This window comes from Panulirus ornatus, chromosome 37 (genome assembly GCF_036320965.1).
Source record: "Panulirus ornatus isolate Po-2019 chromosome 37, ASM3632096v1, whole genome shotgun sequence".
Taxonomy (NCBI): Eukaryota; Metazoa; Arthropoda; class Malacostraca; order Decapoda; family Palinuridae; genus Panulirus; species Panulirus ornatus.
The window spans coordinates 30,752,510-30,987,198 of NC_092260.1; the positions used below are offsets into that span (position 1 = coordinate 30,752,510).

The 234,689-nt window shown below is 41.9% G+C and overlaps 3 protein-coding genes across 20 annotated transcripts in view; 2 read left to right on the plus strand and 1 right to left on the minus strand.

Annotated features, from left to right (window-relative positions):
* Positions 1 to 45,457: 45,457 nt before the first annotated feature.
* LOC139760683 (PDZ and LIM domain protein 3-like) lies at positions 45,458 to 161,567 on the plus strand. 11 transcript variants are annotated; one of them, XM_071684217.1, is made up of 10 exons: positions 45,474 to 45,719; positions 102,026 to 102,174; positions 129,224 to 129,341; positions 131,683 to 131,793; positions 132,566 to 132,751; positions 143,471 to 143,658; positions 145,282 to 145,332; positions 152,248 to 152,683; positions 158,199 to 158,258; positions 159,347 to 161,567. In XM_071684217.1, exons 1-10 carry the CDS (start codon positions 45,612 to 45,614, stop codon positions 159,425 to 159,427), a joined length of 1,488 nt encoding a protein of 495 aa, XP_071540318.1. In that variant the 5' UTR covers positions 45,474 to 45,611; the 3' UTR covers positions 159,428 to 161,567. The 11 variants fall into 11 exon arrangements, with proteins under 11 accessions (XP_071540326.1, XP_071540325.1, XP_071540318.1 ...); XM_071684219.1 differs by lacking the exon at positions 158,199 to 158,258; XM_071684218.1 differs by lacking the exon at positions 145,282 to 145,332.
* Positions 161,568 to 171,578: 10,011 nt separating this feature from the next.
* Positions 171,579 to 215,092, plus strand: LOC139760684 (peptidylglycine alpha-hydroxylating monooxygenase-like). 3 transcript variants are annotated; one of them, XM_071684230.1, is made up of 9 exons: positions 171,579 to 171,858; positions 188,161 to 188,218; positions 191,293 to 191,450; positions 193,099 to 193,231; positions 193,582 to 193,630; positions 194,556 to 194,701; positions 195,344 to 195,483; positions 196,476 to 196,525; positions 209,728 to 215,092. In XM_071684230.1, exons 1-9 carry the CDS (start codon positions 171,742 to 171,744, stop codon positions 209,924 to 209,926), a joined length of 1,050 nt encoding a protein of 349 aa, XP_071540331.1. In that variant the 5' UTR covers positions 171,579 to 171,741; the 3' UTR covers positions 209,927 to 215,092. The 3 variants fall into 3 exon arrangements, with proteins under 3 accessions (XP_071540331.1, XP_071540330.1, XP_071540332.1); XM_071684229.1 differs by lacking the exon at positions 209,728 to 215,092 and adding an exon at positions 201,223 to 201,527 and having other exon boundaries at positions 171,607 to 171,858; XM_071684231.1 differs by lacking the exon at positions 209,728 to 215,092 and adding an exon at positions 201,223 to 201,536 and having other exon boundaries at positions 171,784 to 171,858; positions 191,293 to 191,487.
* Positions 215,093 to 227,133: 12,041 nt separating this feature from the next.
* LOC139760685 (uncharacterized) overlaps positions 227,134 to 234,689 on the minus strand; it is a 51,242-nt gene continuing 43,686 nt past the window's right edge. For all 6 annotated transcript variants that reach the window (XM_071684232.1, XM_071684235.1, XM_071684238.1 and 3 more), the window contains 3 exons: positions 233,102 to 233,184; positions 232,260 to 232,386; positions 227,134 to 228,245 (listed from right to left, as the gene is read on the minus strand). In XM_071684232.1, the coding sequence (XP_071540333.1) occupies positions 228,014 to 228,245; positions 232,260 to 232,386; positions 233,102 to 233,184 (442 nt within the window). In that variant the 3' untranslated portion in view covers positions 227,134 to 228,013. The remainder of the gene's footprint in view (positions 228,246 to 232,259; positions 232,387 to 233,101; positions 233,185 to 234,689) is intronic.

The following is a 234,689-nucleotide window of genomic DNA, read 5'->3' on the forward strand; positions in this document are numbered from 1 at the left end:
CTGTAACACTATAACGGTCCATAATCAACACAGGCATTGAACTAGAGCTTGTGGTTTATCATTTATTGTACCTAGCAGGAGATTTTGGCAAGACTTCGTTTTAGTGAATCAATATCAAGCCCTTTGCCGGAGGAGTACGGTGCGTTGAGGGTTATTGCAAGTCCAATTTTCACCAAAAGTAGGTACAATGATGGACTGTACAGACAACCTAGTTTTTAAGACATGATAAAACTAGTACTATATCAGAAAAAAATCCTTTAAAACATATTTCGTGTTTTGCTACATGTAATCGATAATTTATGTGTATAGTCACTCCCAAAAATACGTTTGAAACGATAAAGAGGCTCACTTTGAAATTCCTGGCAACAAGCTTAAGATATAGTTTTATGGGATGATCTTCCAAAAATCAAAGTCCTATTACAGTTGGTTTAAGAATCAAGAAAAATCGTCTTTAGGAAAATATGTTAGTTGCAGCTGACCTTAAAATGTAACTATTTTTCCTTCTATATGTTAGATAGCAAGTGTGCTCAGCTCTAAAAGGTTAGTTTTTAGACATGAAATGAATTTATTTTCCAATAAGTTCAACTTCATTTTTTTCTCCTTGTTCTTTGCCTTTTGCATCATCATTTTGAATGTGTTATGAGAACATTGCAAATGAGTATTTGTATATATTTCATATACTAGTAAATTGTAGATTGATATGGGTAAAACTGAAAGTAGATGGAGAGAGATGGGTGATTATTGGTGCATATCCACCTGCGCATGAGAAGAAAGATCATGAGAGGCAAGTGTTTTGGGAGCAGCTGAATGAGTATGTTAGTGGTTTTGATGCACAAGACCGGGTTATAGTGATGGGTGATTTGAACGCAAAGGTGAGTAATGTGGCAGTTTAGGGAATGATTGGTATACATGGGGTGTTCAGTGTTGTAAATGGAAATGGTGAAGAGCTTGTAGATTTATGTGCTGAAAAAGGACTAGTGTTTGGGAATACCTGGTTTAAAATACGAGATATATGTACATAAGTATACGTATGTAAGTAGGAGAGATGGCCAGAGACCGTTATTGGATTACGTGTTAATTGACAGGCGCGCGAAAGAGAGACTTTTGGATGTTAATGTGCTGAGAGGTGCAACTGGAGGGATGTCTCATCATTATCTTGTGGAGGCGAAGGTGAAGATTTGTATGGGGTTTCAGAATAGAAGAGAGAATGTTGGGGTGAAGAGGGTGGTGAGAGTAAGTGAGCTTGGGAAGGAGACTTGTGTGAGGAAGTACCAAGAGAGACTGAGTACAGAATGGAAAAAGGTCAGAACAAAGGAGGTAAGGGGAGTGGGGGAGGAATGGGACGTATATAGGGAAGCAGTGATGGCTTGCGCAAAAGATGCTTGTGGCATGAGAAGCGTGGCGTGGGAGGTGGGTTGATTAGAAGGGGTAGTAAGTGGTGGGATGAAGAAGTAAGATTATTAGTGAAAGAGAAGAGAGAGGCATTTGGACGATTTTTGCAGGGAAAAAATGCAAATGAGTGGGAGATGTATAAAAGAAAGAGACAGGAGGTCAAGAGAAAGGTGTAAGAGGTGAAAAAGAGGGCAAATGAGAGTTGGGGTGAGAGAGTATCATTAAATTTTAGGGAGAATAAAAAGATGTTCTGGAAGGAGGTAAATAAAGTGCGTAAGACAAGGGAGCAAATGGGAACTTCAGTGAAGGGGGCTAATGGGGAGGTGATAACAAGTAGTGGTGATGTGAGAAGGAGATGGAGTGAGTATTTTGAAGGTTTGTTGAATGTGTTTGATGATAGAATGGCAGATATAGGGTGTTTTGGTCGAGGTGGTGTGCAAAGAGATAGAGTTAGGGAAAATGATTTGGTAAACAGAGAAGAGGTAGTAAAAGCTTTGCGGAAGATGAAAGCCGGCAAGGCAGCAGGTTTGGATGGTATTGCAGTGGAATTTATTAAAAATGGGGGTGACTGGATTGTTGACTGGTTGGTAAGGTTATTCAATGTATGTATGATTCATGGTGAGGTGCCTGAGGATTGGCGGAATGCGTGCATAGTGCCATTGTACAAAGGCAAAGGGGATAAGAGTGAGTGCTCAAATTACAGAGGTATAAGTTTGTTGAGTATTCCTGGTAAATTATATGGGAGGGTATTGATTGAGAGGGTGAAGGCATGTACAGAGCATCAGATTGGGGAAGAGCAGTGTGGTTTCAGAAGTGGTAGAGGATGTGTGGATCAGGTGTTTGCTTTGAAGAATGTATGTGAGAAATACTTAGAAAAGCAAATGGATTTGTATGTAGCATTTATGGATCTGGAGAAGGCATATGATAGAGTTGATAGAGATGCTCTGTGGAGGGTACTAAGAATATATGGTGTGGGAGGCAAGTTGTTAGAATCAGTGAAAAGTTTTTATCGAGGATGTAAGGCATGTGTACGTGTAGGAAGAGAGGAAAGTGATTGGTTCTCAGTGAATGTAGGTTTGCGGCAGGGGTGTGTGATGTCTCCATGGTTGTTTAATTTGTTTATGGATGGGGTTGTTAGGGAGGTGAATGCAAGAGTTTTGGAAAGAGGGGCAAGTATGAAGTCTATTGTGGATGAGAGAGCTTGGGAAGTGAGTCAGTTGTTGTTCGCTGATGATACAGCGCTGGTGGCTGATTCATGTGAGAAACTGCAGAAGCTGGTGACTGAGTTTGGTAAAGTGTGTGAAAGAAGAAAGTTAAGAGTAAATGTGAATAAGAGCAAGGTTATTAGGTACAGTAGGGTTGAGGGTCAAGTCAACTGGGAGGTAATTTTGAATGGAGAAAAACTGGAGGAAGTAAAGTGTTTTAGATATCTGGGAGTGGATCTGGCAGCGGATGGAACCATGGAAGCGGAAGTGAATCATAGGGTGGGGGAGGGGGCGAAAATTCTGGGAGCCTTGAAGAATGTGTGGAAGTCGAGAACATTATCTCGGAAAGGAAAAATGGGTATGTTTGAAGGAATAGTGGTTCCAACAATGTCGTATGGTTGCGAGGTGTGGGCTATGGATAGAGTTGTGCGTAGGAGGGTGGATGTGCTGGAAATGAGATGTTTGAGGACAATAAGTGTTGTGAGGTGGTTTGATCGAGTAAGTAATATAAGGGTAAGAGAGATGTGTGGAAATAAAAAGAGCGTGGTTGAGAGAGCAGAAGAGGGTGTTTTGAAATGGTTTGGGCACATGGAGAGAATGAGTGAGGAAAGATTGACCAAGAGGATATATGTGTCGGAGGTGGAGGGAACGAGGAGAAGGGGGAGACCAAATTGGAGGTGGAAAGATGGAGTGAAAAAGATTTTGAGTTATCGGGGCCTGAACATGCAGGAGGGTGAAAGGCGGGCAAGGAATAGAGTGAATTGGATCGATGTGGTATACCGGGGTCGACGTGCTGTCAATGGATTGAATCAGGGCATGTGAAGCGTCTGGGGTAAACCATGGAAAGTTCTGTGGGGCCTGGATGTGGAAAGGGAGCTGTGGTGTCGGGCATTACTGCATGACAGCTAGAGACTGAGTGTGAACGAATGGGACCTTTGTTGTCTTTTCCTAGCGCTACCTCGCACACATGAGGGGGGAGGGGGATGTTATTCCATGTGTGGCGAGGTGGCGATGGGAATGAATAAAGGCAGACAGTGTGAATTGTGTGCATGTGTATATATGTATGTGTCTGTGTGTGTATATATATGTGTACATTGAGATGTATGGGTATGTATATTTGCGTGTGTGGACGTGTATGTATATACATGTGTATGGGGGTGGGTTGGGCCATTTCTTTCGTCTGTTTCCTTGCGCTACCTCGCAAACGCGGGAGACAGCGACAAAGCAAAATAAAAAATAATGAATAATACTAACGTCGATGAAGTATGCATATATTTTGCCAAAATATACTCGCACACATTACAAATAAATGTTGGAAGCAAAACATCACCGTTTTGCCAGAAAAAGTATCTGATATTAATGAGTAAGGTAGCTCTTGAGTATGAATTTGGACGGATAAACTATGAAATTATGTAAGCCAACTCATAAAGACGGCAAAAATATCTATAATTTCAAATTGAAAGTACAACGGTTCTGTATGCATTGTGGAGGAATCTTGCGGAACGTGTAACACATTGCAGGAACAATAAAATAACTGGCCATAATGCCTGATATACAATTGATATTGTGTATGAATTGTTTGGCATATAGCGTGAGGAATCCAAATGTAGTTCCTCATTTATCTACAGTCCTGTGGTCTTTCATATGCATTTGGAAAACTGGTAACAACATGGCAAGTTTGAATGTAAACGGCAAGTAATTCCTGATTATTGCCCATATTAAATGAATGCAATGCTTGCTCCATGAAGTTGTCTGCAACTGAAGCTGAGGTGCAGATTCGTAAAATTAGAGTTAGCATTACTGTGCTAGATCATATCTTACGAAAATATTTTACTTGAATACACTGACTGAGAGCCTTGAGACACCATAATGATTATAATATTTCCATAGCCTTAGAAAGTTATTCGGGTATGTCTGCTAAACTCTTTGTCGAAACTAGTGAATCACTTCCGTCAAAATGATTTCAAGTAGCGCAATATAACGCACGTACTTCAAATCACTGCCTCCTAGTCGGGCAGATACGCACTTCATGAGTAGAATAGTTATTGTATTAGATAATTTCTCAGATCCCAAGACACTCCTCTCAGATATGTAGGCAAGGACTTGGTTCACATATCTGAAAAATGTTTAGATATCTTTTCCAGTTACAGCCGAGAGTTTTCAACTCGTTTACAAATTCGATCGAAATATTGAGTTCGTATATACATTCGAGTATAGGTAATACTGTGTACATTTTAAGCAAATATGCAAACAGATAGATAAAATGACAAAGTAAAGAAGCAATGAATGCATAGTTTGTTAAAAGCTTGTATGATGATTAAGAAACAGTAAGAGATGGGATCCCCCCCAAGACATTTTCGTGATAGTGAAAGACTCTGAGCGAGGGGTACAGAAATGTGGGTACCCTGCAATGATCAGCTCACCTAACTTAAGACCATATGAGCTTCTGCCACCACTTGGCGTTCATCATTCATCCAGCATCTTTTCACATTTCAGTCTTCCTCTCTAAAATTAATCGACCAATTTGAACCTGACTAAGTAAGATTAGTATCTGAGTGGTTCCTTTACAAAACTATCTAATGATTACGAACACGACCTATAATGGCTGCTTTTACAGAAAATAGTCGTCAGCCGTCTACTAACTTTTTACTTTTTCATGTTGTTCTCTTCTGAAATGACTTCATCAGTTTGAACCTATCTAGGATGGGATAGTTCTTATTTAGTTTTTTTTTTTAATGTGTGTTCGGTGACCCTGACAACAATCCAGTATGCCACAGTCCAATAGATTAGAATCGTTCTCTGTCTGTTGACTTCTCACGTTTCAATCATCTCTGAAACTACTTGGGAAGTTTGAACTAAACTAGGCAGATATTGTCACTGGGGCGATCTCTCCAACGTTTTGTCCGCCACATCATCACCATCCAAGCTGGCCGCTATTTCTTATTGTTTGGCAAATTCAAAACAAAACTCATGGAAACCAGTAGTTGACAAGCGCAGGAAATTGCAAACGACGGCGTGATAAGACGTAGATTGTTAATGATTTTAGAACTAGATTACATTCCGGACAAAAAAGGAAATGAAAAAGGGTGGAGAAATAAGAAATGTTAAGATAAAAACTAATAGAGGCTGTAGTCAGGCAAAACATTTATCTGATAAAAAAAAGACGAAAATTTAAGGGTATAGTTAAGACAGAGGAAGACGACCAGTGATCGCTGAGCTTGGTTTGGAGTTATACAGCCAGGAGGTGGTTACCTCATTATGAACAGCAACTTAACTTACGGTTTACAGCTCTGTATTCGCACTGATGCGGGATGCCTCCGCCCACCTTCATATAAATCAGAGGACACTATCTGTATGTATGTAGGGATGACATATGTCATGAACATTTATTACTATAGCACCGGGAGAAAATCTTTTAAGTGTCAGATACCCATACAACACAGTGGGGTGATATGTCTTACCAGATGGTGCCTCCTGACGAACCTTTAAGAGTTGCCTTTTTCTATTATCATTCATAGTGGAAAACACGCCTTACCGGTCTGCAGAGAGGCCTTATCTCACGAGCAACCACAATTAGCATGGCGAGAGAACCATAGTGTTGCAGTTGCCCATATAAAATGATCCTGGAAAGGTAGGGCCCTGGCGTACCCGCTAATCAGCCACTTTCCTCAGGGCACTTTTCATGGAGATAATGATCCAGCGGATACTAAACTGTTTGCACTGGGAAAGGTTCTTCGAGTGTAAGAAATCCACTTTTATGGTGGCAAAGACACCAAGATGGATGAGTCAGCAAAAGTCAACACACGTGATGAACCAAGCATCAGCGGTGAGCCAATTTTGAATGTCTGTACAGCAACAAATATGAACGATTTATCATATTTTCTCTTGATATTTCATTAGTTGATGCAAACTCCCATCTTTGGGGCCGCTTGAAATTTTTAAGATTAAGAACAAAATATGGAAAAATTTAGCAGGATCTTTAACATAGATGATACGAGAGAGAGAGAGAGAGAGAGAGAGAGAGAGAGAGAGAGAGAGAGAGAGAGAGAGAGAGAGAGAGAGAGAGAGAGAGAGAGAGAGAGAGAGAGAGAGAGAGAGAGAGAGAGAGAGAGAGAGAACACGATCAGATGCTTAGAAAATGGGAGACATGTGATGAGGACCTGCGGACAGGTTAGGAAGGTTAGATTATATACGTGTCAGACTGCATGAAAAGTGTGCGGTTGCTGATGGACTTAGTAGTACAATAAATGGTAAACAGCCGAAATTCAAGGATTAGATTACGGAAAATGCAACTGATGATGTTGGACTTGTGGAGACAAAACACATTCAAGATAAAATCTTGCGTGTTCCATCCAAAGGGTTATATGAGAGCAAGGAGGGAAAGAGAAGACAGAGGAGGGGGAGGATCAGTCCTTTTGATAAGAGGAAGCCGTAATCATCATGAAATATTGGAAGATGACCCATTGAAACAACTCAGTAAGGGTAACCATAATGAAGAAGTACATAGTGGTTTTGACAATATATAATCCTCTGAAGAATGAAAATGAACTGTGACAAATAAAACATTAATAATGTTAACGTAATTATCACGATGGCACACTACATAAGGAAGTGGAAACACAAGATACATTGTAGAGAACTTGGATTTCCATGACGACAGAAAGTTCTGAGGAAAATACAGGAAAATATCCCATACCATCATGTTATTGTGCATACTACGATAATACAACACCACTACTACATCTAATCTTGACACATGGTAGCCTCTTATTTGCCTCCTTCGACACAGAAATTAGGAGATGAGTATTCTTTCTTCCCCATTTACTGTTACCAGTCTCTGCAGTTTCTCAGCCGAATCATCCACCAGAGCTGTATCATCGGCGAACAACAACTCACTTCCCAAGCCCTCTTATCCCCAACAGACTGCATACTCGCCCCTCTCTCCGAAACTCTTGCATTTACCTTCCTAACCACCATATCCATAAACAAAAACAGCCAAACCTTAGGCCTCTAGCCAATCAGGAGTGGCACTCTTGGTTGGCTGGAGGCCTTAGGTCCGGCCCTCATCGTGCCTAAGGCCAGACTTTCTCTTATCCTGACGGAAACGACGATATATATAGAAAGCCATATTTCCCAGATGACCTCTTCTCCTGACCTCAGCCGTCTTGCGCCTCGGACGTGGGAAAAACGACAGGCCTAAATGTTGAGGGTAACTGGATTGATGACCCGGCCAGAGAAGTGAATTCCAAGCCGAGATAACGGAGGCCCTGCCCCCACCCCCCTTATTCTGCCATTCTATAACATAAAACATCACTTACACCATAAACACACATGGGACATACATACAAACATGGGGCGCACACACATGTTCGTAACACAATATATACACATATACATGCATATACATATACATACACAGACATATACATGTATACACGTGTATTTATTCATACTTGAGAGCCTTCATCCAGTCTCGGCGTTACCCCGCCCCACAGGAAACAGCATCACTACCCCTGCTTCAGGGAGGTAGAGCGTTGAAAATAGACAAAATAGCCACATTCGTTCACACTCATAGTCTCTAGCTGTCATGTGTAATGCACCGAAACCACAGCTCCTTATCCACATCCAGGCCCCACACCTTTCCATGGTTTACCCCACGCGTACGAACGCGCACTTTCTTATACAAACCTCCAACAGCCAGGCTCGAAACCGGGGGCTTACGCTTGGCAAGCTGAAGCGATATCCTTAGGATATGAGTCCCCTTCAGGCGGTATCATCGCCGAGCAGTATCGTTCCCGCCTGTCATGCATAAGGCCCCGGTTTCGAGCCTGGCTGTTGGAGGTTTGGATGCCTGAGGATTGGGGGAATGCATGCATAGTGCCATTGTACAAAGGCAAAGGGGATAAAGGTGAGTGTTCAAATTGCAGAGGTAAAAGTCTGTTGAGTATTCCTGGGAAATTATATGGGAGGGTATTGATTGAGAGGGCAAATGCATATACAGAGCATCAGATTGGGGAAGAGCAGTGTGGTTTCAGAAGTGGTAGAAGATGTGGTTGCTTTGAAGAATGTATGTGAAAAATGCATAGAAAAATAGATGGACTTGTATGTAGCATTCATGGATCTGGAGAAAGCATACGATAGAGTTGATAGAGATGCTCTGAGGAAGGTATTAAGAGTTTATGGTGTGGGAGGTGATCAAGATATTCCTATGAGTCCACGGGGAAAATGAAACACGATAAGTTCCCAAGTGCATTTTCGTGTAATAATCACATCATCAGGGGAGACACAAGAGAGAAATATAAGTCAGTTGATATACATCGAAGAGACGAAGCTAGGACGCCATTTGGTAAACATGTTTTGGACAATCACATGTTTACCAAATGGCGTCCTAGCTTCGTCTCTTCGAAGTATATCAACTGACTGCTATATTTCTCTCTTGTGTCTCCCCTGATGATGTGATTATTACACGAAAGTGCACTTGGGAACTGATCTTGTTTCATTTTCCCCGTGGACTCATAGGAATATATATATATACATATATATATATATATATATATATATATATATATATATATATATATATATATATATATATATATATATATATATATATATATATATATATTTTTTTTTTATACTTTGTCGCTGTCTCCCGCGTTTGCGAGGTAGCGCAAGGAAACAGACGAAAGAAATGGCCCAACCCCCCCCCCCCCCATACACATGTACATACACACGTCCACACACGCAAATATACATACCTACACAGCTTTCCATGGTTTACCCCAGACGCTTCACATGCCTTGATTCACTCCAATGACAGCACGTCAACCCCTGTATACCACATCGCTCCAATTCACTCTATTCCTTGCCCTCCTTTCACCCTCCTGCATGTTCAGGCCCCGATCACACAAAATCTTTTTCACTCCATCTTTCCACCTCCAATTTGGTCTCCCTCTTCTCCTCGTTCCCTCCACCTCCGACACATATATCCTCTTGGTCAATCTTTCCTCACTCATTCTCTCCATGTGCCCAAACCATTTCAAAACACCCTCTTCTGCTCCCTCAACCACGCTCTTTTTATTTCCACACATCTCTCTTACCCTTACGTTACTTACTCGATCAAACCACCTCACACCACACATTGTCCTCAAACATCTCATTTCCAGCACATCCATCCTCCTGCGCACAACTCTATCCATAGCCCACGCCTCGCAACCATACAACATTGTTGGAACCACTATTCCTTCAAACATACCCATTTTTGCTTTCCGAGATAATGTTCTCGACTTCCACACATTTTTCAAGGCTCCCAAAATTTTCGCCCCCTCCCCCACCCTATGATCCACTTCCGCTTCCATGGTTCCATCCGCTGACAGATCCACTCCCAGATATCTAAAACACTTCACTTCCTCCAGTTTTTCTCCATTCAAACTCACCTCCCAATTGACTTGACCCTCAACCCTACTGTACCTAATAACCTTGCTCTTATTCACATTTACTCTTAACTTTCTTCTTCCACACACTTTACCAAACTCAGTCACCAGCTTCTGCAGTTTCTCACATGAATCAGCCACCAGCGCTGTATCATCAGCGAACAACAACTGACTCACTTCCCAAGCTCTCTCATCCCCAACAGACTTCATACTTGCCCCTCTTTCCAGGACTCTTGCATTTACCTCCCTAACAACCCCATCCATAAACAAATTAAACAACCATGGAGACATCACACAACCCTGCCGCAAACCTACATTCACTGAGGACCAATCACTTTCCTCTCTTCCTACACGTACACATGCCTTACATCCTCGATAAAAACTTTTCACTGCTTCTAACAACTTGCCTCCCACACCATATATTCTTAATACCTTCCACAGAGCATCTCTATCAACTCTATCATATGCCTTCTCCAGATCCATAAATGCTACATACAAATCCATTTGCTTTTCTAAGTATTTCTCACATACATTCTTCAAAGCAAACACCTGATCCACACATCCTCTACCACTTCTGAAACCGCACTGCTCTTCCCCAATCTGATGCTCTGTACATGCCTTCACCCTCTCAATCAATACCCTCCCATATAATTTACCAGGAATACTCAACAAACTTATACCTCTGTAATTTGAGCACTCACTCTTATCCCCTTTGCCTTTGTACAATGGCACTATGCACGCATTCCGCCAATCCTCAGGCACCTCACCATGAGTCATACATACATTAAATAACCTTACCAACCAGTCAACAATACAGTCACCCCCTTTTTTAATAAATTCCACTGCAATACCATCCAAACCTGCTGCCTTGCCGGCTTTCATCTTCCGCAAAGCTTTTACTACCTCTTCTCTGTTTACCAAATCATTTTCCCTAACCCTCTCACTTTGCACACCACCTCGACCAAAACACCCTATATCTGCCACTCTGTCATCAGACACATTCAACAAACCTTCAAAATACTCATTCCATCTCCTTCTCACATCACCACTACTTGTTATCACCTCCCCATTTACGCCCTTCACTGAAGTTCCCATTTGCTCCCTTGTCTTACGCACCCTATTTACCTCCTTCCAGAACATCTTTTTATTCTCCCTATAATTTACTGATAGTCTCTCACCCCAACTCTCATTTGCCCTTTTTTTCACCTCTTGCACCTTTCTCTTGACCTCCTGTCTCTTTCTTTTATACTTCTCCCACTCAATTGCATTTTTTCCCTGCAAAAATCGTCCAAATGCCTCTCTCTTCTCTTTCACTAATACTCTTACTTCTTCATCCCACCACTCACTACCCTTTCTAAACAGCCCACCTCCCACTCTTCTCATGCCACATATATATATATATATATATGTATGTATATATATATATATATATATATATATATATATATATATATATATATATATATATATATATATATATATATATATATATATATATATATATATATATATATATATATATATATATATATTGGAAAGGATCACAGTTTTGCCTGTGATCAAGTATGCTGTCTGTATGCTGTCTGTTGTTGATGAGAGGGCTCAGGAAGTGAGTCAGTTGTTGTTCGCTGATGATACAGCGCTGGTGGCTGATTCGGGTGAGAAACTGCAGAAGCTGGTGACTGAGTATGGTAAAGTATGTGAAAGAAGAAAGCTGAGAGTAAATGTGAATAATAGCAAGGTTATTAGGTGCAGCAGGGTTGAGGGACAATTCAGTTGGGAGGTAAGTTTGAATTGAGAAAAACTGGAGGAGGTGAAGTGTATCAGATATCTGGGAGTGAATTTGGTAGCGGATGGAACCATGGAAGCGGAAGTGAGTCACTGGGTGGGGGAGGGGGCGAAAGTTCTGGAAGCGTTGAAAAATATGTGGAAAGTGTGAACATTATCTCAGAAAGCAAAAATGGATATTTTTGAAGGAATAGTGGTTCCATCAATGTTATATGGTTGCGAGGCGTGGGCTATAGATAGAGTTGTGTGGAGGAGGGTGGATGTGTTGGAAATGAGATGTTTGAGGACAATATGTGGTGTGAGGTGGTTTGATTAAGTAATGAAAGGGTAAGAGAGACGTATGGTAATTAAAAAGAGTGTGGTTGAGAGCACAGAAGAAAGTGTATTGAAATGGTTTGGTCACATGGAGCCAATGAGAGAGGAAAGATTGACAAAGTGGATATATGTGTCAGAGGTGGAGGGAATGAGGAGAAGTGGGAGACCAAATTGGAGGTGGAAGAATGGAGTGAAAAAGATTTTGAGCGATCGGGTCCTGAACATGCTGGAGTGTGAAAGGCGTGCAAGGAATAGAGTGAATTGGAACGATGCGGTATACTGGGGTCGACGTTCTGTCAATGGATTGAACCAGGGCATGTGAAGCGCCTGGCGTAAACTATGGAAAATTCTGTGGGGCCTGGATGTGGAAAGGGAGCTGTGGTTTCGGTGCATTATACATAACAGCTAGAGACTGAGTGTGAACGAATGTGGCCTTTGTTGCCTTTTCCTAGCACTACCTCGCTCGCGTGCGGTGGGGGGGGGGGGGGGGGGGGGGGGGTTGTCATTCCATTTGTGGCCGGGTGGCGACGGAAATGAATAAAACCAGCAAGTATGAATTATGTACATGTGTATATATGTATATGTCTGTGTATGTATATGTGTCGAGAACATTATCTCGGAAAGCAAAAATGGGTATGTTTGAAGGAATAGTGGTTCCAACAATGTTGTATGGTTGCGAGGCGTGGGCTATGGATAGAGTTGTGCGCAGGAGGATGGATGTGCTGGAAATGAGATGTTTGAGGACAATGTGTGGTGTGAGGTGGTTTGATCGAGTAAGTAACGTAAGGGTAAGAGAGATGTGTGGAAATAAAAAGAGCGTGGTTGAGAGAGCAGAAGAGGGTGTTTTGAAATGGTTTGGGCACATGGAGAGAATGAGTGAGGAAAGATTGACCAAGAGGATATATGTGTCGGAGGTGGAGGGAACGAGGAGAAGAGGGAGACCAAATTGGAGGTGGAAAGATGGAGTGAAAAAGATTTTGTGTGATCGGGGCCTGAACATGCAGGAGGGTGAAAGGAGGGCAAGGAATAGAGTGAATTGGAGCGATGTGGTATACAGGGTTTGACGTGCTGTCAGTGGATTGAATCAAGGCATGTGAAGCGTCTGGGGTAAACCATGGAAAGCTGTGTAGGTATGTATATTTGCGTGTGTGGACGTGTGTATGTACATGTGTATGGGGGGGGGGGGGGTTGGGCCATTTCTTTCGTCTGTTTCCTTGCGCTACCTCGCAAACGCGGGAGACAGCGACAAAGTATAAAAGAAAGAAAGAAATGTATATGTGTATGTGTATATGTATACGTTGAAATGTGTTGGTGTGTATATTTGCGTGTGTGGACGTGTTATGTGTATGTGGGTGGGTTGAGCTATTCTTTCGTCCGTTTCCTTGCACTACCTCGCTAACGCGGGAGACAGCGACAAAGTATAATAATGAAATGTAATATATATATATGTATATATATATATATATATATATATATATATATATATATATATATATATATATATATATATATATATATATTTATATATATATACAACGAATTGACAGTGATTATGATTGAGGCATATAATACTCCTTATCTTCTTGGTTAACATAAATGCAAAAAGTGAGAGGTTTGAAGGTAGCGGGAGAATGTGCTAAGACTGTCATGTTTTGCCGAGATGTTGGCGTCACAGTGGCTGCTTCTAGCCTTCATTCGGCAACAGTTAAGGTCGAGGTCCAAGTCAGTTAGGGATTCTGTCATACCGCATCATGTTCTTTCTTTTTTTCTTTTTCCTTTTTTTGTCTTAAGAACTTCAATGGTTTCAGTATTGTTCCCAGAAGGAAAACTGGATGATGCTCTTGATCTGCGAAATTTCCAACTCAAGAGCATTCATACATACGGAAAACTGACAAAATCTGGTCTTCTAGAAGATATCATAGAGTGGGGTGTTAAGAATAGACACATAAATTTGATTTCCGTAATGGGCATCATGTAATTTATCACTGTCTTTAATGAACAGTTAGCGAAATTAATCAAGAGATAACTTTTGATAACTATGATTTGGGAAGACAACAAATATTTGTGATGACTATGACTACGTTTCTGACGGGGGACTGTGGTCTTTGTTTATCGAATCACTTCACTACAGATATCGTAGACTGATAAGATAGTGTATTTATAGATTCATATCCTGTGTATCTCTGGAAGATTTGCCAAGAATGTCCATTGCAAAACAGACCAGGAGGAATGCTGACAGAGATAAAGGAAACACAATGGATCTTAAGCGTGAGTTGAGGTTTATTTACACCTGGTGAGGTACACGTGCTTCAGCTTAGGGTGTGTTGGCCGGTTGCTAAGCAGATATTAATTCACCAAGTATGTGTTCGTTTCTGGCGAAACAGGTTCTAACGGCTATGAGAAGGCTAACTGAAATAATATAGCGGTAGAAGTGAAAACTGCTTAAGTGATATGTGACTGGAATTGCACTCTACAACGGTAGTGTAGAGCTGGAATTGTAAACTATCTCGGAAGCGTAGGAGGAATGGTCTCGAGACTGTGTCCAGTGGCATAACGTACTTGACAAAGAGACCATAGGATAAAGGAGGCAAATGAACAAGGTTAAGTATATATAATAGGGTATACGATAGCCTGAACATATCGTGTACTGAAACAAGGTATAGTGGAAGACTGCTGGTGCAGTGTACACGTTTGAAATAGTTGTCCACCCAAAGGCCGTGGTTTTCCGGAAGGAAGACCTACATGGTGATGTACCTGATAGAAACAGGTAGTACGACGAGGTGATTACTGTTTATGATTACCACCCGAGTATCATGGAAAGAAATTGATATCATCGTGTTGTCTCGCCTCTAAAACTGAGCTTTCGGCATTGTCCTGGACTCTTACCCAGTCTTGTGAGACTGGTAGGTCTCTTTCGCCACAACCCTACTCACCAGATGTATGGTCACAGTAACTCGCAACAGGGGATGGCGACCGTCATTGTAGCCAGAATCACACACCCAGCGTTATCGTAGCCAGATCCTTGTCCATGTGTGGATGGTAGGTAGATCCCTATACACCTAGGGTGAGGGTACGGGAGTCAGGACCTAATGTTGCTAGTAAGCACATTCAGCAGGCCATGCAGGTTAATATGCACATGCATGACGTGACTCTCTACGTGGGCCCCTGACACTACGGCATCCAACCCATACAATTGTCGGGTGTTTTCACAAGACCAGTTTTTCCTTCGTCCAGTGCGATTAATATTGATTTGCCTCACCTTACACTTGCATCAGTCATGCAGTGGTGTAGCGTGTTAAGTTTACTGGACCTCCCAGGGTGGTCAGAACTGATACGCTCTATCATTTAGCTTACAAGAGCAGCCCTTGATAAACTTCCTGTCTCCTATTTTCTAAATTTCATCTATTATCGCTAAAAATATGTTCCACGCGTCTACTACATTTTTGACATTTGCGAGTCACAGAACCACAACCTGTGTTTCTCTAGTCAGTTAGGTTGGTTATCATGCTCGCCTCCTGCTTTTTACGCTTTCTTTCAACCGTATTATAAAGTTTCTGTTTGTATGTCTGTCTGTCAATTTTATTTTTTTTTCATACGCTGTTTTCCGCTTTAGAGAAGTATGTGTCAGTCTTCCTATGTATCATTCTACCTATCGTTATATCATCTACTTATAACTACCTGTATGTTATCAGCGAACACGTTTTTAGTTCACTTTGTTGGATGAGGTGCGTACAGCCTCTTAAATTTCTCACACATAATCTCACCTCTAACACAAGAAGTTAAAGTCTAACATAAATTTCCACGCTAATACAGACACTTCTTAATTTTTCGCTTTGCGTAGTTGCTAGGTTGGTTTAAGGATTGAAACTAACGTCTTTCTTCATTCACGCCCGCCTCCACACACAAAATGCTTCCGTTGTGCTGATCCCAGATCATTCCTTTGTCACGTTCACCTGAAAGATCTCTAGCTCTATCTTTAGTTCCGTTTTGCTTTGATATTGATCTCTAGCTTTATCCCTTGATATCTCTAGGTCGTATTAATTTTCTCGCTTCATCTAGTGAATGCTAAGGCTATAGATACCTTCAAAGGTTGTTTAGACAAATATTCTAAAAATTCAGGTATAGTCTGAGAAAACGCCAGACATAAATTGTAAAAGCATAGCAGCTGCGGGGAGTTGGTGATTGCTTAAAAAACTGCTGAGCGGAATTACATTTTCTTGTCAAGTAAAAATCCTGTTTTTTTTTTTTTTTTTTTTTTTTTTTTTTACCAGACAACCCAGTCGTGGGCCAATCAGGTCTCCTGTTGTCTGCCTTTCTCATGTAAACTTGTGTAAATTATCTCTTGCGATTTCTTTTAATGTCGATATGATATGTCATTTTCTTCTCCGCTCCGCATCACTTTGGCGTTCAAGTTACATAGTGTTCATTTAGAATCCAGGTATTCGACTTCTATGCTATCACATTTTGCTTCAGCCTCCCACAAAAAGTATTGCCTGGGATGATCCAATAACAGACAGCCACCCACAACTGTTGTCTAGGATGATTCAACATCAAACAGCCAACCCACGACTGACAGGGTCTTGATACAAAACCTTTTGCCCTAGTAACTATTTTTGCTACCGAAATTGTCCAAAAAACATGAGGTTCATCAATGCCTAGCTGGCTGGTCCTGGCGTGTGGCTGGCTGGCCCTGGCGTGTGGTTCACTGGTCGTGGCGTGTGGCTGGCTGGACCTAGCGTGTGGCTGGCTGGCCTTGGCATGTGGTTCAAAGGTCTTGTCGTGTAGCTGGCTGGTCCTGGCGAGGCAAGGGCGTGAACGGGACACCGGACATCAGCCGCCGCCATCACGTTCAGTGCCGTGCCAGCTGCCAGATGTGCCCCTGACCCTGCTAGTTGGTCTACAAGAGTGACAGGCTGCCACCGGAGGTCACGACGGCCGCTGGGTTGACAGCTGCCGACCATGACAAAGTTATGTCCATCCATCTGCTGTAGCTAGGGTAGAGCCTAGCGTCATGAGGGGCCGGTAGTGTTGAACCACGATAGTACGAGGAGGCCACATCTGATGTCGTCTTTCGTAAAAGAATTAAAACATCGGTCGCTCTCTGGCTGACGGAGGCTTTTTTCGCTAGTAGACTCATGAAAGTTGAGGTCGCCTTGACTCTAACGGAGACAACGACACTTCATTATTGTCCAGTTTGGTGTTGTTAATGGAAGGTACCACGATCTGATATCATACATCAGCCTCATTAATGCTCCTCCTCTTTTCTGAATATGATACGTTCCTGCTAGATATGCTGATGCTGAGAGGTTCTCACACTGGCTACTTCGCGCTTGCGTCAATAAAGTCGAAGTTAGAAGCGTCGAACCTGTGAACTGCCGAGACAGGTGCGCCTAAGAGCTGCAGGAGCCTCACCACCATTGACTTACCTTTATTTCTCTCTCTATTTGTCCTGGGCCAGATTGATTCCCAGATTGAACCTCTCATCTCCTTCATTTTACTTTAGCAAGGCACTTTCGAAAGTTCTGTTACAAATGGCAGTGATGTCGTCATATTCCAGTGTCCGAAGACGTCCACAGCGCCATGTTCCAGGAATCAGTTTTGTTGTCCCGCGCTCTTGAATAGATGCAAGGCGGTGACACAGCCTTGACGACCAAACCAATGTAGAGTTCTGCTCATCTACCTGGTGTTAGCAGGGGTATGACTGTACAGTTCCGTGTACAGGCCGGGGAAAACGTGCCACAGCTTCTCTGGTAAACTGTGAGACTCAGTTCTGCCAGTCTGAGAAACTATACAAAGATTGAAAGGTCACCCTTGACATTAAAGAAGCCGATGTAAATTTTGGGATTACTGCAATAATCATAGAATTCCTACATGGATGATAAAGGTTTGTCTTACTGCTGAAACCGCAACATGAATACAGCTTTGTGTTGACCTGGTTTATCGTGAAGACCAGAGCGGACGCTTTAAAGGAAGGTAATCGCATGTATGAGACTTGGTGATACCACTAGTTATCGCACTAGTTATCCCCAGCAGTTCGCGAATCGTGAAATGATACTAGGATGATTGGTATGGCTAAAGGAGGTAAGACAGTGATGGCCATTTCGTGCAGGGAAGGGTTTCTTCAGTTTCTTGGGAGACGGTAAGGGGACTGGAACTTGGAATCAGTGGTTTGTGCAGGAGTGTTCGACCTCGTTCAGGATGTTGTTGGGACTGCCTTTGATAAAAGTGAGCCGATTGTTGAGTTCGTGCTAGGTTTCATGGCTTCACGAGCTTGTATCTTGGGATTCATCCTGATGGTGCCAGCAGCATCAAAGAGGTCACTCGTCTCAAGACTTCATTTATGTCAATCGTTCCTTGTAAAGTCAACACTCGTCTGGTTTTGTGTTGTGGTTTGCCGAGAGAGCAAAGATTGTTATCTCTGTTACGGTGGCTTTACGAGCTACTGTTCCTTTCTAATATCACCATCTGGATCAGTGGCCGAGGCTGAGGACCTGCTGTGAATTTTTACATGGCACTGATGCTTTACGCTGGTTATAATGGTCCTGCTGAGTAGAAACAACGATTAGACTGTGATGGATGTGCAATCTTAATCTTAGGTTTGACTTCGCAAGCGGTCGTATGTGGCTAGCGTTACCAAGGTGAGCATCTCGGTGGACCCGACACTGATTACTTGAGGAACGTAAGTGACTGTAAGTATGTGGTCTGAGTGCAACGTCCGGCTTAGGATACTTCTGAACAGACTGTAATTCTCCCTTCCAGTTGGTGAAATGGCTGTTTAAGGTAGACACTGCTATTACCAGTTTCGCTGTCAGTTATGTATGAACGGACCTGACAGTACTGGTCAGGCAAATATAGGTAGAGTAAACGCACTAAGACGCATGATGGAAAGTAAATGCATAGCTAATGTTGGAAGAACAGGCGATGGTGACATCTCACATTGCGAAAGCAGCGGTAACACGCCCATTTCTAGCTCCTGATCGTATGCCTTGCCTCAGGTGGTACGGCAAGAGAAACGCTAAATTGTTTCCTTTGATGTTCACTCTAACGAGGAGTGGCCTGATATTTGAAAATTTAATCGCTTTTAAATTTTTTTTTCAAACAAGCTCGGATGAACTATGGGTATCCACGCTGTATGAGTTCAGTTTGTCGCAATTAACAAGAACGCAGAGCGAATGGAGACTGCAGCAGGTATTTTTGTCCAGTTAGCGTGGTGAGTAGAGGAAATTTTGGTTAGCTTTCAGTGTAGTCTTTGAGATGGTGATGAAATGGATGTTGGGAAGTTTAGAGAGATTAGCTTGCTTTGCAAACGTCTTAAGGGTGAGCTGGAGTTGGGCGGAGCGTATGTGTGAGGTTGAGGGTTGTTAGTTTGGACAGCCCGCACTGTTGGTCTTTCCTGTAGCTAGCTTTCCACATGTGACTCATCTCACAACTAACGAGATCTGAGGATCAGCTTGTACTTGCATGTGTAATCAAGATGCATCTGATGACATGTCCTGAAACTATCTCGATTGAGGTGTGTGATAATATCAGTTACATCGTATAATCAGTTCTCAGTATCATTAGCATATCACAGCTTTTGGAAGTTTGATAACTAAAGCTCTTTTCACGTGAAACTATAAAATCGATATAACCCTCTCCACTGAGATGCCACTGAGCTAGGTCATTCTGTTTATTGATCTGTATTCATCAATATCAGATGGACGAGTCAGCGAGTGATCTCATCTTTACACGCAACCCATCAGATGACTGTGTGTGTAGTATAGGAATTAGACGCTTACTGTCAGAACAAGGTGTAAGTAATCATTTTCCAAATCATGGCTGTAGTTTCATACGTAATAGTTTCATAGCAGTTAAAGCAACGTAGGTGACTGATGAGACTGTAGGGCAGACCGATATGGGGGTCGTCATCCAAGCGAGACTTCCGACCGCAAGATGCGAGGGAAGAAAGGGTTGGACGGAGGCAACATACGTAGATGTGCTAGCATGACACACGCCACATCACATGAAAGGAAAGTGAAAGTAAAGCTAATTGATAAAGTCATATGGAATCCATAGAGGCATTAAGAAACTAGCAAAGTGTTAGGAAGGTGTAAGACAGAGAAAGTGTGGAACAGTAAACAAAGAAAACAGAAGTGCGTGTTGTCACAAAGTGATAGATGAAAGGAAAATGTGAAAAAGAAAAGCAAACTAAAACAAGACTATGGATAAAACATTTCAGGAGACACATGAAGAACCTGCATAGAAGAGCAAAGGTCAAAGTATTGGTCCATTTGAGGTCACGCACAGTTAAAAGAAAACGAACATTAACATTTAGCTGACGAAGTGGAAAGATTCATCTTGGTTCCATATTGAGTAGCTGAAACATATACAAGATACAGTGAAATACAAATCACTTGTCCACTATAGATAACAAAGGTCGCAACAGATACGTTGAAGATATAAATCATGTTCAGGACGTCGGAGATTACACTTCTGTAGAGAAACCAACAAAATATGTTGAGCGGAAAAAAGTACTAGTAAGAGAGAAATAATCAATGACCCTCGAAGCAAACCGTAGCAACTTCATCATATTTTCCATATTTGAGGTTGTTTATTTCTGTGACTGATTAGATAATGACCCTTTTCATGAAGCGGTACCATATCTTCTAATGAATTTTTAAGAGCCAGTAAAGACGGGGAGCTGATGTCTCACGTGCCGTTATGGGAAATCAAAACATCTAAGTGTAAACATCACAGTGATATACAACAATACTAATGTTCTCCAGGACATAACATTTGGCCCTCATGACCAATCACAGTTCTCCAGAGCATAACACTCAGCCCTCGCGACTCATCACAGCTCTCCAGGATACATCACTTGACCCTCACGACCCAGAACAAAGCTGCTTTTCTCACTCTCCTCTGCAATTTTAACACTATTTACAATATCTGTCGTTTATCGAACTTGAGTTTATGAAGAGCAGTCAAACACAAGTCGACACCTGCTATACTTTTAGGTTTTGAGTTGTTCAACACCTACATCATCCATGTTCTTGCACCACTAAGCGCTAGTCACAGCTCGCTAGATCTCTCAGATATGGAACATACACTTTAGAAACAAAAAAGGCTTCTTGAGACAATCAATTATGATCCTAATGCAGAATTTGTCTAGCCATTCATAAGGCACACACAATCACTGCGAAATGCGCCAGCCATCATCGCGGGCCCTCTAGCCAACCCAATTATTTCTCACCAAACGTCGCTATTTCCTGCCCACCGCTGGCGGGCCCTCAGAAATAGCTCCGGCAGTGGCTCTTCTGTGGCGTCTGACTGTCGGGCTACTAGCAGTGCACCACATACCCCCACTCCTGTCTGTCTGTCTGTCTGGGATGGGGACTGCACACAGCACGCTTTCTCTTGTCAGCCAGGATCAGTGATGGTGAACCCGCCACATACGCACACACACGCACGCACACTACCCGTTTGAAATAGGGACGGCAAACCACAGGCCAACTCTCTTCCATTTGTCTCTTTTTAGTAACGACGAAACACGCAATTTTGTCTATCTATCCGTTTGTTGGTACACAGATCCTTTATGACACAATCTATGCTCTAGATTTGTGTCATGATACCTGCAAAATAACATTTGATTTATTGGGAACGAAAGACGTGTCCGTCTGAGGTAACTGCACTTCTTGGTGTCGTGGCTGCTTAGTCGCTAACATTACTTCGACGCTTGATGGCCGCCCACTCAGGCCACACGGCTGAGGGTCATAGGAGCCGCCTAGTCTCCGACACCCTCCCACCTCCGGACCAGAGACAACAGCGGTGTTCATCACAATCGTTGTCCTCATCATCTGTTATGTTCATTGTATCATTTCTGGGAAATTTTTCAACACATTTTGTGTCTATCATCCACGGTCGGCTAAATGAGGCAGACTGTCACACAAAAAGGGAAAAGAAATTATAAAGGAAAGGAAAGTATAAAGACTAGGAAAATGCTGTAATATTATATCCAAGAGCTATCCTCGCATCACGAGATTTATATGAAAAAATAAAAGTTCCAGCGGGAACACTTGAGACACAGCGGCGTTTCCGTCACAAGCTTCTCATGGGATGAAGAGAGGAACGAAGTATGTGGGAATGCTGCAAAACCCGAAGTCAATCTCTCTATTTCGTTCGGCGAGCGCTTCCCGCTACTCGCTCCCCCTGCCAATTTGACTGATTCTCGTCGTAGGTACTCTCTGTCTCTCTCTCTCTAACTATACAAACACACACACACACACACACACACACACACACACACACATATATATATATATATATATATATATATATATATATATATATATATATATATATATATATATATATATTTTTTTTTTTTTTTTTTTTTGCTTTGTCGCTGTCTCCCGCGTTTGCGAGGTAGCGCAAGGAAACAGACGAAAGAAATGGCCCAACCCACCCCCATACACATGTATATACATATGTCCACACACGCAAATATACATACCTACACAGCTTTCCATGGTTTACCCCAGACGCTTCACATGCCCTGATTCAATCCACTGAGAGCACGTCAACCCCGGTATACCACATCGATCCAATTCCCTCTATTCTTTGCCCTCCTTTCACCCTCCTGCATGTTCAGGCCCCGATCACACAAAATCTTTTTCACTCCATTTTTCCACCTCCAATTTGGTCTCCCACTTCTCCTCGTTCCCTCCACCTCCGACACATATATCCTCTTGGTCAATCTTTCCTCACTCATTCTCTCCATGTGCCCAAACCATTTCAAAACACCCTCTTCTGCTCTCTCAACCACGCTCTTTTTATTTCCACACATCTCTCTTACCCTTACGTTACTTACTCGATCAAACCACCTCACACCACACACTGTCCTCAAACATCTCATTTCCAGCACATCCATCCTCCTGCGCACAACTCTATCCATAGCCCACGCCTCGCAACCATACAATATTGTTGGAACCACTATTCCTTCAAACATACCCATTTTTGCTTTCCGAGATAATGTTCTCGACTTCCACACATTCTTCGAGGCTCCCAGGATTTTCGCCCCCTCCCCCACCCTATGATCCACTTCCGCTTCCATGGTTCCATCCGCTGCCAGATCCACTCCCAGATATCTAAAACACTTTACTTCCTCCAGTTTTTCTCCATTCAAACTTACCTCCCAATTGACTTGACCCTCAACCCTACTGTACCTAATTACCTTGCTCTTATTCACATTTACTCTTAACTTTCTTCTTTCACACACTTTACCAAACTCAGTCACCAGCTTCTGCAGTTTCTCACATGAATCAGCCACTAGCGCTGTATCATCAGCGAACAACAACTGACTCACTTCCCAAGCTCTCTCATCCACAACAGACTTCATACTTGCCCCTCTTTCCAAAACTCTTGCATTCACCTCCCTAACAACCCCATCCATAAACAAATTAAACAACCATGGAGACATCACACAACCCTGCCGCAAACCTACATTCACTGAGAACCAATCACTTTCCTCTCTTCCTACACGTACACATGCCTTACATCCTCGATAAAAACTTTTCACTGCTTCTAATAACTTGCCTCCCACACCATATATTCTTAATACCTTCCACAGAGCATCTCTATCAACTCTATCATATGCCTTCTCCAGATCCATAAATGCTACATACAAATCCATTTGCTTTTCTAAGTATTTCTCACATGCATTCTTCAAAGCAAACACCTGATCCACACATCATCTACCACTTCTGAAACCACACTGCTCTTCCCCAATCTGATGCTCTGTACATGCCTTCACCCTCTCAATCAATACCCTCCCATATAATTTGCCAGGAATACTCAACAAACTTATACCTCTGTAATTTGAGCACTCACTCTTATCCCCTTTGCCTTTGTACAATGGCACTATGCACGCATTCCGCCAATCCTCAGGCACCTCACCATGAGTCATACATACATTTAATAACCTTACCAACCAGTCAATAATACAGGCACCCCCTTTTTTAATAAATTCCACTGCAATACCATCCAAACCTGCTGCCTTGCTGGCTTTCATCTTCCGCAAAGCTTTTACTACCTCTTCTCTGTTTACCAAATCATTTTCCCTAACCCTCTCACTTTGCACACCACCTCGACCAAAACACCCTATATCTGCCACTCTATCATCAAACACATTCAACAAACCTTCAAAATACTCACTCCATCTCCTTCTCACATCACCACTACTTGTTATCACCTCCCCATTTGCGCCCTTCACTGAAGTTCCCATTTGCTCCCTTGTCTTACGCACTTTATTTACCTCCTTCCAGAACAAAAGATTCTTGTGGCATGAGAAGTGGAAGGTGGGTTGATTAGAAAGGGTAGTGAGTGGTGGGATGAAGAAGTAAGATTATTAGTGAAAGAGAAGAGAGAGGCATTTGGACGATTTTTGCAGGGAAAAAATGAAACTGAGTGGGAGACGTATAAAAGAAAGAGACAGGAGGTCAAGAGAAAGGTGCAAGAGGTGAAAAAAAGGGCAAATGGGAGTTGGGGTGAGAGAGTATCATTAAATTTTAGGGAGAATAAAAAGATGTTCTGGAAGGAGGTAAATAAAGTGCGTAAGACAAGGGAGCAAATGGGAACTTCAGTGAAGGGCACAAATGGGGAGGTGATAACAAGTAGTGGTGATGTGAGAAGGAGATGGAGTGAGTATTTTGAAGGTTTGTTGAATGTGTTTGATGATAGAGTGGCAGATATAGCGTGTTTTGGTCGAGGTGGTGTGCAAAGTGAGAGGGTTAGGGAAAATGAGTTGGTAAACAGAGAAGAGGTAGTAAAAGCTTTGCGGAAGATGAAAGCCGGCAAGGCAGCAGGTTTGGATGGTATGGCAGTAGAATTTATTAAAAAAGGGGGTGACTGTATTGTTGACTGGTTGGTAAGGTTATTTAATGTGTGTATGACTCATGGTGAGGTGCCTGAGGATTGGCGGAATGCGTGCATAGTGCCATTGTACAAAGGCAAAGGGGATAAGAGTGAGTGCTCAAATTACAGAGGTATAAGTTTGTTGAGTATTCCTGGCAAATTATATGGGAGGGTATTGATTGAGAGGGTGAAGGCATGTACAGAGCATCAGATTGGGGAAGAGCAGTGTGGTTTCAGAAGTGGTAGAGGATGTGTGGATCAGGTGTTTGCTTTGAAGAATGTATGTGAGAAATACTTAGAAAAGCAAATGGATTTGTATGTAGCATTTATGGATCTGGAGAAGGCATATGATAGAGTTGATAGAGATGCTCTGTGGAAGGTATTAAGAATATATGGTGTGGGAGGCAAGTTGTTAGAAGCAGTGAAAAGTTTTTATCGAGGATGTAAGGCATGTGTACGTGTAGGAAGAGAGGAAAGTGATTGGTTCTCAGTGAATGTAGCTTTGCGGCAGGGGTGTGTGATGTCTCCATGGTTGTTTAATTTGTTTATGGATGGGGTTGTTAGGGAGGTGAATGCAAGAGTTTTGGAAAGAGGGGCAAGTATGCAGTCTGTTGGGGATGAGAGAGCTTGGGAAGTGAGTCAGTTGTTGTTCGCTGATGATACAGCGCTGGTGGCTGATTCATGTGAGAAACTACAGAAGCTGGTGACTGAGTTTGGTAAAGTGTGTGAAAGAAGAAAGTTAAGAGTAAATGTGAATAAGAGCAAGGTTATTAGGTACAGTAGGGTTGAGGGTCAATTCAATTGGGAGGTAAGAAGTGAAGTGTTTTAGATATCTGGGAGTGGATCTGGCAGCGGATGGAACCATGGAAGCGGAAGTGGATCATAGGGTGGGGGAGGGGGCGAAAATTCTGGGGGCCTTGAAGAATGTGTGGAAGTCGAGAACATTATCTCGGAAAGCAAAAATGGGTATGTTTGAAGGAATAGTGGTTCCAACAATGTTGTATGGTTGCGAGGCGTGGACTATGGATAGAGTTGTGCTCAGGAGGATGGATGTGCTGGAAATGAGATGTTTGAGGACAATGTGTGGTGTGAGGTGGTTTGATCGAGTAAGTAACGTAAGGGTAAGAGAGATGTGTGGAAATAAAAAGAGCGTGGTTGAGAGAGCAGAAGAGGGTGTTTTGAAATGGTTTGGTCACATGGAGAGAATGAGTGAGGAAAGATTGACCAAGAGGATATATGTGTCGGAGGTGGAGGGAACGAGGAGAAGAGGGAGACCAAATTGGAGGTGGAAAGATGGAGTGAAAAAGATTTTGAGTGATCGGGGCCTGAACATGCAGGAGGGTGAAAGGAGGGCAAAGAATAGAGTGAATTGGAGCGATGTGGTATACCGGGGTTGACGTGCTGTCAGTGGATTGAATCAAGGCATGTGTATGGGGGTGGGTTGGGCCATTTCTTTCGTCTGTTTCCTTGCGCTACCTCGCAAACGCGGGAGACAGCGACAAAGCAAAAAAAAAAAAAAATATATATATATATATATATATATATATATATATATATATAATATGACGATCATGCTACTCCGTGATGATTTCGTTTAAGGATAATTGCATTTCAGCAAGAGATCTAGTAGTTTATGGAAGCATTACAGTACGCTAAACGTTTTGCGGAAGAAATCCGACTCATTAGGTGTAAAAAGTTAGCAAAATTCAACACCCAGTACAAACATACACACCTGTAGACCTTCTCACCGACATGACCGAGCAAAAACCGAGATATCCACGACAGACCGTTAACGGTAGCGTAGGTGGGGGGCCAGAGTGAGGCTAGGCTAAGGTGGGGCTATGTGTGGTGGGAGTAGGTGGTTGAACTAGTTGGCGAGATATGCGTCCACTTAAGTTTCTTATGCTATCATGTCCTGATGGTTCATTCATAATGATTTGATTGATGATGAAATTTGCTTTAACGTTACCTGGGGATAAGTTAAAGTTATTCATAGTAAAAATTGAAACATTCAACGACATTTCGAGTAGCATAATCTGATGAAGGATGCAGTGAGACTGGATTGTTGAGGTCCACAAGGTGATCATTTCTGAGGAGAATGTTTAGCAATAGCATTACTATGGTCAGCTCTGCGTCCCGACTGCCTGAGCCAATCACATCTTCCGGTTTCTGTTTTTCCAGTCTGACCAATGTATCCATCCTTATATGACTTGCATTTAACCGCATAAAGACTTCCATTTTTCTGATAATTTGGCCTACTTTTAATTAAGGTCTTACTGGGGACTGGCAGTGCCGAATATAATACTCGTTTATTATTGGGGAAAATGAATCAAGGTTAAGGAAATTAGCTAAAAGGAACTGATTAGCAGATATGGTAGTGAGGAGAAGCTGCAATCATTTATAAAGAAGCTTTATCATGCCAAAAGTAAGTAATAGGACGATAGTTGGAATCGTTAAAACGGCCAGCTTTCTTTGGGAAAAGCTATATCAACATGTCCCCAAAAAGGGAGAAAAAACATTTAGTATTTCTTTAGAAGCGGAAGAATAGGAGAGAAGGCACAGACGCAAGTATACAGTCTCACGCATTCAAAACACCTTCTTGTTTCGAAAGAGAAAAGTGCTTTTGCGACAGCATGGAAAGAGACTGGGAAGGGTTAGGGGCGTAGGGTCAGTAAGAGGAGCATCAGGAATGAAGGGGCGATAGTCATCACACATAGAGGAGAAAAGAGAATCAAAAGGAGTTGCTTTATTAATGGCAGAGACAGCTGCATCATCAGAACATAAAAACACCAGGAAGGTAGCACTAAAGATTTTAAGAATTCTTTTGGCTAAAGACCAGAAACTATTAGTGGATGGAGAGAAGCGGTTGTCGCAGTAACGATAACATACTTGCAATCATTTTGAGCAGAGAGGAAGGAGAATTTTATGTAGGTTGCTTGCCCGAATGGCTTCATAACAAGAATTTGAAATCAGGCCTTGAATGGGGGAAATAACTGTTTCCGTTTTAGATCATCAGAGAATGAAACCTGCGAGGCGTATGTTCATAAAACAGGTCCAAAATACTTTTATTGGTACGTAGATAACATTAAAACTCTGAATTGCCTAATCTGATCTAGGTTAGGTATGTGACGTAGAGCTGTACTTGGATTTAACGATCTTGATTGTAGAGACATCATTCCATTTTAGGTCACGGCGAACTGTTTTCTTTGTTAATCTGTGAGCACTTTAGCAGTGATCACAGGTATATCGCCAATCAGATTTAAGCAATTTTACCTGAGAACTTTGGTTTCCTCAGGATCTACTAGTGAGAATAAATAGGTGTAAAAATTGGCGTTCAGCTATGCCTATAAATTATGTAATTGATACCACTTGTACTTACACTTGTGTAAGACTGGGCACCTAGTCTGAGTTAGGTGAGGTGCAAGTTCTCAAGGATTTCTCATATAATGGTACAGCATTATTGGTTTGCATTCATTTTCTCATCCGTGTAAAGTGATCGCAGCAGCTTACTTTTGACAGCTATATGATAAGTTAGCACATACGGAGCCAGACGTGTAACTTAAGGTAGCCTTAGTTGTAATAAATTGATTTATGGCTCTTGTTTTACACAGGAGTCTACCTCCCTCTGCTCTGATAGTTCTTACTACATTATTTGATTGTGACTGTTGAATGGATTTCAGTGAAATTCATTCTATCAGCTTCGAACGTTTGGAGAAAAAGTGTGTGTTCTTAAATAAGACTGATGTCATCTTGTTCATAAATTATATCTTTTTATGGGAAACTGAAATTTTCGTAAACTTTGACGTTCAGATTTCAGATGTAAGTATGTGTATCTGTTCAAAACATTGTCTTGAGTTCCAGCATCGCATGCTTTCCTCACCTTCATATATGGAACACACCCATGTGAATCGTGAAGTAGGAATCCTAGACGTTCTCTACCAGATGTACAGGGCCACACGCACACTGAGACTTTGTGGTTGTAGAACTATACTCAGCACCTGAGGAAGCTGTTAAAGATCTTTCGGTTGGTGGTTGTAGACTGACATTAACGGCCTTAATGACAATCAGTTATGACAGGCCTAAAGCCCCAAAAAACCCAGCCAACCTGGATATGTAGGGCCTTCATTTTTATCATGATGACAATCGATAAGAAAATTTGATATATATCCTCTGACTGAGATGTGTTAAACGAAAGGACTCACCATTATAATTTTCTCTTTCCAATGGTGATTGTATATATATATATATATATATATATATATATATATATATATATATATATATATATATATATATATATATATATATATATATATATATATATATATATATATATATATATATATATATATATATACATATATATATATATATATATATATATATATATATATATATATATATATATATATATATATATATATATATATATATATATATATATATATATATATATATATATACCGTACTTAGTCGCTGTCTCCCGTGTTAGCGAGGTAGCGCAAGGAAACAGACGAAAGAATAGCTCAATCCACCCACATACACATGTATATACATAAACGCCCACACACGCACATATACATACCTCTACGTTTCAACGTTTACATATATATATATATATATATATATATATATATATATATATATATATATATATATATATATATATATATATATATATATATATACACAGACATATACATATATACACATGTACATTTCCATACTTGCTGCCTTCATCCATTCCCATCGCCAACCCGCCACACATGAAAATAGCACCCCTTCCCCACCCACGCACGCGCGAGGTAGCGCTAGGAAAATACAATAAAGGCCACATTCGTTCACACTCAGTCTCTATCTGTCGTGTGTAATGCACCGAAATCACAGCTCCCTTTTCCACATCCAGTTCCCACAAAACTTTCCATGGTTTACCCCAGACGCTTCGCATGCCTTGGTTTAATCCATTGACAGCACGTCGACCCTGGTATACCACATCGTTCCAATTCACTCTATTCCTTGCACGCCTTTCACCCTCATGCATGTTCAGGCCCGGATCACTCAAAATCTTTTTCACTCCATCCTTCCCCAATTTGGTCTCCCACTTCTCGTTCCCTCCACCTCTGACTCATATATCCTCTCTGTCAATCTTTCCTCACTCATTCTCTCCATGTGACCAAACCATTTTAATACACCCTCTTCTACTCTCTCAACCACGCTCTTTTTGCTACCACACATCTCTCTTATCCTTTCATTACTTACTCGATCAAACCACCTCACACCAAATATTGTCCTCAAACTTTTCGTTCCAACACATCCATCCTCCTCCGCACAACCCTATCTATAGCCCACGCCTCGCAACCATATAACATTGTTGGAACCACTATTCCTTCAAACATATCCCTGTGGATAGTGGAGAATACTTACTACGTATTTCCTGCGAGGGGCTGGAAATCCTCCCCTCCAGTTTTAACTTTTCCAAGAAGAAGGAACAGAGAAGTGGGTAATGTGAGGATTTTCTCTTCTTGATGATGCTTCGCTAAAGCGGGAAATGGCAAATATATATATATATATATATATATATATATATATATATATATATATATATATATATATATATATATATATATTATATATTTTTTTTTTAATTTTTTTATTATATATATATATATATATATATATATATATATATATATATATATATATATATATATATATATATATATATATATATATATATAAGGGGTAAGAGAGATGTGTGGAAATAAAAAGAGCGTGGTTGAGAGAGCAGAAGAGGGTGTTTTGAAATGGTTCGGGCACATGGAGAGAATGAGTGAGGAAAGATTGACCAAGAGAATATATGTGTCGGAGGTGGAGGGAACGAGGAGAAGAGGGAGACCAAATTGGAGGTGGAAAGATGGAGTGAAAAAGATTTTGTGTGATCGGGGCCTGAACATGCAGGAGGGTGAAAGGAGGGCAAGGAATAGAGTGAATTGGAGCGATGTGGTATACCGGGGTTGACGTGCTGTCAGTGGATTGAATCAAGGCATGTGAAGCGACTGGGGTAAACCATGGAAAGCTGTGTAGGTATGTATATTTGCGTGTGTGGACGCATGTATATACATGTGTATGGGGGTGGGTTGGGCCATTTCTTTCGTCTGTTTCCTTGCGCTACCTCGCAAACGCGGGAGACAGCGACAAAAAATATATATATATATATATATATATATATATATATATATATATATATATATATATATATAAAATTCTGTTACATTTATCCATGTCTTTTCATGTTATTTTTTTCATTTATAAATGTTACAGCCATCTTGATTCCCGGGCTTTACATGCAATTCAATAATTACCTGCCTTCACCTGTATTTCTAAGGATATTGAACCATGTACCTTTGACATCATCTAATTTCATACAGTAAATCAATGATGCTGTACATATTGAATGGACTGTCTCCACTTTTTTCTTACATACTGTAGGATTTCTGAATATGGGTTATGGGGGTGCGCTGTCGAGAGAGAGAGAGAGAGAGAGAGAGAGAGAGAGAGAGAGAGAGAGAGAGAGAGAGAGAGAGAGAGAGAGAGAGAGAGAGAGAGAGAGAGAGAGAGAGAGAGAGAGAGAGAGAGAGAGTATTTATGTGTGTGTGTGTGTGTGTGTGTGTGTGTGTGTGTGTGTGTGTGTGTGTGTGTGTGGATAGAATACTTTAGGTATACCTTATAATTTTCGTTTTCTCTAATATAATCGGGATAAAGGGAACACTCTGAGATATTAAAAAGACAGCTTCCTTGACGTACTAGTAATTTACAAGCGCGTTTCCACCAGTACTAATTGCAAGAACAAGTTCTAGACGTTAGTAATTATGCTTTCCCTTGTTGGTGGAAAGAGCTCTTTAGTTCGGTTTCTATAAACTCTACCAAACACAACCTAACTTGCGTGCTGAACATTACAGGTCAGATCAGAAACCAGCTATCAGTTGCAACAACGTTTCCATTTACTGGATAAGTTGGTAAGTCCACAGACACAGCGGCGCAAAAAAGTATATTTATATATTATTTATTTATTATACTTTGTCGCTGTCTCCCGCGTTAGCGAGATAGCGCAAGGAAACAGACGAAAGAATAGCCCAACTCACCCACATACACATGTATATACATGCACGTCCACACACGTACATGTACATACCTATACATTTCAACGTATGTATATATATATATATATATATATATATATATATATATATATATATATATATATATATATATATATATATATATATATATATATATATATATATATATATATTTTTTTTTTTTCCCTGGGGATAGGGGACAAAGAATACTTCCCACGTATTCCCTGCGTGTCGTAAAAGGCGACTAAAAGGGGAGGGAGCGGGGGGCTGGAAATCCTCCCCTCTCGTTTTTTTTTTTTTAATTTTCCAAAAGAAGGAACAGAGAATTGGGCCAGGTGAGGGTATTCCCTCAAAGGCCCAGTCCTCTGTTCTTAACGCTACCTCGCTAATGCGGGAAATGGCGAACAGTTTGAAAGAAAAAAGAATATATATATATATATATATATATATATTTTTTTTTTTTTTTCTTTTTTATACTTTGTCGCTGTCTCCCGCGTCTGCGAGGTAGCGCAAGGAAACAGACGAAAGAAATGGCCCAACCCCCCCCATACACATGTATATACATACGTCCACACACGCAAATATACATACCTACACAGCTTTCCATGGTTTACCCCAGACGCTTCACATGCCTTGATTCAATCCACTGACAGCACGTCAACCCCGGTATACCACATCGCTCCAATTCACTCTATTCCTTGCCCTCCTTTCACCCTCCTGCATGTTCAGGCCCCGATCACACAAAATCTTTTTCACTCCATCTTTCCACCTCCAATTTGGTCTCCCTCTTCTCCTTGCTCCCTCCACCTCCGACACATATATCCTCTTGGTCAATCTTTCCTCACTCATCCTCTCCATGTGCCCAAACCACTTCAAAACACCCTCTTCTGCTCTCTCAACCACGCTCTTTTTATTTCCACACATCTCTCTTACCCTTACGTTACTCACTCGATCAAACCACCTCACACCACACATTGTCCTCAAACATCTCATTTCCAGCACATCCATCCTCCTGCGCACAACTCTATCCATAGCCCAAGCCTCGCAACCATACAACATTGTTGGAACCACTATTCCTTCAAACATACCCATTTTTGCTTTCCGAGATAATGTTCTCGACTTCCACACATTCTTCGAGGCCCCCAGAATTTTCGCCCCCTCCCCCACCCTATGATCCACTTCCGCTTCCATGGTTCCATCCGCTGCCAGATCCACTCCCAGATATCTAAAACACTTCACTTCCTCCAGTTTTTCTCCATTCAAACTCACCTCCCAATTGACTTGACCCTCAACCCTACTGTACCTAATAACCTTGCTCTTATTCACATTTACTCTTAACTTTCTTCTTCCACACACTTTACCAAACTCAGTCACCAGCTTCTGCAGTTTCTCACATGAATCAGCCACCAGCGCTGTATCATCAGCGAACAACAACTGACTCACTTCCCAAGCTCTCTCATCCCCAACAGACTTCATACTTGCCCCTCTTTCCAAAACTCTTGCATTTACCTCCCTAACAACCCCATCCATAAACAAATTAAACAACCATGGAGACATCACACACCCCTGCCGCAAACCTACATTCACTGAGAACCAATCACTTTCCTCTCTTCCTACACGTACACATGCCTTACATCCTCGATAAAAACTTTTCACTGCTAACAACTTTCCTCCCACACCATATATTCTTAATACCTTCCACAGAGCATCTCTATCAACTCTATCATATGCCTTCTCCAGATCCATAAATGCTACATACAAATCCATTTGCTTTTCTAAGTATTTCTCACATACATTCTTCAAAGCAAACACCTGATCCACACATCCTCTACCACTTCTGAAACCACACTGCTCTTCCCCAATCTGATGCTCTGTACATGCCTTCACCCTCTCAATCAATACCCTCCCATATAATTTACCAGGAATACTCAACAAACTTATACCTCTGTAATTTGAGCACTCACTCTTATCCCCTTTGCCTTTGTACAATGGCACTATGCACGCATTCCGCCAATCCTCAGGCACCTCACCATGAGTCATACATACATTAAATAACCTTACCAACCAGTCAACAATACAGTCACCCCCTTTTTTAATAAATTCCACTGCAATACCATCCAAACCTGCTGCCTTGCCGGCTTTCATCTTCCGCAAAGCTTTCACTACCTCTTCTCTGTTTACCAAATCATTTTCCCTAACCCTCTCACTTTGCACACCACCTCGACCAAAACACGCTATATCTGCCACTCTATCATCAAACACATTCAACAAACCTTCAAAATACTCACTCCATCTCCTTCTCACATCACCACTACTTGTTATCACCTCCCCATTTGCGCCCTTCACTGAAGTTCCCATTTGCTCCCTTGTCTTACGCACTTTATTTACCTCCTTCCAGAACATCTTTTTATTCTCCCTAAAATTTAATGATACTCTCTCACCCCAACTCTCATTTGCCCTTTTTTTCACCTCTTGCACCTTTCTCTTGACCTCCTGTCTCTTTCTTTTATACATCTCCCACTCAATTGCATTTTTTCCCTGCAAAAATCGTCCAAATGCCTCTCTCTTCTCTTTCACTAATACTCTTACTTCTTCATCCCACCACTCACTACCCTTTCTAAACAACCCACCTCCCACTCTTCTCATGCCACAAGCATCTTTTGCGCAATGTATATATATATATATATATATATATATATATATATATATATATATATATATATATATATATATATATATATATATATATATATATATATGTATATATATATATATATATATATGGTTTACCTAAGACGTTTCACATGCCCTGGTTCAATCCATTGACAGCACGTCGACCCCGGTATACCACATTATTCCAATTTACTCTATTCCTTGCACGCTTTCACCCTCCTGCATGTTCAGGCCCCGATCGCTCAAAATCTTTTTCACTCCATCCTTCCACCTCCAATTCGGTCTCCCACTTCTCCTCGTTCCCTCCACATCTGGCACATATATCCTCTTTGTCAATCATTCCTCACTCATTCTTTCAATGTGACCAAATCATTTCAATACACCCTCTTCTGCTCTCTCAACCACACTCTTTTTATTACCACACATCTCTCTTACCCTTTCATTACTTACTCAATCAAACCACCTCACACCGCATATTGTCCCTAAACATCTCATTTCTAACACATCAAACCTCCTCCGCACAACCCTATCTATGGCCCACGCCTCGCAACCATACAACATTGTTGGAACCACTATTCCTTCAAACATACCCATTTTTGCTTTCCCAGATAATGTTCTCTCCTTCCAAACATTCTTCAACGCATCCAGAACTTTCGCCCCCTCCCCCACCCTGTGATTCACTTCCGCTTCCATGGTTGCATCCACTGCCCACTCCCAGATATCTAAAACACTTCACTTCCTCTAGTCTTCTCAATTCAAACTTATCTCCAATTTGCCTTGTCCTTCAACCCTACTGTACCTAATAACCTTGCTCTTATTCACATTTACTCTCAGCTTTCTTCTTCATACACTTTACCAAACTCAGTCACCAGCTTCTGCAGTTTCTTGCATGAATCAGCCACCAGCGCTGTATCATCAGAGAACCACAACTGACTCACTTCCCAAGCTCTCTCATCCACAACAGAGTGCACACTTGCCCCTCTCTCCAAAACTCTTGCTTTCACCTCCCTGACAACCCCATCCATAAACAAATTAAACAACCATGGAAACATCACGCACCCCTGCCGCAAACTGACATTCACTGAGAACCAATCACTTTCCTCTCTTCCTACTCGTATACATGCCTTACATCCTCGATAAAACCTTTTTACCGCTTTTAGCAACTTGCCTCCCACACCATATACTCTTAATACCTTCCACAGAGCATCTCTATCAACTCTATAACATGCTTTCTCCAGACCCATAAATGCTACATACAAATCCATTTGTTTTTATAAGTATTTCTCACATACATTCTTCAAAGCAAACACCTGATCCACACATCCTCTACCACTTCTGAAACCACACTGCTCTTCCCCAGTCTGATGCTCTGTACATGCTTTCACTCTCTTAATCAATACCCTCCCATATAATTTCCTAGGAATACTCAACAAACCTATACCTATGTAATTTGAAAACTCACTTTTATCCCTTTTGCCTTTGTACAATGGCACTATGCATGCATTCCGCCAATCCTCAGGCACCTCACCATGAGCCATACATACAGTGAATATCTTCACCAACCAGTCAATAACACAGTCACCCCCTTTTTTAATAAATTCCACTGCAATACCATCCAAATCTGTCGCCTTGCCGCCTTTCGTCTTCCGCAAAGCTTTCACTACCTCTGTTTACCAAATAATTCTCCCTGACCCTCTCACTTCGCACACCACCTCGACCAAAATACCTTATATCTGCCACTCTATCATCAAACACATTCAAAAAACCTTCAAAATACTCACTCCATCTCCTTCTCACATCACCACTACTTGTTATTACCTTCCCATTGGCCCCTTTCACCAATGATCCCATTTGTTGTCTTGTCTTACGCACTTTATTTACCTCCTTCCAAAACATCTTTTTATTCTCCCTAAAATTTAATGATACTCTCTCACCCCAACTCTCATTTGCCCTCTTTTTCACCTCTTGCACCTTTCTCTTGACCTCTTGCTTCTTTTCTTTATACATCTCCTAGTCATTTGCACTGTTTCCCTGCAAAAATCGTCCAAATGCCTCTCTCTTCTCTTTCACTTACAATCTTACTTCTTCATCCCACCACTCTCTAATCTACCCACCTCCCACGCTTCTCATACCACAAGCATCTTTTGCGCAAGCCTTCACAGCTTCCCTAAATACAACCCATTCCTCCCCCACTCCCCTTACGTCCTTTGCTCTCACCTTTTTCCATTCTGCACTCAGTCTCTCCTGGTACTTCCTCACACAAGTCTCCTTCCCAAGCTCACTTACTCTCACCACTCTCTTCACCCCAACATTCCCTCTTCTTTTCTGAAAACCCATACAAATCTTCACCTTCGCCCTCCAGTTGCATCTCTCAGCACATTAACTTCCAAAAGTCTCTCTTTCGCACGCCTATCAATTAACACGTAATCCAGTAACGCTCTCTGGCCATCTATCCTACGTACCTACGTATACTTATGCATATCTCTCTTTTTAAACTAGGTATTCCCAATCACCAGTCCTTTTTCATCACATAAGTCTACAAGCTCTTCACCATTTCCATTTACAACACTGAACACCCAATGTACACCAATTATTCCCTCAACTTCCACGTTACTCACCTTTGCATTCAAATCACCCATCAATATAACCTGGTCTCGTGCATCAAAACCACTAACACACTCACTCAGCTGCTCCCAAATCACTTTCCTCTCCTGATCTTTCTTCTCATGCCCAGGTGCATAGGCAACAGTAATCACCCATCTCTCTCCATCCACTTTCAGTTTTACCCATATCAATCTAGAGTTTACTTTCTTACACTCTATCACATACTCCCACAACTCCTGTTTCAGGAGTAGTGCTACTCCTTCCTATGCTCTTGTCCTCTCACCAACCTCTGACTTTACTCCCAAAACATTTCCAAACCAGTCTTCTCTTTACCCTTGAGCTTCGTTTCACTCAGAGCGAAAGCATCCAGGTTCATTTCCTCAAACATACTAACTATCTCTCCTTTTTTTCTCATCTTGGTTACATCCACACACATCTAGACACCCCCAATCTGAGCCTTCGAGGAGGATGAGCACTCCCCGGGTGACTCCTGTTTCTCCTTTTAGAAAGTTGAAATACAAGGAGGGGAGGGTTTCTAGCCCCCCGCTCCTGTCCCCTTTAGTCTCCTTCTACGACACGCGGGGAATGAGTGGGAAGTATTCTTTCTCCCTTATCCCACGGGATATATATATATATATATATATATATATATATATATATATATATATATATATATATATATATATGTATATATATATATATATATATATTTTTTTTTTTTTTTTTTTTTGCTTTGTCGCTGTCTCCCGCGTTTGCGAGGTAGCGCAAGGAAACAGATGAAAGAAATGGCCCAACCCACCCCCATACACATGTATATACATATATCCACACACGAGAATATACATACCTACACAGCTTTCCATGGTTTACCCCAGACGCTTCACATGCCCTGATTCAATCCACTGACAGCACGTCAACTCCGGTATACCACATCGCTCCAATTCACTCTATTCCTTGCCCGCCTTTCACCCTCCTGCATGTTCAGGCCCCGATCACACAAAATCTTTTTCACTCCATCTTTCCACCTCCAATTTGGTCTCCCACTTCTCCTCGTTCCCTCCACCTCCGACACATATATCCTCTTGGTCAATCTTTCCTCACTCATTCTCTCCATGTGCCCAAACCATTTCAAAACACCCTCTCCTGCTCTCTCAACCACGCTCTTTTTACTTCCACACATCTCTCTTATCCTTACGTTACTTACTCGATCAAACCACCTCACACCACACATTGTCCTCAAACATCTCATTTCCAGCACATCCATCCTCCTGCGCACAACTCTATCCATAGCCCACGCCTCGCAACCATACAACATTGTTGGAACCACTATTCCTTCAAACATACCCATTTTTGCTTTCCGAGATAATGTTCTCGACTTCCACACATTCTTCAAGGCTCCCAGGATTTTCACCCCCTCCCCCACCCTATGATCCACTTCCGCTTCCATGGTTCCATCCGCTGCCAGATCCACTCCCAGATATCTAAAACACTTCACTTCCTCCAGTTTTTCTCCATTCAAACTTACCTCCCAATTGACTTGACCCTCAACCCTACTGTACCTAATTACCTTGCTCTTATTCACATTCACTCTTAACTTTCTTTCACACACTTTACCAAACTCAGTACCAGCTTCTGCAGTTTCTCACATGCATCAGCCACCAGCGCTGTATCATCAGCGAACAACAACTGACTCACTTCCCAGGCTCTCTCATCCCCAACAGACTTCATACTTGCCCCTCTTTCCAAAACTCTTGCATTCACCTCCCTAACAACCCCATCCATAAACACATTAAACAACCATGGAGACATCACACACCCCTGCCGCAAACCTACATTCACTGAGAACCAATCACTTTCCTCTCTTCCTACACGTACACATGCGAATAGTATGAATAAAAAAAAAAAAAAAAAAAAAAAAAATATATATATATATATATATATATATATATATATATATATATATATATATATATATATATATATATGAGTATATATATATATATATATATATATATATATATATATATATATATATATATATATATATATATATATATATATATATATATATATATATATATATATATTCTTAATACCTTCCACAGAGCATCTCTATCAACTCTATCATATGCCTTCTCCAGATCCATAAATGCTACATACAAATCCATTTGCTTTTCTAAGTATTTCTCACATACATTCTTCAAAGCAAACACCTGATCCACACATCCTCTACCACTTCTGAAACCGCACTGCTCTTCCCCAATCTGATGCTCTGTACATGCCTTCACCCTCTCAATCAATACCCTCCCATATAATTTACCAGGAATACTCAACAAACTTATACCTCTGTAATTTGAGCACTCACTCTTATCCCCTTTGCCTTTGTACAATGGCACTATGCACGCATTCCGCCAATCCTCAGGCACCTCACCATGAGTCATACATACATTAAATAACCTTACCAACCAGTCAACAATACAGTCACCCCCCTTTTTAATAAATTCCACTGCAATACCATCCAAACCTGCTGCCTTGCCGGCTTTCATCTTCCGCAAAGCTTTTACTACCTCTTCTCTGTTTACCAAATCATTTTCCCTAACCCTCTCACTTTGCACACCACCTCGACCAAAACACCCTATATCTGCCACTCTGTCATCAGACACATTCAACAAACCTTCAAAATACTCATTCCATCTCCTTCTCACATCACCGCTACTTGTTATCACCTCCCCATTTACGCCCTTCACTGAAGTTCCCATTTGCTCCCTTGTCTTACGCACCCTATTTACCTCCTTCCAGAACATCTTTTTATTCTCCCTAAAATTTACTGATAGTCTCTCACCCCAACTCTCATTTGCCCTTTTTTTCACCTCTTGCACCTTTCTCTTGACCTCCTGTCTCTTTCTTTTATACTTCTCCCACTCAATTGCATTTTTTCCCTGCAAAAATCGTCCAAATGCCTCTCTCTTCTCTTTCACTAATACTCTTACTTCTTCATCCCACCACTCACTACCCTTTCTAAACAGCCCACCTCCCACTCTTCTCATGCCACAAGGCATGTGTACGTGTAGGAAGAGAGGAAAGTGATTGGTTCTCAGTGAATGTAGGTTTGCGGCAGGGGTGTGTGATGTCTCCATGGTTGTTTAATTTGTTTATGGATGGGGTTGTTAGGGAGGTAAATGCAAGAGTCCTGGAAAGAGGGGCAAGTATGAAGTCTGTTGGGGATGAGAGAGCTTGGGAAGTGAGTCAGTTGTTGTTCGCTGATGATACAGCGCTGGTGGCTGATTCATGTGAGAAACTGCAGAAGCTGGTGACTGAGTTTGGTAAAGTGTGTGGAAGAAGAAAGTTAAGAGTAAATGTGAATAAGAGCAAGGTTATTAGGTACAGTAGGGGTGAGGGTCAAGTCAATTGGGAGGTGAGTTTGAATGGAGAAAAACTGGAGGAAGTGAAGTGTTTTAGATATCTGGGAGTGGATCTGTCAGCGGATGGAACCATGGAAGCGGAAGTGGATCATAGGGTGGGGGAGGGGGCGAATATTTTGGGAGCCTTGAAAAATGTGTGGAAGTCGAGAACATTATCTCGGAAAGCAAAAATGGGTATGTTTGAAGGAATAGTGGTTCCAACAATGTTGTATGGTTGCGAGGCGTGGGCTATGGATAGAGATGTGCGCAGGAGGATGGATGTGCTGGAAATGAGATGTTTGAGGACAATGTGTGGTGTGAGGTGGTTTGATCGAGTAAGTAACGTAAGGGTAAGAGAGATGTGTGGAAATAAAAAGAGCGTGGTTGAGAGAGCAGAAGAAGGTGTTTTGAAATGGTTTGGGCACATGGAGAGAATGAGTGAGGAAAGATTGACCAAGAGGATATATGTGTCGGAGGTGGAGGGAACGAGGAGAAGAGGGAGACCAAATTGGAGGTGGAAAGATGGAGTGAAAAAGATTTTGTGTGATCGGGGCCTGAACATGCAGGAGGGTGAAAGGAGGGCAAGGAATAGAGTGAATTGGAGCGATGTGGTATACAGGGGTTGACGTGCTGTCAGTGGATTGAATCAAGGCATGTGAAGCGTCTGGGGTAAACCATGGAAGGCTGTGTAGGTATGTATATTTGCGTGTGTGGACGTATGTACATGTGTATGGGGGGGGGGGGCCATTTCTTTCGTCTGTTTCTTTGCGCTACCTCGCAAACGCGGGAGACAGCGACAAAGTATGAAAAAAAAAAAAAAAAAAAAAAAATATATATATATATATATATATATATATATATATATATATATATATATATATATGAGTACAGACTGAGTACAGAATGGAAAAAGGTGAGAACAATGGAAGTAAGGGGAGTGGGGGAGGAATGGGATGTATTTAGGGAATCAGTGATGGATTGCGCAAAAGATGCTTGTGGCATGAGAAGAGTGGGAGGTGGGTTGATTAGAAAGGGTAGTGAGTGGTGGGATGAAGAAGTAAGAGTATTAGTGAAAGAGAAGAGAGAGGCATTTGGACGATTTTTGCAGGGAAAAAATGCAATTGAGTGGGAGATGTATAAAAGAAAGAGACAGGAGGTCAAGAGAAAGGTGCAAGAGGTGAAAAAAAAGGGCAAATGAGAGTTGGGGTGAGAGAGTATCATTAAATTTTAGGGAGAATAAAGAGATGCTCTGGAAGGAGGTAAATAAAGTGCTTAAGACAAGGGAGCAAATGGGAACTTCAGTGAGGGGCGCAAATGGGGAGGTGATAACAAGTAGTGGTGATGTGAGAAGGAGATGGAGTGAGTATTTTGAAGGTTTGTTGAATGTGTTTGATGATAGAGTGGCAGATATAGGGTGTTTTGGTCGAGGTGGTGTGCAAAGTGAGAGGGTTAGGGAAAATGATTTGGTAAACAGAGAAGAGGTAGTGAAAGCTTTGCGGAAGATGAAAGCCGGCAAGGCAGCAGGTTTGGATGGTATTGCAGTGGAATTTATTAAAAAAGGGGGTGATTGTATTGTTGTCTGTTTGGTAAGGTTATTTAATGTATGTATGACTCATGGTGAGGTGCCTGAGGATTGGCGGAATGCGTGCATAGTGCCATTGTACAAAGGCAAAGGGGATAAGAGTGAGTGCTCAAATTACAGAGGTATAAGTTTGTTGAGTATTCCTGGTAAATTATATGGGAGGGTATTGATTGAGAGGGTGAAGGCATGTACAGAGCATCAGATTGGGGAAGAGCAGTGTGGTTTCAGAAGTGGTAGAGGATGTGTGGATCAGGTGTTTGCTTTGAAGAATGTATGTGAGAAATACTTAGAAAAGCAAATGGATTTGTATGTAGCATTTATGGATCTGGAGAAGGCATATGATAGAGTTGATAGAGATGCTCTGTGGAAGGTATTAAGAATATATGGTGTGGGAGGAAAGTTGTTAGAAGCAGTGAAAAGTTTTTATCGAGGATGTAAGGCATGTGTACGTGTAGGAAGAGAGGAAAGTGATTGGTTCTCAGTGAATGTAGGTTTGCGGCAGGGGTGTGCGATGTCTCCATGGTTGTTTAATTTGGTTATGGATGGGGTTGTTAGGGAGGTAAATGCAAGAGTTTTGGAAAGAGGGGCAAGTATGAAGTCTGTTGGGGATGAGAGAGCCTGGGAAGTGAGTCAGTTGTTGTTCGCTGATGATACAGCGCTGGTGGCTGATTCATGTGAGAAACTGCAGAAGCTGGTGACTGAGTTTGGTAAAGTGTGTGAAAGAAGAAAGTTAAGAGTAAATGTGAATAAGAGCAAGGTTATTAGGTACAGTAGGGTTGAGGGTCAAGTCAATTGGGAGGTGAGTTTGAATGGAGAAAAACTGGAGGAAGCGAAGTGTTTTAGATATCTGGGAGTGGATCTGGCAGCGGATGGAACCATGGAAGCGGAAGTGGATCATAGGGTGGGGGAGGGGGCGAAAATCCTGGGGGCCTTGAAGAATGTGTGGAAGTCGAGAACATTATCTCGGAAAGCAAAAATGGGTATGTTTGAAGGAATAGTGGTTCCAACAATGTTGTATGGTTGCGAGGCGTGGGCTATGGATAGAGTTGTGCGCAGGAGGATGGATGTGCTGGAAATGAGATGTTTGAGGACAATGTGTGGTGTGAGGTGGTTTGATCGAGTGAGTAACGTAAGGGTAAGAGAGATGTGTGGTAATAAAAAGAGCGTGGTTGAGAGAGCAGAAGAGGGTGTTTTGAAGTGGTTTGGGCACATGGAGAGGATGAGTGAGGAGAGATTGACCAAGAAGATATATGTGTCGGAGGTGGAGGGAACAAGGAGAAGAGGGAGACCAAATTGGAGGTGGAAGGATGGAGTGAAAAGGATTTTGTGTGATCGGGGCCTGAACATGCAGGAGGGTGAAAGGAGGGCAAGGAATAGAGTGAATTGGAGCGATGTGGTATACCGGGGTTGACGTGCTGTCAGTGGATTGAATCGGGGCATGTGAAGCGTCTGGGGTAAACCATGGAAAGCTGTGTAGGTATGTATATTTGCGTGTGTGGACGTATGTATATACATGTGTATGGGGGGGGGGGGCCATTTCTTTCGTCTGTTTCCTTGCGCTACCTCGCAAACGCGGGAGACAGCGACAAAGTATAATGATAATAATAATAATATATATACATATATATATATATATATATATATATATATATATATATATATATATATATATATATATATATATATTTTTTTTTTTTTCGTACTATTCGCTATTTCCCGCGATATCGAGGTAGCGTTAAGAACAGAGGACTGGGCCTTTGAGGGAATATCCTCACCTGGACCTCTTCTCTGTTCCTTCTTTTGGAAAAAAACAAAAAAAAGAGAGGGGAGGATTTCCAGCCCCCCGCTCCCTTCCCTTTTAGTCGCCTTCTACGACACGCAGGGAATACGTGGGAAGTATTCTTTCTCCCCTATCCCCAGGGAATATATATATATATATATATATATATATATATATATATATATATATATATATATATATATATATATATATATATATATATATATATATATGTGTGTGTGTGTGTGTGTGTGTGTGTGTGTGTGTGTGTGTGTTGCTGGGTGGCGACGGAAATGGATGAAGGCAGCAAGTATGAATATGTACATGTGTATATATGTATATGTCTGTTTATATATATGTATGTATACGTTGAAATGTATAGGTATGTATACGTGCGTGTGTGGGCGTGTATGTATATACATGTGTATATGGGTGGGTTAGGACATTCTTTCGTCTGTGTCCTTGCACTACCTTGCTAACGCGGGAGACAGCGACAAAGTTTAATAGAAAATAATGATGATATATATACAGCCTTGGGATAAACCATGGAAAGGTCTGTGGGGCCTGTGGTTTCGGTGCATTACACCTGACAGCTAGAGAATGAGTGTTAACAAATGTGGCCTTTTTTATGTTTTCCTGGCGCTATCTCGCTGAAACTAGAAAATGGTGCATATCCACGAAACAAGAGCACAATCATATCTAATCCTTATGCAGGATATATGATAGTCATGCAGACGAGAAGTGCGGCTGTGCGCGGAGCCGTGGCCTGTGTGCTGCAGCAGCCAGTAGAGGTGTGGGTCTAAACGAACTTGTTGTCCCCGCGGGTGTAACTCAACTCCCGTGTTCCATTTACAGCAGTCTAAATTTGGTTTCGCAGACTTGGCGGCAAAACTTTGAATCTGGTTGTTTACACAGTTACCAGGGCAACAGAAGCAGCACGAACCAATGAGGCTCCTGGATGCCGCACGGGACACGCGAACCCGGACAACATTGGCTGAGGCTGACAGGAATGTTGGAGGGGAGGCCGCCCTCATCTCAGGCTATTTCTGATGCTCACTTTAATTTCGACTTATAAAAGTGTCGAAACTGAAAATGACAGACTCGACTACTGTATCACATGAATGATATCCCACAGAGGGTGGTGTGTGAAAGGTGAAGTTAGGTGACAGAAAGTGGAAGAGGGGAGGGCGCGCGAGGACTTGTGTTGGGCGTGCGGGCGGGTGACTGGCTGGGGGCTGGGGGGTATCACTCACTGTGGTGGCGGTGAGGGTCGACCTGCCAAGCTTGTGGCAAGTGTGTCGGGAGAGTGTGTACCGTGGTGGTGGTGGCCGTTGTGTGCTGAGTGGCGGCCGTGCAGAGGGCTACTTGTTAACCCGTAAGGGACTGTGCTAGTGTAGGTAACCACATAATGGCGGGACTTATCGAGCTGGTCCTGGAGAGGGACGGACATGACCAGCCGTGGGGCTTCCGACTCCAGGGCGGCGTCGACCTGGCCATGCCACTCTCCGTCCAGAGGGTAAGTCCTCCAGCCAGGTACTGTTTCTACTGTTGTAGGAAGACCATAACACGTGCAAAATGTTTGCACAACACAGACCTAAAGCGCTTCATTGAATGAAGCTTAAGGAGTCAGTGTCCCAGGATGAATTGCAACAATTTTATGCCGTACATAAACCAGCCTAAAACAATCTAGGAGTCTCATTAACATTATATCTCACTAATGAACAACAAAAAGCGACAAACATCATTCCTAGCCGCTTCTGCACCCTTCAGGTATCAGCTCTTGCAGCCCGTCAACAGCTGCAGCCTAATCGTACCATGTGTAGGAGCAGGTGATATTCTAAAGAGAAGGTATAGCTGGGGAGGGAGCCAATAGATGACGAATTGAGGATCTGATGGGAGATTAGGCAGGACAGTTATTGAAGTCTGGCTGGGGGTGTGGTAAAGGAGTTAAGGGTTAGGGACATGACGAGCGATCTGGTATCGCAGAATTTCAGTGACTTTGGGAGGCATATGAGAAGGAACATCTTGAGACACTAGTGGAACTTGATAAAGGACTTATTGAGAAAAGTTGTTGAGAGAGTAATGAGGGTAAACAGTTTAGATGAGGGACCTGATAAGAGTAGCATTAAGGGGCGTGGTGTGAGACCTTGTGCTAGGCGAGCATGAGGATGCACCATCACTACACCTGGCAGGCTCCCCACACTACCATGATGAGTGATGACGGCCGCCAACACTAGCAGATAAGCTCAAGGATCGCCTAGAAGTGCAATAGTTGTCCTTTCTTGTATTTCTAGACAGGTGGGAAGTAATACATATATATATATATATATATATATATATATATATATATATATATGAATGAAACTACAGGAAAATGAAAGATAATAAGTTCCCCATTGCACTTTCTTGTAATGATCAGGGGAGATACAAGAATGAGGTAGAAGGTGTAGAACAGTCAGTTGATATACAAGGAAAAGACGTAGCTAAGACGCCATTGGTAAACAAGTGTTACCAGACGGAGGTGTTTGGGTTGGTGGTGTTCGGGTCTAGCATCATGCCTGTCATAAAATCTTTATAATGTAGACAGAAAAGGAAACTGTTTACAAACTTGCCTACGACAAAGTTATCAAGTTTGTATAGACCTCCGCTAATATTCATGTTATGATTTTTTGTGTATCTAATGATAGAAGCTTCAATTATATTTCTTGTGGCAAAGGAATTGCAGTTTATAATGATGAGTTTGAGAAGATATATTCTATTGGATCCAAGCTAAAGTATCCTAGATCTTTCATTGATAATTCCCTTAATTTGGCTAAGAAATCGTTTTATAGAGTTAAAGTCATACTTTCCCGTGATATCAAGAATCTTTTAGTTTTCCATTTCAGTGATAACTTTACATTACTTCCCATGTTGCTTAAATCCTTTAATGTAAATGTAGCCTTCACCAATAACAGTACTATGAAAAGTATCTTTACCAGAGACTCAGCAGAAAATTCTGCAGGGTGTTTACTGAATCTCCTTGAAAAATTGTAATATGTTTTATGTTGGGCAGACTGGTAAAGATCTTTATGTTAGACTTAAACAACATAAATATAGCATAAGAACAGGACAAGAATGAGATGCTTTGCTTAATCATGTAAAAGATTATGACCACTGTATTGACTGGTGTAACGATATTCTAGTTATCAACTGTAATTCCTTTACCACGACAAATATCAATGAATCTTCTGTTAACAAAATTACAAAGAACTGTAACATTGATATTAGTGAAGGTCTACACAAACTTGATAGCTGTGTCGTAGACAAAATTTGTAAACAGTTCCCTTTCCTGTCCACATAATAGAATACCACCACGTCTCTTCTTTGTATATTCCTCAGGTGTGAGGAAGAAGTTATGTGTTATTTTTTCTTTACATGCATTTATGCTGTTTCCTGTGGCGGCGGGGTGGCGTCGACAATGGATAACGGAGAGCAGATATATATGTATATATATATATATATATATATATATATATATATATATATATATATATATATATATATATATATATATATATATATATATATATATATATATATATATATATATATATATATATATATATATATATATATATATATATATATATATATATATATATATATATATATATATATATATATATATATATATATATATATATATATATATACACACTCCCCTCTTGTTTTTTTTTTAATTTTCCAAAAGAAGGAACAGAGAAGGGGGCCAGGTGAGGATATTCCCTCAGAGGCCCAGTCCTCTGTTCTTAACGCTACCTTGCTAACGCTGGAAATGGAGAATAGTTTGAAAGAAATATATATATATATATATATATATATATATATATATATATATATATATATATATATATATATATATATATATATACATATATATCTTTTCATATTATTCGCCATTTCCCGCGTCAGCGAGGTAGCGTTAAGAACAGAGGACTGGGCCTCTGAGGGAATATCCTCACCTGGCCCCCTTCTCTGTTCCGTCTTTTGGAAAATTAAAAAAAAAAAAAAACAAGAGGGAGGATTTCCAGCCCCCCGCTCCCTCCCCTTTTAGTCGCCTTCTACGACACGCAGGGAATACGTGGTAAGTATTCTTTCTCCCCTATCCCCAGGGATAATATATATATATATATATATATATATATATATATATATATATATATATATATATATATATATATATATATAAGCTAGAAGTTTCAGTTTTCTAAATTGTTTCTTACATTTTTCACATGTATATATATATGTATGTGTGTGTGTGTATATGTGCGTGTGTGTGTGTATGTGTGTGTATGTGTATATATATATGTATATTATCCCTGGGGATAGGGGTGAAAGAATACTTCCGACGCATTCCTCGCGTGTCGTAGAAAGCGACTAGAGGGGACGGGAGCGGGGGGCCAGAAATCCTCCCCTCCTTGTATTTTTTTTTTTAACTTTCTAAAATGGGAAACAGAAGAAGGAGTCACGCGGGGAGTGCTCATCCTCCTCGAAGGCTCAGATTGGGGTGCCTAAATGTGTGTGGATGTAACCAAGATGTGAAAAAAGGAGAGATAGGTAGTATGTTTGAGGAAAGGAACCTGGATGTTTTGGCTCTGAGTGAAACGAAGCTCAAGGGTAAAGGGGAAGAGTGGTTTGGGAATGTCTTGGGAGTAAAGTCAGGGGTTAGTGAGAGGACAAGAGCAAGGGAAGGAGTAGCAGTACTCCTGAAACAGGAGTTGTGGAAGTATGTGATAGAATGTAAGAAAGTAAATTCTCGATTAATATGGGTAAAACTGAAAGTTGATGGAGAGAGATGGGTGATTATTGGTGCATATGCACCTGGGCATGAGAAGAAAGATCATGAGAGGCAAGTGTTTTGGGAGCAGCTGAATGAGTGTGTTAGTGGTTTTGATGTGCGGGTTATAGTGTTGGGTGATTTGAATACAAAGGTGAGTAATGTGGCAGTTGAGGGAATAATTGGTATACATGGGGTGTTCAGTGTTGTAAATGGAAATGGTGAAGAGCTTGTAGATTTATGTGCTGAAAAAGGACTGATGATTGGGAATACCTGGTTTAAAAAGCGTGATATACATAAGTATACTTATGTAAGTAGGAGAGATGGCCAGAGAGCGTTATTGGATTACGTGTTAATTGACAGGCGCGCGAAAGAGAGACTTTTGGATGTTAATGTGCTGAGAGGTGCAACTGGAGGGATGTCTGAACATTATCTTGTGGAGGCTAAGGTGAAGATTTGTATGGGTTTTCAGAAAAGAAGAGTGAATGTTGGGGTGAAGAGGGTGGTGAGAGTAAGTGAGCTTGGGAAGGAGACTTGTGTGAGGAAGTACCAGGAGAGACTGAGTACAGAATTGAAAAAGGTGAGAACAGTGGAAGTAAGGGGAGTGGGGGAGGAATGGGATGTATTTAGGTAATCAGTGATGGATTGCGCAAAAGATGCTTGTGGCATGAGAAGAGTGGGAGGTGGGTTGATTAGAAAGGGTAGTGAGTGGTGGGATGAAGAAGTAAGAGTATTAGTGAAAGAGAAGAGAGAGGCATTTGGACGATTTTTGCAGGGAAAAAATGAAATTGAGTGGGAGACGTATAAAAGAAAGAGACAGGAGGTCAAGAGAAAGGTGCAAGAGGTGAAAAAAAGGGCAAATGAGAGTTGGGGTGAGAGAGTATCATTAAATTTTAGGGAGAATAAAAAGATGTTCTGGAAGGAGGTAAATAAAGTGCGTAAGACAAGGGAGCAAATGGGAACTTCAGTGAAGGGCGCAAATGGGGAGTTGATAACAAGTAGTGGTGATGTGAGAAGGAGATGGAGTGAGTATTTTGAAGGTTTGTTGAACGTGTTTGATGATAGAGTGGCAGATATAGTGTGTTTTGGTCGAGGTGGTGTGCAAAGTGCGAGGGTTAGGGAAAATGAGTTGGTAAACAGAGAAGAGGTAGTAAAAGCTTTGCGGAAGATGAAAGCCGGCAAGGCAGCAGGTTTGGATGGTATTGCAGTGGAATTTATTAAAAAAGGGGGTGATTGTATTGTACACTGGTTGGTAAGGTTATTTAATGTATGTATGACTCATGGTGAGGTGCCTGAGGATTGGCGGAATGCGTGCATAGTGCCATTGTACAAAGGCAAAGGGGATAAGAGTGAGTGCTCAAATTACAGAGGTATAAGTTTGTTGAGTATTCCTGGCAAATTATATGGGAGGGTATTGATTGAGAGGGTGAAGGCATGTACAGAGCATCAGATTGGGGAAGAGCAGTGTGGTTTCAGAAGTGGTAGAGGATGTGTGGATCAGGTGTTTGCTTTGAAGAATGTATGTGAGAAATACTTAGAAAAGCAAATGGATTTGTATGTAGCATTTATGGATCTGGAGAAGGCATATGATAGAGTTGATAGAGATGCTCTGTGGAAGGTATTAAGAATATATGGTGTGGGAGGCAAGTTGTTAGAAGCAGTGAAAAGTTTTTATCGAGGATGTAAGGCATGTGTACGTGTAGGAAGAGAGGAAAGTGATTGGTTCTCAGTGAATGTAGGTTTGCGGCAGGGGTGTGTGATGTCTCCATGGTTGTTTAATTTGTTTATGGATGGGGTTGTTAGGGAGGTGAATGCAAGAGTTTTGGAAAGAGGGGCAAGTATGAAGTCTGTTGTGGATGAGAGAGCTTGGGAAGTGAGTCAGTTGTTGTTCGCTGATGATACAGCGCTGGTGGCTGATTCATATGAGAAACTGCAGAAGCTGGTGACTGAGTTTGGTAAAGTGTGTGAAAGAAGAAAGTTAAGAGTAAATGTGAATAAGAGCAAGGTTATTAGGTACAGTAGGGTTGAGGGTCAATTCAATTGGGAGGTGAGTTTGAATGGAGAAAAACTGGAGGAAGTGAAGTGTTTTAGATATCTGGGAGTGGATCTGGCAGCGGATGGAACCATGGAAGCGGAAGTGGATCATAGGGTGGGGGAGGGGGCGAAAATTCTGGGAGCCTTGAAGAATGTGTGGAAGTCGAGAACATTATCTCGGAAAGCAAAAATGGGTATGTTTGAAGGAATAGTGGTTCCAACAATGTTGTATGGTTGCGAGGCGTGGACTATGGATAGAGTTGTGCGCAGGAGGATGGATGTGCTGGAAATGAGATGTTTGAGGACAATGTGTGGTGTGAGGTGGTTTGATCGAGTAAGTAACGTAAGGGTAAGAGAGATGTGTGGAAATAAAAAGAGCGTGGTTGAGAGAGCAGAAGAGGGTGTTTTGAAATGGTTTGGTCACATGGAGAGAATGAGTGAGGAAAGATTGACCAAGAGGATATATGTGTCGGAGGTGGAGGGAACGAGGAGAAGAGGGAGACCAAATTGGAGGTGGAAAGATGGAGTGAAAAAGATTTTGTGTGATCGGGGCCTGAACATGCAGGAGGGTGAAAGGAGGGCAAAGAATATATATATATATATATATATATATATATATATATATATATATATATATATATATATATATATATATATATATATATATATATATATATATATATATATATATATATATATATACATATATACATATATATATATATATATATAACGCGGGAGACAGCGACACAAATATATATATATATATATATATATATATATATATATATATATATATATATATATATATATATATATATATATATATATATATATATATTGCAAGAGGTCACAGCGGTGACCGTGTATATGCATGAAACTAATAGAAAATGAAACGCAATGAGTTCCAAAGAGCACTTTCGTGTAATGATCACATAGGGGATGTGCAAGAATGAGATAAAAGACGTAGTACATTAAGCTGATATACAAGAAAGAGACGTATCTAAGACGCCATTGGTAGACAAGCTTGTTCACCAATGGCGTCTTAGCTTATGTCTCTTCCTTGTATAACAACTGACCGTTACACGTCTTCTATCTCATTCTTGTATCTCCCCTGACGAAATGATCTCTACACGAAATTGCACTTGGGAACTTATCGTTTAATTTTCCTAGTGGTTTTATGCCTCTCTCTCTCTCTCTCTCTCTCTCTCTCTCTCTCTCTCTCTCTCTCTCTCTCTCTCTCTCTCTCTCTCTCTCTCTCTCTCTCTCTCTCTCTCTCTCTCTCTCTCTCTCTCTCTCTATATATATATATATATATATATATTTATGATACCCTCCAACAGGCCGAATTCTAACCCAGGACCTGTTGCATAGTAGTCATGAATGGCAACTGGTAGACTATGATCACCCCTAATAGGGAAATTACTATTCGATTACAAGCATTCGAATACCCCTAGTCTTCCATCCGTGAGCAATGGTGCCTACACCGGTCAGATCCCATCAGGCTCACATTACCAACAGCTGGCATTTTACAGAACCTTGCTATACAAACGCAGAGACATATGGATACGAATATACTATAGTGCATATGAACGCCCACTTTCATATAATACATAATACCCTCCAACAGCCAGGATTCAAAACTAGGATCTTTGGCGTAGTAATCGGAAATGTTTGACAGGTAGGTTATGATCGCCCCTAATTCGGAAATGACTGTTCGATTACAAGTAATGGAATACCCTTCGTTTCACATCCATTGGCAGGGATAAGGCAAGACTAAGATCAGGTATTTTTCTTCTTAGGTATGCGATGGTTTCTTCATGGTTTCTTCAGTGGTGACTTTAGTTAACAAGAAATTCACATCAAAACTAATGAGTTTATGTTCAGGCAAATTAATGTTCCTAGCCTTGTTTACAAAATCTCAGCTACTTATAACATGCAAATAAGATATTTTTCCTTGAACATGGCTAAGGTGTTTAGTTATCCATTTGGTTAATCTATAACCAGAAGAATCAATGAAGGAGATGACTGGTATACAGGGACAACCAGCTTTGTAAGTTTTAGTTAGTTTCCAGGAATGACAGCGTAAAGAGGGGCGTGATAGTAATCGCAGTATGATTGAGAAATCTGACCAAGGTGTGTTAATATGGGAGAAATGGAGAGGAGGAGAGAAGAAAGACTGACCAAGGGGATCTACGCTTCAGATATGAAGAAAGGTCTAAAGAGAGACCAAGAATGAGATGGAAGGATTGACTGAGAGACTTTGGGTCATCGAGGCCTGACTTTTCAGAAGGGTGAGAGGAGTGCTTAAGAAAGAACAAACTGGATTGGTGTAATATATATGGAATGACGCACTGTCCATGGTCTGAACTTCAGCAACTGGATAGGTCAGGGTAAACTATGGAACTGCATTTTGGGCTTGGATGCGGTTGATTTGCTCCATATTTCACATGACAACCAGAGAGTAAATCTGTGCAAATGAGGCCATTGTTTGTCTGTCCCTGACTACTGGTCGCAAAGGCGGGAGAAGCAACAGTGTATAAAAAAACGGATGTTACTTTCATGTCCATTATTATTAACATTATGATTCATATTATTAATTGAGATTAGTAAAACGTACTGCTGACACTATCACCAAAAACGAAATATCTTGATGGTCACACCCAAGTGGAATTGAACTCCATATGACGAACGATAGAAAATCCGATATGGGATCTTGAATAAATGAAACTGACCAGAAGGAGTTATCACAGTGCGGTATAAGATTCAGTTTACCGAGAGTTTTTGTTATAAAAGAAGTAATTAAGGCTGGCTCTTCTCATGGTCATCTCACTCGGTATTCAGATAACAGAGTTTAGCGAACACACACCTACTGCCATACCTACAAATGTTTTCATCCTGGTTCGCTGCTGACCAACGGGCCCTTCATCCAACTGGTGACCAGTGGGCTGTTCATCTGACGACTTTCTTAACGCATGACGACTAAGAAAAATTTTGTCTCATTGTGGACTGAATTTTATCCCATGTCCGTTATGCGCCGAATTCTCCAGCCTAAGGATGCGAGTGGCCGCGCAGATATCCCAGTTTTCGAGCTCTCTACAGCGTGGAACGAATGGTCATTTTGCTTAGATTGTCGGTAACACCGGCGACGGGCGTCAGGGCTGTAGCCAACAGATAACTTGAAGTATATGTCACCGACCGAGATATTCACTGTGCTTTATAGCGAAGTATAGAGTGTTAATGCTTGTTTTTGTACAACTTACGTCTTGTAGATACACAGAACACTGAGCCAGCCGCCTTAGGGGTTATGGTGGTGTTGCTCCTCCCAGGGGAACCACATGTTATCCTTGGGGAACATAAGTGGTATCTCTTCTCCAGAGACAGTCACAAGTTACCCTGTGGCATACATATGATGTTCTTCCTCTAAGGACAGCCACTTACTACCCGCCTTACTGAAACCAAGATCAGTAATGTGCATGACCCAGGGACGTGTGTATTGGGTCGGTTGGGCTCCACCACATGTAATAGATGTGACATAGACTACACAAAGATATCTTTTTTTTTCTTAGTTCACCTGTTAAGTATTCAGAATCTATGATAATCCAATGAAGCGATCTCCAACTACAAAAATTTGTGTTTTATTATCTTTTGTAATTAACTAAAGGGGACTGGAGCGAGGGGCTGGAAACCCTCGCCTCCTTGTATTTCAATTTCTAAAAGGGGAAACAGAAAATATATATCATACAAACCTCCAACAGCCAGGATCGAACCCAGGACCCCTGTGCAACAGGCGGGAGCGCTACCGTTAGGCTATGGTCGCCTAGGTTTGTATGTTCTATGAAGGTGTGCATTCATGCGTACTTTGTTCGTATATATATATATATATATATATATATATATATATATATATATATATATATATATATATATATATATTCTTTCTTTCATACTATTCGCCATTTCCCGCGTTAGAAAGGTAGCGTTAAGAACAGAGGACTGGGCCTCTGAGGGAATATCCTCACCTGGCCTCGTTCTCTGTTCCTTCTTTTGGAAAATTAAAAAAAACGAGAGGGGAGGATTTCCAGCCCCCCGCTCCCTCCCCTTTTAGTCGCCTTCTACGACACGCAGGGAATACGTGGGAAGTATTCTTTCTCCCCTATCCCCAGGGATATATATATATATATATATATATATATATATATATATATATATATATATATATATATATATATATATTTTTTTTTTTTTTTTTTTTTTTTTTTTTTTTTTTTTTTATACTTTGTCGCTGTCTCCCGCGTTTGCGAGGTAGCGCAAGGAAACAGACGAAAGAAATGGCCCAACCCCCCCCCCCCCCCCATACACATGTACATACACACGTCCACACACGCAAATATACATACCTACACAGCTTTCCATGGTTTACCCCAGACGCTTCACATGCCTTGATTCAATCCACTGACAGCACGTCAACCCCTGTATACCACATGGCTCCAATTCACTCTATTCCTTGCCCTCCTTTCACCCTCCTGCATGTTCAGGCCCCGATCACACAAAATCTTTTTCACTCCATCTTTCCACCTCCAATTTGGTCTCCCTCTTCTCCTCGTTCCCTCCACCTCCGACACATATATCCTCTTGGTCAATCTTTCCTCACTCATTCTCTCCATGTGCCCAAACCATTTCAAAACACCCTCTTCTGCTCTCTCAACCACGCTCTTTTTATTTCCACACATCTCTCTTACCCTTACGTTACTTACTCGATCAAACCACCTCACACCACACATTTTCCTCAAACATCTCATTTCCAGCACATCCATCCTCCTGCGCACATCTCTATCCATAGCCCACGCCTCGCAACCATACAACATTGTTGGTACCACTATTCCTTCAAACATACCCATTTTTGCTTTCCGAGATAATGTTCTCGACTTCCACACATTTTTCAAGGCTCCCAAAATTTTCGCCCCCTCCCCCACCCTATGATCCACTTCCGCTTCCATGGTTCCATCCGCTGACAGATCCACTCCCAGATATCTAAAACACTTCACTTCCTCCAGTTTTTCTCCATTCAAACTCACCTCCCAATTGACTTGACCCTCACCCCTACTGTACCTAATAACCTTGCTCTTATTCACATTTACTCTTAACTTTCTTCTTCCACACACTTTACCAAACTCAGTCACCAGCTTCTGCAGTTTCTCACATGAATCAGCCACCAGCGCTGTATCATCAGCGAACAACAACTGACTCACTTCCCAAGCTCTCTCATCCCCAACAGACTTCATACTTGCCCCTCTTTCCAAAACTCTTGCATTTACCTCCCTAACAACCCCATCCATAAACAAATTAAACAACCATGGAGACATCACACACCCCTGCCGCAAACCTACATTCACTGAGAACCAATCACTTTCCTCTCTTCCTACACGTACACATGCCTTACATCCTCGATAAAAACTTTTCACTGCTTCTAACAACTTGCCTCCCACACCATATATTCTTAATACCTTCCACAGAGCATCTCTATCAACTCTATCATATGCCTTCTCCAGATCCATAATATCCATATATATATATATATATATATATATATATATATATATATATATATATATATATATATATATATATATATATATATATATATATATATATTGTGAAGGCAAGGGGCAAAGTACCAATCGAACGACCAGTCCTGCGGGAGGAATAGCTGGTTTGGAGTTCGAACCATATGATTCGTATTCAGTAATGCTGTCTGAGGCACATACATTCTTCTCATCATTGTGTATTTTTACATATATTGTAAATGGATGTTACTGCGGATATTTCTGTTGCAGATGTTTTTAGCAATTGTCAATAAAATGTCTACTGTATTCTACCTTAGTTCATACTTCTAACTGTTTTTGGTCAGTCACTTATGTCCTTTTGATTCCTTCGACTCATAATTTCATTTGTCATATTGATGTTGCCGCTCTGTCTTAACAAGTGGCATGTTCACCGTGTTAAACGGTAAGACGTGTGCTGGAGATGTGGGTGTGAGTTGACCAGCTGTTTAATTAGACAACTGGACATTCACTACCAGAAATTAACTGTTAGTCCTCCTCAGCCGAGTAAATACCGTTCCCAGAGGTACCTGTACCCAGTGCACATCTTAGAATGCTTTCTTCCTTTTAATAGTTGTTTATATTTGTTTGGAGAGCATCTTGTTGGGTGCACGGCTCCACAGTGTACCCGAAGTACTGCTAACGTGGTATGGCCAACACTTCTATCTCTCAATCGAATTTATCAAGAAGCGATTGAGCTCTGCGGAAATTTTTGATACATCTTAGATATGTGCAGTTTATATATCTTATACTATTTTGATACATCTTAGATATGTGCAGCTTATATATCTTATGCTGTAACTTGCGTTAAACAAGTGGCAGGAGATTAGTGTTTTCAATCTCTGATGCAAATCTTTTTGGGAAATCTTTGAGAAGACTTTTCTAGTATAAGAAAGTGATTTATCTCACGCTTGGCAGTGCTGCTTCTTACAGATAAGTTGCTAGTTAACTTACTGCCGGTTTTGTGATTAAATTGTCGTGTGACAATAATATCTTCGTGCTTCACAGATGTGGTGTTCTATCTCGTAGTGTGAGCTAACACATGCAGTGACCAGGGTCACATGAAATGTTAAAAGCATCTTCGCAATTCAGTTTCCATAGATATAGCAATAGTCACACACAGAAACATATAAACATATCTGATTCACACATGTCTGAATTACCTACTACTTTTGTAATATAAAGTTTAACATGGACGTCACACCACAAATATGATCTATGGTATTGGATGACGTGAAGGATGCCAGACGATCGTTAGAAACTACCCTCCACTCAGGGATCAGCAGCACGACCCTAGACACTACATCCTCTCTATGGAGCTGTAGTACGATCACTAGAGACTACATCCTCCCCAGAGGGACCTGCTGCACGCGCGGCACACATGACTAAGTGCTTCGGGAACTTTCACTAACAGTTTAAACTATCTGTCATCGACGCTTTTGTTTTTCTCACTCGTTACAGAGTCCAAGACACTTGCAAATTCTTCCTCCACATGCATAATGATAAACACGCTGCATATGACAGCTCCTGATTAATAGTAATGAAAAAAAAAATCCACTGAAAAGTGTTCACTTCAAATCTCCTCTTGACCTGTGCCGATGTAAAGTATTTCAGTAACACGCAAAACTTTATCTAGGACGTCAGGGAGGCGGCAGCTGCACATTATCTCCTGTTTATCCTTCCGCCATGTTTATGGACACGGTGAGGCTTACCTGAAGCCAGCACACCATTAGATAAGGCCAAGAGCAAGTAGGGTTGAGGGGGAGACGCTCACCTCACACTGAGCCCCCACGTTACTACTCCCTTGAGTGGCTCGGTGGTTCTCACTCTCACTGTCACCAATGTTTTCCACCGTAACTACTCACTACTGAGAAGCACTTCCTCCTGTCCTCATGGGGTCCATTAACTGCTTTCCACACGTTAGATACTTGATTACATATATAATGAAATATATATAATGAAATATATGCAACGAAATATATATATATATATATATATATATATATATATATATATACATATATATATATATATATATATATATATATATATATATATATATATATATATATATATATATATATATATATATATATATGTGTGTGTGTGTGTGTGTGTGTGTGTGTGTGTGTGTGCTCATTCTTTGTTTAGCGTATCCAGGAAGAACCACTAGCCTGACAGAGATGGATGGTGTGACATTCTCCACATAAAGTGACTTTCATTAGCGCGCTGGCATGGATGTAGTATCAACAGTGAAAGGTGTGTGTTCTACACTATAAATCTAGAGCCTCACCACACACGGTATAATGGGGGTGTGGGCTGGTTGCTGCTAACGGTCTGCTTCTGCCAACCATCAACATCAACTCACCTTCCACGGTAAAACGCTTCTGACAGATGTATTGCTTTCTGTATATTCCCTAACCTAAGAACTTATTTTGTGTAACCATTCACTGATGGAAGTGTGAAGTACGTGAAGGAGTAACTCTCCCTTTTCTCCCTTTCACTGTGCTTGAATATCATCGGTACCCATCTCGTTTGCGGTATGTGTGATGAATATGTTGGATGATGGTGCATTAGGCATTGCAAGGTAGCGAGGTAGAGGTTAGGGTTGACGAGAGGCTGAAGCATGTAGCTGTAGGCTAGGGGTAATGAAGGTCTGAGCACTACGCCTGAGGCTAGGGGTGACGAAGGACTGAGGACGGCGTCCGAGGGCACAGCCATCTCAGGTTGACGCCCCTAGAACAGGTTCATCATTATCTCCAGTCACCTGCACCTGCCGGAGTTCGTCACGCGATAACACTTAATAGAGTGCCTCAGTTCCTTGGTGAAGATATCGACCCATCCATTATCAAAATAACAATTTGCTTCCCCACCATACGCAAGACCAGATCATTGTACAAAAGGGTGTTCTCTCTCTCTCTCTCTCTCTCTCTCTCTCTCTCTCTCTCTCTCTCTCTCTCTCTCTCTCTCTCTCTCTCTCTCTCGTGTACACAGTTACTTCTTTCAAAGAAAAATCATTATGAATTATATATGAACAAAAATCCATTATCTTGTACATCGTCTTCCAGTCCCCAAGTAAGAAATGCTTGGAAGAAGACCATGGTAACCTGCCCCTTCCGACGGTATCGTGTCAATCGCCCCTCATGTTAACAGGTTCATTGCTCCCTCCATGTTCGTAGCGGACTCGTATATTCTCAGTGCCAAGGTTCGATTGATGAGACGAGCTCGCTATATCCTGCTGCTCTTCTGAAGCACTCATTGCCTGACTTAGCAGCAGCTTGACAGATTAGGTGTATGCGATTAGGTAAAGTCTGTTGAGGGAGTTGCTGGTGATGGGGCTGCTGGCAGAGTGTTGAGGGAAGTGGACGGCACACTGAGGCTTCCCTCCTCTCTCTCACAGGAAGAAGATGGAAATGTTTAGATACGAACAACATATGCTTAACAGCTACTTAACAAAATACAATTGAGCCTTGTTCAAACTACTACCGGTTATTCTTAGTTCAGATTACGTCGAAATTCATCTGATTTGTTTCAGACCATCTATATTTATCTCTCTCTCAACAGCTTTAGATGTTTACTTTTCAGAAGATCTAATCAAGTCGTGGCACACTAAACAAATCTGAATTCAATGAAGCATACTAACTGCAGCTGAGGCAAGTCAAACTAGATAAGCTTAGTTAAGCTGGATAAGGTTATTCAAGTTGGTTAAGGTTGTTTGAACTGGTAAGGTTTATCAAGCTGCGTGAGGCAGTTCTTGAAAAATTTCCTGCAATGCGTAACCGCAAAGTCTGTTTATTTTGGGAAGAAGATAACGCTTACAGCTTGTCCTTTTCTTTTTTTGAATTGGGTTAGAGGAGAGGAAGAAGAGGTAGGACATGGAAGGGATAGTAAGAGATGGAAGCGAAGATTGAAGTGGGAACAGATGTATGGTGTAAATTTTTTGATGCATGTGTTTGAATTTTTAGGAGCTTGTTTTTGGTGCCTTATCTGTATACCCCCGGTAGACTAGGGGTGTATATATATTCGTGTTATATCTTTATTTTTTTGATGAATATTCACTGAGCTAGGCTAAACATTATTGACTTTACATCAAAGGATGTGTAGAGCCTCCCTTAGTGCTTGGACGCTTCGGGGGACCCAAGGTTGTTAACAATGTTGTCCACATCTCGGCTCTGACTGTAGTTTGTATCATCGTTGTCTCCATAGTCTGTGCCATGCTTTTGTGTTACTTCTCCAGGTGCGAAAAGACAGGTTTTATCTTCGATTGTTCGTACTGTTCTGAGGTGTTTTTCACACATGGGTATTCATAATTGGTGACGAATCATAGTCATATTTTGTATCCTCTATAATTTCAGCGAGGGTGATTTGGGGGCTAGAAACGTTAGTGTAGGTGAATAGGTTCGAACAGGTATTATCATGGAATTGAATGGGCGTGAGGTTTGGTTATCTGGAAGGTGCCAGAATCTGTACATACTAGTCAAGGCCGTTCTTCCTTGTGCGGGTCTCTTGTTGATAGGATTTTAATCATAATCATCTCCCCCCCCCCCTCTCTCTCTCTCTCTCTCTCTCTCTCTCTCTCTCTCTCTCTCTCTCTCTCTCTCTCTCTCTCTCTCTCTCTCTCTCTCTCTCTCTCTCTCTCTCTCTCTCTCTCTCTCTCTCTCTCTCTCTCTCTCTCTCTCTCTCAAAATCTCCTGTACCTATGTAAGCATCTTTCCTCACCACTGTTCATTTGAGTTGATTACTGTTCATCCCCTTTTCCCATAATCATTTTTTCTCTCACAGTTTGCACCTCTTATAATTCCCTTCTTGCCTCTGACTGTAATAAAGATCTCACGTTGGCCTCTCCTGGCTGCACATACAGTGGCTGGTCAGTCACAGAATCTGTCTCTACTGTCTCTTAGATATAGGCAAAGCTGATGCTGCTAATACTGTGTCTGCTGCTCTCTATCCTTCATCAAGTACTGTCCGCTGGTCGTTATTCTTTCCCAATGAGGTATTCATTTCGGCTGCAAACTTTCCTCACCAGCTAGCATTAGCAGTAAATCCAGTATGCTAGGTGTAATTCTTGCTAAGAAGTTAACGTGCATTGGTTGTGAGATTTCTCCCCCTCCTACTTACAGCAGGAAGCCTGCCACAGACCCGGAAATAGGAGGGAGTAAACGGGTGTAGCTTGGTTGATACATAGTGGCAAGTGTCACCTGTCGTCCTAAAGATACCACAGATGAATTATATCCTTTACTAGTATCTCGTGCTTTGACCTACATAGCTCTGTGGACCCGGGTGAAGGGGACATGCATTGGTAGGTGTTACCAATCCACCGTCACCACAAGTGATGAGAACAGAATCACCTAGGCGTGGACCGCGGCAGACGCATTTTTTTTTCCCCTGGAGGCAGGTCTTGGGTATTGCTGACCTTCCAGAGGAGTAAGGTCAAACTGCATGCCCAAAATTTATGAATTCTTGATTAGATTTTGTTGAGAGTATATATTATGATAATGTGGGTTTACTTGATAAATGGCCGAAACTTAAAGCTATAACCTTTATCTACTTGTAACCTACAGAAACAAAAGATTCCTTCTCCAATATACAGTAGGATAGGGTTAGGTCTCGTTTTACTACTTTTGGAACTTCATTACGACAAACATTGTATTGGTTGGAACGTGTCATGAATAACGGAACTCAGTTGGGGTAAATTTCGACCGAACAGCATTTATATTGCCTGGGAACAAGAACTTCAGAATCACTCTTAACAGAAGGAGGAGCGCTATTTTCTCTTTAGAAGTTTGGTTTTGTGAAGTACAGCTTCGTAGGTCGTACGAATATCAGTATGAAACTGGCTTTCCTGCAACAATGGAAAGTGTTTCTCTTGAAGGCTAGGGAGGCCGTCCTCACAGAACGGAGGTGCCATCGTTGTCGGTGAGGGGAATCACGAGGTGCCAACTTAACCTGCGGGCACGTAGAGCAACGAGGGAAACGGCGCCACATTCTTCTAGATTCTTATAAGTACTTTAAGTCTAGAGACTACTTTATAAGTACATTAAGTCTAGAGACCACTTTATATACATTAAGTCTGGAGACTACTTAACCACAAGAGTTATAAGCTACCGAAGAAACCCATACTGTCGAGGAACCCATACTGCAGAAGAACCTGTACTACTGAAGACTCCGTCGTGCTGAAGAACCTATACTGCTGAAGAACCTGTACTACTGAAGACTCCGTCGTGCTGAAGAACCTATACTGCTGAAGAACCTGTACTGCTGAAGACTCCGTAGTGCTGAAGAACCTATACTGCTGAAGAACCTGTACTACTGAAGACTCCGTCGTGCTGAAGAACCTATACTGCTGAAGAACCTGTACTGCTGAAGACTCCGTAGTGCTGAAGAACCTATACTGCTGAAGAACCTGTACTACTGAAGACTCCGTCGTGCTGAAGAACCTATACTGCTGAAGAACCTGTACTGCTGAAGACTCCGTAGTGCTGAAGAACCTATACTGCTGAAGAACCTGTACTACTGAAGACTCCGTCGTGCTGAAGAACCTATACTGCTGAAGAACCTGTACTGCTGAAGACTCCGTAGTGCTGAAGAACTTATACTGCTGAAGAACCTGTACTGCTGAAGACTCCGTAGTGCTGAAGAACCTATACTGCTGAAATATATTGTTGAAGAATCTGCGGTGCTGAAGAGCTCAGACTATCTTGAGGTCCAGACACTGTAGTTACTAGACTACTGCTGGGCTCAGCTTACTGAAGTATCCTGGATACAGAGGGTACCAAGCTGCTGAAAGATCCAGACTGCTACAAAACAGGATATTGAAAGGCTCATATCACTGAAGCATCCAGGCTACTGAAGGCTATAGGCTATTGAAGGATCAGGGCTACTGAAGGACTCGGTTCTATGTACGATCCACGGTTCTGAAGAAGCCAGGATAACGATGGCTCGGGCTATCAATGGATCAAGGCGTTTGAAGGTCCAGAACGCCAGAGGACCCAAATATTGAAGGATTCAGGCTATCTGAAAACTCAGGCTACTGAAGGACTCGACTACATAAGGACTCAGGCCACTGAAAAGCTGAAACTATTGAATGAGGCACCTAAAGATCGAAGGCTACTGAGAAACCCAGTCTGTTGTTGTTTCTAGACAGCTACAGGTACCACGATACTGAATAATCTACGTTACTGAGAGACCCATGTTCCTGCTAGATCCTAAGCTACCTCAGGACCCTGGGCACGGAAAGACCGTGGTTACTTAAGTACTTAGACTACCGAAGAACGTAGGCTGCTGAAGTTCATAGGCTACTCTAGGCTACTAAGGGACCTAGGCTACAGAAAGACCCATGTTGCTGGAGGGACAAGGTTTACTTCAGGACTCAGGAATCAGAGAGATCTAGCCTACTGCTTACTTAGGCTGCTGCAGGACTTAGGCCACAGTGGGATCCAAGCTATTGAGGGATGTAGATTTTTCAGTATTCAGGCTTCTGAAGGATCTAAGCTACTGATGACGCATGATACTGAAAGATCTAATATAACTCTTGCTATATTACACTGTAACATTCTGTATTGCGAAGGTACTGTGCACTGAACATAAAACGGTAATTATCTTATGCTAATATGTGGTAGGTAAGACTCGATGCTTTAGTGTACAGTGTGTACATGTTGGCTACTTAGCCACAGTTAGGGGTTCCGATTAAAAATCTACCAGGATTAACCTGGCCCCTCCCTAGTTCTTCCCCGGTTATTAGTAGAGTTGCAGTTGAGGAGTGAAGCAACAGCAGGTAGACAGCATTAGAATATGGTTAGTAAAAGCAGATCTGATAATTTGTATTGTGTGGGATCTGCAGCATTACTGGTCAGTAGCAGAAACAGATGAATAAAGGCAGCTCAACAGAGTCTGTCTGATCAACAGCAGAATAGCTAGCAAGTTAGTGATAACAGTAGCAACTAATGTGAACATTATATAAAGTGTTAGTAGCATAAACAGGTCAGCAGTGATACATCAGCAATGCATAGTTAGAGGGTCATTATGACCATTAGCAGGTGAGGTCAGTAACGACGTTGTAGGCAGGAGGCAGTGGCAGGTGGTGACAGTGAGTGTGGTGAGGCAGGGAGTCCAGTGGTATTGTGTCCGCGGCTACCACTGCCACCGGGGTATTTTTGGCCGCCACTCTGACCCTGGTCTGATACTGTTTCTGCTGTTGATGTTTGTGCTAAAACTGGTGCATCGTTGCTGTTCATGCATGTGTCATTGCTACAACTGCTGCTTCACTTTACTTCCTCATCTACCACTTCTGCAACTCTTACTATCACTCCAATAAAACTGCTCCTTTAGCTATTACTGCATCAACTGCAGCTATCATACCATCGTCATGGCTGCAGCCATCATTTCTCTAGCACTGTTGTTTTGCCCGTCCGTGCCCCAACGCCTCGCTGCACCGCTCATGTACCATGTTACTATTAGCTGGGCACTGTGACGAAGGAACACAAGCCAGCACCGGAGGGTGACCACTTGGGATCATCTGGAGAAGCATACCTTCCTAGAAATGACCAGCTGCTGGGCTAAGTTCACCACCTGCGTCCGGGACTTAGCCAAGGCAGTTGGCACTCACAGTAGCCATGTGAGAACATGGGGTCACCCACCTGGGTCCAGCCAACCACCTGCCTGGCAAGAGATGCTAGGCATCGTTTACCTGCCATACTTACGACTGTTCACTGACTGCCTGCAGAAACAAAATCCGACTTCTCGACCCCAAGAATGACCCCTGAGTACCTGTCATACCTAAATCCTACGACTTTTTCTAACCAACCTGTCGATCCTCAGAATGTCAGCTGACTGTCTTTCAAGTCTAAGAATGGCTGTTAACTTCCAGTCGACGGTAAGAATGTCTATCATCTGTCTTCCAAACATAAAATTAACTGCTAGTCATGTATTGCACATACGAATGACCACTCATTACCTCCAAGATTAACCATTAACTACCCAACTACCTGTTGTATCTCTACATGTGAGGAAAATCTTCCCTCACACTCATTCTGCTGCCTTTCACTGTAGACGCGTTCCTGTAACTTTCTTTAAATCTTCCATCGTTTAGTCATGTTCCACAGACTGTTACTCAGTAATGTATGCAGATAGGCTGACCACACTCACTTCATGGCCTACAGTATCTGGAATAAAATAGTCGTGCTTGCTGATCAAACAAGCAATTATGGTCTCGATCTAGGATCAAGACAAACAATAATAAAGTGCTCAGTTCACCAAGCAGTAAAAACTAGCAAAAATTTCAATCCACTCTAGTTGGCCGGTAGTTTAGGAAACTACAGTCAACATAAGCAAAATAGCAAAGGCAACTGGCTCTTATATAGCAAACAAATAATCCTTGAAAATCTACCTGGCACCCTCTCGCTAGTCACAGTGCTGAAGCTATCGAGTCAGATGAGATGTGCCACCACACCTGCAGTCACCTACTTGTATGATAACGTGCACACCGGAATCCCTATACTCATACACAACTGTCGTAGCAAGATCATTCTCGGTTCCTCGTAAACCACCTATCAAGAGGCGTCCAACACGCTGGTACTGCCGACTCTCTTCAGCCATCATGTAGGTCTTATTTTACAAGTTTAGAAAGAACGTACTGTAACAGCTTCACCACTGTCATCTCCTGCCACCAAAGATCCCTCGTTCAGCAAAACATGGAGCAGACTGCTACTAGAATAGTCTAATCCTTACCTTTGTAAAGGATGTCTGACCTGATACTCCTATTCCTCTTCCATAGTTACATTGTTTACACGACGTAAATCTTTAAATTCTATCTTCGAAGAATCTTCGTTGTGCATCTTCAATGATAGCTTTGTGATTCCTCACTGTACTTCAGAATGACTTTATTTTTGATTTTTCCAAATCATCAACAAATCAATGGATATTTCATGAGATGATATTCATATTGCTCTGTTTATAAACAAACATGCTTAACTTCCGGTGGTATTGCTACTTTAGCAAATTTGTGAAATATACTGTTGAATATATGTAGACCGAAGTTGCTGCGATTATTTCATGGAATCTATGCGTGAATATTATTATCGGTTACAAGTAGACAGTAGCAGGTACGTAGCAGATCTCAACCTACTGGTCACCTGCACATCTTGGCAACTAAACTAGAGATGTCCATTAATCAGCATCGGCCACACCTACCTGGTGTTGTCGTACCTGTATATTTCAAAGTTATCAAACTGCTGTTATTATGTTTTCCCGGAACCCCATTCATCAGTTCCGCCAGACCACCCACCGTGGCAGTCCATCGTACACAACCTTTTCCTCCATCTGTCCATCATTCTTGTCATCATTGTTTCAGATTTCATCATATGTTAACAGATTAGCACCAGTCATGTTATCTGATATGAGGATACTAACATTACCAAGTTTGTTGTTATGGAACACATCATAACGACACAAGATTCCTGAACTACTGACTGACTGACTGGTGTAAACTCGGGAAGTTCATGGCTTGTGGTCTGCAGTCGTCATGGCAGGACGAATAGAGATTCTGCGGCTATAACTTGTTCTGAATATTATTGATGAGAAATTCGTTATTTTCCATTGGAACATGATGAGGGTATATCACATAGTTTCACTTTAAGTTACATATTCTTAAATACTGGAGGATTTCTCGGCAAAAACTTTTGTTGAAACGGGAGATCCGCCGCTTTTTTTCTCCCTCTCCTAAAGTTAAGTGCACATTGTTACATAGTGGAGAAATATTGCATGATCTGAAACGTTAATGATAATCATCATGGATTATATCATCGTAGCATTAACCCTGCCCTGATAAAGAAAGCTATCACTATTGTATGTTTAAATATATAAACATTCAGATGTGTATGTTTGTGATCAGTATGTACACAGCCACATGATGGTAAAGTCGTATGGCTGCAGTTTACAGTTTGTTTACCTTTGATGACGACGTTGCCACTCTTCACACATGGTTTGACTCGAGCTTGAGCGTCGCGTTTGGTTACCACAGCCGAGGGTCGAGGTTACCACAGCCGAGGGTCGCAACGCCTGGTTCAAAAGCTCATCCATGACACTGCATCTTTCACCACAGCTTTAGAAAATGAAAATGGGGAAACAGTAATGTAATACATTTGTTAACAAGCACTTTACATACAAATGTCTAATGCCTGAATTTGATATCAGAGGTTATTTTGTATTACTGTAGAGCCTGCTGTCGTGTGTTTAGTTTATATATAGCAAAGTTGGTGGCCACAGTGTACTGTCAGAAGAAAACAACTATGGCTATTTGTAGATAAGGAAAAGGCTATTCGGCTCCTTATGGCAATACAAATAGCACCAACACGCCGTAACAGAAAACATTTCACAAATAACCCTGAATGTGTCTTGATGTTTGGCTCAAAGCTCATTAAGATCTTAACAAGAGTACTTCCCCGAGATTTGGTTTACTGCTGGGTATCCTTCAGGAAAGTCCAATTGTATGGCAGTAAAGTTCAAATAATGTGGCCTAACAAGTGTAAAACTTTCTCCCTGCACAATACAAAAAGGTAAATACATATGAGAAATTACAAAGAAAAAACGCTGATACTCGATTCCACAATCCCTGTGGATAGGGGAGAAAGGATACTTCCCACGTATTCCCTGCGTGTCTTAGAATGCGACTACAAGGGGAGGGAGCGGGGGGCTGGAAATCTTCCCCTCCAGTTTTTAATTTTCCAAAAGAAGGAACAGAAAAGGGGGCCAAGTGAGGACATTCCCTCTAAGGCTCAGTCCTCTGTTCTTAACGGTACCTCGCTAACGCGGGAAATGGCGAATACGTAAAAAAAAAAAAAAAAAAAAAATATGATGTCAGTACAGAAATGTGAGGTGATGAGAGAGTCAGACTTGGAAGGAATCACCACACCTGTAGCAGACCTAAACATGATCCTCACAACTCTCATGATGCCAGTATCCTCACTCGCTTCTCCTGTAACTTCCCTCGAGGCCAGAAGGGAGAAATAGTTTCTGGAAGCATTTTCAGCTGTTGATCAACTGCTGTGTAAATAATTTTTCTTTAGACTCGTTTTTGGCAAAATATTGCCCCTGAGATTCCCCTTCCCACTCAAGGAGGTAGTGAGGAGGAAACTGCGTAGTTCACTCAATAAAATCTGAAGATTCCGGAGGCAAAGCAAGAGATCAGGTGATTTTCCTCACATGATTACTTATACATCTTACTGCGTAATATATACCTCAGCTCAAAAGCATTAGCTGTTAGCATGTGTCTGGGGTTTATGTGTATGCCACTGCCGCAATCATCATACCACACCGTGTGCCTAGGATGCGTGTACAGAATATCCCACTACAACTACCACGCCACACCATGTGTCTGGGATGTGCATCCCAACACAATCACTACAACCACAACCACTACAGAGACAACCACACAAGACATTGCAACATGCACATAGCCACCAGCGCCCTAACACACACTCGCTAGATGTGCGAAGTTTAGCTGTCAGAGAAGGAAGGCAGAAGTTTACGTTCCAAATGTGGAAGCTTTTCCAAAATATAAGTTACAAAGTATATCTTGCGTTTTATGGTTACTGAATATGACAGCCGTGTATCTGTTTCTTACAACGTCTGGACCGTGGCGAAGCTACAATCTTGGATTTCACTACAAGGTTGTTGAGAGCTACACCAAGGAACACTCACAGTCTCCGTGTTGTGTTCCCCCAACACTGTACACAACACAGTTCTCAGATCCATTCTTTCTTCTTATTTTGTCTGTCATTCGTCATTTTGATTTATTTTCTTGCCCACATAATTTCAGCTCTTCACTTTTATCATTTTTTCTAGTTCTTATCTTTAAGTTTTCCCAAAAAAAGGAAGAGAAGGGAGGCCTAGTGAGGATACTCCCTCTAAGGCTCTGTTTTGTGTTCTTAACGCTACCTCGCTAACGCGGGAAATGACGAATATATATATATATATATATATATATATATATATATATATATATATATATATATATATATATATATATGTGGGGCGGGGTGGTGACGAGAATGGATGAAGGCAGCATGTATGAATATGTACATGTGTATATATGTTTGTGTCTGTTTATGTATATGTATGTATACGTCGAAATGTATAGGTATGTATATGTGTGTATGTGGGCGTTTATGTATATACATGTGTATGTGGGTGGGTTGGGCCATTTTTTCGTGTTTCCTTGCGCTACCTCGCTAACGCGGTAGACAGCGACTAAGTAAAAAAAAAAAAAGAAGAAAAAGAAGAAAAAAATTATATATATATATATATATATATATATATATATATATATATATATATATATATATATATATATATATATATATATATATATATATATATATATATATATACATATATATATGTATATGATCCAAGTACCCATTTTATCGACCAACCCCTAGGGGTGAATGAATAGCTGGGTTAACTGTGGACCGCACACCGTAACCAGGATTCCAACATATGTGCCCCATTCTGGGTGGGCCTTGAATGCGTGACAGTCAGGAAGGCTAACTGCTGTCAATATCTATATATCTTCAGCGATGAAGCAGTTGTATGAGGACATCATTATCCTGTAGGATGATGTGACGAGAGAGCAGGAAGCTACAGAGACCGGTGGAGGCGGCAGGCGGCAGGTCTGGTGGTGGTGGTGGCCGGCCCGGGCAGGGTTGCGAGCCAGAAGCTTCCTGAAGTTGCCTTCCAACCCTTGCCAATCCTCTCAGGTATTGCAGCGTCTTCAACGACGATCGGAATCTCAAAGCATCTCACCTCGTAAAGGTTTCCCAAAACAGAAGAAAAAACTTCATGGGAAATTATATTGGAGGGAAATTTTTTCTATTTCTATCTGGGGAATCTTGGATGAAACTTATTTGGTATTTCATGGGATCAGGAGACTGACAGAAAAGTTTGCTTAAGACGAGATTTGATTTTGGTAGATTCTACTGCTTACAGGAAGGCAACTGTCATTCCAAGTCTAAAACATGAGTCTTAGATCAAAGAGAATAAGATAAATCTGAGATGTATCAAAATGGAAGAAACGGAGAGTTAGGCCATAACTTGAGATATGGTCGCCGAGTCAGGCTGCCATCCTCAAGTACAAAAATATGAAAGAATGTCAACAATCATCCGACACCTGCACACTGCTGTCCGGCCTTCCATACATCACTTACCTCTGTAATCCTTCTCGTTCCGATTGTGCATATCCCACTAGATTATTCCAGGAGAACTTTTCTCAGTTATTCATCCACACGTGAATCTCGGCAGATCGCGAGAATTTCGGAACAGAGTTAATGTACCATCCCCAGGAATATTCTTGAATGATATATGGGAGGGATCAGCTTTCGTTTCACAACACAGCGTTCATATCATTTTACTAACAGGTAACTTTTTGATGTGACTCCAACATGTCGCGTGCCTCAGGTACACACTGATCACGTCTGACCCCACGACCTCTATTTCTGGCGTCAGTTGTAGTAAGGAAATTGTCGTCCTACACCACAGGGAATTAGTGTGACACTGCTGGTCATGTGTGATGGTCTGGTGACTTATGTTCCTCTGGTAGAACTCCGTCACAGAGGTTTAACAGTTAAATGTACAGATAATGGTGGTTAAAGATAAAAACAGGGATACATATGTAGATAAATGCACAACTGTATACATAACCACACATGTACACTCATACACAAACAGACACAACACAGACATATACACAAATACACAAGCACACCACACATAAACACTTAAGTTTCCCATGTGTTGTATATATATCTAACTTGTTTTGGGTGCTGGAATAGGTGTTAGGCTGTTTTCCAAAGAACCGCAAGCAGTCGCAGCCAAGTTGAATATCACTTAGATATAGTAAAGAATATAGAACCTGATGAACATACCCACTGCACCCTGACTGCACACCGAGATATCGCTCATCTTGCCCAGAAAATTATAATCTTGACGATTGAAGCCGTACAGGGAAAAGTTGGTTTTTAGCTCACACCTGTGGTGATCAAGGAGCTTTGGAATGCACTGTACATAAGGAACGGAAAATTGGAATGATCTACGCCGTCTTTGGCATCAGTTCCGCCTTGAGGACGAGTGTTTGCTCTTTCTTTAATGCGACTTAGTTTCTCACCCACATTTCTTTCCCCTTCCCATGTTATAGTGGCAAGAGTAATGCGATAGGATGGTCACAGTCCTCGTTTTGTTTCTCATACTATGACCCGATTTTTATGGCTGTTCACCTAGCGAGGTTAAACACACTCTTTTTTCATTAGGCATCTATTTTTCTTTATAGTGATTACTAGTGGATGATACTTCTTCCTGCTCGATCTTCTTGAAAATCTAAGGTCTAGCACGTGATGTCTGTACAACCAGATGCCTTCCTCATCTCACTTTATAGGTTTATACTTTACTTGCCATAAGGCTCTAAGTTAGCTTTTTTTTCAACTTTTTATTATCTTCTCAATGAATGCACTCTAACCTCATTTACTATATATTATGGCACTTGTTTCGCATAATATATACATTAAAGTGTATTTGTGATTTGCATTTTTTGTATGTTGAAGGCTCCACTCACAGACAAAGGTCCACATCAAGGCTGGGCCTTAACTGAAATACAGAGAGAATTATGAAAGGAAAAAGAAAACACAAGGAAAAGTATTCACGAATCTTCGAGAAAGTGAGGCCTGTCTTTTGAAAAGTGCTAGGTCATAGTTATTAGGAAAGACATGAGAAGTTAGAGTTCCAAACCTTCGACGTGTACGGAAAGAAACAGGTATGAAAACTGCCCACTCTTGAGTTGCCGATGACCACACAATAATCATGTGACGCAGCAGCTTGCTGAGTATTGCGTGGTCTAGCTAGTGGTGGGGGCACACAGGCAGCCAGCCCTCGGGAGCAAAAACCAAAGCAATACCTATAAAAGAGGGAAAGTGAACCAACATTGCGGCGTGGGGAAAGGGAATCAAGTGTGGAAGTTAGCCTGATACAGTTAATAAGTTGGACTGCTTTCAACTCAACTCTGTCACGTAAGGATACAGAGCTAGAGCCACCCTAGATGTGAGACCAGTACTCCATAAAAGGACGAATCAATCCCTCGTGTAAACGGGGCACCTGTTCAGAAGAAAAGTTTCGACATCTAAAGAGGACACCCAGTGTCTCAGAAGCAGACTTAGCTCTTCCTGTAATGTGGGGTTTCCGAGAAAGAGTGGACATTACAGGAATACCAACTATGTTCATTGAGTCAAGAGGTGGAATTCCAGAGCCGTAAAAGGAGAAACGAGAGTCGTGGGAAGTTTTCGATAGAGAGGTGGGTAGAAACTGAGTCTTGGAGGCATTAACCTCAACAAGATTTTGTGTACCCCACTGAGATATCCTTTCCAAGTCTGAGTTTACTGAGGAGGTTGTGTCAAGACGACATGCAGATCGAATGAAAGCAGAAGGAGCAGAGTTGAAGGATGTGAAGGAATGCAGTGTTGAGTCGCCAGCGTATGAGTGCACTGGATTATTTGTGGAGGAGAGGAAACCGTTCAAAAAAGGGGGAAAAGTGTAGGGGACAGGACATGACCTTGAGGGACACGGCTGTTGATGAATAAAAGGGAGGAGGCTGATCCATCAGCAACCACAGAGATAGATCAGCCGGATAGGAAGCTAAATATGAGGGAGCAAAGTGAAGGTGGGAAGCCAAAAGAGGGGAGCTTAGAGATGAGATCCCGATGCCACACCCTGTCAAAAGCCTTAGACATGTCAAGGGCAACACATATGACTCCCCAAAATCCTTCAGGGTTGATGACCAGACGTTAGTAAGATAGGAAAGAATATCCCCAGTGGATCTCGTCTTACGGAAGCCAAATTGGTGATCAGAGCGAAGACTGTGATTTTCGAGGTGTTTAAGAATATAGGAGCAGAGGACGGATTCAAAGACTTTGGAAATGGCAGATGTCAAAGTAATAGGACGATAGTTAAAAGGGTTAGAACGGTCACCCTTCATAGGGATGGGATGTAACAAAGCGTGTTTCGAAGGGGAAACAAGCAAAGGTGCAAGTTCAGAGGCACATTCTTTCGGTACACGGAGATGGATGCCATCAAGACCATAAGCCTTGCTTGTGTCCAGGTATTCTTAATTCCACGGAAACCATGGAAAAGTCTATGAGGCCTGGTTGTAGATAAAGAGCTGTGTTTCGGTGCATTACAAATGATAGCTAGGGAATGGATGTGAGCGAATAGGGCCTTTTCTTCGTCTGTCCCTTTGGCTACCTCACTATCGTGAGAAACTGCAAATAAGCATTGCAAAAAAAAAAAAAATAATCGATGCGTACATTTGGAGTATAGATCCATTAGTTACTTTATAAAAGTAAGATGTCAGATTTCTATATCGCAAAAGAAAAAATTACATTAGAATAACTTATAAGGAAAAACTTTTGTGGCACCCCCGGGAGATATGGCAGAGTGGGGCGGCGCGGCACGGCGCCCCACCTTGGGTGGGAACCACTACTCTACAAGAACATAATATGGACAACGTGAAAACATTTCTATTTGCTGGCCAACGTCAGTCAGTATTACTAAGTGTCCTGCTCAGATGTCTTGGTAAAGATCTGTAATCATGTAACTAGCTAGAAGACCATCGTTAAGGAATCTATATTCATAATCTTATATGTTGATCTAACGAACTATTCTTTTCGCCTGTGTCTGGGTATACCTGGAAGTAAATCTGGTGACAAATCAAGGTGTCATGGTTGGTCAGGTTTGCTATGAAGCTGTCGTGACTATCCCAAGATCCACCTCAGTAATTGCTCCTTCGTATAAGTTTAGATTTTTTCCCCAGAGGTTTTGTAGTGTGCCTGCCTTTTAGCTACGGACACAGACATCCGTCATACTGTTTATCGGGTTGCCACTATCGCCGCAGGGGGACATGACCAGGATGCGTCCTCACACACGCAGCTGCGCCAAAACTTTTCTCACGGTTTCATGAACAACTTGTGGACATGTGTACTGGTGATGCGTTCTGGCGACGACTGTTGCTTCTGGATAAATCTCGTCGGTTGGCCAAATGGCGAATAGGCCAAGGACCTCGCGGAAGAATGTTTACATTTTTCTGTTGATTCCGTAGCTACAGTGTGTGCTGATAGTGAGTCATGCGTGCGGCGCTCTGCCACCCTCTCATATCATGAAAATGAATGATAGACGATTTAGAAAGATGAAAGACTTGTCTCATATAGGTTGTTGTTCTCTTCTTGACCAGTACTAATGACGTGCTCGTGTGCACCAAGTTCTTCCTGTACTAGTGGTAGTAGAAAGCAGAGTGGAGTATAATCTCTTGACTTGAAGAGACTCCTTGATTGACCTAGATTAGGTTCAGCAATGGCTGCGTCGTCCATTGGTAACTCCATTCACTAAAGTCCAGTAACCCAACCAACAATGATATCCACATTTGATATAAATCTTCTACAGTTAAGATCATCGTCCATCCCCAGGACGAGTTACGTGTCTATCATGAAATACTCGGTCAGGGGACCGAACAACGAGTACTAGAGTTTGTAAGAACACACACACACACACACACACACACACACACACACACACACACAGGGGAAAAAGAGTGTAAGACTCTCTATGTAGCACAGAACCAGGAACACACGCACCTGTGAGCTCATCGTCATCGTCCCTGCCTCTGTGTCCGTCACCTCTGCTTAAGAAAATAAAGGATTGCTTGTCTGTCGTGTAAAACTGGAGAATGTTACCCCGCATGCTCCGTCACCCACTAAAAGAACACAGTTTTTCTGTCTCAATATCAGGAGCCATTTGAATATAGTTTCTGACAATCAAAAACTTATCATAGTATTTACACTAACGATTTTGGAAAACATTTGTTCGCGTGTTGTGAGATGATATAGCGTTTCTTTGCTTCTTTTCTTTTCCTCTTTATGTTATAGTTATATCCGCGTGTGTATGACTTTATTTGTGTATAGTCTAGTATGATAGTATAGGGTTTGTATGTGTTTATTTGTATGTCTGTGAATAGGACCTGCATGTATCAAACAATTGATTCGTCTCATACATAATTCTGCCATTGATTCATCCCCGGAAAAATATTCAATAGCCGCAGAGGGCTATTGCGGGTAACATTTTAGGGACTACAGACTACCATGTAATAACTTTCGTTATTTGTAAAGAAAATGGAAGATTTAGGATGAACTTGTCTAAGCTCTTTCATAATCAATTAAATCATATCACATAACCTTGTGGCCTAGCGGAGGGTTCAAGGTAAGCATATATCTTGCTTATTGCTTCAGGTTCTGACGCTGCCAGAGGAGCAAAAACGTTTTCCAGTCCTTTCTCATAAAGGATAGTGGGACTGGTACTGGGTATTGGTACTCGTACTGGCTACTGGTAACAAATGCTGGTAGTGTATGCTGATACTGGATGTAGGTGCTGGGTACTGGTACTTCATTTAGACAAAAAAATCTACGTCTGTGCTACTGTTCAGACGGTAAGAATTAGGCAGCTACAAACGTCCAATTCGTAAGGTACTTTCCACCAGTGTAAGGTGCCTTCTTACAGGTTAAGGTGCCTTCCACCAGTGTACCAGCATAAAGCTATCACATGGTACCACATCAAAGATGATGAACTAACATACGAAGATGAAAAAAAATCTCGTTTACGGTGGTGCTTTTTGCATTAAGTTTTTATTCACAGTGAAACTTTACCAAACGATGTAGTTTATCATAAAAGAAATATACGGCAAATTACAGATTGTCTCTTTGTGGTGATACTGTTTGTGCCACGCCTTGAGAAAGCGTGAGAGGGGTTGGCTTGAGTGTGGTAAGGTGTGAGGGTGATCGGCCTGAGTGTGGTGCTGTGTGAGGATGGCTTTACTTGGTGTGGTGTGGTATGAGAGTGGTTGGGTTGGGTGTTAGTGTGGCGGCAGGCTGGCTGGTTTGGGTGTGGTGTGGTGTAAATGCGCCTGGCTCGGGTGTAGCGTAATTTGATGGTGGCTGACTTGGGTGTGTTGTGGTGTGAGGGTGGCTGGCTTGGGTGTGGTGTTGTGTGAGAGTGGCTGGCCTGGGGATGGTGTGGTATAAGAGTGGTTTTGCTGGGTGTGTTAAGGCGTGACGGTAGCTGGGTTGGATGTGGTACAGTGTGAGGGTAACTTGTTCTATTCTAGTGTAGCGCGAGGCTGTTTGGACTGAGTGCGGTGCTGCATGAGGATGGCTGGCTTGATTGTGGTACAGTGTAAGGGTGACTAGTGTGAACGTGGCGCAGTGTGAAGCTGTTTCGTCTGAGTGTGGTGCAATGTGGGGTGGCTCGCCTAGGTGTTGTACAGGACGAGGATGGATGGCTTGAGTATGGCGTGAGGCTGTCTGACCTGATCGTGGTAAAGTGTGATGGTAGCTTTCCTTGGTGTGGCCCAGTGTGAGGTTGGTTGGCCTGGATATGGTACGGCTTGAGGGTGGCTGGCCTAGGTGTGGTACAGTGTGAGGGTGGCTGCCTAGGTGTGGTACAGAGTGAGGATGGCTGCCTAGGTGTGGTATAGTGTGAGGGTGGCTGGCCTGGGATTGGTACGGTGCGAGGTTGGCTGGCTTGCGTGTGGTGAAGTACTAGCCTGGTTGGCTTGAATGTAGCTTAGCTGGATGTTGATAGCAGTTTCTTGGAGTAAAAACGGGGAAATGATCTTGTCCATTTGTTTCATGAGAGCTCATCATCATCTCGGTAGCGTGGCACTGTAACACTAAGCACTACTGACACCATCCTTTTAGATTGAAGCGGTGTTAGTGGTTGCCAGAGACGATTCGTCACCAATGCACACCGTTAGATCGGTGAATTTTGTGGTCTTGGGAGGCTAACAACAACGACAGAGGCAGTGAGAGTTGTGGGAGGGGAGGAGAGGGAGCTGACCATGGGCGTGGGCGGCGGCATTTGGCAGCAGGGGTGTGCCAGCAGCACTGCCACTCTGGGGGCCGGGGATTCCCCAGCGTACGCCCGGTATATATATTGACTATGTATAAATGTACACACAAAAATCAATTATCGTACTTTGCATGATTAATCTGTGGTACGGCTTTTAACTTGATGACCTGCAGCTGTTGATAACTACTGAGTGCACAAACACAATGGTAAACGATATATGTACGTCTCTCCTGATGGCTGAAGGTAGACGTGCCGTGATGAGCTTCTATTCCCAATATGTCTTGTCCAATCCAGGAGGTCATGGGGTGTAGGAAACCATCCTCCTTCAGGTATATATTTGCGTCATTCGTCAGGTTTGGCTGAAGTGAAAGAGGATGTGTGGAAGTCAAGGCAGGCACAGCACAGGCGGATGTCCGGCTGTTTGCGAGAGCCGGCGTGGATGGTGGCGAGGTACGTAGTGGAGTCTGCTTCATGAATTCACACTTTTCATAATACTACCAAAGACTTCGGCTGATGACCTGGCCGCTCTCCTGGCATTATGTTGGTGTTCGTGTACGTTTGATTGATCAATCTATGAATTCCATTTGAACCTATGATGACAGGCTGATGATAGCTACGATGTTACTGTGAAAAAAGAGAACTTTACGCCCTTAGAGCTGCACGTACTGGAAAGTAGGGCTGAGACTTGGTCTGTCAGGGTTATGGCTTCTGAGCGTTGTCATACTGTCGGAGTGAGAATAGCCTGCCTATTACCATTAGTGACATTCTAATGTCTTTACCGTTGTCCTCAAGGGTCATGCCGTCGTGCTCAAAGGTCGTGCCGTCGTGCTGAAGGGATAAAGATGAAAAAAAAAAAATCAAGGAAAATCTGGTCATAGTACAACTGGTGATAGTGTTAGCGAATATTAAAATGGTCAGGTAGGTGTTTGGAAGAATCATGGCATCCCACACGGGAATGAGTCAAGCAACGAGCAGCAGTATAGTGTAGCAGGTGTTGGGGTCCCGCTGCCAGCACTGTCCCCAGGGCTGGGGAAACCTCCTCATTCTCTCCCACGACGACGCTCCCTACCACTCGGGTAGAACTAACACTATCCACCTCTATGATGAGACCCAGACGGTGGAGTAGTGACTATTAGTCTTGATCTAAGATTGCAGCCATTGTCCATCGTTCGTTGCTATCAGCGTGACCGTCACACTCCGTGCGTCTAACGGTGAAGGCTGGAGTGTTAAGGTATTGTAAGTTATGATCACTGACTTCTTCTTTTTGATGTTAGCTGAGATGACACGGGCAACTGTGGGTCAAGGGGTCACCGACCTGATAGTTGGCACTAAGGCTTCACGCCCTCCTCTTGCTGGCATCACCCACAAGGAAGTTCCTCGCTGATCTCTAGTACTCAAGTAACCTCCACGAAAAGCCTTCGCAGAAAAAAATATAATATTAGCCTGACTCTAGTAATGACAGAAGCGAAAAACTGCATCTCTTTTTTTGCGTGGAAATGAAAACTATGAAATGTTTACATATAGTGTTAACCTGATGTAGACGATAATGTTAGTCGATGTACAGGGAGTGGTGAAGGTGAAAGACGACCTTCAAAGGACAGGAAGTCCTTAATGATACGTGTATCTCGCAAGTGGTGGTGGACCCAGTACTCAACACTTATCTGGTGAATAATACTGCATACTTGAAGCAGCCTATCATAGTGGATGATGGTGTCAGCACAACGCCTGGGATATCCTGTCTTTGTCAACCATAATTATTCATTTCATGTAAAATCCAAATTGAGGGTATGGAGTCATATGACCAATGGCCGATGTTTTAATGCTGAGGGATCTATCTTAGTAATGCTTTCAGTCCGTCGATGATTATTGTATACTCTGTAAAGGCTATCTTTGTTTGGCAGCTGGAAGAATGAGGAGAACGTTCACCTTGACACTCTGGGTGAGCCTCCCACCCTGGGACTAAAAAGTTGGCTCCCACTGATGGCCTTGAGTCTTATGCAGAGAGAGAGAGAGAGAGAGAGAGAGAGAGAGAGAGAGAGAGAGAGAGAGAGAGAGAGAGAGAGAGAGAGAGTGTGTGTTTGTGTATCGCAAACTATTTCGAAATTTTCGGAAGTCTATCTTTTCATGCATTATGAGAATGAGAGTCGGGTGGTTCAGGTGTCCGGGCCTTTAGGCGCTGGTGAGCAGTAGTTCGTATGTAGACTGGATGCGCCAGTATTAGCATATGATGGAATACACCGCTTTCCTTCACTAGCTTTTGTACGGACATATGAACCTGTAGGAAAAGAAAAAAGATTCTGCATATAATTTGTATTTGCTACGAGGGCGGCAAAAAAGACTTCAAAAGGTAACACTCGCTCTGCGCTCTACGCTCTGTGTTGATTCTCTTTTCTTTTTCCATAGATATCAATTCGCTTTTTTTCTTCTAGGAAATGGCTCATTGTGTGTCTCTGCCATTAACTGGACAACATAATAACGGGCAAACCACTGTATCACATCGATTTTTGTGTGATGGGAAGGATGGGGCCGCCCTTGAGGGAAGTTTGCTTCTGATGAACAGCGGACGAGAGGGCTGGGGCGCACAACAATTGCCATCACATAAGGATGTCGGCGAGCGTAGGTGGCAACGTTGGCCACAGGATGTGCACACTAAAAGATGTAGGTTTGACTACGTCAATCTACTGCTGGAAGAACGGAAATAAGAACTTGGGTTTTTCTGTATTTTGTTTACACGTTACTGAAACTTCGAGCTTCATCTAAAGCAAAGGGTCATGTTCACGTTATTGTTGTGCAAAGTTCGTGCACTAGATAGCTCCCGTGTGTGTGTGTGTGTGTGTGTGTGTGTGTGTGTGTGTGTGTGTGTGTGTGAAGGACAGGTCAGTGACACACAGCGGTCCACTTCATGGATCATGATGGTCCGCTATTCTGTACTGAAGGTCACTACCAGTGGTGCTTTGCTCTCCCTCACGTCAGCATATGTACCCTTATGTAATCCCTGGCTCACACGTACCGTATTGTGGTACATGCAGTGTGCATTGATATGATAGTGGTACAAGGAATGTACATTGTTACCATGATTTATAGTGATACACAAGATGTGCACTGTTACCATGGTGTATAGTGAGCGTGCACAGTACTACAGCGTACATGAACTGACCTAGTATGATGCTGGTCCGAGTCCATGACATATATGTGAGCTGTCAGGAGTCACGTCAGCGGGCAGTACAAGGAACTTTCCACACTGATTAAAATAATTCCTAGCAAATGTAGTGCGCCGCCTGCAGGTATCTCGTGCGTAGTGCGCCGGTAGGACAGTACTCTGGGCTTGATTCTTGTGGTGCAGGGGTGAGAATGTTGTTCCCACGCCAACTGCGTCAGCCAGAAAGGCCCTGATCTTTGTGTTTTCTACACGTTCAATTCAGAACGTCTTAGCGTTATTAATCTTTCTTTTCTTGGATATATATATTTTCTTTTTTCTTCTAGTTATCACATGTGAGTGATCAATATATTGTCAGGGGAAACATTAGTAATGTTTGTAATTGTTACAAGCTCGTGGGCAAACTTGGAAAGAGGCAAAGTACTCTTTTTTTTTCCTCAGCAGGATTGTTTAGATAAGGAAGAATCTACCTGTTAGAGTAGCTGAAAGCATTGCCATAGATACTCTTCAGAACAGAATTGATAAATATTGCTCTTCAAATACACGACTAACTTTATTTACGCCTCTTTTACGTGCATGAAAAATTTTCTTTATATTTATCCACGTCTCTCCCTTACCAAACTAATTTAACTTTCAGATCTTTTCCTTCATCACATACAACCTCGAAAGGATCCAGTGATCTGAAGCCGTTTGAATTCCTTTGTATTGCTTTCCAGTACTGAACCGTTGAAGCCACAAGTTATTACTGTGTGTGTGAGAGAGAGAGAGAGAGAGAGAGAGAGAGAGAGAGAGAGAGAGAGAGAGAGAGAGAGAGAGAGAGAGAGAGAGAGAGAGAGAGAGAGAGAGAGAGAGAGAGAGAGAGAGAGAGAGAGAGAGAGAGAGAGAGAGAGCCTAGCTGATGATGTGCACCAGGTGCTGAATATGAGCTAATGCTGCTTTAGGTGTGTGCTCACATGTAGACTCCATACAACATAAGGAAAAGGGTCAAAGGGTTAATAGCACAGTGTAGCAGGAAAAGAATGGACACGGTTCTTCGTGTATCGATGTTGCAGTTGTCAGAACAACAGATGGGAAGTGCGCAATGACGTTGTTACAGATTAGACACACATATTGCCTTGGTAACAGCACATAAACCGTCAGTTAACTGTACAGTCCATAGCGATCGCTGAAGCGCTCTTCCAAGAGGAGAGAAACCCGCGAGCCACGTCCAAAGGTCCGCCAGCAGCAAGCATCTGAGAGGACTGGAGGAGCTTGTGTTCCACAGTAATCTGGACTGAGGAACATTTGTGAAGAGTTTCAAATATTGTGCTGGGGACATATTTACAGCCATGTTTGTGAAACGTTTGCAAGCTTAAGCAAGATAAGCGTTTTGTGCAAACAGGAACAGACAGACAAACAGAGGCAGAGATATTGCTAAAGACACAGGAAAACTCTCTCATAACATAGATTCCGTAGAATGCAACACAGCAGAACATCAGGACACGTTCCATTCCAAATGATTGTCGTTAATATCATAATTATTGTGTGCTACTATACTTTCATAACCAATAGATGTTTTTTCAAATAGCTAATTTGTCTGTAAGAGTGCAGTTTATTTGGGTCTATACTCACGAGATGCACGATGTCAAAATATGTAAAGATTACTTTCAACCCGTTATGATTGTCATCGTCTTTGTCTTGGTGAAGGTATATACTGTGACAGAATGAGGCCTGATTATGTTCTACTCCCAGGAACATAACAGATCGTGACTATGGCCGACCAAATATTTGGCTGGGTTGCAAAAATCTCTTAAGTTGGAACAGTCAAGCTAATTTGTACCTCCACCCTAAAAGCCTCTCCTGCTCTGAACCCGATAGCTATTTGTCTTACGATGTGGTGATTTGTGGGCAAATCATTCTTTTTATTTAAAGTAATTTTCAAAAGAAAGTAAAGTGCTGCTGTTTTTCTGAATGTAAATATACTAAGAGTGTTAGCAGGAAGTGCGGGTCACGACAGCAGCTGGCTAACACACACACACACACACACACACACACACACACAAACACTTCACGTTCCTAAAGTCCTCCCGGATGTCTCTGGATTTGGGAAAAAACTTTGAGTTGGAAGAATTGGAAGCTCTTCCCGTGGATCCCATGGCAATGAAAAGCAAATGTCCAGAGGTCTGTGCGAATGCTTAGATTTTTAGTTTTCATGCACTACTTTATGTCCACACCCAAACTGTCAGATGAAGGTTATGAGAGTTAGAATGCAGCAATGCTTGTCAAGCATTGTGGTAGTGAGACGCTCTGATCTTTTTGAGGCTTGGTAGTGCTGAGGCTGTAGACTTTCTCTATACATTCAAATAAAAAGGTGTATCACAGTGTCTACGTATATAAGATCATCAGGCAAAACAAGTTACAATCTTTATGGTATCTTAGTCATACGTAAAGTATCTGATGTTGACTCACTAATACTTTTTGATGTGTCATCTGTATGTCTGAGCAATGTTACTTGTACATGTTGACACTATTGTAATCTGTCGCCTGCGGTTAAGACTGAATGAAAATGGGAAAACATATGGAGCCCTGCAGCCACTTCTTTTCATAGGTATGAGAAACTTTGGCGGGACTTGGAGGCAAGCTGGGCGTAATAAAATGAATGGTCTAAGAATCAACCACTAAAGTCGAGAAGCATTGTTTTTAATGTGGTTTGGCTGTTGACACATTGAACAAAGTCGCAAGGTCACCTCGTGCCCTTAAGTCTCCTATGTATCGACGAATCAAAATGTGGCCTATTTTGCTGCGTGTCCCGTGATTGTGGACATGATCACACAACACCTGTGACGGATCTAGCCGATGGTTACCAACCACCTCCCCACAAACCCTCAGATCACTTTCCCTTGAATTCTTGCACTTTTTTTTTTTCGTGAACCTTCGTGCACCTTTAGCAGAGTACCAACCAGTCCGCTAATCTGGGAAGCTTCCAACCACCCTCTCATGAAACCTCGAACCATTGCTCAGTGAGACCCAGAAGATCTAAAAATGACGATTCACCTGCTCTTTAAAAGTGGATCGCGTTATACACAGGCGCTCCTCGGACGACCGGGAGGGGTAAGCTCATCCTTAAGGAGATGACTGTAGCTCGGAGTGTTGACGCTGCCACTTAACAGTGTCCTGGGATGACTGTACTGACCGACACATCAATATATATACACTACTGATGGATGAATGGGTGGAAGGACGGATGAAGAAATATGTGAACCGTCTGGTGAATGATGGATGGAAGGCCGGATGGATAGGTAGATGTATGAACGAAAAGCAGACTGGACGCTTGGATGGAAGACGAACGGATGGACGAAGAAACAATTAGATTAACGGATTTACGGATGGATCGTAGGATGGATGGATAGATAATTGTTCGGACGAACGGAAGGTTTGATAGATGAACAGACTAACGGATGAGCGGACGGACACATAACGATATGAAATTAATAACAGCTCAGCGTACAGTGACCATCCTATTTAGTCGTATTCAGCGTATCAGTTATCATCAGTGTTTCAGTTTTGACATCTAGAGATACAGTGTTTCAGTACTGTCATCTATAGAAAATACTGAGAGCAGCCTGTACCTACGCCTGTCTCGTTACAAGGCTGCAGGCTGGCGGCCAGTTTCGCCTCTGATGACTTTCACGGGTGGTTTAGGAGATGCATGATTACCTCTGGAATGTGGTGAAAAGTAGTTTTTGTTGGAAATGTTTAGCTTTTGTAGGTCAGAGTTTCTGAATATACTAGGATTGATCTTGATTAAGATATCTCGTTAGAAAGGTCAATATCTCTTAAATGGTATATTTGTAATTTGATGGAATAAAATTTTAAGTTTCTCTTTATTCCACATTTACCAAAGTTATAGGTTGAGTACTAAGCATTATTTGTTTTCACACCTCTTGCTGTGGACGAGGAATTTCATCAGCAGAAGCAACACTGCGTAGGTGTTGGGTGTTTGCGTGTGATAGTGGTGGGGAGGAGGATGCTGGCTGGACTGTGCACGAGGCCGGGGCTTTGGTGGGATTATTTGCACTAGGGAGGAATGAGGGGCTAGGCCACACTAGCAGGTATAGTGGGTCTTACAGGAAGGAGATTATCCCCATCCTCACTCCTTCCCAGAGTGGGACCTCGCGTCTTCGGTCTATACTTGTTGACGAGTTAGGTCATCCTCGGAACGATCTACTACGCTCCCAGGATGTTGCCACCATCCCCTGTAACACCTGCTTGGTCACCAACGGGACGACACAACACGCGACTTGGATGTTTTTACCTTCACTTATAACACCTCACACCAATTATTTCCCGAAATTAGCCAAATTCGCTCAAAGTTTTGTAAATGTTTATATTATCTTCAGGGGTAGACTGTGGACGGAAGCACTACATCGGACATCAAGCACAACTAAGCACTAAAGAGCCAGTCCATAAATCTCCGGCCACTCAGGAATGCAAAGAGAAATTTCTTTTGTTATGTTATTTGAGTGTGTAGGATCACGAGAGAGAGAGAGAGAGAGAGAGAGAGAGAGAGAGAGAGAGAGAGAGAGAGAGAGAGAGAGAGAGAGAGAGAGAGAGAGAGAGAGAGAGAGCGAGAGAGAGACCAGGCTGGTGTAATGAGTTATAATCAGGTTCACGACCCCCGGAGGTTAAAACAATGACCAGGAGGGAGAGTGTCATGAGTTATAATCAAGGTCACATTGGTAGGTTGGCAGAGCTGCCTGCTGTCCTTGGCACAAAGCCTTTGCCACCTTTCGTCCTCCGCCGTCATTTACTTGGCGCGCGACGCTTTCCTTGCGCTCAACATTCATACTGTTAATATAGCAATCTTGTTGCGAGCGTAAGAGAAAAACGTGTTATATTGTTCTCTATAACTAGAACATGATGTGCCTGGAAAACATCACAGGGATTCTGTGTCCATAACACTCTTGTCCAGTATGTAACTTGTGGAGCAGTATGGGGACTGGTGGGATACCTGACACAAGTGTTGCCTCCCGTCATGCATTGAGTCAAGGTTCAACCCTGGGTCACAGCAAGGGTCATGACATTCTTCGGTTCCACTTCTTAAACATGAGCCAGGTGAGGGGCTGTGATGCAGCCTTGTACAAGGATTACGCTCCAGCAGACGATGCGTCTTGACCTACGTGAGGAGTCACTGCTGCGGTCGTAGTCTAGTGTATGGGTCATGGTGTTTCTCGCTTCCGCTCCATAACTTTGGAACAATTTGAGGAACTGACGCAATACTTTGTACAAATGTTACCCTTGCCCCAACCTTACCTTCAAGGTCAAGGTCACAAAAGGTCCATGGTATTCGGTATTCGTGTCCATTCCAAACATTTAGTCAATCAGAAGGATGATAATGATACTTTGTTCAGATGTTCTTCACCAGATAGTCATGCGAAGTCACCCACAGGAATGTGTCAAGACCCATCCAAGAGGCCCCGCCTTTTAGCATATTTCACAAATATATTTCGCCCACCATCAGGGTTGGTTCTGTTGCTACCTCCTTCCAACATCGTTGTTACACGTGGGATCATACGTAAATATCAGTCGCAAATGGACACAACCTCATTTCGTCAAATGCATAAATGCACATCCAATTTTGAAAGTCTTACCATCCTGAATGTGTAATCCCTGATACTTCAAAGTCTCCTTCATGATTACAATTCATTTTCCTTAATCTTGCTTTCTCCATACGTATGTCCTCTTAGTCAGTCTCCCTTGGTTCAACCTCTCCATATGTACAATACATTTCGGCAAACTCTTGTCGGCTCTTAACAATACACCGATTCGTTTTTTTTTTTTATGTTGGACTCTTCAGTCATGGATAAAAGTCCATATCAAGGCTGAGCCTTTAATTGAAATATAAAGAGATTAAAGAAAGAGAAAAAGAAGACAAGGAAAAATATTTGTGAAATTTTTGAGGTTACAAAAACCTTCCTTTCAAAAAGTGCCAGGTCGTAATTATTAGGAAAGACATGAGAGGGTAGAGAAATCCAAAGCTTCGAGGAGTAGGGAAAGAAACAGTTATGAAAATGGCCTATACTCAAGTTACCAACGGCCACAAAGTAATTATGTAACGACGCTGCTTGTCGAGCACTGCGTGGTTTAGCTAATGGTAGGGGAATACAAGCAGTCAGATCTCAGGAGCTAAAACTAAACTGATATCTATTGAAGAGGGATAGATTAAATGCCTTCAAGACCCAGTTTCTGCCTTTCTCTCTGTCGAAAATTCCTCACAACTTTCCTCACTCCTTCGACGGTTCTATAATTTCACCTCTTGTCTCAATGTACATCCTTGGTATTAATGTAATGTTCACACAATCTTGGAAGCCCCACATCACGGAGATAGCTACATCTGCCTCTGAGAAACTGGAAGTCTTGCTCAGATCTCGAAATTGCTTTTCTTCGAAACAGTTTTTTCGTTTTTACAGAGGACAGCTCTCACATCTAGGGTGGTTCTAGCTCTGCATCCTAACTTGACAGAGTTGTGTCGGAAACGGCTCGACTTATCAACTCTGCCAGGCTAATTTCAAAATCTGATCCGTTTGCCCTACGCCGCAATGTTGGTTCACTTTCCCTCATTTGCTCCGCGAGATGGCTGCTTGTGTGCCCCCACCACTAGCTAGACCACCAGGGATTCAGCAAGTTGCTGCCTTACATGATTATTGTGTGGCCGCTACCAACTTAGGGGTGGGTTGTTTTGATAACTTTCTTTCCATACACCTCGAGGTCTTGATGTAGACTTTTATCCGTGGCTGGGGCCTCCATTGTAATGAAAAAAAACATTTTATCCAAGCCCTGTTGTGTTGACTTTGCAACAAAGTAATCACGTCTGCATATGAGGAGGTGATGCTGTGAGCATATTCAGTTTTTCAAGACGAGGTTTTGCCACACGGGTCTTGTCTGACTCCGCTTTGGGACAGCTGGTCTCCCGATCTCCGATGGTCCCTCAGCTGCTCATATGACAGCTGGTTATATCTTACCATAGCCATCTAAATGTTTATGTTGATGTTTATTTTTGTATTATGACCTAAGGGGTAGCGAGCCAACAGCTTCCTGCAATGGACCAATTCGTAACCCACGGGATAGCGGGCCGGCAGCCTTCCGCACCAGGCGGGTCATGTGGTCCAGTGCAACACAGTACGACGTCATGTTCCGTAGTAGGGGTCAGGAGTACCCCTGGGAGAACGTCGGTCGTCGCCCCCACAACTTAAATCTCCAGATATATATAGAGTTATTGTCGGAAGCTTCTAGCCCGACTCACTCAACGCTGACTGTCACGTCATCATATTAACTATGTACAGTTAGAACGATTTACATAATTTGATTTGTATTTGTCTATCTTTACCATTTATGTGACAGCTATGATCAACCGAATCAGTTCAACTAACTGGAATTTTGATGGATACTTTTACAATGGTTAGCTTGAATCATAAACACTTTGCTCATTATTAGTTGTAATTCTTTACGAGATATGACTCTTACATTCAATCTTATCATAATCTTGTCCACTTCCCTGGCCGCTAGTGGCCTACTCATATTTGGATGGCAGAGTCACAATCACCGTTTGTCCTTGTTGCAGGAGCATCGCTCGGGTTGTGGTTGTTCTTCATGTGACATCCTGCCTACCTTTTGTGGAGAGCTCATTGTTTTCTTCAGATATTCTTCTTCCCAGCCAGATCACAGGCGGTTATGATTTTCGCGATGCGTTCCCTGCTGCTGCAAGATGTGGACTCCCACGACGCAATGTTTCACCTTACTTGATAATTCAGCCACATTTAACGTTATGTCAATATTTGGCGAAGGTTCTAGTATTTTCGTGCAGCTGAGCTCAAGAAGTTGAAATGTCGTCACTGAAAATGAATAACGCTTTTAGTACGATCTGTATCAGTAAGTCATAATTACAATATATGCAATACGTACATTTTCCACACGACTTTACTGGAGTTGATGTGCGAAGTGAAACGTAAGTCCTAACTTAGGAATGTTGAGATGACCAAAAAGCTGCACAATCCCAGGAGCGAGGGCGTATCCCGGGAGGCGGGGATTAGTTATGGTTGGCGGTCCTTGTCGTCACCTCTCATCTTGTTACAAATATTCATTTATCTTCATTATTATTTAACTGTCACATGACGCCCAGGTGAAGCATGATACTCTAAAAAGACACTCGCTAGTTAACCTGTCATTGCAGTGACATCAGTACTGACAGCACCATTGTTTTATAATTATTGTAATGACGTTCCACTGGGGCCGTTTGGCTCTTTCCTGATCACGAATCTTAGAATTTGATATGCACAAAATAATGAAATTCAGGATAGCACGTCCTAGCAAACCAAACTTAGTTCAGAATTACTTTGAAATCTAAGTGTTTTTTGATATGTCCTCCATGTATTGTATTCACACTTGATATTTGTTTTTATATCACCTTTAACTTTATCCCTGAAACAATGGGTTGCTAAGTGTCGTGAAGCATAAGCCCATTCTCTACAGCTTTTATCAAAAGATTAAGCCCTCAGAATATACAAATACATCCCTAGCCTTGTGCTGCAGCTGTGAGCACATCCCTAGTCTGGCGGTGCAGCTGTGAGCACATCCCCAGCCTGGTGCCGCAGCTGCCGATACGTCCTCAAGGCGGACCAACGTCCCCAATAGTATGTTTACATTTCGTGAGGCCACATTCCTCTTGTGAAACTGGCACAGTGGAGGGTAGAGGGGACTCTGAAGTAACTACCAAGGCACACATATGACGCCTGATGAGGCTGGATGGCTCAATAAGTCACTGTTGAGAAGTTTAGAATTACGTGACTCATGGTGCCACCTGATGAACTCTGTGGACTTGTGGCTGAATCATACACAAACAGCTTGGGTACGAAAGTAAGTTAAGTTCATGTGCAGGTCCTCACGTCACCTGCAGGTCCTCACGTCACCTGCAGGTCCTCACGTCACCTGCAGGTCCTCTCGTCACCTGCAGGTCCTCACGTCACCTGCAAGTCCTCACGTCACCTGCAGGTCCTCACGTCACCTGCAGGTCCTCACGTCACCTGCAGGTCCTCACGTCACCTGCAGGTCCTCTCGTCACCTGCAGGTCCTCACGTCACCTGCAGGTCCTCTCGTCACCTGCAGGTCCTCACGTCACCTGCAAGTCCTCACGTCACCTGCAGGTTCTCACGTCACCTGCAGGTCCTCACGTCACCTGCAGGTCCTCACGTCACCTGCAAGTCCTCACGTCACCTGCAAGTCCTCACGTCACCTGCAGGTCCTCACGTCACCTGCAGGTCCTCACGTCACCTGCAGGTCCTCACGTCACCTGCAAGTCCTCACGTCACCTGCAGGTCCTCACGTCACCTGCAGGTCCTCACGTCACCTGCAAGTCCTCACGTCACCTGCAAGTCCTCACGTCACCTGCAGAAAAAATTGTTGTACAGTTGTCAACGGAGGTAGTAAAAGAGGACCACCTGAAGCTGCTGGGTTGAGTTTTGACGATTTATAGCGAAATGTGATTTTTGGGAAGTGGCTGTGCAAAGTATATTTAAATGACTCTGAAATAACTTATAGTCAGTATAGGATACTGGCGTGTTAATGGAGACCTTTCTTTTAATGGTGGATCAACATCTGTACTGGGGAACTGGGAGTTGGGGGTGGGTGGGGCTGTCACTTGCGGTAACTTTCGTGCATTCGTCCTCCCTTGAGGTGTGCTTGCAGCATGCATTTCCAGAATATATTTATAGCAGTGGAGGGAGGAGGCAGCGGAAGCAGCAGCATGCAGCAGTTGGCGGGATGTTAATGTCACCCTCAGCGAGTGGGGCTCCTTGTTTTGACAAGGTCGTTCAGATGCTGCCACGCACCTGTGCCTCACTACCTGGGCCTCAGTTTGTGCTATCAGTAACGACTTTAGAACATTTGTGCTTACTGTGAGGGACGTTGAAAAATTGTGCGTCTTATGGGACGCCGTACGGCAATGGGTATCAGAGACCTTTGGAGGATGAGTTGTGACCTTCACCCAAGCCACCACCCGCCAGCAGTGTAGAGTACGGTAGCTGGCACAGAGCCAGGCTGGCGGCCTTCCGACCCACCCTCTCACCCTGCCTGTTCTCACTCTGCACCTCACCTTAACATTATCTCATCATATCTATCATTTGTCTTAATGTCTTGAAGAATTGTTTTGGTTCTAGATACGTATGGGGCTCTGCACCCCCACCTTGCCGCCGCCATGACACTTGAGTTTAAGTGAGGGAGGAATACATCCAGGGTTGTAGGCTTTACTGTCAATCTGAAGTTCTGACGCATTACAAGGACTGACTCAAAGGTTGTTGTGTATTTACTGTACTGACCATGTTACATGTCAGTAAAGGACACACACACACACACACACACACACACACACACACACACACACACACACACACACACACATACACACACACGCACACACACACACACATACACAGAAACACACACGCAAACACACATACACACACACACACACACACACACACACACACACACACACAAATATGCTGCATTAGTTCAAGACTAAAATATGCTTCTCATGTCTTGTCACCTCATTTGAAAAAGCACGAAGAACTAACAGAATGTTCAGATGAAGAGGACAAAGATGGTACCAGAATGAGGAACGCTGAATTACAGGTAGGAGAGAAGAGAGAAGATTAAGGGTGACCTGATCACAGCGTTCAAATTCTCAAACCATTCTGATGAAGTCAAGTGGAAAGAAGCAGTGAGCAGAACAGTGGCGAAGGCCACCTTTGTAATCTTCCAATAATTCATCGCAGTCATACCAGCCAGCCAGTTAGCGTCGACCTGCGTTACATTACAACTTTCTTGAGTACGACGATGCGAAGCTTCGTCGCCTTCGCAAAGTCGACCGCCCGTCGTATGGTTCTTGAATATGGGCTTTGTCTCAATTGTTTTGTTGCTTCTTTGGAAGACGATGGAGCCAAGACTAGTAGAAATGCCTTTCTGTGTCACCAGAACAACGTATTGTGACCAACAAGTAATATATATACAGCATCATTCATATTGAAGCTTTTCCCTTGTATGAAACTAAATATCTGGTCAAAAAACATCTCATTCGGTCACTACTGACGTGTTATAAAAAAGTCAATACTGTGTATTGCATTTTCGTTATGATTGTGCAATATATAAGTATGATAATAAGCAGCATTATTCATGATTATCAACTACTCAATAATGCCCATGTATCTCTAATCGTGATGAGAACTGCTATTGACGTTTGTGTAAATAAATTATACATTTCCTTTTTTCCATAGCCAGAGGTTGAACCATTATGTGACATTCTTTTTTTCATTCATTTCAAGCTAGAAGTTTCAGTTTTCTAAATTGTTTCTTACATTTCTCATATGTATATATATGTATGTGTGTGTGTGTGTATATGTGCGTATGTATGTGTGTGTGTGTATGTGTATATGTATATATATATGTATATTATCCCTGGGGACAGGGGTGAAAGAATACTTCCCACGTATTCCTCGCGTGTCGTAGAGGGCGACTAGAGGGGACGGGAGCGGAGGGCCAGAAATCCTCCCCTCCTTGTATTAACTTTCTAAAATGGGAAACAGAAGAAGGAGTCACGCGGGGAGTGCTCATCCTCCTCGAAGGCTCAGAGTGGGGTGCCTAAATGTGTGTGGATGTAACCAAGATGTGAAAAAAGGAGAGATAGGTAGTATGTTTGAGGAAAGGAACCTGGATGTTTTGGCTCTAAGTGAAACGAAGCTCAAGGGTAAAGGGGAAGAGTGGTTTGGGAATGTCTGGGGAGTAAAGTCAGGGGTTAGTGAGAGGACAAGAGCAAGGGAAGGAGTAGCAATACTCCTGAAACAGGAGTTGTGGGAGTATGTGATAGAGTGTAAGAAAGTAAATTTTCGATTAATATGGGTAAAACTGAAAGTTGATGGAGAGAGGTGGGTGATTATTGGTGCATATGCACCTGGGCATGAGAAGAAAGATCAAGAGAGGCAAGTGTTTTGGGAGCAGCTGAATGAGTGTGTTAGTGGTTTTGATGCACGAGACCGGGTCATAGTGATGGGTGATTTGAATGCAAAGGTGAGTAATGTGGCAGTTGAGGGAATAATTGGTATACATGGGGTGTTCAGCGTTGTAAATGGAAATGGTGAAGAGCTTGTAGATTTATGTGCTGAAAAAGGACTGATGATTGGGAATACCTGGTTTAAAAAGCGAGATATACATAAGTATACTTATGTAAGTAGGAGAGGTGGCCAGAGAGCGTTATTGGATTACGTGTTAATTGACAGGCGTGCGAAAGAGAGACTTTTGGATGTTAATGTGCTGAGAGGTGCAACTGGAGGGATGTCTCATCATTATCTTGTGGAGGCTAAGGTGAAGATTTGTATGGGTTTTCAGAAAAGAAGAGTGAATGTTAGGGTGAAGAGGGTGGTGAGAGTAAGAGAGCTTGAGAAGGAGACCTGTGTGAGGAAGTACCAGGAGAGACTGAGTACAGAATGGAAAAAGGTGAGAACAATGGAAGTAAGGGGAGTGGGGGAGGAATGGGATGTATTTAGGGAATCGGTGATGGATTGCGCAAAAGATGCTTGTGGCATGAGAAGAGTGGGAGGTGGGTTGATTAGAAAGGGTAGTGAGTGGTGGGATGAAGAAGTAAGAGTATTAGTGAAAGAGAAGAGATAGGCATTTGGACGATTTTTGCAGGGAAAAAATGCAATTGAGTGGGAGATGTATAAAAGAAAGAGACAGGAGGTCAAGAGAAAGGTGCAAGAGGTGAAAAAAAGGGCAAATGAGAGTTGGGGTGAGAGAGTATCATTAAATTTTAGGGAGAATAAAAAGATGTTCTGGAAGGAGGTAAATAAAGTGCGTAAGACAAGGGAGCAAATGGGAACTGCGGTGAAGGGCGCAAGTGGGGAGGTGATAACAAGTAGTGGTGATGTGAGAAGGAGATGGAGTGAGTATTTTGAAGGTTTGTTGAATGTGTTTGATGATAGAGTGGCAGATATAGGGTGTTTTGGTCGAGGTGGTGTGCAAAGTGAGAGGGTTAGGGAAAATGATTTGGTAAACAGAGAAGAGGTAGTGAAAGCTTTGCGGAAGATGAAAGCCGGCAAGGCAGCAGGTTTGGATGGTATTGCAGTGGAATTTATTAAAAAAGGGGGTGACTGTATTGTTGACTGGTTGGTAAGGTTATTTAATGTATGTATGACTCATGGTGAGGTGCCTGAGGATTGGCGGAATGCGTGCATAGTGCCATTGTACAAAGGCAAAGGGGATAAGAGTGAGTGCTCAAATTACAGAGGTATAAGTCTGTTGAGTATTCCTGGTAAATTATATGGGAGGGTATTGATTGAGAGGGTGAAGGCATGTACAGAGCATCAGATTGGGGAAGAGCAGTGTGGTTTCAGAAGTGGTAGAGGATGTGTGGATCAGGTGTTTGCTTTGAAGAATGTATGTGAGAAATACTTAGAAAAGCAAATGGATTTGTATGTAGCATTTATGGATCTGGAGAAGGCATATGATAGAGTTGATAGAGATGCTCTGTGGAAGGTATTAAGAATATATGGTGTGGGAGGAAAGTTGTTAGAAGCCGTGAAAAGTTTTTATCGAGGATGTAAGGCATGTGTACGTGTAGGAAGAGAGGAAAGTGATTGGTTCTCAGTGAATGTAGGTTTGCGGCAGGGGTGTGTGATGTCTCCATGGTTGTTTAATTTGTTTATGGATGGGGTTGTTAGGGAGGTAAATGCAAGAGTTTTGGAAAGAGGGGCAAGTATGAAGTCTGTTGGGGATGAGAGAGCTTGGGAAGTGAGTCAGTTGTTGTTCGCTGATGATACAGCGCTGGTGGCTGATTCATGTGAGAAACTGCAGAAGCTGGTGACTGAGTTTGGAAAAGTGTGTGGAAGAAGAAAGTTAAGAGTAAATGTGAATAAGAGTAAGGTTATTAGGTACAGTAGGGTTGAGGGTCAAGTCAATTGGGAGGTGAGTTTGAATGGAGAAAAACTGGAGGAAGTGAAGTGTTTTAGATATCTGGGAGTGGATCTGGCAGCGGATGGAACCATGGAAGCGGAAGTGGATCTTAGGGTGGGGGAGGGGGCGAAAATCCTGGGGGCCTTGAAGAATGTGTGGAAGTCGAGAACATTATCTCGGAAAGCAAAAATGGGTATGTTTGAAGGAATAGTGGTTCCAACAATGTTGTATGGTTGCGAGGCGTGGGCTATGGATAGAGCTGTGCGCAGGAGGCTGGAAATGAGATGTTTGAGGACAATGTGTGGTGTGAGGTGGTTTGATCGAGTGAGTAACGTAAGGGTAAGAGAGATGTGTGGAAATAAAAAGAGCGTGGTTGAGAGAGCAGAAGAAGGTGTTTTGAAGTGGTTTGGGCACATGGAGAGGATGAGTGAGGAAAGATTGACCAAGAGGATATATGTGTCGGAGGTGGAGGGAACAAGGAGAAGAGGGAGACCAAATTGGAGGTGGAAAGATGGAGTGAAAAAGATTTTGTGTGATCGGGGCCTGCACATGCAGGAGGGTGAAAGGAGGGCAAGGAATAGAGTGAATTGGAGCGATGTGGTATACCGGGGTTGACGTGCTGTCAGTGGATTGAAGCAGGGCATGTGAAGCGTCTGGGGTAAGCCATGGAAAGCTGTGTAGGTATGTATATTTGCGTGTGTGGACGTATGTATATACATGTGTATGGGGGGGGGGGGGGGTTGGGCCATTTCTTTCGTCTGTTTCCTTGCGCTACCTCGCAAACGCGGGAGACAGCGACAAAGTATATTAGAATAAAAAAAAATAATCTCTAATCGTGGAATGATCCTTGCTCGGAACGCCAAGCAACCCAGGCCTCGGCAGCTGATGGAAGATTTCAGTTGTACCTGATTTTTCTAAAAGTCTGATACTGAATTTTTCAGTACGGTATAAATGTTTTTGAGGATTATCATTTTGTACATTTTTGATCGGCACATTGTATTGTCCAAGTGTCTGGTTTTGAGCCTTAGAGATGCAAGATAGTTTAGTTCACAGTGCTAGAGATATACATCTTTTCAAAACCCCGTGTGGTATCATGGGGTGCGGTACTTATATGCAGAAACTTGTTGGATCACTTCACAAGCGGTTTCCTTCCTTGGTTGCATGACAGATCCTCGTCATGGGAATTCACCCCCCCCCCCCCCCCCCCGCCCAAAGAAAAGAGGTAATGAGGTTGGATCACAATGAGAGAAGCCCTCATTACAAAAATCTTCTAGCACAGCCTAAGTAGTAGAAATCTGTTTATGAAAGAGACTTGGGACACAAACACACACAACACACACACACACACACACACACACACACACACACACACACACACAACACACACACACACACACACAACACACATACACAGAAACACACACGCAAACACACATACACACACACACACACACACACACACACACACACACACACAAATATGCTGCATTAGTTCAAGACTAAAATATGCTTCTCATGTCTTGTCACCTCATTTGAAAAAGCACGAAGAACTAACAGAATGTTCAGATGAAGAGGACAAAGATGGTACCAGAATGAGGAACGCTGAATTACAGGTAGGAGAGAAGAGAGAAGATTAAGGGTGACCTGATCACAGCGTTCAAATTCTCAAACCATTCTGATGAAGTCAAGTGGAAAGAAGCAGTGAGCAGAACAGTGGCGAAGGCCACCTTTGTAATCTTCCAATAATTCATCGCAGTCATACCAGCCAGCCAGTTAGCGTCGACCTGCGTTACATTACAACTTTCTTGAGTACGACGATGCGAAGCTTCGTCGCCTTCGCAAAGTCGACCGCCCGTCGTATGGTTCTTGAATATGGGCTTTGTCTCAATTGTTTTGTTGCTTCTTTGGAAGACGATGGAGCCAAGACTAGTAGAAATGCCTTTCTGTGTCACCAGAACAACGTATTGTGACCAACAAGTAATATATATACAGCATCATTCATATTGAAGCTTTTCCCTTGTATGAAACTAAATATCTGGTCAAAAAACATCTCATTCGGTCACTACTGACGTGTTATAAAAAAGTCAATACTGTGTATTGCATTTTCGTTATGATTGTGCAATATATAAGTATGATAATAAGCAGCATTATTCATGATTATCAACTACTCAATAATGCCCATGTATCTCTAATCGTGATGAGAACTGCTATTGACGTTTGTGTAAATAAATTATACATTTCCTTTTTTCCATAGCCAGAGGTTGAACCATTATGTGACATTCTTTTTTTCATTCATTTCAAGCTAGAAGTTTCAGTTTTCTAAATTGTTTCTTACATTTCTCATATGTATATATATGTATGTGTGTGTGTGTGTATATGTGCGTATGTATGTGTGTGTGTGTATGTGTATATGTATATATATATGTATATTATCCCTGGGGACAGGGGTGAAAGAATACTTCCCACGTATTCCTCGCGTGTCGTAGAGGGCGACTAGAGGGGACGGGAGCGGAGGGCCAGAAATCCTCCCCTCCTTGTATTAACTTTCTAAAATGGGAAACAGAAGAAGGAGTCACGCGGGGAGTGCTCATCCTCCTCGAAGGCTCAGAGTGGGGTGCCTAAATGTGTGTGGATGTAACCAAGATGTGAAAAAAGGAGAGATAGGTAGTATGTTTGAGGAAAGGAACCTGGATGTTTTGGCTCTAAGTGAAACGAAGCTCAAGGGTAAAGGGGAAGAGTGGTTTGGGAATGTCTGGGGAGTAAAGTCAGGGGTTAGTGAGAGGACAAGAGCAAGGGAAGGAGTAGCAATACTCCTGAAACAGGAGTTGTGGGAGTATGTGATAGAGTGTAAGAAAGTAAATTTTCGATTAATATGGGTAAAACTGAAAGTTGATGGAGAGAGGTGGGTGATTATTGGTGCATATGCACCTGGGCATGAGAAGAAAGATCAAGAGAGGCAAGTGTTTTGGGAGCAGCTGAATGAGTGTGTTAGTGGTTTTGATGCACGAGACCGGGTCATAGTGATGGGTGATTTGAATGCAAAGGTGAGTAATGTGGCAGTTGAGGGAATAATTGGTATACATGGGGTGTTCAGCGTTGTAAATGGAAATGGTGAAGAGCTTGTAGATTTATGTGCTGAAAAAGGACTGATGATTGGGAATACCTGGTTTAAAAAGCGAGATATACATAAGTATACTTATGTAAGTAGGAGAGGTGGCCAGAGAGCGTTATTGGATTACGTGTTAATTGACAGGCGTGCGAAAGAGAGACTTTTGGATGTTAATGTGCTGAGAGGTGCAACTGGAGGGATGTCTCATCATTATCTTGTGGAGGCTAAGGTGAAGATTTGTATGGGTTTTCAGAAAAGAAGAGTGAATGTTAGGGTGAAGAGGGTGGTGAGAGTAAGAGAGCTTGAGAAGGAGACCTGTGTGAGGAAGTACCAGGAGAGACTGAGTACAGAATGGAAAAAGGTGAGAACAATGGAAGTAAGGGGAGTGGGGGAGGAATGGGATGTATTTAGGGAATCGGTGATGGATTGCGCAAAAGATGCTTGTGGCATGAGAAGAGTGGGAGGTGGGTTGATTAGAAAGGGTAGTGAGTGGTGGGATGAAGAAGTAAGAGTATTAGTGAAAGAGAAGAGATAGGCATTTGGACGATTTTTGCAGGGAAAAAATGCAATTGAGTGGGAGATGTATAAAAGAAAGAGACAGGAGGTCAAGAGAAAGGTGCAAGAGGTGAAAAAAAGGGCAAATGAGAGTTGGGGTGAGAGAGTATCATTAAATTTTAGGGAGAATAAAAAGATGTTCTGGAAGGAGGTAAATAAAGTGCGTAAGACAAGGGAGCAAATGGGAACTGCGGTGAAGGGCGCAAGTGGGGAGGTGATAACAAGTAGTGGTGATGTGAGAAGGAGATGGAGTGAGTATTTTGAAGGTTTGTTGAATGTGTTTGATGATAGAGTGGCAGATATAGGGTGTTTTGGTCGAGGTGGTGTGCAAAGTGAGAGGGTTAGGGAAAATGATTTGGTAAACAGAGAAGAGGTAGTGAAAGCTTTGCGGAAGATGAAAGCCGGCAAGGCAGCAGGTTTGGATGGTATTGCAGTGGAATTTATTAAAAAAGGGGGTGACTGTATTGTTGACTGGTTGGTAAGGTTATTTAATGTATGTATGACTCATGGTGAGGTGCCTGAGGATTGGCGGAATGCGTGCATAGTGCCATTGTACAAAGGCAAAGGGGATAAGAGTGAGTGCTCAAATTACAGAGGTATAAGTCTGTTGAGTATTCCTGGTAAATTATATGGGAGGGTATTGATTGAGAGGGTGAAGGCATGTACAGAGCATCAGATTGGGGAAGAGCAGTGTGGTTTCAGAAGTGGTAGAGGATGTGTGGATCAGGTGTTTGCTTTGAAGAATGTATGTGAGAAATACTTAGAAAAGCAAATGGATTTGTATGTAGCATTTATGGATCTGGAGAAGGCATATGATAGAGTTGATAGAGATGCTCTGTGGAAGGTATTAAGAATATATGGTGTGGGAGGAAAGTTGTTAGAAGCCGTGAAAAGTTTTTATCGAGGATGTAAGGCATGTGTACGTGTAGGAAGAGAGGAAAGTGATTGGTTCTCAGTGAATGTAGGTTTGCGGCAGGGGTGTGTGATGTCTCCATGGTTGTTTAATTTGTTTATGGATGGGGTTGTTAGGGAGGTAAATGCAAGAGTTTTGGAAAGAGGGGCAAGTATGAAGTCTGTTGGGGATGAGAGAGCTTGGGAAGTGAGTCAGTTGTTGTTCGCTGATGATACAGCGCTGGTGGCTGATTCATGTGAGAAACTGCAGAAGCTGGTGACTGAGTTTGGAAAAGTGTGTGGAAGAAGAAAGTTAAGAGTAAATGTGAATAAGAGTAAGGTTATTAGGTACAGTAGGGTTGAGGGTCAAGTCAATTGGGAGGTGAGTTTGAATGGAGAAAAACTGGAGGAAGTGAAGTGTTTTAGATATCTGGGAGTGGATCTGGCAGCGGATGGAACCATGGAAGCGGAAGTGGATCTTAGGGTGGGGGAGGGGGCGAAAATCCTGGGGGCCTTGAAGAATGTGTGGAAGTCGAGAACATTATCTCGGAAAGCAAAAATGGGTATGTTTGAAGGAATAGTGGTTCCAACAATGTTGTATGGTTGCGAGGCGTGGGCTATGGATAGAGCTGTGCGCAGGAGGCTGGAAATGAGATGTTTGAGGACAATGTGTGGTGTGAGGTGGTTTGATCGAGTGAGTAACGTAAGGGTAAGAGAGATGTGTGGAAATAAAAAGAGCGTGGTTGAGAGAGCAGAAGAAGGTGTTTTGAAGTGGTTTGGGCACATGGAGAGGATGAGTGAGGAAAGATTGACCAAGAGGATATATGTGTCGGAGGTGGAGGGAACAAGGAGAAGAGGGAGACCAAATTGGAGGTGGAAAGATGGAGTGAAAAAGATTTTGTGTGATCGGGGCCTGCACATGCAGGAGGGTGAAAGGAGGGCAAGGAATAGAGTGAATTGGAGCGATGTGGTATACCGGGGTTGACGTGCTGTCAGTGGATTGAAGCAGGGCATGTGAAGCGTCTGGGGTAAGCCATGGAAAGCTGTGTAGGTATGTATATTTGCGTGTGTGGACGTATGTATATACATGTGTATGGGGGGGGGGGGGGGGGGTTGGGCCATTTCTTTCGTCTGTTTCCTTGCGCTACCTCGCAAACGCGGGAGACAGCGACAAAGTATATTAGAATAAAAAAAATAATCTCTAATCGTGGAATGATCCTTGCTCGGAACGCCAAGCAACCCAGGCCTCGGCAGCTGATGGAAGATTTCAGTTGTACCTGATTTTTCTAAAAGTCTGATACTGAATTTTTCAGTACGGTATAAATGTTTTTGAGGATTATCATTTTGTACATTTTTGATCGGCACATTGTATTGTCCAAGTGTCTGGTTTTGAGCCTTAGAGATGCAAGATAGTTTAGTTCACAGTGCTAGAGATATACATCTTTTCAAAACCCCGTGTGGTATCATGGGGTGCGGTACTTATATGCAGAAACTTGTTGGATCACTTCACAAGCGGTTTCCTTCTTTGGTTGCATGACAGATCCTCGTCATGGGAATTCACCCCCCCCCCTCCCCCGCCCAAAGAAAAGAGGTAATGAGGTTGGATCACAATGAGAGAAGCCCTCATTACAAAAATCTTCTAGCACAGCCTAAGTAGTAGAAATCTGTTTATGAAAGAGACTTGGGAGTTAACATCTTCCCTAGCCTGATGCCAGACATTTTTGGGTGGGTTTAGGAGAATGGAAAGGAAGACGCTCTGTCTTCTGCCAAACAATATAAGAACATCCAAGTTCATGGGTAACTGAGTAGCCAACAAGCTGTTCTTTTCCTTCATTAGACCAAAACTGGAATATGCTTCTCAGGTTTCATCACTACACTCAAACAAGCACGGAAAATACAAAAGAAGGTCCAGAGGAGAGCAACAAAGTTGATTTAAAGAAGTACATTTAATCCTAGGCTAAATGGTGGATGAATGGAATGGTTGAGAAAATAGTGACTGCGGAGGGCATAAAGAATAGTTCAAGAAATGGAGCATCACGAGTATAAAACTCCCTCACAGAACAGTAGATCAAATAATTTAACACACACACACACACACACACACACACACACACACACACACACACACACACACACACAGAATGACAATAGCTCGTCAGTATTCAGATGTACATTTTATGTAGCTTCTCGCTCAGTTAACACTTATGCACCACTCATCATCCATACATCATTACCAATTCAGGCAAGGAAGTACATACCGGGCGTACCCAGGTATCAGTCATGAACATATCATGTAATGCCAGTCAGGAATCATACACCCGCGAGGCGAAGATCGTCAGTCGTTTACACAAAGGTTTTTCAGTCGATACCTATGTACTTATCCGTCATTTTGTCAGCATTACTCAGAGGTGAAGCATTCATGACAGAAGCAAGATAGTCAGGAAACTACATAATATAAATGTCCTCCTTATTCATCAATGTTGTGCTTCCTACAGATGACACTGGCGGACTGTATTCGGAAAGCCGCGGGAGACTAAATATATGTATTATCTCGGATGATGCCAGGGCAGTGTAGCACCTCCTTCTTCTGTCTGTTGTTGGTGGCACTGTGACCTGAGGTTTTATCTTTGCTAACTGTGTCATCAATGCTGATCATAAGATCGAACGTGGTTATGGCAACATCCTGGACTTGGAACATGGGTGTTTGTCTTGGCAAGTGCTTGTCAGCTAAAGTTTGGTCCTCCTACAGGTTTTGGTCGGAACGCCGGCGGACGGGACGCTGCACAAGGGCGATGTCATCACCCGCATCAGCTGCACCGAGACCAAGAACATCACACACCAGCAGGCCGCAGACCTCTTTAATAACGCAGGGAACCAGATAGCCGTCCAGATCAAAAGGTGAGGAGAGAGAGAGATGGGAGGCAGGAGGTGATAACTCGCTAGAGGAATGTTGTGATCAACTTTCAGTATGACAGACACAATTTTCAGCTTTATAAACAGAGTGAAAGTGTTGTAAGACTAAGAATAGTTCCGCAAGGTAACGTGGCTCCTGACGAAGCGTTAACGTACTTTATTCGAGGATTTATTCAGAAGTAGAGGGAGACGAAGGAGTAAAGAAAGACGAAAATGCACTTTAATTTTGTTGACATGTGAGGCACCTTCACGAATGCTCGTACTTTTCGTCGTCAATTTTGAAATGTAGAGTAAAGTAAGAATTTCTGCGTCAGCCTCAGGTGATGTGTATCAGGTGATACACTGAATCAGTAAAGAATTGAAAAGAGGAGGGAATCACGAGACAGATTATGACATCAGATAGTAAGAGGAAAAATTTGGTGATTCAGAAATGAATAAAAACAACGAGAGATTGCAGCGTAAAATATAAAGAGAAAGGAAATGAGCTGTGAAATTATTTAGTAAACACCAAAAGGAAACAAGACATCACCAACAAATTAGCAGCAGAGCAGACTCACCGCAGCAAACAAATAACCGCAGCCGCACCAGGAACGTACGTAAGCACCGTCAGGGGCATGGTTGTCAAATGTTAATCATTTGTAAAGATTACAATGATGGACGTTGTCAGTGGAGTAGCTGAGAGAGTATCAGTAACAGAAGGAGTAGCAGCGTGTCAGCAGCAGTAGAAGCAGTAAGGACACCGTCAACAGCAGAGGGGAGCGGCAGACAATGTCAGCATCACTGGAGAGTTACAGAGAGTATATACAGAAGGGGAAGAGTAGCATGGACTGAGATAGTATCTGCAGCAGGAAAAAATCGTGGGTAAATAAGCAGAATATGTGGAATGGTAGGAGTGGCAACGGCAGTGGAGAGAGAGAGAGAGAGAGAGAGAGAGAGAGAGAGAGAGAGAGAGAGAGAGAGAGAGAGAGAGAGAGAGAGAGAGAGAGAGAGAGAGAGAGAGAGAGAGAGAGAGAGAGAGAGAGAGAGAGAGAGAGAGAGAGAGGAGGTCGAGATTGTTAGCAATAAGAGGTGCAGCATCAGCAGTGGGAGGGACATCGATAACAACAGTATGAGGACTAGTGTGCTACAGTGTTAGCAGTGAGAAATACAGTCGTCAGCAAGAGTGAAAAAGAGCCTGTGCAAAAGAACGCAGCTTCAGGCATAGTATTAGGTCAGCAGTGGCAGTAGGATGTTGTAAGTTGTTCCTGTGGTGTTCCGTAGACTCCTGTGTTGTTTTTCTTGTGGTGTTCAAGAAACCCTTGATATTCTTCTTGTGGTGTTGAGGAGGCCCTGGGGTACTGCCAGCCTCTCTGTGGTAGCATGCAAGTTTCCGCCAAACTCGTTTTATTTTTAAGACTGACGCTATTAATGCTCTATGGTCAATTGTCCTCTACGCAATTACTTCTACAGAATATATATGAAAAGGATGCCGGAATGTTGTTCAGAGTGTAACCCAAAAACTAGGGGTCTATTCTACTGTTAAAAGCACAGATTCCTCGCTGATCTGTATTATATCCTCTTTGACACGTGAGATGGCATCATAACCTCCTACCCCTGAGCCTCTGGGACCACTCCCTTCTCCCTCCACACACATGATGCTGGCTGGCAAGGACGAGGACATGTGAGCGGGTTGTAGTAGCTCGTCTTGGCTGTATTATGAAACTCACCAGACTGGGAGTCAGCCGGGCACTACCCCATCACAGTTGGTCATGAGGGCCGTATCAACTGCCTAAGTTATCGTTTCCTGCGTGACTCATGCGCACAACGCCTTACCCAGCGCCAAATGCATGTTTCATTATGAACCATGTCGCACGCTAGTAAGTGTTATTTCTCAAATATGTAACGAGGTTCGCATCACTGACATAACCTGTGGGTACATTTTTTATCTTTTTGTGATAAGAAACGACGGAGATTCATGGAAATCAGTATTATTTGATTCACTAATTAAGTCATCGTTCCACCTTATGAAATTTAAGTTTAAGGGAAGAGGTACAAGGTACTTATGAGAAGTGTGTGTGAAGCGGTAGCTTCTAGGATGGTGTGCCTCCTGCAGCAAAAGTGCTTCACAACTTCCGTCTTCCAAAAATGACGAGTTTAATGATAGTTCATTTCTTTTTGGCATTTCAAACACCGAGTATAGTATTCTTCTTTACCTTTTGTTACTGACCGATCTAAACCACATCAGGCAAAGGAATGCAAATATTAGGTACTAGGCTGTTGACAGCAGCCACCCGGGCTGGTACTACCGTCATGATTAAGGAGCGTTAAAGTGGCGCCCGGAACCATATTACACTCTCCATGTTAGGACTGCTGACCTTACTGTCTTATCAAAACGGGACTACTGAGCTCGTCCTGCATGAGATGACGCAGCTGGGTCGTGAGCTGAAGGAGGACTGTATGTACCCGAACCACTCATTACTAGGAATGAAATAATGATGATAGATGCAGAGATAGATTAAGAAAGAATATACAAGACATGCAGACAGGAAGACAAATGTCCATGCACGTACTCACACACGTTAGCACAGCAGACAAACTATCCACTGGGAAATATCAAAATCACATTCAAGTTCATGAAAAAGGAAATATTCATTTCGCATTTGATATCATACATTTGGCCAACACGAGAATGTATTTATCAGGTTGGCTACCACACTTGTGAGCACAGAGAACTAAGAGTGAAAGTCCACGGGAGGGCAACAAAGACTGTACCAGAATTAAGGATGCTGAGTCACATTGAAAGGTTAAAGACCATAGATTTATCAAACATATACAGAGACAAGCCGGCAAGGCAGCAGGTTTGGATGGTATTGCAGTGGAATTTATTAAAAAAGGGGGTGACTGTATTGTTGACTGGTTGGTAAGGTTATTTAATGTATGTATGACTCATGGTGAGGTGCCTGAGGATTGGCGGAATGCGTGCATAGTGCCATTGTACAAAGGCAAAGGGGATAAGAGTGAGTGCTCAAATTACAGAGGTATAAGTTTGTTGAGTATTCCTGGTAAATTATATGGGAGGGTATTGATTGAGAGGGTGAAGGCATGTACAGAGCATCAGATTGGGGAAGAGCAGTGTGGTTTCAGAAGTGGTAGAGGATGTGTAGATCAGGTGTTTGCTTTGAAGAATGTATGTGAGAAATACTTAGAAAAGCAAATGGATTTGTATGTAGCATTTATGGATCTGGAGAAGGCATACGATAGAGTTGATAGAGATGCTCTGTGGAAGGTATTAAGAATATATGGTGTGGGAGGCAAGTTGTTAGAAGCAGTGAAAAGTTTTTATCGAGGATGTAAGGCATGTGTACGTGTAGGAAGAGAGGAAAGTGATTGGTTCTCAGTGAATGTAGGTTTGCGGCAGGGGTGTGTGATGTCTCCATGGTTGTTTAATTTGTTTATGGATGGGGTTGTTAGGGAGGTAAATGCAAGAGTCCTGGAAAGAGGGGCAAGTATGAAGTCTGTTGGGGATGAGAGAGCTTGGGAAGTGAGTCAGTTGTTGTTCGCTGATGATACAGCGCTGGTGGCGGATTCATGTGAGAAACTGCAGAAGCTGGTGACGGAGTTTGGTAAAGTGTGTGGAAGAAGAAAGTTAAGAGTAAATGTGAATAAGAGCAAGGTTATTAGGTACAGTAGGGTTGAGGGTCAAGTCAATTGGGAGGTGAGTGTGAATGGAGAAAAACTGGAGGAAGTGAAGTGTTTTAGATATCTGGGAGTGGATCTGTCAGCGGATGGAACCATGGAAGCGGAAGTGGATCATAGGGTGGGGGAGGGGGCGAAAATTTTGGGAGCCTTGAAAAATGTGTGGAAGTCGAGAACATTATCCCGGAAAGCAAAAATGGGTATGTTTGAAGGAATAGTGGTTCCAACAATGTTGTATGGTTGCGAGGCGTGGGCTATGGATAGAGTTGTGCGCAGGAGGGTGGATGTGCTGGAAATGAGATGTTTGAGGACAATGTGTGGAGTGAGGTGGTTTGATCGAGTAAGTAACGTAAGGGTAAGAGAGATGTGTGGAAATAAAAAGAGCGTGGTTGAGAGAGCAGAAGAGGGTGTTTTGAAATGGTTTGGGCACATGGAGAGAATGAGTGAGGAAAGATTGACCAAGAGGATATATGTGTCGGAGGTGGAGGGAACGAGGAGAAGAGGGAGACCAAATTGGAGGTGGAAAGATGGAGTGAAAAGGATTTTGTGTGATCGGGGCCTGAACATGCAGGAGGGTGAAAGGAGGGCAAGAAATAGAGTGAATTGGAGCGATGTGGTATACAGGGGTTGACGTGCTGTCAGTGGATTGAATCAAGGCATGTGAAGCGTCCGGGGTAAACCATGGAAAGCTGTGTAGGTATGTATATTTGCGTGTGTGGACGTGTGTATGTACATGTGTATGGGGGGGGTTGGGCCATTTCTTTCGTCTGTTTCCTTGCGCTACCTCGCAAACGCGGGAGACAGCGACAAAGTATAAAAAAAAAAAAAAAAATACAGAGACAAAATGAAATCTAGGTTTTAGATTTCAGTTTTCAAAAATTTGTCAAGTTTTCATACAAGAAAAAAGGGTGGAAAATCTTCAGTCCATATTTGCCACAGTTCATTCGTTGTTCGTGAAGCGTCGTGAAGTTTTGTGGTCGTTGCGTCCGTTATAATATGTATATAATCGTTTCTTGTTCGATTTTTTAACTAAGATTGAAATAGAACTTGACAAAACCAACGATGATGTATTGATTCTAATGAGGTCTTTATCTTTAGCACGTTTTATGAAAAGGCTATTTGGAATAATGGTCCTACCAAGTACTCTGTAAGAAAACAAACAAAAAAGTCTTTCCAACAAGGTAGAGAATGTTGGTCCGTATGTTTGTCTGAAATGTTCGACTTTGGTGTTTTCAGGAGAGGGGGTTCATGTGTGTTGGTGAGTGAGGGAAAACATGCAGGAGAGTGCGTGACGGTGCCTCCTTGTTCTGTCAGCAGATGAGTCTGCTGCAGAATGTGATTCTCTTCTTCCGTTGTGAGTTGAAGTGTCTCTTGTGACTCCTCCCACTGCTTACTTGCACTTATCATAATTAGCCCATATAGTCAGGAGCTACACTCTATGCCTTAAGAAGGGATGGCCAGCTGCAGTGTGAGGAAGGGATGGCTAGCTGTAGTGTGAGGAAGGGACGGTCAGGTACAGTGTGAAGGGATGGCCAGTTACGGTGTAAGGATGGGAAAGCCATCTGCAGTGTGAGGTAGGGTTACTCCTTGTGTATAAGCAGCAGCCAGAACAACTTTCTGTAACCATAACCTAACAGATAGACGCCTACAGCTTCCTTGTGTAACACAGTAGTACCAGAGGCTGGATGGAGTTTAGTACAGTTCTCCATCATTCGCCCCGAGGCTCTGGTGGCAACGGTCGTAAAATATGATGTAGTTGAGAGTATAATCAAATACATTCAGCTTGCTAAGAGCGGGAAAAAATGAATATTTTACAAGGTATCCGCAACGTGAACCAACTGGGATGAGACAGCTATCAACCTAATAACATCTTGTCCACGAACAACATTCCTCCGGGAGATAAACAAGCATGTTTGATACCGTATGAAAGGTATGAGTGTTCTTAAATGGCGCCAGATACTTCAGTCATTGAGGAGGATAGAAATTTAAACTACAGATATTTTGTTGACAAGCTTAAAAAGGAAGATGAAAGCGTTCTTAAGATTTCGTTTTCACAAACAAACGGATAAGCATGTGTGTGTGTAATCCATCCGCATGTTTTGATGTCACGAAGGCGTCATACAGACATCATGTTGATGAAGGCATAAGGAGAGGAACTCTCAGTTACTCTGTCACACATCTGAACATCCATTGTCATGTGTCATTCATGTTGCAGTAAGTGACACGAAAAGTAATTTACCTGCTAGTGAGGGCAGAAGTATGGTGACGTCAGGAAGGTGGTAATGACAATAGTCTAGTGATGTTAGTCAGATGGTGACGGCAGTAGTATAAGAAGCGAGAATACATAAGATAAAGAAAAGAAAACGGAAACGAAAAATACGGTGTCAAGCGCTTTCTAACAGTTACGTCGTCAGGACTGAATATAAACAGTAAGAACCTGACCATGATATATCCATCAGCACTGTTCAAGAATCTAATGCCGATGATACAGAAATGGAGGCTGATTCGAGTGAGAAATTGCAGAAGTTAGTGACTGAGATTGGAAGAAAGTGTGAAGGGAGAACGTGAATAAAAGCAAGATTATTAGGTTCAATAGGGTTAATGGACAAGTTACTGGGATGTAAGTTTGAATGGAGAAAAATTGGAGGAGCTGTAGTGTTTTAGATATCTTTGACTGGACTTAGCAGCGAATGGAACCATGGAAGCGGAAGTGAGTCACAGGGTCGAGGAGGGGCTAAACGTTCTGGGAGCGATTAAGAATGTATGGAAGGAGAGAACGTTATCTCGGAGAGCAGAAATGGGTATACTTGGGGAATAGTAGTTCCATCAATATTATATAGTTGCGAGGCACCTTATCCATAGCTCATGCCTCGCAACCATATAATATTGTTGGGCCTATTCGCATATTCGCCCTCCCAAAAAACATTTTCTCTTTCCACACATTCTTCATCGCCCCCTGAATCTTCACCCACTCCCTCACCCTGTGATTCACTTCCGCTTCCATGGTCATAAAACAGTGGCCCGTAACAGGCAAGGTTAGGCAGTCATAAACAAGGGCCCGTGTTAGGCAAGATCATACCAATCAAGGTTCAGGTGCCATGAAAATAGGGCCCATTTCAGGCAAGGTCGGACCGCCATAAAAGAAGGGCCATAGTCAGGCATTGTCGGGCTGTTATAAGACAAGGGACTGCGCTGAGCAGTCCTAGTAAATTACACAACAGCGACAACATATACATCACCCTTACCTTTTAAAGTTATCGTACATTTGCTATATATTACTTCGTGTTCCTGTCTTTATGTTTTGTACAATTAGTCTCACGGCGATCTGTGTGGCATGTGGTCTCTCGTTAGCGTTAACGTGACTAAACCTTACGTCATTAACTATTATGTAAACTAAAAACATCAGCTCAGATTGCAACAGGAAGAAGTGCCTGTTTGACGTAACCTTTGATATACATCTTCCTGTAGGGGGCCTGAGTACCCGCTATTTCTCTAATGCGTACAAGCTTATAATGATGATAGTGGTATCAAGGGTCTTTAGTCATGGGATTGATTACTTTACCACCAGAAACATAGACATTACTTCACTTTCAATATACTAAATTAGTCTCGATTGTTTCACCAATCCATTGTAATGCATGACAGGTTTTTGAGTGAGTGAATTCTAATATCTGTCCATCATAAACTCCATAGACTCATAGCTTCTGTGCAATGACTGATTGGTTTACGTCCATAACCCTAGAACTTGGTCGTATACCTAGAGCATTCTGCCTTGGCAGTCAGACGGTCTCCCCAGGAGAGGATATTTCAGTGATTACTGCATCTTAGAATACCCAGGACCTTGCTGGCTGTGGGTGAAGGAGTGTGAACGAGGACCTTACTGGCTGTGGGTGAGGGAGTATGTACCAGGACAGTACTGGTTGTGGGTGAGGGAGTGTGGACCAGAACAGTACTGGTTGTGGGTGAGGGAGTGTGGACGAGGACCTTACTGGCTGTGGGTGAGGGAGTACGTACCAGGACAGTGCTGGCTTTGGGTGAGGGAGTGTGGACCAGGACAGTACTGGTTGTGGGTGATGGAGTGTGGACCATGACAGTACTGGCTGTGGGTGAGGGAGTATGTACCAGGACAGTACTGGTTGTGGGTGAGGGAGTATGTACCAGGACAGTACTGGTTGTGGGTGAGGGAGTACGTACCAGGACAGTGCTGGCTTTGGGTGAGGGAGTGTGGACGAGGACCTTACTGGCTGTGGGTGAAGGAGTGTGAACGAGGACCTTACTGGCTGTGGGTGAGGGAGTATGTACCAGGACAGTACTGGTTGTGGGTGAGGGAGTATGTACCAGGACAGTACTGGTTGTGGGTGAGGGAGTATGTACCAGGACAGTACTGGTTGTGGGTGAGGGAGTATGTACCAGGACAGTACTGGTTGTGGGTGAGGGAGTATGTACCAGGACAGTACTGGTTGTGGGTGAGGGAGTGTGGACGAGGACCTTACTGGCTGTGGGTGAAGGAGTGTGAACGAGGACCTTACTGGCTGTGGGTGAAGGAGTGTGAACGAGGACCTTACTGGCTGTGGGTGAAGGAGTGTGAACGAGGACCTTACTGGCTGTGGGTGAAGGAGTGTGAACGAGGACCTTACTGGCTGTGGGTGAAGGAGTGTGAACGAGGACCTTACTGGCTGTGGGTGAAGGAGTGTGAACGAGGACCTTACTGGCTGTGGGTGAAGGAGTGTGAACGAGGACCTTACTGGCTGTGGGTGAGGGAGTATGTACCAGGACAGTACTGGTTGTGGGTGAGGGAGTATGTACCAGGACAGTACTGGTTGTGGGTGAGGGAGTATGTACCAGGACAGTACTGGTTGTGGGTGAGGGAGTATGTACCAGGACAGTACTGGTTGTGGGTGAGGGAGTATGTACCAGGACAGTACTGGTTGTGGGTGAGGGAGTATGTACCAGGACAGTACTGGTTGTGGGTGAGGGAGTGTGGACCAGAACAGTACTGGTTGTGGGTGAGGGAGTATGTACCAGGACAGTACTGGTTGTGGGTGAGGGAGTATGTACCAGGACAGTACTGGTTGTGGGTGAGGGAGTATGTACCAGGACAGTACTGGTTGTGGGTGAGGGAGTATGTACCAGGACAGTACTGGTTGTGGGTGAGGGAGTGTGGACGAGGACCTTACTGGCTGTGGGTGAAGGAGTGTGAACGAGGACCTTACTGGCTGTGGGTGAGGGAGTATGTACCAGGACAGTACTGGTTGTGGGTGAGGGAGTGTGGACGAGGACCTTACTGGCTGTGGGTGAGGGAGTATGTACCAGGACAGTACTGGTTGTGGGTGAGGGAGTATGTACCAGGACAGTACTGGTTGTGGGTGAGGGAGTATGTACCAGGACAGTACTGGTTGTGGGTGAGGGAGTGTGGACGAGGACCTTACTGGCTGTGGGTGAAGGAGTGTGAACGAGGACCTTACTGGCTGTGGGTGAGGGAGTATGTACCAGGACAGTACTGGTTGTGGGTGAGGGAGTATGTACCAGGACAGTACTGGTTGTGGGTGAGGGAGTATGTACCAGGACAGTACTGGTTGTGGGTGAGGGAGTATGTACCAGGACAGTACTGGTTGTGGGTGAGGGAGTATGTACCAGGACAGTACTGGTTGTGGGTGAGGGAGTATGTACCAGGACAGTACTGGTTGTGGGTGAGGGAGTATGTACCAGGACAGTACTGGTTGTGGGTGAGGGAGTATGTACCAGGACAGTACTGGTTGTGGGTGAGGGAGTGTGGACGAGGACCTTACTGGCTGTGGGTGAAGGAGTGTGAACGAGGACCTTACTGGCTGTGGGTGAGGGAGTATGTACCAGGACAGTACTGGTTGTGGGTGAGGGAGTGTGGACGAGGACCTTACTGGCTGTGGGTGAAGGAGTGTGAACGAGGACCTTACTGGCTGTGGGTGAAGGAGTGTGAACGAGGACCTTACTGGCTGTGGGTGAAGGAGTGTGAACGAGGACCTTACTGGCTGTGGGTGAAGGAGTGTGAACGAGGACCTTACTGGCTGTGGGTGAAGGAGTGTGAACGAGGACCTTACTGGCTGTGGGTGAAGGAGTGTGAACGAGGACCTTACTGGCTGTGGGTGAAGGAGTGTGAACGAGGACCTTACTGGCTGTGGGTGAAGGAGTGTGAACGAGGACCTTACTGGCTGTGGGTGAAGGAGTGTGAACGAGGACCTTACTGGCTGTGGGTGAAGGAGTGTGAACGAGGACCTTACTGGCTGTGGGTGAAGGAGTGTGAACGAGGACCTTACTGGCTGTGGGTGAAGGAGTGTGAACGAGGACCTTACTGGCTGTGGGTGAAGGAGTGTGAACGAGGACCTTACTGGCTGTGGGTGAAGGAGTGTGAACGAGGACCTTACTGGCTGTGGGTGAAGGAGTGTGAACGAGGACCTTACTGGCTGTGGGTGAAGGAGTGTGAACGAGGACCTTACTGGCTGTGGGTGAGGGAGTATGTACCAGGACAGTACTGGTTGTGGGTGAGGGAGTGTGGACGAGGACCTTACTGGCTGTGGGTGAAGGAGTGTGAACGAGGACCTTACTGGCTGTGGGTGAGGGAGTATGTACCAGGACAGTACTGGTTGTGGGTGAGGGAGTGTGGACGAGGACCTTACTGGCTGTGGGTGAAGGAGTGTGAACGAGGACCTTACTGGCTGTGGGTGAGGGAGTATGTACCAGGACAGTACTGGTTGTGGGTGAGGGAGTATGTACCAGGACAGTACTGGTTGTGGGTGAGGGAGTATGTACCAGGACAGTACTGGTTGTGGGTGAGGGAGTATGTACCAGGACAGTACTGGTTGTGGGTGAGGGAGTGTGGACGAGGACCTTACTGGCTGTGGGTGAAGGAGTGTGAACGAGGACCTTACTGGCTGTGGGTGAAGGAGTGTGAACGAGGACCTTACTGGCTGTGGGTGAAGGAGTGTGAACGAGGACCTTACTGGCTGTGGGTGAGGGAGTATGTACCAGGACAGTACTGGTTGTGGGTGAGGGAGTATGTACCAGGACAGTACTGGTTGTGGGTGAGGGAGTATGTACCAGGACAGTACTGGTTGTGGGTGAGGGAGTATGTACCAGGACAGTACTGGTTGTGGGTGAGGGAGTGTGGACGAGGACCTTACTGGCTGTGGGTGAAGGAGTGTGAACGAGGACCTTACTGGCTGTGGGTGAGGGAGTATGTACCAGGACAGTACTGGTTGTGGGTGAGGGAGTATGTACCAGGACAGTACTGGTTGTGGGTGAGGGAGTATGTACCAGGACAGTACTGGTTGTGGGTGAGGGAGTGTGGACGAGGACCTTACTGGCTGTGGGTGAAGGAGTGTGAACGAGGACCTTACTGGCTGTGGGTGAAGGAGTGTGAACGAGGACCTTACTGGCTGTGGGTGAAGGAGTGTGAACGAGGACCTTACTGGCTGTGGGTGAAGGAGTGTGAACGAGGACCTTACTGGCTGTGGGTGAAGGAGTGTGAACGAGGACCTTACTGGCTGTGGGTGAAGGAGTGTGAACGAGGACCTTACTGGCTGTGGGTGAAGGAGTGTGAACGAGGACCTTACTGGCTGTGGGTGAAGGAGTGTGAACGAGGACCTTACTGGCTGTGGGTGAAGGAGTGTGAACGAGGACCTTACTGGCTGTGGGTGAAGGAGTGTGAACGAGGACCTTACTGGCTGTGGGTGAAGGAGTGTGAACGAGGACCTTACTGGCTGTGGGTGAGGGAGTATGTACCAGGACAGTACTGGTTGTGGGTGAGGGAGTATGTACCAGGACAGTACTGGTTGTGGGTGAGGGAGTATGTACCAGGACAGTACTGGTTGTGGGTGAGGGAGTATGTACCAGGACAGTACTGGTTGTGGGTGAGGGAGTGTGGACGAGGACCTTACTGGCTGTGGGTGAGGGAGTGTGGACGAGGACCTTACTGGCTGTGGGTGAAGGAGTGTGAACGAGGACCTTACTGGCTGTGGGTGAGGGAGTATGTACCAGGACAGTACTGGTTGTGGGTGAGGGAGTATGTACCAGGACAGTACTGGTTGTGGGTGAGGGAGTATGTACCAGGACAGTACTGGTTGTGGGTGAGGGAGTATGTACCAGGACAGTACTGGTTGTGGGTGAGGGAGTATGTACCAGGACAGTACTGGTTGTGGGTGAGGGAGTGTGGACGAGGACCTTACTGGCTGTGGGTGAAGGAGTGTGAACGAGGACCTTACTGGCTGTGGGTGAAGGAGTGTGAACGAGGACCTTACTGGCTGTGGGTGAAGGAGTGTGAACGAGGACCTTACTGGCTGTGGGTGAGGGAGTGTGGACCAGGAGCGCTATCGACCACTTTGCATGCACGGGGCCCCTAGGATCAAAGCCACATTCTTACGAATTCTGATCACGGCAGCCGGTCCATAGTACCCCCATTTGTTCATCATTCTCAAGGAACTGGTCGATAAAATGGTCATAGGCCAGTGTGTGTGTGTGTGTGTGTGTGTGTGTGTGTGTCTGTGTGTGTGTGTGGCATTTGAGTGGGCCATTGATCTTTCCCTGTAAAAAGAAAAACAGTACCCATACATTAAAAGAAATACCGAATTAAAGAAAATCAGTACCTTCCATTTATGCTGTTGACATCGTCAGGTTCCAGATAAGCATTGTTTAAAATCAGTTCTAGGAGAGCATAAAGTGCTTTTGCATTTTTTTCATATGGTAATGAATAAGACGAACTGTACTAACACAATAGTTAGTGTATGAGGCACAAAGTCTTGTCAAAGAAAACTAGATGACATTATTAGTGAAAGAAAACTAAATTCGAGTAATTTAAGGGTAAACTAAAACATTTTCTGTGTGTTCTAGAACTTTGTTGATTTTTTCTTTGTATAGTACAGTGATGGTATATCAGAACTTAGCAAATGTACTGGTTTGCCATAGATAGTAAATCAAGACATTGGTGTTCTGTCAATTGGTGTTTCTTGCTTTCAAGTAAAGCGTAAAAGATAAGGGCAATGGGTAGGGAGACGGCAAGAGAATAGGACCGTAACTGCGAGTGGAGCTGAACGTTAGGGGTGTTCAAGGCAGAACATATTCACCACATTCCTGCTCTCAGCTGAATTATGATAATCTTATTTGATGACTAATTTATTCGAGACATAAGGTCAGAATCATACCGTCTCGTGAATGTCAAGCATTCTAAGGTGTTTCCTCACGCGTACGTGTACAATTTTCAAACCATGTCGGTATATGTAGACTTATTGACAACTAGATTATTCCTTGACGACAAAAATTCAAAGCCTTAGCTTACTTACGCAGTAAAGTAAGCATTTCCAGTCAAAGAATCTTATCAATATTTTGAGATTCTTGGGAGCGTTTCCCGACATATCCACCAACTTTGGCCTTGCCCTCAGTCTATAGTCAGCGGAACGGCTCCTTGGCAAAGAGGCACAACTCTCAGGCTCTCAAATGCTAAAAGGATATTTCTCGTGTTGTTCTCTTCGCCCGAGATGTACTTAATTCTAATGTACTCCTTAAAAACCACTTTGACGTATGTTCTTTGCGTAGCCTCCTCTACAAGTGAAAGAACTTCCCAGTGTCTGGTTTAGCTGACCCACTCTTGCTAGCCTGTGAGATTCACTTCACTGATTTACACATCTTTCCAACAAGAGTTTATAATAAGTTCAGATAATTATATATGCAAGGCATATGACACCCGACTGTTGTACCCTGTAACATTGCTGCCAAGAGATTTATTTTTGTGACGAGGTTTCAGGCCCACATTACTCTCGAGTGAGAACAAGATTCTCGTCACTGACGTTGCTTTTCTGTCATCATATGAGCTGCATGCAAGCAGGATAAATCTTAACACATAACAGAGGAGAAGATCAGACAGAAAGCAGAAGTTAAACATTTAGCGTTGTGCACCAATCGTCCCGCAGGGGGTGTGCACCATCAATCCCGTAGTAGGAGGGGAGGTGCTGCACCATCCTCCTCTCAGGGAGGTGCTACACCACACTGATCTCTTAATGTATAAAGGTTTAAAGTCTGAATGATGTAAATTATAGTGGCAGGTGATGAAGTAAAACTAGGAAAGAGAAATATTTGCCCAATTGATTTTGGGAGGAATGAGAGGTCTACAGCAAAACATTCGGTGGTCCAGGTTTGAAGGTTTAGCTTAAACCCAACTTTTTGTGTCGAACGGAAACACGCCATGAATCATCCTCAGCCGTAGTCTTGCTCAAGAGAGAAAGAGAAGCCATCATGGTGTTAACGTGGGAGTGAGCCTAGGTGGGTGAGTGGTAGAGAAGCCATCATGGTGTTAACGTGGTAGTGAGCCTAGGTGGTAGAGGAAGAGGTTGTGGCGGGTGGAGTGAACGGTATGTGGGACGGGTTACTCTGCTGGCTCGGGGCCTCGACAACTGTGCCAACAGTAATGGCTGTTGTGTATTAGTTCATGAACTATGAATCATGATTCTGACAAAGATTCCGTTACGCTGATATATAATTTGTTCTCTTTGTTCAGGGTTATAAAGCTGTGGAGCGGAAAACTTTACTTAGGATAGATATTAACTCCGGTATACCACATCATTCCAATTTACTTTATCCCTTGCACGCCTTTCATGTTCATGTTCAGATCTCACTTATCAAAAATCTTTTTCACCCTATCTTTCCATCAACAATTTGGTGTCCTTGTTCTCCTTGTTCCCTCCACTTTTGGTACATATATTCTTTAGTCGCTCATTCTTTCCATAAGTCCAAACCATTTCAGCACGTCCTTTTCAGCCTTTTAACTACATTCTTTTTATTACCACACATCTCTCTTACCCTTTCATTACCTATTGGACCAAACCATCCCTTCTTTCTTCACCAAACCACTTTCTATGATTCTCTCACTTCGTATACCACCCCGATCCAAACACCTTGCATCTACCACTCTATCATCAAACACTTTCAACAGTCCTTTCAAAATATATATATATATATATATATATATATATATATATATATATATATATATATATATATATATATATATATATATATATATATATATATATATATATATATATATATATATATATATATATATATATATATATATATATATATATATATATATATATATATATATATATATATCATCAGCGAACAACAACTGACTCACTTCCCAAGCTCTCTCATCCACAACAGACTTCAAACTTGCCCCTCTTTCCAAAACTCTTGCATTCACCTCCCTAACAACCCCATCCATAAACAAATTAAACAACCATGGAGACATCACACACCACTGCCGCAAACCTACATTCACTGAGAACCAATCACTTTCCTCTCTTCCTACACGTACACATGCCTTACGCCCTCGATAAAAACTTTTCACTGCTTCGAACAACTTGCCTCCCACACCATATATTCTTAATACCTTCCACAGAGCATCTATATCAACTCTATCATATGCTTTCTCCAGATCCATAAATGCTACATACAGCGAGGTAGCGCAGCGCAAGGATACAGACGAAAGAATGGCCCAACCCACCCACATACACATGTATATACATACACGTCCACACACGCAAATATACATACCTATACATCTCAATGTAATATATATATATATATATATATATATATATATATATATATATATATATATATATATATATATATATATATATATATATATATATATATATATATATATATATGTATATATATATCCCTGGGGATAGGGGAGAAAGAATACTTCCCACGTATTCCCTGCGTGTCGTAGAAGGCGACTAAAAGGGAAGGAAGCGGGTGGCTGGAATTCTCCCCTCGCTTTTTTTTTAATTTTCCAAAAGAAGGAACAGAGAAGGGGGCCTGGTGAGGATATTACCTCAAAGGCCCAGCCCTCTGTTCTTAACGCTACCTCGCTAATGCGGGAAATGGCGAACAGTATGAACGAGAGAAATAAAGATATATATATATATATATATATATATATATATATATATATATATATATATATATATATATATATATATACATATATATATATATATATATATATATATATATATATATATATATATATATATATATATATATATATATATATATATATATATATATATATATATATATATATATAGTTAAGAGTAAATGTGAGTAAGAGCAAGGTTGTTAGGTACAGTAGGGTTGAGGGTCAAGTCAATTGGGAGGTAAGTTTGAATGGAGAAAAACTGGAGGAAGTAAAGTGTTTTAGATATCTGGGAGTGGATCTGGCAGCAGATGCAACCGTGGAAGCGGAAGTGAATCATAGGTTGGGGGAGGGGGCGAAAATCCTGGGAGCCTTGAAGAATGTGTTGAAGTCGAGAACATTATCTCGGAAAGCAAAAATGGGTATGTTTGAAGGAATAGTGGTTCCAACAATGTTGTATGGTTGCGAGGCGTGGGCTATGGATAGAGTTGTGCGCAGGAGGGTGGATGTGCTGGAAATGAGATGTTTGAGGACAATATGTGGTGTGAGGTGGTTTGATCGAGTAAGTAACGTAAGGGTAAGAGATATGTGTGGAAATAAAAAGAGCGTGGTTGAGAGAGCAGAAGAGGGTGTTTTGAGATGGTTTGGGCACATGGAGAGAATGAGTGAGGAAAGATTGACAAAGAGGATATATGTGTCGGAGGTGAAGGGAACGAGGAGAAGTGGGAGACCAAATTGGAGGTGGAAAGATGGAGTGAAAAAGATTTTGAGTGATCGGGGCCTGAACATGCAGGAGGGTGAAAGGCGGGGTCGACGTGCTGTCAATGGATTGAATCAGGGCATGTGAAGCGTCTGGGGTAAACCATGGAAAGTTCTGTGGGGCCTGGATGTGGAAAGGGAGCTGTGGTTTCGGGCATTACTACATGACAGCTAGAGACTGAGTGCGAACGAATGGGGCCTTTGTTGTCTTTTCCTAGCGCTACCTCGCGCACATGAAGGGAATGTTATTCCATGTGTGGCGAGGTGGCGATGGGAATAAATAAAGCCGGCAGTATGAATTATTTACATGTGTATATATGTATATGTCTCTGTGTGTATATATATGTGTACATTGAGATGTATAGGTATGTATATTTGCGTGTGTGGACGTGTATGTATGTACATGTGTATGGGGGTGCGTTGGGCCATTTCTTTCGTCTGTTTCCTTGCGCTACCTCACAAACGCGGGAGACAGCGACAAAGCAAAATATATATATATATATATATATATATATATATATATATATATATATATATATATATATATATATATATATATATATATATATATAATGTAGGTTTGCGGCAGGGGTGTGTGATGTCTCCATGGTTGTTTAGTTTGTTTATGGATGGGGTTGTTAGGGAGGTAAATGCAAGAGTTTTGGAAAGAGGGGCAAGTATGAAGTCTGTTGGGGATGAGAGAGCTTGGGAAGTGAGTCAGTTGTTGTTCGCTGATGATACAGCGCTGGTGGCTGATTCATGTGAGAAACTGCAGAAGCTGGTGACTGAGTTTGGTAAAGTGTGTGGAAGAAGAAAGTTAAGAGTAAATGTGAATAAGAGCAAGGTTATTAGGTACAGTAGGGTTGAGGGTCAAGTCAATTGGGAGGTGAGTTTGAATGGAGAAAAACTGGAGGAAGTGAAGTGTTTTAGATATCTGGGAGTGGATCTGGCAGCGGATGGAACCATGGAAGCGGAAGTGGATCATAGGGTGGGGGAGGGGGCGAAAATTCTGGGGGCCTTGAAGAATGTGTGGAAGTCGAGAACATTATCTCGGAAAGCAAAAATGGGTATGTTTGAAGGAATAGTGGTTCCAACAATGTTGTATGGTTGCGAGGCGTGGGCTATGGATAGAGTTGTGCGCAGGAGGATGGATGTGCTGGAAATGAGATGTTTGAGGACAATGTGTGGTGTGAGGTGGTTTGATCGAGTGAGTAACGTAAGGGTAAGAGAGATGTGTGGAAATAAAAAGAGCGTGGTTGAGAGAGCAGAAGAGGGTGTTTTGAAGTGGTTTGGGCACATGGAGAGGATGAGTGAGGAAAGATTGACCAAGAGGATATATGTGTCGGAGGTGGAGGGAACAAGGAGAAGAGGGAGACCAAATTGGAGGTGGAAAGATGGAGTGAAAAAGATTTTGTGTGATCGGGGCCTGAACATGCAGGAGGGTGAGAGGAGGGCAAGGAATAGAGTGAATTGGAGCGATGTGGTATACCGGGGTTGACGTGCTGTCAGTGGATTGAATCAAGGCATGTGAAGCGTCTGGGGTAAGCCATGGAAAGCTGTGTAGGTATGTATATTTGCGTGTGTGGACGTATGTATATACATGTGTATGGGGGGTTGGGCCATTTCTTTCGTCTGTTTCCTTGCGCTACCTCGCAAACGCGGGAGACAGCGACAAAGTATAATAAAAAAAAAATAAAAAAAAAGTAAATATATATATATATATATATATATATATATGAACTTGGCAATATGTAAGTTCCAGTTGGAAATCGATGAATTCGGGGCTTAATTGCTGTCACTATGTCAGAGGACAAGCTGTAGTTAGGGCGACAGGATGGTGTGTGTTGCTCCGCCAACGTCCCAGGGAGCTGCGGTCGCCACCAGCGCCCTGCTATATATAACCACACCTGAAGCTCCTGCTTTATTATCCGCTTGTTTTTCATCGTAAATTTTGGCCTCCCGTGCTTCGTAAACAATAGCACAGTTTAACAGACTTCAAATGTAAATGGCCGAATCTGATACCATGATGTAGTGAAACAGTTACATGAAAACCGTCATGTCAGCACCTAACTCAAGTTTTGTCGTAACGTAGTGCTATTTGTTGCTTCCTCCTGGTCCTGTGTGTTTCCACCTACTTTTTCTTGTTTATGTTCCGCTCTACTTGGACAACGGTACCAGCTTTCCGTCTATTGTTTGACGTGCGCTTAATATCTCAGTCTTAGAAATAGAATAAAATGGCATGATGAAAAGTTGACCTTTACCAGCTAAATAGAATCAAAGACTTCAGAGAGACAGATATCCATTGCTAGAAATATATCATTGAAAAGTACTGTCCAGAGACGGTTACTGCTACTGGTTTGCCACAGTGTAAGATCACTGGTGTTTATCGTTAAGCCGAGAAGAAGAATTCTAAAAGAAAGACTTCCCGAAGTGGAGATGGTTGGTGATGGTAATGGTTGTTGATGGATATGGTTGGTGATGGTGATGGTTGGTGATGGTGATGGTTGGTGATGGTGATGGTTGGTGATGGTGATGGTTGGTGATGGTGATGGTTGGTGATGGTGATGGTTGGTGATGGTAGTGATTGTTGGTGGTGATGATTGTTGACGAATGATGGTAAAATGTGTAGTGTCGCCGATCAACCCCGAGTGGACAGTGGCTGTTCTTCAGGGTACCCCAGACGACGTGCTGTCACCGTTGCCCTTACCTGCTCCCACACAACCTGTCACCCTCCCAGGCTACAGAGGTCACGGCCATTTAAGCGGTCATTGACAGTAGTCAGTTAGTTTCATCTATGACTAAAGAAATGCATACGTTTGTTTTTATTCGATATTGTGTTTAGAGACACATTAACTGCCGTGCAAGTAAGAGAAAACTCGGATAAAGATTTTTTCCATTACAAGAAACGCTCTCTCTCTCTCTCTCTCTCTCTCTCTCTCTCTCTCTCTCTCTCTCTCCCTGATGATTGGTTGTTATCGTAATTAGCATAGACCCAGCAAACTTAATAAGGGGATAAGTTTTATAGACACTTTTTCACATCCTTGTCGTCTTCTATATATTTCACTCTTCAATATGTCTGCTGGGTTAACATGAAACAGTAGAACACGCACATCGTCCTGCGTACTCCCTGTGTCTGTGTCAATATACCAAAATCGTGGATTAGATAAACAACCAACAGTTTCTCTGCATCACACTGCGGGTATAAACAACTAATTTCTTTTTCCATTATAGACTGTGGTGGAGAAACGCATTAACCAGTTAAAGCCTTAGCGCATTACAAGGCGGCGCAGAGCCGCGGCACACACAGAGCTGCTGGCACGGGACAGTGTTATATTTAACCACGCCCCACCTTCCCTCAGCCAGATCTATAACCAATCAAAACTTGTTTTTTTGTAACGTGCTTGTCTGTGGATGATAAATCCAAAATTTATCCCCTTGGCATTATTGTCCAAACTCTCTTCTTTGGAACTAATGATTATATATATATATATATATATATATATATCAACCCACCCCCATACACATGTATATACATACAGGTCCACACACGCAAATATACATACCTATACATCTCAATGTACACATATATATACACACACAGACACATACATATATACCCATGCACACAATTCACACTGTCTGCCTTTATTCATTCCCATCGCTACCTCGCCACACATGGAATACCATCCCCCTCCCCCTACATGTGTGCGAGGTAGCGCTAGGAAAAGACAACAAAGGCCCCATTCGTTCACACTCAATCTCTAGCTGTCATGCAATAATGCCCGACACCACAGCTCCCTTTCCACATCCAGGCCCCACACAACTTTCCATGGTTTACCCCAGACGCTTCACATGCCCTGATTGAATCCACTGACAGTACGTCAACCCCGGTATACCACATCGATCCAATTCACTCTATTCCTTGCCCGCCTTTCACCCTCCTGCATGTTCAGGCCCCGATCACTCAAAATCTTTTTTACTCCATCTTTCCACCTCCAATTTGGTCTCCCACTTCTCCTCGTTCCCTCCACCTCCGACACATATATCCTCTTTGTCAATCTTTCCTCACTCATTCTCTCCATGTGCCCATACCATTTCAAAACACCCTCTTCTGCTCTCTCAACCACGCTCTTTTTATTTCCACACATCTCTCTTACCCTTTCATTACTTACTCGATCAAACCACCTCACACCACATATTGTCCTCAAACATCTCATTTCCAGCACATCCACCCTCCTGCGCACAACTCTATCCATAGCCCACGCCTCGCAACCATACAACATTGTTGGAACCACTACTCCTACAAACATACCCATTTTTGCTTTCCGAGATAATGTTCTCGACTTCCACACATTCTTCAAGGCTCCCAGGATTTTCGCCCCCTCCTCCACCCTATGATTCACTTCCGCTTCCATGGTTCCATCCGCTGCCAGATCCACTCCCAGATATCTAAAACACTTTACTTCCTCCAGTTTTTCTCCATTCAAACTTACCTCCCAATTGACTTGACCCTCAACCCTACTGTACCTAATAACCTTGCTCTTACTCACATTTACTCTTAACTTTCTTCTTTCACACACTTTACCAAACTCAGTCACCAGCTTCTGCAGTTTCTCACATGAATCAGCCACCAGCGCTGTATATATATATATATATATATATATATATATATATATATATATATATATATATATATATATATATATATGATAGAGTTGATAGAGATGCTCTGTGGAAGGTATCAAGAATATATGGAGTGGGAGGCAAGTTGCTAGAAGCAGTGAAAAGTTTTTATCAGGGATGTAAGGCATGTTTACGAGTGGGAAGAGAGGAAAGTGATTGGCTCTCAGTGAATGTCGGTTTGCGGCAGTTGTGCGTGATGTCTCCATGGTTGTTTAATTTGTTTATGGATGGGGTTGTTAGGGAGGTGAATACAAGTGTCTTGGAGAGAAGGGCATGTATGCAGTCTGCTGGGGATGAGAAAGCTTGGGAAGTGAGTCAGTTCTTGTTCGTTGATGATACAGCGCTGGTGGCTGATTCAGATGAGAAACTGCAGAAGCTGGTGACTGAGGCTGGTAAAGTGCGTGAAAGAAGAAAGCCGGGAGTAAATGTGAATAAGAGCAAGGTTATTACATACAGTAGGGTGGAGGGACAAGTCAACTGGAAGGTAAGTTTGAATGGAGAAAAACTGGAGGAAGTGAAGTGTTTTAGTTATCTGGGGGTAGATTTGGCAGCGGATGGAAACATGGAAGTGGAAGTGAGTCACAGGGTGGGGGAGGGGGCGAAAATTCTAGGAGCGTTGAAGAATGTGCGGAAGGCGAGAACATTATCTCGGAAAGCGAAAATGGGTATATTTGAAGGAATAATGGTTCCAACAATGTTATATGGTTGCGAGGCGTGGGCTATAGATAGGGTTGTGCAAAGGAGGGTAGATGCGTTGGAAATGAGGTGTTTGAGGACAGTATGTGGTGTGAGGTGGTTTGATCAAGTAAGTAATGAAAGGGTAAGAGAGATGTGTGGTAATAAAATGAGTGTGGTTGAGAGAGCAGAAGAGGGTGTTTTGAAATGGTTTGGTCACATGGAGAGAATGAGTGAGGAAAGATTGACAAAGAGGATATATGTGTCAGAGGTGGAGGGAACGAGGAGAAGTGGGAGACCAAATTGGAGGTGGAAGGATGGAGTGAAAAAGATTTTGAGCGATCGGAGCTTGAATATGCAGGAGGGTGAAAGGCGCGCAAGGAATAGAGTGAATTGGAACGATGTAGTATACCGGGGTCGACGTGCTGCCAATGGATTGAACCAGGGCATGTGAAGCCTCTGGGTTAAGTCATGAAAGTTTTGTGGGGCCTGGATGTGGAAAGGGTGATGTGTATTCGGTGCATTATACATGACAGCTAGAGACTGACTGTGAACGAATGTGGTCTTTGTTGTCTTTTCCTAGCGCTACCTCGCGCACATGCGAGGGGGAGGGGGTTGTCATTTCATGTGTGGCGGGGTGGCGACGAGAATGAATAAAGGCAGTAAGTATGAATTATGTACATGTGTTTATATGTATATGTCTGTGTATGCATATAAACGTTTACGCTGAAATGTATAGGTATGTATATGTGCGTGTGTGGACGTGTATGTATATACATATGTATGTGGGTGGGTTGGGCCTTCTTTCGTCTGTTTCCTTGCACCACTTCGCTAACGCGGGAGACAGCGACAAAGTATAATAAATGTAAATATGTATATATATATATATATATATATATATATATATATATATATATATATATATATATATATATATATATATATATATATATATATATATATATATATATATATATATATATATATATATATATATATATATATATATATATATATATATATATATATACATACATATATACATATATATATGTATATATATATATATATATATATATATATATATATATATATATATATATATATATATATTTTTTTTTTTTTTTTTTTTTTGCTTTGTCGCTGTCTCCCGCGTTTGCGAGGTAGCGCAAGGAAACAGACGAAAGAAATGGCCCAACCCACCCCCATACACATGTATATACATACGTCCACACACGCAAATTTACATACCTACACAGCTTTCCATGGTTTACCCCAGACGCTTCACATGCCTTGATTCAATCCACTGCCAGCACGTCAACCCCGGTATACCACATCGCTCCAAATCACTCTATTCCTTGCCCTCCTTTCACCCGCCTGCATGTTCAGGCCCCGATCACACAAAATCTTTTTCACTCCATCTTTCCACCTCCAATTTGGTCTCCCTCTTCTCCTCGTTCCCTCCACCTCCGACACATATATTCTCTTGGTCAATCTTTCCTCACTCATTCTCTCCATGTGCCCGAACCATTTCAAAACACCCTCTTCTGCTCTCTCAACCACGCTCTTTTTATTTCCACACATCTCTCTTACCCTTACGTTACTTACTCGATCAAACCACCTCACACCACATATTGTCCTCAAACATCTCATTTCCAGCACATCCATCCTCCTGCGCACAACTCTATCCATAGCCCACGCCTCGCAACCATACAACATTGTTGGAACCACTATTCCTTCAAACATACCCATTTTTGCTTTCCGAGATAATGTTCTCGACTTCCACACATTCTTCAAGGCTCCCAGAATTTTCGCCCCCTCCCCCACCCTATGATCCACTTCCGCTTCCATGGTTCCATCCGCTGCCAGATCCACTCCCAGATATCTAAAACACTTCACTTCCTCCAGTTTTTCTCCATTCAAACTCACCTCCCAATATATATATATATATATATATATATATATATATATATATATATATATATATATATATATATATATTGCATATGAACGCGCAGTACCATATAACATACAAACTTCCAACAGCCAGGATTGAACCTGGGACCCCTGCACAGCTGGTGGGAGCGCTACCCCTAGGGGTGATAACAGCCTATTAGCAGCGTTCCCACCTGTTACGAAGAGTCCCGGTTTCGATCCTGGCTGTTGGAAGTTTGAATGGTATATATATATATATATATATATATATATATATATATATATATATATATATATATATATATATATATATATATATATATATATATATATATATATATATATCGTAGTCCACAGAGGTGGGTAATGGTCCATTTAAGAACTGACAAAGTGAGGTATGTGAGGGGGTGAGAGGCAAGATGGAGGAAGAGTCGTACAACTCAAGAGTACCTGCTAATCAGACCTGAAAGCTCTGGTCATCAACCGAGGTCACTTACTCCTTAACATCTGAAGGAGACATTGGCGAATGAATGGTTGAAAAGATGATCAGTTTAAGCGGGTGTATGCTGCTGATTGTTGTAGTGAATGACTACACTGCTGATATTTGTGTTTTGGCGTCAAATTTCCTGTTACGATAAGTTGCTTCAATATCAGGAGAGGTGAAAAGATCGATGGTGATATGAAAGATGGACTGCCAACTTGATCTTATTTCTAAGATGGGAGTAAGTGATGCTGGTAGTTGTGCTGTGACTCCCAAGCTGCCTGAGGCTACATCTGTAGTTTACCCACAAGTATTATCCTCTTGACTGGAAAAGATAGCTGGTCACCCATATTTGGAAGGGGAAGGGTTAACAACAGGTAACTTTGCGCGCTGTGTCAGTAAATGAATGTGTTCATCTATAAGCAATGGATTCTATCCCGTGCGCTTTCAAATTCGCTTGAAAAGAAGTCTGAATTTACTCCCAGGCGGACTCACATGCCCTGCATCCTTATAGATTACGCCTCTGAGTTCTCATAGAAATGGCTTACAGTAAATAGCGACTTCAAGATGACATTCTTAGTTCATCTTTAGACACTTTTATGTATGTCTGACTTCTTTAAGATAATTTTGCTGATTGTCAACTTGGCCTCGTGATTCTAATCTGGCCATCGGTATTTTCGAAAAATACAGAGTGGGCCATTTTTATCGCCTTCACACTTACCTCAAGAATAATAATCTCTGGTGACCTAAAGCCAAGTAAGCAATGCACAAAAACAGTTAGAAGGGTGAACAAAATTCTTGGATTTACAAGAGGAGTTTTCCGACTCATTTATAGGGAAATTACTCTTATCCTTTACAATTGAATGGTGCGTCCCTATTTTGAATATTGTATTCAGTCTTAGTCACTATATTCAAAAGAACATACTGAATAGTAAAAGTACAGCAGCAAACTACCAAGATGATTCTCTTAGTGAGTAACAAATCCTATGAGAACTGACTAAACGACATTAATTTGTTAATTTTATAAAAGACAGTGTTAAGAGGGATGTGATATAAGTGTTATTAAAGGCTTTGATAATCTTGACCTAAGAAGCTACTTAAAGATTAATTCGCCTGATTTCACTCATAGTAATGGATACAAACTCGTGTGCCACAATGTTTTACTATGAATGAGGCCAAGTATTATTTCTTCAACAGGAGTGTTACCATATAGAATGAACCAATTCAGATACTTGAAAGAAGCACTAAAGGTACATTTCAGAACACATTGATAAATATTGCCTTTCAAATTTCCGATTGACATAATTTTGCACTTCTTTAGATGCATCACACGTTTACAAGTTATGCTTTCTGAAACACCTGCATGTCATTTGTACTCTTACCACACTAATCTATAACCTTCTAATCTCCTTCCCTATTACAAACAAGCTTGATAAGGAACCATAAGTCTGTTGCTGTTTGAATTCCTTTGTATTGCTCTGTATTAGGTATATATCATCCTCCCTTCTCTGTGGTGCGATAAGGACCGTCCTTACATCCACTCTCTTAGTCGATCCAACAGCTTCGTTTAACTTGGTAGCTCTTGTGTGTTAAGCGATACGTGATTGATGAGTGGTGTTAGCATGGATGTGGCTTGCAGAAGATTTCTTTCTGTTGGAGACTATCTGGCGTAGGGTTGAGAGGGGCTGATGACCGCCTCCAGGTGCGCCACCTGTTCTTGATCATCTCTCACATCTCCAGGGCTTCTTTAATTTGCATGGCTACATGGTCTATTTGTGATTCTGTTTTTAAGATTTCTAGAGTGCGGGCGCGCGCGCGTGCGTGTGTGTGTGTGTGTGTGTGTGTGTGTGTGTGTATGGGTGTGTGTGTGTGTGTGTGTGTGTGTGTGTGTGTGTGTGTGCGCATGTGTGGAGGGGGGACGGGGGAAGAACCAAGAACAGCATTACTTTCTCTGATAATCAAAAGAATCATTTATGCTAGCTTGAAGCTAGAGGCTGGGTTGTGTGTCGCTAGGAGTCTAAAAGCTCTGCCAAATATTGCTGAAGTATTTTGAGATGTGGATTGCGTCACTACCTCCACTCTCCACCTCTCCTGACACCCACTGCTTCACACTTCGGTACAGACCTCCGCTGAACCTTAATTATAGGAACATTACAAACTGTTAAGGTCAGGCAAGGCAAGCCATAGTGTTACACCTGGTAATGTAAAGTGGAAGTGATAAGCTAGCTTAGGTAATAAGTCAGTCATCAGTTGACGGTCTGACCCCTCGCTAGGGCTCCTCCTGTTATTTCATCATAATGACCATAAACTTAGGAAGATATGCAGCGGTTTATAACAAGACAGGTAAATATCTTGGAATTGGTATCATCACTACTTGTAATCAAACTCAGAGGAACACATTCAGGAGTCGTGTGTATGACTTCATATCTCCAGGGGTCCACTGAATGATATCAAGACATTAGACAGTCATAAATTCCTCACCAGATATTCATATCTGGGAAATAGAAACTCAAGATAAAGACAAAATATCGTTGTTAAGGTCTAAGAAGACTGGAGCTCGTGATAGCGCCCTGTGTTGAATTCTTGAGTGCAGGAAGCAGTGTAGAGGACGGGTACAAGGTGGGGCAGGAGGAATTCACACACACCACCCATAACTTGGCACGCATAACCCTGCACGCCTCTAATAACTGCCAACTGGCAACCGTCTGCCATACATTTCGCCATCCCAGAAACAGTTAGTTGGGTGACGACTACTGAGCCACAGGTGGGTCAGACTCCAGTGTTCTGGAAATTATTTTGAAAAGCCGTTTGTACAATATTTCCAGTGTTGTATTCCTGGATCATTGTTTAATCACTGGTTATTGTTGCAGGGCGGGCGTGCAGGCATCCCCGGCAGCAGCAACCTCGGCGTCACCGCTGGTGAACGGCAGTCCTGCCTCAGTGCCAGTCTCGGCCGGGATCAGCAGCAATCCGAGCGCGCGCCCAGAGGTAAGTCCTGCTGACCTATATTTCCCTCACTGGCCTTCCTGCACCCACTGCTTGATTGTTTTTTTCTGAATCGTTACTATCATTAAGTCCTGAAGAATCACAAATTTACTTAGTTCACCTTCCTGTTTGGACCACAACAGCGACATAGCTCCAAGCTCCAGTGCTCAAGATGATAATGTTCCTGGTGTTTATTACTTTACTGTGTGTTGTCATGATGATAGTTTATACCAGTTTCTCGTTTTGCAATCTACAGCCTCAGCTGCAGTGTTGGAGCGCAGATGATGAGCCACTTGACACAGGATATGGGTGCAGTTGATTTTTGGTGTCTTTAAGAATTCATGGCTTTCAGTGTACAATTCCAAGATAAGCGATAAAAGGAATAGATATGGCTGACCAATGAAGGAGTTACAGGGGCTTTGAGAGAGGCGAGGATCAGGTCGTCCGAGCCTCCCACCGTAAAAGGGACTCACAGGGCCGCAATGGCATGTCTCCTCAGGCATGCAAAAGATCAGTCCTGTAACCTTTCATTATCTCAGAACCTGCTGATGTAGCTGAAGGTGAAGCACTGAAATGAAAATCTCCGTATGTCAAACTTCAGTACCCTCAGAATTTGTAAGAAACCTAATCTCAGTTTAACAAAACTTAGGAGAATATGTAGTGTGTTAGCAAAGAGATACTGTTGTTGTCATTAATGAAGCACAGACTCGCAAGTTTAGAGTAAAGTTTCTTTTTGTGCACTGAGATAGTTTTAGCTCTTTTGAAAAAGTTCCACCACTAGGATAACAGTAGCTGCCTCCTGGGTCTGAGATCTGCTGTTGTCGCCCTAAAGGTCTTAATTTTGTAACAAACTAAGATACTGTCATCGAAAAGGTTGTGCCAAGATATCGTCGATTTACCTTCCTGTGATCATAAGAGCGATAGTGTATTTACCACATTTACTATAAGCACACTATTGAGGCATTCGAATGCATATTACCTCTGTCTCCCTTGAGACTTCCAGACGGTGACTGAGGCTACCATTTGCTAATTCAAGCAGTGACGTGTAGTTTCTTACAAAAGATGTTTTGTGGTAAATATCATAGACTTTCTAGTCTGATCCTGCAGCCTCCCACTGGGTCTCTGTCATTTTGCCTCACAACAGGTTTATGTTCCATCTTTTCTATTCCTCTCGGCTGTCTGATTCATCTCGCGAATGATCCTCCTCTTATCTCCTTCAGCATATTGATCCGATTCTTCCTGTAAGACTTTGCCTAGTCACGACCCTCACTAGTCTATGTAACCTTGGCCTTCATTGCCATGATCACCATTATTAGGTAGCTTTCTTTTTCACAACAGTTCCATGAACTTCCTTTTATTTTCTGCTCTCCCAGTTCATTCCCTAAATCTTTCCGCCAGCCCGCATCTCAAAGGCTTCTCGCCAGTTAATGTCTTCTTTCTCAAGAGTTCACGTTTTTGATCCGTGGAATGCTATCTATACTCTGCACAAATGTCTTTATATTTTTTGGACTTAGACGTTTTTGTCCTTTTCAACAACTCCGTAGTCTTCGTTAGTGCTTCCTTCACCGTCCTGAACCTTGATCTGATGACTGCTTTTCATCCTCCGTTCTCTGTAACCAGGACACCGAAGGAACTGATCTTATTCACCTGCTCTACTCTTCTGCTATCTGCCATGATACTGAGCGCTATTCCATCCTTCCTTGAAATCAGCCTGAAATTTGTCTCTCGTACATTCATCCTCTTATAATACTCATTTGTCGTTTTGCTTTGATTGTCCAACATCCTATGTAGACCAGCTTCCCCTCTGTCTATATTTCCCTGATCATCAGTACAGTACATCCCTAGCAGCCCCTCCGAATTATATCTTAAACGATTAAGAACCATCATCCAGTGCCGATATGTACGACTTGTTACTTTTTAGATGAGCAGTGTTATGAATAGGCGAGGGATAGATATTAAGAAAGTGCAGCGTAAGTGAAAAGTAGATATGTTCAGTCATTCGAACTGCCCCACTTCATCAATCTGAGTATCTAACTGGAGCCAAACAAATCCTAGCTTGACCCCAACAGATCCTCCACTGCCCTACACATTCGTATCCCCCAGTCTGATGAACTTGCACGTCTCTTTACTAAAGTACATCAAACATTTCACCCAACCAAACACGGGTCTTGAGCATCCCTCAAAGCATATCAGTTCCTTCTTGAATTTTCAAGTTCTATTCCTCTCTTTCCCAAGGGACATCAGACTGTTAGATCAGTTTGAGTCTCTTCTTTCAGGTAGCGTTCACCCCTTGCACAGTCTCTCTTGATACCTATAACTCGACCTCTTGTGTATTCCCTGCCAGAACCCAGCAGTGAGATCCCTTCCAAAGACCCACTTCGTCCTCAAGTCTGACCTTCCTCGGCCGCAGAAACAGTCAACTGCCAGCATGGAGACCTTGTCCATCCAGAGCCAGGTACACTGACGGTGATGGCGCCGCAGCTACTCATTCCTCAGGGAGAGGGGCATTTCTGGGGGCGCTTACCCCTACCTCCCTTAGCTCACTCTCAAACTCTGTGAAAGTTTCTGTGGCTCTTAGTATATTCAAACTTACAGTAATGATACAACTTTGCTGTCACAACAAGACGTTAGACCATTACGCACTATAGTCCGTGCATGACCAAGTGGTAACACTTAGCTTGTGTTGGCATGCCACTGTACTAGACTTCCTGACCACATGTGTACTATCCAAAGGATAACTCACAGTGACAGTGTAAACATAGTAATAGTTCAAAAATTGGTATTTTCAAGTTTTGCCTCTGTTGTGTCTGTGAGATATAATTTTAAGCAGGTTCTGGCAGAACTGTTATATACTGCTAGCTAAATGTTCAGGTAAAGTTAGTAATATACAACTATTGTGAATCTGGTTAGACAATAGAAGTACGTCTGATGTGTACATCTGGATAGGAGACAATGGTATAGGCTCTAAGTCCCTTCTTATTGTTCTCTGCATATACTTCTCACCTCTGGCCCGCCAAGGGCAGGTGCATGCTTCACTTCAGTGTTATAGCTGTAAGGGCTGGTGTTAAGGGGGCCTTAACTTTACAGAATAAGGCATGAGTTTTGGTGATATTAGGACAGGTGATGCACTGTAAGTGAGGGATTCTCAGCACCGCCCCGACCCGGGTGTTGTTGAAGTGTGGGTGAGGTGTAGCGAGCACTCATGTCGTGTGTGTTGTGTCGTGCAGCCGTACCGCACGCTACCCCTCGTGCAGCCTTCCGCTAAGGTGCGTACGGACCTGGGCGTGGGTAGCATCTCTCACCTCAAGATGCAGGACGAGCACATCTCGGGGGTGAAGGAGCCACAGTATGTGCCACAGCCTCAGGCCGTGGCGGCCAAAGTCAAGCACGACGAGCTTATCATGAAGCAGAAGGTACGGAGACCGTCCGGGGCCGCCCTGGGGCGTGTGGACGATCGGGTAGGGGGAGAGGAGGAGGGGGAGGCCACGCCATTGGGCTGTGTCGCACCCCAGGCGAGAAGATTCATTCAGGGAGAGAGGGAAGGAAGTTGTCCGCGGGCGTCATCTTCGACGTCGGAGCACAGTGAACAGAGGGCGCAGGGTAATAAGGACAACTCCAGTAGTGATTTCATGAAAATAGATAAAACCACATTTAAGGTAGGAGGCGAAATAGTCCAGTTAAAAAAACCTCAGGATTCTTGTCCTGATGTTGGAGATACGAATGACGAGAAATGTCAGTTAAGGAAAAGTAACGATGGTAACATTCTGACGCAGGAAGAGGAACGAGAGCAAGTAGCCACACGGGCGGCAGGGGGTCGTAGCAGGTCCCTTGGATACAGTGTTTATACTACCAGACTGGAGGAACTCCCAGACCAGTACTTCCTCACGACACACAACATACAAAATCTCGACTTTTGTGTAGACGCTCAGCGTCAGGACCAGGAAGCTGAGTACACGATTGAGTTAGAGGTCCCGAGAACGGAACCACAAACTAACACGATAGAAGTGGAGGAGACTATCAAAGTAGCGGCTCCCCTCTCCGTCAGACAAGAGCCACGTACTGTAGACGTTGCCCAAACGGTTAGAATTAAGAGAAATTATCATATGTGGTGATTTATCACTCTGTTATGGGTAAGTCAACAAGCTCTGTAACTGTGAGTAAGACGTTTACGGTCAGCGCGTTACTATTGGCAAAGCAGACGGTCCTCTGAAGTGTTGCAGGCGCCATTCTTTTTTTTCTATTTCAAAAATCTTGCTTCATTTGTAGCTATTTCTCCTCTCCTTGCCACGTGTTTTTTCATTATTATCATTTTTCTTTGGCCTCTGAAATACACAACTGTTAAATTTGTGTGCTGACTTTCCTTAGGTAAGATTTTGTGCGTCGCAGGCTTGAAGAAAATAGTAAAAGACGAGAACCTGTTTCTCACAAACCCAACTTCAGGTGAACATTGTTCAGAGAATCAGCACATCGTTACATTCACTATCAAAACTCTTCAAATTAAAGCTAATAGCTACGGTAACTCTGAGGAATCCGGAGGAAGGCTGGTTGTAAACTTGATCTTGATTTGTGACGGTAACCCTGGCAAATTTATTGTGTATCCCATGCTCATCCTGTGAGCGGTAGCGCAAAAGGATTGAGTGCTTATGGAACCTACTCGAACGAGTGATAAGTAAGCTGGCGAAAGCCGTAGACTTTCCCGTCAATGATGCATTTTTGAATGCCCCCTTCATCATGTCATTCATAACACCAGAGAACTGCTTGTGAGGTCATAAGGGGCAGGCTAGGGCATAGCGATGGGGGCATGGAGGGTGTGCCGGGGTGCGTGGGCTGGGGGTAGTGAACGTGGTGCCTCCTCTCCCTCTAGTGAATGGCGCGTTTCTGTTGATACCATCTTGTTCAGTTCCGCAATACCTAACCTAATGCCTTGTCCCTGATGAGTTGCCACCCTATTGTCCCTTAAGTATGTCCATCAGTATACTGTGTATGTCATGCTAAGTGTCATATGTCATGCTGAATGTGACATACTGAGTGTCGTTTTTAGCCTGTCAGTGTTATAATAAACCTGGCGCATAGTATGACACGTCCAATGTGGCAGTTAATATATATGTATACTGAACTTGGCAGACGTAACATCATATTGCGTGTGGCATACTTTCTTACCATACTGATTGTGACAAACTTATCTAAATATATATATATATATAGATATTCATATGTGTTAAGTTTCGCATACTTTATATCAAGCTGAGTGAGACAAACTTTGTATAATGTTCAGTGTGGATGATGGATACCGAGGCATGCAACTCCATCCTCATATTTGACGGTGCGCATTCTACTTAATCATATACCAAGTGAAACACAGAACCGTTTATAACTTCGGGATCGAGGATATCATTATAACATCAAGACAAAGAGCATTCGGTGCTACTGTGTACTTCATAGCAGTGAAAGTAGAAACTGCGCGAGTCGAGCGTGAGACAAGGATGAATAGTAGGGTAAGAGTGCTACTGCCTACACCATAGTGTGCCTATTGTTTCAAGCTGACCAACAACTTAGCTGTTGTCGCAAATAGTGACCCACTCACTGCTGTGGCAGATACCATTCTGAACATTATACAGAGTAAGAAACTGTGGTACCACACAGTATAGCGTGTTGCAACCGCTGCCATATTGTGATGGTGACCGCCCTCACGAGACGCTGCCAAACACACTATCCTTGGGACGGGGGCGAGAACCAAGCGCTCGGGGGTAGGTCTGCTGCTGCACCTGGGCTGTCCTCATTGGATTCGAAACTTGCGACACGAACAACCCTTTACCCTCGGCGATGTAGTGAATGAACTGTCGATCATATAGGTCTTATCATGTGAAGGTGCAAATGTTATTATGTGAATGTGCAAATGTTATCATGTGGAGGTGCAAATGTTATCATGTGGAGGTGCAAATGTTATCATGTGGAGGTGCAAGTGTTATCATGTGGAGGTGTTATAACGGTTTTACAATGAGTAAGCAAGCAAGGCAGATCTATCTGCATCTTTGTCTAGTTGTCTAATTCTGAGGCATCCTTTGTAAAGATCCGCTGCCTGTCCTTCCTCATGATTCAGTAACAGCTCTTCAGTCTGATTCTACAGCTGTCCTCTCACCGGAGTCATGGTTGTACCTACAAAGGAAATGTTAACCTTGGTATGACTCAGGTGGCATCATAAGGTCAGAAGGGTCGATGACGTCAGCGGTGGGTGATTCGATATCCCTTCACGAGGATTCTCCAACACCCTCCAGGTCCTCATAGTCACACTTCTTGATAATTTTGGGATATACAGTAAAGTGAGTGAACACTGGACCGAAAGTTTAGTGTATGTGAAGTTATTGGTATCATTATTCACTGCGGAGCTGGTGGTGAGGCTGATGGTGAATGTAGGCAGATGGCGGCCAGCCAAGAATATCTCGGTCCTGCCTTGTGTGTCGCCTCACTGTAATGCCGGCCATTTTTGTATGTGACATGGTTAAGGCACCATCCCAGCCAGCCACTACTGTGTTGTTTGGCGTGGGGACGCACCACATTAAGGCGCCGATGTATGTCAGGCGCTGGGAGGCATCCTCATATGACCTCCTATTCAGGCGAAGAAAAGCACCATCCCAGGCTCCTACTGTGTAGCTGGGAGGCGCTACTGATTACACCGTTACGCTCTGTATTACGCATCGCTTAACCACCTGTTCCTTTTAATGCCATCTGTAATTGTGTTACATTATCTTTCCGTCAGTGCTGTCCACTGCAAATAAGGTAAACAAGAAACCTCCGAGTGAGGTAATGAAACTGGTTTTTCCAGAATTTGGTTGACTTTCCATGCCGCCTCATCATACAAATTTTAATATAAAACTGTAAATGGCGCCGAAATGAGGACCCCTACAGCAGCCAGACACCCCTTTACGAGATGGCGACGCCCCTGGCCCGTCAAACTCCCACCACTGCTTACTAACGGGGTACAATTCGACTAAACTTTTAAGTTTTTTGTTTCAATAAAAATATTTACCTAAATATTTTGGTTTTACCCTTTGAATAACTCTAAAACAAAATTGTTTTTACATCATTAAGTTTACAATTTGTCTACATAAGTGCAGTGTTAAAATATTCATGAAACCATACTTATCCAACAGCTATTTAGATTCTGGTTACTGTACCTTGGAACCTCTTAATTAGTCACATAAAAGGCGAAGGGCAAGCAGCCGTGGCCCTGCCCTCCCTCCTCCATGTTGAGGGTCGAGTAAATATTCCTTCTATTTATACCCGCCGAGCCTCCCCACCGTCCCGCTAGAATATGTGCACTGATAATGTTGCACCTCCTTCTTCCCAGCAGCCTGTCCTTCGCCCGATGTAAACTCTTTTTAGCTTTTTTGTGGATCTTTATGAGTCCGATTCATAGCTTTTGACTGTGTTTTCTTTCCCCCTGGCTCCCTTGCTGTTTTCTAAATTGGTAAGTGTGAGTCTAGTGCACAACTGGCTGCCGCTGCCTCGCCTGCCTGTCGCAGTAACCCTGGACATAACACAACACCTGTAATGCTCTCTGTGGCGGCTGTCATGTCCCGTTTGTCCGTGCAGCTCATGCACCTGCCTCCTTACCTCAGCCAACTCATGTCATATTACTCTGACTCATTTTTGTGTTCCATCTCATCTCTCTTCTATCTTGGTGCCATGTGATGGTTTATCATTATTTATTTTTTTGGATGTGGATGTTTGTCTAACTTGGGTTTCATGAGGCATTACCTTTAGTTATTAACTTTGGTGCGCTTTGTTGACACTTCCGAGCTTTGTGCGGTCTAGAGCACCAAGAGTGGACAACAGCGGTAGCGGGGCTGTCCATACGCTTCACACTTTTCGTTTGGTCTTGGTTGTGCACTTCATGAATTTAAAGCTTATGGTCAACCACTCCACTAAGTTTAATTCTGGTCGGACCTCTACACTAAGCGATCTTGATGGACCCCGCTGCTAGCACTACCTTACAGTATTAAGGAATATTCTAGTTTCATCCTTACTGTTCATGGAGCAGCTGCTGGGATCTGACCCTTTACAAAGAAACATCAGAATAATTCACTCCTTTTGACATTTGACCATTGCATACGTAGAGGGCCAGATGCCAGCTGTTAGCGACGAGAGCGAGACTCCCCTGTCCCAGCTTTGACCCTGAGGGATCATGTTGTCCTGCTGTGGCTGATCTGTCTGTCTTTCTGTCTCCCCGCCACAGAGGCCTCACAATAACTCTTCCCCTCTCACACGGATCACTTGTGTCCCGCTGTGAGCACTTTGTCAGGTGTATCAACGCACATCCAGCCTCTCACAAAATGACACACACCAGCATACCTACGAATACCCCACATCTTACCACATGATACCAGCATGCATGACAGAACCATTCCCCCATCCTCTCATCACATGACGCCATTATATCCAACACCTTACCCTCACCACATGACACCGGCATACCTAACACCCCCCCCCCCCCCATTTCCTCTCTACCTCTTGACAACGGCATACCGAACACTGCCTTTCCTTTTCACCATACCAGCATACCCAGCATCTCCCTTCACCACATGATACCAGCATACCCGGCATCTCCCTTCACCACATGATACCAGCATACCCGGCAATTGTCTTCCTTTTACCTCAACCAATTATAAACTTGAATCCCCTTCCACTCGTCACGTCATACCAGCATAACCAACAGTCCCCTCAACACATGGAAACATATACATCGGCTCTCTCCCCCTCATCACATAATACTAACAACCTCTTCCTCTTCTCCACATGACCCCAATATATCCAACATCATTTTCCTTTACCCCACATGACCAAGCTAACCTTTACCCCACATGACCAAGCTAACCTTTACTACACATGACCAAGCTAACCTTTACCCCACATGACCAAGCTAACCTTTACTACACATGACCAAGCTAACCTTTACTACAAATGACCAAGCTAACCTTTACCCCACATGACCAAGCTAACCTTTACCCCACATGACCAAGCTAACCTTTACTACACATGACCAAGCTAACCTTTACCCCACATGACCAAGCTAACCTTTACTACACATGACCAAGCTAACCTTTACTACAAATGACCAAGCTAACCTTTACCCCACATGACCAAGCTAACCTTTACCTCACATGACCAAGCTAACCTTTACTCCTCATGGCCAAGCTAACCTTTACCCCACATGACCAAGCTAACCTTTACTCCACATGACCAAGCTAACCTTTACTCCACATGGCCAAGCTAACCTTAACCCCACATGACCAAGCTAACCTTTACCCCACATGACCAAGCTAACCTTTACTCCACGTGACCAAGCTAACCTTTACCCCACATGGCCAAGCTAACCTTTACCTCACATGACCAAGCTAACATTTACCCCACATGACCAAGCTAACCTTTAATCCACATGACCAAGCTAATCTTTACCCCGCATGACCAAGCTAACCTTTACCCCACATGATCAAGCTAACCCTTACCCCACATGACCAAGCTAACCTTTACCTGCCCTTCCCTCATCACTTTACTCAGTGTTACCAAAAATTCTCCCATTCCACTTAGCACATGACACCTTCATTAGCAAGACCACTCTCAGCACAAGGCTCAAGTCTTGCCATCCTCATGGTGCTATTCATTCTTCTTTTCACATCACATGACGACAGAGCAAATGCTACCCCAGTTTTCCGGGCCATACAACACTAGAGTTACCATCACAGCCTCATCCTCCCGCTACATGACGCCTGTGTTGCCAGCACAGCGTCATTCTCCAACCGTATGACGCTGGCGTTGCCAGCCCAGCCCCATCGTCCCATCAAGTTATGCTGCAATACCAGTAGAGCTCAGTCACCAACACATGACACTAACGTTACCAAAATAGCCCCATCCCCATGACATGACGTTAGCATTACTAACTCAGTTCCACCGTGCCATGAGGGCAGCATTATCACCTTAGCCCCATCATCTCACCACGTGACGCTAGCGTTACCAGCGTGCCCTTCCCTAATTGGTGCTACCGTTATTAACACAGACCCATCCTCCAACTATGCGATATCAACGTTACCATGGCTATTCCATTCTTTCACCACATGACGCTAGCGTTACCGACTTAGCCACAACCTCCCACCACATGACACTTGCGTTACTAACACAGCCTCTCCCATCACAGGACAGTATCAGCCGGGGTCGCACAGAGCTGTCGTGCTGGCGACCCTGGCTGGCCACCTCCTGTCACACTTGCTATACAACATTTGCGTCGCCAGATCAAACCACACAAGGCCGGATGATCGGAAAGAAATGCACTCTGAGTTTTCTTTTTATTTCTCTGTCTCTTTGTCTGGAGGTCAAACTGTGGCTGGAAGCCTGAAGCCAACCTGCCAGCTTTTCTTTGTTCCTCTCAGTGTAGCCAAATGGTTCCGGATATGGACTTTGTTATGAAGGTGTGTGTTGTATGTATGGTAAATTGAACTGTGTTAAAGGTTTCCCAGTTATTTTGTGTTGAATTAGTAGTAAGTAACAGGGTTCAGCCAAGAGAAACCAAAGCCACTCACCAAGAGCAGTCGTGGTTATCTAAGATCATGACAAACACAGGGAGGAACATGTCTTCATCAGAGATAACATGAAAACCGTTAGTTCAAGAAAGTGTTTAACGTCACATCTCATTAACTAGCCTAGTTTAAACATCAACCAAGTTATAGCACGAAACTAACCTGTGGAACTTCTTACTTCTGGTTATCAGTGGAATAGTTGTGTTGACAACACAAGATCGGTTGAACGTGATTGTAAACATTGTACTGTATTGAACGATGATTATCAGATTGATGTATAGCAGTCACTATGAAGATCAAGGAAAAAGTGTCGTTGATCAACGTAAAAGTAGATCAAACACTTCCAGGATCAACCCCAGCAGACGAGAGTTACCTTTATGTTTAATGATCTCAGCTAAATATGCAACGTTACGTCGCCCGTTTTGCCTCACGTCACATGTCATTGTCAGATGGTTCGTCGGTGTGGCATGATGCTAAACGTTCTGATTGCGTTTGCCAGAAATGGAACCATTCAGTGAATTTTGCTACCATAAGACAGGAGGGAAACTAGGCAACATTACTATAGTGTATGTTTATCATTATGATGTTTGATAAAGGTACATCTCGATAGTGTGGGGTAAGGCCGATGAGGTTTCAATAAGTTCCGATGATTTCTGAAATTTTCGCGAAATTTTACGTAAATTTACCCCATATTTTCCTTGATCTTCATTCTTCTCTATATCATCAACTTATGGTTGATCTAAAAAAAAAAAAGTCAGTCAGGGTCCGTCATTTTCATTGTAATCTCAACACCCTGCACTCCTGCTACTAGTGAGAAAATAAGACAAAATAATGTTTCACGGTAGTTCCCCGCTGTAACTAAACTAGTGTTTAACCCAGTCTTATGCTTAACCATTAGGCCAAGTTTGGATTTGGTGAAAAAGCTTGAAATAAAGCTACCAGCACCTCATGGTAGGGCTGGCATGTAAATACCAGTACATCATGGTAGGGCTGGCATGTAACTACCAGTACATCATGGTAGGGCTGGCATGTAAATACCAGTACATCATGGTAGGCCTGGCATGTAAATACCAGTACATCATGGTAGGCCTGGCATGTAAATACCAGTGCATCATGGTAGGGCTGGCATGTAACTACCAATAAATAATGATGGATTACTTCGTAATGGGGTTGCCAGTGCATCATGATGGGGTTACCAGTACATCATGGTAGGGATCAGCGGTATATCATGTAGGATTGGCAGAACATTATGGTGGGGTTGAGAGTACCTCATGGTGGGGTTAGCAGTACATCATAGTGGGGTTAGCAGTACATCATGGTGGGGTTGGCAGTACATCATGGTGGGGTTAGCAGTACATCATGGTGGGGTTAGCAGTACATCATGGTGGGGTTAGCAGTACATCATGGTGGGGTTGGCAGTACATCATAGTGGGGTTAGCAGTACATCATGGTGGGGTTAGCAGTACATCATGGTGGGGTTAGCAGTACATCATAGTGGGGTTAGCAGTACATCATGGTGGGGTTGGCAGTACATCATAGTGGGGTTAGCAGTACATCATGGTGGGGTTAGCAGTACATCATGGTGGGGTTAGCAGTACATCATAGTGGGGTTAGCAGTACATCATGGTGGGGTTGGCAGTACATCATAGTGGGGTTAGCAGTACATCATGGTGGGGTTAGCAGTACATCATGGTGGGGTTAGCAGTACATCATAGTGGGGTTAGCAGTACATCATGGTGGGGTTGGCAGTACATCATAGTGGGGTTAGCAGTACATCATGGTGGGGTTAGCAGTACATCATGGTGGGGTTAGCAGTACATCATGGTGGGGTTAGCAGTACATCATAGTGGGGTTGGCAGTACATCATGGTGGGGTTAGCAGTACATCATGGTGGGGTTAGCAGTACATCATAGTGGGGTTAGCAGTACATCATGGTGGGGTTAGCAGTACATCATGGTGGGGTTAGCAGTACATCATGGTGGGGTTGGCAGTACATCATAGTGGGGTTGGCAGTACATCATGGTGGGGTTAGCAGTACATCATGGTGGGGTTAGCAGTACATCATGGTGGGGTTAGCAGTACATCATGGTGGGGTTAGCAGTACATCATAGTGGGGTTAGCAGTACATCATGGTGGGGTTAGCAGTACATCATGGTGGGGTTGGCAGTACATCATGGTGGGGTTAGCAGTACATCATGGTGGGGTTAGCAGTACATCATAGTGGGGTTAGCAGTACATCATGGTGGGGTTGGCAGTACATCATGGTGGGGTTGGCAGTACATCATGGTGGGGTTAGCAGTACATCATAGTGGGGTTAGCAGTACATCATGGTGGGGTTAGCAGTACATCATAGTGGGGTTAGCAGTACATCATGGTGGGGTTAGCAGTACATCATGGTGGGGTTAGCAGTACATCATGGTGGGGTTAGCAGTACATCATAGTGGGGTTAGCAGTACATCATGGTGGGGTTAGCAGTACATCATGGTGGGGTTGGCAGTACATCATGGTGGGGTTGGCAGTACATCATGGTGGGGTTAGCAGTACATCATGGTGGGGTTAGCAGTACATCATAGTGGGGTTAGCAGTACATCATGGTGGGGTTAGCAGTACATCATGGTGGGGTTGGCAGTACATCATGGTGGGGTTAGCAGCACATCATGGTGGGGTTGGCAGTACATCATGGTGGGGTTGGCAGTACATCATGGTGGGGTTAGCAGTACATCATGGTGGGGTTGGAGTGCAGACGATGGGGATCTTCGTCAATCAGAGACAGATGTAAACATCTGCTTCATACTCATTCATATTCTTAACTAACTCAGTTATTCTGTGTACAGAGGAGCGTATAAAGTGTATAGAGTGTATAAAGTTTACAGAGTGTATAAAGTGTACAGAGTGTATTTCTTTCCTAAACAGAACAAGTATAAGGATCTTTTTTTCTTGCATGGCATACTCAAGCATGGCGCATACACGCACGAACGAGTACGCACGTGGGTGTCCCACATACGTACAGGAAGCACGTAAGTGTAACACACACGTACGGTACGGACGTGTGTGTGATACATGCACAGGACGCACGTGAGTGTGACACACACACGTTTGGTATGGACATGAGTGTGACACAGGCATGTGGGTGTGACACGCATGGTTCATACCCACAACTACCAGTGTGATGAAGAGGGTAGGTCGCCTGCTGGTAATGCTTCAGGAATTCTATTAAGTTTTGCCTTTGTTTTATTGTACATTATTTAGTTAGGATTCTGTGCTCTCCCCAGCAAAATTATTCAATTATTCTTAAACAGAAAATAAACTTACAGAATACTATGAATCAAGGATATACTTGTATTTGTTAACATCCAAATATCACTGTAATGATATAATACTTGACGTAATACGTAAGGTTTGTATACTCGTGAGACATAAACAGTTCTCGCCAGTGACAGAAGTTAGTTTTAAGATCCAGTTCGATGTCAGTCATCGTAAGATTCCAGAGCAAACACTTCTCCCCTATGTTATGATTGGTCGCCACTCACATGTGTGTGTAACGCCATTTCCGCCCTTCAGGTTGCTGGTACCTTACAACAAATCCAACAGAGCCAGCAGACCCTTAACACAGCAGCGCAGCAGCAGGCATCCAACCCGTCTCTAGTCAATAAGCAGTATAATAGCCCGCTACCGCTCTACTCGCAGGAGAACGTGCAGGAGGCGATGAGGATGCAGGCGTCTCCCTCCCACACTCCAACAATCAACCCGTGAGTATCCCAGCCTCACAGGCTCCCCACAGGTGTCTCTAGTCAATAGAAATGTTCTACTCTAGGGAATGATACGTAGATGTAAAACCGAATGCCTAATGTCCAAGCAGTCTTCGTATTTTGTGTATTAGTTTGCCTCTGACGGTGATCTCAGCCGTAGGGGTAGAGCAGGGTAGGGTGAGAGAGCCAAGTGTCGACAGAGGGTGTGGGTTCTCTCGTCTGTCTGACAAATGTAAATATAAATCCTGATATTCAAAATCACTATGTAGAAATACCCAATCTTTACATGAGTTGCTAGCTTATTTTCATACTCCCGAACAGGTATCATCCAAAGTATTGCCCGAATACTGTGTGAGAAGCACCCAACAGATAGTCAGACTTGTGTTGTACCCTGGTATTACGATAATTCTATCACTTCTGGCGGCATATTCTTGTTTCATGTTCTCAATGGAATTCATCGAGACAAAATTTCTGCAACACGTAACCTTTCATACTTCTGGTCTTCAGATAGAAAATTTTCCTAAGTATAATTCGTCTTCAAGAGGACTGTAATACCCAGCAGTATAACACAAGCATTGTAAAGTTGTTTCAAGGACTTATCTGATGACACTTATTTCGAGATATCAATACATAAGATAGGGGTGTATAAGTTGGCTGAGGAGGATCATTGCTTTCAGTGATAATTTCTAGATCTTGCTCGCCCTTAGAATACTATATGATCATGGCACTATAATTGTTTATGCTCACAAACATGTCCTGATCTTAATGACTTGTCCTAACAAAGTGATATTGTGATATCGGAAACAAGCTACATAACCCGACTCTCCGAACGATCGTCAGGAGTTGTGGGTCTTGTTCTAAACTTAAGTGGTTGCTAATCATTTAGGTGTTGGGAATCTCCTTAGATACAAAAACTTACACGTATGGTTAGGGCTGGAGTCCTCGATGAAATGGTGCATCACACAAGCTTTACCGAAGTGTCGTGCTGACAGTGTGGTAGATTAAAGCCGAACCAAATCATATGATTATTGGGTTCTGGGTCACTTGGCCTGCTGTGCTGACGAGTTCATAACTTCAGAAGAGGACGATGCAGATAATCTAAATCAGAAGTTCCTTATAATTCCCGTTATTCTTTTTATCTTTATCTATACATTCTCCCTTTTTTCTACGTATGATTACTATACCCAAATTTCGCTTCAACTGACATAGACTCAGAAGAGGCTTCTCATGGGATCAAGTTCAAATAAGTATTCAAAACCAAACCAGAGGGACAAAAGCTGGGACGTGTGGCCCTCCTCGCTGGTGTTGTAACAGTCGAGGATGATGGAAGAACAAGAGACAATAGGCACGCCACTTTTCCTACCAAGTGCTACCCGAGCCTCACCAACCTACCTCGCACGCTCTCCCATACATGGGCTTGAAGTGCAGTTTTAAGATTCTGTTTGATGCTCTCTGTAATAACTTCCTTCAGTGTCTATTTTATTATCATTCTCACCTGAAGCTAAACTTATCGCTTAATGCTCTGAGTGTACTGGGCAACAGCTTTGTTAACATTGTCTTAGAATAAGTAGTGAGAGTACCAGCTGAGCTAATCTTGGCCTCGCTGCCCTCTGAACTTCTCAGGGCTGCTTCCTCTGCCGCTGCTGATGCTGCCAAGGCCATTAGAAAAGTGAGGCAAGTGTACTATATGTTCCTGTGCACTGAATGATTAGAAATTATTAGAGTAGTAAGTATAGCATACAAAAACTAACCGTGGGATATCTTTTTTTTCCCGTAAATTCCAGAAAAATTCAAATGCTTGTTTTCTTCCTTTTCCATAAAGATGTCCCGGCGTAGGCACTTTGCACAGTGAAGTGTACCACAAGAAAGATGTTGAGCTTTCCAAAGCACAGTGGAATGTAGCCATCAACAAGGACTTTTTATGTTTTGAATACCATATCAACATATTTAGACAATAGGTGTCAGGAGTTTAGCAGCGTGTCATGCGAGGTAGACCTCATGAGAAACTTCAAGACAACAAAGGGCAGTTGTAGCCAGCAGCAGCAAGAGGACGAACACGCCTCTCACAAGTTTCTGTTTATTAATTCACTGGAAAGCTCAACATATTTTGTTGTGGTCGTGAGAATGTTGAGGTCGCTCTCCTGCTTGCTGACTGCTGTGTCCAGCTTTGTAGTTCGTCTAATAATCCTGCTGTTCTCACCCTCACTAAACATCTTTGTTTCTTAATATGTGTTAATCCTAAAATTTGCTCATCTGCCCATCTTACATTTTTGGAAGTAAACCAAACAATCCACGACGGCTGTGTCTAGAACTTCATCAATTCTTTATTTGCAATAGCGCCATCAAGATGAGTGTTGTCTTATTATCTCTTACATGTTTGAGCTACTAAGTGATCTTCCTGAAAATAAAATAAGGCCCTGCCATAGATACCTCTATATCTATCCATACTTTATAATGAGCTGGTTGTTTTCATAATGTGAATTTCCCATTAATATGTTTTCTTTGACCCGGCGCCGAGAGGGTATTATTATTATTTCTTTTCAAGTTTCCAATCCCTTGCTGTTCCCCTAGTGTCATCTTCAAGTCTTAGATACTGTAACAACTGTCTTGTTGTCTTAACTAAGGTGGTATAGATCATGAAATAGCACATTTTCCTGGTAAAGTATGTCTAATTTCACTACACAAGGTACTTGTTTAACAAAGGCTGCTTCCTCATGTATTGTGTTAAGTTTCTCATTTAATGTCTGTCTTTAATGAGTTCTCTCCTTCCCACTGTCCCTGAGAAGAGCTGGCTGCTCTCCCCATTTGTTCACTCCCTCCCTTTTCCTAACTGTGCATCCCTCCTATAGTCTATGAATAGGGCTATCTCGTCTCTCTACGTGTGCATTCCCTTCCATCGTCTCTGAGAAAGGTCAGCCCTTGTTTTATCATCAAACGTGATTCGTGTGTTGTCCATTCCCTTTCTGCTTTGCTGGGTGTTGTGAAGTGCTCTCTAGCGGATGGTTCGGCAACCGCTGATGGAGATTCATCCTTCAGGTTTGGTGCTAATAATGCTAAACTCTTCACTATTGCCTCCAGGAGCATGCTGGGTGGGTGTACTTAGCCAGGCATGGTTATGAATATATTTAAGATACTTTTCTTACAGGATATTCGGTAATGTTTTCGCTTTATACTTAAGAGATGGTGGGCAGTAGTAGTGATTGGAGAAATAAATATTCTAATGATGGAAATTCATGTTATTTACTCTTGTCTGTCGACACCTCTTCGATTAAGATTATATGATACACGATACCTCAGCCCACTCTGTGGGCTCCACGCTTACACTAAAAGATTTAATCCCCACCTCATTTTCAACCAAATAATGGAGATAGAACTAGTAGTGATGAGTTATTGCCCCCTGGAGGACCTGCAGCCTGTACCCTCAACCATGAGCTGTTATGGACCGTCAGTGTCCGAGAAGCACAACAGTGGACCTTGTCTTCCAGCTTCTGAGTTCAATAAAGGTCGCAGGAGTCCAGGATTCGCGCCGTTCCAGTAGTTGTCCTTCTATCGGTTTGTCTGATCGACTTGTGTCTTGAAGGGGAAAATAACGTCTACTGTAAACTAAATATCACATATTGAAACTTATTTGATTTCCTCTAGCTGATCTACCGGAAACCTAACAATGAAATAAATGATTAATGAAAATTGATTAGGTGAAATTGTAAAATTTTTGGTTTCTTTTTTTTTTTGTAATCAGTCTCTTATCTTAGTTACGAATGAGACTCCGAATGTGTGTGAAAAGTGTGAACATAGACTTAGGTGAAGTTTTGTATTTTAGGATCGGGAATACTTCGCTTGGCAGGTACTTTCTTAGATATTCTTATGGAATCTTTATCATTCTTGGTATATTTTTACACCAAAGCTTCATTAAGGCACTAGTTCACACATAATGGTGTAGTTCTCATCCTATCAGTATTTCGTTCCTAGGATCTGATCTAAATTTTTGCTTCCATTTGTAGTGTATTCTGATTGATGATTAGAATTCAGGTCAATCTTAATCATTTTTCGTAAATGGATCACTATCTTGGTGGTCATATACTTAATCAAGCACTGTGCACCGGAAGCCGTCATCTAGCAGGTGATTGTGAGGTTAAGCACTGAGCATACTTGTAGCGGTTCAATAACAAGGGTTTGTGAGCATTTAGAGAACCATATAGTTTGATTTTAATTCAAATCAATATTTGGAATGTGTAATCGAAAAACATGAATAAGAAACTAGATCAGCAGAAATTCACATTACACTAACGCTGAGAAAGTGGTATTGACTCATAGGAACCTTAAGGTGATTTTAAATTCAATTCAGTATCCCAGTTTCAAACTACTGCACCCGCTCTCGACGTGCACCCTCCTATGCTCACCATCTCTTTCTCATTGTTGCAAGTTAAAGTTTTTGCAGGTAATCAATTAATGCAATAGGTGAAAGCGTTGTTCAATATACTTTTTTTTTTTATCTTTCTAACTCCAAATAGCATCTGGTATTTCCATTATCGTCTGGATCGGCTTATCACTAACATTCCTCAGTGTGTTGCAAGACTTGCCAAGTGAAGATCACACCCACATTGCTGGTCTTTTGTCTCGCAGTGTTAATGGTTATTTTTGTACTTTTCTGAAAGATGTCAACCCAGAAAAATTTTGAACTCCAGAAAGAGCGTGCTGGGGTTACTTTCTCAAATGTGAAGACTTCGAAAGCAACCTAAGATCTCGAAGTGGGAACCCAATACAAACTCTGCAATTATAGCTTTACAGAAGGAGAAGAATACATATCAGTAAGATACATCCATTACCAGAACCTTGAGCTATTCACTGTTATTGTATGAGTGAGTGCAGACGCACGCAAAAATCTTTGTATCTGAAACTTTTTTTTTATGTGAAATTTGCAAAAATCTGTTTTTAGATATCATTACCATCTATCGTTTACTGCTACATATTGTGCTTGTTATTTTTTCTAGAAATATGGCTGTCTCAGAAATACATCACATGCACTTTGTAAATATTCCTTTTAAGTTTACGTTAGGAATATTTCAAAGAGAGATCTTCCTTAGTACCTTTATTGTGTATGACATATGTAACATAACAGTAAGAGTATAGCCACAAAGAAATACGTCCGTAACTTGAGACTAAATTATTTCTACTCCAACTTCGAAGGTACAAAATTTCGTTGTTTATATTTCAAGTGTTAGTTCCTGGATATCATTATATTCCTTGTTTTGCTTATTTTGGGGTATTAAATGTTTTCTTTTTGTTTTGTTTTATATATTCTTTGAATAAAGTTTTATTGTTTTGTATTTCTTTAAAATCACATGTTATGTACAAGATAAACGTGTCGCATTCGTGAATATTCCCACGAAGATTACTTCATGTGTTTCAAGAAAAGTCATAGCAATGATGGTCCTGTGCTATCATTTTATTCCTTTTAATCTAAAATGTCTCAATGTTTTTGGTCAGCCTACACCAATTTACCATGTGCCATTTCTAAACTGGTCGGTATTTACCGTGTTGTTCTTCCTGATATTAATTGATAATCAAACACTATCCAGTATGTATGGTCCCTTTAAACTGGACGACCCCAACAAACCAGGATATCTACCCTATTGTGGTAAGAGAGCAACAGTCAACTGTCTCAAGAATTTTGACAACAAAATGGTCGTTATGTGATATATAATACTCACGTATTGTACGATCTGAGCGGAACCAAGTAATATTACCATGTACTTATTGACAACCGAGAGTTCAAGTTAAAAATTTCCAGTATTGAATTAAAACTGAACTGATGAAGGTTGTATAGCCTGGGTGAGATCATAGTTCTCATGTACCGATAAATTGTTTCAACAGGAAGCAAATCGACAAAATATCTAAATCTAGATTTTGGATAAGAACTTCAAAGAAATGTGTATGTAAAGTTGTGGATATGACTGTTCATTGCTGAAACTCAGGTCAACGATTCCGTTCACTAAAAGATTATTCAAGATTTTGTTTGCATAGCTTCTGGTAGCTTAAGATTTGGCTTTTCTTTTCCTTGTATGACGGGAATGGTGTTACAAATCATATGTCGGGTCTTTAATTAAAGTATTTTATGATTCCATAAATCATCGACAACTGTTGTGGTTGGAGAAGGTGGTGGAAGCTTCTCTTGGCGCTGTCAGGTAGGTCGCAGTGATGGGGAAGCGGGTCCCTCATAAACTCCTTCATCTGACTTTTGGTCAAACAAGTTATATGAAGATTATCCATAAAGTGCAGTTTGTATCACATGTAACCGTTTATTGGGTTAGGGAAACAACACACAATAATGCTAGTGACTTTTTTTTTTCTATTGCGATTGGCGTGTGAACGTTTATGGTAGTTCTGTGTGTGTGTTTAGCACGTGTTTGCCTTGTTTGACCCTGGTTGGTTTTGTTTCTGTATCCTGGAGAAGCAATTGATTTTCATAAAAGCAAAATTAGCCATTTAATTAAATAAAATATCTAGTGATGCATTTACTTAGTATATGCCAGTAAATCAATGCAAAGAGTTCTTTGTAAATCATATTGGTAAGCAGACGACAGTTTCGGCATACAGTTGTGTTCAGGTTACTCCAAGCATGACCTGAAATTCCCCGTGTCTGCTGTATCTCGAGAATTGGTACGCCAACGCTAATAGCTCGTTACAACTTAGTCTCTGAACAATACTGACGGCTCTCAGTGACTAGTTTCTCGACAACATCATGGGTTGGCCAGGTAGAGCCGGAACTGATAAGGTGAAAAAACAACTCCCCTTTTCAAGGTTTTTCCCAATTTTTTTTTTTTTCTTTATTTAAGGCTTCTATCTAAAACTCTGTTTTCACGTATTCATGAACTAGTTTGGGTAAACAATTAAAAGTTGCTTGAATATAGGCTATAATGATGGTATATATCTTCATGTATTTTACAGTCCATCTGATAAGTTTTTATATACATATGTATCCTCTGCCAAACCGGCGGTAGAATGGCGGAGGGGGTTAAGGTATGGTTCAGTAGGGCATGTTACTACATGACCGAGTGCTTCTAGTACCCTACATGCTACAGTGATCGTCTCTGTGCATAGATAATCTTAGCTATAACCTTCCGAACTATAGGAATGTTCTATCTGTCCAATGTATAGGACTCACACTGTTCTTATGACTGTTAGGACATACTGTGTATGTATATGACCAACAAAGCTAGAGTCTGTGTCATAATTATTAAAGAGGAATGCATTTTGATTTTGTGGTGAGGTCATCGTGTATTTGCGTTAAGGACTTGGGCCTAGAGACTCATCTTCCCAATCATCTCAACAGGAAATATGAGTCTTGATGAGCGTCTTGAACCTAATACTCGGTATCCTTGCCACACACGTAGATTTTTAGCACTTCCCGCTTGCAGCTGTAGCTCAACTCACTAATCTTCTGTCACTCTCTATTTCCTCCTGGGTGGCTGACGGATGTAACACCGTCAACCGCAACAACTTGTGTCCACCTCGGCCGCCCTCGCCACCACTGCGCCACGCTCGTCATGGTCCACATCCACGTCTTACACTTAACCCGTGTGTTCCCTGCTCTCACTTGGTTGCTCTTACTTACGCATTACTCCCTCATGCTCGCTTGATGTGTTGTCTGACGCGTGTCTATATGTTGTTCATGTCGCGTGGCCTGCATGTCTGACTATGGTTCGGTTGCCTTGCAATCATTTCCTCTTTTTCTATATTTTGGATATTCTCGACGTTTTCTTGCGCTACCACGCGGTCCTTGCTGCCGTATGTTGCACACTTCTCCTACTCCTCTGCCTGCTCTCAACACTGTGTTGCTGGTCCATGGATGCTCACCACAACCTGTGCGATACACTGTTCATATAAATCATGTCACGTGACCTCCTCGTTATACGGTATCATTCATCTCCCTAATTTTACAATTAACGTGAATCGCACATATGATGGCCTCTGCACTTTTCTTGGGTTCCATGGCTGCCTGCCCTGCCCTGCCTGCCTTCCCTGCTGTGCCTGGCGTTGGGTGTGCAGTAAGAATAAGCCTCAGAAGCACATGGGACTCCGCGGGATGCCCCTGACGTATGACCCGGAGCAGAGCGCCACCTGGCAGATCATCCACGAAGAAGAGAACTGCCAGCTCATCACTGAGCATGGCCCCACTGAATCTAAAGTTTACTCTATTTAATGTGCCTTTCCCACCCTCTCACCCCGCTCCACATCCCCCTTCTGAACCCACTAAATGCATGCTAATATACACATGACTATAAAGCTAGTTACACTGCATTAAGTAACCCATATCACTACCCCGAGGATGGCGCAGCTGCGCACGCGCCGATCCCCATTGACACTAATTGTCAATCTGATTTTAATACTCCCTTAAAGATAATGGCTACAGCAATGATTGTAAGATGATCCCTGAATCTCATACACTAAGTTCATAACCAAAATCATTAAAGAATATTTGTCTTTAAGCATAATGTCACAAGTTTACTGTACTGTCCTGACTGATTGGTGAGCATTTCGCTGCATGCTAACCTGTGCATAATTCCCGCCTTTTCTCTCCCCGGCTAGCTCCCCCACCCCCGCAAACAAGCCCGTGCAGGTGATCCTCACCCCTTCCAAAGAGTATAACCCCCAGTCAAGTGCCACGTGGCGCGCGCTCCAGGAGACTGACGCACCCATCGACCCAGAGAAAGTTGCAAACTACACAGCTTTAAAGGAACACGATCCTATTTACTCTGAAGTATACACGGCGCCCGTGGCCCTTAAACCAGGCCAGCGACCGGCGCCCAGAACCAACGCACTACCGGGGCCGCGATCACCAGTCTCTGAGCTCCTCCCATCACCCACCAGACCCACCGCTGAGGCAGCGACGGACAGTGCGACGCCGAGTTTCCTCAGTCCAACCAAGACCGGCCCATCAGCCGTCCTCGCTGCCACCTTAGCTGAGAGCAAACCAGTGGACCAGCGACCGACCACCGATCGCTTCAAGATCCCGTTATATGAGGTGAGTCGCTTCCTTACATTATGATATGAGGTGAGACTTTCCCTTACTTTATGATATGAGGTGAGACTTTCCCTTACTTTATGATATGAGGTGAGACTTTCCCTTACTTTATGATATGAGGTGAAAGTTTCCCTTACTTTATGGTATGAGGTGAGACTTTCCCTTACTTTATGATATGAGGTGAGACTTTCCCTTACTTTATGATATGAGGTGAGACTTTCCCTTACTTTATGATATGAGGTGAGACTTTCCCTTACTTTATGATATGAGGTGAGACTTTCCCTTACTTTATGATATGAGGTGAAACTTTCCCTTACTTTATGATATGAGGTGAGACTTTCCCTTACTTTATGATATGAGGTGAGACTTTCCCTTACTTTATGATATGAGGTGAAACTTTCCCTTACTTTATGATATGAGGTGAAACTTTCCCTTACTTTATGATATGAGGTGAAACTTTCCCTTACTTTATGATATGAGGTGAGACTTTCCCTTACTTTATGATATGAGGTGAAACTTTCCCTTGCTTTATGATATGAGGTGAAACTTTCCCTTGCTTTATGATATGAGGTGAAACTTTCCCTTGCTTTATGATATGAGGTGAAACTTTCCCTTGCTTTATGATATGAGGTGAAACTTTCCCTTGCTTTATGATATGAGGTGAAACTTTCCCTTACTTTATGATATGAGGTGAAACGCTTCCTCACCTACATAATATTCAGTGTGACACTTCCTTACTTTACTATAGTAATAACAGGAGTAACAATGACAACAACAGTGATAACAATAAAAACAGTAATGAATATGATATCAGTAATGGTAATAACGATAATAATGATAATAATGATAATAATAAGAATGATAATGATAATAATAATAATGATAATAATAATGATAATAATAATAATAACAATAATAATAATGATAATAATAATAATAATAATAATAATAATAATAATGATAATAACAATATTAATACTAATCATAGTAATAATGATGATGATAATAATAATGATAATAATGATAATGATAATAATAATAATAATAATAATAATAATAATAATAATAATAATGATAATAATAATAATAATGATAATAATAATAATAATAATAATAATAATAATAATAATGATAATGACAATAATAATGATAAAAATAATAATAATAATAATAATAATATATAATATATATATATATATATAATATATATATATATAATATATATATATATAATATATATATATATAATATATATATATATATATATTATATATATATATATAATATATATATATATAATATATATATATATACAGAGCATCGGATTGGGGAAGAGCAGTGTGGTTTCAGAAGTGGTAGAGGATGTGTGGATCAGGTGTTTGCTTTGAAGAATGTATGTGAGAAATACTTAGAAAAGCAAATGGAATTTGTATGTAGCATTTATGGATTCTGGAGAAGGCATATGATAGAGTTGATAGAGATGCTCTGTGGAAGGTATTAAGAATATATGGTGTGGGAGGCACGTTGTTTAGAAGCAGTGAAAAGTTTTTATCGAGGATGTAAGGCATGTGACGTGTAGGAAGAGAGGAAAGTGATTGGTTCTCAGTGAATGTAGGTTTGCGGCAGGGAGTGCGTGATGTCTCCATGGTTGTTTAATTTGTTTATGGATGGGGTTGTTAGGGAGGTGAATGCAAGAGTTTTGGAAAGAGGGGCAAGGATGAAGTCTGTTGGGGATGAGAGAGCTTGGGAAGTGAGTCAGTTCTTGTTCGCTGATGATACAGCGCTGGTGGCTGATTCATGTGAGAAACTGCAGAAGCTGGTGACTGAGTTTGGTAAAGTGTGTGAAAAGAAGAAAGTTAAGAGTAAATGTGAATAAGAGCAAGGTTATTAGGTACAGTAGGGTTGAGGGCCAAGTCAATTGGAAGGTGAGTTTGAATGGAGAAAAATTGGAGAAGGTGAAGTGTTTTAGATATCTGAGAGTGGAATTAGCAGCGGATGGAACCATGGAAGCGGAAGTGAGTCACAAGATGGGAAAGGGGAAAAGGTTCTGGGAGCGATGAGGGAAGGAGAGAACATTATCTCGGAAAGCAAAAATAGGTGTTTTTGAAGGAATAGTAGTTCCATCATTATAAGGTTGCGACGTATGTGCTATAGATAGGGTTGTACTGAGGAGGGTGGATGTGTTGGAAGCGAAATGTTTGAGGACAAGATGTGGTGCGAGGTGGTATGATCGAGTAAGTAATGAAAGGGTAAGAGAGATGTGTGGTAATAAAAAGAGTGTGGTTGAGAGACCAAAGAGGCTGTGCTAAAATGGTTTGGACATATGGAGAGAATGAGTGAGGAAAGATTGACAAAGAGGATATATGTGTCAGAGGTGAAGGGAGCAAGGAGACGCGGGAGACCAAATTGGAAGTGGAAGGATGGAGTGAAATAGATTTTGAGCAATCGGGGTGGGCATGAACATGCAGGAGGGTGATAGGCGTGCAAAAGAATAGAGTGAATATATATATATATATATATATATATATATTATATATATATATATAATATATATATCTATATATATATAATATATATATATAATATATATATATATATATATATACAGAGCATCGGATTGGGGAAGAGCAGTGTGGTTTCAGAAGTGGTAGAGGATGTGTGGATCCATAGTGTTTGCTTTGAAGAATGTATGTGAGAAATACTTAGAAAAGCAAATGGATATGTATGTAGCCTTTATGGATCTGGAGAAGCATATGAAGAGTTGCTAGAGATTGCTCTGTGGAAGGTATTCAAGAAGATAAGGTTGTGAGGCAAGTTGTTAGAAGCAGTGAAAAGTTTTTATCGAGGATGTCAGGCAATGTGTACGTTAGGAAGAGAGGAAAGTGATTGGTTCTCAGTGAATGTAGGTTTGCGGCAGGGAGTGCGTGATGTCTCCATGGTTGTTTAATTTGTTTATGGATGGGGTTGTTAGGGAGGTGAATGCAAGAGTTTTGGAAAGAGGGGCAAGGATGAAGTCTGTTGGGGATGAGAGAGCTTGGGAAGTGAGTCAGTTCTTGTTCGCTGATGATACAGCGCTGGTGGCTGATTCATGTGAGAAACTGCAGAAGCTGGTGACTGAGTTTGGTAAAGTGTGTGAAAAGAAGAAAGTTAAGAGTAAATGTGAATAAGAGCAAGGTTATTAGGTACAGTAGGGTTGAGGGCCAAGTCAATTGGAAGGTGAGTTTGAATGGAGAAAAACTGGAGGAAGTGAAGTGTTTTAGATATCTGGGAGTGGATGTGGCAGCGGATGGAACCATGGAAGCGGAAGGGATCATAGGGTGGGGGAGGGGGGCGAAAATTCTGGGAGCCTTGAAGAATGTGTGGAAGTCGAGAACATTATCTCGGAAAGCAAAAATGGGTATGTTTGAAGTGGTTCCAACAATGTTGTATGGTTTTGTGAGGCGTGGACTCTAAGATAGAGTTGTGCGCAGGAGGATGGATGTGCTGGAAATGAGATGTTTGAGGACAATGTGTGGTGTGAGGTGGTTTGATCGAGTAAGTAACGTAAGGGTAAGAGAGATGTGTGGTAATAAAAAGAGTGTGGTTGAGAGACCAAAGAGGCTGTGCTAAAATGGTTTGGACATATGGAGAGAATGAGTGAGGAAAGATTGACAAAGAGGATATATGTGTCAGAGGTGAAGGGAGCAAGGAGACGCGGGAGACCAAATTGGAAGTGGAAGGATGGAGTGAAATAGATTTTGAGCAATCGGGGTGGGCATGAACATGCAGGAGGGTGATAGGCGTGCAAAAGAATAGAGTGAATATATATATATATATATATATATATATATATATATATATATATATATATATATATATATATATATATATATATATATATATATATATATATATATATATACAGAGCATCGGATTGGGGAAGAGCAGTGTGGTTTCAGAAGTGGTAGAGGATGTGTGGATCAGGTGTTTGCTTTGAAGAATGTATGTGAGAAATACTTAGAAAAGCAAATGGATTTGTATGTAGCATTTATGGATCTGGAGAAGGCATATGATAGAGTTGATAGAGATGCTCTGTGGAAGGTATTAAGAATATATGGTGTGGGAGGCAAGTTGTTAGAAGCAGTGAAAAGTTTTTATCGAGGATGTAAGGCATGTGTACGTGTAGGAAGAGAGGAAAGTGATTGGTTCTCAGTGAATGTAGGTTTGCGGCAGGGGTGCGTGATGTCTCCATGGTTGTTTAATTTGTTTATGGATGGGGTTGTTAGGGAGGTGAATGCAAGAGTTTTGGAAAGAGGGGCAAGGATGAAGTCTGTTGGGGATGAGAGAGCTTGGGAAGTGAGTCAGTTCTTGTTCGCTGATGATACAGCGCTGGTGGCTGATTCATGTGAGAAACTGCAGAAGCTGGTGACTGAGTTTGGTAAAGTGTGTGAAAGAAGAAAGTTAAGAGTAAATGTGAATAAGAGCAAGGTTATTAGGTACAGTAGGGTTGAGGGCCAAGTCAATTGGAAGGTGAGTTTGAATGGAGAAAAACTGGAGGAAGTGAAGTGTTTTAGATATCTGGGAGTGGATGTGGCAGCGGATGGAAACATGGAAGCGGAAGTGGATCATAGGGTGGGGGAGGGGGCGAAAATTCTGGGAGCCTTGAAGAATGTGTGGAAGTCGAGAACATTATCTCGGAAAGCAAAAATGGGTATGTTTGAAGTGGTTCCAACAATGTTGTATGGTTGCGAGGCGTGGACTATGGATAGAGTTGTGCGCAGGAGGATGGATGTGCTGGAAATGAGATGTTTGAGGACAATGTGTGGTGTGAGGTGGTTTGATCGAGTAAGTAACGTAAGGGTAAGAGAGATGTGTGGAAATAAAAAGAGCGTGGTTGAGAGAGCAGAAGAGGGTGTTTTAAAATGGTTTGGTCACATGGAGAGAATGAGTGAGGAAAGATTGACCAAGAGGATATATGTGTCGGAGGTGGAGGGAACGAAGAGAAGAGGGAGACCAAATTGGAGGTGGAAAGATGGAGTGAAAAAGATTTTGTGTGATCGGGGCCTGAACATGCAGGAGGGTGAAAGGAGGGCAAGGAATAGAGTGAATTGGAGCGATGTGGTATACCGGGGTTGACGTGCTGTCAGTGGATTGAATCGGGGCATGTGAAGCGTCTGGGGTAAACCATGGAAAGCTGTGTAGGTATGTATATTTGCGTGTGTGGACGTGTATGTATATATATGTGTATGGGGGTGGGTTGGGCCATTTCTTTCGTCTGTTTCCTTGCGCTACCTCGCAAACGCGGGAGACAGCGACAAAGCAAAAAAAAAAAAAAATATATATATGAGAGAGATGGACCTTGAATATTCAATAATCGTTTCACCTGTAAGTTCGAATATGTGGAGTTATGTAGTTACACGAAGGTTTGGGTAAGTACCTGCTCAGCCGTGCGATGTATGTCTGTGCCTAGGAAATATCCTGGGGACCGAAGGTGAGTGAAAGAGGTGAAGCTTTTGACGTGCCCTCCCTCCCTCAGGATGAGCAAGCCTTCCAGCAGCAGACGGTCAGCTCAACGCGTATACCAGGAGGCCCCAAGGTCTGTCCTCCATCCCTTCTGGTGCCATTTGATGTTGCCTTCTGCTCTTCTCAGTCCTTTCTGCTACTTGCTGGTACCGCTCATTGGTGCCACCTGCTGTAACCACTCATTGGTTCTATCTCCTAGTGTAACTAATTGGTTCCCACTGCTGGTGTCAAACAGCAGTGCCGGCTGTCAAGCCGCTCACTGGTGCCATCCTCTGGTGTCACGTAAGAGTATCCTGGATGTTCCTTGATAGCGTGACTTGTTGATGCCATATACGCGTGTATCTCAGTAGTACCAGTGATGTGTACCTGCAAGGTAGCGTATGTCGGTGGTACCAGTGGCGTGTGTCGGCAGGTTGAGTGCGTCAATGGGCCTCAACCACAGCCTCCGTGCCTCATTACTGTTTGCCGGTCCTTCAGTGCCATTAGCTCGTGTTGTACACCTTGTATCACTCAGCAGAACTCCACGAGAGATGTTTAATCAAAATCACAGTTCTTTTTACAGACGTTTACCACATTTTATTTTTAGTGGCAGTTTATGTTTAATGCTTACTTCCGCTGTAGTTTTTCTGGGTTGTTTATTTAGAATTTATCAATATTTCATGTTGCCTTATATTTTTTGTAGTTAATCTTTTACACCTAAAGTCTAGTTCTCTACTTGCAAACTAATGGTATATAGATTTCTACTGATATTTACATATATGTTAAAGATGACAACTAAACATAACCCTACCAGTGTGTTCCATAACAACATTCTCAGACTAGGAGTGAACACGTCAGTCTCTTTTAATAACTTAAAGGTCTATAAAGAAGTGTGATCACTACACCTATCAAATGTTTCCAATCCACTTATCATTCACTAGAATTTGCAAGAACTAATCCTAAAATCTTGTACAAAGAAAATGCTAAGCCCAAACCAAGTTGAATTATCTAACTTTCTAATCTTTGCTACTGACTTACTGGAAACATCTGTTTACACCAAAATGAACCAGGCACGAGTTTTGGACAACTTACTGTAACATTTTTTAACACCAAGAGAAACTCCAGGTAGCTGGCAGAAACACCTTACCAATCAGTCATCTGATTTTACTTGTGTTCTTGCAGACGAACGCCATCAGCGGGAGGAAGAAGATTGCTCAGACGGCCACATTCAACAAGCTCATGATGGATGTTCTCGGCGAGTGAGCAGCTGAGAACCACTCTCGCACACCCACGTCGCTGCCATGGATGACACTCTAATCGCCTCTGTAACATAACGAAGTGCTTTGCCTCTATAACAGTGTGATTTGCTTCTGAAGACTTTTAACATAGCCTAAACGAACACTGTTTTAAGGGTGATTTCGCCAGCACTGTTTTTAAGGGTTATACTTAAGAACAGATACTTCTCGATAACGCATATCATGATCACTGCCTCTCCATGTACTGAGTCAGTGGCTGGTCGTCCCCTCTAGAGTGGGAGGTAGAGGGAGGATCATCTGCAACTCCTGGAAGAATATATATGTAGGTTATATCCCCAAGTATGCTTGTTTATTGTACTCATTGTGGTCAGGTGGATAATATCGTTCTGTCGAAATATATTTTTGCGATTCAATGTTACCTATGGTTATACTGACAAATAGCGCAGTATCATACTGAATCTGAAGAACATTTTGGAAAAACTTTTCCACTGGTAAGTTTTAGTGAGGGAGATATAATGCTTCTGTATCTAGAATTTATGTAGTGAGGTTTTGGAGATGCTTCCGGCCGCGTCAGAGGACTCAGTCTGGCATTTCCTTCCACTCCACACCAGAACTAATCCTGCCACTCACATTTCTTGCAGGTTTGTCCTAAAAGTGGTATTCCTGTTGCTCTGTTTATGAATATGTTAACTGATCCTTTATGTAGAGTTTACACCTGCCGTCACAGCTGACAACAGACTCCCACCACTTTTGCAGCAGAATTTGTCTTGAATGTTTGACGTAATGTGAATGCCTCTGGTGATGACGGTCTCTAGTTTGTCTCCACACCCTGAGTGCCTAATGCCCTCTACTCCTGCACGCTACATACTTCGAGTATGACAGGAAACATTATCAAAATTTCAGTCTCAAGTCTGTTTTGTCGTCCTAGGTGAATTAGATGGAACATTCGAAGAGGAAGAGGAATTTTCAAAGTATTTATCTGAGGTTGTTATACTGTACTGGCCCGTGAGTTTAGCATGTTTTGATGTTGACGTTTTGCTGCAGCTTCACGAGAAAGGAATAATATTATGAGTTTAACCTGAGGCTGAATCAAATATTGTAGTCTCAGAATACAGACATCTTATCATTAGTATCACAGGATCAATCTAAATGTCTCGTTGCTTGTCAGCTTCTCATTTGTCAACATCTTACTTCAGAAAATAATGCCTTTTCAAGCCTTTTTAAATGTCATTTTCTTCAAATGATGAAATAGCAGTTCATCATTGCAACATGTGACGCTATCTATAGTCACTGATTATGTACGTAACTGAAAAAAGGACATCATGTCAGTAATGTGACAACAAAATCTGTACTGTTAGCATTGTGACGCTAGATTATGGTGTTGTTGTAACCTCTTGTTACCCTCTTACTCCACATATACACCCCTTGTGTCACACACACACGCACACACACACACACACGCGCGCACACACACACACACACACACACACACACACACACACACACACGCATACCTTTTTGTCTGTTATTTTCTGTGTTCTTCTAGGCAGCTGGTCTCTTACTGCTTTGTCACGTCTAGTTATTAGACTGAATTTTATTTTGTATCCTTATATTTATTTAGTTAAGGTCTTCCTTGCTCTACTGATGCACCATTTTCAAGAATTGTAATACCGGAGCCTGACTGCCAGCACCACCAAGCGGTCTCCTGCCCCGTCTGCCGGGCTACGGTCGAAAGTCAAAAGGAACCATTGTCTTACCCCCAAGGCAACAAGTCAAAGGCGTCATACTTTTGACATGAATACGTTTCTTTGGAAGCCACTCTCAAGAAAGACATCCCCTATCCAGTGTTTCAACCAGCATGTCTAAGGAGGAATATATGTGAGCAATAATACCTATGTCAAGGGCATGACCACTTACAGTTCATGTTCCTCAAAGTATATGTCAGCCGCCTGGGGTCGGTCGACGCATGTGAGGGGTAATATGTTCTGGCCTCAGAGCTCCGGGTATCAACTGTCACGTGACTAGCACACGCGGACGTAATATTCAGATTACTTTGGGAGTGTTCTTTCCAGGATGACCATATTTTAGCTATTTTGAAAACTGTACAGTTAATGAGTGTGATTAAATGATAAATACAGTTATGATAATCATATTTGATTCATCCTTCCCGGAATTCCCCTTACAAGGACGGCAGTGATGGGCCTCCGTTGGTAATACATGCCAGTGATGGGCCACCAGTGGTAGCACATGACAGTGATTGGCCTCCAGAGGTAGCACATACCAGCGATGCCCTACCAGTGGCAGCACATGCCAGTGATGGGCCTCCAGTGGTAGCACGTGTCAGTGATGAGTCTCCAGTGGTAGCATATGCCAGTGATGGGCCTCCAATGGTAGCAAGCACGTGCCAGTGATGAACCACCAGTGGTAGCACGTGCCAGTGATGGGCTGCAAGTGGTAGCACATGCCAGTGATGGGCCACCAGTGTTAGCATAAGCAAGGAACATGATCAAATACAATTATTCTGTTACTTCTAGTACAACTTTCCCTCTGGAAACGTATCTAAAAGCAAGGTAATACAGGCAACAACTACTGGATCTCATTGAAAAAGGAAATACAGTGGGTTTGCGAATAACGCGGTTAAGTTTGATTAATATCATTAACAACAGGATAACACTACACGAGTTGGTATATATCTACAAATGAAGGTGACACAAACTTTAGCACTAACACTTATGAGATACTACGGTACGCTAACCCTGGAGACTTCAGTGTTAACTGTGTACTTACTGACGGAATATCTCATGTCAGCATTCATTCTTCCAGAGATGGTAGCTCAAAAAAATCTGGTTAGTTTCTATGGGTAACCTTAATGGGTGTGTGGATGCCTTGTGGTCGTCTGGGTACTTTGGGAGTGTCATTCACACCTTAGTAGGAGAGAAGGATCACGCCTGTGGGTAATAACCGTGGTCGACCCACCAGACTCTCTTGGACTACGCAAACGGGACGGGAATTAACCTTATCGAATCTTACAAGACATTCAACCTAACCCAATTAACTAAGAAGGCAGCACTCATTGTTTGGTTTAGTTGAACAGTTTGGAATAAAGTTGAACAATTTTTCTTTCGTAAACAGAAGAAAAACTTAAACCCAGCTCACTTGAGTCAGGTTGAGACATCAGGGCAGTTACGTTATGTTGGGTTGAATTTGGTGAGGTGGTTTTCGGCATAAAGGGGTACGTCATCCTCAAGGGAAGCAGTAGTGTGATGGTTACGTTATTTTCACACTACCAATACCCGCCGCCGGCACCCGTAGAACTACAAATGCTGACATACATCACCAATGGAAACCCACCAGCGTTAGTGGTCCTCACTGCATCTTGTAAGGTTAAAGAAGGAGCACCTGCCAAATAAAGTACTTTATTCTTTCTTCACTTCGTACCTTGTAGCATTTCTTACAACTTCTGACATCCTTACATTTGTTCGTTAGTATTACGACTCTTCATGATGAAAGCTGAGGAATCATGTTTTCAGACTCTTCCCATTTAAACTTCACACATACCTACATACTATATTTAGCGTTGATGAAGAGAAAGTATAAGAATTCAAATGTTATAAATGAAAAACTGCATGTAAATTTCAAAAAGATCCTTTCAGAGGTCAAGTTACCATATGGATTTTACTAAACCCATACATTTGTAAACCACACGTGTCAGGTCTTAAGTGAAACAAAGGTGCCAATATAGACAAATTTAGTAATGAAATAGGGACCTAGGCAATAAGTCCCAAATAGTCTGTAGTACGAAAAACTAGAAATGGGCAAAAATTAATGAAAACATCTCGCACAATAGTGTGGGAAGTAAACTGCTTCCGGAATGCTCAGATTACATGACCTTACCGTTAGAGTCCACTCTACCCTTATCGGTACCCCGTCCCACTTGCCTCCTCCACTTCTGACAGAAATCCTATTAGTCACACTTTCTTCGCTCTTCCTCTGTTTTTGTCTGAAGCATTTCATTACGCCCTAGTCTGCCCTTTCAGTTTGACTGCGTCTACCACAACATCTCTGTCAATTTTTTACACGGTGAGTCCGCCTCACACCATATATCTTCCTCGGGCATTTCATTTCCAACACTAACGCCATCTTCCTTTCTTTGTCGTTCAATCTCATATTGTTTTATCATTGCTGGGACCACTATACTCTCAAACGTGCCCATCTATCCCCTTACGGACACATTCCTCTTTTTCCACATGCTCCTTACTGCACCAAAGAACGTTTTTATCCTCTTCCGTCCTATGACTCACTTCACCTTCCACGTTTCCACTCGCTCCACTTCCACTCCCAGATACTTGAACCACTCCACTTCCTCTAGATCCTCCCAATTCAAATTTACACTCCAGCGTTGCTCTCTTAATCACCTATCGCATCTCACTACCTTCTTTCTTACAAATTTACTCTCAGTTTATTCTATTCTAATAATTTCCCAAACTAAAACTCGCCTTTGATTTTTCCCTTTTTTTTTTTTTGGAAGCCTACTACCACAGATGTGTAATTTGCAAACATCACCTAATTCCCTTTCCGATGCCTACCCCTCCTGACTGCTTTGATTTGATTTGTGCTGTTAATGCCGGCAAATTTATTGTGCACCCCATGCTATTGTGAGCGGTAGCGCAAAGTATTACAGAGGTCACAAAGGGTCTTAGTCAGACCCCAGTGGGTTGCTATTACACAAGTTTTTACAAAGTTTCATTACATACATTATATAGTTTCATACAGTAAGTTTACTGAACAGATGCAAAAAAAGAATACAAACTTCAAATTTCAGGTGTCTTGTGATATTTCTTGAAGGGTTCGTTCAGACCTATCCCTGAAAGGCTCTATTTTTCACATTCTAAAACATAGTGTTCTAGTTTGTGTTCAAATCTTCGGCTACAAACTTTACAATTCACAGGATTATCAACTCCAGATAAGCCTTAACATCAATAGTACTTATAGGCTAGCAAGAGTCTAGCAATTACAGCATCTTGTAATCTGCTGATCTTATTAATTGCTCCACATACATGATCGTTCTTACACATTTCACTGTGATGGAAAATGTTTCTAATTGTGCTTATTTGAATTTATCTACGTGCTTCAAAGATGTCTATTAGTTCCTTTCTAATCACAGTTTTGAGGCTTCTTATTGAAAACCCAATGTTGTTTTCATTATCACCTTTACTAAGTTCAAGTTAGGGTGAAGCATCAATTTTGTCACTGGCATCCTGTAGACCCGTCCCTTGCTCCAAGACTCTGGCATTTATCTTCCTTACCGCCCTGTTCATGAACAGATTCAACGCCTATGGCGACACCGCATATCCTTGACCCTCCTCCCTTCTGACTCGCACTCATACTTTAATCTCTCGGTAAAACCTCACTATTGCATATAATAACTTTCCACTTTCCCCATTTCTTAGCACCCTCAACAAGATATCTGTTATATCTCTGTTAACCTTATCATACTCTTTGTCTATATCTGTAAGTACCGCTGACATTTCACTCTTTCTCCAAATTTTTCACGCAGAAATTCTTCAGTTCAAGCATTTGCACCACGCACCGTCTCCCTTTCCTGAACCCCCATTCTTTCTTTCCCAGTCAGGTGTTCCAGTGCTTACCACCACCCTTCAGTTCACCACTCTCACTCGCTGTTCCACATGTATATAAGTTTTTCATCCGCACTGATATCAGTTATCTGAATTCTTTGATAGAGTACATGTTTATAAACCTAGTCTCGGTATGGGAAGCAATATTGCCTTCTGCGAGGAAAATCATTTTCGTAATCTTGACTGGAGTGATGTTCGTCATCCACAGTGCCTGTATCTACCAGCGTTGTAACAGCATCTGTGGACAGCCAAAGGCTTACCTTAGTTAAAATTTCTACCAAAGGAGAACGTCCTTGTTTTTATAATTAAGGACTAACTTACACAACTGGAGAGCAGATTAGTTTGTGATATACACTGTTTCTTATGTTCTTCATTACTCTTGTTTTCTATCTCTCTTTGTCTCTCTAAAGATGCGGTGATAAATGAAATAATTTTGAATTAACTAAACAGGAGGTCGATTTGGAACGGGTTTGTGCACATTTTCTTACCCTTGCTTCCCTTGCTTAGCGGCGAATAGATGAAAGTGGTGCATCAAACAGCAAATTAGCGTGCATCTGTCGCCACACTGAAGGTAAAGCATTACGCTAGCAAACAGGCATGACGTAACTAGCTGTGTGGAGCAGCGCTGCAGGTGGGTGTGGCGGAATCGTAACGACAACACTGTTATGATAAGGACGGTCGGATGAGAATCTGGTATCGGCCAGCAAAGCAGCCTGTCCTCATTTCATCAGATTTGTCTTCGTTATCAATAAAGCGTAACTTTTTTGACTTAGAAAGTTGCGATGATAATTACAGCAGCCACTGTTCAACAGCTACAATATAGCAGATATTTTACAGCATCACAAGAGCTCAGGAGGGAGGTGGCGGGTTGAACGCGCCGCCACGGGAGGTCATGGAGCAGACACAGTATACAAACGTCACGGGTCGAGGGATTCAAATCAACGCTCATACTTTAGTCGAACTTGCACTTGATAAAGAAGATGTTGAAAACAACAATGGGTTTTCAATTTCAAGTCCTAAAACTGTAATTAGAAAGGAACTAAAGGATCATTTTGGAGTAGATAGACGAGTGCAGACAGTGCTGGTGGAAACACCATTCATTATAACGAATGTGTAAAGTAAAACCTCCATATGGAGAAATTAACCAGGTCAGCAGACTTCAAGATGTTGTCATTGCTAGATTGTTGCTAGGTTGAAGATACTCTTGGCATTCTGGCCTAAATTGTAATATTAATCTTGTAAAAAAATTTGTGACCAAAGATATGGAAACAAAGTAAAACACTATATCTAACGTCATATAGAGATAGGTCTAAACAAACCTTGCAGGAAATGTCACACCTTATCTTTGACAGCAAAGCATCTACAATCCTAAGACAGGATAAACTTACTACATGAAAGACAGTTTATATAATGAACCAAATTTAGATGTAATGATTAACTGCTCACTAGGGTAAAACACGGACCCTTTATACCCTTGTAATCCTTCTGTGGCACCATTCACAGGATGAGCAGGGAAGCACAATTAGGTCACCACTGACAATGGCATAATTAAAGATTATAACGTAATACCCTCCTCCCATCTCCCAGCACAGAAACAGTCAGATACATACACACACCACTCTCGGCTCTCCGGTTTCCCCGTCTTGCACTGAACTTGTACATCCATGTGCTTCCCTACACAGCTTCGACACTCACTGTCTACACACACACACACACACACACACACACACACACACACACACACACACACACACACACATCGCCATTGCACCTACTCACTCCACACTCCTTCATCCTCCAGCATAAAACCTGGCTGCTGCTGCTGCTGGAGAAGACTGAGCTGCAGCAACTCTGGTCATGATATATCGGTTGGCTGGGTGGAAGTGGGTGACGCGCTCACTATTCCAGCTTGCCTCACTCGTGTATGGTTCTGACTCTCATCGTGCCGTTACGGAGGTCATGGAGCGGAACTGGGAGTGGGGAAGGGGAGGAGGGGCTTGTGTAACCTAGTTGTTGTGGGGTTATGGAGCACAAGAGGCTGAGGTCAACGTGCCGTCACAGGAACTCATGAAACAGGGGTGGGGTGGGGGGCAATTAATGTCACAGTACCGTTACAGTCGCTGTAAACGGAGCAGTTGGTTACCAAGCAACGTATGTGAAACTAATTTCTTCATGCTGATCACGAATGGTGAGAGAGAGAGAGAGAGAGAGAGAGAGAGAGAGAGAGAGAGAGAGAGAGAGAGAGAGAGAGAGAGAGTTTTGCAGTCATCATCGTCTGTGTTATAATGATACGTCGCTGGTTGTGCTTTGTATGTTCATTAGTGATTAACAAATGACTGAACACACTATCCTAAACTAACTCAATCGACTCAGCATCACAGAGCTCACGTGACCATGAGACCTTATGGATCCCAGTCAACGGAGCCCACATCAGTAGACGGTCACACCGTAGAATCGCACTACGTAAAAAAAAGCAGAAGTCGTAGCATTTTGGAACACAGCTAACATCGTGCCGCAGTGAACAGTATGTGGACATGACAAGAAGCTGCTGCTCACTCTGATGCTGCCACATGTAGCGAGTGGGGTAAGGCAACGCAACCCAACCTCCTCGATTTTTCCTTGACGTAGGTCGCTTTCAGCACTAAAGAGACTTGGTTGATATGTATATATATATATATATATATATATATATATATATATATATATATATATATATATATATCATTTGTTTAAATTTATTTATTATACTCTGTCGCTGTCTCCCGCGTCAGCGAAGTAGCGCAAGGAAACAGACGAAAGAATGGCCCAACCCACCCACATCCACATACATTTACATACACGTCTACACACGCACATATGCATACCTATACATCTCAACGTATACATATACATACACACACAGACATATACATATATACACATGTACGTAATTCATACTGTTGCCCTTATTCATTCCCGTCGTCATCCTGCCACACATGAAATGACAACGCCCTTCCCCCGCATGTGTGCGAGGTAGCGCTAGGAAAAGACAACAACGGCCACATTCGTTCACTCTCAGTCTCTAGCTTTCATGTATAATGCACCGAAACCACAGCTCCCTTTCCACATCCAGGCCCCACAAAACTTTCCATGGTTTACCCCAGACGCTTCACGTGCTGTCAATGGATTGAACTAGGGTTCAATCCATTGACAGCACGTCGACCCCGGTATAACACATCGTTCCAATTCACTCTATTCCTTGCACGCCTTTCACCCTCCTGCATGTTCAGGCCCCGATCACTCAAAATCTTTTTCACTCCATCTTTCCACCTCCAATTTGATCTCCCACTTCTCCGCGTTCCCTCCACCTCTGACACATATATCCTCTTTGTCAATCTTTCCTCACTCATTCTCTCCATGTGACCAAACCATTTCAAAACACCCTCTTCTGCTCTCTCAACCACACTCTTTTTATTACCACACATCTCTCTTACCCTTTCATTACTTACTCGATCAAACCACCTCACACCACATATTGTCCTCAAATATCTCATTTCCAGCACATCCACCGCCTTGCGCACAACTCTATCTATAGCACAAGCTTCGCAACCATACAACATTGTTGGAACCACTATTCCTTCAAACATAGCCATTTCTACTTTCCAAGATAACGTTCTCGCTTTCCAAACATTTTTCAACGCTCCCAGAACTTTCGCCCCCTCCCCCACCGTATGATTCACTTCCGCTTCCATGGTTCCATCCGCTGCCAAATCCACTCCCAGATATCTAAAACACTTCACTGCCTCCAGTTTTTCTCCATTCAAACTTACCTCCCAGTTGACTTGACCCTCAACCCTACTGTACCTAATAACCTTGCTCTTATATACATTTTCTCTCACCTTTCTTCTTTCACACACTTTACCAAACTCAGTCACCAGCTTCTGCAGTTTCTCACATGAATCAGCCACCAGCGCTGTATCATCAGCGAACAAGAACTGACTCACTTCCCAAGCTCTCTCATCCACAACAGACTGCATACTTGCCCCTCTTTCCAAAACTCTTGCATTCACCTCCCTAACAACCCCATCCATAAACAAATTAAACAACCATGGAGACATCACACACCCCTGCCGCAAACCTACATTCACTGAGAACCAATCACTTTCCTCTCTTCCTATACATATATATATATATATATATATATATATATATATATATATATATATATATATATATATATATATATATATATATATATATATATATCCCTGGGGATAGGGGAGAAAGAATACTTCCCACGTATTCCCTGCGTGTCGTAGAAGGCGACTAAAAGGGAAGGGGGCGGGAGGCTGAAAATCCTCCCCTCTTGTTTTTTTTTTAATTTTCCAAAAGAAGGAACAAAGAATGGGGCCAGATGAGGATATTCCTCAAAGGCTCAGTCCTCTGTTCTTAACGCTACCTCGCTAATGTGGGAAATGGCGAATAGTATGAAAGAATATATAGCTATTTCGTGTGTGGCGGGATGGCGACGAGAATGGATGAAAGCAGCAGGTATGAATATGTATATGTGTATATATGTATATGTCTGTTTATGTATATGTATGTATACGTTGAAATGTATATATATGTGTATGTGCGTGGGATGGGCCATTCCTCGTCTGTTTCCTTGCACTACCTCGCTAACGCGGGAGACGGCGATTAAGTGTAACAAATGAATATAAATACATATATTGTACGTGTGTACAATGTGTACGTGTACGTGTAGGAAGAGAGGAAAGTGATTGGTTCTCAGTGAACGTAGGTTTGCAGCAGGGGTGTGTGATGTCTCCATGGTTGTTTAATTTGTCTATGGATGGGGTTGTAAGGGAGGTAAATGCAAGAGTTTTGGAAAGAGGGGCAAGTATGAAGTCTGTTGGGGATGAGAGAGCTTGGGAAGTGAGTCAGTTCTTGTTCGCTGATGATACAGCGCTGGTGGCTGATTCATGTGAGAAACTGCAGAAGCTGGTGACTGAGTTTGGTAAAGTGTGTGAAAGAAGAAAGTTAAGAGTAAATGTGAATAAGAGCAAGGTTATTAGTTACAGTAGGGTTGAGGGTCAAGTCAATTGGGAGGTAAGTTTGAATGGAGCAAAACTGGAGGAAGTAAAGTGTTTTAGATATCTGGGAGTGGATCTGGCAGCGGATGGAACCATGGAAGCGGAAGTGGATCATAGGGTGGGGGAGGGGGCGAAAATCCTGGGAGCCTTGAAGAATGTGTGGAAGTCGAGAACATTATCTCGGAAAGCAAAAATGGGTATGTTTGAAGGAATAGTGGTTCCAACAATGTTGTATGGTTGCGAGGCGTGGGCTATGGATAGAGTTGTGCGCAGGAGGATGGATGTGCTGGAAATGAGATGTTTGAGGACAATGTGTGGTGTGAGGTGGTTTGATCGAGTAAGTAACGTAAGGGTAAGAGAGAGGTGTGGAAATAAAAAAGAGCGTGGTTGAGAGAGCAGAAGAGGGTGTTTTGAAATGGTTTGGGCACATGGAGAGAATGAGTGAGGAAAGATTGACCAAGAGGATATATGTGTCGGAGGTGGAGGGAACAAGGAGAAGAGGGAGACCAAATTGGAGGTGGAAAGATGGAGTGAAAAAGATTTTGTGTGATCGGGGCCTGAACATGCAGGAGGGTGAGAGGAGGGCAAGGAATAGAGTGAATTGGATCGATGTGGTATACCGGGGTTGACGTGCTGTCAGTGGATTGAATCAGGGCATGTGAAGCGTCTGGGGTAAACCATGGAAAGCTGTGTAGGTATGTATATTTGCGTGTGTGGACGTATGTATATATATGTGTATGGGGGTGGGTTGGGCCATTTCTTTCGTCTGTTTCCTTGCGCTACCTCGCAAACGCGGGAGACAGCGACAAAAAAAAAAAAATATTGTAAGTGCACTTCATGAATGTGCTTATATGGAGACTTTGTCCAGTCATGTCTGAATTGCCCTTATAATATAAATATGATGACCATTCGTATCACGTCCAAGGTCGCCTCTTATCTTTACACCTTTCAGTGTTTCCTGTGGAAATTGGAGATACCAAAAAGTCCTTCAGTTTATCTTTCATTAAACTGCACGTATCACATAACATTCAATACAATACAAAGATCACACAGGTGAAATGAAAAAGAAGCACAGATTAGTTGGTAATCAACTCTAGTGGTATGAAGCTTCCAAGTTTGGGGTCGACGCAGAGGTTAGTGGTAACAATGTGTGTGCGTGTAATCGCACACGTCCCCACAATATGGTTCCGGCTTCGTCATTCACAGTAAAGCAAATACTATGACTTTATCACATAAAGAAAGGCTGTAATTACAAGGTATCTGAAACAGAATTTCATCCTGAACAAAAATCAGATCAATTGGAGCCCAGAAACACGGCTAAGTACTATTGTCACCTGTTACACACGGTTGGCTGGTTACAACTGGGAGGAAAGTTATCACCTTCTCGAGACCTGCAGGTTTTTGTTTTCTTATTTTGCTTTATGGCTCTTGTTTAAATCAAATATTCTAACTCATAAGAACTTGTGTAACGTCTAAAAACAAAAGCAACTGTGCGTAGGAGTAAGTTTCCGGAGTGTTGTAGCAAGCCTATTGATCTGCGCAAGGCAGGTGTGGCTGTAGGACGGCCCCAGGTCCGCGGCCGCGGAGCTGCTCACCCACCAGTTGACGGCAAGATGGCCTTGCGAGTGGATGTGTGTGTTGCCTTACTCCTGGCCCTCACGGCCACAGCTCTCACCAAAGAAATACTTCAGAAATTCCCGCTTCTCATGCCACATGTGAAGCCTGAAAGGGTGAGTCCTATGGGGTTGATTGAGAGGGAGACTCCTAACACCTGCAGGAGTCGTATGTAAGGGAGACCGTTGTCCAGAACACCTGCAGGAGTGTCGGGATGAGTGTGAGGGATACGTTTTGTGCTTATAATAGCTGCAGGAGTGTGGTCATTAATCCACATAATCAGTGTTATGGTGGACTAGATTTTACTCCATATTGCTTGTAAGTTTTGGTCAAATGGTTATATTGAGGTGTATAAGCATTGTCTGCCCCTCAGAAACTTTTATATTATTTCCGCTGGGAGTATCGGCATACTCGCCCATGAAAACATTTGAGAGAGGAGAGTTCATCGGATGACACGTGTCAAACACTATCAGGTAAACATCATGTGAGCTCTCCGAATCACCATATGGTACTGCTATTTTCCAGGATTGTGATTAGAAATGCTGTTAACGTACACGTCCTCCTTTTACAGCGATTTTATCCTATTTTTTGTGTAGATATGAATAATACATCATAAACAAAAAGGAGAGTACGTCTTTGTGCTAGTGTTTGTGTTGTGTGGGCAGTGTAGGCGACTATCATGACGTCGTAACTTGCGTCATAGACAAGATTCCAGAAGTACGAGGATTACCCGCTCGCGTGTTTTACTATTATTCATAAATATCTTGTTAGATAATCTGAGCTATTATATTTAGAAAGTACTTTAGAAATGCTTTCTTATCCTGTTTTAAGTAAGATGAACCAGTAAAGTGCATATAGTGATCTTTGCCTGTTTAATTTTTTCTTCCGTTAGACAACTTAATGCATTTTTTTTTTGTTTCAAAATTTGCTAGGTAAAGGAATATACATGAGAGGCTGTGAATAAATGTCCTTTCATCCCTATATATAGAGGACGTGTTCTTGTTGGATTCTAAGGATCACCGCGGCATTTTCTCTTATGTACAGAGAAACTATTCGCTACTGTAATCATCAGGGAGTGAAGAATAACACCAGACATAGATGGTACAGAGTAAGAAGGGGCCTTGTGTCAATATTTCTAATACTCGTAGCGATACGAGACGAAACGTCGTGTAAGGAGACGATCAGAATTCTAGGCTAGCTCTTTTCCTGAACCAACTACAGCTGGGCGCTGCCACTCGGCCCAGCAGTGTGAGCTGTGAAACTGGCTGAACATAGCTGGGTCGTTCTAACGGTTCAAGAGGTGTTGCGGTTATAAATGATTTTCTAGCTTCCTCGAATCAGCGCTCTGCTATTATGTTTTGACCTGACTTGAAGCGATATCAAACGAACAGTATTATCTATTTGTCAAGGGAATGACTAGCTGTCACTTCTGAGCCTAGAGAAGATACGTCTGTGAATGATTTTCTTACACTAAAGTAGTAACTTCCAAAATGGGGTCTTCGGCATTCGATCCACAGTCAACCCAGCTGTTCATCTGCCCTTCTGGGTTGGTCGATAGAAAGGGGTAACTGCCTCATTATAGGGTATATATATATATATATATATATTTTTTTTTATACTATTCGCCATTTCCCGCGTTAGCAAGGTAGCGTTAAGAACAGAGGACTGGACCTTTGAGGGAACATCCTGACCTGGCCCCCTTCTCTGTTCCTTCTTTTGGAAAATTGAAAAAAAAACTGAGAGGGGAGGATTTCCAGCCCCCCGCTCCCTTCCCTTTTAGTCGCCTTCTACGACACGCAGGGAATACGTGGGAAGTATTCTTTCTCCCCTATCCCCTATATATATATATATATATATATATATATATATATATATATATATATATATATATATATATATATATATGTATATATATATATATTTATAGTGCTACCTCGCACACATGTAGGGTAAGGGGGTTGTCATGTTATGTGTGGCGGGGTGGCGATGGGAATGAATAAGGACAGACAGTATGAATTATGTACATGTGTATATATGTATATGTCTGTGTGTGTATATGTATGTATACGTTGAAATGTATATGTGCGTTTGTGGACGTATATGTATATGCATGTGTATGTGAGTGGGTTATATGTCTGTGTCTGTATATGTATGTATACGTTGAAATGTATAGGTTTGCATATGTGCGTGTGTGGCGTTTATGTATATACATGTGTATGTGGGTGGGTTAGGCCATTCTTTCGTCTGTTTCCTTGCGCTCCCTCGCTAAGGCGGGAAACAGCGACTAAGTATAATAAGTATATATATATATATATATATATATATATATATATATATAATAAGTATATATATATATATATATATATATATATATATATATATATATATATATATATATATATACACATATGTATATATATATATATATATATATATATATATATATATATATATATATATATATATATATATATATGTATGTATATATATATATTCTTTCTTTCTTTCTTTCATACTATTCGCCATTTCCCGCATTAGCGAGGTAGCGTTAAGAACAGAGGACTGGGCCTTAGAGGGAATATCCTCACCTGGCCCCCTTCTCTGTTCCTTCTTTTGGAAAAAAAAAAAAAAAAACGAGAGGGGAGGATTTCCAGCCACCCGCTCCCTCCCCTTTTAGTCGCCTTCTACGACACGCAGGGAATACGTGGGAAGTATTCTTTCTCCCCTATCCCCAGGGATAATATATATATATACTTTTTTTTTACTATTCGCTATTTCCCGCATTAGCGAGGTAGCGCTAAGAACAGAGGACTGAGCCTTTGAGGGAACATCCTCACTTGGCCCCCTTCTCTGTTCCTTCTTTTGGAAAATGAAAAATGAGAGGGGAGGATTTCCAGCCCCCCGCTCCCTTCCCTTTTAGTCGCCTTCTACGACACGCAGGGAATACGTGGGAAGAATTCTTTCTCCCCTATCCCCAGGGATAAATTATATATATATATATATATATATATATATATATATATATATATATATATATATATATATATATATATATATATATATTATTTTGCTTTGTCGCTGTCTCCCGCGTTTGCGAGGTAGCGCAAGGAAACAGACGAAAGAAATGGCCCAACCCACCCCCATACACATGTATTTACAGACACGTCCACACACGCAAATATACATACCCATACCTCTCAATGTACACATATATATACACACACAGACACATACATATATACACATGCACACAAATCACACTGTCTGCCTTTATTCATTCCCATCGCCACCTCGCCACACATGGAATAACATTCCCCTCCCCCTTCATGTGTGCGAGGTAGCGCTAGGAAAAGACAACAAAGGCCCCATTCGTTCACACTCAGTCTCTAGCTGTCATGCAATAATGCCCGACACCACAGCTCCCTTTCCACATCCAGGCCCCACAGAACTTTCCATGGTTTACCCCAGACGCTTCACATGCCCTGATTCAATCCATTGACAGCACGTCGACCCCGGTGTGCCACAACGATCCAATTCACTCAATTCTTTGCCAGCCTTTCACCCTCCTGCATGTTCAGGCCCCGATCACTCAAAATCTTTTTCACTCCATCTTTCCACCTCCAATTTAGTCTCCCACTTCTCCTCGTTCCCTCCACCTCCGACACATGTATCCTCTTGGTCAATCTTTCCTCACTCATTCTCTCCATGTGCCCAAACCATTTCAAAACACCCTCTTCTGCTCTCTCAACCACGCTCTTTTTACTTACTCGATCAAACCACTTCACACCACATATTGTCCTCAAACATCTCATTTCCAGCACATTCACCCTCCTGCGCACAACTCTATCAATCGCCCACGCCTCGCAACCATACAACATTGTTGGAACCACTATTCCTTCAAACATAGCCATTTTTGCTTTCCGAGATAATGTTCTTGACTTCCACACATTCTTCAAGGCTCCCAGGATTTTCGCCCCCCTCCCCCACCCTATGATTCACTTCCGCTTCCATGGTTCCATCCGCTCCCAGATCCACTCCCAGATATCTAAAACACTTCACTTCCTCCAGTTTTTTTCCATTCAAACTTACCTCCCGGTTGACTTGACCCTCAACCCTACTGTACCTAATAACCTTGCTCTTATTCACATTTACTCTTAACTTTCTTCTTTCACACACTTTACCAAACTCAGTCACCAGCTTCTGCAGTTTCTCACATGAATCAGCCACCAGCGCTTTATCATCAGCGAACAACAACTGACTCACTTCCCAAGCTCTCTCATCCCCAACAGACTTCATACTTGCCCCTCTTTCCAAAACTCTTGCATTCACCTCCCTAACAACCCCATCCATAAACAAATTAAACAACCATGGAGACATCACACACCACTGCCGCAAACCTACATTCACTGAGAACCAACCACCTTCCTCTCTTCCTACACGTACACATGCCTTACATCCTCGATAAAAACTTTTCACTGCTTCAAACAACTTGCCTCCCACACCATATATTCTTAGTACCTTCCACAGAGCATCTCTATCAACTCTACCATATGCCTTCTCCAGATCCATAAATACGTATATATATATATATATATATATATATATATATATATATATATATATATATATATATATATATATATATATATATATATATATATATATGTATTCCTATTAGTCCACGGGGAAAATGAAACACGATAAGTTCCCAAGTGCACTTTCGTGTAATAATCACATCATAAGGGGAGACACAAGACAGAAATGTAACAGTCAGTTGATATGCATCGAAGAGACGAAGCTAGGACGCCGTTTGGTAAACATGCGATTGTCAAAGACAGACAGCGAGCGTTTATAAACTTATCATTTTACAAATTTTATCAACAATAAAGTTATGTAATTTGTATAGACCATCACTAATGATATCATAATTCTTTGTGTATTTAATTGTAGAAGATTCAATGATATTTCTCGTGGTAATAGAGTTAAAGTTAATAACTGAGATGGCATTACTCCAGTCAGTACAATGATCATGGTTTTTAACGTGATTAAACAAGGCAGTTGATTCTTGTCTCTTTCTTATACTATATTTATGTTGCTTAAGTCTAACAGAAAGATCCTTACCAGTCTGCCCAACGTAAAATTTATCACAATTTCCACATGGCACTTTATAGATGCATCCAGGAGAATTTTCTGGTGAATTCCTGATTAAGATATTCTTTACATTATTATTGTTCCTGAAGGCAACATTTACATTAAAGGATGTAAGCAACATGGGAAGTAAAGTGAAATTATTATTAAAAGGGAAAACTAAAAGATTCTTGGTGTCAATGGGAGGTTTGGGCTCAACTCTATAAAATTATTTCTTTGCTAGCTTAAGGGATTTATCAATGAAAGATCTAGGATACTTTAACTTAGATCCAATAAAATATATCTTCTCAAACTCATCATCAATAAACTCTGGACTGCAAATGCATAATGCCCTAAGGAACATAGATTGAAATGATAATTTAACTCTGTCACGTTGAGATGAGTAATAATGGATATATGAGCATACATTGATAGGTTTTCTGTATATGCTAAACTTAAACTTGTTTCCTTGCCTATGGATCATGCAATCTAAAAATGGTAACATACCATTTATTTTCATTTTCTACAGTAAATTTGATGGAAGGTACTAAATTGTTAAGTAAGGGGACAAATATATGTAAATTTTCATTTGTTAGCCAAACACAAAGAACATCATCTACATACCTAGACCAAATTGCATTAGTGGGTAAGATATCCTTTAGTAATTTTCTTTCAAAAAATTCCATATAAAGATTACTTATTACAGGTAAAAGAAGGTTACCCATTGCCATACCAAATTTTTGAGCATAATCTCCATTGAATTGAAATACACAATCTTTTATACACAATTTTATCAGTTCAATGAAAACAGACTTTGAAACAGGTAAATGAATATCATCCAAGACATCAAATAAGTATTCTAAAAGGTCATCAACTGGAACTTTTGTGAAAAGTGAGAAAACATTAAAGCTAACTCGTTTGAAATCAAAATTAACGTTGATATTGTTTAACCTGTTGACTAGATCTACATTGTTCATGATATTAGAAGCGGTAATGCAACTGATAGCAAAAAATTACCATAGTTGAAAAGTAGAAATAGCAAAATATTACTATAGTTGAAAAGTAGGCGAGTTTCTTTTTTATCTTACAAAACCAAACCGTTAGAAATGTCAATCGGGAAGCATATGTCAAAAAACAAACTTGTTGAGTGGCGCCCCCCTTTTAGTGGCGCCAAGGGCACCTGCCCTACCTGCCATACCCTAGATACGCCACTGAGCGGGAGCAAAGGGCAAGAAATCCTTCCCTCCTGTGTTATTACTTTTCAAAAGTAGGAACAGAAGAAGGCGCGAAGTGAGATTTATTTCTTTGAAGCTCAGTCGTCTGCTCATGCCTCTTACGTTGCAAAGGCGGAAAGCAGGGAATGAATATGAAAGAAGAGAAAGATATATTTATATATATAACGTACATGCACTGGCATATATCAATATGTAACACATATTTTTGGATATGTAAGTGCAACAGGTGTATGTATAATTCAGGTGTGTACGTACGAAATGACTGGCAGTAACTGCCGAGTACAAAGGCAAAAGAAGCAAACAAACTAATTTAGCGGACGACGACCTTCCTGGTATGGCGGCGTGGTTGTTGCCGCAGGCTACATCCTGGACGGCCGCTGCTGTCTCCCCAGCTACCTGCTTACTAGTACATTACCTCACGGGGAAAGCTGCCTCTCCTACCTGGTCACAATCACATTGCTGCGTGGGACAGACTACTAGCAGGTTTCTGTGTTCGTGCCATGTACGTTGATTATTGTTGTTGAAGTCATACTATGACTAACGCTTTTTACATATGTTAACACATGCAAAATGAATGACTTGTTATGACCATTAGTTTACACAAAGCTGTCCAAAATAAACGGGTTGATCGTGTAAATACGTGAGTATATGATGACAACAGTACTGCTAAAGAAATAAAAATGCAGCCGGTAATATGTTAGATTCGAAAATGCTAATGAATGATTCTGGAAAACCTTGATTTGAATCAAATAAAAGAAAGATGCTGACAATATAAAATCCTCAAGACCACTGAAACCGTTTAATGGTATTTGTGCACCGTTGTGTGAACCAGTTGCACTGTGCTACGTGTGCATCACTAGCTAACTTGTCTGGAAATTTTCAACTAGAGGTTTTACTGATCAGGGCGATATCCAGAACACAATGGAATACAGTATATACACCCTGTCCTGTGGATAGCACAACAGTGGTACAGTGGTGTGCCCTTTATACTGTAGCTTCGTATAACTGTATTGACGGCGGAGTGTTGGTAACCTTAAAGGTTAACGTAACGGCAAGGTAGATGTTATCAGACGTACTAGCCCAGCAAATCACACAAACATCTGTGTGACGTCAAAGATTTCAGTTTTTGACGGTTGGAGACTTTCTATGAGGCAGGAAATGAAAATAAAGTTTTTATGTCTCATCATTTCATCTCCCGTATGGTAAAGTAAATCCCTTAGAATACGAAGTCTCCTGGGCAATTTACTAGTAACCGTTACTGTATGTAGATCCCTTTCGATTTTGATTTTTTCTTTGCCTCAAAAGTGGTTGTGGCTCAAAAGAGGATATAAAGTACTCAAAATGCTCAGGAACTGGACCTCAATGATTTGAACTGCGTCAAAAGTTACTGTAGTATGTGAGGAAACTGATAACAAGGATTGGATGGTATTGAATAATGTCTTCATTTTACATAGTAAGTAATGTTTGAAAAATTCAATGATAATGACCGGATTACATATAGAGATATATAACAAGTCAACTATGTACAATGAGCAAAGTTAAGGTACTTTTCAAGTGTTCGATTATTTTTTTTCTGTTAGCTGAGACAGCACAGGCAACTGAGGCCCTTATCAAAGCCATCCCATTAACGCCATATATATTTTTTTCATACATATTGTCATTTACCGCGTTCGCGACGTAGCGTTAGGAACGCTCAGATCACTGAGCCTTAGAGGGAATATCTGATATACGACGAAGAGACGTAGCTAGGACGTCTCTTCGTTGTACATCAGCTGACTTACATTTCTTTCTTGTATCTCCCCTAATGATGTGATTATTACACGAAAGTTCACTTGGGAACTTATTGTTTTTCATTATCCCCGTGGACTTAAAGGAATATACTTCATCACGCGCAAAATCGTGATCCTTGCCAACATATATATATATATATATATATATATATATATATATATATATATATATATATATATATATATATATATATATCCCTGGGGATAGGGGATTAAGAATACTTCCCACGTATTCCCTGCGTGTCGTAGAAGGCGACTAAAAGGGGAGGGAGCGGGGGGCTGGAAATCCTCCCCTCTCGGGTTTTTTTTTTTTTTTCAATTTTCCAAAAGAAGGAACAGAGAATTGGGCCAGGTGAGGGTATTCCCTCAAAGGCCCAGTCCTCTGTTCTTAACGCTACCTCGCTAACGCGGGAAATGGCGAATAGTTTGAAAGAAAGAAAATATATATATATATATATATATATATATATATATATATATATATATATATATATATATATATATATATATATATATACTGTTCGCCATTTCCCGCGCTAGCGAGGTAGCGTTAAGAAGAGAGGATTAAGCCTTTGAGGGAATATCCTCCCTTGGCCCCCTTCTCTGTTCCTTCTTTTGGAAAATTGAAAAACGAGAGGGGAGGATTTCCAGCTTCTACGATACACAGTGAATACGTGGGAAGTATTCTTTCTCCCCCTATCCCAAGCGATATATATATATATATATATATATATATATATATATATATATATATATATATATATATATATATATATATATTTTTTTTTTTTTTTTTTTTTTTTTTATACTTTGTCGCTGTCTCCCGCGTCTGCGAGGTAGCGCAAGGAAACAGACGAAAGAAATGGCCCCACCCCCCCCCCCCCCCCCATACACATGTACATACACACGTCCACACACGCAAATATACATACCTACACAGCTTTCCATGGTTTACCCCAGACGCTTCACATGCCTTGATTCAATCCACTGACAGCACGTCAACCCCTGTATACCACATCGCTCCAATTCACTCTATTCCTTGCCCTCCTTTCACCCTCCTGCAGGTTCAGGCCCCGATCACACAAAATCTTTTTCACTCCATCTTTCCACCTCCAATTTGGTCTCCCTCTTCTCCTCGTTCCCTCCACCTCCGACACATATATCCTCTTGGTCAATCTTTCCTCACTCATTCTCTCCATGTGCCCAAACCATTTCAAAACACCCTCTTCTGCTCTCTCAACCACGCTCTTTTTATTTCCACACATCTCTCTTACCCTTACGTTACTTACTCGATCAAACCACCTCACACCACACATTTTCCTCAAACATCTCATTTCCAGCACATCCATCCTCCTGCGCACATCTCTATCCATAGCCCACGCCTCGCAACCATACAACATTGTTGGAACCACTATTCCTTCAAACAATACCCATTTTTGCTTTCCGAGATAATGTTCTCGACTTCCACACATTTTTCAAGGCTCCCAAAATTTTCGCCCCCTCCCCCACCCTATGATCCACTTCCGCTTCCATGGTTCCATCCGTTGCCAGATCCACTCCCAGATATCTAAAACACTTCACTTCCTCCAGTTTTTCTCCATTCAAACTCACCTCCCAATTGACTTGACCCTCACCCCTACTGTACCTAATAACCTTGCTCTTATTCACATTTACTCTTAACTTTCTTCTTCCACACACTTTACCAAACTCAGTCACCAGCTTCTGCAGTTTCTCACATGAATCAGCCACCAGCGCTGTATCATCAGCGAACAACAACTGACTCACTTCCCAAGCTCTCTCATCCCCAACAGACTTCATACTTGCCCCTCTTTCCAGGACTCTTGCATTTACCTCCCTAACAACCCCATCCATAAACAAATTAAACAACCATGGAGACATCACACACCCCTGCCGCAAACCTACATTCACTGAGAACAAATCACTTTCCTCTCTTCCTACACGTACACATGCCTTACATCCTCGATAAAAACTTTTCACTGCTTCTAACAACTTGCCTCCCACACCATATATTCTTAATACCTTCCACAGAGCATCTCTATCAACTCTATCATATGCCTTCTCCAGATCCATAAATGCTACATACAAATCCATTTGCTTTTCTAAGTATTTCTCACATACATTCTTCAAAGCAAACACCTGATCCACACATCCTCTACCACTTCTGAAACCGCACTGCTCTTCCCCAATCTGATGCTCTGTACATGCCTTCACCCTCTCAATCAATACCCTCCCATATAATTTACCAGGAATACTCAACAAACTTATACCTCTGTAATTTGAGCACTCACTCTTATCCCCTTTGCCTTTGTACAATGGCACTATGCACGCATTCCGCCAATCCTCAGGCACCTCACCATGAGTCATACATACATTAAATAACCTTACCAACCAGTCAACAATACAGTCACCCCCTTTTTTAATAAATTCCACTGCAATACCATCCAAACCTGCTGCCTTGCCGGCTTTCATCTTCCGCAAAGCTTTTACTACCTCTTCTCTGTTTACCAAATCATTTTCCCTAACCCTCTCACTTTGCACACCACCTCGACCAAAACACCCTATATCTGCCACTCTGTCATCAGACACATTCAACAAACCTTCAAAATACTCATTCCATCTCCTTCTCACATCACCGCTACTTGTTATCACCTCCTCATTTACGCCCTTCACTGAAGTTCCCATTTGCTCCCTTGTCTTACGCACCCTATTTACCTCCTTCCAGAACATCTTTTTATTCTCCCTAAAATTTACTGATAGTCTCTCACCCCAACTCTCATTTGCCCTTTTTTTCACCTCTTGCACCTTTCTCTTGACCTCCTGTCTCTTTCTTTTATACTTCTCCCACTCAATTGCATTTTTTCCCTGCAAAAATCGTCCAAATGCCTCTCTCTTCTCTTTCACTAATACTCTTACTTCTTCATCCCACCACTCACTACCCTTTCTAAGCAGCCCACCTCCCACTCTTCTCATGCCACAAGCATCTTTTGCGCAATCCATCACTGATTCCCTAAATACATCCCATTCCTCCCCCACTCCCCTTACTTCCATTGTTCTCACCTTTTTCCATTCTGTACACAGTCTCTCCTGGTACTTCCCCACACAGGTCTCCTTCCCAAGCTCACTTACTCTCACCACCTTCTTCACCCCAACATTCACTCCTCTTTTCTGAAAACCCATACTAATCTTCACCTTAGCCTCCACAAGATTATGATCAGACATCCCTCCAGTTGCACCTCTCAGCACATTAACATCCAAAAGTCTCTCTTTCGCACGCCTGAGGAAAGGAACCTGGATGTGTCGGCTCTTAGTGAAACGAAGCTCAAGGGTAAAGGGGAAGAGTGGTTTGGGAAAGTCTTGGGAGTAAAGTCAGGGGTTAGTGAGAGGACAAGAGCAAGGGAGGGAGTAGCAGTACTCCTGAAACAGGAGTTGTGGGAGTATGTGATAGAATGTAAGAAAGTAAATTCTCGATTGATATGGGTAAAACTGAAAGTTGATGGAGAGAGATGGGTGATTATTGGTCCATATGCACCTGGGCATGAGAAGAAAGATCATGAGAGGAAAGTGTTTTGGGAGCAGCTGAATGAGTGTGTTAGTGGTTTTGATGCACGAGACCGGGTTATAGTGATGGGTGATTTGAATGCAAAGTGAGTAATGTGGCAGTTGAGGGAATAATTGGTATACATGGGGTGTTCAGTGTTGTAAATGGAAATGGTGAAGAGCTTGTAGATTTATGTGCTGAAAAAGGACTGGTGATTGGGAATACCTGGTTTAAAAAGCGAGATATACATAAGTATACGTATGTAAGTATGAGAGATGGCCAGAGAGCGTTATTGGATTACGTGTTAATTGACAGGCGCGCGAAAGAGAGACTTTTGGATGTTAATGTGCTGAGAGGTGCAACTGGAGGGATGTCTCATCATTATCTTGTGGAGGCTCAGGTGAAGATTTGTATGGGTTTTCAGAAAAGAAGAGTGAATGTTGGGGTGAAGAGGGTGGTGAGAGTAAGTGAGCTTGGGAAGGAGACTTGTGTGAGGAAGTACCAGGAGAGACTGAGTACAGAATGGAAAAAGGTGAGAACAATGGAAGTAAGGGGAGTGGGGGAGGAATGGGATGTATTTAGGGAATCAGTGATGGATTGCGCAAAAGATGCTTGTGGCATGAGAAGAGTTGGAGGTGGGTTGATTAGAAAGGGTAGTGAGTGGTGGGATGAAGAAGTAAGATTATTAGTGAAAGAGAAGAGAGAGGCATTTGGGCGATTTTTGGAGGGAAAAAATGCAATTGAGTGGGAGATGTATAAAAGAAAGAGACAGGAGGTCAAGAGAAAGGTGCAAGAGGTGAAAAAGAGGGCAAATGAGAGTTGGGGTGAGAGAGTATCATTAAATTTTAGGGAGAATAAAAAGATGTTCTGGAAGGAGGTAAATAAAGTGCGTAAGACAAGGGAGGAAATGGGAACTTCAGTGAAGGGCGCAAATGGGGAGGTGATAACAAGTAATGGTGATGTGAGAATGAGATGGAGTGAGTATTTTGAAGGTTTGTTGAATGTGTTTGATGATAGAGTGGCAGATATAGGGTGTTTTGGTCGAGGTGGTGTGCAAAGTGAGAGGGTTAGGGAAAATGATTTGGTAAACAGAGAAGAGGTAGTAAAAGCTTTGCGGAAGATGAAAGCCGGCAAGGCAGCAGGTTTGGATGGTATTGCAGTGGAATTTATTAGAAAAGGGGGTGACTGTATTATTGACTGGTTGGTAAGGTTATTTAATGTATGTATGACTCATGGTGAGGTGCCTGAGGATTGGCGGAATGCGTGCATAGTGCCATTGTACAAAGGCAAAGGGGATAAGAGTGAGTGCTCAAATTTCAGAGGTATAAGTTTGTTGCGTATTCCTGGTAAATTATATGGGAGGGTATTGACTGAGGGGGTGAAGGCATGTACAGAGCATCAGATTGGGGAAGAGCAGTGTGGTTTCAGAAGTGGTAGAGGAAGTGTGGATCAGGTGTTTGCTTTGAAGAATGTATGTGAGAAATACTTAGAAAAGCAAATGGATTTGTATGTAGCATTTATGGATCTGGAGAAGGCATATGATAGAGTTGATAGAGATGCTCTGTGGAAGGTATTAAGAATATATGGTGTGGGAGGCAAGTTGTTAGAAGCAGTGAAAAGTTTTTATCGAGGATGTAAGGCATGTGTACGTGTAGGAAGAGAGGAAAGTGATTTGTTCTCAGTGAATGTAGGTTTGCGGCAGGGGTGTGTGATGTCTCCATGGTTGTTTAATTTGTTTATGGATGGGGTTGTTAGGGAGGTGAATGCAAGAGTTTTGGAAAGAGGGGCAAGTATGAAGTCTGTTGGGGATGAGAGAGCTTGGGAAGTGAGTCAGTTGTTGTTCGCTAATGATACAGCGCTGGTTGCTGATTCATATGAGAAACTGCAGAAGCTGGTGACTGAGTTTGGTAAAGTGTGTGAAAGAAGAAAGTTAAGAGTAAATGTGAATAAGAGCAAGGTTATTCGGTACAGTAGGGTTGAGGGTCAAATCAATTGGGAGGTAAGTTTGAATGGAGAAAAACTGGAGGAAGTAAAGTGTTTTAGATATCTGGGAGTGGATCTGGCAGCGGATGGAACCATGGAAGCGGAAGTGGATCATAGGGTGGGGGAGGGGGCGAAAATCCTGGGAGCCTTGAAGAATGTGTGGAAGTCGAGAACATTATCTCGGAAAGCAAAAATGGGTATGTTTGAAGGAATAGTGGTTCCAACAATGTTGTATGGTTGCGAGGCGTGGGCTATGGATAGAGTTGTGCGCAGGAGGATGGATGTGCTGGAAATGAGATGGTAGAGGACAATGTGTGGTGTGAGGTGGTTTGATCGAGTAAGTAACGTAAGTGTAAGAGAGATGTGTGGAAATAAAAAGAGCGTGGTTGAGAGAGCAGAAGAGGGTGTTTTGAAATGGTTTGGGCACATGGAGAGAATGAGTGAGGAAAGATTGACCAAGAGGATATATGTGTCGGAGGTGGAGGGAACGAGGAGAAGTGGGAGACCAAATTGGAGGTGGAAAGATGGAGTGAAGAAGATTTTGTGTGATCGGGGCCTGAACATGCAGGAGGGTGAAAGGAGGGCAAGGAATAGAGTGAATTGGATCGATGTGGTATACCGGGGTTGACGTGCTGTCAGTGGATTGAATCAGGGCATGTGAAGCGTCTGGGGTAAACCATGGAAAGCTGAGTAGGTATGTATATTTGCGTGTGTGGACGTGTATGTATATACATGTGTATGGGGGTGGGTTGGGCCATTTCTTTCGTCTGTTTCCTTGCGCTACCTCGCAAACGCGGGAGACAGCGACAAAGCAAAAAAAAAAAAAATATATATATATATATATATATATATTGGAAAGGATCACAATTGAGCGTGTGATCAAGTATACCCTAAGAGTCCACGGGGAAATGAAACGCGATAAGTTCCCAAGTGCACTTTCGTGTAATAATCATATCATCAAGGTAGACATAAGAAAGAAATATAACAGTCAGTTGATATACAACGAAGAGACGTAGCTAGGACGCCATTTGGTAAACAAGTGACTACCCAAAGGGAGGTCGGGTGCGTTCAAGTCTGGCAACAAGCGCATCATAAACTTATTATTTGGACAAGATGGGGAACTGTTTACAAATTCTATCAACTATAAAGCCATCCAATTTGTATAGACTTTCACTAATATTGATATAACAATTCTTCGTGTATCTATTAGTAGAAGATTTAGTAATATTTCTCGTGGTACAGGAGTTAAAATTAATAACTGAGATTGCATTACTCCAGTCAGTACGATGATCATAATTCTTAACATGATTAAACAAGGCGTTTGATTCTTGTCCTGTTCTTCTTCTATATCTCTGTTGCTTAAGTCTGGTGAGTTCCTGATTCAGATAGTCTTTACGTATTTGCAATCCAGTGTTTATTGATGATGAATTTGAGAAGATATATTCTATTGGATCCAAGTTAAAGTATCCTAAATATATCATTAATAAATCCCTTAAGCTGGCAATGAAATAATTTTACAGAGTTGAATCTAAACCTCCCCTTGACACCAAGAACCTTTTAGTTCTCCCTTTTGATAGTAATTTTACTTTACTTCCCATGTTGCTTAAATCCATTAATGTAAATGTTGCCTTCAGCAACAACAATATTAAAGCAACTTTAAAAATCATTATATTTTCTCCTCAGTCACTACGTCCATACGAAGCACGAGAAGAAAAAGAATTTCACTCACGTATCAGATTTTTATCTAGGACAGAGTAAGTGCAAGAGATGATTTATCGTAGCTATGTGAGGGACCCCGCTGACAGCCATTATGACAGTGTGACAAGATTGCCTCAGATAGTCTCCCTCTTCCCACCTCCCAGCCCATCCATCCGTAGGAGACGTGGTGTCGGGAGCCCTCATCTTGTTAGGAGTGCAATGAGTACGTGTGCTTGTCTAATGGTCCTTGTGTGTTTGTATGTGAGCATTTCTGCTGGTTTTTGTTTGCCTTTATGTACAATTGTATCTGCTGGCGCTATTTGTGTGTGTCTCAGTGCTGAAGGAAATCGATGAATGCGCGTTGTCTTGTATGGATGCATGTGAGTGTGGGTGCAGCACATACCCTACATGCCATGCGTGCTTTCGTTCGTTGTAAGGAAATGATATTTTTACTCTTAGTTACAATGAAGCCCTGAATATCCCACTAAGTTTTTGTGTCCTGTCTTGTGGTAGCTTGTTACTTCCTCGCTTGTACTAACTTGTTCCAAGCTCACATACACAGTAAGATTCTTCGCTTTTATGTTTTCTCGCACGCCGATCTGCGCATGTATCTTAAAAGATGAAAGGTTGTCTGGTTGTCTGGACCATGGAGGGAGGTTGTAGAATGTCAGTGTGATTGTGTCCCTACAGGTTGTACCTCCACCCGTCACTGAGTGCTCACTATCACCACTACTAAAATTACCTCCCGCTCCATTTAGTATGTCATATGTCTATCTGTCCATTATCCTGCTAATTATATTTTTATAGTTATGAAGCACACACACACACACACACACACACACACACACACACACACACACACACACACACACACATACTCTCTCTCTCTCTCTCTCTCTCTCTCTCTCTCTCTCTCTCTCTCTCTCTCTCTCTCTCTCTCTCTCTCACTAAAACAAAGAAGAATAAAAAGAATTATTTCTGATGCTGTCGTATAATCTTTGTAACATTTGGCTTTTCCTTCTGCAGGTCGACACGTACTTCTGCACCCCCATCAGGGTAGACCCTACACAGGAGTACTACATCAGTAAGTGCAACATATCACGCAATTATGTAAACTTAATTCATAACACCATAACGCTACTATCTTAGATCTTTACAAATTCTGCAGACCTTAGTTCATTATTTCAGCAAGTTTACAGAACTATGATACATCATGAATTCTGCAGAACTATGATACATCATGAATTCTTCAGAACTAAAGCAATTGTTTAAATTAAGAAAGACTAGAGCGAGACCTTAGTCCCATGGATGCAGTGCATCGCTGCTGGTCACCCGCAGACGGCAACGTTCCTCATGCTGGCCTCTCTCCGGTTATTCAGTGAGAGGTATATACATCTGGTACCAACTTCTGATTGTACATGACTGTATTGTTAGAAATTGAACGCTTTCAATGGTACTTTATATAATGAGGAAAAAGATCTGGACTCTTGCGGGTCCTTTGGAGGACTGTTGGAAAATATTCAGTTCATGCTCTTCAAGTATTACCTTCTATTTGTGTGACTCTCGTGGCCTCGTGATTTCATTCCTTGAACAATCTGCAGCACGAAGCGTTTCTAAGTTTAGAATGTGATGGCTGAGACGATGACGTTGATAGTACCTGAGCATCCCAAGACTCGGTTCTGTTTGTACCAACGGCGTCGGTGACCGTAGGGTTCCCGATGGCAATTGGCAGAAAGATAGTCGAGGGTTTTCAAACTGCGGTTTTGTTAGTATTGTTGTTGTGGATGGAGGAAGCATGATTATTCATCCTGTAATGAATGTATTTCCAAATTCCATAAATATTTTACTGTGCAACACTGATGACGCGTCGTTCAAACTTTCTTTGTCTCGATGGATTAAGGAAGCTTTAGCAGCTCCGGAGTCAGTACTGATGCTGCTGATATAATGCGCTCCCCACAGCCATGTTTTCTTGTACACTATAAAGTCTAAGAGTACATAGATACCCAGGGATGCCTGTATTGTCTATATGCGAAACGTTGTAGGTAATGTAAAAGGGAAAGATAATATCAAATGGGAGGGAAAACCTCTTACGAGAGGGAGAGGGGTAGCAGTACGTCTTGTTGAAGATGATATCAGAAAGCAGTGGACCATCGAAAGGAGTACGAGATAACGACCCACGGACATTGGAAGGAGGCTGGAGGTATGGGTCAGTATGATGATCAGTAATACACTATTATAGTCCTAGAATGTATTTCCTTGAAGGAATCTAAACAAAGCTTGGGACGAACCTTCTGGGTGTTGAAGCATCGTACCATGTGATGAATATTATGGTTCTTGAAAAAGTTGTATAGTTTATGACAAAGTAGGAACTTGCTGTTTAGAGAACTCAGTCTTTTGAAGAGGAACTGTGATAAGGAACGAAGAAATGCAGCTACTAGGAATGGTTATGGTCGGTCTAGAATATTGATGTAGGAAGACTATAGTGATTATAAAATTGCGGACCTTTTATTTATTTTTCTTTTTTTTCTTTTTTTGTTCGACAAAAGCTCCTTTCAGAAGAATCAAGTGCAAGTCAACGTTTCTGCAGTATGTCGAGGCTGTGAAGTGGCGAATGAGGATGAACTGTATTTACAAGAAGATGGTCGAGGGCCAGATGGGTACATTGATGTGACTAGTCGAGGTCATCCAATTTTTTAAGTTTGAAGGCTCTAGTCATGCACAAAAGTCTTCGCCAAGACCAGGCTTTAAGTTACCAATGAATAGAAGCTGAAAAGATAAGGAAGGAGAGAGAAACTAGAGAGATAAAAGGCTGAAAATGGTTGGGCTAATGCTGATGATTGGATACATTTCCTGCAGGAAATTGATGGAAGCTTGTTGTCAGGGTAATCAGAATACTACAGTCATGAAATTTAAAGACGGATGCAAGGAGAGAACTGGCGGGAAGATGCTGTTCAGGGAATGTCTTCCTGCTAATAATTGACTGGACCAGATGCTGATTTTTTGAGATTTCCCCTCTTACTGTGTTAAGAAACTGCTATGGTGAGGTCAATACGAGTAAAATTTATAAGATTTGGCATTGTTATGTTGAAATTATTCAGTTAATGAGTGGAAACATGTTTCTGTTTTTTTCTTCTTTCCCTCCCCCTTTCGCGCTGTTGATAGATCTTTGGTGTCATGTGATATATTCCGTGTGCCTCGTGGCTTGGGTAACGCTCCCGGTGTCACATTGGCTTGCTTGCGCATTTTAGTCTTTTGGTGGGTAGACACCCATTCATTTTCTATGAAGTATATTGAGGAAAGAATATATACTTCCAGGATGGCTGGTCTGACAGATGAAGTATACTGGTAGAATTTGGAAAAGTTAACTGGTGAGTTCTTAGGAAGTTGATGAGTAGAACTTGCGAAGGTAATATCGGGCAGTTGTATCGTAATATCGTATGGTGTATCGTATGGAATGGTGTCGTTTTAGTTTGTCATCATGTTTGTCTGACCTTGTCATCTTCATATCCACCTGTGATGTCTGTTTCTCACTTGAACAAGTCCAGTCCTTGATGCCACGAGTCAGTCCTTGATGTTTCAGTCGGACCTTAACACAGGTTTATCTTCGACGCGTTCCTTGTGTCTTTGCCACTTTCCTCGGTGTGTCCTGGACGCGTTCACCCTGGCATCGATACCTCTTGTATACAAAAGCATTACTTCATGCTCTTCATAGGAGAAAAATTTCTATCACGGCAAAAACTCGACAAAACCGGAAGATCGTTTTTTACAGAAAAACCTGCTTGATAACCAGGCACTGCTCAGTTACGATACTCTCCAGAACTGATTGATATTCAACGCAATAGTTTGTAAATGGAAACCAAATTATTGGTCGTGCCTTCTATCAAACTGAACTTTGCTTTTATGCAAATAATTTTTGTTAGTATTAAGATATTTTTCAATCATCTTTATTCTTATTGTAAATCTTTTACTGACGATATGAAGGTTACAATGGATACATTATACTGAACTACTTTATTTGTTAAAGTGAATGCAAAATTATCTTTTTATGTTCCACTGATGTCATTCCGAGGTGAGAATGAATTAGTTTGCTCATGTGTTGCTTGTAACCTCTCACCCCTTTCCCTTACACAATGCTGAGCCTGGTCGGTTCTTCCACAGCGGCCTTCCAGCCCAACGGGAGCATGGAAACTGCTCACCACATGCTGATTTATGGGTGCGAGACGCCTGGCAGTGACGAGGAGGTGTGGAACTGTGGCGAAATGGCCCTGGCCCAGCCAGGGATCACCACCGCTCCTGTCTGCGGCTCCGGCTCACAGGTCACTTCACGTCATTGGCTTAAGTTTGTACAGAGAGGTAGTTACTCCCAGACAATAGCAGAGGTATGGTTATAAGAAAAGTATGGTTGAGAAAGTTGAAAAGAGATATATGGAGAGAATGAGTGAAGACACTATGCCCAAACTCTAAAATATGCTCAAACACCAACACACAATCATACTCATGCACGTTTTCGAACTCCGACGCACATATACGGATGTTGACACATACACTTGAACACCAGTCCGTGTTAGTGCGCGCGCACAGACACTCACACGCATCAGAATAAGAAGATGGAACGAATTAGGTATGAAAGAAACAAAGCCGATAAGTACGAAGAGCACCCAAGACTATTTCACAAAATCATAAGGGACAAATTCAATAATCATTAGGTAGGAAAAGGGACTCAGAAGGAAGAGATAGTGATGCAGACGAGGAAATATGTGAGGAGTTAAATATGACCTTTGAAAGTGTGTTCACACTCGAGGACTGGAGGTCCCATTGCCATTAACCTGGGAAGGGAAAGATACAGTGAGATACTGAAGTTAATCCGGTGGAGGTGATGACACTTTCGAGGAAGCTAGACCCATGTGACCTAGGTGTATGAAAGATGGAGAAATTTTACCGATCACACCGTCAGGTAACTAAGATCATGAAGAATACAACGTGTGAACCTTAACTCCCAGTTACGCGTCAGATTCAAGCGTGAATGGCGATTTCCTTAGGGAACTCACATCGATGAGTCAGGAAAATCTGAATTTTGCATAGATTCAGCAATGTGTATGGTTAAGAATAACTTTTTCCTATTCTGCTTGAATATGATGAAGTAGTTTCCCTGAACGACTTAGTCTGTGTCAAATTTTATGACATTTGGCTCCCCCTCCTCCCCATGCCTGTGGTCGAGGCTGTATGGTGTCCTTCATGATGAGAATATTTTTGAACTTAACATTTCAGCTCCTTGCATATATGTACAAAACCCTTTCCAAGTTTTCCTCTGGATCTTATAGCTTGATCAGCTGCTTATTAATTGAGAGTTTACTCCTGATAGATATATGGAATAGTTCTGGATCATCTACTTGTCCACATTATTCTTTTCAATTTACTTATCCTTACCCTACTACACTCATTTCTTGCTGACTTATGGCCACCTTTTGAATGCTGGCTCCTTTTAGTGCTGCCAATTTCTCCTCCACAGTACTTCCCTCAGATGTTTTATTTTTTGACATGGTAATGGACCATAATTCTCTTTTTTCTAACATTCCCATTTATTTGCAGATAAAGAAGCACATATTCTGACTCCTTTATAGATTTCAGAAACTGCCAATGACTCGTATAGTCTTCAGTAAATCTATTGACCAGTATTTCCTCCTCCCCCACCCTAACCTTTATGACCAGAATATGGTCTCGTTTGCCCAGCTATTAGTTTTGGAGCTATCCACTTGTCACCTTTGCTTCATCAACTCATTTCTGGCAACATGCATAGATCCTGAATACTGTCCACTTTGTTCAATTTTCTGTCAAACAAACCATATACTTCATAACAGTTTATGCCACCCTTTCTATAGTTTTGCTAGTGTGTTCACTTTTCGTTTGCTTGATGAACTGTTTTCATACCTGTGTATAATTGTCCCTTTCTCTGTATAACTGCAGGTGATCTATGCCTGGGCCAAGGATGCTCCAAAATTGGTGCTGCCTGAGGGAGTAGCCTTCAGAGTAGGAGGCAACACTCCCATCCAGTACATCGTGTTACAGGTCCATTATTCTTCAGTTGAGAAATTCAAAGGTAGGCCATCAATATGTAGCAGTACTGAAGCGACTAGCTTTCAATTACTTAACACTGAAGTCTCGAATCTTACAAGAGGATTAATGTTTCGTTCTTGTGTTAACTGCAGGTATTTTTTGCTAACAAATATCAGAAGCTCTTACGTAGCTCAGTGATCTTGATGACATTTCATGTGAACTAACATCTCAAATTTTACTACATAACACCGATATTATACGCTAATAGGTGATATTCGTATGTAAAGTGTGGTACATTTTAAGAGAACATTATATGATGTTTTGTGCCTGGCTTGGAAGAGGACTTTTGTCCGTAACCAGAAGTTTCAACATAACATCCATACTTCTCCACAGATGGGTCCACAGATGAATCTGGAGTGTTCCTGTATTACACCGAGACACCGTGAGTAGATGACGTGTTCGTTTACAATCCAGAATTTTGACTCGATTGACTGAGCATCTACCTGTAATCAGTTAGGAGTTCATTTTATGTATTAAGTTCTAAATATTCTTTATGAATCAGGTTCTTCATTTGTTATTAAAAATTTTCTGAAACAAACCAGAGGAATGAATAGCTGATTTGTGCTGATTTGGAAAGAATAGGCTTGTGTTTAGATTTCTTTTATTAAGTGAATTTGTCAGTAAGGTGAAACTTGAAAAGATAGAAGCGAGAACTAGAGTGCTGAGAGGTAAATGGAAGTTTAACAATTATAGGAGAGATAAAAAGCTAAAGGATATTGTGAATGAACAGGAAGAATATTTACAAACAGTTTCATCAGTAATACTTGCAGGGGCAAGATAGGGTACCTCAGAAAGGAGACTCTTAAAGTAATACATGGATATTAGGAGAGAGCTTATGTGATGGTAAGAGAGTAGGCTTAGGAAAGATAGCGTAGTGGAGTTTAATCTGTATCTAATGAAGAGCAGGTAAACTGCTTGATCCTTCGATATGATAGAATAGTGAATGTGGAGTCAATTTGAAAATGACTGAAGAAACTAATTAGGAAAATGAAGAGGGAGCAAAGGAAGATAAAGGAAGAAATGTGCATTTGCTGTCATCCTGGTGTGCCACAGTACCGGAATATGCTATGTCCTGAATTACGTTGTTATAGATTCTCTATAATGGGAAACAGTATATTGAAAGTCGGTATAGAGGTTATTGACAGGGTAGTGTGCATTACAAGTTCATTAATAGATTTATCTACATTCTCTGTTAGCACCTATATTTAGGTTACAATTGTCAGGAAATTGAATGGTAATCACAGTCAAGATTTTACTGTTTTTAGGACTGATTATGAATGTTAGAAACATGACTTTTTGTGGTACAGGCAGCCTAAGTCAGCAGGGGTCTTACTGCTGGGTACTGGCGGTCGTATCAATCCTCACAGTGTGGAGTACATGGAGTCTGCCTGCACCATCGATGAGGACAAGACCATCCACCCCTTCGCCTTCCGCACGCACACACATGCCCTTGGTGAGCCCATTCAGATACACACTTGTTATACCCTTTCAGGTTAAATCAGAACTGCCTTACGTTTGTAGAGGTACACAATGATTTTCAAAGTATTCCCATAAATGGTTGATAGGAATGAAGAGATGAAAGAAATCTTAGTGAAAATAGTGCCGTTCATAACTGGGATACAGTATACTAGAGAATAATGGTGATAGAGAATTACGTGGATATGTGAATAACATCATATATTTTTTTGACTGGCAACTGTTTCCAGAGATCTTGATACAATAGCCATTGTTAGACTATGACTTTGTGGATATAAGAGTGAAAGGAGGGGTAAGATACAAAAGTGATGAATTTTTTGATAGTGGATTAAGAGCTGGTCATGCAATAAAGAGTACACGCGCGGAGTGTGCTAAAAAGATGGCTTAGAAAATGGAAAAGGCAATGTTTAAGGGGACGCTAATATGAGCTTTAACAGTTGACATGAAAGAGATCCTGCATCAGACACTCAGTTAGATATTGGGAGATGCTATATTATGTGTTTACGAATCATTTTGCTGAAGTTAAAGGAGTGTCAAAAGAAAATTATGTTTAGCGTTGGCTTTTGTTATTTAAGAAATGATATGGAGGGAATCCACAACAGCTGTCCGACTCTTACAGGTCGTGTTGTGTCAGGATACAAGGTAACGCGTCAAGGCTATGTGGACAACTGGCAATTGATTGGTAAGAAAGACCCACAGTTGCCCCAGATGTTCTACCCTGTTGAGAATGATCTCGTTTTTCACAAAGGCGATACTGTGGTAAGTGTTATGAATGTTGCTCTCATGAATGTGTACAGAAGATAATTGAGTTAATTATCTTATTTGATAAGTTATAGACCAAGGACTGGTGACACTAATACAAAGGACTGATGACGCTAGTTGTATGGTTTTATGAAACTTACATAAAGCCATATGGTGTGAACTCATTACCTCAGTTTAGAATATTGAAAACTTCCTCAAAACATCTAAGATATATAAATTTAGGCGCATAAAAGTCATTTAACTAACTAGTCTTATTTTTGATGTATACAGGATACAGACTGACCACTTATGATGGAATATCTGAAGAATTCCTCCAAAGATACAACATCTAGTTTCATGGTATTATCTGAGGTTTATATTCGAAATCTCATGTGATGGCTTTAGCTATATTCTTTTATCTTTTCTAAGTATTCTATTTTTCTTAAACTTCATTTTTCCGAATCTTAAAGTAATATAGCTATATGTCTATTCCATACCTCCCCAGTACAGTATCAGCGTGTACATATAATTTAGACGCGGTATAGGTTTTGAAACTGTGGAAAGATGGCCCTAAATATCTGCTGATTATCAGTATGTTAGTCATTTTAAAGTGTAAACAGACTCCTCTTGTTTGAGGTTACACTGCGATTGAGAAGTTACTTTTGGTGAGGTTGTACCGCCTACTAGTAGACGAAACAGAATTCAAAAAAAGTTCTTGCTTTAAAGGCGTTCATCCTGTCCCTGCTACTGAGTTTAGTTCACCCTTGGAACGGCAAAAGCTCCTAGGAAAATGGATGCTGGGGAAACTTCAGGACGCTTTCAGAACCTTTCGAATGGGGGTCCTTGTGTAATTATAAGTAAATGAATAGATAACCATTTATTTATGTTGACCCATAAATATTCTCTTTATTTAATGGTTTATAGAACAATCATAACACACATTGGTTATGAACCATAATTTTACACATGTTGTGACATTTATAGTGAAGAAGCCATTTTCCCTGGTTCAGGCTGCGCGTTGCACTATGGAGAGCAAGCGAGACCGTACCACCAGGATTGGGTAAGTGTTACGTCACAGGCCTTCAGCACTGCTTTGTTAATGCATCTTAAATGTTGTTCAGTTGGTTGACCTGTGGTGGTGACATATTTTCAGTGTTTCATAAGACAGTTTCTCATGATATATTCTATATTACTTTTATGTGTGAATAATCAAATGTAAATTGTATATCATTTGATATTCAAAGTCCCCAAACTTCTGCATCTTGTAAGTGCTCTCTCTCTCTCTCTCTCTCTCTCTCTCTCTCTCTCTCTCTCTCTCTCTCTCTGCATGATGCATGAATTTGTAGTACTTGACTTTTTGCTTTCATTGCACCCTCACAATATGTTAGTGTATCTGCATTATCTTTAATACATCTGCATTATATTTAATATATCTGCATTATATTTAATACATCTGTATTATATTTGAAGAAAATCCATTTTTACACTTCATATTACGAAGGTTGCATATAATACTGTTCTTTTTGAACAGTGACCATAAGCTCATAATTTATGTCGGCAATGAGATATTGTTTGCGAGCGATGACCACATTCACATGTAATGAAATGTCTACAGAAGAGCTAAAATGCTGAATAAGATGAATTCTGACTTTAGAAGATGAATCCATGATAACGTCCTGTGGACATACAGAAGAGTTAGTGTATCCATCATGCTGCCTCCTCCTTGGGCAGATGCCAGCAATCACCACCTGATACTTGTTGCCTGACTTTTGATATACGGGTTACGAGGGACTTGTAGTGTTCTCCAGACATACTCTTTTGGATTAGACACACTGTGTCTTTCAAAAACTTTTATGACATTGGTTAGATTGTTAATGTGCCATGCATATACTGTAATATTTATATGAAATGTTAATGGTTTACTGATAAAGATTGAAGAATAATAAGGAAGATAAGGTAACTTTAAATATTGATAAAGACTGAAGAATAATAAGGAAGATAAGGTAACTTTAAATATTGATAAAGATTGAAGAATGATAAGTAAGATAGGTAACTTTAAATATTGATAAAGATTGAAGAATAATAAGGAAGATAAGGTAACTAAATACTGATAAAGAATGAAGAATAATAAGATAAGGTAACTTTAAATATTGATAAAGGTTGAGGAATAATAAGGAAGATAAGGTAACTTTAAATATTGATAAAGATTGAAGAATAATAAGGAAGATAAGGTAACTAAATACTGATAAAGAATGAAGAATGATAAGGAAGATAAGGTAACTTTAAATATTGATAAAGGTTGAGGAATAATAAGGAAGATAAGGTAACTTTAAATATTGATAGAGATTGAAGAATAATAAGGAAGATAATGTAACTTTAAATATTGATAAAGAGTGAAGAATAATAAGGAAGATAAGGTAACTTTAAATATTGATAAAGATTGAAGAATAATAAGGAAGATAGGTAACTTTAAATATTGATAGAGATTGAAGCATAATAAGGAAGATAAGGTAACTTTAGATATTGATAGAGATTGAAGAATAATAAGGAAGATAAGGTAACTTTAAATATTGATAAAGATTGAATAAGGATAAGGAAAATAAGGTAACTTTAGCTATTAATTGATAGTGGATACTCACTGACGTCTACGTGCTTTTCAACCATTAGGTTCTGTGTAAAATGTAAGCATGCAGATCTTAGCACAGTTTATGAAATACATTTGAATTCAGTGAAAGGAGATTCGTGGGTGAAAGAGCTGTGCCATGGGGACAGCAATACTCCATTTTTCCACCATGCGTTCGGAGTGACGTGTGTGTAGTCTGAGGACAACAACACAGTAACCCACGTGTATTAAAGTAGGAAAGATCTATTATGAGAACGCCGCTAAGAATAATCTTGCTAATGTAATACTTTAAACATTTACATAGAAAATTAAGGTTTTAGCAAATAGAAATAACAGACTGTAGCAAGGCTATAAGATATTTGAAAAGAACGAGAATAGATAAGAATATAGATTTTTTTATCAGTGTTTTAACGAAAGGAAGATGATGTGATTTAGTAGTATTAAAAGTACGAGGAAAAATTGTGTTACGGGAGAGGAGGATGGTAGACTGCTGTATAAGCCGTAGTATATATGTAGCATACAGGAAAATATTTGAAGAGTTGTTGAATTTTAACAAATGCTGGAAAATCAAATACTGTCAACACTTTGGGCACTAGATCAAAGCAACTTTGAAGACATGAATTATGAAGAAGCTAAAGCAATTATGAAAGGCCACGCACTTCATAGTACGTAAAGTAGATAAACTGGTTAAGAGATGCTGAGGGAAGGGCCTGTGCACAAACTTATTTATTCATTTCGCGGGGGTAGTAGTCCTTAGAAATGGATGTCTACAGTGATTACACCGTAGTACAAAGGTAGAAACTTTCAATATGATTAAAAAACGATATATGATATTACGCTGGAAGGTGTTGATGGAAAGATATACAGTACAGTGATAACTTTGAAAACTAGAAAGATGACAGGAAGTAGAGATATGAGCAACCTAGATTTCCAGTGAGACATAGTTTTAAGAAACAGACATCAACTTTGATAGCTAAGAAAATGCTAGACAAGAAAGAGACTTCACAGCTTTGCTAATAGAGGTAGTGAAGGGTTTTGCATAGGTTTGACTTTTAGCAACGAACAAGGTATCAAGTTGGGAATGAGGGAATACATACAAGGTTATAACAGTTCTACATCTAGAGGAGTAATAATGTACGTAAACTGAAAGGGTGTTCCATTGAACACTTGTGCCTCCTGTACTGCAGAAAACTTATTGGTAGTAGTATAAGAGTATGTAAGAAATAATTGGTAAATATCAATAAAATCTCTACTAAGCTCCTTGGGGAAAATAGAGCTTCATTTAAATTTGAGCCTGGATGATTACAATTATTCATAAGGGGCATGAGAAGAATCCAGACCATTACTAAGTTATGGTTCTTATGACATTCAGTTTATGAAATGCAAAGAAAAACCTGTGTAAAATTTGTAGAGAGAGCCTTCGAATTTAAGTCCAGGGAAATCATCCTTGCTCTTTACAATTCTTGAATATTGTGTTCAGTTTTAGTCTCCCTACCTAAAAAAAGATAACTGAGAGGACAGATTAAGCGACTTGAATCTATTCAGCTTAAAGAGGAAACAGTTGCAAGGTGATCTGATAAAGGTATTCAAAATGATCAAAGGTTTTGATAATCTTGATCTATCAAGTTACTTAGGACTTGATTTGTCTGATTCATTCGTAGTAATGTATACAAACTCATGGGCAAATGTTTTACCTCGAATGAGGCGAAGTACTTTATATTTAACAGGCTTGTTAACATATGGCATAGAGTGGATGATGCAGTATTATAGATACATTTGATGATAAACTTGATAAATACTTCAATCCACAAATTACATTATTTGCACCTCAATAGTCATACGACAATTTGCAGGTTATTCTCTTTAAATTATTTGTCTACCTTCTAACTTTTACCATAGTATTTTGTGAGCTGATATCTTCTGCTGTCACAAACAGATTCCAAAGGACGCAATGGTCTGTTGCTGTTTGATTTTCTTTGTATCCCTTTGTAAGTGTACAGTTTGTTGCATTTGGCCTGACTCCAGGGGGTCTGGTCTCATGAATTTTCCTCAAAAGAGTGATACTGTTGACAACGGACTGACAACAGAAGGTTGGCTGGCTGGAAGGATAGACAGATTGACAAATAGATGCATCGATATAGGGACGGGCCAATGGACAGTTGTGAGAAATAAATCAATCCCTGTCATGCTATACGGGTGACACACAAATATGGAAGAGATTAGAATTAGGATTTTGCTGAATGCTAACAAAATTTTGCTGTTGGTCGAGCACAGAAACTGAATGACATTGTAAGAGTCTTGATGGATATTTATGAGGAGGAAACAGAAGTGATTTGCCACAAAAGTGATATTTTGAAGGGGGATATAGAGTGTGAGGTATGGTCATATGGCAAGGAAAGGACATACGTAAGGATTTCAGATACTTGGAGAAAATATGAGTACGTCTGATGTAGTAAGAAAGTCTAATAATTAACTGAATTTCTAAGAGAACAAACGATGAAGTGAGTTGTGAGTAGAACAAACGATGAAGTGAGTTGTGAGTAGAACAAACGATGAAGTGAGTTGTGAGTAGAGTTTCTTGCAGGTAAGGATCACTTTTTAGATTCCTGTGTAATCACAAACACTGAAGCTTTATTACGACTTGAATGATCATAACTGTCTTGCATGTAAAGGGCCTCTGATGGATATGTTTTTATTTCTTTCAAGAAGAGTCTATTGCTGGTTCTCTCATTTCACAAGAACAATAGCACCTTTTAGATTCAGCAGGCATCTAAAAATCTGGTTTTTGTAGATTATACTGGATAATTATCATTGGTTAGCTGTAGCTTAACAGGTTTGCATGATTAGCCCAACGCTTGACGCTGGCCTGAAAATAGTGCTCATATTGCAGAGCGTCTAAAAGCGGGCCATCCTTGACAGGCCTTGCCCTTTGCTGCTAAGATCTTGTTGAAGAAAGAAAAAGAATTGTACTCTAGAGAGTTCCTTCTTTGCTGTAATTGTATTTCTACATTAGTTAAGCTCCTTGCGATGGTTGTAAAGTGCTAGTAATGGCTGTACTAACCCTTTATCCCATCTCCCTTGTATCATTCCATGTAGGGAAGCTTATATCCTCCCCTCCAACTACTTCCTTCCAGCTCCACGAATGAGGATGAGATGTGTAACTTCTATATGATGTATTGGACTGAAGGCCCAGTCATGAAGAAAAAGACCTGCTTCTCCCTTGGACCACCCTTTTATTACTGGACCCGTGTTGGCCTCAACAACGTACCTGACAGGGACGCTTCATCTCTGCCTGTTGGTACTTCGGCTAAGGATCAGGGCATCAATTCACACCAAATGTAGAGGATGGTATCTTTCAATTCACCCCTCTATGTATAGTAACAGAAATTATTGAAGGAAGCTAGGCTACTACGTTATATATATATATATATATATATATATATATATATATATATATATATATAATATATATATATATATATATATATATATATATAATGTATATATATATATATATATATATATATATATATATATATATATATATATATATATATATATATATATCCCTGGGGATAGGGGAGAAAGAATACTTCCCACGTATTCCCTGCGTGTCGTAGAAGGCAACTAAAAGGGGAGGGAGCGGGGGGCTGGAAATCCTCCCCTCTCATTTTTTTTTTTTTTTTATTTTCCAAAAGAAGGAACAGAGAAGGGGCCAGGTGAGAATATTCCCTCAAAGGCCCAGTTCTCTGTTCTTAACGCTACCTCGCTAACGCGGGAAATGGCGAATAGTTTGAAAAAGAAAAAAAAAAAAAAAATATATATATATATATATATATATATATATATATATATATATATATATATATATATATATATATATCTTTCAAACTATTCGCCATTTCCCGCATTAGCGAGGTAGCGTTAAGAACAGAGGACTGAGCCTTTTTTGGAATATCCTCACCTGGCCCCCTCTGTTCCTTCTTTTGGAAAATTAAAAAAAAAAAGAGAGGGGGGGGGGGGATTTCCAGCCCCCCGCTCCCTCCCCTTTTAGTCGCCTTCTACGAAACGCAGGGAATACGTGGGAAGTATTCTTTCTCCCCTATCCCCAGGGATATATATATATATATATATATATATATATATATATATATATATATATATAGATAGATAGATAGATAGATATATATGAAGTTGAAATCGCACTTCAGTAAGAGTTCATACAGTTTTATTTAACATGTAATTTTTCTATAAATGTGGCACGACATGTTTTGTGGGGACAGTCCACCTCATCAGGTGCCAGTACTTAATAAAGTTATTCAAATCCCACATCACACTTGATTCCCGCGTTCCAACACCAGTCTTAATAGACCAAGCACTGTCTGCTTGGTGTTAGGATTTAAATAACTTTGTAAAGTACTGGCACCTGATGAGGTGGACTGTTCCCACAAAACATGTCGTGCCACATGTACAGAAAAATTATATGTTAGATGAAATTGTATAATCTCCTACTGAAGTGTGATTTCAACTTCATATTATCATCACGGACAAATGTGATCATATATATATATATATATATATATTTAAACAAAACTAATGTAATGTAGCTGATGCCTGTTTTGGTATGATAGTATAATACATTTTGTTAGGCCATGAAATACAAGTACAATATATGGAGTGTAAAGAACAGTACGGCTGCCATTGGTTAATGTTATCATTGACTTACTGTGAATAGACATTCAGCTGCATAACTCATTTCATGAGGACTATATTTTTTTCTTAAACAACTGATACTCTATAGGTCACATAGAAAACCTTCTAATGATAGAATGCATTTGCTTAAATGCTAAGTGATTGATTGTCTGAGTGAGAGTACATAAATAATAATATTTACAATGTTTTGTTTAAGACCTTTTTCATTTCACACCTACTGATATTAACGCATGTTATAATATGGTAGTTCGACTTCCTTTGCCATGTGTAAGGGAAAGATGAGATGTAAAACTTTTATAGGATTCACTGAGTGGATGTAGGCCCTACAGATATGCTGAAGGGAAAAAGATTCCTCATGTGGAGGTATACTAAAGTGATGTCGGAGGACTGATCACTGCCAAACACCTTCCAGATGAGAAAAAGTTATGTCTTGTAAAACAGTGGTTAATGTCTTTAATGGAAAACGAGTAAAACATTAGACTGTTTCTCATAAGATTGGTACAGAGATATACAGTTTTTCAGTTTTTAGAATGTAGCATAATGTACCTCAGAGTAATGGTGAAATTACGTAAATTACAAAGTGCAAAATTTTGCAGAGACAGGTGGGAACATTGATTGTTATTAACAAAGTAGACGGCAGATACTTGGTGTGAAGACAGTGTCAAGGAATTAGCTGGATGTGAAACTTCAGATGGTACGCTAAAGAATATGAACTACAGAGTACATCGATTCTATTTGTATGAATTTTTTGGAATTCGTCTTACCTCACAAATGAAAAAAATAGATCTACTATTGGGGGGGGGGCAGAAAATATTACATAATGACTGAATAAAGCAAGTTAAGAATATCCTAGTAGGAAAAATATGGAATTGCAGCAAGTTCTAGTTTTTCAGTGGCACACACTATGTGTTTCTCCATTTATGACAGTGATGAGTGGTAGTGGTGACTGTGATAGTGAAAACGATGGTTAGCCCCTTAATGATAGTGGCAAGTTTGATGTGAGCTTCCTGCCTAACTTCTAAAGGGGATGGGATGCAAGCCCAACTCCCTGACGCGTGTTTGACGTGAGCACAATTTATTGAAGGGTGGGGTGGGGGAGTAACTTGAGCTAACCTGTAGAGTCTGACCCATGCCTCTCTCGAGTGTATGTGACCCGAACGTAACTCAGAGGGAGAGAGAGGGATCGAAGCTACCTCTGAGGGAGGAGGGGTGGGGGGTGGGGGAAGTTCTAAGCATGACTTCCTAGATATTTGTGACCGAGACTTACGTCAGCTGTGGAGGATAGAGTGAAATGAGCATGTGGCAAGGGTAAAGGGTAACGAAAGAACAGCGCCTGGAGGAGAGGGGATGGCGATTGCACCCAACCGGAGGATGATTAGGTGATGAGTGTAGAACAACGGAGAGAAGAGTGATATGTACACAAGACTCACAACTATCACTGAGGAGCAGGAACAGTGGGTCAAGTTTGAAGTCAGATAACTCCTGGTGGGAGCAACCCAATATAAATTGCGAGGAAAGGGATGACCTAAATGTAACTCCTGGTGCAAGGGATGACCTAAATGTAACTCGTGGGCATGGGGTGACCTAAATGTAACTCCAGGGGCAAGGGTTGACTTAAATGTAACTCCTGGGGCAAGGGGTGATCCAAGTATGACTCTGGGAGGAGGGAGGTACCCAGTTCTAACCTATGGGGGAGACGGGCCGCCAACAGGCAAAGGCCCGTGTTGGAGCAAGCACAGGTCCGATAATCTTAAAAAAGAAAAAAAGAATATTGGGGGAGAGGTTGATGCAAACATGACCCCAGGGGGGGAGGGTGTGACCAAGTGTAACGTTTGGTAATGGGTGACCCAAGATTGACCATGACCCAAGTATAACTCCAAAGAGGAGTGTTGACCTGAACATAAGACCTGAAGGGAGGAGGTGGGGGGTGACCTGAGCATAATTCTTGAGATATTATTGTATGATTCGGATGCAGTGCTGATGGGGTCTATGAATATCGCTTAGGAAGTCGGTCAGTAATTACTGTCTGTATATTGATGTATACATAGTTATGAGACCTACATCTCGTACGAGGTCGTGTATCATGAATGTATAATTAATCGCCACAAGAAAGGACTGAATGGCATGAACTAGATATGAGTGCTTGAGAAACTTCAGTGATGCAGCAAACAACTGTTATAGAGAGTAAAACAAATAACAAGAGGCTTCTTGAGTATGTATGGCTAATGTTTGTTTGTTCTCACAAGATTCTTGTACCAGTCGGTTATTCTGCACGTTGGGTTGAGATCGGTTGTTAAGCTGGATTTTTTTGTTCAGTGGCAGAGTTGTGGTCTATTGTCACAGGAATCATGAGTTAGTCTTACTGGGGTCTTACCTTATGAACTTTAAATTGTTTGTATTCACGTAATTTCGCTGGGCCAGGAATGAGTTGGTAGAGTCAGGTTAGATGTGCTTTTGTCATTTTCAAGAAAAATGTTGCATAAACGAGTTGGATTTGGTAAATTATTGCCAACCAATGATTATAAAGAAGAGAAAAAAAGTTCACGATTTACCTAAAGTAGATTATTGAAACTGTTTATTGGGTCAAGAAAAGCCGTGAGTGAGCATACCACAACATGAGATATGTAAGTAGATGTGTATTTTCTAAAATGCACAAAGCCTCGTATTTTCCTCTTTAGTTTCATTCTCCGATACTTTCACAGGAGAAGGAGTAAAGGCCTCCATATGTATAAATATTTAATAAAAAGTAGTGATGTAATAATTCGATGTTCATCAATGCACTACTTATTCCTTCTTAGCTATGAAAAAACACACTCTTTCTTCCCAACCAGATCACTACCGCTTTCTCTCCACCGGGGCACAACCAACCCTATCTTCACCAGAGCTGTACCTCCTTCTCTCCACCAGGGCACTTCCTCCCCTGTTTACTGAAATATTACCTCCTATTTCCACCTCCCGCTCTCCACCAGAACACTACTTCACAACAGTGTTCACCATAATACGCTTTCCTCCTCTCCACCAGATTTCTATCTGTCCGTCTCCACAAAGGTATTACATTTTCCTTTATACCCGAGAATGACCCTTCCTTCTACCTCAGAACTTCCCCTACATCCTTCTTGGAACAGTTGCTTCATCAACCCAAGAAATATCTGTCCATTCCCTCGAGAGCAGCCCGCTACATACCTGAGAATTTTGTCTCCATTCACTTGAGAACTGCCCAGTCATGCACCTGTCTAACATCCACCTCAGAGCATCCTCTCTGAATTTTTCATCCATCTAACTTCCTCCATCTAACCTGAGAACATCCCTCCATCTAACCTGAGAGCATCCCTCCATGTAACCTGAGAACATCCCTCCATCTAACCTGAGAACATCCCTCCATCTAACCTGAGAACACCCCTCCATCTAACCTGAGGACATCCCTCCATCTAACCTGAGAACATCCTCCTTCCATATATGATCATCCTACCGCTTCGTAGACTGCCCTCTCCATCCACCATATAATTGCCTGGTAACAAAACCCTCCTTCACGAACCACAGTTTCCTCTCTCTGCATTGCTGGACGCCTCCCCAGTACAGAGCTTCCACACCACATTACACTCCCTACTCTAAAGAATGTATTATTTTCTTCCAGAAAGTCTCTTTGTTACTAGCAGAAAAGTCCTTTCCCCTGCTAGCAGTAGGAAATTCCTCCTCACCACAATGAGTCTCCCCATTCTTAACAACAGAGAGTTATCCCTCTTTCCGAAAATACATCTCCTTATAAGAAACACACTTAAGGCAACTCCTCATCTACAAGAATCCCACCTTGCCCATCAGAGGCCTCCTTCCTCATCTACAAGAATCCCACCTTGCCCATCGGCAGATCCCATTCTTTACACAGAAAAGAAGCGTGTTACGCCCGCAGCCCAGACAGTAAGTAAATGTAGTTCATGTAACTGCCTTTCAGCATGCATATTAAGCCCTTTCTGTACATACATCTTATCATGTAGACGTACTGCAGTGTGGTCAATGTCCCAGAATCTTACTCCTGGTTATATCTTCTCTGTATACAAATGTGCAAGCCAGTCGACAGATTAGAGTAAATCAGTTATCTAATGTGAAGTTACAAGCTACAATGAGAAATTATTTTAGTATTTACTACACAAATATCGCTTTGCATCTTGTTTCATCTTTGATGAAATACTACATATGGAATTGAAGGCACTAGTTGCTTGTCACAAAGTATGTACTCTTGTCATCTATATTATTCCACCTGGTATGACTCAGGGAATTCTATATTATAATGCATTTACAGTGTAATGCCTTTTCGGCATAATACTTTTCAATGTAATGCTTTTACATTGTAATGCTTTGACATTGCATTGATTTAGAGTGTGATGTTTTACATTGTGATGCATTTACATTGTAATGCATTTACACTGTAATGCTTTTAGAGTGATTTTTTGCAATGTAATACTTTTATTGTTATGCTTTTACATTATAGTATTTTTACAGTGTTATGCTTTTGCAGTGCATTGCTTTTAGTGTGATGCTTTTGCAGCGCAATGCTTTTACATCCATTGTTATAGAGGGAACCTAATGGGATCAAGTCGCCTAAAACTACATATTGTCCTCCGACATTTCTGACTCGTCCATCTTCTATTTCTCGTTTTTATGGCCAAGACAAACATTCATACAACTCCTTCAAGACTACTAAACCCCCAAACATACCCGCATTTGGCTAACAGCCACTGACCTCTCTTTCCACACACAACTCAATACACCCAGAACCCTAACCCCCTTTCCCAAACCATTACTCAGTACAGCTCTCTTGGTTCCATATGTTGCCGTGTCCACTCCCAGTTACCTGAAGCATTCCTCTTCCTGCAGGTTCTTCCCATTAAAACTCACACTCAAACTACCCTGTCTTACCCCACTGCTACACCTCATATGCCGTACTTTTGTTCATATCAATTCTCAAGTTTTCGCAATCTCCCACACTCGGATACCAGCTTCTGAATCTTCTCTCTCGAGCTGGCAACTATAAACAGCAACGGACACTCGTCCCAGGGTGCCCCCATCCCCAGCATACTGTGGACCGACCCCTTTCTTCAAGACCCTTGTAGTTAACTCTGTCAGTGAATAGATTAAGCGGCCTTGGTGGCATTACACATCCTTGATGCTGACCCATCTTCACTTGGAACCACTGACTCTCCTCAATTTTTAGATCACAAAAATGCCTAACTCTACTCAATAAAGTTCCTCTGAATGCAGAAGCTTACTTCCCACAACACATTCGTCAACCTTGTCTTAGGCGTTCTCCAGGTCCATTAGTGTCTCATACAAATTCCTCAGCTCTAGATATTTATCACAATCTTTCTAAAGCAGACACCTGGTCTATGCGTCTCTCCCTCTCCTAAAGCCGCCACTCTTTCATACACTTTACAGGTAATATTCAACAGAGTTGTAATTCTTCGAGCATTTACTCTTGTTCCCTTTGTCTTTACATAAGGACACTATACATGCTTTTGCCAGTCCTCAGGCGCCTTGCCTTGGGATGGCCATACTTACACTGAAAAGAGTAACTAACCAATCAGCAACACTATTACACACCTTCCTTGAAAAATTCAACAGCAGTACCATCCACTCCTGCCGCTTTGCCACGCTTCGTCATTCACAAGGTTTTCATCACCTTTCTTCTTTTCGCGGTATACATAGCTATTACTAAAACAACAGCAACAACAAAAAAAAGATCAAGCAAACTAGATGCAATTCATTTCAATTCTGTTCTTAGAATAGCGTTATCAAGATTTTGATCAAGTATTAGTTATTTTTTGGTTTGATTATCATGGTTCTTTTAACTGATATTAACCTAGACCTGTAAAGCATATAGATATTAGCAGCTGAGTCAGTGAGGATCTTTGGGTATTGTTGCGAATGAGGGAGAGTGAGGAGGTGTATGTGGAACCACACATACAATACCGACAAAGCATCATTTTCACTTACAGAAAATGTAGTAAAGGATCAAGTTGATAAACACACAAAATTAAAGGAATCTGAATGGAACTTTTACCCTGTATTGAAGTTTACTACAAAGAAAGCGTTTTCTGCTACGACTAGAGACTTAGGTTTAATTCATATTTCCATTCAGTGGCAGACAAGCAAAGCAATGTCTACGTGCGTCGTTTTAATGGCTACTTTACTGTACAAAATCCTTTCATGTAATGTAATGTTGAAGTCGGTGCCGTCCTTGTGATAATGTAGGGAAAATATATCGTATTCATCATTAATATTACGTCATTGACTTTGACTCACAAGTTTCTTTTTTCTGTTTTTGTATATTTGCCAGACATTATCTGCAGGAGAGGTCGTTGCATTTGTAACAGATTTTGGATCCAGGTAAATGTTCCATTTAGGTATCATCAGGGTTGCTTCCTTATGAATTGCAAGTTGCATTTTCATCACTGAAAAGGATGCTTTGTTGGTCTCTTATCTGTAGTAAATGTTTGATCAAGGCCGGACCTACCCCCTCTCACATCTACTCCCCTCACCCTCGACTAAATGGGACGACACAGACATTTGCTCAACACTATTTCCCATTCCCTTTTGCTGATCTGTTAGTTATAGTATTGATAAAAATGATAAGATTGATTTTCAACTTAACAATTATTAATTTTTTATGATTCTGATACCATAATGAAACAAATTATGTCCAGCATTCAGACCTCAGTCTGTAGGACCGTGTTTGTAAATCCTTAAAAATGCAATATCCAATCATTGCTTCGTCTCGAGGATCATGCATATTGAATATCGGCATGTATATATATTTTACAGTAATGCTGTGCACTTGCAACACAATGTTAGAAAACTGAAATATTACAGAACTGACCACAAAGATTTGGTTTGTGTGTAATAAGTGAATGATAGTTCTTTTTCCTCGGCAGAAATGGCTTAGAAGATGAGATGTGTAACTTCTACCTCATGTACTGGACGGAAGGGTTCTATCCACTCAAACAGAAGTACTGCTTCACCCATGGTCCACCCCTGTATCATTGGCAAGATGAGTTCAACTCCCTACCTGAAGATGCCTCTATCATCAGCCCCTCCCAGGGCCCCCACCATCACCATCACCACCGTTACTGATGTTATGATAGTCCTCCAGAATACTAGGGACCCCTGCCACAGTCCATGACACTACATATCTTCACATTAGTTCCTAGGAAAATTACTGATATTCACGAGCCCTTCACACCATTATACATGTATCTTTCCTGTAGAACTTGATTGGTCTTGTATTCAATCCTTGAAAATGATGAATGTGCTGATATTGTGATACAGTAAGATATCAATGACCGTCACATTCCAAAATACCTCAGTCTGTCATCTAAGTCCTCTGAAACTCCACTGACCTTCATTACAGATCTCCAGAACATTACAGCTTGGCCTTCATGACAGACCCCCAGAACATTACAACAATGACCTTCAGAACATATTCTGTGAGCATTTCTGACCATGACATACCTCTATAACATTATTGGTATCCTATGTATACAGACATAGTTTCTGTAGGGCTCTTACATTCTGTCACATTAGTTAGGCCACCAAAATTTTCATCTTGTCCTTTGATTTGCCACATTACTATGTTCTCAGTGACTACTACAACATAAGGGATGATCAACGGCAAGATGTAAATGTCAATTTACCTTCCACTTGACTCTCTTGATTATCATTTACGTATTGATACTTTCACCATGATATTGCATGACAGGCAAAGTTTATTCACTTAATGTATGATCTGTATCTCTGTTAAGGTGAACGTCAGTTGGCACTTACAGTTTTTCTTTCAACACAAAGTGACCAAAATTTGGAGAATTTAATCCCGGCTACTGTGTCTCATTCTACCAGTTATGCTGCAGTCTTTTCAGATAATTGTAATAACTAGCAAAAATAATTACGCAAGATGACATCGAGATGAGAATAATTATGGAGTGCATCTGGGCACGGGGGAAAAATGAAGTTATCATTTGTTTTAGTTTAGACATTTTGCTCTCCTGATTGGTGAATTAGGAAAGTTAAACCTTTATCCCTTCTTCCCTTTATACAACGGCACCTTATGTGCATTCAGCCTCTCTCAGGCACTTAAGTCTTGATCCATACGTACGTTGACAATCTTTACCAGCCAATCAACCACACTGTCACCAACTTAAATAAATTCAACTGCAAAACCGTCTACTCCGCCGCATCGCCACATTTCATCTTAAGCCAGGCTTTCACCACCTATTTTCGCCAAACCACTCCATATGACGCAATCACTTCGCATACCCAAGCACTCTGCATCTGCCTCTTTCTTATCTGACGCATTGAACAGTCCCTCAGAATACTCACTCTGTCTCCTACTTACTTTATCACTAACTGTTATCACTTCCCCTTTTGTCCCCTTTGATGATGCTCCCATTTGTTTTCTTATCTTTCGCAAATTAATTACCTCCTTCCAAAACATCTTTTTATCCTCCCTAAAGTTTGCCGACACTCGCTCACCTAACTCTCATTTGTCCTCTTTTTCAACCCCAAGACCTTCCTCTTGACTCCTGCCGCTTTCTCTTAAAGATCCCTTAATCATTTGCATTCCTTCCTTCTGTGTACCACCTTAACGCCTCTTTTCTCTTTCACTAGCAACGTTACTTATTTATCCCATCACTCACAACCCTTTCTAATCCACCCTTCGCATGCCACAAGCATCTCTCGCACATGCCATCACTGCTTCCCTGAATACCTTCCATTCCTCACCCACTCCCCTCACTTCATTTGCTCTTACATTTTGCCATTCTACACTCAGTCTCTCCTGGTTCTTCCTCACACAAGTCTCTTGTCCAAGTTCTGTTACCCTCATCACTCTCTTCTCCCCATCACCGTTTCCCCTTTTTCGAAAGCCTCTACAAGTCTTCACCCTCTCCTCCACAAGATAGTGATCAGACAACCCTCAGCTGCTCCTCTCACCACATTTACATCTAAAAGATTTTCTTTTCCACGCCTTTCAATCATTATACAATCCATTAATCCTCACTGACCATATATCTATATTTAGTATTTATTTATTTTGCTTTGTCGCTGTCTCCCGCGTTAGCGAGGTAGCGCAAGGAAACAGACGAAAGAAATGGCCCAACCCGCCCACATACACATGTATATACATACACGTCCACACACGCAAATATACATACCTATACATCTCCATGTACACATATATATACACACACAGACATATACATATATACACATGTACATAATTCATATTGTCTGCCTTTATTTGTTTCCATCGCCACCTCGCCACACATGGAATAACAACCCCCTCCCCCCTCATGTGTGCGAGGTAGCGCTAGGAAAAGACACCAAAGGCCCCATTCGTTCACACTCAGTCTCTAGCTGTCATGTAATAATGCACCGAAACCACAGCTCCCTTTCCACATCCAGGCCCCACACAACTTTCCATGGTTTACCCCAGACGCTTCACATGCCCTGGTTCAATCCATTGACAGCACGTCGACCCCGGTATACCACATCGTTCCAATTTACTCTATTCCTTGCACGCCTTTCACCCTCCTGCATGTTCAGGCCCCGATCACTCAAAATCTTTTTCACTCCATCTTTCCACCTCCAATTTGGTCTCCCACTTCTCCTCGTTCCCTCCACCTCTGAAACATATAGCCTCTTGGTCAATCTTTCCTCACTCATTCTCTCCATATGACCAAACCATTTCAAAACACCCTCTGCTGCTCTCTCAACCACACTCTTTTTATTTCCACACATCTCTCTTAACCTTACATTACTTACTCGATCAAACCACCTCACACCACATATTGTCCTCAAACATCTCATTTCCAGCACATCCACCCTCCTGCGCACAACTCTATCCATAGCCCACGCCTCACAACCATACAACATTGTTGGAACCACTATTCCTTCAAACATACCCATTTTTGCTTTCCGAGATAATGTTCTCGACTTCCAAACATTCTTAAAGGCTCCCAGAATTTTCGCCCCCTCCCCCACCCTATGATCCACTTCCGCTTCAATGGTTCCATCCGCTGCCAGATCCACTCCCAGATATCTAAAACACTTTATTTCCTCCAGTTTTTCTCCATTCAAACTTACCTCCCAATTGACTTGACCCTCAACCCTACTGTACCTAATAACCTTGCTCTTATTCACATTTACTCTTAACTTTCTTCTTTCACACACTTTACCAAAGTCAGTCACCAGCTTCTGCAGTTTCTTACATGAATCAGCCACCAGCGATGTATGATCAGCGAACAACAACTGACTCACTTCCCAAGCTCTCTCATCCCGAACAGACCGCATACTTGCCCCTCTTTCCAAAACTCTTGCATTCACCTCCCTAACAACCCCATCCATAAACAAATTAAACAACCATGAAGACATCACACACCCCTGCCGCAAACCTACATTCACTGAGAACCAATCACTTTCCTCTCTTCCTACACGTACACATGCCTTACATCCTCGATAAAAACTTTTCACTGACTCTATATATATATATATATATATATATATATATATATATATATATATATATATATATATATATATATATATATACAGAGGATGTAAGCCGGCAAGGCAGCAGGTTTGGATGGTATTGCAGTGGATTTTATTAAAAAAAGGGGTGACTGTATTGTTGACTGGTTGGTAAGGTTATTTAATGTATGTATGACTCATGGTGAGGTGCCTGAGGATTGGCGGAATGCGTGCATAGTGCCATTGTACAAAGGCAAAGGGGATAAGAGTGAGTGCTCAAATTACAGAGGTATAAGTTTGTTGAGTATTCCTGGCAAATTGTATGGGAGGGTATTGATTGAGAGGGTGAAGGCATGTACAGAGCATCAGATTGGGGAAGAGCAGTGTGGTTTCAGAAGTGGTAGAGGATGTGTGGATCAGGTGTTTGCTTTGAAGAATGTATGTGAGAAATACTTAGAAAAGCAAATGGATTTGTATGTAGCATTTATGGATCTGGAGAAGGCATATGATAGAGTTGATAGAGATGCTCTGTGGGAGGTATTAAGAATATATGGTGTGGGAGGAAAGTTGTTAGAAGCAGTGAAAAGTTTTTATCGAGGATGTAAGGCATGTGTACGTGTAGGAAGAGAGGAAAGTGATTGGTTCTCAGTGAATGTAGGTTTGCGGCAGGGGTGTGTGATGTCTCCATGGTTGTTTAATTTGTTTATGGATGGGGTTGTTTGGGAGGTGAATGCAAGAGTTGGAAAAAGGGGCAAGCATGAAGTCTGTTGGGGATGAGAGAGCTTGGGAAGTGAGTCAGTTGTTGTTCGCTGATGATACAGCGCTGGTGGCTGATTCATGTGAGAAACTGCAGAAGCTGGTGACTGAGTTTGGTAAAGTGTGTGAAAGAAGAAAGTTAAGAGTAAATGTGAATAAGAGCAAGGTTATTAGGTACAATAGGGTTGAGGGTCAAGTCAATTGGGAGGTGAGTTTGAATGGAGAAAAACTGGAGGAAGTGAAGTGTTTTAGATATCTGGGAGTGGATCTGGCAGCGGATGGAAACATGGAAGCGGAAGTGGATCATAGGGTGGGGGAGGGGGCGAAAATTCTGGGAGCCTTGAAGAATGTGTGGAAGTCGAGAACATTATCTCGGAAAGCAAAAATGGGTATGTTTGAAGGAATAGTGGTTCCAACAATGTTGTATGGTTGCGAGGCGTGGGCTATGGATAGCGTGGTGCGCAGGAGGATGGATGTGCTGGAAATGAGATGTTTGAGGACAATGTGTGGTGTGAGGTGGTTTGATCGAGTAAGTAACGTAAGGGTAAGAGAGATGTGTGGAAATAAGAAGAGCGTGGTTGAGAGAGCAGAAGAGGGTGTTTTGAAATGGTTTGGTCACATGGAGAGAATGAGTGAGGAAAGATTGACCAAGAGGATATATGTGTCGGAGGTGGAGGGAACGAGGAGAAGAGGGAGACCAAATTGGAGGTGGAAAGATGGAGTGAAGAAGATTTTGGGTGATCGGGGCCTGAACATGCAGGAGGGTGAAAGGAGGGCAAGGAATAGAGTGAATTGGAGCGATGTGGTATACCGGGGTTGACGTGCTGTCAGTGGATTGAATCAAGGCATGTGAAGCGTCTGGGGTAAACCATGGAAAGCTGTGTAGGTATGTATATTTTCGTGTGTGGACGTATGTATATACATGTGTATGGGGGTGGGTTGGGCCATTTCTTTCGTCTGTTTCCTTGCGCTACCTCGCAAACGCGGGAGACAGCGACAAAGCAAAAAAAAAAAAAAAAAATACATATATATATATATATATATATATATATATATATATATATATATATATATATATATATATATATATATATATCCCTGGGGATAGGGGAGAAAGAATACTTCCTGCGTATTCCCTGCGTGTCGTAGAAGGCGACTAAAAGGGGAGGGAGCGGGGGGCTGGAAATCCTCCCCTCTCGTTTTTTTTTTAATTTTCCAAAAAAGGGAACAGAGAATTGCGCCAGGTGAGGGTATTCCCTCAAAGGCCCAGTCCTCTGTTCTTAACGCTACCTCGCTAATGCGGGAAATGGCGAATAGTTTGAAAGAAAGAAAAAAAAAAAAAATATATATATATATATATATATATATATATATATATATATATATATATATATATATATATATATATATATATAAATTGGATAAATTGGATAGGATCACAATTTTGTGCGTGATCAAGATATTCCTATGAGTCCATGGGGAAAATGAAACACCAAAAGTTCCCAAGTGCACTTTCGTGTAATATTCACATCATCAGGGGAGACACAAGAGAGAAATATAACAGTCAGTTGATATACATATATTCTTATGAGTCCACTGGCGAAATGAAACACGATAAGTTCCCAAGTGCACTTTCGTGAAATACTCACATCATCAGGGGAGACAAGAGAGAAATATAACAGTCAGTTGGTATACATCGAAGAGACGAAACTAGGACTCCATTTGGTAAACATGTGATTGTCCAAGACAGACAACAAGCGTTCATAAACTTATCATTTTACACACACACACACACACACACACACACACACACACACACACACACATATATATATATATATATATATATATATATATATATATATATATATATATATATATATATATATGGAAAGAGGGGCAAGTATGAAGTCTGTTGGGGATTACAGAGCCTGGGAAGTGAGTCAGTTGTTGTTCGCTGATGATACAGCGCTGGTGGCTGATTCATGTGAGAAACTGCAGAAGCTGGTGACTGAGTTTGGTAAAGTGTGTGGAAGGAGAAAGTTAAGAGTAAATGTGAATAAGAGCAAGGTTATTAGGTACAGTAGGGTTGAGGATCAAGTCAATTGGGAGGTAAGTTTGAATGGAGAAAAACTGGAGGAAGTAAAGTGTTTTAGATATCTGGGAGTGGATCTGGCAGCGGATGGAACCATGGAAGCGGAAGTGAATCATAGGGTTGGGGAGGCGGCGAAAAATTCTGGGAGCCTTAAAGAATGTGTGGAAGTCGAGAACATTATCACTGAAAGCAAAAATGGGTATGTTTGAAGGAATAATGGTTCCAACAATGTTGTATGGTTGCGAGGCGTGGACGACGGATAGAGTTGTGCGCAGGAGGGTGGATGTGCTGGAAATGAGATGTTTGAGGGCAATATGTGGTGTGAGGTGGTTTGATCGAGTAAGTAATGTAAGGGTAGGAGAGATGTGTGGAAATAAAGTGTGATTGAGAGAGCAGAAGAGGGTGTTTTGAAATGGTTTGGGCACATGGAGAGAATGAGTAAGGAAAGATTGACCAAGAGGATATATGTGTCAGAGGTGGAGGGAACGAGGAGAAGTGGGACACCAAATTGGAGGTGGAAAGATGGAGTGAAAAAGATTTTGAGTGATCGGGGCCTGAACATGCAGGAGGGTGAAAGGCGTGCAAGGAATAGAGTGAATTGGATCGATGTGGTATATCGGGGTCGACGTGCTGTCAATGGATTGAATCAGGGCATGTGAAGCGTCTGGGGTAAACCATGGAAAGTTGTGTGGGGCCTGGATGTGGAAAGGGCATTATTTCGGGCATTATTGCATGACAGCTAGAGACTGAGTGTAAACGAATGGGGCCTTTGTTGTCTTTTCCTAGCGCTACCTCGCACAAATGAGGGGGGAGGGGGATGTTATTCCATGTGTGGCGAGATGGCAATGGGAATGAATAAAGGCAGACAGTGTGAATTGTGTGCATGTGTATATATGTATATGTCTGTGTGTGTATATATATGTGTACATTGAGATGTATGTGTATGTATATTTGCGTGTGTGGACGTGTATGTATATATATGTGTATAGGGGTGGGTTTGGCCATTTCTTTCGTCTGTTTCCTTGCGCTACCTCGCAAACGCGGGAGACAGCGACAAAGCAAAATAGATAAATAAATAATATATATATATATATATATATATATATATATCTTATGCTGTGTCCACTTTTGATTAACCCCAGGTTTGACATGGTTGGGATTCGAGCATAAACCCGTATGATTCGTAGCTAGTTATTAAACCAGAGATTTGATCTAGTTGTTCTGGCACAAGGAGGTGAGAGAAACTGTCATCAGAGTGGAATGTATGGTGTCCGCACTGAAGATTAATAACTGAAATTATAAATATGAATATAAATTTTGATGATACAGCAATCACATTTCTTAACATTAATCAAAGAGATAATAAAAGAATTAAATAAAAAGTTTATTTCACTACATAGGAAATCAGTACGTTTGTAACCTGAAAGATTCCAACTGGATTCATGTTCACGTCCATCTTGGCACTGTTTCAATAGCATTCTCTAGTGACCAAGGTCCTCGGCCAAGCAAAGAGCTTCTCGACGCATCTGATGTTTGCTACGTGGTTTCAAGGTAAGGCTCCCTCCTGTCTTAGAGACGGTAGAGACTGCTTTTGACAAGATGGTAACATACCAAATATATTGTGCTTGAAGTTTTATATATCTTGAACGTCACTGTAGTTATGAGAGGAGAGAAACCAAACACTTTATCATGGTAGAAGTTGTCCTTTTCTACTCATCTTTCCAGCAACCATAATGAGTCCACTTACATTCTATGCATTCATTGATACATCATTCATCAGTCACTGACAGTAATATGAAAATCATGAAAATACAAAAAATTACTAATGCCACTGCTATAAATTGCATGACTTGGTGCTTTAAGAAATTAATTATTTGTATCCTTCAAAACAAAGGTCACGACTAAGAAATACTCAACTTCTTTAAATGACTCCCAAACTTAGTAAATCTTGGCAGCATCCTAAACTTTACACTACAACAGTCATCGAGGAACGACTAAACCTATGTGTACTGTAAACTATTTTTTGCAACCACTGAAAAGTAACCTGACCTTTATACATCACCAACGCAAAGAAGGTTTATATGATATTTACACACCCAGTGAGATCAGGATGCATACATATACAGAAAACAAGATAAACTTACCAATGATTAATAAATATGAGGCAGAACGGAATGAGAAGCACCTGGTTAAGTTGCAGATGTTGCTCTCACACATAAATACCGAAGCTTACCAAACCATGAACATCTGTGGCGCATTAATCATCTGGCAAAAAGATGTGTTGACCCAAGTAAAATACCTCGAATTCTTAATCCTAGATCGTGAAGGTAGATATTAAGCTATGAAAAACGACAATGAGAATGACTTCTTGAAGTTCCCTCTGGAAATTGATTGACATTAAACATTTAAGAAAAAAAAAATGAACCCATACTGTACATGCTTTCCAAGTTTAACGTTTCACGGGTTACAAGTCTAATATAATGTCTCTCCATTTCTAATTCTGTCACCATTTTGACCAGATCTTCAGCATTACGGAACACAAAACACTGTTTACTCATCTGGACGTAGAAGATTTTTACAATTTTTAATGTGTAATGAGCCGAAAGTATGTTGAAGCTGTTCTTGATGGATACCAGATACCATAAGTGTTTTCTTGAATCATCTATCATTCTTAAACGTGAATTCTCTTAAATCACTTGGCAGACGTTTGACCGGGTGCATGTGTAAATTCAACACACACACACACACACACACACACACACACACACACACACACACACACACACACACATACACACACACACACACACATACACACACACACGCACACATACACACACACACATACACACACACACACACACACACACACACACATATATATATATATATATATATATATATATATATATATATATATATATATATATATATATATATATTTTTTTTTTTTGACGCTGTATATATGTATATATATGTATATATGTATATATATGTTTCCTTGCGCTACCTCGCAAAGGCGGGAGACAGCGACAAAAATATATATATATATATATATATATATATATATATATATATATATATATATATATATATATATATTTCTCTTTTTTTTTTGCCGCTGTCTCCCGCGTTTGCGAGGTAGCGCAAGGAAACAGACGAAAGAAATGGCCCAACCCACCCCCATACACATGTATATACATACGTCCACACACGCAAATATACATACCTACACAGCTTTCCATGGTTTACCCCAGACGCTTCGCATGCCCTGATTCAATCCATTGACAGCACGTCAACCCCGGTATACCACATCGATCCAATTCACTCTATTCCTTGCCCTCCTTTCACCCTCCTGCATGTGCAGGCCCCGATCACACAAAATCTTTTTCTCTCCATCTTTCCACCTCCAATTTGGTCTCCCACTTCTCCTCGTTCCCTCCACCTCCGACACATATATCCTCTTGGTCAATCTTTCCTCACTCATTCTCTCCATGTGACCAAACCATTTCAAAACACCCTCCTCTGCTCTCTCAACCACTCTCTTTTTATTTCCACACATCTCTCTTACACTTACGTTACTTACTCGATCAAACCACCTCACACCACACATTGTTCTCAAACATCTCATTTCCAGCACATCCATCCTCCTGCGCACAACTCTATCCATAGTCCACGCCTCGCAACCATACAACATTGTTGGAACCACTATTCCTTCAAACATACCCATTTTTGCTCTCCGAGATAATGTTCTCGACTTCCACACATTCTTCAAGGCTCCCAGAATTTTCGCCCCCTCCCCCACCCTATGATCCACTTCCGCTTCCATGGTTCCATCCGCTGCCAGATCCACTCCCAGATATCTAAAACACTTCACTTCCTCCAGTTTTTCTCCATTCAAACTCACCTCCCAGTTGACTTGACCCTCAACCTTACTGTACCTAATAACCTTGCTCTTATTCACATTTACTCTTAACTTTCTTCTTTCACACACTTTACCAAACTCAGTCACCAGCTTCTGTAGTTTCTCACATGAATCAGCCACCAGCGCTGTATCATCAGCGAACAACAACTGACTCACTTCCCAAGCTCTCTCATCCCCAACAGACTTCATACTTGCCCCTCTTTCCAAAACTCTTGCATTCACCTCCCTAACAACCCCATCCATAAACAAATTAAACAACCATGGAGACACCACACATCCCTGCCGCAAACCTACATTCACTGAGAACCAATCACTTTCCTCTCTTCCTACACGTACACATGCCTTACATCCTCGATAAAAACTTTTCACTGCTTCTAACAACTTTCCTCCCACACCATATATTCTTAATACCTTCCACAGAGCATCTCTATCAACTCTATCATATATATATATATTTTTTTTTTTGCTTTGTCGCTGTCTCCCGCGTTTGCGAGGTAGCGCAAGGAAACAGACGAAAGAAATGGCCCAACCCACCCCCATACACATGTATATACATACGTCCACACACGCAAATATACATACCTACACAGCTTTCCATGGTTTACCCCAGACGCTTCACATGCCCTGATTCAATCCACTGACAGCACGTCAACCCCGGTATACCACATCGCTCCAATTCACTCTATTCCTTGCCCTCCTTTCACCTTCCTGCATGTTCAGGCCCCGATCACACAAAATCTTCTTCACTCCATCTTTCCACCTCCAATTTGGTCTCCCTCTTCTCCTCGTTCCCTCCACCTCCGACACATATATCCTCTTGGTCAATCTTTCCTCACTCATTCTCTCCATGTGCCCAAACCATTTCAAAACACCCTCTTCTGCTCTCTCAACCACGCTCTTTTTATTTCCACACATCTCTCTTACACTTACGTTACTTACTCGATCAAACCACCTCACACCACACATTGTCCTCAAACATCTCATTTCCAGCACATCCATCCTCCTGCGCACCACTCTATCCATAGCCCACGCCTCGCAACCATACAACATTGTTGGAACCACTATTCCTTCAAACATACCCATTTTTGCTTTCCGAGATAATGTTCTCGACTTCCACACATTCTTCAAGGCTCCCAGAATTTTCGCCCCCTCCCCCACCCTATGATCCACTTCCGCTTCCATGTTTCCATCCGCTGCCAGATCCACTCCCAGATATCTAAAACACTTCACTTCCTCCAGTTTTTCTCCATTCAAACTCACCTCCCAATTGACTTGACCCTCAACCCTACTGTACCTAATAACCTTGCTCTTATTCACATTTACTCTTAACTTTCTTCTTTCACACACTTTACCAAACTCAGTCACCAGCTTCTGCAGTTTCTCACATGAATCAGCCACCAGCGCTGTATCATCAGCGAACAACAACTGACTCACTTCCCAAGCTCTTTCATCCTCAACAGACTTCATACTTGCCCCTCTTTCCAAAACTCTTTCATTCACCTCCCTAACAACCCCATCCATAAACAAATTAGACAACCATGGAGACATCACACACCCCTGCCGCAAACCTACATTCACTGAGAACCAATCACTTTCCTCTCTTCCTACACGTACACATGCCTTACATCCTCGATAAAAACTTTTCACTGCTTCTAACAACTTGCCTCCCACACCATATATTCTTAATACCTTCCACAGAGCATCTCTATCAACTCTATCATATGCCTTCTCCAGATCCATAATTGCTATATACAAATCCATTTGCTTTTCTAAGTATTTCTCACATACATTCTTCAAAGCAAACACCTGATCCACACATCCTCTACCGCTTCTGAAACCACACTGCTCTTCCCCAATCTGATGCTCTGTACATGCCTTCACCCTCTCAATCAATACCCTCCCATATAACTTACCAGGAATACTCAACAAACTTATACCTCTGTAATTTGAGCACTCACTCTTATCCCCTTTGCCTTTGTACAATGGCACTATGCACGCATTCCGCCAATCCTCAGGCACCTCACCATGAGTCATACATACATTAAATAACCTTACCAACCAGTCAACAATACAGTCACCCCCTTTTTTAATAAATTCCACTGCAATACCATCCAAACCTGCTGCCTTGCCGGCTTTCATCTTCCGCAAAGCTTTTACTACCTCTTCTCTGTTTACCAAATCATTTTCCCTAACCCTCTCACTTTGCACACCACCTCGACCAAAACACCCTATATCTGCCACTCTATCATCAAACACATTCAACAAACCTTCAAAATACTCACTCCATCTCCTTCTCACATCACCACTACTTGTTATCGCCTCCCCATTTGCGCCCTTCACTGAAGTTCCCATTTGCTCCCTTGTCTTACGCACTTTATTTACCTCCTTCTAGAACATCTTTTTATTCTCCCTAAAATTAAATGATACTCTCTCACCCCAACTCTCATTTGCCCTCTTTTTCACCTCTTGCACCTTTCTCTTGACCTCCTGTCTCTTTCTTTTATACATCTCCCACTCAATTGCATTTTTTCCCTGCAAAAATCGTCCAAATGCCTCTCTCTTCTCTTTCACTAATACTCTTACTTCTTCATCCCACCACTCACTACCCTTTCTAATCAACCCATCTCCCACTCTTCTCATGCCACAAGCATCTTTTGCGCAATCCATCACTGATTCCCTAAATACATCCCATTCCTCCCCCACTCCCCTTACTTCCATTGTTCTCACCTTTTTCCATTCTGTAGTCAGTCTCTCCTGGTACTTCCTCACACAAGTCTCCTTCTCAAGCTCACTTACTCTCACCACCCTCTTCATCCTAACATTCACTCTTCTTTTCTGAAAACCCATACAAATCTTCACCTTAGCCTCCACAAGATAATGATCAGACATCCCTCCAGTTGCACCTCTCAGCACATTAACATCCAAAAGTCTCTCTTTCGTGCGCCTGTCAATTAACACGTAATCCAATAACGCTCTCTGGCCATCTCTCCTACTTACACAAGTATACTTATATATATCTCGCTTTTTAAACCAGGTATTCCCAATCATCAGTCCTTTTTCAGCACATAAATCTACAAGCTCTTCACCATTTCCATTTACAACACTGAACACCCCATGTATACCAATTATTCCCTCAACTGCCACATTACTCACCTTTGCATTCAAATCGCCCATCACTATAACCCGGTCTCGTGCATCAAAACCACTAACACACTCATTCAGCTGCTCCCAAAACACTTGCCTCTCATGATCTTTCTTCTCATGCCCAGGTGCATATGCACCAATAATCACCCATCTCTCTCCATCAACTTTCAGTTTTACCCATATTAATCGAGAATATATATATATATATATATATATATATATATATATATATATATATATATATATATATATATATATATATATATATATATATATATATATATATATATATATATATATATATATATTTATTTCAATTTTCTAAGTGGGGGAAACAGAAGGAGTCATGAGGGGAGTGTTCATCCTCCTCGGAGGCTCAGATTGGGGTGTCTAAATGTGTGTATGTAACCAAGATGAGAAAAAGGAGAGATAGGTATTATGTTTGTGGAAAGGAACCTTGATGTTTTGGCTCTGAGTGAAACGAAGCTCAAGGGTAAAGGGGAAGAGTGGTTTGGGAATGTCTTGGGAGTAAAGTCAGGGGTTGGCGAGAGAACAAGAGCAAAGGAAGGAGTAGCACTACTCCTGAAGCAAGAATTGTGGTAGTATGTGATAGAGTGTAAGAAAGTAAACTCTAGATTGAAATGGGTAAAACTGAAATTAGAAGAGAGAGATGGGTGATTATTGGTGCCTATGCACCTGGTCATGAGAAGAAAGTTCATGAGAGGCAAGTGTTTTGGGAGCAGCTGAGTGAGGGTGTTAGCAGCTTTGATGCACGAGACCGGGTTATAGTGATGGGTGCTTTGAATGCAAAAGTGAGTAATGTGGCAGTTGAGGGAATAATGGGTGTACACGGGGTGTTCAGTGTTGTAAATGGAAATGGTAAAGAGCTTGTAGATTGGTGTGGTGAAAAAGGACTGGTGATTGGGAATACTTGGTTTAAAAAGAGAGATATACATAAGTATACGTATGTAAGTAGGAGAGATGGCCAGAGAGGGTTATTGGATTACGTGTTGATTGATGGGCGCGTGAAAGAGAGACTTTTAGATGTTGATGTGCTGAGAGGGGCAACTGGAGGGATGTCTGATCATTATCTTGTGGAGGCGAAGGTGAAGATCTGTAGAGGCTTTCAGAAAAGATGACAGAATGTTGGGGTGAAGACATTGGTGAGAGTGAGTGAGCTTCGAAAGGATACTTGTGTGAGGAAGTACCAGGAGAGATTGAGTGCAGAATGGAAACGACGTAAGGGGAGTGGGTTAGGAATGGGATCTATTTAGGGAAGCAGTGATGGCTTGTGCAAAAGATGCTTGTGGCATGAGAAAGGTGGGAGGTGGGCAGATTAGAAAGGGTATGAGTGGTGGGATGAAGAAGTAAGATTGTTAGTGAAAGAGAAGAGAGAGGCATTTGGACGATTTTTGCAGGGAAATAGTGCAAATGACTAGGAGATGTATAAAAGAAAGAGGCAAGAGGGCCAAAGAAAGGTGCAAGAGGTGAAAAAGAAGGCAAATGAGAGTTGGGTTGAGAGAGTATCGTTAAATTTTAGGGAGAATGAAAAGATGTTTTGGATGGAGGTAAATAAAGTACGGAAGACAAGAGAACAATGGGAACCTAGGTGAAGGGTCTAATGGGAAGGTAATAACAAGTAGTGGTGAAGTGAGAAGGAGATGGAGTGAGTATTCTGAAGGTTTGTTGAATGTGTTTGATGATAGAGTGGCAGACATAGGGTGTTCTGGTCGAGGTGGTGTGCGAAGATGAAAGGCGGCAAGGCAGCGGGTTTGGATGGTATTGCAGTTGAATATATCAAAAAAGGGGGTGACTGTGTTGTTGACTGGTTGGTGAGGATATTCAATGAATGTATGGTTCATGGTGAAGTGCCTGAGGCTTGGCGGAATGCGTGCATAGTGCCATTTTACAAAGGCAAAGGGGACAAATATGAGTGTTCAAATTTCAGAGGTATAAGTTTGTTGAGTATTCCTGGGAAATTATATGATAGGGTGTTGATTTTGAGGGTAAAGGCATGTACAGAGCATCAGGTTGGGGAAGAGCAGTGTGGTTTCAGAAGTGGTAGAGGATGTGTGGATCAGGTGTTTGCTTTGAAGAATGTATGTGAGAAATACTTAGAAAAACAAATGGATATGTATGTAGCATTTATGGATCTGGAGAGGCATATGATAAGAGTTGATAGAGATGCTCTGTGGAAGGTATTAAGAGTATATGGTGTGGGAGGTAAGTTGCCAGAAGCAGTGAAAAGTTTTTATCAAGGATGTAAGGCATGTGTACGAGTAGGAAGAGAGGAAAATGATTGGTTCCCAGTGAATGTCGTCTGCGGCAGGGGTGCGTGATGTCTCCATCGTTGTTTAATTTCTTTATGGATGGGGTTGATAGGGAGGTGAATGCAAGAGTTTTGGAGAGAGGGGCAAGTATGCAGTTTGTTGTAGATGAGAGGGCTTGGGTAGTTAGTCAATTGTTGTTCGCTAATGATACAGCTCTGGTGGCTGATTCATGTGAGAAACTGCAGAAGCTGGTGACTGAGTTTGGTAAAGTGTGTGAAAGAAGAAAGGTGAGAATATATGTGAATAAGAACAAGGTTATTAGGTTCAGAAGGGTTGAGGTACAAGTCAACTGGGAGGTAAGATTAAATGGAGAAAAACTAGAGGAAGTGAAGTGTTTAAGATATCTGGGAGTGGATTTAGCAGCGGATGGAAGTCACAGGGTGGTGGAGGGAACGAAGGTTCTGGGAGCGTTGAAGAATGCGTGGAAGGGAAGGACGTTGTGTCGGAGAACTAAAATGGGTATGTTTGAAGGAATAGCGGTTCCAACAATGTTATATGGTTGCGAGGCGTGGGCTATAGATAGGGTTGTGTGGAGGAGGGTGGATGTGCTAGAAATGAGATGTTTGAGGGCAATATGTGGTGTGAGGTGGTTTGCTTGAGTAAGTAATGAAAGGGTAAGAGAGATGTGTGGTAATAAAAAGAGTGTGGTTGAGAGAGTAGAAGAGGGTGCATTGAAATGGTTTGGTCACATGGAGAGAATGAGTGAGGAAAGAATGACAAAGAGGATATATGTGTCAGAGGTGGAGAGAACGAGAAGTGGGAAACCAAACTGGAGGTGGAAGGATGGAGTGAAAAAGATTTTGAGCGATCGGGGCCTGAACACACAGGAGAGTGAAAGGCGTGCAAGGAATAGAGTGAATTGGAACGACTTGCTGTCAATGGATTGAACCAGGGCATGTGAAGCGTCTGGGGTAAACCATGGAAACTTTTGTGGGGCCTGGATGTGGAAAGGGAGCTGTGGTTTCGGTGCATCATACATGACAGCAAGAGACTGAGTGTGAAAGAATGTGGCCTTTGTCGTCTTTTCCTTGCGCTACCTCGCTCGCGTGCGGGGGGAGGGGGGTGTCATTCCATGTGTGTCGGGGTGGCGACAGAAATGAATAAAGGCAGCAAGTATGAAGTATGTACATATGTATATATATGAATACGTCTGTGTATATATGTATATGTATACTTTGAAATGTATAGGTATGTATATGTGCGTGTGTGGACGTGTATGTATATACATGTGTATGTGGGTGGGTTGGGCTATTCTTTCGTCTGTTTCCTTGCGATACCTCCCTAACGCGGGAGACAACGACAATGTATACTGATAATATATTATAGAAAAAAAATATATACATATATATATATATATATAGAGAGAGAGAGAGAGAGAGAGAGAGAGAGAGAGAGAGAGAGAGAGAGAGAGAGAGAGAGAGAGAGAGAGAGAGAGAGAGAGAGAGAGAGAGATAGGGATGGATTTTTGAATGTCTGTCAATTCTGGATGTAATCACTCTTTTGCTCCCTCACTGAGTGATTCGGTCACTATCATTGTCCCGAGCAAAACAAGATTGAAACAAGATTTCCATTTGGTATACTTATGCTGATAATCTGTCTGTGTCATAATTTACTAACTTATACAGCAAAGCTACAATAGAACCTAACTAGCAAGACTAAAGTTGCTAATCTTCGCTGTTCGATCTAAACTATCAGTACATGAGAGAACCTTTCAGAATAATAAATTAACACTATCACATTTTCAATACAGCTTAAATCTGGACAGATTTACATGAGAAATATAATGTAAAACACTCTTTCTGTGTATCAGACACACCAAACTATTACATAGTTACTGTCTACTTCTGGAATGTCAAGAAAACAGATTCTAATCATACATAAACACAAAAAGTATACAAATACAGCATTAAAGCTCATGGTTCATTTGTTAGAGTTCCTGGGTAAGGATGGTTATCACATAAAAGGGACTTCTGAGTATACAGGCAACAATGTGCAGCATTTTTGCGAGTGTCTAACCAACTGAACAATTGCACAATTGAGATAAGGATGACCAGTAATCATGACTGATGTAGACTTGGTTTCACTGGAAGTATCATCAAGTCAATAGTCATGACTCTGTATCCTTGAAGCCTGACTTGGACTACTATGCCACTGATGCAGTATAGGTAATACAATTGGCCTACATCATTCTGTCACTATATTTCTAAATTATGGTACGCCTATCACAGCTCACAAGTTATGTAGCCTTTAAGACTTTGATATGAGTTTAGTAACGTAGTATTAGGAGGCAACAGTGGTGTAGCACCAGGATTTTCATGAGACTTTATATATTATTGCACTTTTCGACTGTTTTCTTTCAGAACTTCACTTTCTCAGAGTATAATTACGGTAATAACCACACAAAAATGATGGACTCTACTGATGTGGGTGGGTCAGGGTCTTCAGCATCAGGAGATGGCTACATGCAGTAGTAGCAGGAAGAGGATGAGGTGGAAGGCAGTGATGTGTTGACTAGAGGCTCTTGAGAAAGGCAAGAGGTGTGGCTGGAGAGGGAGGCGGCACCATGTCGCCAGGAACACCCCAGACACATTCTTATAGAGCTCTTCCTTTGTCTGTCCACCACACTCCTTCTGAACGTACTCATTTTGCAGTAGGCATGACCTCTGGGTGTTGAGGGAGCTGAGGAAAGTTCATCACTTTAGCCAACATTCATTTTACCTTTGACTATCATGTTTACCACACAAAAATCTTGTGTTTTCTTTTAACTCAAAGTTATCTCCATAAGGCACACTCCTCAGAGACTGTACACCTCTGATAATTGGGGATTTGAATAGCATAGACCTGGAGAGCGTAAATTCTCATGGGGATAGTCACAGGAGCACAGGTTCATAGAGAATATACAGGATAAGTTTTCTCTAACAGCATGTGATTTAGCACACTAGAATCAGGTCTGGTACGCAATCATCGCTAGATCTTTTATTTGCACATAGTTGTATGGGAGCTGAAAAATATCTGACACAATAAACCAACTAGAGAAAGTGATGACATACTATTGGAATTTGATAATATATAGTTGATAAGGATATAAAACGATCAGACATGAAACTAAACCAAAAGAGGTGATATGGTCTTAGAAACAACATAAAGCAAAAAAAAGAAAAAAGAAATAGGGGTAACATAGACTGGAAAATGGAGCTCCAGTGCCTTAATGCAGATGAATGTTCTGGAAAGTTCCGTAACACCTGCACTGAAGAAATAAGCAAATTGGTGAGCGTATGGGTGGGTACCTTTAACTGCAAACAGAGGGAGGAGTTTAGAAATGAGAGAGATATATAGCTCAAAAAGATATCAAAAAACAAGGGTACTTAGGGAGGGACGTACTATGAAGCAGATATGATAAGCACAGCAGCCAACCAGCACTTGAAAGAGACCATGGACTAGTGAAGTATTATACAGAAGAATTAACAGAGTTCAATAATGTTTTAAAGATTGAAGACACTTTTAGCCTCAACATCAGTAACATACGTAGAAAGGGAAGGCGTTCTTCAAAAGCATTAGAATTGCTGGAAAATACGCTGGTAGACTACCAAAGGACCTTTACCAATATATGGCTTATGATGAAACGTGTGCAAATTTTACAGGCTACTTAAGATATTCTTCATTATATTGTTGGAGGAGCGTGTAGTGCTAATATATTGTTGGAGGCAGCTGTAGTGCTAAGTTGTTGGAGGAGGGTTTAGTGCCTATATGTTGTTGGAGGAAGGCGTAGTACCAAGGGAGTGGAAAGGGCAAGTATTGTGCCTGTGCTTAAGACAGATCAAGAAACTGAGATGAAAGACAAATCTCTGACGAGTGTGATCTGAAGAATACTAAAATAGACAATCAGAATGCGAATGTGACTACTTGCAAAGGATAAACTACTTAAGTGAGAGAGAACATGAACTAGCGAATGAAGGAAATGCATAACAAATCACTTGGGCTCCCATGAGAGAAGTAGCTCTGTTTTAGACAAGAGAAGAATGGGTGGACTGTGTTTTTCTTGAGTGACTGAAACCATTTGACTTTGTATCACATACAGGGTTGGAAGGAATAAGGCAGATGGGTGAAAATTCCCCTCAGCAGAAGGGAGCAAAGGATGCATATCAAAAGAGCCTTCTCAAAATGGGTTTGGGCCTAGAGCGGCATGTTGCAAGGGATCGGTCTTGGAACAATGGCTCTTCTTTTTTCATGTTAACGACTTCCCAGAAGGACTTATCTCATGCCTAAATATATTTGTGGATGATGTCAAGGTCATAAGAGGAGTAAAGGATAATGAGGATATCATTAGGGAGCCCACACAAACTTGATAATTGGACTGTTATATGGCTGAACTTAATCTAAATATACAAAGCAACGAGAATGGGTAACAGTAAAAGACAGTCTCAATATGGTATCATCGAGCGGAAGACAAGGTGCATGAATCAGTATCTGAGAGACATTTAGGAGTCATTACTGTACCTAACTTGTGACCAAAGTTTCATATTAGTAGAACTGACCAGAATATAAACTATCTGCATACAGATACTAGAATCGCATTTAGACGTATGGTTAAAGGGAATGTGCAACAAACTGTTCACAGTGCATATCAGGCCAGATTACAATATGCTTCTCAAATTTGGTCACCGCACTTGAAATAACACGAAAACTTAAAAGGAATGCCCAGAGAAGGGCAAGAAAGATGGTACCAGTAGTACGATAAGTTAGCTACAGTGAGAGGTGAGAGGCAAGAAATTTGTCTGCTACAGAAGAGTAAGAGGTGAATTGATCACAATCTTCAAGTTTCTAAATCACTTTGATGATGTTGGCAGTGAGCTTTTCTTCAAAAGATGCAAATATAGAAGCTGCAAAAAGATATAAGTACAAAGGCTGTAACCAGGGGCTATAACCAGAAGCTGTAACAGGAGCTAGTAACCAGAGGCTATAACAAGAAGCTGTAACAAGATGTTATGACAGGAAGCTATAACCAGAAGCTGTAAAAGGAGGCAGTAACCAAAGTCTGCAACAAGGGCAAACAACTAGAGGCTGTAAACAGAGGCTGTAACAAGAAGCTAAACAAGAGCTTGTTAGGAAAGATGTAAAGGAGTAGTTCATAACATGAGAGAAGCAGATGAGTGGAATAGGGTGAATGATGACATAGTGAACAGTGACAGTATACGTTTCAAAAGTTGTATGATGTTAGAGAAGGTTCAATACTGGGAATCTAGAACCCTCTTCCAGTGCTATACAGATATATGATTATAAAGAAATGGATGCATTTATATTGCTCCCCATCTTTCTATATTCCTCTAACTTCCACACGTAGGGATTCCTTCTCATATGTCATATCTCGTATTCTGCTGGAGTGAACTGTAACGGAAATATTTAATCAAAGGATTTATCTGAAACAATACAAATGTCAGACTGATGAATGGTAAGGGTTTTCTTCTTAATACCACATCTTCTCAATATAAAGAAAAGCTAAAATATATGATAGCACAAGGGAAATGAGTGAAATATCTAATATCAATAGCAGTGCTAGTCTAGAGAAGTCATATAATGTGTGCAGTGTTATGTACTAATACATATTGCAGAAAAGCAACTACATAATGAGTAAAATTGATAAACAAAGACTGCAAGACCAGGGAATATCAAACAAAACTATAAAGACTTGACACTGATACCTATAAGAAAAGGTACAGGTACAAAAATTGCTCGTAAAAGTTTGCAAGACCAGGAAGACAATATGACTTTATGTTATCAATTTTGCCAAGTTCTTTATGCAGATCTTTAATGTCTCATTTCTGATCTGTAATTACCAGAGATGGATCTCCCTAACATGGTGTATCTATCGACACACAAAACTGGTACTGAGATGAAGAGTGCCTTGTGCGGCATCAATCTAACGAGCTTGAATGAGGAAAAGATGATCAGCTTCTTGGGACAAATAGATTTGTTGTAGATCAGTCTCATATAATGGAACTCTGAGAATGAATGAACAATTGATAGTATTTTCCTCTGAAATGAAGAGAATTTCCTCTCCCATGGACTAAGTGCATACAAAGTGAAGCCTAAGACACGCAGGTCAAGGCCTAGCATGCACAGCGCGAAGTTTAGTGCCTGCTGGTCAAAACCTTGAGAGTCCATGTCAAGATCAAGCACAAAGTACGAAGACCTAATTGTGATAGTACAGAGAAAGGCATCTAAGATGGGACCTGAGTGACGAGAGCTGAATTACATTGAGAATGTGAGGACTACATATATGTTGGAATTGAAAGAGAGAAGAGAGAAGGATAACTTGGTACGGCCTTCAACTTTCTGAATCAGCTGGATGACGTCGATAGTGAACATTTCTTCACAAGATTCTTTGACAGTGTAACTAAAGGCCATAGCAGGAAGCTAGGCAAGCTTGTCACAAAAAACAAGAAGAAGGACTGTTATAATGTAAGTGGTGAATAATTGAAACAGACTAAACAATGAAACTGTGAATGCCGATAGTATACATATATTGTAAAGGTCAGTTATGAATTAGTTGTAAGAAAATTTCACAGATGTGTGCGTGCCAGAAACAGCCATAGGCCTGATTCATGCACTTCAAGTTCCGGGACATACGGATTAAAGTGTGGTGTGAATAAGTTGAGGCTGAGCAGCCGAGACAACATGGGACACATAACTTACTCGCACAACTCTGGGCCAACTTCCAATCTCAGGATCTGATTCCACACGTTGACGGTGATATTGGGCCGATGGCAGGAGGTGTGCCCCAGTCGGGCTTTCTCCGCGCAGTTTATCACTTTCAGAAATGCTGTAATGTACAAAATCACGAACAAAACACGATTGATTAAATGATCTAACTTTATTTCCTTTATCTTAAAGGTAAAGATTAAAGCTTGAATATGTTATATCCAAATGTTAGGATGATTTAGGCAGCAAGAATGAGCAGACAGAAAGTCAGTATATACCCTAAAGTTCTTTTCTCATCCCCGGGGGCAGGCAACTGCTCCCTGGAATGTTTCGGAGGCACGTACATGAGGCTGTCAACACAGCTGGCAACACCGTTCAGTGTTCTATATATTCCTTTCCTATAATTTTTCTATAATCTGTTGACTTCAAAGAGATGACATTTAAAGTTTGCTGCTGATGAGATTAGACTCATCTGATGGTATATCTGAGTTTACCAGTATTTGGATACCTATAGAGGTAACTGAAGGAATAAGACAGTTCCTGTCATGGAGGTAAATTGCTTAAAGAAATAAGTACCGTTGATGAAGGAAGCCATAAACAAACCATGCAGACTTTTATAGGAAAAGAATTTCCAACTGTAATCATCCTCGTTGAAATGAAAGAATCCTTCCCTCAGACTGGCTGGATCATGCACAATGAATAACATTATCAATGTTGAAGATAACCACAGAATCCATGATGGCGGCAGAGCACTTTCATAAGCACAAATGAAGACATGATTTAAGGCAGTCATCACTGGGGGGAGGGGGGTCTGCACGGCTGATGTCATCACTTACGTAGGAACTTTGTGCTTCGGTCAAGGGCAGTGTGACACAGGTAGGTGTGGACCCGGTCCAGTGAATGTAGCAGATGCCGATACCTGCACGAACATAAGATTGGAAAATAGTAATTTCTTATAATTCACAACATACCATGTATTGAAATGATGACCGGCAAAATTTCAAGTTCAGTTATTTCTATAACACACACACACACACACACACACACACACACACACACACACACACACACACACATATATATATATATATATATATATATATATATATATATATATATATATATATTTTTTTTTTTTTTTATTATACTTTGTCGCTGTCTCCCGCGTTTGCGAGGTAGCGCAAGGAAACAGACGAAAGAAATGGCCCAACCCCCCCCCCCCCCCCCATACACATGTATATACATACGTCCACACACGCAAATATACATACCTACACAGCTTTCCATGGTTTACCCCAGACGCTTCACATGCCCTGCTTCAATCCACTGACAGCACGTCAACCCCGGTATACCACATCGCTCCAATTCACTCTATTCCTTGCCCTCCTTTCACCCTCCTGCGTGCTCAGGCCCCGATCACACAAAATCTTTTTCACTCCATCTTTCCACCTCCAATTTGGTCTCCCTCTTCTCCTTGTTCCCTCCACCTCCGACACATATATCCTCTTGGTCAATCTTTCCTCACTCATTCTCTCCATGTGCCCAAACCACTTCAAAACACCCTCTTCTGCTCTCTTAACCACGCTCTTTTTATTTCCACACATCTCTCTTACCCTTACGTTACTTACTCGATCAAACCACCTCACACCACACATTGTCCTCAAACATCTCATTTCCAGCACATCCATCCTCCTGCGCACAACTCTATCCATAGCCCACGCCTCGCAACCATACAACATTGTTGGAACCACTATTCCTTCAAACATACCCATTTTTGCTTTCCGAGATAATGTTCTCGACTTCCACACATTCTTCAAGGCTCCCAGGATTTTCGCCCCCTCCCCCACCCTATGATCCACTTCCGCTTCCATGGTTCCATCCGCTGCCAGATCCACTCCCAGATATCTAAAACACTTCACTTCCTCCAGTTTTTCTCCATTCAAACTCACCTCCCAATTGACTTGACCCTCAACCCTACTGTACCTAATAACCTTGCTCTTATTCACATTTACTCTTAACTTTCTTCTTCCACACACTTTTCCAAACTCAGTCACCAGCTTCTGCAGTTTCTCACATGAATCAGCCACCAGCGCTGTATCATCAGCGAACAACAACTGACTCACTTCCCAAGCTCTCTCATCCCCAACAGACTTCATACTTGCCCCTCTTTCCAAAACTCTTGCATTTACCTCCCTAACAACCCCATTCATAAACAAATTAAACAACCATGGAGACATCACACACCCCTGCCGCAAACCTACATTCACTGAGAACCAATCACTTTCCTCTCTTCCTACACGTACACATGCCTTACATCCTCGATAAAAACTTTTCACTGCTTCTAACAACTTTCCTCCCACACCATATATTCTTAATACCTTCCACAGAGCATCTCTATCAACTCTATCATATGCCTTCTCCAGA

Excerpts from the sequence above, each read along its gene's own strand:
- LOC139760683 (XM_071684217.1), top strand. The coding sequence starts at position 45,612 with ATGGCGGGACTTATCGAGCTGGTCCTGGAGAGGGACGGACATGACCAG. Across the intron at positions 132,752-143,470 it reads AGCTTATCATGAAGCAGAAG|GTTGCTGGTACCTTACAACA; the intron begins GTACGGAGACCG and ends TCCGCCCTTCAG. Across the intron at positions 143,659-145,281 it reads CACACTCCAACAATCAACCC|GGCTGCTTCCTCTGCCGCTG; the intron begins GTGAGTATCCCA and ends TGAACTTCTCAG.
- LOC139760684 (XM_071684229.1), top strand. The coding sequence starts at position 171,742 with ATGGCCTTGCGAGTGGATGTGTGTGTTGCCTTACTCCTGGCCCTCACG. Across the intron at positions 193,232-193,581 it reads TTCAGTTGAGAAATTCAAAG|ATGGGTCCACAGATGAATCT; the intron begins GTAGGCCATCAA and ends ACTTCTCCACAG. Across the intron at positions 194,702-195,343 it reads CACGCACACACATGCCCTTG|GTCGTGTTGTGTCAGGATAC; the intron begins GTGAGCCCATTC and ends CGACTCTTACAG.